The sequence below is a fragment of the Nymphaea colorata genome, chromosome 10 (assembly GCF_008831285.2).
Source record: "Nymphaea colorata isolate Beijing-Zhang1983 chromosome 10, ASM883128v2, whole genome shotgun sequence".
Lineage (NCBI taxonomy): Eukaryota > Viridiplantae > Streptophyta > Magnoliopsida > Nymphaeales > Nymphaeaceae > Nymphaea > Nymphaea colorata.
Window position 1 is genome coordinate 24,067,193 of NC_045147.1, and position 280,145 is coordinate 24,347,337.

At 39.9% G+C, this 280,145-nt stretch overlaps 29 protein-coding genes, 2 long non-coding RNA genes and 3 other non-coding genes across 57 annotated transcripts in view; 19 read left to right on the forward strand and 15 right to left on the reverse strand.

Moving 5' to 3' along the window:
• Positions 1–12,825: 12,825 nt before the first annotated feature.
• On the forward strand, positions 12,826–14,391 carry LOC126410470 (uncharacterized). 2 transcript variants are annotated; one of them, XR_007574516.1, is made up of 3 exons: positions 12,826–12,974; positions 13,360–13,476; positions 13,858–14,391. It is a non-coding gene; the product is annotated as an uncharacterized LOC126410470 (long non-coding RNA). The 2 variants fall into 2 exon arrangements; XR_007574517.1 differs by having other exon boundaries at positions 13,360–13,466.
• A 986-nt stretch (positions 14,392–15,377) lies between these two features.
• Positions 15,378–17,974, forward strand: LOC116261707 (uncharacterized). Of its 4 annotated transcripts, XM_050079989.1 has the most exons (4): positions 15,525–15,662; positions 16,776–16,927; positions 17,043–17,192; positions 17,362–17,974. In XM_050079989.1, exons 3-4 carry the CDS (start codon positions 17,048–17,050, stop codon positions 17,616–17,618), a joined length of 402 nt encoding a protein of 133 aa, XP_049935946.1. In that variant the 5' UTR covers positions 15,525–15,662; positions 16,776–16,927; positions 17,043–17,047; the 3' UTR covers positions 17,619–17,974. The 4 variants fall into 4 exon arrangements, with proteins under 4 accessions (XP_031496375.1, XP_031496374.1, XP_031496376.1 ...); XM_031640515.2 differs by lacking the exon at positions 16,776–16,927 and having other exon boundaries at positions 15,378–15,657; positions 17,371–17,974; XM_031640514.2 differs by lacking the exon at positions 16,776–16,927 and having other exon boundaries at positions 15,380–15,657.
• An 888-nt stretch (positions 17,975–18,862) lies between these two features.
• On the reverse strand, positions 18,863–24,053 carry LOC116263132 (probable galacturonosyltransferase-like 7). Of its 2 annotated transcripts, none has more exons than XM_050079988.1 (2): positions 22,217–24,053; positions 18,863–19,177 (listed from the first exon to the last, which is right to left on the reverse strand). In XM_050079988.1, exon 1 carries the CDS (start codon positions 23,556–23,558, stop codon positions 22,308–22,310), a length of 1,251 nt encoding a protein of 416 aa, XP_049935945.1. In that variant the 5' UTR covers positions 23,559–24,053; the 3' UTR covers positions 18,863–19,177; positions 22,217–22,307. The 2 variants fall into 2 exon arrangements, with proteins under 2 accessions (XP_049935945.1, XP_031498596.1); XM_031642736.2 differs by lacking the exon at positions 18,863–19,177 and adding an exon at positions 21,370–21,969.
• A 10,846-nt stretch (positions 24,054–34,899) lies between these two features.
• On the forward strand, positions 34,900–38,356 carry LOC116263115 (COBRA-like protein 7). Its single transcript, XM_031642719.2, is given in 3 exon segments — positions 34,900–35,540; positions 36,667–37,899; positions 37,902–38,356. Coding segments are annotated over 3 exon segments (1,962 nt in total). The 5' UTR covers positions 34,900–34,993; the 3' UTR covers positions 38,084–38,356.
• Positions 38,357–40,956: 2,600 nt separating this feature from the next.
• Positions 40,957–46,142, forward strand: LOC116262056 (exonuclease DPD1, chloroplastic/mitochondrial-like). 6 transcript variants are annotated; one of them, XR_004174403.2, is made up of 4 exons: positions 40,957–41,051; positions 43,463–43,668; positions 44,660–45,143; positions 45,351–46,142. XR_004174403.2 is itself a non-coding variant. In XM_031641077.2 (3 exons), the coding sequence occupies exons 1-3, from the start codon at positions 40,993–40,995 to the stop codon at positions 45,533–45,535; spliced, it is 450 nt and encodes a 149-aa protein (XP_031496937.1). In that variant the 5' UTR covers positions 40,957–40,992; the 3' UTR covers positions 45,536–46,142. The 6 variants fall into 6 exon arrangements, 2 of the variants coding, with proteins under 2 accessions (XP_031496937.1, XP_049936138.1); XR_004174405.2 differs by having other exon boundaries at positions 43,463–43,614; XR_004174404.2 differs by having other exon boundaries at positions 40,987–41,051; positions 43,582–43,668.
• Positions 46,143–49,937: 3,795 nt separating this feature from the next.
• LOC116263031 (protein DEHYDRATION-INDUCED 19 homolog 2-like) lies at positions 49,938–55,266 on the forward strand. Its single transcript, XM_031642601.2, has 5 exons — positions 49,938–50,317; positions 50,450–50,598; positions 52,435–52,512; positions 53,418–53,677; positions 54,733–55,266. The coding sequence occupies exons 1-5, from the start codon at positions 50,245–50,247 to the stop codon at positions 54,833–54,835; spliced, it is 663 nt and encodes a 220-aa protein (XP_031498461.1). The 5' UTR covers positions 49,938–50,244; the 3' UTR covers positions 54,836–55,266.
• A 2,704-nt stretch (positions 55,267–57,970) lies between these two features.
• On the reverse strand, positions 57,971–63,178 carry LOC116262855 (uncharacterized). The gene is made up of 3 exons (XM_031642379.2): positions 61,510–63,178; positions 59,504–60,521; positions 57,971–58,536 (listed from the first exon to the last, which is right to left on the reverse strand). The coding sequence occupies exons 1-3, from the start codon at positions 62,524–62,526 to the stop codon at positions 58,307–58,309; spliced, it is 2,265 nt and encodes a 754-aa protein (XP_031498239.1). The 5' UTR covers positions 62,527–63,178; the 3' UTR covers positions 57,971–58,306.
• Positions 63,179–67,078: 3,900 nt separating this feature from the next.
• Positions 67,079–72,437, forward strand: LOC116263202 (nicotinamide adenine dinucleotide transporter 1, chloroplastic). The gene is made up of 9 exons (XM_031642840.2): positions 67,079–67,566; positions 67,841–67,936; positions 68,495–68,601; positions 69,316–69,361; positions 69,591–69,700; positions 71,362–71,456; positions 71,543–71,631; positions 71,707–71,801; positions 71,887–72,437. Exons 1-9 carry the CDS (start codon positions 67,494–67,496, stop codon positions 72,127–72,129), a joined length of 954 nt encoding a protein of 317 aa, XP_031498700.1. The 5' UTR covers positions 67,079–67,493; the 3' UTR covers positions 72,130–72,437.
• Positions 72,438–84,616: 12,179 nt separating this feature from the next.
• LOC116262429 (kinesin-like protein KIN-14F) lies at positions 84,617–94,304 on the forward strand. Its single transcript, XM_031641787.2, has 18 exons — positions 84,617–85,553; positions 86,117–86,283; positions 86,380–86,523; positions 87,292–87,600; positions 87,814–87,882; positions 88,035–88,133; positions 88,360–88,518; positions 88,609–88,690; positions 88,788–88,883; positions 89,145–89,321; positions 89,406–89,512; positions 89,594–89,769; positions 89,857–90,021; positions 90,530–90,783; positions 90,887–91,050; positions 91,150–91,344; positions 92,632–93,155; positions 93,888–94,304. The coding sequence occupies exons 1-18, from the start codon at positions 85,394–85,396 to the stop codon at positions 94,024–94,026; spliced, it is 3,186 nt and encodes a 1,061-aa protein (XP_031497647.1). The 5' UTR covers positions 84,617–85,393; the 3' UTR covers positions 94,027–94,304.
• Positions 94,305–96,154: 1,850 nt separating this feature from the next.
• Positions 96,155–115,157, forward strand: LOC116262506 (uncharacterized). 3 transcript variants are annotated; one of them, XR_004174497.2, is made up of 14 exons: positions 96,155–96,518; positions 98,430–98,567; positions 99,701–99,782; positions 101,122–101,198; positions 102,743–102,849; positions 104,011–104,140; positions 105,319–105,435; positions 105,525–105,616; positions 111,906–111,972; positions 112,937–113,015; positions 113,111–113,202; positions 113,888–114,031; positions 114,760–114,940; positions 115,044–115,157. XR_004174497.2 is itself a non-coding variant. In XM_031641950.2 (13 exons), exons 1-13 carry the CDS (start codon positions 96,294–96,296, stop codon positions 115,079–115,081), a joined length of 1,491 nt encoding a protein of 496 aa, XP_031497810.1. In that variant the 5' UTR covers positions 96,155–96,293; the 3' UTR covers positions 115,082–115,157. The 3 variants fall into 3 exon arrangements, 2 of the variants coding, with proteins under 2 accessions (XP_031497810.1, XP_031497811.1); XM_031641950.2 differs by lacking the exon at positions 114,760–114,940 and having other exon boundaries at positions 114,941–115,157; XM_031641951.2 differs by lacking the exon at positions 114,760–114,940.
• Positions 115,158–116,875: 1,718 nt separating this feature from the next.
• Positions 116,876–122,678, reverse strand: LOC116262906 (chaperone protein dnaJ 15-like). The gene is made up of 11 exons (XM_031642444.2): positions 122,224–122,678; positions 121,037–121,160; positions 119,594–119,676; positions 119,404–119,515; positions 119,214–119,318; positions 118,982–119,032; positions 118,346–118,435; positions 118,139–118,247; positions 117,893–118,041; positions 117,755–117,808; positions 116,876–117,358 (listed from the first exon to the last, which is right to left on the reverse strand). Exons 1-11 carry the CDS (start codon positions 122,349–122,351, stop codon positions 117,128–117,130), a joined length of 1,236 nt encoding a protein of 411 aa, XP_031498304.1. The 5' UTR covers positions 122,352–122,678; the 3' UTR covers positions 116,876–117,127.
• Positions 122,679–150,907: 28,229 nt separating this feature from the next.
• LOC116262983 (rapid alkalinization factor-like) lies at positions 150,908–151,607 on the forward strand. The gene has a single exon (XM_031642538.2). The coding sequence runs from the start codon at positions 150,961–150,963 to the stop codon at positions 151,327–151,329; it is 369 nt and encodes a 122-aa protein (XP_031498398.1). The 5' UTR covers positions 150,908–150,960; the 3' UTR covers positions 151,330–151,607.
• A 2,669-nt stretch (positions 151,608–154,276) lies between these two features.
• On the forward strand, positions 154,277–154,817 carry LOC116263126 (protein RALF-like 1). The gene has a single exon (XM_031642731.2). It carries the CDS (start codon positions 154,299–154,301, stop codon positions 154,650–154,652), a length of 354 nt encoding a protein of 117 aa, XP_031498591.1. The 5' UTR covers positions 154,277–154,298; the 3' UTR covers positions 154,653–154,817.
• Positions 154,818–156,123: 1,306 nt separating this feature from the next.
• Positions 156,124–157,681, reverse strand: LOC116263256 (uncharacterized). Its single transcript, XM_031642919.2, has 2 exons — positions 156,573–157,681; positions 156,124–156,282 (listed from the first exon to the last, which is right to left on the reverse strand). Exons 1-2 carry the CDS (start codon positions 156,857–156,859, stop codon positions 156,246–156,248), a joined length of 324 nt encoding a protein of 107 aa, XP_031498779.1. The 5' UTR covers positions 156,860–157,681; the 3' UTR covers positions 156,124–156,245.
• A 9,436-nt stretch (positions 157,682–167,117) lies between these two features.
• Positions 167,118–167,504, forward strand: LOC116263133 (protein RALF-like 33). The gene has a single exon (XM_031642737.2). The coding sequence runs from the start codon at positions 167,118–167,120 to the stop codon at positions 167,502–167,504; it is 387 nt and encodes a 128-aa protein (XP_031498597.1).
• Positions 167,505–169,136: 1,632 nt separating this feature from the next.
• On the forward strand, positions 169,137–169,837 carry LOC116263046 (rapid alkalinization factor-like). Its single transcript, XM_031642625.2, has one exon. The coding sequence runs from the start codon at positions 169,277–169,279 to the stop codon at positions 169,673–169,675; it is 399 nt and encodes a 132-aa protein (XP_031498485.1). The 5' UTR covers positions 169,137–169,276; the 3' UTR covers positions 169,676–169,837.
• A 1,749-nt stretch (positions 169,838–171,586) lies between these two features.
• On the reverse strand, positions 171,587–172,654 carry LOC116262987 (translocator protein homolog). The gene has a single exon (XM_031642541.2). It carries the CDS (start codon positions 172,413–172,415, stop codon positions 171,879–171,881), a length of 537 nt encoding a protein of 178 aa, XP_031498401.1. The 5' UTR covers positions 172,416–172,654; the 3' UTR covers positions 171,587–171,878.
• A 637-nt stretch (positions 172,655–173,291) lies between these two features.
• On the reverse strand, positions 173,292–178,882 carry LOC116262112 (uncharacterized protein P8A3.02c). The gene is made up of 6 exons (XM_031641205.2): positions 178,676–178,882; positions 178,461–178,569; positions 176,842–176,873; positions 176,516–176,728; positions 173,719–174,041; positions 173,292–173,591 (listed from the first exon to the last, which is right to left on the reverse strand). Exons 1-6 carry the CDS (start codon positions 178,781–178,783, stop codon positions 173,588–173,590), a joined length of 789 nt encoding a protein of 262 aa, XP_031497065.1. The 5' UTR covers positions 178,784–178,882; the 3' UTR covers positions 173,292–173,587.
• Positions 178,883–180,469: 1,587 nt separating this feature from the next.
• On the forward strand, positions 180,470–199,265 carry LOC116262111 (isoleucine--tRNA ligase, chloroplastic/mitochondrial). 2 transcript variants are annotated; one of them, XR_004174419.2, is made up of 23 exons: positions 180,470–180,692; positions 181,773–181,971; positions 182,096–182,250; positions 182,328–182,429; positions 183,586–183,655; positions 186,311–186,423; positions 186,506–186,574; positions 188,215–188,322; positions 188,688–188,838; positions 189,505–189,736; positions 190,092–190,378; positions 190,490–190,626; positions 190,814–190,961; positions 191,531–191,662; positions 193,112–193,237; positions 193,562–193,689; positions 193,764–193,928; positions 194,279–194,404; positions 196,199–196,272; positions 196,398–196,647; positions 197,927–198,106; positions 198,387–198,837; positions 199,056–199,265. XR_004174419.2 is itself a non-coding variant. In XM_031641203.2 (22 exons), the coding sequence occupies exons 1-22, from the start codon at positions 180,666–180,668 to the stop codon at positions 198,630–198,632; spliced, it is 3,225 nt and encodes a 1,074-aa protein (XP_031497063.1). In that variant the 5' UTR covers positions 180,470–180,665; the 3' UTR covers positions 198,633–198,968. The 2 variants fall into 2 exon arrangements, 1 of the variants encoding a protein (XP_031497063.1); XM_031641203.2 differs by lacking the exon at positions 199,056–199,265 and having other exon boundaries at positions 198,387–198,968.
• Positions 199,266–199,386: 121 nt separating this feature from the next.
• LOC116262113 (protein DMP6-like) lies at positions 199,387–200,210 on the reverse strand. Its single transcript, XM_031641207.2, has one exon. It carries the CDS (start codon positions 200,107–200,109, stop codon positions 199,474–199,476), a length of 636 nt encoding a protein of 211 aa, XP_031497067.1. The 5' UTR covers positions 200,110–200,210; the 3' UTR covers positions 199,387–199,473.
• Positions 200,211–201,140: 930 nt separating this feature from the next.
• On the forward strand, positions 201,141–202,871 carry LOC116261915 (stress-related protein-like). Of its 2 annotated transcripts, none has more exons than XM_031640855.2 (3): positions 201,141–201,297; positions 201,826–202,047; positions 202,186–202,871. In XM_031640855.2, exons 2-3 carry the CDS (start codon positions 201,886–201,888, stop codon positions 202,639–202,641), a joined length of 618 nt encoding a protein of 205 aa, XP_031496715.1. In that variant the 5' UTR covers positions 201,141–201,297; positions 201,826–201,885; the 3' UTR covers positions 202,642–202,871. The 2 variants fall into 2 exon arrangements, with proteins under 2 accessions (XP_031496715.1, XP_031496714.1); XM_031640854.2 differs by lacking the exon at positions 201,141–201,297 and adding an exon at positions 201,304–201,460.
• Positions 202,872–202,987: 116 nt separating this feature from the next.
• LOC116263474 (U4 spliceosomal RNA) lies at positions 202,988–203,139 on the reverse strand. Its single transcript, XR_004174679.1, has one exon. It is a non-coding gene; the product is annotated as a U4 spliceosomal RNA (small nuclear RNA).
• Positions 203,123–209,030, forward strand: LOC116263408 (ATP-dependent Clp protease proteolytic subunit-related protein 3, chloroplastic). Its single transcript, XM_031643159.2, has 10 exons — positions 203,123–203,375; positions 204,047–204,399; positions 204,581–204,682; positions 205,266–205,388; positions 206,438–206,497; positions 206,825–206,921; positions 207,016–207,089; positions 207,866–207,919; positions 207,991–208,074; positions 208,708–209,030. Exons 1-10 carry the CDS (start codon positions 203,138–203,140, stop codon positions 208,798–208,800), a joined length of 1,278 nt encoding a protein of 425 aa, XP_031499019.2. The 5' UTR covers positions 203,123–203,137; the 3' UTR covers positions 208,801–209,030.
• Positions 209,031–210,565: 1,535 nt separating this feature from the next.
• On the reverse strand, positions 210,566–215,254 carry LOC116262169 (translocase of chloroplast 101, chloroplastic). The gene has a single exon (XM_031641309.2). It carries the CDS (start codon positions 215,146–215,148, stop codon positions 210,841–210,843), a length of 4,308 nt encoding a protein of 1,435 aa, XP_031497169.1. The 5' UTR covers positions 215,149–215,254; the 3' UTR covers positions 210,566–210,840.
• A 4,934-nt stretch (positions 215,255–220,188) lies between these two features.
• LOC126410491 (uncharacterized) lies at positions 220,189–225,292 on the reverse strand. Of its 2 annotated transcripts, XR_007574555.1 has the most exons (3): positions 224,959–225,292; positions 220,664–220,745; positions 220,189–220,583 (listed from the first exon to the last, which is right to left on the reverse strand). It is a non-coding gene; the product is annotated as an uncharacterized LOC126410491 (long non-coding RNA). The 2 variants fall into 2 exon arrangements; XR_007574554.1 differs by lacking the exon at positions 224,959–225,292 and having other exon boundaries at positions 220,664–223,884.
• Positions 221,971–222,057, reverse strand: LOC116263466 (small nucleolar RNA Z221/R21b). Its single transcript, XR_004174673.1, has one exon. It is a non-coding gene; the product is annotated as a small nucleolar RNA Z221/R21b (small nucleolar RNA).
• Positions 224,275–224,361, reverse strand: LOC116263465 (small nucleolar RNA Z221/R21b). The gene has a single exon (XR_004174672.1). It is a non-coding gene; the product is annotated as a small nucleolar RNA Z221/R21b (small nucleolar RNA).
• A 4,318-nt stretch (positions 225,293–229,610) lies between the features above and the next one.
• Positions 229,611–244,788, forward strand: LOC116262189 (uncharacterized). 3 transcript variants are annotated; one of them, XM_031641327.2, is made up of 28 exons: positions 229,611–229,861; positions 230,004–230,208; positions 230,331–230,455; positions 233,133–233,249; positions 233,361–233,507; positions 233,730–234,249; positions 234,328–234,427; positions 234,793–234,914; positions 235,004–235,095; positions 235,254–235,476; positions 235,613–235,679; positions 236,186–236,334; positions 236,450–236,520; positions 236,615–236,788; positions 236,905–236,976; positions 237,878–237,979; positions 238,060–238,149; positions 239,099–239,174; positions 239,251–239,347; positions 239,458–239,527; positions 240,218–240,397; positions 241,727–241,849; positions 241,956–242,039; positions 242,221–242,405; positions 242,680–242,818; positions 242,898–242,957; positions 244,176–244,280; positions 244,492–244,788. In XM_031641327.2, exons 1-28 carry the CDS (start codon positions 229,784–229,786, stop codon positions 244,603–244,605), a joined length of 3,687 nt encoding a protein of 1,228 aa, XP_031497187.1. In that variant the 5' UTR covers positions 229,611–229,783; the 3' UTR covers positions 244,606–244,788. The 3 variants fall into 3 exon arrangements, with proteins under 3 accessions (XP_031497187.1, XP_031497186.1, XP_031497188.1); XM_031641326.2 differs by having other exon boundaries at positions 233,730–234,427; XM_031641328.2 differs by having other exon boundaries at positions 233,730–234,427; positions 236,186–236,208.
• Positions 244,789–246,800: 2,012 nt separating this feature from the next.
• Positions 246,801–251,945, forward strand: LOC116262417 (pentatricopeptide repeat-containing protein GUN1, chloroplastic). Its single transcript, XM_031641763.1, has 5 exons — positions 246,801–248,697; positions 248,793–249,073; positions 249,633–249,849; positions 251,231–251,415; positions 251,500–251,945. The coding sequence occupies exons 1-5, from the start codon at positions 247,027–247,029 to the stop codon at positions 251,759–251,761; spliced, it is 2,616 nt and encodes an 871-aa protein (XP_031497623.1). The 5' UTR covers positions 246,801–247,026; the 3' UTR covers positions 251,762–251,945.
• A 1,945-nt stretch (positions 251,946–253,890) lies between these two features.
• On the reverse strand, positions 253,891–258,962 carry LOC116262129 (40S ribosomal protein S21-2). The gene is made up of 4 exons (XM_031641231.2): positions 258,808–258,962; positions 257,801–257,892; positions 255,512–255,644; positions 253,891–254,164 (listed from the first exon to the last, which is right to left on the reverse strand). The coding sequence occupies exons 2-4, from the start codon at positions 257,848–257,850 to the stop codon at positions 254,102–254,104; spliced, it is 246 nt and encodes an 81-aa protein (XP_031497091.1). The 5' UTR covers positions 257,851–257,892; positions 258,808–258,962; the 3' UTR covers positions 253,891–254,101.
• Positions 255,772–257,794, reverse strand: LOC126410439 (putative pentatricopeptide repeat-containing protein At1g64310). Of its 3 annotated transcripts, none has more exons than XM_050079962.1 (2): positions 257,142–257,794; positions 255,772–257,066 (listed from the first exon to the last, which is right to left on the reverse strand). In XM_050079962.1, exons 1-2 carry the CDS (start codon positions 257,523–257,525, stop codon positions 255,867–255,869), a joined length of 1,584 nt encoding a protein of 527 aa, XP_049935919.1. In that variant the 5' UTR covers positions 257,526–257,794; the 3' UTR covers positions 255,772–255,866. The 3 variants fall into 3 exon arrangements, with proteins under 3 accessions (XP_049935919.1, XP_049935920.1, XP_049935918.1); XM_050079963.1 differs by having other exon boundaries at positions 255,772–256,585; positions 256,667–257,794; XM_050079961.1 differs by having other exon boundaries at positions 255,772–257,794.
• A 687-nt stretch (positions 258,963–259,649) lies between the features above and the next one.
• LOC116262128 (protein LOW PSII ACCUMULATION 1, chloroplastic) lies at positions 259,650–265,630 on the forward strand. Its single transcript, XM_031641230.2, has 9 exons — positions 259,650–260,064; positions 260,165–260,268; positions 261,145–261,280; positions 261,543–261,774; positions 263,203–263,360; positions 263,466–263,654; positions 264,626–264,726; positions 264,923–265,019; positions 265,241–265,630. The coding sequence occupies exons 1-9, from the start codon at positions 259,834–259,836 to the stop codon at positions 265,313–265,315; spliced, it is 1,323 nt and encodes a 440-aa protein (XP_031497090.1). The 5' UTR covers positions 259,650–259,833; the 3' UTR covers positions 265,316–265,630.
• Positions 265,631–266,687: 1,057 nt separating this feature from the next.
• Positions 266,688–271,813, reverse strand: LOC116263259 (prohibitin-1, mitochondrial). The gene is made up of 6 exons (XM_031642921.2): positions 271,666–271,813; positions 271,084–271,260; positions 269,036–269,152; positions 267,735–267,905; positions 267,261–267,473; positions 266,688–267,077 (listed from the first exon to the last, which is right to left on the reverse strand). The coding sequence occupies exons 2-6, from the start codon at positions 271,258–271,260 to the stop codon at positions 266,883–266,885; spliced, it is 873 nt and encodes a 290-aa protein (XP_031498781.1). The 5' UTR covers positions 271,666–271,813; the 3' UTR covers positions 266,688–266,882.
• A 2,055-nt stretch (positions 271,814–273,868) lies between these two features.
• Positions 273,869–280,145, forward strand: part of LOC116262935 (uncharacterized) — a 6,851-nt gene continuing 574 nt past the window's right edge. For 3 of the 5 annotated variants that reach the window (XM_031642473.2, XM_031642474.2, XM_050080227.1), the window contains exons 1-10: positions 273,869–274,012; positions 275,476–275,595; positions 275,664–275,772; positions 275,889–276,140; positions 276,236–276,351; positions 277,506–277,570; positions 277,666–277,949; positions 278,035–278,185; positions 278,850–278,890; positions 278,969–279,091. In XM_031642473.2, coding sequence (XP_031498333.1) covers positions 273,905–274,012; positions 275,476–275,595; positions 275,664–275,772; positions 275,889–276,140; positions 276,236–276,351; positions 277,506–277,570; positions 277,666–277,949; positions 278,035–278,185; positions 278,850–278,890; positions 278,969–279,084 — 1,362 coding nt within the window. In that variant the 5' untranslated portion in view covers positions 273,869–273,904 and the 3' untranslated portion in view covers positions 279,085–279,091. Of the gene's footprint in view, positions 274,013–275,475; positions 275,596–275,663; positions 275,773–275,888; positions 276,141–276,235; positions 276,352–277,505; positions 277,571–277,665; positions 277,950–278,034; positions 278,186–278,849; positions 278,891–278,968; positions 279,092–280,145 lie in introns of those variants that run through there. The other 2 variants (XM_031642475.2, XR_004174539.2) reach the window with 2 other exon arrangements.

Here is a 280,145-nt window from a genome sequence, read left to right on the forward strand (position 1 = left end):
AATGGGCCACCAAGAGAAGTAACTTGTTGGGTTTGTGGGGAAAGGCATGAGGCACGTGTCTGCCCAAAGCGAGTAAGGCCGACAGGGCAGGCCAATGCTGCGAGGGCTACCGAGGCAAGCACTTCAAGGTCATCTGCCAATGCGCTACAAGGTGGAGATGTGGAAGAGTCCAGAATTGGGACACTCCAACTTCTTCACACCTTGACAAAAGAGGAAGAAACGAAGGTGACAACGACACCTTCAACGGAGCTCATGTGCATAGAGATTCTGGTGAACGGAAAACCTACCATCGCCATGGTAGACACGGGAGCCACACACAATTTTATTTCGGAGGAGGAAGTCGGGAGATTAGGCCTCACCCGAGGAAAGGGGGAGTCACGCGTGAAGGCAGTGAACTCAGAGGCAAGACCGATCTACGCCATAGTCCGAGATGCAGTTGTGAAGATTGAGGGTTGGTCGGGTAGGGCCAACTTCTCGGTGGTTCAAACAGATGATTTCCAGATGATTCTAGGCATGGAGTTCCTCTGCGCATCAAAGATGGTACCGATGCCGCACTTACGCAGTGTGAGTATCATGGACGAGAGGCACCCGTGCATGGTCCCAGCCGTCCCAACAAGAAAGGATAAAGGTAAGGCCGTGGTGGTATCTACTCTTCAACAAAGGCAAGGCGGAGATTCTAACAGAAGCCTCCCAGAACGAGACCTCACCGTGCAGCGAGTATCGCCGACCAAGCAAGCAACAGATCGGCGGGTGGAGAAGATTCTTCGGCAAAAAGCAAACTCTCGAGGGGAGCCGAAGAAATATCAAGTAAAGTGGATAGGCGAGCAAGACCCAACGTGGGAGTATGCGTTTTGCATGAAGCAATGCTACCCGTTGGACGTGAAGACCTATCACAGCAGATAGCGCCGAGGGCGGCGCTTGTTTTGAAGGGGGGAGCCTGTTCCCCTGCGTCTAGAGTCTGTACAGTCCTTTGCTTTTGCTGTATTTGTTTTGCTTATGTTGAGTCTTGGTGTAAGCTAGTTTGTTCACCTATGTCGGAGTACCCTCCCAAAACGGCTCCCTAAGTGTGATATTGGGATTCCTTGTTTTGGATGGTCGGCATCGGGAATTCTGTAAGTGGCTTCGGCCATCCTTGTAAGTAAAGTGTAATAGCTTACTTGCTTTCCCTCGTGATGTACTCTTCTCTTTGAAGTGAAATATATTGCGAGTTTTCTTTCCACACTCTTTGTGCAAATTTGTGTCCTTTGTTTTCGAGAAAGCGTTCAAGTGATCTGCGCCCACTTGAACGAGGCGAAGGCTTGCGGCTTACTGGCGAGAGTTTGCCGCGCCGCACGGTCCGGAGTTGTCGGCCCGTGACACCAACTAACAATAATAATAATGGTAATCAGGAAACCGGAACGTGATATCTTTGCATCGGGCAGTGGATCGACGCTACACCGGTTAAATTGGTCCACCCCAATTTCGATTTCACCGGGCTTTAATGGTAACTAAATTAAAGGTGCTGGTCCCCGATGACGAGAGAATGGGACGGGAAAAGGATTACTTTATATCCAAACAGGAATCCGGCGTGCAAAATGCTTCCGTCTTCATTACAAATGATAGTTGAGTATAATCATGTGAACTTATTTATGTTAGGGAGGCTGTGACGTTGCAAATAAATGCTTGAAGCAGGCCAGTATCAGTTGGGTTCATTCATATCCCAAGTACCAAGGGGCTTTTCCCAGCAACCTAGCTAGAAATTTGTGGTTGAAGAGCATTAATATTTGAGAGCTCTCATTTGAAAAGTATCAATATGTAATAAGTTAAATTATGTTATGTAGAGACGCAATATGTAAATAAAATAAATTTAAACAGGCTCATTTCTTCGTTTTTTTTTTTTTTTTTTTGCCAACGGGGGTTTCACCTGTCAGTAGATTATCGTGTTTCGAAGGGCAAAATATAGTTGGTCGGTGTATGGTTGCATTAATGACACATTCATAGGTATGATTGCAAGCAAACAGTAACATGCTCGTTGAAGAGTTTATATTAAAACCATCTATAGCTCCCAAAACAGTCCTAAACTCTGGAGCAGGACGAAAGGAATTACTTCCCCTCTCGCGAACCACCGCCACCTCCCTCACAAGATTATCTCTCAACAAATTCCTCATTGTCATTATTGGATTTTACTTATCTGATTAGGGCCCGGCTCACAACCTCCCTCCTCCACACATAGCATAAACTTGATCAAGTTAAAAGTTCAAACACTAAAAGATGATTAACTTGGTTCAAGCGCTTGTCGATCGGGTGAATGGGATTGGAGTTTATGATTCTGGGGGTCGTGAGAGAAGTGAGCATTTAATGAACTTGGGTCCATGAGATGAGATTAAAACTGGCTCGCGGATGCAGATGCAGGGCTTTGGAGCTGCTGCTGACCGTACCTCCAGTGCACTCGTATCAAAGAGATTGCTTGTATCAAACATAGTTTATTGATGACTTCTTTATGAACAGACTCGACCATCACAGAGAAGCATGTGGCCACCTTAAATCCAAGGCGTAATTACATTGCATTAGTCACGCTGAATTGCCTGATCAGCCCTTCTTTTAATATGCTCCTTAACCACGCTGAATTAGTAGACTATACTTGGAAGAAGAAAATAAGAGACGACAAAAGTCACCGACCTCATTTCCGAAGGTGAATGAGACTAATTGTCGTCAAATCTAGTTTAATAGAATCCACACGGACGCAGAATTCAATTACTTCTCCATTAGAGCATTAATTTCCACAATTTCCAAGATACTCTGTGGGCTGTAATTACTTCTTCCTTTCAAATTAATAGTTTTTTTAATTTGAAGTTCAAAATAGTTTACAACAATCGTGTGATTAGTTCTTTTTCGGACGCTACCTATTTGTTTGGTTACACAAAATAAGTTCATTTCTCCCATGATTTTATTTCGAAGCACACACTGCATCAACTTGTGTGTCTTTCTAGCTTCCCCTTTATCGAGAAAAAAAAGAAGAATTCTTTAAGAACACACTTTAAAAAAGGTCTAATTAAACAAACTGGAGAAGTGTTTGCAAATTTGTAAAATGATCGATGCGATGAAGAGGGTAATTAAAGTTTGAGAAGAAGATCTGAGCGAGAATGTTGGTTGGCCATGGGAAAGCACAAGAGTGTCAGATACAGTTGCAGAGATCATATCAAGCTAGCGTCCGGGGAGGAGCATGAGTTGGATTATTGTGTGGCATTCAATGGAGGGAGCATGGCTCCACTTGGAAGTTGTCAGGTTTCTGCAAAGATGTAACTCTCTCATATGATTAATGGCGAAGTTTAACGCCACCTCGAGCCAAACCAGATCACAGTTCATTCCAGTGGTGAAAATGGGGGCTTGAATCGCCCTTTTCACGGTTGGCCGGATTCAAGGGGGTTTCTGAGGTGCGCTAATTGAAAGACCTACCTACCTCTTCGGCTTGGCAAATGTTGTCAAGCGAGCCATTTCTCATTATCCAAAACAAACACGATAGGAAGAATGCCACTCATCTATACTTTTGGTTACCACTTTGAATTATTTGTCTGACCATGAATCATGGTATCAACCTTTAATTGCTTGGTTGGTTGAAGCATCCCGCAACAACAGAATTCAAGATAGATGCCATCATCAATCATTTGACAATATACAATGTGAGTTGCGTGCACACAACCCGTATGCGCGCGAAAGAAAAGGAGGGACTTTTTAGTAATTATGAAAAATATCCTTTTTAATTGTTTTAACTCTTTTAACCTTTATAAAGAGCATTCTTTTTTTCATTAAGGCAAAATATGTTCGTCATTAACCTAAGAAAAATTCGTAGATAAGCAAGAAGACATGACGAACATAGCAATATGAAGTACATAACCAGCCTCGCTTTTAGTGGGTGTTTGCCCACCATAAATTTATGATCTACGAGTCTTTATTTTTCGTACCGATGGATGAGTAAGAGGCACCCGGTTTAAGGCTCAGGCGATTCGCCTCTCAACCATTGAAGAATGGCGATTGTTGGATTTCATGCAAATATCTATCAATTATCGAGAGTCTGACCGGTGAACGGTGATGGATGGACTTGATACTGCGATGCGAGATGCTTAGTGAAAGTTAGCTTGTGCCGCTGCTGTGGACTTGGTGGGGTTGAGAGATCGATCCACCACCAGTTTTGGTAAACTATAAAGAATGATCTTCCGGCTGTGCAAGCAAGCTCCCATGCATTAATCTTCGCTAAATAAGTGGTGCATCTCCATGTTGCCCGGACCCAATCAGCCACGATCATCACCCTTCATCTGTTCATTCAGTGAGACCTGGATGCCACTTCTCTCTCTCTCACACACAGAGAGAAAGAGAAAGCCTATATATAACAAAATTTAGGGACAAGAGGTCCTCCAGGTACAAAAAAACAATCCGCAAAAAACAAACCGTAAAAATAAAAACAGGAAAAACAAATATACAATACAATGCACAGAAAAAAGAAAGTCGAGGTGAGAGAGAAAAAACAGAGCGGCATAATCACCCAGCTGCAGACGGGCAGCGGCACTTCAACCGATGGCAAACTGGACATCCACTTGCACAAGACGAGCCACAGAATCTGGCGAAGAGAAGGTGCTCCTAAAGACCCTGTTGTTGCGCTCCTCCTAAATACACCACTAAGCTGAAATGAGTCACGGCCTTCAGACATGTTCCCAGGAAGCAGACAGGTGGGGGAAAGGACAAAAGAGTAAAAGAAGACGAATGGATGGTGGGTTTGGAAGACTACTAACAAGGAAAGGCCAAGTAGAAGCAAGGACACTAGAGAAAAAATAGCAAGAAGTAAAAAGGTGAACTCGAGACTCAAGTCACTACAAGACATAGAGGAGAGAGAGAGAGAGAGAGAAGAGAATTAGTCACTACCACCGCCTTCATCACCTTTGTCTCCATGCATCCCTTTCTGATGTGGAAATTGAGCTTACCCACTTTCTCTCTCCACTCCATGCTGCATGTTCATTCTAGCATTTCAAGGCTGCCTTTTCGTGATTCTCTTCGTATCAATCTACTCAGATTGTTTAAAGCTATATGGTTCCAAAAGATAAGAATTGATTTTTAAGAAGTCAGTTTGTCGGTGGTGTTAAGTGTTGTACCTCATAAACTTTTATTTCCACACAATTTTCACGTTTCTTAGTTATAAGTTTTGTAGAAATTCTGTGCTCAGACAAGATCAGTTTCCATTTCATATTTAAAACTTGAACGATGTGCCAATATATGTATCCCCATAAAAGTATCTCAGTTGAACTATCTAAAATATATATGTGTCAATTTAACTATCTCAATGCTCAAGCTGGCTGAATGGACACACAACCGTCCTTTTTCTCCTTATTCGAATTTGTGTGCATCAACGGAGACAAAACTGATGCCATCCGCCACTTGAAATGATCGACTTTAGTACGAGGGGACCATTCCCCTTTTAGTTCACGGTAAGTTTTTGAGTTTATCAAGTATAGCTTCATCATTCTGAAACAAGTGAGTTTTGCACTGTTCATGCTTTGTCCTTACAGGGGCTTGTTTTCTGCTGCTTATCAACTTCAATCCTACCGGCTCTGCTTAGGTTGCTGGTCCGTAAAAGATTGTTCATTATTAAGTATTTCGTGTTAAAGATTTTTCTTTATTTTACGATTTACCCATTTTTTTGTAATGCTTTGAATTCTTTGGGATCTTTTTTTTTTTTTTTTTTTGGCACGGTCTGCTTGTGTTTGGTGCTTGATGATTCAATCTACTTGTGATTCTAGTTGATACCCTCAACTAGAAGAGGGCTGAAACCTCCACCGAATTTCCTATCCAACCAAGAAGGGCTTGGGCGTCTTGGAGATGTGCCAGTGCCAAAAAACATTGAATCTGTGGAGACCAACTGTCGCAGAAAGAACACAATGGAAAGAGTGTCTAAAAGCCATGTGCACCGTCGGTGAGTGTCGTACCGCGTTATTGTACCCAGAAGAGCAAGAAATAATTGACAAAGACTTCGACCTGCTACTTTCGCAGGTGAAGACAGAAAGTCGGCCCCATCTTTCAGCACCACGGAGTCTCAGTCGTCCATACGTTCCTGTGATAATTGTATATTTTACCTGTTCTATCCCTACGAGGGAGAGAAAGAGATTCTTAATTATGATGCATCGACATTGGATGCTCCATGGTAGCTATCATGGAGTACTGAACCAACAGCATTAGCTGGCCTGCCCATCAGTGCAGTAAAAGCCGATTGATACGACCAAAAACGTCAACACTGTCATCTGTCTCCTCTTGAATGTCAGCTACCACTTTAAAGATTAATTTCTTCCCAGGCCCGGAGATTGTTCTTCAAGCCAGGTCTCCGTGATGACATCGTTACTGGATTATCGTTTTCAAGCATGGGACTGGTTTTCTCGATGTACATTTAAAAGTTCTGAAGATTTTTTCTAAACAACAATATTTGAGAATGAAAGCCACGGCATTAATGTATTTTATTTACTAATCAGGATGGTGCTGAGTTTGGATTTTTGAGTCTTGTGCCTCCCAATCGCCTTCATTGCTTTCTCCTTACAGAATGTCTTACTGTGAGCAGTTTGTGACGATTGAAACAAGTTGGATGAGATGGTAGATTACAGTGTTTTGTATTTGAGTTTTATTAAAATCAAACGTCGCACCTTTAGATGAAATGAAACCGAGGAAAATTGTTTTTGGACAAGTAGTAAGATCTAAAATGACTTTCTAAACTTGAGATTTGGATATGCGAACCCCTACTAGGCGGCCCTTGATAGGCATATTTCCCTGCAGAAATTAGGGGGAGAAGAATATCTTTCTTCCATCAAGCAGTGGCCATTGGGTGACTTATGAGTTGCGTGACGCCATTGAGCTTTTTTCTCACTTCTACCTCTCCCGTCAGCCTTTGTCGATTTTTTTTTCTTCTTCTTTTGATTTAGGGATTTGCTGTGCAACGTTGAGGGATTTGTAATTTTGTAGCTGCATCTCCACCGGTGAGTGCTTAAACCCAGAATTTTAAAGGTGAAATGCAGGTGGGTGCTGCTTCCAATATGGATGGGAAAGAGGTAGTGAATGGACGGCTGCCTATAGGTGGTAGGGTTGGGAGATTCTATCCACATCTATATTTTATCAATGACTGGGTTGAATTACTTGAATAATGAATAGTGATGAAACAGTTCGCCAGCTATTTGCCGTTTTGTGTAATTGGATAATTTACAGCAGAGGGTTTTTCTTGTGACTTTGTGCTATGCTTGGATGATGTTATCTTATATACCATTAGACATGGCATGGTTGAGTCAAGCTTTACATCATTGCAAGAACAATTTAAAATTTGACACAGATTATATTTTAGGTAACTGTAAATCTGTATAGCTAATGTTAATTGAATCACTTTTTGAAGCTAATTGTAATTTTTTTGTCCGTAGCTATAGTTATTTATTTTGTCTTTCAAGTCCGATTGAAAATTTGATAGTTATATGTTTAATGCCCCATGGAAAAAAAATTCTGGCTCCACCGCTGCTGAACAGAGTAATTGTGGTTGAAAAGAGCTGGAGAAAGTGATCTGGAATGAAAAAGTTCTCTCTTGCGCCTGCTGGTTTCCGTTTGTAGCATGTTCTGGAAGAATTTTTGACTGATAACAGACTTCAACATTGGCCACTGGCTGCTTCCCTAGTGTCGAGACATATCTTATGTAAACAATCTGCTGAAGATGTTCGGCATCTATAGATCATTTCTTGTCCCATTGCAGCTAACATATGGATTCATATAGATATATAAATGATTTGTTCAGAAGAACTAGACCTCCTTCTCGTGACATATGTTCTGGATTTGAATGGTTGATTCCTAGGTGACTTTTTTCTAAAGAATTAAAGATATGTCGGTGTCTTCCCTTTTCCTATTGTAAACTGGAAATTGTGGCATGCAACTCTGTAATATATAGCCATCCACCAAAATGAGGAGAAAAGACTTGTCTAAGGACTTTTTAGTTTAGGAAGTAACTAAGAGTTTTGATTCAATTTTGCTTTCTTTGTTGTCCTGCGGATGGACTCGTCTAAGGATCCATTTCGGATTGGAAGTTGCCTTAATAGCTGCAGTCTCGTGTGGTGCTTGCGACTGGGGCGCAGCCGCGCAGGTGATAGCAGCAATTCTATTTCATTTTACTGCCTGAAGAAAGAGTGGTTACCTCCTAGTTAGAGTTTGTTCCACTAAAGCCAGGTGAGATTGCGATTCTTTGTGCTAATAACAAATGGAAGAATTGGTGTTATGGAGTTTCGAGTGTACTCATGAGAATCACAATATGTCTGTCATTGTCGTAGCCGCCTTATGTGGTCATGGCAATGCGATCTGTTACTCTAGAAAGCAATTGGTGGGTCTTGACTCTTAATTAATATGCAAACTCTGAAAGCGAGAAGCCAAAATCTAGGATTGTGATGGTTCTGCGATTATGATCCACTAAGAAATTCCAGTGTTATTCTGTAATCCTCCCTTCTGGATGTTCCTCGTAAGCTGTGCTTAGTTTCTAACGAAGGGGAGGGCCCTCAGCCTAATCTTTGTGGGGAAATAAAGGGCATCCTAGACTAGTTCTTCTGATCATCAAACACCACGCACGCCGTTAAGCTACCCCGAGGTCCCTCTTCCTCTCTCTGACATCATACAGTCGGATAATTCATTTCCTGTTGGGGTTTTCATCCTTTGGACACCTCTCCGTGGCCCTCCAGATTCCCTCTGTTACAACTTTTGTCTTAACTGAATTCTGTTCTTACCTGTCCTTTTTTCCTTTTGGTGGTGGTGGTGGTGCTGCTGCTGCTGGAAGAGCTGCGCACGATCATACGTTTCACACTTTCAATTGGGCGCTGGACTTATTTCCGTGCATCATCCTGCAATGAATCTCATAGCACTGAAAAACAAATAGTTTCTCGTGTCGGTGCTGTTCAGAATCTATCTCATCGAGCCACACACCCAGTCTGCTTCCCACAGTCATTATCTTTTACTACTCCCACTGAACTCTCTCTCTCTCACACACACACACTCGTTTCTTGGACGAATTATTGTTTCGTTGACTGCAGTTTTATTGGAAAACTGGCGAACAAAGATCTTGAACATTCACACATTTCCAGCCAAAACCATTTTTTTACCTAGATACATGCTCCGCGGCACGTCTTGTACATTGTTAAGGGCCCAAGAAAGAAATGAAATTAAACGAACCATGGAGAAAAGTACTCTGCCGTTAATTGGCTCTCTCTCTCCCTCCCTCTCTCTCTCTCTCTCTCTCTATATATATATATATATATATATATATGCCGACTCACTGAATCGGTGGCATGAGCGAGTCGGTTCCAAAATAGAAAGCAATTTTACGGCTTTGATTCTTATTGTAGTCGTCTTCAAGTATGAAACGATATATACATACAAGATTTTTCATACTTGTCTCATCTTCTGCAATAAACATGAGACGTTCTATTTCTTGAGCACATTCTCCGAGACTAAAAGCGGAAAGTTGATGAGCTGAATCAGTCTGTGGTAACAATGGATTGTCTAAGACATGAAAGTGTGAACCTTGAAGGAGTCGACGGGAGAAAGAAACCTTGTAGCAAGATGTGCCCCTGAAGCCATATAATCTTGAAAAGGTGGATTTCAACTCTGTTTCTAAGTAAATAAGTAACTTATTTAGAAAATGATAGTTATATATCATTCAAAAGTTTCGTAGGAAATATTTCCGTTGTCTTACAGCGAGCTTCCTGATTTACCAAAGCTTATGCTATTCAGATGGCAGTTGATTTTTCTATTTAAATATGACAAGGAGCAACATAAATATCAAAAATAGCGATGCAATTGACTGTATTCGGCCAGGTCTAGGCACTTGCTACCAACTCGAACATAACCGGCCCGGTTCAACATCTGATGTCACTGATCATTTGGACGCCCAGTCATCATCTCTTGTTTCCCACCCAACTCTAAAAGGTACACAATTTTTCATGGTTAACCCGCAGTAGATAATGTGGTAGCTATCAATTGAGGACAACAGTTGTACACCATGAACGAGATGATGACTGGGCGTCCATGTACACACCATGTGTACACCATGAACCAATATGAAGACAAGTTCAATAAGGGATCAGGAAGAGAGATCAGCCATGGCCATCGGTCCCTGCAAGAAATCAACCTGTTGAAGGGACGCCACAGGAAATAGGACTGAAACTGCGGAAATAAGAGAGACAAACAGTATAAGGGAGACGACCAGAAACCGTATAAAAGAGAGAACGAGATACTGAAGTGGCCTTGGACAAGTATACGAGTGAATGGGACCATGCATGTCTGCACCTCGGGCTGATCGTTGTAGTTTGGCAAGTTTTAATAGACTGCAACCACCAACATTGCAATGTCCAACGCCAACGTGAGCTGACCGGAAAAGGACCCATGAAGAGTACTGCTGCCAACTTTGCAAGACTAAAATTAATTGAGATAGAAGAATATACATACATATATACATACAAAGTAAATGTTAAATGGGTTTGTGTAGTTGTGAAAAAATTGAAAGCTTTTCTGATCATTCTTTAGAATGCCCGGCAACTGCGTTGCCTACACTCTAAACCCCGAAACTTTTTGTCGGGACAATTTGTTCCTGCCGAACCCCCGCGGGGGGTGCCCCCTCTACCTTCATTGCTAAAAGATATATTATTGCAAGGTTCATTACAACCAAAGCAGCCCTAAGGCCAAAGATGAACTCCTCAATATTTGAAAACAAAAATCCTTAGAATTCATGAGAAGGCAGAACTTTTTCGGTTGGGGAGGGAGCTTGGTAAAAAGGCAACCCGATCAGAACACTAAAGCCTTCAAGTTTTACATCAGCAAAACTAATGCAGTCAAACTTGGTAGTTTCTTTTTTTTTCATTAATGTTCATGAAATTCTTTTTTACTTGCATTGCATTCATAAAAAGGAAGAAAAAAGGAAAGAAAATGAACTTCAAAACCCGTGACGGTTTCTAACAGGGGACGTATATTGATAATGAGACGTGATTGCAACTTCTGTCTGTTGAGATGGCTAAAAAGTTAGCTGACTTGCTAGAAATTACAGCAGCTTTAAGTCCTTTATTGTTAAAAAAGAAAATATAGCCATGAAGCCTATGAGCCCAATCGGGGAGCCGAAAATTAGTTTGTGGCTGATGGATGAGAGGGATTTCGGTGTTATGGCATTCAACATGCAATCGTGTGATGCACAAACCACCAGCCAACATATAGCAAACTTTCTTACCTGTCGTTATATCGTGAAATGTAATAATAATAACTAACATGCCTTTGTTGATTGACTTTGATATAAGAACCCTTAAATTTGAAAGACTCCAATATGTAATAAACTAAATTATAAGAGGGGACCAATATATACATATAGAAAAGGGCAAAGGGCAAAGGGCCAATTCGCTACAGAAGATGACACCTAGGTCCACCACCCCGAGTCTACAACCTGAAGAACAGTGTCTTAAAGCAAGGAACCAAGAAGTTCCTGTACTCTGAAATTAGATTATAGGAAAGTGCATAGATAGGTTGGGGCACCATGGAACTTGTGGCTCACCGAAACCATTATGTAAAAGTATAAATTAGACTTCGAAAGCTTTAATTTGTGGGTCCAGTTATATAAGATAGCTCCACGAGACCTTGGTCACTGCTTTATGACCAACTTAAATTTTGTTGAACTATACGCTTAGTACCCCATGAAAAAAAATTCTGGCTTGGCTCTCGATTAGAGAGTCCCACATAACAAATGCCTTAATTTTTAGAAAAAACTGAACTGCATTCAAGTACTGGAACTTGTGTCGTTTGAATATGGAACTAAAATATCATGTTTTTGTGATTATGAATTCTATTTCAATGTATCTCTCCATCCATCTATCAAACTAGAGTTATAATTGCAAAAAATGTTTCCTAAAACAACAAGATGGTGTCCTTAGAACACGTACCATAAAAAAATAATGTTCTTCTTACAGAATATGCTCTCAAATCTATATGACGAGAACGAGTGGTAATTTTGCTAACAATTTTAATAAAAAAGTAGTGTAAATAGTCGTACTACGAAATACATAAACGCATCCTATACTATTACTTTTGTAACATGAGATGTTGTCACTATTCTGCTCATTATTTTGCACTTCATTCAAATTTGTACCTTGCTAAACATATCACGTTACAAAGGAATAGACAGGAGGTATGAAGGCAGTGGGTGTTTCGAATAGTACATGCAAACAGACCGTCTGGGTTAGTGGGAGTGACAAAAAAGGGAACCAACTGGACGGAATGTTGCCGGCCGGTTGGTAGACATCTACTCCAATAAGGTAAAAGCCAAACGTACTGCGTGGGGGTCTCAAGCATCCTATCATTCACTCAAATTCTCACAATATATCGTCGGTGAGGGGGATTCCTTTAAACTTTTCGACGTCTTTTCACCGCAGTTGCGAAATCTCTGCTACTTGAGGGCTGCATTAGGATACAATCATTCGTTGATTAATAATATGATCGATGGAGAAATCATGAGAGTTGGACCAACTAATTACCCATTTCACTGCTGCATGACTTCTATTGGTGACATCCATCCATGAATTGAATTCCAATTTTTCTTTTAGAACAAGGAGAGAAATGTTTCTTCATTGAAGTTCAGTCATTATAGTGACATTCGCAGGCGAACTGCTGACTGCAGAAAATACGAACCGCCTCTCGGTTGGTGCCTTCCATCAATTCAAAGATTCTTTGACCAGACGCTGAGAGTAGTACTGAAGCCAAAAGACAGGTCTGTCCCCTCTTCAAATATTGCACTTCCACACCAAATATTCAAAAATTTATAAGAGACCCCAATCATCTAGGCCATGACTTTCTTTAATATGCACGAAGCCTAGACAACATTCATCATCACCATTAACTCAATTTCTTGAGAGCCCTCAAGGATGGCAAAAGCATACCTATCCAAAAGTGAAAGATACAGAAATCAGGTACTTTTTTGGCGACAAGATCATATGGCTACATACATAGGATAGCAATTATCGATGCATCACTGCCGACACTTCTTAAATGGGTACCTTTTGCACCGCTTTGGGGCTTCACCTCACTGATTTGGTGTTTCTTTTTCCGTAGGCGTCCATTGAAAATATCCCTTTTCCTGCGAGTTTCTGTCTATGTTTTTTCCTTATATCCACGTGAGTTTTCTTGTACACAAAATGTTTGATGAAATGCCTACTAAAAAGGCCGAAGTAGAAACTAAAAAAAACTGAGGACTCTTTTGTTGGTTCTACTACTGTCGTCGGATGTGAATTACTATGTCAATGAATTTTCCCTTTTTTATGTAACTAATGAATGGGATGTGGGATTATTCCTCAGGTGGTGAAGAAGCTTGGTCTACGGGGTCTGTTTACTCGTGCTCTCCACTGCGCATTGCCATGATGGCAAACATTCACCGATGCTTTTAGGGTTTTTGTACGCCTACGGTTGGTCAATGTGATTTCCTCATAGAATTGCCTTTTCCTTTGATGTAATAATTCTCGGTCCTCAACTGTTGATTGTCCTGATCAAACCAATAGTTAGTTCAACTTGTTGAGTTGTGGTGCTAATATTGTAGTTCAATTAAAAATATGTCGTTTTCAATCAACTAGTCTATGATGTGATAAAAGTATAAATCACTGCCTTTTGTTCCAGAGGGGAATGAGCTATGAATGCACTTTGCTGTCTTTTTTTACGAATATGGATGTTTAGGGCATGTAGCCGGTCTATAATATTTGGTCTTCTACAAGTTCAACCTGTAACCTTTGTGTTACTAATCGATCCCTATTTGGTTTTATGGCGGTTCCTAAGAACACTAATATGTTGGTAGTTTTGCAGGTACCATCTAGGAGGAATCTGTCTCTCCTTGCACCTCTTGGCACCAGAGTCTGAAAATGAGCTAAACTTTATTTATTGTGGTTAATCTTTCCAAAAGAAAGAAAGCAATGTTGATGCCTGAAATTTTGTATGGTGGAACTGGCAGAGCATCATTTGTTCAGAGAGTGGCAGATTAATGCTTCAAACTACTTGTTTGTTCATTTTTAATATAAAATGTCTTCTTATTAATATTTGCTATCGTTATCATTAACACAGGCTAGCAATCAGGTTCGTCATTTTCATGATACTAAGATGGGTCACTTGAGGAAGAAAAAGCGAAGAGGAAGGAACAAGAAAGGATCTAATTCATGGTTGGAAGCCTGCAATGGGGGATTTCAGGCTCATGCATTCAAGGAGAGATTCTGATCTTCCTATGTGTGCTTCTCATATTCACTGTTGATGTCTTTAAATATCAGTAGATTATATCAATGTAATAGAGGTAACCATCAGGTTTACAGAAGTATCCTTTCAAAAAAGGAAGAGAAAGCTTCAGCCCCTCAACTTGCCTGTCATAAATTAATAAATAATTCCCACGAATCGAGAAACATTGGGAATTCTTAAGCATTGGAACTCTTTATGCCGACGGTTTACAAACAAAGTATCCTCGTAATCAAACAACTGATAAAATGCACAGACGGAACAAAGCAAACTAAAACGCTTGGAACAGACCGCATATACGGAATTAAAAATAAACAATAGACTGGACAGACAAAGGTGCTCAAAATGACGGACAAAAGGGACTTTCATGTTTTGTTATTAAAACCATCAAACATTAGACAAAGAACACCACTGGCGAATATGGTATAGTGGATAGAATGTCTTGCACGTTCTGTCCAGCAAAACAGTTATCAAACGATCTCTTAAAACCAGAGGGGATGCCTAGGCGGTAGCCTGACCCCAGCTAAGTGGGAAAAAAAATTACATTAACAAAATTATAAATTTTTAGTTGTATCATGTATTTTTTGGATTTGAATTTAATTTGTTCCTATTCGGATAAGTTTGTTGAACTGTTTGGCTTGCCTTTGAAAAAAATCCTCCTCTTCTTAAGATAAATTTATTTGTGTTTGTTTCAAAGATTGGCAAGATTTGTAAAAAATAATGGAAAATAATATTATATGAATCCATCCCTGTTTTCAGTGCAAGTAGAGTAGATCGAACAGTAAGTTATCGTTTCCATCGCTAAAACAACCCCCAAGTGGCCTGTTTGGAAAAATATGTGAAATAATTAACCTGCCGTTACTGTTCCCAAACCACTCGTTCGTAAAATAGGAGTCTAGTAACAATATTGCATTCTTTGAAACGCAAGGCTCAATAAGTGCGCCCCGATTTTTGGCATCACATATTGGCTACTAATGTTCCTGATATCAAACGGCGTTCGAGGTGGCGTTCCAGCGGTCAAAACGGACATACCGTTCCAAAAACCTTGAGCCGAAACAAACGTGTGACGCAGAACAGGTGGAATGGGTTATAAATACCTGCCCTCCCCTGTTCCACACTGTTCCCCCCTTACCCTCGGAACAGGTGTGGACGGAACGCTCGACGCCTGCTCCTCCCTCTCGACCTTCCCCCTCCTCTCCCTCTCTCGATCTCTCCCCTTCCTTCTGGGTCTCTTGCTTTTCGCCTCTCGACCTCTGGTGTCTTCTTCCCCTCTCGACCTCTTCTATCTTCTTCCATCTCGACCTCAAGTTCCTGTGCTTCGGTTTCCTCTAGTCCGGCTCCTGCAAAATCGGATCAATTCCGGAACCCTCCGGCGGTCACCAGGTGAGGTACGCCTGAATATCTCTCTCTGTCTCCGGCGGTCACTAGTTCAGTACGTGTTCTCTCGCGTTCGATTGCTGTATGCATTTGGATTTTGGGTTTTTATTATTTGGCCGTTTTTTATTTGGGCGTTTTTTTGCTTCTGCTATTTCCTATGCTACGACTGTTTCTCCTCTACAGAACTGCTCCTTAATCACTCTTTACATGGTTGCTCTTCCTTCTTGTGTAGTTTACCTAGTGTTGATTTGCTTTGCAAAAGAAAATGAATTCTTCTTTTTTTATCGTTTTGTGTTAATGAATATCTGTTGACATTTTTTCAACCGTTCCCATCAATATTCCTCCTAAGTCTATTTTTAGCCCAACAAGGTTTCGATGTCTTGGAACTGGGCTTCCATTATTAGCAATATAATATTCCTGTGAGTGCAAAGGCAAAAAGGCAACTAATATCCCATGGTACTTGTTTGTAGCTTTCCTCAAGTTAGGTGGCTTGTTGCTTAATGAGACGCACTCTTAGAGGGTTTTGCATCTCGCCATCTCCTGGTTGAAGTGGAAGCACATAATAATCAGTAGATCTACCTAGCTCTGTGTGTGTATGTTTAGTTGCCTAGTTCAGTTTCTTGGTTTCACAGTGTTCACCATTTTCAGGTTTGGACTTGAAGGATAAAATTGAGTCATAAGCAAAGGCACTTATGTTTCCTCCATGTGATAATCCTGTTTTCTATAATCTTGTATCTGCAAGGGAGGTCAAGATGTTTTAATATAGAAATTGGGATCCTGAGGAAGTCGAGATTCCCATTTTTAAGTACTGGAATTATGTTATGGGAACTCTGATTCCGAGAAACTGAAATTGGGACTCGTTGTCAATCATGGAAATCATGATTCTTCTTGGTCTCTACTTTGCTTCCTCTGAATTGCAATTCTTCTTAGCAAGTGATTCCTGTAACTGTGGTATTTTCCCTATTCCATTTATCGCTTGTCAAATACTGTCTTTTACATTGCCATCTAGTGTTGACGTGCAATGTCATTAATCTTTTAAATACAAATTCTATAGGATTTTCATAATCATGCTTAACCGCCATTTTCTAACAAATATTTATTCATCTTTATGGATGTCTGTTAAGGTTTTGAACGGAGTACAAGCTGAGCTACTCAATGTAGTCCTTACTTTTCTGAGCTACTCATGTGAGAACATCTGATATGGTCATAAATTGCACTGGCTGGAGGCGATGCTCCATTAGGGCCCCATTCCCAAGAGCATCCATCCGTAGATTTTGTATTGTCTGCTACTTTTCAACAGCTTCTTGTAACAATGTTGCACAAATACTATGCACGTTCGGCAATTTTATTGTTGGTTCTCATCATTCTTTTCTGAACCTCTGAGTTTGCAGGAGAAATGTCTGAATATGAAAATATTGTTGGGGGAAAGCTAAAATTGAAAGGGAAGGCCTTGGATGTCAAGTCGGGTGGGGTAAAGAAGAAGAAGAAAAAGAAGCACGAGCATGTATCTGGAACATCGCATACTGATGAACCATCTGGAGGTTTGCTCTTCTTATTCAACCCCTAAAAGTTGTCGTCAACCCTTTCTTGACTTCTTTCTACCAAGTGCAAAATGCAACCCTTTTTATTTAAACCCTAATTAATTGGATTCTTGTTGTCTGGCTCCAACTTTTTTTGTGACTTGTATCTTGGAAATTCTGCATGTGTTAGTTGAAGCAGGTGTATCAACTGATCATTTGAAGGATATAAATGAAGAAGACCAGTTAGGCAATGAGGGAAATCATCCTGCGTATGATGATCATCTCACGCCAGCAGAGAAGAAATACATAGAGCAGCGGGCCAAACTTGATGTGAATCTGTTGGCGAAAACCTCCGGTAAGTCACACAGAGACAGAATTCAGGACTTCAATCAGTACCTAGCAAATCTCAGTGAGCACTATGACATTCCGAAAGTGGGCCCTGGTTAATTGATGTTCTTGCTAGCAACGAGAAAATGGTATGCTGCTGAAGGTTATGCTTTGGCCAGACACTTGCAATTGCCACAGGCTGGTCCAAGTCCCAGAACCATTATGTGTTTTCTTTAGTTCAACACCTGGAGCTTTCCACTTCTGATGCGGTATTGTCACTAATGGCTTTGTATTATGTTATCTCTTGTTGATTCTTAATGACTCTTTGCAAACTATGAAGTGAACTGTTACATATATGATGTGAACTATTACATAGTCATCCTTCTTGTAACCAGGTAAATAGGTCCAGCATGGTGGTCTATTTGCCCCTTGGTTTGAGCCTGATTGATCAAGTAATGGGCATTTTTTGAACTGAACTTTGTAGTTGTAACTTCGCAGTCTAGAACTGAGCCGAGTGCTTGGTTTCGTGGATCTCAATTTGGTTCATATAGTTCATTTTGACGCCGCATTTTACATAGACGTTACGGGCCACGGACGTTTATAAACGCCTCAGTTTTTTCTCAAGGTTATTATAAAAGTTCACGAACGAGACTAGTAATTAGCTACAGAATTTCTTGCAGGATTCTTATCTGCATACATGCCATGCTCATGCACATTGTGATTTGGTATCGGTCCATTCGTTGGCCGACAACTGAGTAGCGTGATCACCTCCTAAAAGAAAAAACAGCTGATGGGCGGAAGCAGCCTCATTGAATACCTGCCCTTTAAGAAACAGGCTTTATTGGCCGTCGCATCTATATCAACGGATATATAAACAAAAAAGAAGGAATCAAATTTTTTACTTATATTTTTAATAAAAATAATCTGAGCTGATGTACCAAGAATATTTTTGGATTTGCTCTGCACCCACTGGTATATAAAAGTCCAGTAGCTACCTGTTTTCTTTTATATATTTATATAGGCCTGTGTTTAATTTGTGTTTGTTGGTGAATGTGGTTGTTGCCATCATCATCATTCATGCTGAGCAGGTATGCCTTGTAAAGTAGGGCACCTCTGCACTCACCTGGCCGGCCGAGGCTGTCACTTGCCACAGCTGCCGATCCCACATGCCAAGCTTCTTTAACATGCGATGGCTTCAACGAGTCAAATGATTTCTGACCGGAAACTGCTAGGTAATGAACAGGATCCGGGTGCTATATATATATATATATGTGCTTTGCCGAGCTTTAGCTCCACGCAGCAGCATGGGCATCACGCATGGTAACAAGAGAAGCTCGTCTTTCAAGCGCAGTGCACCGCCAGTGTGTCTGAACGTTAATACATTCATGGATTCCAAACTCGGTTACATGCACACGCTTTTGTTTCTGTACATTTGCATTGTGCACAAGTTCTTATGCATACCAATTACTCATAAAAGAGGACTAGGGACTCAATGCAAATGAGTCAAGGGCACAGTTGGGATGTCTTAAGGCCCGTATACCATGCACGGCGTACACGCAAGTCCCCTTCTCATGTTATACTGTCAGTGTTCTTGCTACCAAACAAACATTGAAACACCCAATGGACATTAACTGTTACTGAGGTGCCAACCCTATGGACTTTAGTGCACCGGCTGGGACCTGCACGTAAGATTAGAAGGTCAGTTTCTTGTTCGAGATGCATGCAGTGTTTTGAGAGGAGAAGTGTTTGCATGGAGCGAATTAATTACACTAACGAATAGTAGTCGAATGTGGGTTTCGCTTAATTAAACTAAGGAATGTGAACATAACGATGATATCATACACGAAATTAAGCTCTCCGATTATCAAATTCATTGTACGAGCAACCGTAAGATATGTGCAAGACTTGAACTGCACAAACTTGTTGATCAAGATTTAAAGAATTGTAAGAAAAAAAAAATGTATTGATATATCAATTAAAAAATAAGGAGCATACCCACATGGTCTTTCTAAAGTTTATACCAAAAATTCTAAATTTAATGATTGTTTTTGTTGAGTTGCTATCATTGTGCGACGCAAATTTTGTGTGGGAGCTACCAATTCTTGCACCAAAGGGAGTCACATGAATGTGGGGTTGGGCACCACATGAAGACAACGTCTCACCTTAGTTGGAAGGCAATAAAAAATAAGGGTCCAGATTTGAATGTGCAAGTGGCAATCCATGAATTAATGAACGTGCCCACAATGCCTGATGGGCGCGCCCTTGACCGCGAGGTCGGGGAGACTAAGCTGTCTCAACTTGGTGTGGTGCAGATACATACATGGTTCATCGAGGCCATCGGACCCACAAGCTTCACCTGACCTTACTGGGAATGTCCGCTCAAGCCCAATACATTAATAAACATGAAAAAAATATATGAGTTGGATAAGAAGACGATATGAAACCCAAGACACGCATGCCATAGACAATCTACTTTATTGGATGGCCCCTTGAACCATCTAATTCCTACTGATCGCTAGCTGGAGTTTGGTGAATAAAAAGTGAAGAAGGCGACGTCATCATGCAATTTCTCAAATGGTTAGACCTTTATTTTAAAATCGGTGGCAGCAGGCCAGCAATATCTGACACCCGCATACCTTGTTAAATTACTTGCTCAGCAGTTCAATATATGTGTGGGCTGATCCGATGGCAGGAGGACGAGGTCGAGTGGCATGCAGTTATTGAAAGTAATGCCCTCCCTCCCTCTCCGCAGAGCTTTTTAAATAGAAGCTTCAGCCTCAGGAGGAGCTTATTTTTTAAATCTTTACTAGGTAAAAAACTTAGGCTTACTTGTATATGGTAGCTTCAATTCAATAGATCTGGTCCATGAATGATCAACTGAAAATTTGTTAATGATATATTTAGTATGAAAAACAATTTATAAGACCTTCAACAAGGACCATACCATCCAGCAAGTAGAACTCCCGACGTCTGGCTGGTGGAGGGTTTAATACTTTGCCTGCCCTCCCTGGGCCACCACTGCCACTAACATCTGCGATATTTTCCGAAGCAGTGGAAAACGACTGCAATTATTCGTGCATCCTTTTTTGTTTGTTTGCAGCATTCATCGTTGGTTTGGTGCCGAGATTTTACAGCTTGTTTTCTAAAATCTCGCCATTTTCTTTTGTACTGGGTTCCATGTCTAGCAATCTTGTCGTCGTGAGATGAACTGTTTTGGATTTTGACCAGCAGTCGCGAAGATGCGACAGTCGTTTAAATCCCATTAAACAATCGGGGGATCGATTAGGTTTGTGAAAAACTCAATTTTAATAGAATCCCGTTTCTAAAGAGCTACTCCTATCCCTAAGTTATTTTTCCGTATCCAAAAACGCCAATTAAAATTTTAAAAACTGGTTTAAAAAAAGCTTACACAAATCAACCAAACACAACCTTATATATTTCACGAGTTTTCACCTTTCACTTAACCATAACTACGCTGCCGGCGGTTGTGTTCTTTTCCATCTTAAAGGGGTTAAAATACTCATAAGAGCACGAGAGAGATGGGCGGTTCGATGTTTCGTCTCGAACTACATTACAAACCAGAAAGGCAACAAAAAGGGTCACGAGGCTAACCACAGTGATGTGGACGCGAACTGATGGCGACCCAGCAATACTCCGGGTGGCGTGGGTTTTACGAGCTACACGGACCAAGAAGACCCACGACCAGCCCTTCAAAATGCGCTGGATAAGATTCATCTCGGTTTTTTACTCGGCGAAGCTTTTATTAGAAAATCGAATCCAACTCCGGCGTTCCATGAAAACCTGCAACACTCGATACCAAAAAAAGAAGTTCATCGGTCTTAACTGCCATCGGCGCCGCAAGAGCAAAGGTACGGGCTAACTACTTACTAACTAAACAAGCCGTGGAGAAAACCGGGAAAACGCCTTACATTACACAACATAACGAGAAGGCGGCACAATAAGTTCAAACTTCCGGCAACCCAGTGAGCTTAGAGCCTCATTAATGGTTGCGCTTTCTCCCTCTAGTCTCGTAACTTATCCACCTTCTGCTTCCCTTGTTCTCGAGCTGACTCGAACAATAAGTGCCGGTGTTAGTTCATTTTCATTTATACGAAGTATTTGTGCCCAGCTGCGATTAATGCCACCTGGAGGACTGGGCCGTCGTCACCATTTTCTCCTTGAAAAAGGATACTCGCGCACGTGTTGAACGGTGCGGAGGAGAAAATATATATTTGTTTAAGAAAAGGGAAATTGGGGAGGGAGGAGAAGTAGCGAAATGGCAGGCATTGGATGCTCTGCCGGCGCTTGCGAGTGGGGGACCCGCCGGAAATGGCGTCTCAGAGGTTCACGGGAGCAGTAAAATCGGCAAATCAAGTCGTAAAAGAAGAGGGGGTGAACTTGGAATGAAAACAAAGCTATTAAGAGAATCCCGCTTGCGTCACCCGAGTTCCAACCGATTCACGAGAAGTCGCTACACAAATGAAACAAGTAAAGGGCGTCACCAAAAAGAGAGGAGGAAGAAGATAATGTGAATTTTTTTCCTTTCTGTTTATTTGCAGAAATGAATTTTACTGTAAATGGTCATGGCAAAGAAACAATTATAAAATACAAAGAGAAAAATGAAAAGTCCATACAAAAAATTGAGAAAAAACAACCGAAACCAATGACAGCCATTGACAACAAAAAGAAAAAGAAAAAAAGGGGAAAAGAGAACGGACCACGGATGGCTGCCCTTCTCGGGTTGACTTATCGCCGGAAAATGACGTCATCAGGGACTGAGGAAGGTAATGGGGGTTTCCGTGGTTCGCCTTACGAGGAGGAGGTGGAACGGGTGGCGGGCGGCGACGGGCCGTAGAGGTCGTAGGGCGCCCAGAGCGAGTCCAGAGGGCACGGCCGGTTCGAGTCGAGACGGACCCACGGCTTGCCACTCCCGCTCCAATGGAGCAAGCTAACGGGGCCGGGATGGAGGTCCCGGCAGCTGCCGCGGACGTTGTCGCCGCCGAGGCCGTGCTGGTTCCACCGGTGGTCGATGGGCTCCACTTTTCCGGCAAAGACGAGCAGGAAGGGCGGGAGAGAACCGAGATCGTAGATCCGCCGGACTTTCTGGATCTCCATCCACCGTTCGATCCTCCGGGTGTATCGGAACCGCCTCCATCGCTCGAGGTCAATGACCATCACTCCCGTGTTGAAGTAGCAAGGCCTCCTTCCTCGAAACGCACCGGAGAGACGGCGGTCGCCCCAGAATCCAGCGGTGAAGTACTTAGTGAAGTTGGCGTGGCAGTACTCCGGGGCGCCGACCGTCCTAGACCCGAGGCGGATGCCCCACAGCTTGGCGATGTCGTCGACCACTACTATGTCCGAATCGAGGTAGATGACCCGCCGGACGCAGGGCTCCAGCAGGTCGCCGATGTAGTTCCGGGCATAGTTCAGCGGCTGCTCGAGGGCGGAGCGGACGGATGTCGAGATGAGGCCGCGGACGAGATCGGGGTCGAAGAAGTAGAGCTTGAATTTCAGGAAGCGGAAGGTTGAGTTGACCAGGCGCCCGAGATCAGACGCGGGCTCGGCGACGAGGAAATGGAAGAAGAGGTTCTCCGGGCAGATGGAATGCTGCAATACGGAGTGCACGGCGGCCATAGACCCCCTCAGATACTCGGCATCGAGCGTTATGGCGATGTGAACGAGAGACGGGTCGCAGACGTCCAACCCCTCGCCGGCCGGGCCCTGACATTCTCCGGCATTGCGAAAGGTCTGCGCCTTCCGGAAGGCGAAGCGGCTGGTCGCGTCTCTGGCGGGCGGGATCTGCGAAGGGAGCCGGAGGTAGCCTTCCCGGAACGCCTCGGCCGGTGCCAAAGATTGCAGCGAGGGCGTGACGAAGATCATGACCAAGGCCGCAAAGGCGAACCCGGAGAGCTTGACGACCCACAGCATCTTCCGGCGGGCTCTCCGGTGAGCCTTGGTTCGGCCACCGATGAACCTGAGGCTGATGAGGAGGTGGAGGATGATGAGCGTCCCCTTGATGTCCGCCAGTCTCTGTTCCTTGTACATCGTCCAGATTCTCATTGAACGGCGGAGATTCACCGAAAATCAGACACAAAATCTCTTCCGCTCCGCCTTGCCAAGAGCAGTAACCAACTCCAGCGGTGGCCGGTGAAGAAGGAAGCCCATCGACGGCGGCGTGACGGGGAATGGGAGTCGTCGAAACTCCAACCGACAGCCGTCGTTTCCCTCTTCAGTCTTCACCTCGCTCCTCCTCCTTCTTCCCCTTTACTGGCAACAAATGACGAAAAAAGGATTTAAACCTTTTCTGCCCTTTCCGCCATGGAAATCCACGTTAACTCTCTGGGGATTTTTCTCCTTTATTTTATTCAATTTGTTGAGTTTTAAAATCCCTCTTCCCTTCTCTTCTCGTCCTTATTTTATTACGTAATCTATTCCATAAAAAGAACACAGAGCGAGAGCGACAGAGGCTCCGCCTGCTCTCCCAGAGAGAGAAAGAGAGCGAGAGGTTGAAGCCGAAGGCGTACATGCAGCCGTAGGGCACACACGTACGCGAAGGCTCGGGGGATCGTACGCGTGTCCAAGATAAAGGGTCGGGACGGGTGTAGACGCAGCTCCGGTGGACTCCGGTTCCGAGTGCCGACAATCTCGTGAGGAGAGGAATCTTCCGGAACCCGTAGATGCTTTCCCGACGGACGGACAGATACGTATGCACCAGCCTGGCTCCCATTCATCAAGTAAAGTAGTACGAGCCTCTCACCAAACTAAACCTAAACGCCCTCGCCTCGATCGACTCGTCGCCATGACTCTGCGGTTCCCTTTGCAGTGAAACGATATAAATCTCGCAGAATTTTATCCTCTTTTTTTAGATGCATGCAGGTCGTTCGTGACATGTAAAAGATGGGTCATCTCATCTCTCTGTGTAGCCGTCCATGTAAGGGATGGACGGTCTAGGAGGAAGAAGCATCTGCCCTTCCCTGAGTTTCTTCAACTTTAAAAGTAACGCGATTATTCCGGGGACTTCTCCCGCTATCTTTGTGGATCGGTTGACTTCTCCTCTTATCAATGCAACTAATTTAGTATTTAGTTGCTCCATTCGCCTTAAAAAATGAAACAACGATACACAAATGAATTCACCATCATAACTTTAACTAGGAAATGTTTTTGAATTCAACGAAACGAATGCATAATCAAAGAATAGCTAGTACAGGCGACGCCCGGCGAGTGAATGTACATTCCAAAAGGCCCCACGTCAGGGCCTCGAAAGATGGCCTTAAATCCTGCTATATATATATTTAGCAAGGAACATTCCATTTATGCTTTCCAAAGTGCAAAATCATCAAAATAGATTTTACTAAATGCTAATGACCAAAAAGGCGAGCTCTTGTCATGAAGTTGATTCAAGTAACAATCTAACGTGTTCCTCAACATATTTTTACAGCAATATATGCAGACACGAATTCGAGGAAAAGAAAAGGCTTAGTAAATCTCTATGTACATTCGCATGTGTGTGTGGTGGTCGAGCTTGCACGAGAGAGAGAGAGAAAGAGGGGGGGATTTCTTATTGCATATGGTTGCGGGCGGCTGCTGCTGTCGCCTGGTCGGGTCAAAACGGTGCACTAAGGGCGTGCAGCGTGTCTGGCAAACGGTCAAAGGCTGTGGTGGGTGGCCAGCGTCCGGACGGGCTTCCCTCTCCTTCAAGACCAAACACGCTAACTGGTTCTACAATCCCACATTCTCTTCTTTTCTTGTTTCACTAGAAATGGACCCTTTGCTTACTTACTTGTGGTGGGAATATGTGCATCCGAATTTTGGTATCCCTGCTTTTGCTTTTGTGTGCATAAAAAGAGAGAAAGAGACGGGCGTCATTTGCCTTTTGGTGTGTAAATCGCTTCTCACCTCCTTTGTAGGAAAAAGTTTTTTTTTCTTTCTTTTTTTTGAGCGAGAAAACAGTCTATTCATCTTGAAGTCTATCCATTTCTTAGTTTCCCATTCGTGCGCTTGTATGAGCGATTCTTCGATGTTTTTCTCCACCGATAAAATATGTAGTGGCCGCAAACTCTGATATTAGGACCTAAAATTTTGCTCTCAAAGATCTTTTGAGATGTGTTGTTGTTCAATTGAAATTGAACGACTTTATTCTTTGCTCTTTAAATGGGAAGGAGCACCTTTGGGAGTCTTTAAACCTTTCTTGCCTTGTACGTTTAGAGCCTGAAAAGTCATATATATGCGCAGCTCCCTTCGTGGAACTACAATTACAGAGGAGAGAATGCAAAGCCTTTTTTTTTTCAAGTCAGATAAAGTCTAGCTCTCTAATTAATTGTTCCTCCTTTCACTAGCGTGATTCCTGAATTCCTGTCACTTTTCCATCCCCTTCCTTTCTCCCAATCACGTAGGAGGACACAAATCAAGACTTTCTGATAAGAATTCTTTTAGACAAATTTTCTATTGATTTGCCATCAGCTCCAAGATGTCCTAGACAGAGGAGACGGTTAACGGCTTCTGGATTGCCGTCCATCGCCTAGATGAACGGCCTCTAGGTCGCCACCTATACAGCAGGCGTTTGTTTGGTTGGGTCCATTGATACCCAATGTTTTAATGGGGAACGGAACGGCACTCATGACTGATCCCATCAACAGCATTAAAGATGGTCGAAAGGTGTCTGTTTAGCATTCGTACAGGGTAATAACTATCGTAAATATTAGTTCGCTGCCTAATTTACTCCTCTCCAATATCACACAAAGCCGCTTAGGTTTTTGAAAAAACATGATATCTAATTTGGTGGTCATTGTTTATGTTGAAAAAAGATTGAGCCAGTCAATTTACGGTTTAGACTATATTTTGCATGATTGAAATTAAAGACACTGTGTTGAAGCATCATCAAGAGATACACGGCGAAGTATTTTCATCCTGGAAGTTGGGCAAACACGACCTCTTTTCTTCTTCTTCTTCTTCTTCTATCTCTCTCTTGGGACAAAGTTCAATGTTTATTAAGAACACCAAAAAGTATGAGGAAGTTCAATGTTTATTAAGAACACCAAAAAGTATGAGGCTCACTTCTGTGATTTATACCGAAAGATAGGCCCCAAAGGAGAATTTACCTTGGAGATACTCTCCCGATCCCTAGTTCCTTAAACAACATATGGCCAACTTAGTATTACTTTTATGTAAATAATTGTCATATGGAAGTTGAAGTGGGTAGGTTTATAATATACATTTTAGTTGCCAATGCACATTTTAATATTCGATAGTTCTGCTAAAAGATGATGGATTTCTCTGCCAGAGACGATACAACTAGACGGGTCCAAAAGAGTGGCTGTAATAGCTAAGGTGGCCGTGCCTACGGACAAGCAGTCGTGGACACTTGATCTCATGGGCATCGCTTCTCACATAAGCCAAAACCACCACAGCTTAGTGAAATCGAAGAAGACCTGCACAATTTTACCAAAGGTTCTCACCTGGATTTCCTTATTCTAATACTTAGAAAGAAGTTGTGCTAATCCGATTAGATGACTTGTAGGACAACTTACCCTTTCCTCTTGATTCCACGAATACCTCACGAGCGTTGGTACTTGCTAGGCCTTTAAAATTATATTTGATCATCCTTCCCGGAAGAGAATGTTTCCTCCTTGGTCCTAAAAAGTAAAAGCAACCCTGATTGAGAAAATAAATCAAGTTCCGTTCGCTTCACTTCGAAGCTTGTATTGCTTTTCACGCTTCTTTGTTCGTGCACTTGTATATTTATTCTTTTTATATAAACAACAGAAAAGCTATTCATTCTTCAATACATTGATGTTGGCTCCAATTCAACCTTGTTGTCTGCTATTCCTTTGTTTTCAGACTGTCAGCTAAACGATGCTTCATTGATTTCTGTCCATTTACTTTCTTCTAGGCCAAGCTCTTGCTGTCTTGCCTGCTAATTAATAGTCTTATTGCCAAGATTAGTTTCTTTCTTTCTTTCAAACTTCAGCTATTAAAAACGGGTAGAAGTATCAAATCTCGCACTGCAACGATGGACAATACAGAATTTCCCCGTTGATTATGCATCCTGACCGTGGAGAAGCTGTGGTTCGAGAATGACGGAGTCGAGACTTGTTTCCTGACCTTCATCCCAACATTCTTATAAAGAAGAAAAGAACCCTCCCTTATCTTTGCACAGTAATCCGTTTGTTCCTGAGTTGGAGTGGTCAGTCGTTGTTGCAGACAAAAGATAATGCACGTAACAATAATCATTTATGATTTGAACTTGCTAAATTTATATCGTGAAAGAAGATAACAAGTAATGTGGTTGATCTTAGCTGGAATTGGTGAAATGGCTTGGTACATTTATCATCAAGTGATCACAACATGAGAGAGGCAAAATGAAGTAACGAAGGTTGATAATTAACTGAAAATCTCCCACATCATTGAGCGATCTGGATGGTGGAAGTGGATGGTACTCTGCAGCGTGAGACCTTGCTCCCCGTCAAGCACAGGAGTGGAGTGATTTATTACGTCGTCGCAATCTTCCACGTATAAATCAAGGGATATGTACATCATGGATTCATGGTCGTAATGCATGAATAGATTTTGAACGCATGTATGTACTGTTCAATTCCATCCATTTTATGCCTTTGATTTCGTACCGTTCTAGATTAGTTTCTTGTCTACTTTTTAAACATAGAAGTATACGCACACCATTCCAATTCTGTGCTTTCCTTCCTTCATTCTAATGCCCAATTTGGGTCTGTGAAGCATATCACACAAGCGAGAGATGAAAAGTCCTTTCTGCACACACACACACAAGTGCGACAACAGAGTTCTAGATTGGGATTCTCCACTCCTAATTTTCAGTTGCCCTGGTCAGGAAGCGGATCTGCTGGAGGGTAGGCCTCCATCCTGTTTAGTAGAATGAAATAAACTGTACAGGCAAGAATACATAAATTCAAACCAAAAAGAATAGGGAGTAAACACCCAAAAACCCCTACTCGCTGCAGCAGAGATCAACAGCCATCCACCTTTATCTAAGCAGCAACTTCCCACGCTGGTGGGTAGGAGGACAGAGTGATTTTGTCTACTAGACGCTTGATCCACAGAAGATCATCTCTCAGGCGTCCTCTACCTTCCAAACCAGCCCTGAGCGTACTTTCCCATTGGCCATGGGTGCCCTGAGCGTACTTCCACGGAGGCTTCAAGAATATGACCTAACACCTGCTCTTCCGATGCATTTCCGAACTGGAAGGAAGCATTTTTGTACTATCCCCCCAACCAACTGCCGCAGCGATCAATGTCTTCTGCTTCACACAAATGGATACAATTTCTATGCAGACGTCCGTGTTTTACAAAATTGGCTAAACTTTGAAGGCGGAAAGCTCATTCTGATTACATTGATTGCTGAACTGAAATGCTTCTATGCATTGACTTCATACTGATCTTACGAAATTGGGAAGCTGGATGTGACATTGTTAATATAAATCACTACTAGAGATGGCATACACATAATTTATGAGAGGAGATCTAGTATTCTAATTAATAGAGTGGTCAGTACTCTTCTCTCCCTTCTTCCCCCAACCAAACCGTTGCACATATATAGAAGCACTCTGCATCGCATGGGCCTCAGTACTAATTGGTGGGACTTAGACACAGATTATTGTGCTGTTATAGACGAAAAGGTACCCAAACTATTCCGTTCAAGCAGTGTAGCGTAACCGCTTTGATCGCTCATTTGCTTTTACCGAATGGAATATCAAGGAATAACATTAAGTTGTAGTTCAAAGTTTGGCATCATCAGTAACCCAGAGATCGTCTTGTTTGCATTCATTGGGTAATTATATTCGTATCTCAGTACTGTCGTCATTCTCCCTCCATGCTAATTGCAGTATGCCATGATATTTGAGTGTAGAATACGTTTTTTTGATGGTTTAAGGAACAATTTCTGTTCGAACATATGCATTTAACGAAGTCACATTCAACTGGCTCCGCATCTAAATCAAAGGCAATCACTATTAAGTATGCTGCAGGTGATAGAATAAACCATGAAAGAAGCTTCACTTTGTCCGCAGATAGCATCTGTGAATTTATCCTCCCCTGTGCCGGCTATAAACTTTGAAGCATGATTAGATTGATATATCCTAAGCCAGCAAACATACAACACCTTGCAAATCTTGCGAAGCAAGAGCATCAGTGCGACCAACCAACCAGGATGGCTCACCATGTGTAACCTTTCACCATGTTATGTTGAGAATTCCAGGAGACACGGAATCCTAGCAATTTTGAAGCAGATAAAAATCGAGATCACACTTTACGACGGACAAGAAGAAATGAAATGAAAGTCGAAATTTAAGGGTTAATCTTGAGGAAGCGAGGATATCGCTTCTGTGACTGGTAAAGCGTACTGAAAGTCGTTTGGCCTATACGCACTTTGTTTCGCTGTGACAGAAGCAAGGCTGGACATCACATCAGTGGCTTCTGCAGGGATGACGGTATTAATTAAAGAGGCTCTCTTGGTTTAGCAACTGCACCTGCAAGCGTTCCCATGATCAACAACACTTGAAGCCGCTTTGACGGCAAGAATCGGATCAACAAAGGAGTTGCCCATCTTGTTGGGATGGATTACATTCCCAAACCAATCATGGAATAATTTTTTTTCTGGAGAAGTTTCAACTTTCAACCATGTCGCGCGGTTCCTTTTCAATTTCGAGAAAAGAAAGAATCGGCCCCAATTATTTCTCCTGAAACCTTTCACCCGTTGTACTGGTGAAAAAGCTTTTAACCAGAAATTCGTTTCGAGCTACCTGTCGCCCTCTAGGAGATTTGAAGGCACAATACCCTGAAAGAGAGGCAGTCCCAAAGGACGCGCGCGCAAAGGATTTTAATCGTATCGATTTTTAGGAAAAAGAGAAGGAAAGAAAACATGCCCCAAACATTTTTCTGGAAAATATGAAAAGCTCCCTCCGATGTTAATGAGCCTTCCCTGTACATTTTTCTGGCTTCAAAGAAACTCACCAGCTAGGGATCTTTCATCCTCTATAATCTTATTCCAGGATTGCACCCTCCTGAAAACTCTTGTTTGTGCTTCATTTCAAGCAAATTAGGCTGCGAATTGTCATGGCTGAGCCAATTTGACAAAAACGAAAGTTCTGGTTTTGAAAATTTACAGCCGTCAAATCCTACATGTAGATCGGGTTCAGAGGTTTGAACATTAATCCCAACTGAACTTGACCCTTGTGAATCCCATCTGATTGAAACAATTGGGACCTGTGAGGGTAAGTATGAGATTAGATTGAAATGCATTATATATTGATCCCATCGTGTATCTAGGGAACTGAAACATAGTAGTCCTGTATTTTCCTGTCAGACATGAAGCGCATTGCTACTCTCTGAGCCAAGAGTCCTATACTGTAAATGGCAGACCCCGTAAGCAGGTGCAGATTCAGACTTGAAGCCCAAGACACCGTCACTCAGGATTTACAATTCCACGGTGTTGAATTTTTTCCGCAAACAAAGAAGCTGCAACCAAATCTGCCGTGAAAAGAAACAGCTCGCTTGAATTCCACGGTGACAGAGCCTGGAGTGATGAAATTCTACAGCATTGCCTTCGTCTCGTCTGCTCCTAATTGTGTTGTGATAGGCCACTAAGCCAGCGATGCTCGATGACCGTTGCAGAAGCTGGTTGACGACGACCCGGGCCCATTGCCAGGTTGCTTGTTCATGGCTGCCCAATCCTCCATTTGAGCAAGAACCACCAGGGCACAATGTGGAAACAATCTGCATAATCATAAGGTTCAAAATTAATAATCATGCGACCAGAATTCAAATGCTCCTTTCTCGCCGCTTTCAGCCTTTTTGGGTTTCCAAGTTTGAACATCTTGGCGGGCCACTTAAAATAAAAATTCAAACAAAAGTAGCACGACGGACTATGTCCATGTCATTAAAGAGCAAATTTAAAAACCCTTCGTTTTAAAAGGAACGTAATCCTAACGGTCGAATGAAGAGAGTCTTAAGTCTCTGCCAACGGCTATTTGCTTCTCTGTCTCACTTAGGGTTCCTGTTGGAAGGGGACCATAGAGGACTGGTTCACCCAATTCCATTGTCTTCTTGGTTTTCGAATTATAACGGTTACTTTAAAAATCAACGGCTGTCAGGATGAGTGCCCATCAACGAACAGGCCAGCATTCTTTAAGTTTGGTTGTTTCTATCAATGTTTTGGATCTCACTTTTTCTTTGCACACGGAATTTTGATGCCTTGTGCTGATATTTTCCAATTTTTTTTAATCGGCATTGCATGAAACTTAAAGGCCCATATTTGAATGCCGGAAGGAATAGACCTTAAGTTGTGTTTGATAGTTTTAAATCTTAAATAAAAGACGCATAAGTTTAAGATTGGTTTGGAAGAAGTTCAACCTTAAATCCATAGATATGAAATCATAAGAATTTCAAATCACCATGAATGCACGAGAAGCTCAATAATCAATTCTAAGATATGTGGTATTTTGACTGCATATGTTGGATTATGAATATTTGAAGAGCAACCATTTTGAACTTTCAAAGAAAAAGAGATCCATGAAGGATTTTATGATGGTTGAAATAATGATAGGAGTGGTAGAACATGACTTGCTGAAGTTGGTGGGGTTTCAGATTAGGCACATCGTAATTTCACATTTTATAAATGATCAACTTTTCAACAATTCAATTTTCAATTTCCGCTTTAATTATTTGGCTAATACATATATGGGATTCTTAGGGTCCAAAATCTGGAGACAGGCTGTTTGATTACTTTATTTATCCACAGATATTAATAGTCCCGCGTCAACAAACTCTCTTACGACAAGAAACACCCAGAATTGTTGAAAGAGTCGACACGGTCAGGCCCCACACGGTTGGACAGGTAAAGACGGAGCATGGCTGACGACGATTATTTGTCCATTACCTTGAAAAACTGGCGAATGAAAGTCACGCTTTTCCCGTATGCCCACAATTAACGACGGTGTTGTACATATATTAATAGAAACATATGTCATCGTCAATATGCGCATTTTAGAAAATAATTATATTTTACTTTATTCATATTATGTAAAATCTTTAACCATGTAGTGTAAGCATATGAAAACGGTCGTAAACTGTGATTTTATTCTAAAAACCACATTAGAAAATGGAACTTTCAAGACGCGTAGCATGACCTTTCCGCGCATGAATCAGACGCGTTTGATAGGATGTTTGAGATCAGAAAGGTTCCCATCGTTGCTCATCTCGAGACCATTTTAATCACTGCGAAATGCGAATACAGAGCTGCTGGCCTTTGTCGAATCCACAAGACCCGTTCCAACTTCACCGTGAACGCGTCCAGGAACGAGTCACAACTAGAATCATTTATGGGGAAAATAAGTAGGTTGAAAAGAGGAAATGGTGCTGCCACATACCTGGAACGTGACGACGATGAAGACAATTCAAACTATTATACAATAAAATGATTTCGTCAAGGAGACTTGATGATACAGAACAATGAGGAAAATAAAGTCAGTGTTTATTAAAAGTTTTTTTATCGTGATGAACAAGTCTTTTAAGGGCTGACTCTTTTTTTTTTAAAAAAAAAGAAATAGAAATCTTAATTGCTGGCTTGCTTTTAAGCCGCATGATAAGAAAATGACTTTTCGCGCTCTGAAAATAATTTCCCCTGCCACCGGTGCAAATCATCGAGGGCAAATTTGGAATTTAAAGTTAATTTTAATATTCAAGTCTGACATCGAGGTTTCCCCGGGAAGAGCCGTTCGTCCGTTTTGAAAAGGGAATGGAAAAAAAAATCAGGGAAAGGTGGTATGTGCTCGCAAACAGCCTCGCAATTGGCCTAAATTACTTATCCACCCGTCCATTTGAAGACCCAGTGAGGTCGCACGGATCCATACGACGAACGAGGAATACTTTTGCATCACAGCCATAGTCCATCCCATGTTTGTAAGATCAAACACGTTATATAAGGTTAAACCCTAAAACCAAAATCGTGTAACGTTTTTGTAAGCTCTAGGGCGCGTTTGGATGACAATCTAAAAAAAAACCAAGCTTTTAAAGTCTTGATTAAAAACTCAATTTTGTGAACTTAGTTTGGATGACAAGTGAAAGCTTTGTTTAAAGACAGAAATTAATGTTACTTTCAGGCTTCTTATGAAAACCATGTTTTGGAAAAGCCCAATTTTAATGTCATGTAAACATTTTTGAAAAATCTGATTTCATTCAAACACTCTTGAAATAGTGTTTTAAGATAAAGCTAAGTTTTGCTTCCTAAAATCTGATTTCAGATTGCCATATGATTTTAGTTCACACTTCCAATTTTTGTGCTCTTTATTAAAAAGCCAATTTCATAATTTATAAGAACAATAATAATCTTTTAGACAAAGGGCGAGTTTTCTCCGGCGATTGTTTTTGCAGAAGGTGTTTGGGTTGTGATGAGCGTGACATGGTCGGACGCCGACACGGAAGGGGGGGGGGGGGTTTGTCCAGCCGTCGCGTTATACGGCGCAGACTCTTCTTGATGGCGGACAGTGGCATCAGGGTAATAAACTGGAAAACCAAGCATCATTCGCTACGGTGCAGCCCGCGCCGAGTAGACGAGGCAGCCACGAAAGCGAAAGCGAAGAGCCCCGTATTTCAAGGGGCTGGTAGTCCTTCCCGTAGAAACAATTTCTCTTTTCCCCTTGATATTTATTTTATTTTCCAAAAACAGATCAGTTTTCCGCGAATAGCACACGACCCAAAAACCATATCATGGTAGAGCAAAATGAAGTGGAAAAAACATCCTGCTAATCTAATCAGTGGTGGAATCAAGGGGCTGGTAGTCCTTCCCGTAGAAACAATTTCTCTTTTCCCCTTGATATTTATTTTATTTTCCAAAAACAGATCAGTTTTCCGCGAATAGCACACGACCCAAAAACCATATCATGGTAGAGCAAAATGAAGTGGAAAAAACATCCTGCTAATCTAATCAGTGGTGGAATCAAGAATTTGGGCATTAATAAAGACAGAGAGACACTACGACATATAAATGAGGAAATCTTTTAAATCATTAGTATTATGAAGCTGCCCACATCTACTTATATGTCTCCCCACCATTGCTGATAATGCCCTTGGTACAAGAGAATGGCAAATCTTTACAAGTTTAGGTCTTAGACCTTTGCCCTAAAACCATGACAAACATAAGCACGTAGGAAGCTTTCATTTTTCTAAGCAGCTAACGTAAATGGAGTGGTCAAGCATTTTTGAGCTAAGAAAGGTTCAATAAATTGTCAAAAGATTATGTGGCATATATCAAGCATTCAAGAAGTTGGTATTTTTTATGGAATTACGTAAAAAGATAAGGATGACAAGGCAAATGGTTTTGTATTAAATAAAAATAAAACAAAAATGTTGAATAAAAGGAAAATCCCGCTCGCCTTCCCTCTTCCTCCATGCGAGCTTTTCGTTTTTCCTCTCTGTCTGTTCCATAGAACTTTTAGGAGGAGGAGGAAGGAAGAAGAAGAAAGAAGAAGATGCCGAAACCCATGGATCCATTGGTTGTCTTGCTTCTCTTTGCGGCGTTGGTTATCGGAACCTTGACTCCGGCCGGTGGGCAATCGACGCCGGCGACAAAATCGCCAAAGGATAGCTGCATCGGGATCTATCTGGAGTACAATTTCCAGTGGGGTCAGGCAGTCTACCCGTTGGTGTCTAATTTGGCAGAACAGGGCTATTCCTTCCATTCGTCCCTGACGCTGGTCAACACCGGCGTCCGGCGGCTCAAGTCGTGGGTTGCCTTCATCGGGTTTCAGCACCGCGAGGTCCTGGTGTCTGCGGATGGAGCCGTGCTCACTAACGGGACCGACCTCCCCGCTGATGTTGGCAATGGAACCTTCCTCTCTGGTTTTCCGGAGACCGATCTCAAGACGGCCATCGAGACGGCCGGCGACACGAAGCAGTTCGAGGCGACGATCCCGCTCGTTGGTACGGAGTTCGGCGTCTCCCCAACTTCCTTTCCGATGCCCGCCAACATCAGCCTCGCCAACGATGGGTACACTTGCCCGAAACCCACCCGCCAAGGTTGCTTCCCCTTCTGCTCCTCTTCCTTTTTCTTCTTCTTCTTCTTCGTCCACGCAGCTTTGTTTTGTCATTCTCTTGTTTATCAGTTCCTCTTTCTTTTGTTCATTTTTCCAAAGTCTTATGAACTATCTGCGGTACATTCTAGTGGTTTTGCTGGGAAATTTTTGATCCCTTCAGTGGGTTTCTTTGCTTCAGAAAAATGGGTTGTTTATTGTGCTCTTTGACCGATTCCGCTGTCAGCTGAACAAACAACGTGAAACTTTTTCTTTCATTCCCTGCATTCAGCTTGGATGTTGTTATCGATACATAAACTGCAAGGGCTTCTTGCATTTTTTAACTCATTCGCACTTGGTCTTATATATTTACAAATGGAATAAATTAAGAATTAGCAGTCAGTTGTCGGAGCCGTGAGTAAGATGTTCTTCGTGCTTTCTTTTTCGAGGCTTCTGTTGGTGAAGGAAAAGCGCAGAAATTTCTATGAGCACATTTGCCTTATGACTCTTTTTTGTACTTTTGATTGCGTCCATGTGTATATGTGCTTTTTTCATGACTTGAGGAATATAAAGGATGGTATGTGCTTAGTTGATTGTCTCGTTTCTTCTGCGCATGGAGAGTTTTCTTGATGATGGAATAGAATAATCTGAGGTTATTTATAAGATGGATTTCTGTTGTAGCATGTAGATTAATGAATCATTGATAATCTTGAATTCTGAAGTTTTATTGTTTTCATCTCTTTTGAACTTTTCTGTTCTTATATATATATATATATATATATATATATATATATATATATATATATATATATATATATATATATATATATATATCAAACGAATGATGGTTGTGTTTTAGTCAAAAGCCTTTTTGTTTTCAGTTTGTTGAGTGTCACAACTATTTGTCTTTGAAGGGGAGGGCATGGAGACTGCTACATCCCTTGTGTTTCCTTCTTATCCTTCTATCAGGCAGTTAAGCCTTTCTTCCTTCGTACTTGCTCTTTTTACTTTTCTTGCCTTAGTGAGCTTGATAGAGGTAGAAATGTGCTTTCAATCGTCTTTTGTGGTAAAGTTATTTGTTCTTCCTTTAAGAGCTTGTGTGGTAATATTGGGTTTTTCTGTGAATGTTGCAGGAAATCAGACCATATATGTCTGTTGTGTCTATGATGGAAAGCAGAAGTTTAATATAAGTGACAATGTGGAGTTCTTACCTCGGCAGAATGGCGATCTTACCTTTGATTATGATGTGATCCAGTCCTATGGCAGTAGTTACTTGGCACAAGTCACTATGACCAACAAGAATCCATTGGGACGCTTGGATAATTGGAAATTGTCATGGGAATGGATGAGAAATGAATTTATTTACAGTATGAAGGGAGCTTATACTCTGTTAACGGACGTTTCTGATTGCATCTATGGTCCACAGGGTACCTATTATCAAGATCTTGATTTTTCAAAGGTTATGAACTGTGAGAAGAAACCGACAATTGTTGATCTTCCTCCCACTAGATATAATGACACAACCGTTGGTCTCATTCAATATTGTTGTCGGAATGGAACGCTTTTGCCAAGTTCTATGGACCCGTCCAAATCAAAATCTGCCTTTCAACTGCAAGTTTATAAGTTACCACCTGATCTTAACCGGACTGTGCTATTTCCTCCTGAGCACTGGAAGGTCAGTGGCAGTCTTAATCCTGACTATCAATGTGGTCCTCCTGTTAGAGTCAGCCCCAGTCTCTTTTCCGATCCTAGTGGCTTGCAGTCATCTACATCTGCCATAGCGACTTGGCAGGTGGTTTGCAACATTACCCAAGCCAAAAACTCATCTCCTCGATGCTGTGTTTCCTTCTCTGCATATTATAACGACTCTGTTGTTCCATGCAAAACTTGTGCTTGTGGTTGTTCAGCCTCTGTTGGTTCTTCCACCTGTAGTACAACCGCTTCTGCCATGCTTCTTCCATCTGAGGCCCTCCTTGTTCCCTTTGCCAATCGAACAGTGAAGGCCCTAGCTTGGGCTGATATCAAGCATTTCAATGTCCCTAATCCATTGCCATGCGGTGACAATTGTGGAGTTAGCATCAACTGGCATGTACTGACCGATTATAGCAGTGGCTGGACTGCCAGGATCACACTCTTCAATTGGGAAGGTGTCAATTTTGCTGATTGGTTCACCGCCCTTGAGTTGGACAAGGCTTTTCCAGGTTATGAAGCTGTGTACTCCTTTAATGGAACCACCACGCCTGATGTCAACAATACCATTTTCATGCAAGGTTTGCCTGGCTTGAATTATCTCATGGCTGAAGATACAACTCAAAGTCCACCAGTACCTGGAAAAATGCAATCCGTGATTTCTTTCACAAAAAGAAAACACCTGGCATCAATGTACCTGGAGGTGATGGATTTCCTACAAAGGTCTTCTTCAATGGTGAGGAGTGTTCTCTGCCTTCCATATTACCTACAGCAGATGCACCTGCTGTTTCCTTAAAGAGCATATACTCATCTATCATGTTTGCAATTTTGGCATTTATGATGTTGGATCAGCTTCGGTAATGACTACCTTTTAAAGGGTTCTGCTGTTATTCTTTGATTCTTTTGTGTATGAATCCCATTATAGTCACAACTCCGAAGGTTTTTGTTGAATGGGTTTCTTGTGATGCCAATTAGTTGTTGGCAGACCGATATATGCCTCTCGAATTTTTGTCTGTCCTTGAATAGCTGCCATGAAAAGTATGTATTCACAAATGACATCAGCAGGATGGTTGTTTGCCCTACGATTATCTCTTTTTTGTACACTGGAACAGAAATACTAAGGGGTTGATAGTACATGTGTATCTCTCTCTCTCTCTCTCTCTCTCCCTTGTATAAATTTCAATTTTGGGTCGCTGTGTGTGTATCGATGTGTGGCTTTTTTTGTAGTTCTTGTGTTGTCAGTTGGAAACCCACCTGATCCTTTTACCAGATTGAAATTGGCAATTCCTGATTTATTATTATAGTCTTTAACAGTCCTGTCTTTTCCTGTCCAATGTAATTTGTGGGCACGTTCTTATGCTTTGTTGCACAAAGTCATGGACCGAAGGTTTGTCTAGTTGATGATGGTTGCCATGATCTTGTTTTCCTTGACTTTGAATTGATCAGAGAAGCTGATGATGCTTACCATGATCTGCTACTTGACCTGTCAATATCTCTCCTTTGTATAAACGGTCCTCTTCCACGGAACTGCGGAAGGCTAATTTGAGATTATATGTCTGCGACAAACTTTCTTAGGGGCTCTACCATTTGCAGATTTGTTATTTGCGGGGATTATTATGTACTGGGTTCCTGTCCATACAGAGGAGGTCCCTGTCATGTGACGCTGCTACCTGTAGTGCTTTGGGTTCCAACGTCCATGAACGAATAATCAGACAACTTTGAACGGAATCACCTTTCACGGTCTCCATGGTTTAGCATTAGAAAATGGAAAAAAAAAGGAAGATTGTCGATGATTTGTAAATTGGAAAGCAGTACGTCGTTCAACAAATTCAAAGTGGATGCTCGTTCGGCGCGGGCTAGAAAATCTTGCAAGGGGAAAAGGGACAAGCTTCTACTGTTCTACATGCCCAATTCGTTTCTTCTTTTTTCCCATGAAAAGGTTGTCTATTTGCCGGAGAATGCGAAGTAATGCCGGGATAGAAAGACAAGATAGAGATGAAGAAGGTGTAGATGAAGAAAAAACAACAAACTTGCAAGTGCAAAACAAACTGTAGATCAATCTAAATTGGCATTGAATCCATTGATTGTTGAAGATGAAAATCATAGGATCATGTGTAGTGATGTCAATATATCTGATTTTGATTAAATGTCCAACCAAACCGTTTGGAAAAAATGGGTTATGAAATGAATTTTATATCCGATTTAAGAAATTAGATTGTATTTGGACATAAAAAAGACATCCAAACCAATCTGGATGTACCTATATATTTGATCGGGTTCAGATTTGGATTTGACTTGCATTTAGTTTTAAATAAAATATTTTATATATAATGCCCTTACATTTTGAAAGTCAGCTATATTCAGTTTAGAATTGGGATTCACATTCAGATGTGAGTTCAAATATCAGATTTGGATTGAACTCAGATTGTGAAATCGAATTTTGGATGCAGATACAACTTTTTTTGTTTGCATTTAAATCTGAAATCGAATCAGAATATGTGGACAACTATAAAGGTGGATATGGATAAAAGTACATCTGGTTCGAATACGATCCATTGACATACCTAATCATGTAAAAGTTTGTCAAAATCTGACATGTGAGATAGGCTACAAGATTATTGAAAATCTGTTGGAATATGCAAAACAAAGAGACCAAAGCTCACCGCTTGATGAATCGCTAATCAACAGAGAGACCAAAATGGCGGCTTGATGAACTGGTAATCAATAAGGAACCCAGCTAGTTTGATGTCATATAAAAATCAAGTACCGAAATCAAATGAAAAAAATTAGAGATGATGCCGAAGAGGAAGGATAAAAATATGCAGAATTCGGCTTACAAGATTTACAACCATGCAAAAAAATTATGTTTCCTTTTCTCTCATTATAGGCTTATAGTTTAACCTTTAAATGCGTACTTATACAAGTTACAAAATTCTAAACTTATTTACTGTGAGTTGCAATGAGTTTCAAAAACAGAGATAAAATTCTATCTCTTTATAGAATTTGAACTGATCATTTTTTTTAAATATACTTCCACACGTTATAGATTCTAATAAAAAGGTTATCCACATAATTGCTTTCGTCCTTGAATTATGTGAACTCACTCAAATGAAGAATGGCTCCTAAATGAAGCACGCACTCATGGCGAACACCATCCTTTTGGTCAGACAACTTGCAAAATATTGTAGTATTCTTATCATAGTATCTAAATACTGAGTATATATACTGAAAATAGAGTGATATTTCGTCGGTCACTACCTTAAGATACACTTCTCTTTGTGGGTATACACTTCTCTTTGTGGGCAATCCGGGGTTCCCCAGTAACCTGGTTAATTCTGTCAGCAGCAGCACTTTTACGTATCAAATTTTGCATTGTCTATGTTATCAGCTACTGTGAACAACGTTTATTAGAAAAATGTTTCAGCATTTGTGATTTGAGAAAGGCAGCAGTTCATGCAAAAGAATGGACATTATTGAAACGCCAGCATCCTCCCAATTAGAGCAGCTTTTTGTCAAGCTTGAGTCTGCTTCTTTGCATCCTAATTTCGAAATCCGGTGCAACTTTGCCTGAACTGGAGCCTGATATTTCAAATTCAAAATTTCTTTGAACAAGTTATGGGTTTCAAATTACTTAGATCTGGGTTCTGTTGCAGCTGGTCCCACACGACCTAAAGTTCAGATCCAGATCCAACTCCCGGTTGGTACCCAAACTCACGGTTGCAAGTAGGAAGGAATCGCATTCTTGATTCTCAACTTAAACAGGGGACGAGATGTTCATCTCTCTCTCTCTCTCTCTCAAGATGGCCGTTCTTCATCTTTCTCCATTCAGGTAATTTCCGGGTTTTCAGTTATTCTTTTAAGCTGCAGGTGTTACTTTGTTGGCAACTGGCTTATCTCTTCTTACTAGTCTACTGTATCGCGTCTTTATGCGCCTGTCCCCGGGCATGATTTTTGCGATGTGCTGAAGGTTATGGGGTCGTGCTTTTGTTATTAGTTAATGGTGTAAGAATTAGTGAACAAAATTACCGCATTCTTTCATTTGCTTCTTCTTTTCTGGAGTCTGCTGCCCGTTTGTTTCTATGTGCTTCTTTAATTGGAACGGCGAAAAAGAATTCCGTGCGTCTGGCTAGGGCTACACGAAAACTTTCATGTTGAAGAAGGTCAAGAGTTCAATGCCCATGGTCTGCCATTTGTCTGATAGGTTTTCTTAGAACGAGCTTGACTGCATGTACACTGGACTTCAATGCGTCCTTAGCTGAATATTTCAGCTGTAGGTGTTTTCTTTGCGATATCATAGATGTGGTTTCCACGTCCAAAAACGTAGGAGCCAATGCATAAATTCGGTTTTACAAGGATATAACTGTCACTATCTTAAACCTTCTTGTCATATAAACCGCTCTCTGTACATTAAAATATTGTTTTTTCTATTAGTTTCCAGTTTTCAGACACCAAGATAACGCCCATGCTGTTATTTGACAAAAGGGTACCCTCCACTGAGCAATTCAACTAGATTACATTTCACTCAAGTGTATATGTGTGCACGAGTGTGTGAATATATGTAGAGAGCCGGTTGAAAGCTGAAGAACTTCCAAGGAACAAAATTAGACGTTTTCCAGGTTCATTCACCTTACCTGGGGAGGAATGGGCGAGTGGGCAAATTGCTTTATGCACCATATTGCCTGCTTCTCAGCTTGCTTCGTATTTTGTATAGGACAGCCAAAGAAACTCGTTTGAAGGAAAGACTTCACATATATGAAATCAGAAGCAAAAAATGAGAAATAATAATCTTCTGAAAGATTATTTGAAGAATGAATTTTTTCTTTAAAGGTCTGTGTATCATGGGGTTGTTCCCACTATGCATTATGGAAGATGGCTGGATTGCTTTCTTTCCTATTGAACCATTGGGGCATAGAAGAACCAAATGCCTCCTTTTACAGGTGCATCAAAAGTATATTCTTTCTTGAGCTCGATTTTCTGTAAGTTGTATCGTGTTTTTGTTCATTGACTCATTTCTTATTGGTGATGTTGCTGATTTTAGTTTCTTAAGTGTTCAGCTAAGTCACAATGTTAGCTCCCAGGCTAACATATAACTCACACACCCACATAAGAGCAACCCAGCCTCTGAGACAAGATAATTGGAGTATATATCCCATTAGGGTAAACTCCCTCATAACATATATAAGTATGAGGTAACAGGGTTGGTTTATTATCCTATTCTACTCACCCGACCCAAACACGACCTGACTCATTTGGTAACACACATGGATATGGTACGGTTCTGGTATGGGTGCAGAGATATGGCTATGGACATGGAAACTTTAGAAAATGTGGGTATGGGGATACATTATATATATATATATATATATATATATATATATATATATAGAGAGAGAGAGAGAGAGAGAGAGAGAGAGAGAGAGAGAGAGAGATGGATATATGTGTGTGTGTGTGTGTGCAAAATAATAATGAAAGCAACATTTAAATAAAGAAGTGATGTAAATAAGAACATTACTTGTTAATGAATAATAACTCTAAAAAACTAAATGAAAACTGAGTTGGAAAAAATTAAATAAAGTAAAATTAAGCAGTTTGGATCAATTTTGATCTAAGAAGTAAACAGGTGTGTCCAAGTACCCTACTTTGGGTACGGGTATGGACCTTCTTGAAGTACGAATGGTGACTTAGGTATTAAGATAAAAACCGTAGTCATATCAATATCTATTTCAACATATTAGGTTTCTATAATGATGCAAGGCCAATTTTCATAGATTTAGGAGTCAAAAAAGAAAACATCCAGCTTGAAATGCCATTTCCAGCATGATGAAGTGGTGCTTCATTTTGCTGATCCAGCTTTTGTTTTGTTGATAATAATTTTTTAATGTATAGCTGATATTCTATTGAAAGAAAATTACTTTTGGATTGATTGGTAGAAGTTAATGTTCGCTTATAGTTTTAGAGTATTGACATTTTACATAGTGATTGCTGGATCATGATATTGATCTAATTAAGCTACATTACTGTGGAAGAATATGAATGTCCTACTGTTGAAATCACTTTACCATAAATGGTATTCATGTTTCTTATTAGAGTTAAAAATCCTGTAAGAGTTGAGAAACTATGTCAACCTCAGAAATGGTCTAGTCTTCTTTTATTTAAATATGCTATATACACTGTTCTTCAATAGTGCTTTGTTCTTTCATTGTGCAAGTCAGTTGGTCTTGAATATATTTTGCTTCACAGGTGGAAAGGTCTTGGTCCCATTTTACTGCACTCTGTAATAAGTTATCAAAAACCTGGTCTGCCAGTCCTATGGATTGCCCATAATGCTCGCCTCTTTGACGTCCCTTTTATCATTGAAGGATTCAGTAGATGCTCTATGGGAGTTCCCTCAGGTTGGCTTTTCCTTGAAACACTTCCCTTTGCTTGTGAGGTGGTGAAATCTGAAGGTAAAATATTTCTTTGTCATTATTTCTTGGTCTGACATTTGTAATTTAATTTTCTTCCATGCTCCTCCTCCTTGAATTTGCTTTATGGCTTTTGAAATGCTGTCCTTATACAATTCTAAGGACAGGATAGCAGCCCACACAGGAAAGGAGTGAGGTTTGTGTATTTGTGTGTGTGTATATGAGAAAGGACGAGAGAGTTCCACTCGTTCTCTAATTCTCAAGAGGATGACAGGAAAAGAAAAACTGAACAACCGAGGGAGCATAGACCAGGAATTCTTTGAACCGTACCATTTTGCCAATTCGCAACAGCATAGACCAGGAAATCTTCACTATTCAGAACAAACCAAAAGTCTACATTCGTCAATGCATTATTCTTATTGTTTAATCAATGGTCTGTATGATTATTTGATAAGTATAGGTGAATCTGTGTTAAGAATGATCAGTATTGTTCCTTAACCTTTATATGGGCCTTAACTTCGCTTTCTCTTCTGAAGTTGGTGTAAGAAGTTGGTATTAAAGAAATGGTAGGAAGCACTTTAGTGGTTTTTCAGCAAAAATGTTCTCACAGGAACCTCTTGATACAGTATTCCTTTCTTCCCTTTCCAGTCTACCTGCAGCCCAAGAAATCCTTGCACTCCATGGGGTGCAAGCCCTTCCATTCCCAAAAATTTCCATCTTGGAAGATACTATTTGTTTTCTCATTAATTGCCTAATTTTCTATTTAGGAGGTTCATGTTGGATATGATGTAAGTGTAATCTTTTGCTTTTCTGAAATTTCTCAATTGGTTTTTATCTTTAGCGTTTTAATTAATTAGACTTTACTTTCTGTTCTTTTTCCTATAAAAACCACTTTCAATTAACGCACATTTGAAAAAGTCAATGAACTAAAGTAAAGAACCAATATGATTATGCTAATCAGTTTTTGGCAACCGCATTTCATTCTATACTCTGATAATGGAATTTTAACCTCTTTTTATTGCTTGTTATACAGTTAACAAATGGTTCCAACTTGAACGCCTCTTCTTTAGTAACAGGCGAAAGAATAGTTCACTCTGCACCATGTTAAAACTCAATGCTGCTGAAGAGATTGTCACTTGTAAGTTACAGATACCTTCTAGTGACGGAGAGGTTCATCTATGCCACCGGGAGCGAGGCTCGAAGGCCTCCCCATTGCCCATGCTTCCAGAGTCCTAAGCTGTGTTCGCGTCAACGATAACAGCGGTGCACCCTTCAACTTGGATGTTGCGCCCTACCACCTTAAGACACAGGAGCATAGTGCACCCGGGAATCGAAGTAAAGACCTGCCTTTTTATAGGCCCCTAGCCCAACCAGCTACGCTATGCCCCCTGAGGCTACATATACCTTAAAAGCAGCAACTTAAACTTGAATTGCTGTTCAGTTCTTATCACGAAAGTTAGATAATTGGTGATGGATCGGTGGAGCAGTGTAACTGGCACATGTCATCCACTACCAAGGTAGGTCAAGTTGGCTCCCTCATAGTTGATATATTTGGTGCTTGAGTATTACTTCATTAAAGCAGCCTTCTTCATGTTTAGGCATTTAGCAGATGCAAACTTAACTTACGAGTGTGGATTCTTCATCCGTCAAGATTTCAAGATTTCTGGACAGGTTTCCTGATCGGCCTTCTTAATGGCATTGACAGGTTTCTGTTTCCTTTGCAGGATCAAAGGTGCAGTTTGTATCATTGGCGTCCCTTTGCATTCACTATGACATCCAACCTGCTGGTACAGCCCACGGAGCAATGTCTGATGTCCATACACTGTCTTTGGTGCTTCAAAGGATGACATACGATTTGTTGCTGAGCATCTCAATTCTTCTGCAAAGATCTTTCATAGCACCAGCTTAACTCCCTAGTTTATGCAACCGTAAATTACAATATGCTCCGTGTTATGTGGTCTGCCCATCTTCATATTTAAATTAGTGGCAGAAATCTCCTCCTTCTATGGGTTGCTGGCTTCTACTGTGAATCTGTGATCACAGAAAGGTATTTTATTTTTGGACTACTGTCCCATGCCCCATTATCAAGAAGGCAAACGTGCCAAGTGAAAGGTCCTGTCAAAGGTATGTTGGCAGGCCTTCGATCAGTAAAACTGTGAGGTTCCCTATCCACAGAGAAACTGAGATTTGGCCTGGCAGCAATTGACCCCTTATGATTGGGTTTCAAGATCTTCGTGGTGGCTTTCATGAATGAGGCTGTTGGTATGATGTCTTTCCCTTACCAGTTGAATCTACTTTTACCGGTATTGCAGCTACACCATCTTTGTATACGCTAGGCTTAGTTGGAACTCTACTATATTCTGGCTACAGGGACTTACCGTGGGTGGTGTCAAGACTTTCCTGACTAAAAGCAGTCTAAATCATACCCCTGCATTTAATATTCATATTTAAATATATAGCAGAGTGCTACTTTCCAGGAAATTCTATTGCCAAGATTTAGTTTTTGCTCTTGAGGTCATGTTGAGATTCGGCTTTTGTAGAGAGATTTTGCTTGAGATCCAGTTGCGTGTTGGATTGGCCCGTTTACCCTTTTGGAAAGGCTCATTGTGAAGCACTTGGATGATGTTTCGTGCAGCATCCGAACTGCATGCGCGAAATCTCCGGGGGGGTCACTTACATTTGTCTTGTCGCTTTCACATTATTTTATAGTTCTTAGCTTCGTAGTGACCATATTATACACAAGTAGGTAAACAATTATTATTAAAAGCCAAAAGATGTTTGAGTTGTTAGTAGCTTTGTAATAAGAAAACAAGTTCCTTGTTCTTTCATAGGTCTACAGAATTGAACCAACAGCTGGGGGTTAGGTTCTTCTAGCTTATTCTCAACACAAATGTCACTTTTAATGGAAAAGCTGCTGTTTACGTAAGAAACTTGTCCATTTTAGTTTAATTTATCGTTAAGAAACTTGAACATTTTAGTTTAATTTATCGTATCTAAGGTCATCTATGGAATTACTTAAAAACTCAACGGCATCAAATAGATAAAAATGGAGTGCTGCCGTATAAAGTTTGTGGTTTAATCCCATGAGCAGTCAACTAGTCTTTGAAGAATTGCCAGCTCTTTCTCTGGTAAAGCATGTGCAAAAGAATTATTCCTTTGCATGCACAAGAACATTGCTTTCATGAAAAAAATAGAACTATTGAATATACTTTTTTTTTTATTTTTCATAATTTTGCAAATCAAAGTCTAGAAATGTTATGTGTATAATTTATTTATTCCTAGAATGTGATTTTAGATCATGTGGTTCAAACATGCAAACGGCTTATGAAGCACTTAAAAGATCAACTGCTCACAAAGCACGGGGCCTCATGAAGAATTCTTGCTTTTTTTTTCTCTCTCCTCAAGAGACAAATCTAGGTAGACACTGAACTCCTTACCAAGTTGTGCCAATAGAAACCTGCACTAGTCATAACTACATTCAACTTAAAGGTCTTTAAGTACGAACCCTCTAACCCTTATTGTTCACTAAACCGGTTTGTAGGGAGATTAAGGCCACAAAGATATAGTGATGATAATAAGAGAACCAACACACTGAATTTTCAATGATGTCAACTCAAAGAGAAAAGGAATCTTATGGGGGAAATAAATGCAATTGTAATGCTTGACACCCATTAATTTGAGAGAATGTCTTGATAGAAAGGTTAAGGGATTCAAGGGCATGTCGGTCAAGGCACGGGGCGTCTCAGGTCCTGATATGATTTGATGGCTCATATGTTGTGTTAGGTCAATAATCGTTTTGTAAAATCAAACGTCTGTTGCTTTCGATGTGACAAAGTTTTAGGTCGTTCAACTAAATTAAGTGGGCAGCTCAGTAAGAGTTAAAACATTTCAGTAGCCCAAAATGTTTTCTGCAGAAGATAAACATTATTCAAGGACTACAATTACCTCATACTACTCCAAGAGTAATCATGTACACTCTATGATCAAATGCGTTGCCTTAGTCCTTCTTCTATGCAATTAGCTATGGATAATTAAAAAAAAAAAAAGAGAAAACATTTGGAACTGTTTCTCCCAGAAATATTTAGGAGCCACATGAGTGTTTGGGCTTTAAAATAGCCCAGTGAGAGGAAAACCAAAATAATAATGCTTCTTCCAAACATTTATTGACACTGAAAATGATTTTTTTTTCTTTACGTCGTAATGGGTGTACCACTTTCTACTCTCTTAGAGTTTGTGTGAAACTCTAATCGGGGGACTGTCTTTATGCTAGTGACGAAAAGGATGTCATACGTTGGCAAATATGGGGAGCGATTAATAAGGCTACTTATGGAGAAGGAAAAAATTGATGCTAGAATGCTTACCACGAAAATTCTCTGTGATGGAACTTGGCTACAGCCGGCCACCAGTGATTCTGCTTCCCATCTTCTGTCCACTCTTTATGATGTTACTTCGCCGGTTAAATGATTTCCTGAACTCTCTCTCGCCCTCGCTCATGTGTGTGTGTTTTATTTCCAAAATAAGGGAATCGATTGAGGCTGTAGAGTTGTTTATTTGGAAGTTGCATGATTCCTGAGCTATGATCATGCATGCCTTACGTTTGGGGAATCAAAGATTCCTGCAAATGCGACTATAACGGTACAAGATTTTATTCCAACTATCGCATGGACCTCATGCCATTCAGCACATGGACACGAGTCAAACCACTCCCACCAAAATTAAGTTCATACAACTATGTTGGACAAGCAACCATCAACCACTCATGCTCCAAATTCCATGTCATTGTTGTATATTCTCTTCGAACTATATGTCATCAATTCTAACATATATATATATATTATTTATATTTATGTAAAGGCAAATTGAAGGAAAATTATTCTTTTATCCATAGTCACCTAGCTCACTTATGAAAGTCATCTGATTCATCATGATGACGGACTACAAGAAAAACTATGATAAAAATGCGAAATACATTTTTTTCATTTAATATTAGTCTTTTTTTTATTGTATTTTTTATCATTATTTTTCTTTCAACTATCCATCAATATGAATTAAACCATGAGTGAGTTGGACGACTATGGCGTATATATATATATAAAGAGAGAGAGAGAGAGAAATTGGTAGATCCCATATTGTTAGGTCGGGATAAAAATAAGACCCTTTACATTATTGCTTAAAGGATATTTTTAAATAAATAAAAGGATCTTAATGTGTTTAGAAAAACTAATATGATATTAAACATGTTTTAATTTAAGTTATTTACAAAAAATGAGGGTCCCTACATTATCAAAATTTTAATGTTATATGAGCCGTTCAATTTCTCCTATTATCAAAATACAATTAAAATAAAAATAATTAACTTAATATATGTTTCCCATCAACTTATTACTAAGATTGTATCTATAAGATTAGATAAAAAAGCACCTTAATAGTTGTATCTAAGCAATTTGGTTTTTTTGTTTGACCTAATGGTTTGAGACCTACATATATATATAAGTTCACTCTTAACTTGTTCTCATTAAAATAGATATGTTTCAAGTGGATAAATTTTGATTAATTTTATTGATTTTTGTTAAATGAAGAAAAGACTTTATGTCGTCTAACTTGTAGTATCTTGAACGTTAAGCTCTACCAAGAAACTTTTGTAGATGAATGAAAGGTTGAACTTACAGAAAGAAAAAACTAGCTGTCTAAACAAGTGTAAGAAATGCTAACATGGGTGTTCAAGTTTTAATCTTCATCATCTTCAAACTTCTCAATACAATTATAACTTATAAATACAATTATTTACTGAATGAGTTATCCTTTTCTTCAATAAAAAGTCATGGTAAAGACTAATTTTTACAAAGGAAAAGTTTGTGGCGACATCATATATATATATATATATATATATATATATATATATATTGACTTTATCTTTATAAAGTTATTAAAAAAGTGATGAACATTTTCATATCTAATATTAATTTACAATTTTTTTATTTTTGATTTTTTTCTCCATTGTTCATTTACTTTAAATGAACAATTTTGATTAAATGAGAGTGACTTGGATATATGTATATATATATATATATATATATATATATAAAAGAAAGAACCACGTGTTCGAGTGTGGCTTCGTTGATTGCAGAGCCAAGTTCACCCAAAAGCTGATGACGCAATTCTGTTGAAGTCACTAACACCATTGCGCGTGGAACTGCACTCTGTTAAAAGAAAATGACAAGTTGGGGTACGTGAAATTTCGGAGTTGTTTTGGGCATCGCTTGAAATTCTGTGACTATAAAATGGGGAAGTTCGTACGCACCCACGACGGTGACTCTCACGTTGGCGGACAGGGAGAGAGAGGGGCAGCGCCTTTTCCTTCTCAGTGGGGCTTTTGCTCTTTCCTTCTCCAACTAGACCATCGAACTCTCATAGCTAAATCTGCAGATTTCTGGAGTTCTGTGAAAGATAACCCACGAATTCTTTGGCAGAGGCTGCCCGGTGCCTCCATTTCTGTTTATTGTGTTCGTTGAGGCAGAGAACCGGACTGAGAGTCGGGCTTTTTCCGGCGATCTTTTTCAGTTTCTGTTTGGGGAGATTAGGGTTTTTGAATTGGGGAAAATTGGGGAAACCTTGATTATGGATGCCGATTCATGGGCCGCTCGCTTCTCTGCATCCAAGCGTCATCAATCGGGCCTCCAAATCCGTTCTGGTATGTCGGGTCCTCTCTCTCTTCTTGAAGTTTTTGCCTTCTTTTATTTGCGGGATCCTGTGAGCTTCTTTTTGAGTCATTTTTGGTTTTGGGCTTTCATTCATTAGGGGCTTTCGTCGTTTTTCTGTTCAGGTGCGGATCTTCAATTGACTTTTGATGATTTTGATGGGGAAGAGGATCTCCGTGCGGAGTTCCCCTGCCCGTTTTGTTCCGAGGATTTCGATATTGTAGGGCTTTGCTGCCATATAGATGATGAGCACTCCATCGAAGCGAAAAATGCGGTGACTTTTCATCTTTTTGCTATGCTTTAATTTTTTTGTTTTCCTTGTTTGGTTTGTAATGGCATCGATTTTATTCCGTCTGCCTGTCTGATTGTTCTTTAGTCCGTTCAGGCTTACATGAAATGAATCTAATGTGAAGACAGGGTATGTAATCGATTATTTACATCATTGAGTAGATTTTTCTACTCGAGCGCATAACTCTTTTTTTTACTAGAATTGAGTTCTTGAGTTCCAGTTTAATTGGCTTCTTGAACTTTGTGGAAGTTCAATATTGATGCTACCTGAGTATCTTCCGTTTTGTTAATTTAGCGGTGTGCTGGTGTGGGTGCAGGTTTTTAGCATGGAAGTCGGTAATATTTGTTCCGTAGGACAGCTGTGTATTTTGGTTCTCTCTTCTAGGGATGTACAATGAGCGGGCGGAGCTCGGGCTTGGCCAGCTCGAACTCGACTTAAATGGACTTGAGCTTTATGAGGTGAGCCCTAGCTCGACTCACTTAACTGAGTCCGAGCTCTAGGTCCACTCATGTGAGCTGGTGTCCCTTAATATATATTTTATGTTTTCAAGTGACTAATATATGAAGAACTCTTTCATCTTCCAATAACAGGATATACATAGGAGGCTCCCTCCCTATTGATTACCAAAAACAGATATAGAGAGGTAAATCCCCACTTTACACAAAAATATAAAAAAACCCATAGGGAAACCAATAAAGAGCACATCTATGCACCAATATCTGGATTCTCTACACAGTTTGTTTAAGTTTGAAGTACACAATATTTCACACTAAATTGAAAAATGTCCTCTCCAACTTATCGTAACATATATTTAAAATTTTCACATTTTATTTAAGCCATTTGAAGTTTTTGAAATTACAAAAATAAATACTAATGTTAAACGAGTCCAATTAAGTTGAATCGAGTCGAGTTCAGCCAACTCGAAGTTGACTCATTTACAAACTCAAATTATCAAATAAGCTCAAACTCAACTCATTTAACTAATGTGTCGAGCTTAACCGAGCGAGTTTGAGTGGAGCCGGGGTTGTTTTGACTCATTGAACATCCCTAGTCTCTTCTGTCATGAGTTCCTCACTATGCTTTGATTTTTTTTTTTTTTTTGGTTCATGTAGAATCCCTTCCATCATAAGAGAACTGATGTGCATCCGCTGTTGTTGTTGCCATCTTTGTTGCTTGAACAATGAGAAGTTAGTGTGCTGCTAGAGACTTCTGTCAACGCCTTCTCCTGGAGCTTGACTAGGATATATAGAAAGGGTATTCTAAGCTATAGATGAGCCATTTAGAAGTGGGTTCCAAGGAAAAATTATAAATGTGGGTTCCGTTATCAAATTAGAAGGGTGACTGTTTGATTCTTTTGATAAATCTTCTCATCTGTCTTCGAATGTTCCCCTGGGAAGATGGATGTCGTATACATTTGTAGGCTCCTTTCTAGCATTTTGACGTGCGGATCGTTTGATTCACTTGACTGCTATATCATTTATTCTTTGTGCTCTTCATTCTTTATCATGAGATCCGCTATTCTTTGTGAACCTGATATTGGTTATAAGTGGGATGTTTGTGCTGTTATGAATCTTTGACATAATACTATTCTTTGTGAACCTGATATTGGTTATAAGTGGGATGTTTGTTCTGTTATGAGTCTTTGACAGAATAAATCACGGCTTATTTATTCAAAATCTTGTTTTCGTTGTGGAGATAATTCTGATCATTTTTAAATACATATATATGTGACTCCTTTTTGAGAACTATACTGATTCCACTGTCATTATTTTTAGTTAGTAGCTTCCTATTCTAAAATGGACTTTTTTTCTGCTTCCACAGGTATGTCCTGTTTGTGGAACTAGGGTTGGGATGGATATGGTCGGACATATCACTATGCAGCACGGGCATTTCTTTAAGATATCCTTTTCCATGAGGTTTGATTGTCATATTATTTTCTGTCAATGGAACTTTTTGTTCTACATATTTTTTGTTGATTTCTGTTCATTCTCTCAAGTTCCTAGTCTATTCCGTAAGTTTATTATGCACCTATAAGGTTCTTAGTTCTAATTGTTGAAAATTTTTAGAATCTTTAAAAGCTTGACTGTTAAAACTATTTCGTCATTCATCCCCCTGTGCATCTTCTAAAACAAATGGTGTATTTGTTATTACAACAGAATATTTGAGTAGGACCAAGTGATAGATTCTCTTCTTTCAAGTATTATTACGCCTTTCTATTAGGCTTTTTCTGTCATGGACAATGGCACTTGATCCTTCCTGTATGTTGAATAATGATGTGGAATAGGGGCAGTGTTTGCCATTATTGCAACCTGAAGTCGTTCATCCTTCTTTCTGTAGCATTTTTTTGGATAATTATGTGAGTCTTCACTACAAATCAGTTTGCCATTTAGATGCTACAGTGGGTGATCTTGGTTGGGACGTTTGAAAGTGAGCTCCATTAGTTAAAATATATAGGAGAAAAGGACTCTTCAAAGTACAGATTGATGGTTTTACTTTTACCAACCACTAGACATTTAAATTAAAGATTCATTTCTATCGACATGCTATAGGCAGTCTTTTTTGCTTTATTGACATTTGAAAATGTAGTAACCTCCATTCCATTTTTTTTAATATTGCCTCTGGATTTTCATATCTTTTCACTTTTGTAGGAGATTTAATTGCACTTTTTTTTAGCCTAGTTTTCTATTTTTTCTTTCCAAATAGTTTCCAAAATCTTCAAATTTGTTCATGCTTCAATATCCTGTTGTTCCATAAGTTAATGGAAATTTTATGTGTATTTCATGCATTCCTTGACGTGAGATTACATGCAGCGCAGAAGAAGATACAGGAAAGGGTCCCATTCCACACTCTCTATATTAAGTAGGGAGCTTCGAGAAGGGCACCTGCAGTCGCTTTTTGCAGGTTCATCTTGTCCAGTTGCTTCATCCAATACAGCACCTGATCCTTTGTTGTCATCATTCATTTCCAGTATGCCTATCGTTGATGTCCTAACAAAGGCAAAATCTGATTCACCGGCCGAGGGGACTTCTGATAAGCAAATCATAGATAAGAAAGAGGCAGAAAGGTGTGTTTATCTCGCCTTTTGATTTAATATATTTCCCATGTTGATTGCCACTCATGCTGATTGCTGCATGAATCCCTTGAAGGCAGAATGAAGTATGCGAGTTGAATTCATGCATGGTTCAATATCTTGTGTTTCAGAACTTGATTGCTGTTCCTGGCAATTATTTTGTTTAAGGAACTATATACCTTAAACAATGTCTCTTTAAGTCTTTATCATGATTGCAAGGAATTGTATATAAATGTGTTAGCTTTCTTCTGATCATAATGTATATGAAGTTCCAGATGCTTTTCATCTGATCACAGTGTAGGTAAAGTTGAAGGTGCCATTCTAACCGTTGCTTACATACAATCTTCTGGTTGCAAGGTCTGCAATTAATTTGGTCGTCATGAGATTGTAATCAGCCTTCAAATGCTATATGAAAGTGCGATGCTTTGTCAAGTGAACTGGTTCAGGTTATGGGGATAGTCTTGACTTACATGAACATGTGATAATTTGTCTAAGTGGACTAGTCTTAGTGACCGATATTAGTCTTGACCTATCGCATTCCACCTTCCTACTCTGATCAAAGTGTAGGGACCATGTGGTTAGATCTTGGCATGCTAGTGTTCACTTTGCCATAGATGTTATTCTCGCTGACATTACATTTTGGCATGCTAGTGGTTACTTTGCTATGCAATTTCTACTAGCTAGCATGAGTGTTTGTGTGTATGGGTTATCTTGTTTCACTTTTTCACATCTGTATGCGATACTAGCCACCTCATACATATGATGCAGCTTCTAATGCAATTTTATTGAAAGTGGGACGTGACACCTGCCTTTGCATGCTATCAGGATTATTCATGATGGCATGACCAAATCATTGTGGTGTATAAACTAGTGTTTATGAGCATCTTATATAACCAATACACGAGATAATGGAGGATGGATTCATGACCGTAGTCATCCTTCTCTATGTTGCTTCTTGTAGAATACCTATTTGAATCAGGTTGATGGCAAAGCAATTTGATTTGAGTCGAGGTTATCAGGCTAACCTATGGAAACCCACAATGTTTTAGGGGAGAACCAGCTTTACCTGATGAGGAGCAGGAGGAGAGGGCTCGTAGATGCAGCTTCGTGCAGGAGCTCTTGCTCTCAACGATTTTTGAGGACACGTTATGAAAGAAGCTACTATATGGTCGCCACTCTCTATCTCTGGTTAAAGCGTTTCTGCTAGTTCCTTGGAACATGATGTCAACCATCCATCCTGTTCAAGAGGGAGTAGCGGCTCTTGCTTGCTTCAACTGGAGCGGGAACCCGTCATCTTCTTCTACATGGTAAGGAGTGTCCTGGGTTAATAGTATTCGAGAACTGTTGATAAGTAGGGCAGGTATGTGTAATATTTCTATTTCAGAGACCAGTAGAAATAGCTTCTCTTGTTTAAAGGGAAACAACTTCTTGTAGTGAAGTACAACGTGCTTCATATGCCTGGCCAGTTGCCTTGATGTGTTTTATATCACCTCAACACGGCATTTTTCACGAAAAGCGTTCGCTGTACATGATTGGAAACGTATTTCTTATTAAATAAATAGATCAGATGTTTGTCTCTTAAACACATTTGAAGAGGTCAGAAATTATGCCTTCCAATTGGGTTTAACCAAAAGCATGGTAAGATCATAGTGAGGTTCGTCATGATGATGTTTTTTCGAGACAGGAAAACGCCCACTGTGGTCAATTCATTGCCCATCCTAATTCAGAATGTTGGAACCCAAAAAAATTTAGAATCCTGTTATTTTATGTCTGCGGATGTACCGGTATAATTGGTTTCAGGTCATGAGAAGACATATAAGGTTGCTGAAGATTTATCTGTTATAGTAATGAATGGAGATCAAGCGCAAGCGTATTACTTGGTGCACCGCCGTAGTAATTACTAGCTTTTTCCTTGATTTTTTCGTGTCCTTTCACACCTTTTCCGGGACCGTGTTTCGGGCAGATGCTTCTTTTGTTGGCGATTCCCTCATGCTTGGAGGTTATGTGTGCGCTTTTAAAAATGCCCAAAACAGAGGAGAATTTCCTACCAAGAGAACAATGTAAAAAGGCCTGAAGACTAACCTGGAACAGAAGGTAGTAGACGTCCCTGGAATGCCTGTAGCTCCAATCTCCAACCAAGCTGGTCCTGCCGTGCCTCTACTGGTCACTGCTTCTGTTGCTCTTCACAATAAACTGCTGTCAGAAGAAAAGCCAGATTGGCAACTGGCCTGGGGTGGTGATGGGTGGGCCATTTCTTCCCTCGAGAGATCGTATTTGAAATGGGACGCAGGGGTGAATGCAGTTTCCAGTTTCCCTTCTTTGGCGTAACTTGTGGACCCGGATCGAGATTCAACCCAGTAGTTTTTCCTCTTTGATGGTTCTGATTTGTTTGTATTTCACGAGGGGCGAGGCCACCTTTTATCCTTTGTCTTCCGGGTTTAGTTTTTTGTTTTTCAGGACTTAGGTTAGCCTCTTCCGCGTTTAGAGCTTTTTCAGGACCGCTTGTAGATTAGCACCTGCAGGAATCTCACCAAAGGCAAGTTTCGTGCAAATGTCAAAACGGTACTAGCCAAATCAGATTAGTTTTTTTGTATGCACAGACTTCTGTTCGTGAAACTGTAAGATGGGTATTGATTTATACAGTAAGAAGTCCAACCCAAACGAATTTTACTTGGTCGAGAGACGGTAAAATTTAATGCGGGTCTAAATTGTGGATTTGACGTTTGGATATTATTTGATCACAATTGGATATAGATCTAATTGTTAATCAAATTTCATTTATTTCATTACTGCTTTGGCGCCAAGTGACATGATGTTGGAGAAACGAGTGGGCCACGGAGCTGTTTGGTTTTGCGAGTGAAGAAAGCATATCGCCACCATACACCTGATTCATTCCAGAGAGGGCAGGAGACAGTAGTACCGACTTGTGGGACGGAATCACAACACTGATTCGGATCAGTTCTGACAGAGCAAATCGAGTTCCAACAGATTGATCGGCCTTTTCTTTTGCAATGTCAAAAATCTGGCTGAACCCAAACTGGGTAAGTTCACGCTTTGGCCCATTTTGACAATGGGCTAACTCGAGCCCAAGTTCATAGTGATTGGGCTCCAGAATGCATCGACTAAAAAGTTTTGGGCTGCTGTTTAATGAATTAATTTCCTTCCGCGAGAATATATCTTCCCAAGCTTGTACGAGTCAACCGAAACCAATACACATACAGCAACAAAGCAAATATATCGGTAACTCAAAACATTTGAAGACCCTATATTGAGTCCCAACATTGCCACTCTTGTCTTAACTTCATCATCTCTGGGGTCAGTTTCTTTTTGTTGTCGTCAGTTTTCTAAAGCTACATTAATTTCCTCCTACACCATCAAGTTAAGGGGAAAACAGTATAAGCCTGAGGCAGACAAAGAGCCTCAGCACTCCTTATTTTGAAAGATGCAACTATCCTCTCGTTCCATTCTTCCATTTTGAAATATGCAACTATCTGCTCGTTCCATTCTTCCATTTTAGTAGCGACAGAAACTAAGAACTAAGAAGCTAACTGCCCATAGCGTGACAAAACGTTGCCAGGAATGTTAGTAATGGAATGGCTTTTAGCACGATGCCATACGCTCACTAGTTGAAGAAATCATATTTAGCCCCATTTCGATTCTTTACTTGGAAGTACCTTTGGCTTGTGAGGCACAAGGAAAAACATAATTGTTAACGTGTACACAACAATGCTATCTGTAGTCACGGAACGTTCACTTTGAACTTGAAATAAAGATGATAACGATGTCTCAGTATGAAACATTATCGATATCACAGTATATTGGAGTGTACTGACGAGGAGCGGAATGATAGAGGGATTATACAGTTTTCTATGTCTTTCTGTTTTTAGAATCTAGTTAAATTAGTTTAGACTAGTTTTTTTTTTTTTTTTTTAAAAAAAAGGATGCCATGCCAATGCGTTACGAATTGATATGGCAGCCGACATATTTACAACAATGCTGGGAACGGTTTCTTTGATATTTATCCCGATAAATTCACCCAAATCTGGGGGCCCCACTTATCCACATAAGCGAAACGACCCTGACCGGCTGGAAGCGTTTTAACATGGAAACCCAAACAGTAGAAAGTTCTCCGTCCCACCTTCCTCACAGGTTTCCTAGTTTATAAAATTTTAACTATAGAAACCGCCAAATCCACACCGGACTGATGGTCCGCAAGTAGACCGCGATAACGCAATATTTGATAGCAAGAGTAACTTGAGATGGAAAAAAAGAAGACAAATGGAAAAGTGAATGAAAAGGTCGTATCCAATCTTATTTCCTATATTCATGTATCGCCCTGATTACAACTCCCACGAAGTCGATTGCTTCACACCTGTATATAAGGTAAGTCCGCAAATTGGATGGGGACAAAACAGATCCCATCACTTGCACGATCATTATGCAGAAAGACAATGTGAATAAAATTCTACCGATCGACAATCATACAACTGTTGGGAGATTTTCTACAAAAAAAACCACAAATAAAAAAAAAATAATAATAATAATAAACTGCCAAGGAGGTTAAGACTAGTTGACTTAATGAAAAACAAGCCAACATGAAGAATTACGCTGTGTGTGTGCTTTTCAAGAGTTTAAGACACTCTTCATGATCTTCCGCACCACCCCACCTACAAAGTTATTGAAGCAATTGAAGCAGCAATGCCTCGCCAAATTTGCCAAACCAAAACTATCTGGTGTGTGACAACAACTTGGTGGTTGAACCACTATAGCCATACTGCTTGAGCACTTGTATCCATAAGCGGCCACAATTGTGTGGGTTGATCTCCGCGCAATATCCTTGAACTCACAACGATCTATATTGAGCAATCAAAACCGATGGTTAGCATGAAACATGACTCTCACAGCAACATTAAAAAACACGAGTTTTCATCAAAACCCGTACAGCTACTACTGCAATGTAACAGGATTGTACGTAAATCATACTCGGGAAACGGCAGACATTCTAGTGGAACCAGGTCTTGCACCTACTTTTGACCCTTCCAACACATGAAAACGAAATAATACATAAAATGGACAATATCTGTAGTCGACAAAAAATAAGATCAAATTTTGCATAACCAATAAGAAAAAAGGGAACAAAAATTTGCATTCGGTTTCTGGTCATGGGCAACCACGATCACATTTTGAAGAGAACAACCGAAAAGTAGAATATTCCAAACATATTTAGCGTTCCATTTTCAATAGAATTTCAGCGCCATCCATGAGTTTGAACCTTATCCTAATTCCTAAACTATGTTTACCATTAATACTTGGTAGTTTACCAGGTACAGTACACTCTTCTGAGCATTTAATGAACTGTATCTACGAATATATCCGGAGGTGCCCATAGTAGTAGTGATTCTTGTGAACTATCGTGCGAAAGCAAAGTTATCCCAAACATCTTGAATTGATGTTTAACGTCACAACTCCCATCTGCTCATGCAAAAACACACACATCCACACAAGGATACGCATACTCTTAGGAAAAAACACTACTCGCAAAAATATTTCAAATTTAGCGCCAACTATGTTACTGTTTTTTCTGCAAAGAACATGCTCAAATCAAATCAGAAAATTATCCGAAAGTATTTCGTGGAGTACTTCAACAGTCCCTCGTAAATGAAGATCTAACACCCGAACACCGGTTTCAACTGCTCAAAACTTTGGAATATGAGGATTCAATGCATAAATGCAACATGTGTTTAGAACCATAGCAGCGGTATCAATACATGAAAGGAAGAACAGGTTAAAAGGAAAAATGATGATTGTGGAGAGACTTGCCTATATGAGCATCTCTGGCAAAAGATTTGAGATGACGTTTAACCAAGGTGCAGACCTGCTCTTTTACATCTTGCAATTGTGAACTCTTTCCCTCATTTAACCCAACGATAGGGCCTTTTTCTACACCTTGTGTTCCGTCAGAATATACCACTTCTGAATGAACTACCTCCGCCTGATTGTGGAACGCATTGCTGCCATCCGCATTGACAGCAGTGCAGCTGACTAAGCACCAAGTGTCAGAACTGTCCAAACTCGAATTTTTACTAGAAAAGAATTCCCTGTTTTGCAGTTGCCTTGAGGAGCTTTCTCCAAAGCTATCTGCCAAACCGAAAGTGCCAAATCTGCCACCACCATTATCAACATGATCACAAAGACCATCATGTTCCAATCCTCCAAAACCTTCCTTTTCTCCATCATCTTCCTCGATTTCAAATTTGCTTGCATCACTTCCAAAGGTTGCATTTATTGGCATATTTCTTATATCAGCTAAATCAAGAGTTTGACCCATCCTGTTATTAGTTATCAATCTGTGGATCTGGTGTCTTAACGTGCGCCTACTCATTACAGTTGAAGCACCAAACCCTGACACCTGTGATGTGATCCCAAGATCTTCACAGAAGGGAGATTGAGGAGACAAATCACCCCTTCGACAGGGATAATGAACTGGCGAGGTTATTAAACATTCAGAGACAGAATAGGAAGGCATAGGAATGTCCAAACCACCACTGCCAACAGACCCGTCAGAAAACAAACTACAGTCAGCAAGCTGATCTGTCGTAGGATCTTGGTCCCGTTGCAAGTTTGATGCTCTGAGGTCAAAAGTCTTGCAACATTCACAGTACCAATTGCCTTCAGGAACTTCTCTTCCAAGACCAACACAGTAAGTATGAGCAGAGGAATCACAGATATCACAGAGCAGCATAAGGTTATCATCACCCTCCTCGTGGCATACCATACAAACTATGTTTGCATAAGGATCTAGATAGCTCCTCAGCTCCTCTTCAGATGGTTGGTAAACCTGACAAGACAAATAGAAAAACAGAAAGGCAGCAATTTCATTTTAAATGCACCAAAACGAAAGTTAAGGCCATTAACCAATAAAGTTCCAAATGAGCTAAAAAGCCGATATGCTACAAAAAGATATTGACTCAGATTTGGTGCAATTGATGCAAGTTTGCAAACATCTAGTTCCAAGTGCTTGTTTATAATATTGATTGGGAGGAAATGAATGACCCAGAGGTCGCATCCAAACACTCTTAATTTCTCTCTTGAACGCTGAAAAGTGCACCTATCCTAAACACGTCTCCACGAGAGTGAAGACAAAAATTTTTCTTTTAGATATTCTAGATGCACAACACGCTGACCCTAAGACCCACTTTACGACAAGGTTGAACACAAAAGAAACAAACAAACGAAGTCAAAATTCTTGAAAGAATCTGGCTCCACAAGAAGCCCATTTACAACCTGGTCCAGAGCATATACAGTAGAAAGATTTTTGAGGGCACTACTACTTCGGCCCCTGATTCAACATATGCATGCCTTTTCATGTCGTTCATATGCATTCGACACCAAGCAGATTAGACCTAAAGACGAAATTGCTCATACAACCAACTTCAGCCAAGTCCAGAAGTCCTCCAACCCATCCAGAACTGCAAGCTACATAAGGTGCAAAATGCACTTGGAACAAACTGCGGCAAGTCATGCAGTTTCAGTTACCTCTCAATTTTTGCAACTCATCTACCGCACAAATAATTTATAATGGTAACTTAGTCATAAGATTTCAATACATACATATAAGGCAAAATCGTATGTTACGATATCAGGCAGGGTCCTGACACTTTAGTAAAAATTGTCGGCCCCTTTTCTCTTCAAAGAGAAAATTCTACAGCCTTTTTTTATTTTGAATTCAAGGTTTTAACAATCCTACACCTAAAATTGGGAGGCAGAGGAGAATTAAAAGCAGAGTAATGAAAGTCTACAGGCCGTCATAAGGAAAAGTAAGCTACCTGGTTCCTGCGGGGTACTCTAATTGATACATCTCCAATTCCCCATTTTGAAGATTTATTGATGGATACAAAGCGCTGCTTGCACATCGGGCAACGAGATTCCACCTTCGACCACTCCATAATACAAGCAAAACAGAAGAAATGATCGCAACAGTTCAGCGTACCACGAACGGTCTCCCTTCGTTCTTCCGATAGACAAATGCCACAGACTTGCTTACACAAATTCAAGGTCTTTGCGTTGCCGTTGTCGTCGGCTCCATCAACTTTTGCAGCCCGCTTCGACCTCCTTCCTTTCTGTAACTGATGTTCAGATTGACAAGCAGCCTGACGCTTCCTCAACCACCGTGAACTTCGCGAACGAGTTTCTAACGTTCCACCAACGGACAAATCTGTTAGCACATCAATTTCAGCATCAGAAACTATGAAATCCGAGTCCGAATCCAATGGAGGCTCTGGTTTCCTGGTCCGCCTAGTTTGTTTTTTGACGCATTTAGTCTTCAATCTTGTCCTCTTCCTACCAAGCCTTTCTCCACCCGCTAGAAAACCATCTTCTGGTTTCATTATCCTCCTCTTCACGTGCCTCTTCCTCTTATTCGTAACCCTGGACTTCAGAACGGTCTTCCGGCTAGTAGAACTCGCCACGTTTCTAGTCCTCTTGTTCCTCGCCTGCTTATTGACCAACGCCTTCCGCACAACAACCGATTCCTCATCCTCGGTGATATACTCCATTCCGGGATCGAATTCTTCGTCGTCTTCATCGACTTTCTCGCGGGAAAGTCTGCCTCTTCTTTTCCACCTCCTCACTCCAAGCCTCGACAATTTCCTTCTCGGGTTCTTCCGTCTAGCTTTTGCGTCTGACTCGTCGGAGCTGCTCAATCCATCGTGACCGTCATCAGCGTGATCCATGTCATCATTGTCTTCATACTCATCCACCACAAAATCCTCATCAGAATCGTCCGAGCAATAGATTCTCCTCCTCTTCCTCCCCCCTCTCCCCGAACTCTTTCCCCGATTCATTCCACAGAGAGAGAGAGAGAGAGTTCTGTTAGCTTGGAGCGGGAGCGATGCCGCAGAAGCCCTGCTACGGTCTTCGCGCGAGAGAGATGAGAGGGGGAGCGAGAGGGAGAGAGATGGCTACCGCGGAGAAGTGCCGAGGAAGCGAACTAGAGCTGCAAACGAAGGGCGCCCCCAAGAACTGACTTGCGGGAAGCCCCCGCCAGTCGCAAATTACCAAGTTACCTGCTTGCCTAAGCCTCTTGCAATTACAATTGATGTTCCCTTCAGCGTTTCGAGAGGGCATTGTTGTAATAACCGGGAGGCGTTAACACTGCGGGGTGAAAGAAGGACGTCGTTACGCAACACGTTCTTGCCTCACACCCCCACGCAATCTGTCCCGCAACGCCACACGTACCGGCGAGGCTTGAGTTGAGTTGAACTGGAGCCTCGAGGACCCTTTCTTTTCCGACTATACCGCCGGCCGGCTTGCCACCGGAATCTGTCCACTGTCGACGTTCCTACGAGTCAAAAGAGAGTGAGGGAAGGACCGGCAGGCCCGGACTCAGGTCAGGTGCGCACTTTTTTTCGCGTGGTGTTAGGTGAATCAGTTCCATGCCCTTCTTCATCAATCAAGGGCCACAACCCCTCCAACGTAAAGATTGACGCACAGATGATGACTCCCATGTTCTTCATTCTTGTAAAAGAAGTGGGCAAGCTATCAGTGAACTGAACGTTGGGTAACTACCGGAGAAATGTTAGGCAGAGTAAGTAAGATACCATTCGGGAAGACAAGAACTCTCGGCTCCGCCCACCTAATTTGGGAGTTGGATTTTAGGTGGTAAGAGCAATGATTTCTTCCATCTTCCTTTCTTGTCTTGCTATTATTAATTGAAAATAAATATCCTCACCTCGACCTTTCTTTCTATTCTATCTTGATCGTGTGTTCTTTTGTTGATTGGATATTTTGAACTATGTCCACGTGGGGGCGGAGCGGAGGGGGTTTTTCTTGTTTTTGTATTGATATTTTTTTTTTTTTTTACGTACCCCTTAAGATTAAAATTTTATATTTGGTGTTCTTTAGCCACAAGTTTCTGACTTGGCCGCTGTGTGGAACGAGTGGTGATAATAAAAACCACTTTGATATTGAGCCACTATCACACGCACGCATGCTTATATATTCTTTAACTACATGTTAAAATCACCATAAACTAGCCGTAAGTAAAGCCTTGTGACAACACTTCTTAATTTTTTAACCATAGAAAGGCTCACACACACACAGAGAGAAAGAGAGAGAAATTTAGGCAGTCATGTCGGTCAAAAGGCAAATTAAGTAGTCCCGTCATTGAAGGATAAGAAATTTCAAAACTCATTTGAAGAATTCAGACACTATTTACTGATATTTATTGTTTAAACATAAAAGTCTACTACTATACTAGATGAGTTTATTTGAATGCTGGTAAAGTTTTTGTAAGGATAAAGAATTCACCATTTGTTTAAGAAAATCTTGATTTTATTTATGTAATTAGATAAATTTATCTGAGAGTGCTTTTCTATGATTTGATCATGGAGAACTCCTTGGGGCATGGCTAGAATGTCGAGAAAATTCAAATCATTTGTATTTGCGGGCTTGTTTTTTAAGACAATACTCCCTTGATTCTTGTTTGGTTCGATAAGAAAATGGCTTTACACGAACAGACCTAGAAAGACATACTAATTGGTCTGGCTAAGGTCATTTAAGATCAAAGGCCATCCCGTGCTGCCCTTTAATTAATATATGTGTTGATTAAGTCAACTTTTTTCAGTTTCCTCTAAATAAACATTAAAAAAATACAGTCCATAAATTCATGTATTCGTTTATTAACTCAAATTCTTGCCGCCGATTAATTTATGCATCGGCTTAAGTGAACTCTATAATATGAGGAGCCAATGGAACCTATCATTGAATTCCTATTTTGTTGGCACATTTAAGTTAGACCCATTGATTTGGTATGACAAGCAAAGCAAAATTGGATACGCCACCTTATTTCTCCAGCTTGACTTGAGCTTATGCTGAGCTCATATTTTACTCCCTTAAGATCAATGGTATAGCTAGAAACGAAGGCCTTATTCAAAAATTTTAAGCCCTTTAAATGCATGATAATTAGGGGCATCGTACATAAATAAACAAATGATTGAGAGACACCAATAAGCAATTAGTTGAGGCCGACTAATATGTAAATAAATAAATTTTATAGACTGTGTAGGCAACTGCCCACGCAAGACCACACATGGCTCCTATTGCTTAAAGGCGTGTTCACTAACTCCTAACATGAGATTCACGTCGATTCCTATTCATTGGTGGGATGGTTATGTGCATCAAGGTGCACTATCCGCAATCCTCTGTGCATGACATGTGGACCCTTGGCCCACTTTTAAGATGGCCCTTAGCTGATGGGAATGTGTCTTGCATACGACCTGTGCACTTTTGTGTTGTGCGGCTGTGCATACAAATACAACCACTTTTGTATTTATCCATGATGTCAAATTCATGCACCCACTAGCCCTATGCTTATCAAGACGCAGCATGTATATAAGATTTATGTTGCTGAGATCCTCAATTTGTTTAAACGTTCAACTCTTGTTCAATTAGTTTGGCAACCAAAAGAAATTGTGCAATCACTTGTCAGCTTCTTGGCTTGTCAAGATTGCTATTTGGGACTCTCACGCTTTCAGATAAGGCAGCAGTTTTGTTTTTGCCCACTTTTAGATAAATATCCAAATGGAGGAAATATGTTATATTATGGATCGATTTCAAATTGTTTACATGGACTGGTAAGTAAATCTGGATTTGATTATTAATCGAATTTGAACTTGGCCTGACTGTATCCAAATCCGAGTTGGGTACCTAATTGACAAAGATATCATCCGATTACACATAAGTGCTGATCTTATTTCTTGCACTGCCAGTCTGCACCAAATAATTACAGAGTCTGGATCCAAATCCGATTACGATTAAGTGGAAGTCATATTATATCAACGTTGATATGTTGCAGGGCCGATGTAGATTTGTGATTCTTATTATTAAGATGAAATTAAAGCGTCTTATTTAAAGAAAACAAAAAAAAAAAGAATAAGGTGGTAAACAGGCCAATACTCCGTCATGCTTATTGGTTTGATAACTCCAAAGTGATATTAACGACATTGGAGTATGCAGTTGCTGTATAATACGTAGTTTCAGTACCTTGCGATAAAAGAAAAGGCAAGCTTCAGTACCTTGCGATAAAATAAAAGGCAACCTTCAGTACCTTGCGATAAAATAAAAGGCAAGCATGCTTCCATCCTCAAACAGGTGTGCATGCTTTTTCCAGTAGAAGAGCAACTTGAAAACTCACTTTGATTTTTTTTTTTTTTTTAAATAAAGAACAATTATAAAAAGAGAGGGAGAAAAAAAAAACTACTCAACTTTTAAAAGTTGACAAATAACCGCTTTCAATTTTCGAGTTATATTATGACATAAAACATTACTTTTTGGTATGAAATGACAAAAGTGCCTCCCATAAAGAATCACTCTACATTTAGCTGATGAGGATACTTTTGTCTTTGTGAAAGGTATTTTTGTTATTTTTCTATCCAAAACTGATGTCATTTATCAATAGGTGGCTGTTTGAGAATTTTTCTCAAAAATAAAGCCAATTGAGCAGTAGTTTATTGTTTGCCCAATGCTTATCGGGATTTGGTCTTATCTCCTTTAGGATATAGAAGCTCTTGAGCACTTGTTGTTTAGTCTTTTTTTTTTTTTTTTTTTTTCAAGAAAACTAATCCAATAGAGAGACTTCTCTGCTTGGCAATGTAACCACAAAGCAAGGATATCAGTTTTACCTCTCACTCGACTCGCCGGAAACGCAGTCATGGTAAGTTACAACAACAACTTGCCTGTTCCCCAAAGAAATCCAAAAATTTCACGACCAACAATCTCAAGTTGATTCTAAATCACATCATCACGTGATGCAATAGCAGGTTATTAAAACAAACATATCTTGAAAATTCTACCAAAATGGCATCCATCCAAAACTTTCCTTAAAATGCTTCTCAAACATTGAAGTGAATATCAGTTTTGATATAAACTTTTAAGCCAAGACCAGTCCAACTTTCAAGCATCAAAATCCTTTGTTTATATTAAAATAACAATACATGATAAAAATTTTAGACATCTAACAACACCAATCATTTGATGTATATATATATATATATATATATATATATATATATATATATATATATATATATATATATATATATATATATATATATATATATATAGGGAAAGTGAATGCTCTTAAATGCTTGATAATTGTCAAATGATTAAAAATTCAAAATTGGAACACAAATTGTCACTTAAACCACAGTATTTATGTAAGCTGGTAGAATTATTCGTATCAAGAATCCGATTTAGAACGGGCTCTAATGGTTTTGGATCCTATGCCACGTGGGCATAGACGGGTCAGCCACGTGTAGTCGGCCAACTCGTAATCCATGTAGAGGGGTGAAAGGAAAACGGACGCACGAAGTGGCGGAGCCGTCGAAGAGGGAAACTGGGAGAACCTAATGATATAAAAAAGAAAATAATTTAATAGGAGAGGGGAAATAGGCGTCCGGGAGATCGGCTTCCCTCTTTCGCGTCATGATTTGAGCGACTCCTCGTCGATAGCACCGGCCAATCCGTCGTCGAGAACGGCGGTCTCGGAGGAACGGGAAAACCCCCCCCTTTTCGCCTTGGCCATGCGACTCTGCGTCCCTTCGATCTCCCTCCCGAGTGAGGAAACCAGGCCGATCACAGAAACCCCAGATTTCCCACCGATCGTCGTCGAAACGCCTCGGTATTTCTGCAGTCCCTTGGCCCCCGCAGAGAAAGCCCTAGATCTTCCGCTTCCACTGGTGGGCGCCACCGGCCTCGAGCCTCATCGCTAGAATATTCGAGGCAATTCCGACGTTGTTTCCGTCTGATCGGGATGACCAGGAGGGACGCTCACACGCAGAGTGTGAGCTGTGTTCTTTGCAACGCCGGAGCAGGAGCCGCTGCAGGTACGGACCCAGTCCTTCTTTCTGTAAAGTTTCTTGTTTTGGTTTGTTGAGGTGTTTGATTTCCCGATTGCAATTGTCGATTTTAGGCTTCTTACTTTTGATACCTTTCGCTCTAGATTCCTTTCTTCAAGCACTATATACAGTTCCAGCTTACTGGAAACTAGAAAGCTTTTATTATTCATAAAATATCTTCCAGTATCTTGCCCAATTGCTTGGAAGCATGGGCCTCGTGTGTGGAACAAAAGACATTCATATATTAAACGTAATTGTTTAGGAGCTATTGCTGCCACTTTCGTCTGCCCTTTGGATGTCATCAAAACAAGATTTCAGGTTCATGGACTCCCGCAGCTCAGTAATGGCGGCGTGAAAGGTACGGCACCCCTTTATCTTTGGCGAGTTCTTTTATTCTGACATACTTGTATGAACACCCTCAATCTTATAGTTGTTGAACATATTGCTGCTTGATAATTGATATGTATAACATGCGAGTCCATAATATTAAATTCCAGTTGAAAAGTAATCGAGTATTCAAGCTTTATAGTTGGTCCACGCTCGTCGACTTTCTGCGTTCAGTTGGAAGAACTTTATTTACGCAATTGTCAGAAAATTCTAGAAAAAAAAAAGCTAACCATGGGAGAAAAGCTGTTTGGTTCTCCTAGGTATGCATGCTTCATATTGACATCTTTTGGAAGTACTTTTTGTTTTATGTTGGCGGTTGGCCGTTACATTTAGTCATTTTCTATTGTTTAAAACATGAAGGGAAGGGACAAAAGAAATTGCACTTTTGAAAGTTTGAGCACATCAATTGGTCATCTGCTGCTAGCACTTTGTCTAATAGAGAGTCATTATTCCATGTGCAATGCATGTAAATGATTTCAGTATCATGTTTGACCTTAGGTACTAGTATTTATTCTTGGGTTGAGTGCAGGAAGTCTTATAGTTGGGAGTTTGGAACAAATATTCAAGAAGGAAGGCATGCGTGGCATGTACCGTGGCCTTTCACCTACAATTTTAGCATTGCTTCCAAATTGGGCTGTAAGTAGTGTTGTCCTTCATATTTCCTTGTTTTATATTAAATAAAAGAGAAGTTGGCCCGTGGAATTTCATTTGGTAAGTCATGTGTTTCGACTTTTGAAGCTTCAGGATGCAGGAAGAGCTCATTTTTGTTGTTATGATTCTTCCTTTTACTTGCTGAAATTCGAGCATTCTGCTTTATGCATCACTTGGTTGGCCAATCTCGCACCTCATTCCTTGAATAAATGTTTCTGATCAAAGAATTTAACTGTTCAAATTGATATCACGACCTACTTAAATTAAATTAGTCATTTGTTTTATTTGTTTTTCTGTGTATATCTTTTTTGGAGTTACCTTTTTATTTTTCAAAAGAAAAGATGCTTGTTAAGGAGAGAGAGCAAATAAAACCTACGCTTTGTCATAGAAGAATCTTACTGTCGATGCTTGAACAGTATTTGCATCTGCCTTTGAGCAAAATTGCAAGCATTGCACTGGCAACCAGTTTAGAAAAGTCCAGAAAGCACTTTTTTCCCTATCACATAGTAAAAAAGGTTCACAAATTTTCAAATATCTGAGTATTTGTCAATTCTAGACAAGATACATCTGTTTTGGATTACTACAGGATGTCTTTAGAGAACCGTTTCATCTACAAACCCTTCTTCTCTTCGTCTTTTATGTGCGGGAAAACATTGATAGATTAAGATAAATAATACTATCTTTTCATTTGTTTTGCAGGTTTACTTTACGATGTATGACCAATTGAAAAGCTGGCTTTCTCATGGTTAGCCTCTGAACTTTTTGACTGAACAGCCTTTACTTTTTGTGTGTCCCAGCACTTCATATTTTATCCAGATTTTTTGCCTTGCTTTATCTTGTGAAAATTGTTTTTACGTTGTATCTTTCTCTGTTAGATAATGTTAATTCTGTTGCTCCATTTACTTGGTAACTTAAGTAATTGCTGTGCTGTATGGCTTTTTTTTAACCTTGTCGAAGATTTGATATTCATACAGATGAAACACATCAACTATCAGTAGGGGCCAACATGGTTGCTGCTTCAGGAGCAGGAGCTGCAACAACTATAGCTACAAATCCTCTTTGGGTTGTGAAGACTAGATTTCAGGTGTGCATTTGGCTTCTGAAGTTTCAATGTGTTCTTAACATTGCTTCTTCTGTGCGCTAATGTTCATCATGGGATAGTTTACTGGTTCTCTCCTTTGTTTTTTCTGTTCCATATTTCAATTTTGAAATTGCTATATTCACCACACATTTGCATAGTTTGCATGGTCGGAAGGTGTATATGGTCTTTGATTCATTAATTCTGAAAGATTTACACAATTGTAGTTGATGTATTTCTAAGAAGGGTTCTTGTTTGTTTGAATTCACATCATGGCAATGTGGGTTGTGTAAGTCCATAAAAGCTGCATTTTCCGAGGTAGGTTGTTTTAAGGCTGTTATGCTGAAGGATGTTACCAGCAGCCACAGTGTGCTGCCTAGCTGCAAGGAAAATGCAGAAATAATCCTAGAAGGAAAGGGAGGGAGGGTACCGAGAGGGTTTTACATTGAGGAATGACTGAAAAGTACATTGTAAGTGTATGTCTGGCTGGCATTTAGATTGGTTAGAAACATGAAGGAGTACTAATCTTTCTAAAAAACATGAAGGAATGTTAGTTTATTATGGTTGTTTTTTCTTGCTTCAGGGAAAAAAAAAACTACCTTTTTTTATGCTTTTTCAAGTTTAGAATTGGCATACAAACTTCAATGTTCCATGTGGAATAATGTAATTATAAACAAAGTTGTCACAAATGTCAAATGCGTGGAAGATTCTCCAAGTGAAATCTCCTTTTCCCTTTTCTCCTTTCTGGTGTTACAAGCTTCCCCACTTGATCCTGCATCCTCTCCCTGTACTTGATGTGGTAACTAGACTAACACCATACTGACTGAAGAAATAATAGATATTCCAAAAGCAAACAAAAGTTGGTGATTAGAATGTCGTGTCATTCAGAAGGCCAGCTTCAAAAATTGGACTGCTTGGAATTGGAGGGTGGTAATAAAAGAGGCATCTTTCAAGCAGCGCAACTTTGAGGAGGCGGCTGGGTTAGACAAAGTTTGCTTTGGCTGTCCAATAATCGTTCATGGTATATTAGTTTTTGGCTATATCATGAGGCATTTGAATTTGTGACCTGCAGTATTTAGAGAAAGGTGTCCTTCTGTCCTTATACTCTTATGACATTGATTCTGGTATTTGAGTATGTATCCAGAGATTTGTGTTGAATGTTGTGCATTTGCGGTTCAGCCCTTGTACTTTACCATGAAGCTTTTATGAGCAAGAGGCGGGCCTTCTTGTCACGACTAAAAAGTTGATATCCAGCAAACATGTTACATGCATGATTGAAGATACAGATGCAGACAATGTGAAAACATTAAGATGTGGCAACAAAAGTATGTGCAAGTAGTTAGTCACCTGGAAGTCAGGTGTTGAGGAGAATATGTACCATTCATTTGTCATATTAATCTCAGCCTCCTATGTGAATTGGGGAATTTAAACAATATTTTATTGTTCGTATCTCTGTCGACGTCAATCATTTTCCTTGAAAAGGATAATGGTTCTTTTCTATATGCTATGTATTGATGTCTTTGTAACGAGGTTTATGTTGTTAAAAAGACAAAATCGTCATGGTTTTGCTGTGAAATTTCAATTTCTTTCCAAATTATTCGTTCACTGGCGAGGCTGCTAATGTCCAACGTGTGGTAAACTTATGAATGCATTGGTTTCTATTGTAGACTCAAGGTATGCGGTCTGGAGTAGTACCTTATCAAAGTACATTCTCGGCCTTACGGAGGATTGTACATGAGGAGGGCATACGAGGACTGTACAGGTACAAGTTGCTGCTTAAATAAAGATTATTATGTGAATTTCAAGAAACATTGTACAAGTCTTACTCTACACCTGCATGGTGAACAGTGGCCTAGTGCCTGCGCTGGCTGGAATCAGTCATGTTGCCATCCAATTTCCAACATATGAGAAAATCAAACTTTATTTGGCTAAGCGAGGTATTCTGCTATTTTGCTTTATTTACATTTGGATTCTGAAAAAAATCATTTCTGATTAAAAGAAACTGGTTTCAGATAATACCACTGTAGATGCCCTTACTGCAAGTGATGTTGCTGTTGCCTCGTCAGTTTCAAAAATTGTTGCATCAACCCTGACGTACCCACATGAGGTATTCTAATAGGATCCAGCAGATTTTGAGTTGAACCTCTCTGTCTCTCTCTAACTCTCCCTCCTGAATATTCCAATTCATGCAGGTTGTTCGCTCTAGACTTCAAGAACAAGGTCATGGAAGCCATACCGAGAAGCGGTATCTTGGTGTTATTGATTGTATTAGAAAAGTTTTCCAGAAAGAAGGGATCCCTGGTTTTTACCGTGGTTGCGCTACCAACCTGTTCAGGACCACACCGGCAGCTGTAATTACTTTCACAAGTTTTGAGATGATTCATAGATTTCTAATCTCCTTATTTCCCCCAGAGCCACATCCTCATGCACTTTGAGTTCACAAGAAACAGCATTATTTCAAACCCGTTGACAATATACCCAGTGCTAAAGTGGAGTGGATGGCAAAGAAACTACTCCTGGTCTTGATGAGCATGGATGTCATGAATTGGCCCCTTGGTTATGTATAATATGAGCATTGGAATAGAAAAAGGAAGTTTTTCTTTCCTGTTTTCCTTCTTTTTTTGCTAGTGATTATAAGCTGCGGTAACTGATAATTGTGGGGGCTTTGATCAAAAGCATTTTGTAGAGAGTAAGTTGTAATGTGAACTTGATGAGCATTATCTAGCACAATTTTGGTGGTGGATGTCTTCTGCAATGATTCAATAAGCTGTAAAGCTGGTCGATTTTACCAAATTGGCCTGACCTTGTTTTGAGGATATGTCACGTGATGGGCTGATTATCATCTTAAGATACATTCTGTCTGATAAACGAGGTAGACTGCATGTCATTGCTATTCATGAGTACAGGTACACAGTCTTTCTGAAAGATGGAAAAGCAGTGGAAGTGGCGGAGGAATGGTCCGAATGGACCAGCGGGGGTGTTTGGCTGCAGTAACAGGTCATTATTTTTTGTGTATTTACCTTAAGAATTAGAATAGATTTATGGAACACTTTGTGACAACATTTCACAAATCTGCGTTAATTTTAATTTTTTAAGCAGGTTTGTAAGAAAGTAATAATCTATTGCTGTTGCCAAACGGCCCCATTGAAAGTTTGAAATGCTTTTTTACTGGGGTCTTGGCTATGGATATGTGCAAGTGAAACCCTTGATTGCTCATGGTTCGCATTCTCGTTCGAACCGACTTCATCATGAGAGGATTAATACATGAATAATCGGTCACGTCTTTTGGTTCATGCAAGTTATGATGGTAACTATAACGGGTTTAAACCAGGTCTTCTAAGAATTGTTTCAGTAATTAGAAAAAGGGGATAAAGTGTGACGGGCAATTGGACATCTGGCTGGCCCTTTTGTTTGCACTACGGCGAGAATATTACCTTGTGACAGGCACACGATGATTGGTCTGCCCCAGTAGGCCTGCCACGTGTAGCTGGCGGAGAGCACTATTTACCGGGCAAGTAGCCGGAGTGTTTTCTCCTATAGAGCCCGGGTACCAAGGACCGGTGCGCTTACCGTCCTTATAGTGAGTGTTTGATGACCCTCAAAAGTCTTTCCATTAAATTCAGTCGGCATTTTGAAATCCAACAAGGTGATTTTTTTTCAGAAAATTTCCACCATTTTCTTGTTATAAAGGGAAAAAATGGGAAAGAAGATTGGCCCTACCAGGCGCAGGCAGAATAAAAAAATGAGTCGGATGTGATATTAGATCTTTTTCTTTTCTTATTCATACTTAAGTCTGATTATGTGAATATTCAAAAAAGCTGATATCGAAATATGGTTAAGAATATATTTGATTTGAATTCCCGCTGACACTCCTCCCTGTTGAATATATATTTTTATGCATTAAAATAGTTTAGTACCATCGAGTTTCCCAGATGTCCGATTTCCATTTGAGAAATGCTATGAAGAGAAAGGCCCTGTTCTAGTGTTTCCAAATGGGCTGAATCGGGGCGGCTAGGTGGGCAGTGTCCGATTTTCATTTGAGAAATGCTATGAAGAGAAAGGCCCTGTTCTAGTGTTTTCGAATGGGCTGACTGGGAGCGGCTAAGTGGGCAGTCACACTTACACCTTGTACCAGATCCCACATTTGCTTATTCTGCAGGCCTGCGAATCTACGGTCATCAAGTTCGCGTATCAACATCCTATTGAAGCGCGACTAACTTGATTGGTGAAGAAAAAGAGAGGTGGAAGGGATAGAGACCCCATCGTCCTCTATCCTCTTATCCTTGAAGTCGGCACCCCATTCAAAGCTACTACATTGCTTAGGTTCATATAGTATGAATGAATTCATCGTAGTCAATTTTTCAAAAGTTGTTTTCCAAACTTTACAATGGTCTAATTTTCATACATATAAGGAATCCTGCATATATTCCGCTCTATTTTCAGTAACATGCAAGTACGAGTTTTGCGACGAGTGAGAAGTTGAGATTATGGCCCAGAGGGAATCCCTCTACCATGGAAAGTGGAGACCGGCCCACTTAGCCGTATTTTTTAAACTCATCTCCATCGCCTCAAGTCATCGGGCCCCTTCTCCTGCGACATGCACTTTGAACATCAGAAGACGAATACCCCAGGTTGATTGCCATTTGCCCACGACGAACTGGATCGTGCCTTCCACCTCGCCCATTTCAAGGAAATTAACAAGGACCTAACCCGAGGTATTTGGTTCGACCCAATTATACTTGCACCCACTTGGAAAACTTTCCTAGTTCTTGTCTAAATGTTCTCATTCACATCCCTACATTCATACTATTGCTACATATTATATATATATATATATATATATATATATATATGAGAGAGAGCTCTATTCTCCAATAGTCTTTATAAGGACAGTAACATGGGGAAGCTCAACGTCCAGAGTGGAAGGGTCATTGGCTTACTTTATGTTGTGAATTATCTGCAACCTCTTCACATTCTCTGTTGAAATAAAAATTATATATAACCTTGAGGAGATAAGGGAGCATTATAGAGAGTAGGGCTCACTGACGCTTGTTTGCAGGTCGATGATAGGATCAGAGTTATGTGTCTCTTGCATGACCACAAAACCTATCCAGTCCTTGAAGATCAATATTGGGAAAGCCATTGCTTTAGCAACTTTTGTGGGCAATGCCTCTTTGTGGCATATGGTTCGTGACAACACTTTGAAAGTCTGTCGTCCGCCTTTCAAAGTTGAGGGGCCTTAACTTTGAAGCAAGATGAGGCTTTGCAACTTTATTTACAGTGCCGTGCTGTTCATAACCCCAAGTTTCATCTATGATAGTTTTTTGTTTTTTGTTTTCCCATCTCAGGCTTCAAATATTCGATCTAAATGCCTAACCTTTCTTACAATAATTTGAATCTTTTCGGATTACTCAAGTCAAAATTCCACTTTGGCTATTTAAAATATAAGATGGTTAAACACAATTCACCAATAGATTAGCTTTATATATGCAAGCGTCCTGGGGTTATGCTACTTTATACCAAAAACAAAAAACAAAGGAAAAAGGAACTAAAGGGGAAAAGGCAAACTGGCCTGTAATCATTGAAGCAACAAGTTACATTCCCGCAGATCCTTGAATTGCCATTTTCCGACGCAAAACCTCATAAAGCAATCACTGAATTGAAAGTGAAGCCCACCACATGAAATTCCAAACGCAAGCAACCAAAACTCCTCTGAAACGGCTTCCCATTTTAAAGAAAGCTGGCGATCCATCCTTGTCCTACAAACATATTTTCTAGATAAGTGTCCTGCAAAAGTCGACAACTTTCAGGATTTCATGCAAAATTCTTTTGGTTTTTCTTTTTTAATAGCCCATATTGCCAACTGCATGCTAATGAAATATTTGATGGACTGTTTTTCTTTTCATTCTTTTCTAAACCTTCTCTTTACAGCACAAAGATGGATGGGTAGACGTGTAGCTAATGGCCCTACGAGCAGCAATAACCCCACTCTAGAAATCATTCACTTTGGTCCACCCAACAGCTAAGGCTCACAATTTCCATATAGGACCATGATTTATGTTATATTTTTTTATTAGAAACTTTACTGACTCCTCTTGAAATTCGTTGGTTGTCGAATACCCGCACCTCTCTCTCTCTCTCTCTCTCTCTCTCTCTATATATATATATATATATATATATATATATATATTCCTCTCTTATCATCCGCTCATCACCTGATCATACGGTGAATTTGATTCTTTATTACTTCCTCAAACAGACATGGCATGTTGGACAATTAATGAAATATCGATTCTCTAGCAGGTTATAGGAAGTAATCCTGCCTCCAATGAAGATCGGAGTAAGCAAACACTGAAAAGTTTGTCCCTGGAGAGAGGAAGCGGGAGATGATGTATACAAAACCAATTATGATTTCAATCATCAGCTATAATGCATCAGAGGGAACAGATAATCATCTTTGCTTTTACAAAAAAGCGTTTAAATAATTGATTAACCATTAAAGAGTTGAGATCAATGTGGGGTTATTGCCTGTATTGCTGATAAGGAACTAAGCTATGATTAATTAGAGCTCGGTGGGTGCACGTGCTCCCCCACCGGGTGATCCACTTCTTGTCCATAAACTCCTCGACTTTAACCGAAGAGCGATTGTTAAAGTGGGCAGTTTGGTTGGTAATTTGCATAATAAGTCCACCCATTTCGTCTAACTGGCCTTCGTTTAATTAATGTGATCTCTTTTAGCTGTCCGAACCATCAAAATATTAGGAATTCAATAAGGAATTTTCGTCAATGACAATGGAGACATGTACAAAATCAATATCGTCAAGATCAACCACTGTGGGCTCATCTCCGACCGATGCAGTACTAATGACACTGCTCTTTCAAGGTTGATGATCACCAGTACTGATGCCACCAAAAATGAATGAACAGTAATGCAAATGATGCCAAAAATATCAAAACGGCAAAGAGGCATATTTGTCCGGCCATGTGCCGTGCATATATCTTGATATTGTTGTCGCCGGAATCATAGTCACCTGCACCTGAAGGCACGGAGAGGGAGAGAAAGTGAGTGTGTCTGTTTCTAATGGCCCTTTCACCTGCTGATGTTGAGTACTAACTAAACAAATCCTACCCCATCTGGTCAAATGAAAAACTAGCGGAAGTTTCATATAACCTTTTTTGTACCAAAGTATGCCGGCTCTCTACGGCACCCATTAAGATCTTATCGCAAAAAAAAAAACTGCACTTGTTAAGAAAATTAATGTGAACTAATTAAGCCTCAACTTATTCCTATCGAATGACTGCATATCTTGGACTCAATTCATGCAGCATCAACATCTTCAGTGAAACTCCATGAATCAGAGCATTTCTTTATATTGATCGGATCATTTTCTCTTCCCAAACTGAGAAACCGGCGTGAATTAATAGGCTCAGGCAATGCCTGATGCATTGTTACGTTCACGTTCATGCACATGCATGCGTGAAGACCTTGAATGGAATCTCAATCTTGTTGCTATTGCAACTTGAGCTTCCCCTTTGTTGATGGTAAATTCATGGAACACTCATAAGATGTTTCTTAATGCGAAACAGCCTCAAAATGGTTCCTCGTCATGAAGATATCTGTGTGCGTGCAGATGCACACATACCCAAATAAATATTCAAATTTTAGAAGGGTAGATAGACTGTGAGATCGATGAAGCAGCCTGAGCTACTCTTCCGCCCCTGGTGGCCCCTTTTAGCTTACAAGACAAGAATATTAGTGTTGTTGGAGCGTTTGAGCAAAGTAGTTATTATAGATAAATAGAGAAAGAAGGGAGAAAAAGTCTCAAAAAAGTGTTGTTACAGGATTCTTGATAATACACGCTGGCATGTTGCTCACCCTGAAGAACGTTAATCTGTCTATATGCTATTATCCATCGAAAAATATATGTTAAATCAGGTAAAATGACAATGTTTATACCAAAATTGGTTATATAATATATATATATCAGAAGGTATTGGTTCTAAAGCATGTCTGAGGGAGTTGCCTTCTCAGAGTACCATTTTGGATCTGACTGAAGCCATCCGCTTTTCTTTTTCTTTATCTTTCTTATGTTTTCCTTATTTCTTCTCGTTGAATGTTAAACTATTAACATTAAATAAACAGAGAAATGGCAGACGGAAAGGGGTACGAGGGACAATGAGAAAGAGAATGGAGTGAAGAAGAGAGTCTACGGGAGAGAGTGAGCGGAACGCAAGAACTCAAAAACTATTGTAAATTGTCAAAATCGAATAGTAAAAAGCAATTTCTCCATAGACATAAGTATCATGCTTTCGACATCTGATCAACACTGAAACTGTCCAATTTTATCAAATAAAACCACTTCGTCTGGCCATTTCTTATATATTGAAGGAGCCTATTTGACCGAGGTTTTCATCATTTTTTGCTCTATTCGATCATTTCCGTTCATCTGACCGTGTTGGCACCAAACCTGCTTGCATCCCCACATTCATATGGCCACAATTATGTATGGTTGGTAGCTAGCCACACTCATGTAAATAATAATGTGTACCATAATGAAGTACATATGATGATCATTTAAAGCAAATATGCATTGGATTAGCTAGCGCAAATGAGCACTCACACGCGTCTGTGTGTGTGTGGGGCGTGTATAAATGAGCAACTGTTGAGAGTGGCGCCAGCCAACTCATTTGTGCAAGTTCTTTCTCATATTTTTACAGCTCAATCCCTTTGGCAAAGATTGTATTCGGTGGTGCTCACATGCCTGCATCATCATCCTTCTCCTCCTCTCCTTCTTCCCTTGTAAGCAAGAGAAATGGTTGTGAATCCACCAAATACTGTTTCCTTCCGCATTGACGATCTAAACACCCTCTATGTGACAAGCTAACCAAATCAAAAAGTGCTTGGATGCACCCCCCACCTCACATAACTAAATTAAAGCAGGATGCCTTTTAAAGCAAGAAGCAACAAAACGTGCCACCGAAAAAGGAAGCTGTTATTAAAGAGAAATTTTAAAAAAACACACCTATAAAATTAGCGATAGCATCTGACCTTTTTTCCTGTAGTTAAATAGACACCTAAGTTAACCATTTGCCTATAAATCCCAGGTTATTAGCAACATAAGCTTGGACCAATATAATTATTAAAAAGAAAAGCACGCGATACCCTTAATAGAGACAGCCGCAAAAATAATTAAGCATCTATTTAACAACAGGAACGATAAGGTTAGGTGCACTTTTTTATTATTGTGGATTCTTTAGGTGTGCTTTTGAAGAATTCCCTTAGAAGAGCTGCTGGGGCCAAAACTGTTATAGATGTGTGCAAAGAGAAAAATCCAAATTGGATTAGTAGCCCCCCCCACTTCTAAGTTCTAACTGATCTAAATAGGCAATTGATTGAAAAATTGCGGATGTGATTCGAGGGCCCACTTTCCATATGGTTTAAATGGTGCGTTAAGTTGGAAAATGACCGCTCAATGACTTTTTCTTTACCATATATAACCGCACTTCCATAAATAAATCTTCTTCCTTCTTTATTATCCATCCATAAACATGTTTGCTGAGCCAGCTGTAGTTAACACTAGCAACTCTGTTTGTTTCTTGAAAAGAGAGAAATTGGTAGGTACAATGTTCGAGGCATGGTTCATCAAACAGACATAAGATTCACGCTTGAGATCCTTATTTTTCTTGTTTGTATTGAGATTATGATCGATATTGAGGGGAGGGTGAAGGTTCTAATCTTAAATTTATGGTTCTCAAATCCGAGGCTATTAAATAGGTGTCAGAAGACCAGACCATAAGGAATAATCTTGGCCATCCATATGGTTGAGAGAAAAACAAACACTCTAAATGGATCTAGATCTAGACCCGATTACTAATTAATCATGTCTTACATGCAATTGGATATTGGGTTCCATTACCGTTCATATTCATGACCAGTTTCGGGTCATACATGTATTCTGCTTCTTTGTTTATCAAACAAATAAGCTCTCAAATTTAATCTGATTGGCATTACTAAACAAGATCCAGCAGTCCTGCGCAAAGGGGTCGTCCAAATAGATTTTCCAGAATGAAGTCCGACCCCACCCATCCAAAAAATCAGATCTCAAAATCCATGATTTTTACACTACGTCATGGATTTGATATCCAAGTGGGTTTCAGCTATCATGGATTTTCAATCCCTCTAGATCTGAGATCGATGGAGAATCAAACTTTGATGGTCTTGTAAACGTAGGCTGATAGGCTTGGACAGGTGCCACGACGGTCCAAACCAATATCCAATTTCAAATTCCAAAAAGAATCGAAATCCAAGCTTTTCTGAGATGTTCTCGAATTTGAGTTTGGTTTCGACAAAAATATTCAATTTATAAAGAGGGTGATTAAAAGAATTTTTATGCGTATTAAAACGAAAGAGTGAAAAACAAAAAGAATTAAATCTGTAGACTTTATTTCAAATTTGGGATTAGTCCACGCTTATTAAATGTTCATGAGTTCACTATTTTCTTCTTCTCATTTTCGAGATATTTCCCTCAAACTCGACAGATCTTTGGCATGTTTGCTCATATGTCTAAGATGGGATTGTTTACTTTTGAAATTCAAAATTCCTATTGAAGAAGACGTGTTTTAAATGGAATTTCATTTAAGCGTTAGCTGTTCGTGTGTCCAGGTTATTCCTGTTCTTGAACCATTTTAAAAGGAAGAAGAAAGAGAAGTACACGTGGGACTAATAATGTAGGAACTTATTTGAAATTTGAGTAGAAAGAAGATATCAATAAGTGAATGCATTGCTGGTTTTATTTTGATTAAAGTACAATATTTCAAGTTCGCAATCCAGCGAAGCATCCCCCCCCCCCGACGAGAGATATTAATAAAAAAAGGGAGAAAAAAAAAACAAAGATATCAAAGTAAAGTATTTTGAATATCTACTTCATCTTTTGATACTACCCTTCTCTTTTTAACAAACAGTCCTTTTGACACATGTTTCTGTCTACATATCTACGGATATCTTTTTTTTTTTTTTTTTATTTGGGGTCATGCACAAACTAGTGTCTTTTTTGGTATGAAATTTAAATTTCAACATTATTTACCTTAATCTTCAATATTATAAAAGCGGAGGAGTAGCAGGTCCCAGAAAACCAGTACTTGCTCATTTCTTTTAATTCGCGTTCTTCTATTCGTTTGTTAGGTGCAACTAAAATTTTAATTGGGTGCATAATCTATTGTTCGATTTCAGTATTTAAGCTGATGAAACTAATAAGTGACCAAAATGCTGCTGATAGTTAGTTATATTTTTATGGCATTCATAACCTCAAACTCATATCCGTAGGTAACCTTTCATAAGAATAACTATACAAATGTGATTATCTAGTGAAAGACCTATACATTGTTCCATAAATAATGTTATACGAATGTATTTTCCAAGGAACTAAAAAATGAACGGTCTAGAAAAAAGAAACGAGAGTAATTTTAAAAAATTAAAAAAGAAAATGTTTAGCGTATTTGTCTTCAAGAAATTTAGGATAATGGCAAGCAGGAGGAACGTGGTAGCAGGGGGGGGGGCATAGGCCCGCCTGGATTTATAGAAATTCAAAAGTAGCATTATTTTTTTCTGAAAAAATTCTTTTCACATGTGTAATCCCCGAGAGCCGCTTGGGTGTGAGAGTTAAATCTTTTGACTAAGTCAAAGGCCACATTCGTCCGAAGACTAACCCTGACGGTTGTCCGTCCCCCACCAACTCTTGATTCCCCCAAGTCTCGGCTCACTCAAACCAGAACGGGCCCACCCACCTCCAGCCGAACGAGCCCACCCTGGCCAGCAGCCTTATTCGCCGCGTGCCCCCAGTCTTCCTCCCCGGCCCCACGCCTACGCTCCATCGCGGGCCCCTACCCTTAAGTCTTAACAAACCCCCCCAACCGCAAAAAAAGAAAAAAATTCGAACTCTTCCGAAGCTCAGGCTCGGAACTCCCGAACCTAAAATTTGAATATTTTTGAACGTTGGAAGTCACGGTGAACCATGCTTTGGCTACGCACAACCGGCGTAATTACGAAAACGTCCTCAGCCTTCAACGGGTCACCGAAAAGGCACGCGCTGCCTTTGTGCGTCTCTGCTCATAGCGACCTAGAAGGGGAAGGGCGTTTTGGGGATTAAGAGATCAATCCCATTCCCTGTCCTTGACCCACTCGGCACTCGTTCAATTTTTTTTTTTCTTCTCGAAAGTTATAGAAATAAAAGTAGGGTCATTAAACGAAATATAATCGCAAGCAATCAATTTTGTGCATAGAAAACTTACAGTCAACTTTTACCGACTCGCATTAAACTTACTAAACAAGAACGGTCGGAAAAAGTTATTGGGTTTTATTGCTCGTTGAAAGAATGAGGGTAATTTTCCTGAGAAGCACATAAAAAATTGCCACCGTAATCGAAAAGTTATTTCAATTTGAAGAGCTAATTTGGAAAACAATACTAAAATGCGCTCTACATTCATTTAGAAGAAAGCCATTAGATTGACAAGTATCTCATTTGAAATTAGGGAAGGAAAAAGACATCCTTATTGAGTTCAAGGTCACTCTGCCACATCATTTGCCGCATCCATCACTCACCTCCGCTGAATTTTGAAAATTCCATTAGTTCTTGTTTGGATGCCGCCCAAGTTCATAAACTAAGAATCTTTGTCCTTTGCTTTACTTCATTTGACGGTGTCAAAAAAGAGTAAAGAAGAGAAGAAGTCACTTTTCACGAGAGTCACCGAGATGTCGCCCCGTCCACTATTAGGTCAGTCAGGCCTCATTGCAACTGCCACCCATGAGGATCATCATCTCCTCCCTTTTCCTAAAGAACAATCATTAAAAGCTGTCATGGGGACCAACCCCTCCTCTATCTCCTCCTTTTTTACACACACACACTTCACATATAAGTGTGCACACGCATGCACACACACACACATGTATATATACATACACTTTCATTTCAAATCATTCACATAAAAACGAGGAAACAGCATACCGGCAAATGCAATAAACACACATACAATTAACCGTCGTGAATTCAGTCAAAGTCATTTTTGGAGCTTAAAGTCGAGATCTGAAATCACGTTTGGTCTATTCTGTCATTACAGCTTGCTTTAATAAGGGCGAACCGAAATTTGAAGAAGGCCATGGAGCTTTTTATCTTTTACCCCGGAACCATGGCTGTACGTGATTGCATTGAATGCAGCAGAACGGTCAGTTCACTCAAAACATTGGATGCTACCGCCCAGTTGCAAAGTAAAGCACGCCATGCATGTCAGACGCAAAAGATCATGTTCAAAGTTAGAAACAGGCCATATTGGATTTGGTATTCAATTAGAAAAAGCTTTTTAAAACTACGTTCCCCCTCAACTCACATCTATTTATTCAATCCAGATCTGTCTCGAACCAGATCAAACCGTGCGTACCTTGAACCCGACCCGCTTTCAAACCCAATGGTCACAGGGTTTGATCTGACGCGAAAGTGAAAGTGAAAGTGAAAGCCTTCCTCGTCAAAGTGCGAGGAGTCGGGGACGACAAGGATTACAAACCAAGCAAACCAATTACGATATCGTCCCTGATCAAGAATCTGACCGTTATGACTCGCAACTTACTTGATGCTCACTCGATGCCATTTGGCCGCTATCACGTCCTGCTCCTTCGTTTCCTTCCCGCAACAGGCGGGGGAAGTTGGCGTCAGGCTTGTCAGTTCTCAAGGGTCTGATTGTCAATTTTTGTGAAAGCTCAGTGACTTTAAGGCAATTTACCATTTTAACCTTCAAACTCCCCATTTAATACGTTTGAGGGTAACCCCAGCTTCCATTAAAAAAAAAAAAAAAAGTGAAAATTTTCCTTCCATCCACAACCTAACAAGTAATTTTAATACTGGGATTTGTTTATGTTGGCATAATTTGATAATTCCATTAATTTGAAAAAAGAAATCTTAGCAAAGGATGATTAAAATCAGGCTTTAGATCTATAGAATTGAAAACAAAGAATCACTTTTTAATTCATTTAAAATCTGAATTACGCTTGTTCTCGAAAGCAAATAATAAAAAATAATGATAAAATCAATAGGTGTGGCACGTGATGTCATTAGATTGGGCGGTGCATCAAATTGGTACTGCACCAACTTTATTTAAGCAGGTGCTTTTCTAAATTTTTGGACAATTTTATAAATATCAATAATGCCCTCGTCTCAAATAGTCCTCCACGACAACTCGCGTTTTAGAAATCTGGAGTTGCCTCAATTTTATCGTTCCAAATTTTAACAGACTTGCCAAATATAAAGAAGAAAGATGAAGTTACTTTCTTTTCTTTATGTTTTCGTTGTATAGATAGAATCAGTTCACATTCAATTTGATGTTGTGCTTAGTGCTTCACCTTCATCTTCATAAGTACCAGAGACAATCAAACTGAAGATACTTGTAAAAGCCGTTTGCACTCCTCAATCCTCGATGAAAAAGCTTAGCTTCTAAACCATATCACTCTCGCTTTTTTGAATATTAAAAAGTTGTTTGTTGTAAATTTATTATAAAAAAAATGTTTATAAGTTGAACGACCACCACGGTCGAATTATATTTTTACGTGATCTTTATAACTCTTGTTCCGTTCCGTTGGGCTTCAGAAGTGCCCCTCAATTACTCCATCGCTGAAATGAAGTCCCCAAAATTCCATCACCACCCGCTGAGTGGGGAAGAACCGTAGGGGTAGTTTAGTCAATCAGCAAAAAGCATTCTCGCTTTGATTGCCTTAAGAAATTGGATTGGACTGCTTCGTAATTTTCGGTCACAGGTACACGTCACTCTCGCTCGAGGACTTCAGGTTAGGATCCGAAGCTAAGGTTAGGGATTGGTTCGGAGGAACCGCTTTTTGAAAGCCCATTTTAGTTGAAGGCGGGGGAGAAGGGACGGCGTGAGTGAAACAAGTGACACCGGAAGAAGATCAAACGGAGTAGAGAAAGGAGAGAGAAAAAAAGAAGGAAGGAAAAGGAGGAGGGCGGACGCTGTCCTCTTCTTCTTCTTCTTCGTGAACCCTAAATTCTTTCTGCTTCCCTGCTGTCAGTGGCACTCTGGAATAACTATAGGGATTTTCGCCGGGAACCTTCTTGGCGAGCGGAAAAGACGTTGATATCTCAGCGTTCCGGCAGCTAATTTGCGACGATTTCGGGATTATTTCTCTCTTCCTGCCCTGCTTTTCACTCTATTGAGTCGTTGATTAGTGCTTTGGTCTTCGTCAGGAGATATCTTGATATTGGATAGTGATACATTCTCCTGACTGCTGCATTTATGACGTTTATCTAGATTCAGTCTCCTTTTCTTTTGAGGTTTTGTGGTTTGATCCTGTTTTTCGATCCCGAGCAGCATCGCTTCACTGATTGTGTCGTGTTCTGCACGCTTAATTTTTCACGACCTGATGTTCCGGAAATCCATACTGTTCGTGGAGCGAAACATATGATTAGCGTGTTCTGGACGCTAGATATTCGAGTCTCTGTTTTCTCTGGTTCTGCTATCTACCGTCAGCGCCAAATTAATTTGTTTCTTCCCTTCCGCTGTCGAGATTTTTCAAGTTTTGGCTTCTTCTTTCCTTCATATGTCACGGAGAAGATAATCCTACATTTGCTTCCAATGAGGAACACAGCATTATAAGATTTCTGGTCTTTTCCTGCTACCTGAAGAGTTTCTTAAATTGGATCAATGGCATCGGAAGGAATTTTTGGCTTCTCAGTGGGACTCAATTCAGCGAATTCCAACGGAGGAAGTTCGTTCTGTGCTTCTGTTGTGGAAGAGGTTCTACAGCAGCATAATGCCGGGCTTAGTGATGTCAACCTTGCTTCTAGGAGGGCAGAGGAGTCAGGTAAATCGCTTTCCCCCGACAAATCCTAATATGCTAAGTCGGTAAAGTTTTTACTGTGCTACGTAAATTGCTCCCGGTCTACAAGAAAGCCCAGTGCATCTTATGTAACGGTATATGACGCTCAGCTTGTCTTAGCATCGTCATTCCCATCTTGTTATATTGTTGTTGCCAACAAAACACTATCCATCCAGACGTTTTCCAAAGCACCTTTCGGAATTCTGTGGTTCTGATGAAGAGAAGAGCCATGATAAATGAACTAATACTGACGTTCCATATTGACATCCGAATTTTTTCTCGGTCTAGTTTTTTGCTTGCAAATCATTAAGGTGCTTAATTAAATCTTGATTTCTAGTTTTTTCTTTTTATTTTTTCTCTTGTACACGAAAACAAAAGAAGACTTGATGAAGGCTGTTTCCTATTTCCTTTCTGTCCTTTTTCCTGATAGCTGCCTTAAGGATATCCCTACTTTTAATTCTTATTCACCACGAGCTCAGATAAATTATCCACGAGCCGTGGAGTCCCTAATAAGATATGTTGATTATATGATATTTTTCATTGTTCAGTGGCAAGGAGGTATCAAGCTGCAGGATGGCTGAAGAAGATGGTGGGCATCGTTGGGTCGAGGGATCTGCCACATGAGCCATCAGAGGAAGAATTCCTCCTTGGATTGAGGAATGGGTTAATTCTTTGTAATGTTCTTAACAAAGTCCATCCTGGGGCCGTTCCAAAGGTTAGAAGCGGAGGAACGATGTACTATCTCTCTCTCTCTCTCTCTTCCCCCCTCTCATCGGTTGCTAATTTTTTTAATTAAATTGGTGCTGTTTAGGTGGTTGAGAATCCAGTTGATTCAGTTTATCTACCAGATGGAGCAGCTTTGTCGGCATATCAGTATTTCGAGAATGTGAGGAATTTTCTGGTTGCTATTCAAGAGATGGGCCTTCCGACTTTTGAGGCTTCTGATCTTGAAAAGGTATAATGTCTGTTGATGATAATCAATCTAAATAATTGCAGAGACGGGTTCTATTTTTGTTTTTGGCGCATACTGCATGTTCATGTTTCTAAGGAAAAAATGAAACTACTAAGGTACATGGGTATCGACAATGCAATTTTTTGATGAAAATTGAATCTTCCAATAATCTCTAACTCGTGGTTGCCGATGTCTTGAGGCTATCTTTATTTAGTTTCGCTTAAGTCGGTCTATTTGAAATTGCCTAAGTACGCTCCTTGCTTCAAATTTAGTCTGTTTTCTTTGAGGAGGAGTTGGTTGTCCGTCCATAAGTAGGACAAAAATTATCGGTTTCCCATAAAACCTTTGGCATTCTGGAAATCAGGAAGGGGTTTGGTGCGTGATTCAACAAATATAATTTTTTATTATATGTAAATCTTATGTTTATTTTATAGTAAGTGTTTGAGCTGTTTTTTTCCCCATAGAAAAAAAAAATTGTCTTTCCTGGTCATTGTTTTGCTTATATGTCTAATTTTGAGTGAAACGTAATAAAAATTGCTGCTTACCACGCATTCGCTATGACTCGGACTGTTCCAAAAAACTCTTGCTACTATTTACTCCTCGTTTTTGCCAATGTTACTCTCCTTTTGTCTTTTTTTTTTTTTCTATTTGCACAACTACAATTCTCAATGTGGATGCTTTAGAAATGATTTTTTCCCCTTATTTTTTGAATGCTAATAGCAAGAACTATGTCTACCATTTTCTTGAATAAAGTTTTTTTTACCTTGTCAGGGTGGCAGTTGTATCAAGGTTGTGAACAGCGTTCTTGCTCTTAAGTCTTATGGTGATTGGAAACAATCTGGAGCAAATGGATCATGGAAATTTGGTAGCAGCTTGAAACCTCCCATCCATGGAAGGTGCATGACAAGAGTGGGGAAAAACTTTGAGCCTTTTATGAGGAATGCACCTCATATGGACTCCAATGGATTGATGGGGCAGTCTGCTCATTTTGGCTCAGATGTACAGGGTTCTGGTAGTCATTCTCTGGATATGCTTGTTCGTGCTCTTTTGTCTGAGAGGAAGCCTGAAGAAGTCCCAATCGTAAGTTTCCTTGTACCTTTAGTTTTTCTTTTGCTTAGAATGTCCGACCTTCTCTGCAGCTATTCAGCTACACAATGTACATGGATAGAGTAGGCTATTGGGTGGCTGGAGCTGGCAATTCTTTTTATTCTAACCCAACACTGTTTATACAGAAAGAAAGGATGTACATGCCCTCCCCATAATCTCCATTAAATATTTTTCTCTGAATTACAGGTTGTGGAATCAATGCTGACTAAAGTTACAGAAGAGTTTGAAAGGCGGCTTGCAAGCCAGAGCGAACAAGTATGTTTTCATTGCCTTGATTAAGTATTATAATGCTGTGCTAACCTTTAGCATGATTTTAATAGTTGGTTCTTCTGTTCTTCATTCTTTACTTGTTCCAGTGCTTGCTTGTGCTAAAGCTAACATGGATCACTTTTGCCTGAATTGAACAGATACAAACAGTTCTCAAGAATTTGGTCTTGTCTGATGACAAAAGATCACTTTCTGAGGCTAAGATTTTAGCAGCTCTTTGTTCTGGCAATCAGCCAAAGGTAATTGCAGTTTTACTTGCTATTAATCTTTTATTATTTTTTACCAGGCATATTTGGATTCAGAGAACTTAATACTAAGCCTCTGTAGTCTATCCCAATAATTACGTGACACTGTGCATCAGTTCCACATTTTAAGGGTTCCTGTGAGAAGTTTCTACAAACATATGCATCTTTTGACATAGAAACCTGCAGTGTCACGTGTACTGATTAGTTGTGTTTAATGTAGAATGCTGTTGATGGAAACAGTGTTGGCGGTTTGGTTACTTCAGATCAACAGGAAAAGAGAGATCAAATCTCTTATTGCACCTCAATAAGTAAGGAAGAGTATGAATCCCGGATGCAAAAACAACAGGCCCTGTTTAACCTGCAACAACAAGAGATTAGGGTATGTTGGTGAGACTTGAATTTTTTGTTTACTTGTATTGATGCTCCTTTCTCATGATCGAGTGAAAACTGTCAACCTCATTTTGTTCAGGAACTGAAGCATGTACTTCAGACCACTAGAACACATGTTCAGTTTATGCAATCAAAGTGCTCTGAGGAATTCCATTATCTTGGTAAATTATCATGTAAACCTTATGTTCCATATAAAAAAAAAGTTCATGAACATGAAATTCTCAGCAATAGATACTGTCAATGCTCCAACATAAACAGGTAGGCATCTCCAAGATCTTACACAAGCTGCTTCAGGATATCACAAAGTTCTTGAGGAGAATCGGCAGTTATACAATCAAGTGCAGGATCTCAAAGGTAATACCCATGGAATATAAACAGTTATCCAGTACCAATTTCCTATTTTGAGCATCTATTGGTTGTGTTGCTTTTAATATATATTTGTTGGCTTGCACTTAAATCATCCAGCAAAGTGGGCTAATCCTCCTGATATAACTTTTTGTGATTAGATGTTCTATGTTATGGCTTGCAATGCTATTAATTTCTCAGAGAAGCTTGGTGGGCTCTAGTTTGTGAGAGGTGCTTGTAACGCCCTAACTTCTCTTTTTACAATTTTAGGTAGCATTAGAGTATACTGCAGAGTCAGACCCTTCTTACCTGGTCAACAAAGTGGGCTATGCACCGTGGACTATATTGGCGATGGAAATATTACAATATCCAACCCTATGAAACAGGAAAAAGGATCACGCAGGTCATTTAACTTCAACAAAGTGTTTGGCCCTTCTGCTTCTCAAGGTTGTTATTATGAGATTTTCATATCATTCTATTTCATTGTAGCCTGGTTTCTTACTCCTTGGTTTATGTGTCATTGCCATGCAGAGGAGGTCTTTTGCGATACCCAACCTTTGATTCGTTCTGTTTTAGATGGATATAATGTTTGCATATTTGCATATGGTCAAACTGGATCTGGAAAAACATATACCATGGTAAGTTACTGATAGTTGTTCCAGCATGTTTGGAATCTGGAAGAAGTGGATAATTGTTAAGTTCTTGTTTCATTCCTTCAGACAGGACCCAAGCAAATAACTGTGGAAAGCCAAGGAGTCAATTATAGAGCGCTGAGCGATCTCTTTCATATCTCAGAACAAAGAAAAGATGTGTTTGTATATGATATTTCTGTTCAGATGATTGAAATTTACAATGAACAAGTTAGAGATCTACTTGTTTGTGATAACAGCAAAAGATATCCTTTTTATGGTTGTTTTCTTCTTAAACGCATCTAGTTTGTCCTGATATGATCGTGTATTGTGTTCCCTTCACTCAAAAACACATTAGAAATTCGCAATAGCTCTCAGCAGAATGGGTTCAACGTACCTGATGCAAACCTGGTTCCTGTTACATCAACATCTGAGGTCATTGAGTTGATGAACATTGGCCAGAAGAACCGTGCAGTTGGAGCCACAGCTCTTAACGATCGTAGTAGCCGATCGCACAGGTACTGTGAAGTTTGTTTTTGCAGACTTTCTGGTAGTTCCAGTTATGATGCATCTTATGTTGATTTCTAGAAATGACCGCCAAACAATTCTTGTTTTTAGTTGTTTCTTGATTGTTGGTGGCTATGGCTTAGTGTGTAAGAAAAGCTTGCTATGATTGTGTTAGACATTTTGAATCATGAATCTCCTTAGGCACATAAAGAACCTTTTGCAAATTTCTTTATAACAATCAAACTAGCTGATACCTGCAAAGGTGTCAACTTACTCACATCAACTCTTGTCCCTTCAGCTTGGCATGTATTGGATTTTTCTGTTTAGGAAAATTTCCAATTATTTAGTGTTATGCAGAGTTACAAAGCCAACACTGAACCTGCAAAGTTTGAGATTTTCCATGTCCTTGAGCTTGACCTGGATGTCTCAGATGACCATTTCAGGGCCAATTGTTAGTTTCCTTTTTCCCTTAAACTAATCCTGAGCTCCTAGTAGTAACTCAAAGGGAATGATCTGCAGCTGTCTAACAGTTCATGTACAAGGAAGAGATGCAATTTCTGGGGCCATACTTCGTGGATGTCTGCATCTGGTTGACTTAGCTGGAAGTGAAAGGGTTGATAAGTCTGAAGCCACAGGAGAAAGATTGAAAGAAGCTCAACATATAAACAAGTCCCTCTCAGCATTGGGGGATGTTATTGCTGCTCTTGCACAAAAGAACTCTCACATTCCTTATCGGAATAGCAAACTCACCCAATTGTTGCAAGATTCCCTTGGTAGGATGATGACCTGCATTTCATATTCACTAATTAAACATGTTTATTAAGGTTTTCTATTTTTTTCTAAATCGATTTTGACTGTTGTTTCCTTTACTATTAGGAGGACAGGCAAAAACGCTTATGTTTGTTCATATTAGCCCTGAAGTAGATGCAATTGGAGAGACAATGAGCACCTTGAAATTTGCTGAGCGTGTGTCCACTGTGGAGCTTGGTGCTGCTAGAATAAATAAGGAGACTGGTGAAATTAGAGAGCTGCGAGAACAGGTAGTGGTCTGTATGACTGATTTTTTTTCTTTAGTAAAGATAATTCTAAGAGGACATCTGTAAAATAAAATGCATAATCTTTCCTAATGTCTTTTTCAGATTGCTTCTCTTAAGGCTGCGCTTGCAAGAAGGGAAGGGGAACCAGATCAATCAAGGAACAAAAGATGTAGTCCAGAGAGGCAGACACCCAAGTACACCACACCATCACCTCGTTTGAGGCGCCAAGGTGGTGCAGATATGCAGGGCAGCCATAGTAGTCATAGACAGCCCATGGAAGATGTGGGAAACATATCAGTACTGCTCTTTACCTTTCCCTAGATGTCTTTCAGTTGCATGTATATACTAAGCCACACCGCAGTCATTAGTGCAGATATGAAGCTTGCTGGTAATAGTATTCTTGAATGACATGCAAGTAATATGCCAAAAATATGGAAATATGTAAGGAAAGTTATGACTATTCTTGATAGTTGCCTGACATTAATAGGGTGTCATAGATGTGAGCTTTAATTCTCAATTTAAATCCTGAACTTGTTGAGCTTAATTATTTGGAATCAGGCTTTGGATTGGGAAATCATGAAATTAAAATGTTACATTTTCAAGCATGGAACTTGGTGAATTATTGGCCGTCGGTTGGTCCCCTTAAACTATGGTTAGATAACCTACAAAAAAAAGTGCTAAACCATATTGATCTTCTTCATGAGGCTTGATTTGTAAAAGATGAAGTCGAGAAAATTTGAGAAAGCTGCTTGCAATTGCTGTCTGATATTGTCAAGGTGAGCGTCCAAGGTATAGTCACAATTGATATTGATCATCAGTGGCAAAGCCACTGAGGTTGGATTTTAAGAAGAAAACAAAGTATCTCATACTGAGGGTACCCCACTCTCCTTTCTTACATGGTTTATTACATGTTTTACTACATCTGTAACTAGAATGTTCTTAATAATTAGACATATAAAGACCTATATTACTATATACTAATCTCCATAAAATTGTTTCTTTTATATTTTGCCAAGAGCATAAGTTTTCTATTGACCTTTAAAATTTCGTATGATTTTGTGTAATATCTGTTTGACTCATGGTTTTTGTTTGTTGCCATTAAGTTATTGGATTATTAATTTTCATTTTAAGCAATAAGGTAATCTTGTCAAATACTCATCTTAAGACAACCTTCACGATGGTGCACAAATGATATGAACCTAAATTGAACACACACACACACATACAGAAAAAGATTCTCTTCATAATTATATTTTTTATAATTGTTAACTTATGACATTCATTTGTTCTAACTTCTAGATATATGCTTGTGCTTCTCTAAATAAAATTTCTGGTTCAAGTAGAGAAACCTATAACCTATTTCATACACACATAATTTTTTGTGGTTCAGGAAAATTACACTTTTCTCTTGGGGCTGCTTAAAATATAAAACTTCATATTTGCTTCTTGAGTTGGCAAAATTCAAACAGATATTTAAGGATCGTAGATTATTAACTGGCTCATTGTTGAAATGTTATTGTTAACTCAGTTCATATGTTCCTAAAATGTGGAAAACGTGCTCAACATGGTTCTGATGTTTTGCAGTTTCCAAGCAATGCCTCTGGAAAGCAAAGAAAACCTGGTTTTGACCAGCAGGAATTCCCTGTGGGTGCAACTTTGCCTCTTTGGCCAGATAATTATTTGAAAGCTGGCGCACAAAAAGCAGAGGAGAAAGAGGCAGGGTGTGTTAACTGGGTAGACAAGGTTATGGTGAACAAACAAGAACCAGGGGATGATGCTCTGAGATGTTGGGATAATGATGACAACAGTCATGTGGCAGAAATGTTGTATCAAAGATACGTAGCTGACTTAAGGAAAATTCATCCTGAGCACTATGATCAACTGCTGATGAGCCAGAAAGAAACTCATGAAACTACTCTGTTGAGGAGGCTTGATTCAATGACAATGGACGACTCGGATGACATTGAAATTGGAACTAGTGATTCATCTGAACCAGACTTGCTTTGGCAATTTAATCTTCCTGGCAGCATAGGTGGTACAACCCAGAGTGGGGGCCAACGGATGAATAAGACACAGTCTAAGCTGCCCAGCAAAAGCCCTGATATCAGGTATTTTTTTTTGTTTCATGCCAATTCACACAACTGGTTTCAGTATTCTTCTAACCTGAATATTTGTAGGGCGGGGATTTAGTCTGATTTTAACAGCAGTTTTTTCATTTCTATTGAGTTTGTTTCATTTCTATTGAGCTATTTAATGTATGTTCTTAATTTTCCTTTATTAGAATGTTCTTAGTTTTCCTTTTATTTAGAACAAAGCCACCTGGAAATCCCAACAAATATCAGAGAGAAGTTTGGGAATTTCTCTGACATGGAAACCAATGGCTTTTCTTTTTGGGATAGGCGAGCTTGGGGTTGAGCACCTTGCGTATTGAACTCTTTACCTCAGGTTGAGCATCTTAGGCACAGCCCATTAGCCAGGCAGATGGAGCTCTTATTGGCTGAATCAGTTGGGCTTTCTAGAACTTGGAAGCAGAAAAGAAAATGTGGGTGCCAAGACAGGTTTAATATTAGATAGGCATACCTGAATTAGCATTTTAAGTTGGAGAAAGAAACTGTTCCCATAGATCAAACCTGTGGATGATGTGGTTCCAATGAAGCTACTTTATACGGTGCACTAATCTCTAGGCCAGGTTTGTCAGAGAGTAACATATCAGTGAAATGTAGCCTTCGCAAGGAAACAATAAGACCTTCTTAGTTACATTAATAAATTCAGGTAAAAAATGACTGCTGCGTCATCATATGCTTAACAATGAATTTTGGTGTCTACTTTCTCTAATTCAGGAGTACGCATGGGTCATTGCATTCACGGAAACCCTCCGGTGGTGGTGGTGTTGACCAGTTTCAAAGGCAGCATGCATCTGCTGGAGTTGACAGGAAAAGGTCCGCTGGAAAAACTGGAATCCATGGGAGTGGAAAGTAGGTGAAACGCGTAGGACTAATGAAAATAAAGTAGAGAAAGGAAGACCCAGGGAGAAACATATGGTGAATTTGCGGACTCGGCATTCTTTCTTGAGTTTCAGTTGTTGGTAATGTGATGCATTTGGTGTCCAGTCAGTCACCAGTTCTCAGGCTTGGCAGCGTCCTACAGCAAGAGTGCTTTTGGCGGTAGGAGAATGTTTTCGCCAAATTGTATAATGTTTATTCGTTTGGTGAGAAGCTTGCTTGTATTGTCTTGCAGAGTAAGCTTCTTCCTGTTCATTTTTTTTTCCTTTTCCTTTTTCCCACTTTATATGCATATCTGGTTTCTAGTTCTATATATTTGAAAGGAAAAATCAGTGAATACAAGAAAATAATTTGGTTGTCAAGAATATTCATCTGTCTCTCTAGTCACTTACTTGACGTGTGTTCCAGTCAAGTAATGTGGACTATGTGCCTTTGACATTGTCAGAACTGTAGGTTATCCTTTTTGCCGAAATGTAGGATGGGTATTTTTCAGAACTGATGAAGTCAAGTGACAACACTGACCCTTCAACCTCGGGTAACCCAACAAGTAATTGACTAAATTCAAGGACCATATATTCCTCGGATGAGCGAAGAGCTTGGACCTTGGAGCCCGAAAGAATATATTATATTGAACGCTTGGCTGGGCCACTCGGCTTGATCCCTTCAAGTTGAATGAGCTCTGGAGTTTGAATACGCGAGGCACTGTTGTTTAATTATAAAAAGATGTTTATCATCTCACTAGCCTGTAGTTATTGTGTTAACATGTTTGCGCTGTTGCACCATATTGTGCATATGAGAGAGAGGGAGAGAGAAAGTCAAATAGCCTAGAGAGAAAGTCAAATAGCGTATCTTCAAAAGAGAAATATTGCGAAGGCGGAGAGAATTGAAACCGCGGAGTCACATGAAAAAAAAAAAAAAAAAAATCAAGCTATTCATGTCCAAAATTTTCATTATCTCAGGTGTCGTGCAGATTAATAGGAAGATTGCGAGCGCCGAAAAAGGTCAGGGACCTTAGCTTAAGTCGCAACACCTATTCTTCCCTAGCCATAAGATCTCTCCAATAGTAGAATGTTCTTTTTGTAAGACGTGGCGACCTACCTGGCTATTAAGTGACCTGGTCCTTAAGGTTCTTTCTCAGCTAAAAAATCGAAGATTAATTGTTATAAATAGACTCCGAAAACAATCTCTATTCTGCGTTTATGGATACCGGTAATAATTTAGTTAGCTAGGGTTTATGAAATTCTACATCAGGCTCGAGTCCAACATGAGCTAAGACTAAGATTCACAAATCTTCAATGTAAAAATATCCAATAGATTACTTCTTTTTGTTGTGATGACTGCACGGGACGGGTATGGATCTTCCTATGATAAATTTGGTCAGGCCCCGGTCCAGATCTGGTACCAACACTTCAAGATGGGATCCAAGGTCGTACTCACCTAAGTAGGCAACTAACTGGTCATTCGTTCAAATGACACGAGTGTCTAACACTCACTGCAGAAGAAAAGTAACGCACTAATTGATATGCAGCACAAACTCTAATCGAGCACTACCTCACTCGGGTAGTAGATTTCTTCCTGCTCACTTGAAACCATAAGATGAATAGTTCTTGTAAGCAGCGGAAAGAAAAAATAAGAATAACTCAAGAGTAAAGACGTAAATGGGAATGTAGCTTACCACATCTGAACTCGATCGACCGTGAACTGGAACACATAAAAACACAAGAACAAATTCAATATTTTTTTACGTGTCAATTTTTTCTTAAATTGAACTCTTGTGGAATACCAATTTGAATTAGATTACTCACTGAACAAATTCTTATTATTTTGAATAGATTAGGTTCTTATTCACATAAAAATATTGAGCAATGCCCGAACCATTGACATCCACTTACATACGCAGGGAATTTCGTGTCGACTCAGCGGCTGGCAAACAGCCGCTCGACTTGTAGTGGGGATATGTGATTATATAAAAGGTGAAGGACGTAGATTGTTATTTTACCGCTACGCCTTACGGTCAATCGTAAAAGACGACGAAGTTTATCCTCAGGTATATGAGGGCGCCCTCACGGGGCGATTTCTCTTAGATTGGTTCCGGTGCCGCCAAAGAGTGGGGGACTGTCCGTTGAGGGCTGGAACTGGGAAGTATAAAATAGCTCCCATTTGTTTCACCATCTCTCCGGGAGGCCGGGCGGGAGGAGATCGAAGTTGATTGATAGGTTGATCAGACGGTGAGGACTGGAGGCCATGGCTTCTAGCTCTTCCCTCACAGATGCAACCGTCCCTCTCCTCCCCCAGCAGTCTCCTCCTCCTCCTCCGCCGCAGTCGGAGTCCATCGTGATAGCAGAGCACGAGATCCACATCGCATCGCCGGCTCGGGGCCTCTGCAGCTCGGAGCAACCAAAACCAAGCGCTAGCGATGGGAGCCGGCGGTTGGCTTCGCTCGATGTCTTCCGCGGTTTGGCCGTCGTCGTAATGCTCTCCATTTCCCTGTCTTGTTTCTTGCCGACCGCGTGATCTTTTTTTCGGGTTTTGTGCTTCTTGGAGGAGTTCCCTATGGGCTTTCAGTTCTGTGATGAGTGAATTTTATGGCCTTTTCGGCGTTTCTTGTGAGAAATTTTTGATTTGATATGGTTATTTTTTTCTGTATTGTTCGGGTAATCTGGATGATGCAGCTTGCTAGATTCGTGTGTGAACTGTGAAACTTGTTTATGCGTGCATTTTTGGCGCGTCTGCATGAAAAGTCTATTATCTTGTTAACGTGTAGGGGGTGCCAATTTTCGTGCATTAGAACCGTGAACTGTTGAGCTAGCAGGTTTTTGAATACATTGCGATTTTGAGAGGTTTCTTCATTCTTAGGGAGACGAAAATATGAGGTTTTTGGCAAGAATCAGCTTCTAGCGCTTACGTGGTTTTCACGGAATAAAGGTTTCTTGTGTCCATGTTTAGTTCGAGATTATTTAACTGGAAAGGCAAGTGCACGGGACGGCTTGTTTAGCCTTAAGGATTATTTTCTCTTGTCCTCGGAAGTCCTAACGTGCATCGACTGAAGGAAGATGTGTAATCGAACAAACACCCACGATCACTTTCAGGGGTTTGAGAAGCCGTTAATTAAAGTTGCTGATTATATTGGAATTCCTTTTTCGGGTTTTTGCATGTTTCTTCACTCGGTTACGACGGGGAGAAAAAAACATGCCGCTTTTGTCGAAGTATTGGGTGGATAATGACACTTTTGACAGCGTGTGAGGTATGTGTTACTTAACCAACACAATACTGAGTTACTGACCAAATTCCATTTATTCGAGCTCGGACTTATGCATTAAGTGGTTTAGGCTCTGGTGGCTTATGTCAATATTAAATTTCAGTATGGGTGTGATAATGGTAAAAATTTCTCAGGGCAGAGAACGATTTTGCATCTCATGCGAAGCGTGTGAGGTGGGTGTTACCTAGCCAACATATTACTGACCAAATATCATTTATGCTATCTCGGACTTATGCCAAGAGCGTGTGAGGTGGCTTTTGTCAATATTAAATTCAGTATGGGTATGATAATGGTGAACTTTTCTGAGGGCAGATGATTTAGCTTCTCGTGCCTTCTCATAGACAATGCAGACTCTAGGCACGTAGCACCCTCTGGTTCACATGAGATATCCTTATGTCTCCCTTGATCACAGGGTAATTGCTTTTCATGAATTGATCATTGCACATCTGTACCTGTTTATGTTTTCTGAGCATAGATGATTAAGGACGTGAGTGCAGCATGACGTTTTGATAACTCATCACGTTTTGCACAATTGTCAACCGTGAAGGCAGTCACTCATTTCTTTTTTCAGATTTAAGCTACACGTTTCATATTCTTACAAATTAATTTCCATTTTTATCGTTAACTGGATGAAACAAAAGTACCCCCTAAAATCTGATTATAGAGGTTCTCTTTTATGATCAAACACTTCCATTATATTTAGTTTTTTCCTTATTCATATTAGTTGCTGATTTACTGTACTTCTTTATGTAGTTGATTAGTATGGTTGGACCGTATGGTGTATATATAATCATGTATGTGATATATTTTTGGTGCAAGGTTAGTTTCAACTTTCAAATATGAATATTTGGAGTTATATATTTTCTTCTGTTCCACATCAATTCTTTGCTTGCTTTTTTGTCAGAAGCTCCATACAAAGATTTGGCCTGCATTAGAGAAATATACATCAGTTTGCTCTAGTTTCATGTCATTTGGTGCTCTCTCTCTCTCTCTCTCACACACACACACACACACACACACATGCTGGCATGTTCATAAATGTATGTATATGCAGCAATCATGTTCAGTGATAAGTTTTATTTGTTATCATCTTGGAACTTATGCAAACAATTGTGGAACAGCTTATGATACTGGTTGATGATGCTGGAGGAGCCTTTCCATGCATTAACCATTCACCTTGGTTTGGTATCACTCTGGCTGATGTTGTGATGCCATTTTTCCTCCTCATTGTTGGCCTTTCTGCGGGACTGGTATTCAAGGTATTGCTAATGATCTTATAAATGTAATCTTACGTAAAGTCATTGCGTTTTTATCTTGATATTTCCTGAAAGTTGTGATTGATGTTTGAGAGAATAGTCTAATTTCTCCCTGTATCTTTTTCTTTTGGGTTGTGTTTTAATAGGTTGTTCAGATAAATTGTTTTAAATTTTAATTAATTAAAATAAGCGAAACATGATAGAAACTAAAAGAAAAATGAACTGAAATCTTGATGTTTCCTGAAAGTTGTGATTAGAGATTAGTCTAATTTCTCACTGTAGCATTTTCTTTTTTGTGTGTTTTAATGGGTCATTCAGATAGATATCTTTCAGATTTGTAATTTGCTAATAGAAGTGAAGCATGATAAGAACTGAGAGCAAAATAAACTCAAATCGCAAGATGCTATGATTGTGATTATACTGTCTAACAATCCAAAAAATGTGTAGCAAGAAAAATTCTGGAAACGTTAACGGGATGCCAAGTTCTGCGTTAACCAAAACTTGAATTATGAGTAGGTCATTTTTGGAGAATGAATTGGAAGGTCAGAAGGCTAACTCTTTATATCACTGACGCACATCAAACACCAAAAAATATGTGACAAATAAAATGGATACTGGCTGCATCATTGTCACATTTGCTTTTGTCATGCACACAATTTTAATCTGTGACATACCTATAGGCAGGTTATACTCAATCCTTCCTAAATTTGGGTGGAAGTCAATTCTCTCTTTCCTATAGTTTGTTATTTTAGAGCTTTTCTCAGTGTCTTTCATGTTTTCCAAAGTAAAACACACTTTACAAATTGCAACGGTTGTTGGTTCCAATGTGTCATCATAAACAATTTCTTGGATGGGTTTGCATTCCATGGCCTTCCCCAACTATATGATAGTATTTCATGGTTTAAGTTCTATGTTTGTTTACAAACACGTGTGTTCTCCTTCATTATACATCAAGGGTGACATTGTTATGCTGTACTGAAAGTTTTGATGGAAGACATCTAGCTAGAGCTAGTTATTTCATTCAGTTCATTGGTTAGGCTATGAGTTCTGCTTCTGTTGCTTTTTTGGCTGCACGCTGGTTTCCTTATTCTATGTGTTATTTTCTGCAACTTAGCTGGCATATAAATGACATGCAGAATGTATCCAACAAACCTGCTGCTACACAGAAGGTTGTAGTAAGGTTCATCAAACTTTTCCTCTTGGGTTTGTTGCTGCAAGGTGCGCATCTTTGTCCCAAGTACTTACATTTTGTAATTTTATGAAGATTGCTTTTTTTTCCAATTCTGTTGATCTTCACATGCACGTTCATATGTACGTGCATGCATATCTGCTTGCCTATATTTGTTCATGCATGTAGGTGTGTTTGCTTATATGCTATGTGCATGTGTTGTGTGCTTACTTGCATATCTGAGCACTTATGCATGCAAGACATGTGCTTGTTTGTTGGCTTGTTTGATGGATTAAAAAAATGTTTCATCGGTCATTAATCTGCAATTGCAATACCTTGAAATGTCAAATGATATTGTTGAGATTTTTTTCAAATGGATATATACTATAATCAAGGTTATACTAATAAAGCACTGCATTTTATACAGAAAATTGAAGGGTATTATGGTCCATTTAGCTTTCTCCTTTTTTTCATGGAAATGAGAACTAGGCAGCATTTGTAGGCATGATGCCAACTATGCTAATTTGACTCTACCTTTTGACAACAAGACTAAATCACTATAGAACATCTTGTGTTCACTTTCTGAGTTTTTCAAATCTCAATAGAACTGTGGAACCATGAGTTTTGCTGAATTTACTGTCTGCTCTCTTCTCTTCAGACGTTTAACTGTCTTGTTCATATTTTCACATTAATTGGATATATATGGACATTATCTGTTTATATGTGTGTGCATGAGTTGTATGTATATGTAGATATATAATAAAATGTTTCATGATCTGATAATTTTCAGAGATTTGCTCTAAAAAATCCAAAATTTCAGTATATCATGAGATTTTTCCTTGCTAAGATTTTCTTCTTTCAGTAAATTATGTTTTCTGCTTCTTAATTGTTTGTTTCAGAAGAAAGGACTGTACCTCTTAAGTTTTTCCATGAAAATCCAAGTTTTTCAAACATCAACAGACTTGAGTATGATTGTTTATTAAGAACTTGTCATCAGTTTCATGTTCTGATCCTTCTTTCTTTGTTTGAAGAGAGAGTTTGATCAGTTGCAATTTTATGTAACCTTGAGTTTGATAGCACCTATATGCCAAGGCAAAGTAAAAAAGGAAAAAAAAAATCTAGAACATGGAATGCAATCTTGAGATCTTCTGAGTGTAAATTTGTGGAACCGCAGATTGCTATTTAGAAGTTGAACGGAATTGGAAATGGGTTTCTTAGTTCCCAGATGCAATGTTTAAACAACTTTTAATCCTTGAATGGATATAATGCTTGATGACTTTAATTTCTAATTAATAATCTTGTCAAGTCCTAATCCTGTGGATAACCCCTTTTGCTGTTTTTCTGTTAACCTAGAAGGCTAACTACTTAGTGATATATGTTTGATTTTAGGTGGATACTTTCATGGGCTTAATAATTTGACTTATGGGGTCGACATAAGGCATATACGTTGGCTTGGTGTTTTACAGGTGATATCCTCGTTATAACATGCAAATATATAATTTGTATAACGGATCAAATAGATGTTACACTGTGCAGTTTTTTCTTTTCATTTTTCCAGAACTTTAAGTTCTGGTTGTTTGTGCTAATCTTGAAATTAATTTATAGGTTTTTTGTTTTATCCTGGTCTCTCATTTTTCTTTTACTGCCTGAGAAATGGAGAAATTTCCTTCCCTAGACCCCACAAGTCAGCAGGAAGGTGGGAAGGAAAGTTGAATCACACCTCCATGTGATTTAGAAATACCATGGGAAAAATGAGTACATGACAAATTTGAAACCTACAGCTGCCAGTTTTGACTTTTCACATAATCCATTTTTTTTATTTTATCTTGGGAACTAGTAGAAAATGAGTAAATTTCCTGCCTGCTCAACACCTTCTCATCCTTTTACCTTGAACCATTGGACACTCAGAGGATGATAAGGTTACTTTTTTGGGGTAAATTAAGGTTATTTAATTGCCTTGGATGACTGTTCTGAAGTCTGAACATCCAGTAGCTCTATAAGTTTCTCAATCAGAGTTCACTGTATAGACACTGCTCACTGTATAATCTCAAAGGATTTGATAGAGAAAATTAAAGACTAAGGGGAGATATAAAGTCTGATGGATGTCTGTATTATTAAGGAACATATGCAGTTTGAGTATTTTGATGTGTTCGGAGATTTGGTACCTGTGGGTGATGTGATGGTTTTACTAATAATGTTACGTCATGTAGCCATTTTCTTTTTATCGTCCTCTTTATTTTGTTAGCTATGCATCATTATTTTGTTATTTCAATTTTCTGTGAAGAGGTTCATCTCCTTTGCACTTTTATAGTTGTCTGATCTGGAACTAAAACTTTGAAGTTTTATATCTTCATTGTTCTTTTGTAGTGTTTTCCCCTTCCAAATTTTAGGTTACCTTACTTTCCTGCATTCATAACCTGTCTCATAATGCAGTATTTTGTAATTCTTGGAAGAATGTGATCCAGTTATACAATGTCAATGTGTTATTAGACTAGTTTCTTTGGTTAACAACACCATTCTTGGTTTTCGATTCAGACAGTGCAGTATTTTTTTCTTAATGCAGAAGAAAGGATTAGTGAGCTAGACGTTCTAACTTCTAATTTTATCCTAACATCCAACTCTATTGCGGTGGTTCAAACTAAATAAAAAGGATTAGTGAGCTAGACGTTCTAACTTCTAATTTTATCCTAACATCCAACTCTATTGCGGTGGTTCAAACTAAATAAAATACTGTATTACATACATCATAAAATTTCTATACATCTTCTGTGATTTCCTTACTCATAAAATTGCTTATTCCTTCTAGTACATCAATTTGTTGAAGTTGTTTTTTGATTGATTGGTTCATCAAAGTCATTGCCTCTGTTGATCTGCTTTATTCTCCTTTTTTTGGTTACTTTGTGGCATCCACTTGCTACTCTAACAACCTACTGGATTTGTATTGAATTCCAGTGAAAATAATTGTACTTTTATAATAATAAATCACCTAATTATGGTAACCTTTTTGTAGAGGATATCTATTGGATACCTGGTTGTTTCCTTGGCTGAAATTTGGCTTGTTGGAGATATGACCGTGGACTCATTTATGGCATTTGTGAAGAAATATTCTACGCAATGGTTGGTCTTCCTTTAGTTTTCTGGTTCTTAAGATTTTTTTCCATCTACGATATCTTGGTAAAAAAACGATACTTATTGGAAAGGTGGCTTCTCCAGTTGTCTTTTTCTAGAACCTGGCTACAGGGTGGGAAGTAGTTATTAAATTTTCATTGCAATTACTTATCATATAAATTTCAACTCTTATGCATTTTTGCTTCTTACCTTTGCAATTTTACTCTTTTCCTAGAAAATAACTTATACTTTGCAGTTTCTTCAGTGCCTGTTTTAGTAAATATTTTGTCATATTGCTCCTGTTAACTATCATCAACCCTCTTCGACCTTCTGGTAGTAAATCGGGTTGCTGAGTGCTAACCATGAGGTCAGAGGCTTTATGGTTCGTGTGATAGCAGTAATGGTGATGGTGGTGGCTCTTCACGCTCTACGTCACCAAGAGACATTCAGAACTATGTTAGACCTATGCATTTTGGCTGTGTACAGCAGAATAAATCTGTGTCCCTTGTTAGGATCAAGATCCTGAATTATTAAGACAACCTTCTTCAACTTCTGAAGCTCAAAACTCTGGAACTGGACCATCCATCTGTTACAGGTAGTATGTTGATCAGAATGATCCAGTGGCAAATAAAGGATGAACAACCCATGCTATTCACTCTCTCTCTCTTTCTCTCTCTCTTTCTATGGCCTTCATGTTGTAAAGATTGTATTGCCACCTTAGTGGTCCTCTTGAAAGTGCTTTTCCCATTTGCAGAAAGGGAAGAAAAAAGCTACATGCATTATTTTCATATATAGAGTAATTAGAATTTGGTGCTTCTCTATCATGAGGTGGTTTTCTTTGTACAACTTCATTTTTTACACGTAGATAATGTTATATATTAATTATTATGCTACTTTATTTTTCTTAACCCTTTCTCCTGATTTTGATGGGTTATACATGTTGTACTTGGTTCCCTTCCTTTGTTTTAAATTTTAATCCTTATGAGTTGTAGTAGGCTAGTCTAGGAACTATATTTGCTCTGGTTTTTTCTTGTTATTTAATATTATGAATTATCATATTTTAGGGGAATTAAGTTAAAAAGGAACCTGATTAGTTTTAGATAATTTCAACTAAGGCAGTTTGCTCATTCTGAAATGCAAAAGATGCTAACTTTTGCTTCATCTTTGCAGGATCCTTATGATTTTACTTTCTTTAACATATGTCTCATTATTGTATGGGCTTTATGTTCCCAATTGGGAATTTGAAATTATGTACAAGGACGCTGCTTCAAACTTGAATGGCACAATTCAAACACAAACTGTGAGTTCAAGCTAAAAGGCCCTTCTTCTTACATTTTCCCTTTTCCTTAGTGGTCTTTTTTAGCAGGCATTAATAATCATCAGAGTGTTGATCATCAATTTGCAGAGTAGAGTGAAACCAAAAGCCCTAGCATCAAATTTTCCAAAAGAAGCATGCTCTGGGGGTATCCACACATATTAGGGATGTAAATGGTTTGGATTCAAGTTGGAACCCGCCTTTACTGAATTTGACTTAAAGGAATTCTATGTGATTGGATTTGGATTCAGACTCTGATTTGGACCCTATCTTTTAAAAATGAATTTCTATGAAATTAGTATAAGGTCCATCATTTATATGTAATTGGATTGGACCTTTGTCACATCCTAGTTGGACACCAGATTCAAATTTAAATCTGGCTATGAATCTGAATTCTGAACCCAAATCTTGATCATAATTGGGGCCAAATTTCTTTACTGCATCTGATGAAATGGATTGAAAAATCGGACCGGTGCTCAGATATATCCAATCCATTTACATCCCTAATATGCATGATACGTATAGACACAAGCAGACACAAACATATGAGTTGGAGCATGAACACGATCAGTTTTATGTTTCAAGGAAACCTTTTTTTCTTTTTCATCCTTGTTTTGTATTAGATTATATCAAAATCCTTCATAATGATGATTAGATATTCTTTTATTTTTCTTATTTTGTGCTCATTTATGTGATTATATATTACATCGTATTAGCTAAGTGCAAACTGTAGAAGGTTGTAACTGTGAAAAGTAAGTGGACAATTGGGAAGAAGGGATCGCCTTTGTGGTTGATGTATGGTCATTCACTTCAATAAAAATAATTCTTTTGTTGCCCCTTTTGTCTGACCTTCCTGACAAAAACCGTTTATTTTGATTCTATGATCTCATCTTGAACTTTGTTCCTCCAGAGGTTTCATGAGAAGTCCAATTCCTTACTAAAGATTTTAGGTTTTTTCCCAAAATTAGAGGTACAACCTATGCTCCTAGTCCTTTTATAGGCAATGGAAACTAAAATTGTTTTGATTGCTTCTCTAGGAAGGGTTTTTCTCTTCATTTATGCAGGAATTGGTATTCCTTTTTGATTTTCATGATCAAAACTAAGCAGTATACACAAACTGGGATTAGATAGCTTCATGTCATTCTTATGTCTATGTTTTCTAGGTTCAATGTGGGTTTAGGGGAAGTCTTGGACCCCCTTGCAATGCAGCTGGCTTTATTGATAGACTTCTACTTGGTGAAAATCATTTGTACCAACATCCAGTGTACAGACGTACAAAAGTTAGTATGGTCATGACTCATGATTGTTGTTGTTTAGCTTATTTATCCTTGAACCACTGCTCAATATCAAACTTTTTTGGTGTTTTCAGGAGTGTAGTGTCAATTCTCCCGATTATGGACCCCTTCCTCCAAAGTCACCTAGATGGTGCCTTGCACCCTTTGATCCAGAAGGAATCTTGAGGTAAGTCAATTTCATTACCATATCTAGCTTACAACCTACCTTTTCTTTTCAATCACAAATTTAGGCATGATCTTTGATAATAAAGGAACTGGCAATTTCATCTTGGTTAGACTGTAGTGAAAAGCCTAAAATAAACTCCAGTTTGTGTTAAAAAAAATGCTTTGGATGCAATTCTACAAGGTTTACAAAGAACCATTAGAATGAAGCATATAATGCTCAAAGAGCAAATATAACGTACAAGTGTAAAATCTAAGTATTTATTTTAATTAAAGTGTTTGAAGAAGTATAGCTAAAAAAGGGAGCCATCCCTTATTAATACACAAACAAGGATGGAGTGGTTGTTAGGGGCAATGGCTAGCTTTGACAATTTAGTAGTAACCAAGATACCCTTAGTACAGAAAAATGAAAAGGAAATAAGAGTATTTCAGATGGGATAGGCACATACACACAAACAGATGTACATAAAGCTCACGGAAAGTGTCCAGTAGGAAGTACAAGGGCTATTAGCAGCATGGTTAAGCATCCAATCAATATTATCAAACAACTCATAACTCATAAGTTACATGTAAAACAGCTCAGAAAGTAGGTGATAGTGAGCAGTGAGACTTTAAAAAATTGTTTTGCATGTGGCAACTTGTGAAAAATCTGACCAAATTGATCATATGATTCATAATTGGTACTCAAATCATCTTTCTTCATGCACAATTTCCAGGAGCCTGTGTGTGTTTCAAATTGATATTTAAAATCACTTAGCAGATTTGCTTGGTTTATATAGATCTTGTAGAAACACGAACCACAAGGAGAGAGCAGAGAAAGAACACACAATATACGTGGAAAACCTCAGAAAGAGGTGAAAAACCACGGGGAAGCTCTGACCTAGGGGCAAACCGCAACCCTAGGAGAGAGAAAATAATATTCACTTAACTCAACAATTACATGTAAGTGAAGAATATATAGGAGGGAGAGAAAGAGTGCCGCCTAGGGTACCGAGCCCACCTCGGTATCCGTGCCCCATAGGGCCGGGTCCATATATGGACCAGGTTCCCAGTACAATATATTCTAACACTCCCCCTCAAGCTTGGCATACATGTCAAACATGCCAAGCTTGCTAACATTTTTCTCAAATTGAGATGTACATAAAGACTTAGTTAAGACATCTGCAACTTGATCTTCAGACTTCATATAGGGCAGAATCAACTCCTTTGAATCTATGCGTTCCCGTATGAAGTGACGATCGATCTCCACATGTTTGGTCCTGTCGTGCATGACCGGATTGTTTGCCAAGTTAATCGCAGACTTGTTGTCACAATACATCCTCATCTTCTCTTCCATTTTAACCCCAATATCTGCTAAAAGAATTTTGAGCCATAACATCTCTGTAACCCCCATAGCAACCGCCCTGTATTCAGCCTCAGCACTGGACCTGGAACAAACTTCTTGACGTTTACTTCTCCATACCACAAGGTTACCTCCAAGAAATATGCAGTATCCTGTGGTAGACCTCCTAGTATCTGTGCACCCTGCCCAGTCGGCGTCAGAGTATCCTTCAATGCTTAGTTGATCTTGCCGAGTGTAGAGTAGTCCTTTCCCTGGGTCATTCTTTAAGTATCCCAATACTCTTTCAGCACTTTTCCAATGACAATCAGTAGGAGCATGCATAAACTGACTTAACACACCCACAGCATACGTAATATCTGGGCGAGTAAGAGTGAGATAAATAAGTTTACCAACCAGACGCTGATATCTCCCTTTTCCTTCCTCATCCAAGATAGTCCCAGTTTTGATACTTATCCTTGTGCCAGACTCCATTGGGGTAAGAAAGGGCCTGCATCCCAGTTTACCTGTCTCTTTTAGAAGATCCAACGTGTATTTTCTTTGGCTCATAACAAGCCCAGTCTCAGATCGCGCGATCTCAATCCCCAAGAAATACCTTAGTTTACCCAGATCTTTGAGATCGAATTCTGCAGCTAACGTTTCTTTCATCTTCCTTTTCTCCCCCTCGTCGTTACCTGTGACAATCATATCATCAACATATACAAGTAAAAGGCTCACCAGACCATTTCTCTGCTTGATGAAGAGGGTGTGATCACCATTTCCCTGTTTATACCCATTAGTCTTCATTACAACCCTTAGTCTTTCAAACCAAGCTCTAGGGGATTGCTTGAGACCATACAAAGCTTTCTTGAGATAGCAACACTTCCCGTTCCGAGCATACCCAGGCGGCATGCTCATATAGACTTCTTCCTCAAGGTGACCATTCAAGAAGGCGTTCTTTACATCAAGTTGGTCCATGCTCCACTTCTTTTGCACTGCAAGAGCTAAGATGACCCTTACGGTCTTCAGTTTCGCCACGGGAGCAAACGTCTCATGATAGTCAATCTCATATTTCTGGCTAAACCCTTTAGCAACAAGACGAGCTTTATAGCGTTCTACAGTGCCATCAGGTTTGTACTTCACATTAAACACCCACTTGGAGCCAACTAAGTGAGTTCCCTTGGGGATATCAACAACCTCCCACGTATTGTTCTTTTCCAGGGCGTCCATCTCTTCTGTCATGGCCTGTAGCCATTTAGGATCCTTCCTTGCATCTTCCACTGACCTGGGAATAACAGCCATAGATAAAGAGGTAACAAAGCACTTGTAGTCTTTACTGAGTTTTGCATATGAAACAAATCTCTGAATAGGATGAGAAGTACATGACCTGGTGCCCTTGCGCAGAGCTATGGGAAGTTCTTCATTCATTGGACTTGGATCATCCGGGGAGGTCACAAGATTGGGAAGATTGGGATTGGTAACATCAACATCTTCCATCACATCCTTCTTCTTCCTGCTGTAAACCTGACCAAATAGGTGATCTCGAGACTGTTCTTCCACAGGGCCCCCCTCCATCTGACTGTCTCTGTCCTCACTGACAACGTTTTCCACACTTGGAGAACTCACCGTATAATCCAAGAAATCCATGAACTGAATCAACTGATGCGAAGAATACTCTTCCCTTCTGTCACCTAAACACTCCCCCTGAAGAGGATTCGCAGGAAAGTATGCCTCATGTTCATGAAAGGTCATATCCCTGGAGACATATACTCTGGAAGTGCGAGGGTCAACACACCTGTATCCCTTCTGGGTGGAGGAATATCCCAAGAAGACTGCTTTGATGGACCGAGGATCAAGTTTCTTAAGAGTGGGACTATGATCATGGACAAAACAAACACACCCAAACACTCGAGGGGTTAGAGGCCAGGGATTCTGAGTGGGCCACAACACAGAATAAGGGGAATGACCATCCAACACACGAGTAGGCATACGGTTGATAAGGTGGGCACTAGTGAGAAGTGCGTCCCCCCAGTACCTCTTAGGGACATGACGTTGAAACATAATTGCCCGGGTAACATTCAACAAATGACGGTTTTTTCTTTCAGCCACGCCATTCTGAGGAGGGGTGTAGCTACAGGATGTTTCATGAATAATACCCTTGCTTCGCAAGAAGTTATCAAGGGATTGGGAGACATATTCTCGGGCATTGTCAGTGCGGAAGGCTTGAACAGTGGTCTGGAATTGAGTTTCGACAAATGCCACAAAGTTTTTGACAATGCCGGGAACTTCACTACGTTCTTTCAACAGATACACGAACGTACACCGGGAGTAGTCATCAATAAGAGTCATAAAATAGTTAAAGCCACGACAAGTGGGTACTCCCGAAAGACCCCAAACATCAGAGTGAACCAAAGCAAAAGGACGGTTGGCTTTATTGAACGAAATAGGGTACGAGGCCCTAACATGCTTAGACAACTGACACACTTCACAGGTGAAGGTGTCCAAAGAAACAGAATGAAACATCCTAGGAAACAACTTTCTAAGCAACTGGAAGGGAAGATGACCAAGTCTCTCGTGCCAACGCATAATGACGGATCTGGCCTCCACGCCAGGCAACTGACCACTGGTGGCTGAAATCAAAGCAGAAGCAACTCGAACGGGCAGTCTGTAGAGCCCATCAATAGCCGAACCAATCCCAATCTTCTGCCCCGTCCCCAAGTCCTGCAGAAAACAACAATCAGCAGAGAAAATTAGATTACAGTTTAGCTCTTTGGTAATACTGCTGACAGATAACAAATTTACGGGAATATTGGGAACATGCAGGGCATTATGAAGACAATATTTGTTCAGTAGTGATAAACTCCCTTTTCCAGCCACAGAGATAGAAGAACCATCAGCCATAGACACACGCTGCTGCCCAGAGGTCAACTTGTACTCTTGAAACATCGTAGGGTCCCCTGTCATATGATGAGTAGCCCCACTGTCAACAATCCAATCACCGAGAGAAGAATTACCTTGATCACTAGTAGCAACCAGAGCCTGGGCTAACTTAGCCCCCTCAGAAGTAGAAGCATCATCCTGGGTAGACAACCGACTAATGTAGGCTTGCAACTCTCTGAGTTGATCTGAGGAGAGCTTGGATTTGGCAACATTGGACGACCCCGGGCTAGGCTCTGGCACAGAAGAGGCTCGGCGATGAGGAGGAGGACGACCGCGGACGAGACGCTTCTCAAGATGAAGATCCCAACAAAAATCAATAGAATGACCCACTTTGTTGCAATGGCTGCATCGTCGAGTAGGACGCTGCCCCGTCCCAGAAGTATGGCTCACAAAGGCTGCTGGAGAACTCCCCTGATGGGAGTCAATATGCATAATCTGGCGCCGTTGCTCCTCAGACTCAATACGGGCATACACCTCTTCGATTCCAGGAATCTCATCACAGTTAAGAATCTGGCTTCGAATGGTTTCAAACTCATCACGCAGGCCTCCAAGGAAGATAAAGGTGCGGTCCATCCATTCCTTTTCCCAATACAGGGCATGATCTACACCACATTTCCAGTCATCATTCACATGATAGTCAAGTTCCTCTCATTTGGTCTTCAGGGCGGCATAGAAGGAGGCAACAGATAAATCTCCCTGTTTAAGAGCATATATGCTACGTTTGATTTGATAGGCACGTAAAACATGCTTCTTACGACCATACATACGGGCAAGAACAGTCCACATATCATACGCCGTCGATTTACGCAAGATCAAAGGCTGAATATCTGCGGAAACCGAACTAATAATCCATACTTTTACCTGACTATCCTCCAACGCCCAGGTCGGCCATTGCGAATCAGTTTTAGAAGGTGCAGGCTTCTCCCCAGTGATATAGTGCAGGCGACCACGACTAGTAATCCCGATTTCTAGGGCAGCAGACCACGAGAGATAGTTATCCTTATTCAGCCGAATGGAGGTGACATGAACAGGCAAGTTCTCACCCTTGGTATTGCTGCCCGTGTCGAGGGCATCATCAAGCTTGGGCATCGCTGCATCAGCCATCGCAATCCCCAAAGAAGGTCACAACCGGCGGCAGAGAGGGCACAACCCACGGCGGCGGAAACAAGACACCCGGCGGCGGCGCAGCTAACCCAGGCGACGGCGGCAGGGCAGCACTGGGAACAGCGACGATAACCCAGGCGACGGCGGCGCTGGGAGCAGCGACGGCGACGCTGGGAGCAGCGACGGCGGCCGGGCAGGGCAGCGCTGGGAACCACGGCGGCGGCGTTCCTGGTCGGCGGAAAAACGACGGCGGCGCTGGGAACGATGGACGGCGGCGGCGTTCCTGGACGGCGTCAGCACTGCAAACAGCAACAGCAGCGGCGCTGGGAACAGTGTCGGCGGCGGTGCTGGAAACGGCAACGGAGGCGGCACGTGAACGGCGGAAAAAAACACTACTTGCACACCAACGATCTCACACGCGGTGGCTCTGATACCATGTAGAAACACGAACCACAAGGAGAGAGCAGAGAAAGAACACACAATATACGTGGAAAACCTCAGAAAGAGGTGAAAAACCACGGGGAAGCTCTGACCTAGGGGCAAACTGCAACCCTAGGAGAGAGAAAATAATATTCACTTAACTCAACAATTACATGTAAGTGAAGAATATATAGGAGGGAGAGAAAGAGTGCCGCCTAGGGTACCGAGCCCACCTCGGTATCCGTGCCACAAAGGGCCGGGTCCATATATGGACCCGGTTCCCAATACAATATATTCTAACAGATCTCATTAGCTGCATGGAATGATTCTTTATGGCTTGTAAAAGTAAAGATCAAAAATAGAAAAACTACCACAAAAATAAGTTCTAATCTGTCATATAGATGTAGGTGCAAATGCAAGAAATTGGGGAGCTGTGTCTATGGGGGAGAGAGGGAGAGATGTGAATCTTCTGGAATCAGGCAACTAATTTTTTCATTGGACTAACTTGCAGCTCCTTCATGGCCATTGTAACTTGTTTCATTGGACTCCACTATGCCCACATCATTGTGAACTTTAAGGTATGGTAGCTGCTAACGCTTTAAAGACAACCACTGTTAGCATTATTTGATTTTTTTATTTTGAGTTTTCATGATGAATAGTTTTCTCTTTTTTCTCGCTGTGGTAGCCTGAAAGTTTAATTTTTTATTAACATGTGACTGTTTGATAGGGCTGAATTAAAAAACGTGAACTGTCTTTGTTACAATTTATTACTGTATCAAGGAGCTTAACAATCTCCAGTGCATATTGAGAAAATCAATAGGTTACAGTTCATGAGTTCCAGTACATAGTGAGAAAATCGATAGGTTACAGTTCATGAGTTTTGGGGTGCATGAGAATTCTTAAAGGAGATTTGATTTTTGAAAGTCAGGGCGTTCTACCATGGTGAACATAATGTATGACTGTATGTATTTGCAAGTTGCTTGCATGCACACTTAGTGGAAAATATTAAAACTTTTTCTACAAAGAAAAATATAAAAGTATGGTAGGCTAGAATTAGTTTCTTTTCAAGGGATGATAGACAAGTTGTTGAAGCATGAAAAATATAAATGAGAAAATGTCTGTTTAAGTTGTAGAAAGCTAATAAAAATAGCACTATGCCCCTACCTGATGAAAATCAGGTTGCATATTGAGAGGCTTCTCAGTCAAAATAAAAGATAGTCAATAGAAGCAGTCATCTGAGAAGTCTCCACATAGTTGGTCTGTCAAGATTGAAATTCAAATCTATGTGTACTGAGACAGGAATTGATCCTTGAGTTTCATACCTTTGCAATAGGGTCTCCACTTCTTTAGTAGAGCCACTTGTTTGGTGTAGAAGATTATTAAAAAGCTCTTTAATGGATGTGTCTTTGTCCTTGTTTTATCACATGTTCTGATTGTATTGGAGATATCAATATTTTCACGAATTTCCTTTTGGAATATTTATCTCTGTGAATTCTCTTCCTCTTTGTGAAACTTATTCTCCACTTTTGCTAACTTTTGTAGAGCAACAGAAAGAGGACGGTCTTCTGGATATCATCTTCCATCATACTTCTTGTTTTTGGATGTATCCTTTATGTTTCAGGTGTGCCACTTGACATATGAAAAGCTGTCTTTAATTGTTGAACTATGGCATTTCTTCCTTCTAACTTGCATCACTTTTCCCTTACTTCTTTTCAGGCATGCCGCTAAGTAAGCCATTGTATACACTGAATTATATGTGCATCACAACGGCACTCGGGGGTTTTCTTTTGACGATAATATACCTTATTGTAAGCTCACCAAAATTTAGTTTGTGATAGCTCTAGTTTGTTATAACCTTTTTCAAATCTGGTTCTTTCTATAATACCATATATCTCTCTCTTTTAAAGTAGATGTAAGATGCTATGGGGTCTAAGTTGAATAAGTGAAAACATTGAGGGGCATGAAGGTTACATTCTTCACAGGTTGGGAGGGAGTGCTTGCATGCAAAGCAAAAGTGTGGAATGCTCCCAGTATAATGTGAACTAGGTTTCAAATTTTCTATTTGAAGCAATTTAATCATTTGGAAGAGTAAAAATGGCTGAGGAAGTAGTTCTGGCTTCAGGAGCTTATAATATAATTGTGACGACCAGAAACAAAATGCACAAGCACAGGCTGAAAAATTAAAGGTTGAGGAGGTACTGAAAGTCACAAGTCCGGTTGGCTATTACTGTGTTACACTGGAATTTATTTGTTGTGTTGGCTATTACTGTCTTAACTGGCGTTTATTTGTTGTGTAGGAGAATCTATTACTTTCATCAATAAGTGGAAGAAATATGTTTAGATTAATATGTTGGTGTCAAGCTTGACCAAAATATCATATATAGATGACTGATCTACATGCAGCATCATGTCTTGATCCTTGGAACAAATTTTTGAATGATCATGTTTTTCCTTTTCCGTTCATAAAGTTCAAACATCTTGTCTTTGGTTCAGGTTGATGTCAAAGACATAAGGTGGCCAACATTATTACTGCAGTGGGTGGGAATGAATGCACTCCTTGTATATGCTTTGGCTGCATGTGATCTATTTGCTGCAGCTCTCCAAGGCTTTTACTGGCGTTCACCTCAGAACAATTTGGTAGGTTCTCTTCCAAACCAGTGACTCCACTATTTGTGTTGCAAATGCACTACGAAATCAGGGTCAAACCTATGAACACTTATGACTACCTGTCGAATATGCGAGGGCAGATCCTGTAATGAGGGTCAAACCTAGTTGAGTGAGTAATCAACCCCACCACAGAATGCCATAAGGTTTTAAACTACCCAAAACAAGACTCCATACTTCTTCCAGTGGCCCCACATTCCTGAGCTATATATGCCTTATTCAATGGGGTGTTGTGTTGTCCTTTTGCATGGGGTAATCTGCTTTCTTCCTCTTTTAGCTTTTATGGAAACTCTGGAGTTCCTGGTACCTTTCTTTTTTTCCAGTCTAAAGGGACAGTGCCATGTGTCTTCCATTCAGGTCTGGCTACAACCTGTGGCTTGTATATATGGTTAGTACTCAAGAATTTAAAAATTGCACAAATACAATCTTGTCGTGGGGAATAATATTTGATTAACTAGTGGAGGCTGGTGAATGAGTTAGTATTCGAAGCTTGGGCTATTAAGTTCTTATACCATTCATGTTCAGGCCCTCCACACCACCAGTTTGGGTTGCATTTTCTGTATATTATAAGCCTATGGGAGTAAAAGCAACTGATTCATGCAGTCGCTTATGCTTTTTCAATTATGTGAATAAGCTTGTCCATGTTTGTCATGCCAGACACACTTTACAAGCTTGAGTTAGCTCTTCTGTTGGCTGAACAGGATTAAACAAATGGGCTGATTAATTAGTTTCGCAGCCTTAGTCATAAGAAGCCTTGGCATTCTATCATTAGGTCCTACAGCAGGCTGTAGTATGAAAACGTGTACTCCCTGAAATATGCACATGGAATCATGGATACATCCCCAGCCGTTTGAGGCCTCTCATGTAGAGTTATATTTACAGGTAAATGCTACAGAATTGCTGTTCGAAACATTACTTCACTCAAGTAGATGGGGTAAATTGGTGTTTGTACTGGTTGAAATTCTTTTCTGGTGTATAATTTCAGCTTTGCTTCACATGAAAGGCATCTACTGGAAGATGTAGCTACTGTATATGTGTCGACACAAGTATACAGTGTAATTATGTTCTCTAATTTGTCAATTCTAGTATAACTTTTTCTCTTTTTGCATTATGACTGCTTACGAGCAGTTTGGTCAATATCAGCCGCATACTGCAAATTGTATGTACAGTATATTCTCGTGCTAGTTTTCTGACTATGGAAGAATTTCAGAATTTTTCGTGCGTCACTACTAAGTTCTGTTCCAATCATACGTGTGGTTGGTGAGAGGCCTGTTCGAGCACAAGCTGTTTGGTGAATTTTATCTGATGAATCTTTACGCTGTTGAATTTTGCATTGTTCTGAAGCTATTGCTTCGTTGCTGCTTCTTGGCTGGGTCAAACTCAGGTGGTGGGAAAGTCGAGACAAAAGTATACCTTTTTTCTTTTGAAAATTGAATTAGTCGTCACAAAGTCGATAAAAGGGTCAGATGTCAGTTTAGAAGGGTCAACGTCTTGCTCTTATTCTAAAAAATATTCCTGTTGTTTTCTCAACCTCCGGATTTGGGTGTACGGGTTTGTGCAAACTGTCAAACAGTCCTGTTTTTATTATCATCGCTTATATCAAGAACTGAGTGAAATGAAAATACTGCCATTCTTTGCCGTTTAGGCAAATTGATAAATCTGTAACTCTGAGCCAGTAAAGAAAGCAATACTGTCAAGAGGATGATAGGTAAACTGAGGTTTCTTATTGGCTGTTTTTGTGAAACCTGTGCATACAAGAGTCAGGAACATCGCGTTCTTTTGATTTGAATTTCAGATATGAGGGTAGATAGCCAGTCTGGCGCTACAAAATATTTGGCATAGGTTTCTGCAAGATAACGAATTTTGTATTGCAGGGGACAAGAATTTCCAAATTGAAAGACTTTTGCTTCTAGGTACTTTTATACCTTGTAAAATGTCCACTTAAAGACTGCATAATACTATTTACTTTGACGAGCATTTTCATTAAGGTAAATTAATTAAGTGTGCTTTTAAATGATATCCCCTCCCCTCTGTTTCCAATAAGAGAGAGAGAGAGAGAGAGAGCGAGCATGGGGACTTTAGGTTGACAGTACAGGCTAGGTACTGTAGTTGCCTCGTCACAAGTATGACATGTCTTGGTTATATGATGACTGGTTTGAAGAACTAACTTCTTATGTCCATGTAGTAAACAGTAAAGAAACCTACTCATTCCAATCCTCGAGAGAGACACGTTGGGTGGCGTGACATGATTGATATAGCTTAATGGGAAGATGCGTTAGATGAAAAGTTGATTAGAAACCAATTGGTAGTATTACACGAATATTTTACCAACCAGAGACTAAGGTTCTTAGACAATTTGATTGATACAAATTAAGATTTTTTTATTGAATTATTAGTTGAAATACACAATTCGCTGATCGTGCAAGGCTAAATGGATGAGACTATTTCGGACGTCTTTCTCAATGAAGTTATCCGAGTTCGATGGTAACTGTAGTAAACGTCGTATGGTCCTAGCAAGGCAGTCTGACCGTGGCTGTTTGCTGTTAACGATCATGAGCTATTTTTTCCTTTCCTTTTCTCCGTTGCCAACTTGCCCTGGACGCCACTTCCCACATGCAGGCTATGACAATCTTACTCATCAACTAGCTGGTTTTATTTTTTCCCCCTCGAATTTTTCTCGGCAACTTTGTCGACGAGCGGATTATCATTTCTAGTAGACCGATTCCAATGACACGCCACCATGGTAACCTCTCTCTCTCTCTCTCTCTCTCTCACACACACACACACACACATGCATGCACACACACATACCACACATATAAGCACCGAGCCAGTCTTATTAATCACAGCCACATAGCCCGAAGTCTATTCTCTTTGATACAAGTAAAAATTTTGAATAAGATATCACACACGTCGTTGTTGATAATCTCTACCCAGTCTGAACTTGCCTTTTAGGTGGATTGGAAGCCAACTTTTACAAGATGAAAAGAATCACACTGATGCTACCGGTCATTATAGACAAGCGGGAATGCAGTAAACAAATAGCATCTTCTTCCATTTCGAGTTCTTCTAGTGATGATGTGCTCTACCCTGAAAAATAGTGGATTTTCTCAGATCATACCACCTTTTCTTGCCCGTTCTCTCTTTCCCATCCGAAGAAGGATCCTTCATTGCATTCACATCTTCTCCTCTAGAATCTCCATTTAGATGTTTGCCGCTGCTGCTAGTGGTCATTTTGACCACTCTGCCGGTGGAGAATGATGAGTGGATGCCATCTCGGTGCTTAAGCAGCTCATCAACCTACAGCAATCAAGGGCCAATCTTAACAGATCCTTATATCAGAAAATGAGAACTGCAAGAAAGACAAGTCATTCAAATTCTTGGCATGATGACCCCCAAGGATCTGTCCACATGGTTCCAAGGATCTTGTCATGGCGCCTTGTTGGGGTCAACACAAGGCGCCATGACAAGATGGGTACAGAAGGAAAAAAAATGGTTGGGTTCTGCTCATGAGTCGGTGTGGTTTGCAAAGTATGAAAATAGAGAAACGCTACTGATGTCAGTGTTGGGCCATGTCCATCAGCAAAAAATAATTCAAGCCCATATGATTGTCTACACTAAAGAATTCTGATGCACGAGGTTGCAAAGTAGCATTTCATGGCAGGAAAATTACAAGATTCAGTAAAATGAAATTACATTTTTCTTCTCCTCTGCATATCGCTTCATCACCTCCTGATAGTGTGCCAGGGCCTGTAGAAACAATCAACACGTTGGATATGCATGAGATAACATTTAGTACTGCTTCTTGCAGTTCACATGAAAAGGATCCTGCACCTTTTTGTACTCTTTCTCAAACTGATGCAGCTCGTCCCGCTTGACAAGGAGGTTAGCTTCTATTTCCTTGAGGTTCACACTTGCCTCCTCCAATGATTGAGCACATACAGCCTCAATGGTGTAGCTTGCACTCTTGAAGAAGTTGTCACCTATAAAATGTGCAGCAATGGTGAGAGAAAAGTTTCAGATGAGAGTTGTAACAGAAATAGAGGGAGAAAACTTCGGTAAGAATGAGACGGATATGACCATATACAGCAAATACGTGATCTCCTCCCTTGAGTTCTGAAATTTCACAGGGATGAAGGCCATCGAGTTTCTTGAAGAATGCAGCTTCAGGGTCTTTGGCCACTGCTAGCTGTAACAAGAAAATTCAGATGATAAACTGCTAAGGATGATTCAGGAAGTTTGTAAGAGAAACAAGAAAACGAGTATGGTAAGAGGAAAAGCGCATACCGCGTTTGTAGTTGAGTCCATCCGATAGACTTGGAAGCGGAGGAAATACATTCCTGCAGATGTCACTTTGCCAGTCTTTTCACTATCTTCCTGAATAAATAAGCATCCACTTACCAATTTGTTATATGGTTCTATTATCAATCAAATGAAAAAGATTCTTTGGCATGCACGTGTGTGAATGAAATTGGATATCCAAAGTTATGAATGAGATACACCATTAGAAACCAACTTCTCAATAACCACACAAAGTTCTCCTGCTAGTGAGAAGTGATCTCAACTTAGCAAGAAACAAGACTTATGCATATGGGATCAAGTAGATAATGAGACAAAAACTACACAAAGTGAGTTAAGAATATGCCCTTCAATTTCACGTGTGCTCAAATTTTTATCTAATTTGCATTGGTCTCATATATTTAAGTGAGGATATATCTAATTTGCATTGGTCTCATATATTTGCATTAGCTCTGTTTGTCTGTATGAGTTTTCATGATTACTTTGTTCACGCAGTGTCTGTTCAACTGTAACAACTAAGTTCTTCCACCAATAAAATAATGCAGAGCAGAGAGGAACTTTCTGTGGAATGAAAAGCGCATTTCAAGTTCTGAAATCTGTACAAGAAAAGAATGGAGCAATCACCTGCAAAGCAAGTCCATATCCTCCACTGGCTTCCTTTTCAAAATAAAGGAGCTGCATATACACATGTATAAAATCAAATGTCAAACAAAATCTTCCAAGCAAACAACTTGAGGAAATGATGCACGAATTCAAGTATATGACAAAGATCAAAATGAGCACAGCTCCATGTAATTGATCATGAGGAACAAAATGGTGAATGGTATCAATAAATCTAAAAAGAAGGATGCATTACCTTGAATTTGCTTTGGGCATTTGATACAACTCGAACCACAATACCAGCCTTAGCCTGTTGGTCACTAACAGATATGCGAAAGAAGTGTGCGTCTTGTTTTTCAACCTGAAAATGTTGAAAAAACATCAAATTGCGGGTTAATTATTCGAATATGCTTAATAATTAAGTTTTGTGCAGCTGTTGTTCTCACCTTGCCGCTGATGGGAGTTCCAAGGGGGAGTGGCTGAATGTTGACATTTCCACTGAGAGCCTCTTCCAGCACAGTTGTTGAAATTGTTGTCTTTATGGGAACACCAAGCTTGCTGTAAGACACTGAAGAAGTGATTACAGTAGAAAAATAATATAAATAAGACGGTGCTTGAGGAAGAATTTTTTTTTACCTGAACAAAGCTGCAAACACTGTGTTTACAGTTCCCAAATTTGACAAGTCAATCTCCATATCCATGCCATCAGCCTCTAATGCCTGTAGTTACCCAAAGGAAGAACAGACCCAGGGTTAGAAGCATCTCTAGCTATTGAATGATTGAGTTATCCAAGAGTCATGTCAAATTTGTAGTGGACCGAGTGTTAACTGAATCAGTATATTTGGGAACCATGTTAATGACCAAGGACCACCGTGTTAGATCATTGTTCCTATCATATCGTCCAGCCATATCGGTCACTAATTTTGTATATGTTTTGGCTTAAATTTACAGGTTGGTGTATAATTACACTTGACAGTTTATACACTGGCTTCCAAGGGCCATCTAATATTATGGAACCAGGACCACTAATGTTGGTAGGCTTTAACTAATTACACAAACCCATTATCATCACTTTATAAGATAGGTGAATATTCATCATAAGCTTCACATGTTAATTATCAACATTGCATGCCACAACATCAGTCTGTGATGTTAATCTTGTTACACAAGCTTAGGCATCTTCCTCCAACAGCAATACGGTTACGTTTCAAGCTTCATGTCATTGCTGCTTAAATTCATAAGGTGGTGATCAATTACACATCATTGTTTAAAAAGCAATTAAAGACAATGGAAAAAGGAGAGTTTTATGCATACCATGTTTTTAACAACTGCACAAAAAAAAGGTAGCCAGCTTTTTCTGACAAGGATCTAGGTCCTGTAGGTTGTTTCATCTAGTATATCACTAGAAGGCTTCATTCAACTCAGACGGATCCTCCCTACCTTATTGTAGTATATTTCACGGCAATGCCTTCTAAGGAAGACAAACCTTTATTTGCGAAAGACAGTTGACCATTGGGGCACTACATGGAAGATTTGGGCTATCAGTTGGCACAGTCTTATCTTAATTCAACATTAGTTGGTTATCATCAAGTTTTTAAATTGGTTGCCATCAAACTTTGAGAATGGTCAATCTCAAGTGATTGTCTTGGTGCAAACTCCCATAGAAAACAAGGAAGATACTACCTTCAAATGCAGGGAATTGGAATCTAGCATCCTATCATAGAAGTGAAAAGTTGGTGACTCCTGCATCATTTCTAACTAACAAAGGATAAAGGAAACAGGATCACACAGCCACCATTAGACTATGGGAACTACTTTACAGAAGGTGAATCGTGAGGAAGGACAAAATATATTGGAAAGAACACCCATGAAAAATTCAAATTCTTCTATATATTGGAATCAGATTGGCTGTAGCAAGTACTTCACTGTAATGTTAACAATTAAACAAGCATACAAAACAGATTTCAGTAGTGATGCTCTAAACCAGTAAAAGTTATCAACTAGAGGTAAACAAACTTGTGAACTTTTAACATTTCTTGACCAATAATCTTCCTGAAAAAGAAACCAAGAATAATTTACCTCAAACCCAGAACTGTCATATATCCTCTTTTTCTCTGGATCTGATAAAATTCCGTAGGAATAAGCGACATCCTTAAAATGTTCTGCAGCTTCAGGATTGCCTGTATTCTTGTCAGGGTGATACCTACAGAAATGGTAACGAGATACGATATAGAGAGCCAGACTTGTCACATGATGAGCAATCAAGATAGTTAAGCTTTTCTTTAAAGGTACAGTCCTTTGGTGAAATAGAAATCTAGAATAACAAAATTGGATAAATAATTACTCTAAAAAACAGCCCTATGCATATCCCAAACATGAGGAACTTTCGGAGTCAAAAATATCTTGTCAGTTTCATCCCTTCATCTTCCAGGACTAGCTTCTAGAAAGATCAAAGGTTTACGAAGAACTCATGTAATACGCCTCCACGAGGGAGCCTGACAAGTGAAATTATTTTCCTAATGGCGACTGTAGTTCCTGGAAATGAAAGTTCACTAGATAGAGAATAAACATGCTTATTCATGCAGGAATATGGAAACCCCACTAGAAGATAAAAATTCTTATACTTCATTCCAAAATGCTCGATTCCACAAAGGAAACGGCAGAAAAAGGAACTTGATTCATGTCAATCCAGTAGTTTAATGAATTGGTCGCGGCCATGTCTTCGAGGCTGCCAATGATTGTGCGAATAAAAATACTGCCTAGTTCCACTTGAAAATACAACATAAGTCAGCCGGCCTCTTTTTTAACCACAAACCATGATGTTGCGCAACTATTCGACCCCTTGCAATTGGAGAGAACATATGGCAGGCTTTACTCTTCGCGAAAGCAAACAATCAAGTTTAGTTCGTCGGGACCCAAACGCCTGCACCTACGAAGTCACGGCTAAGGTCGACGGCTTTATTATTCAGAAAAGCAGTTTAATTAATCTAAGATGGAGGAGAACGAAGAATACAACATTCTGTACTTTAGAAACAAAAAACTGGGAACCTCATTTCTTGAAAAGTAGAAGAAAAAAGTGGCCATGGCGCGGCATTAATAAGCGGAAAAATAACTGCAAAATTAAGACCATCAATCAGAGACCGCATCTCCGTGAAACCAAAACTACCGCAAACTGGACTAGTAATGCACCCGTCTTCATTCACAGAGAATTGTGCTCTAGGTAATAAAAGAGAGGTTGCTATATCAGACCATAGAGAAAAACTCACTTTAGCGCAAGTTTCCTGTAAGCAACCTTGATTTCCTGCTCAGACGCATCTCTGGAGACGCCGAGAACCTCGTAAGGGTCCTTTCTGACCGCCGGAGCCCGGGTGTTCTCCTTCTTCGAGTGCCCCATTGCAGGAACTCCGATTCCCAGATCAGAACAAGCCAAGATCAAATCATAATTCAGGGTACCAACAAACGCAATTGCGACATTACATCCCAATAAGCCACCCCCATCCTTTCAAATACTCAAATTTGTCAAGATGGGTGGTGGCAAATTGGGTAAAGGGACTAGAGAAAAGAATTTACAGGAACCAAGCACAGAATCTATGTAGAGTTCCTCGAAGAAAGGAATGAATAAAGAGAAAAGTGAGATGGGAAAGAGGTGAAGGTAACAGAGAGGGAGAAAGACGGGAGGAGGGTCACAGGACTAGATTCAGAGTAGTTAAAAAGTTTGGAAAATGACAAGAATTAAGAGAGGTGGGGGATGTGGGGCCAGGTTGTCTGAAGATGGGGCAGAACGGTAACAGCGCATCCGAGCTAAGGGCGCTGGTGGCCCTCCCTACTTATGGCAAGGTCGTAGAGGAGGTCACCGGCACCACCATTTCTGCCCCCCTCCTTGCTTCGTTTTGACAGGTAACACACTGGCTGTGATTGGCATGGCGTACTTTACAACTGATTTATCTCAAATGCATGCGGTCATATAATTAACCGAACGTTCGGTTCGAGACGCCAATTGAGGAGTTAAAGATAAAAGGAAAAAACCCACCCCCACATACTTCTCAACCAGCTTCAGTCTACCGCAGGAATTTCGTTTCGTTGGATTTAGATGAACCCACTTGGTGGTTTATGTTTTCGCCGTTCTAGCTGAAGCCTGGGTCAGCCTAATTGGCGAAGGGATGCCCACGGATAGAACTCAAACCTATAATAATAGTTGTTACCATATTAGACTATTCGGATGTTGCTTAGTTTGGCAGTTAATCAAATCCCAATTCGAACATAAAAGATGCGAAATGATACGTGTATTATTACTTGTAATTGTCAATCAAAAAACTTATCTCAATCCGTTTGAAAAACTCTATGCCGTATCCACATCCCATTATTAACAATATGTGAAATTTGCAATTTAATCAAACTACTATAATTCATTTTTGAAGGTACGTAGGATTCAAAACAAGCCAGAAGTACAAGGATTTCCCTAAATAAAACATTAAAAGAATCAGCTTTGAATAGAATATGGGATTACATCCAAATCATCAATGCCCCTACAATTGACCAATATCTAAATCTGGAGGTCATAATAAATGTACCGCCATGTTTGAGCAGTAGATGCCAAATCCCAAGTTGAGTCTTAGATTTAAGACTTCAAGTTGACAAAGTCAATATACACACTAAGAGTTGAAGCTACCACTTTAGCATAACCAGATCGGATTTCCAAAAATTAGTCATATTTTTTTTTTCCCGAAAGAAGAACAAATTATTTTACATTGTGATCCTTTCCTTTTCCGATTGGGAGAACTTGTTAGGATACAACATGCAGCATCTCGGGTTGCCGTCTCTGCGCTGTTGATGGAACAAAACCGAAGCATGTGCGTTGGTAAGTGTTTTACGTTAAGACGGTCACCGGCGGTGTGACCTGACCTTCGGTGACCAACAGCATGGAGATGGAGACCGTGCCCCAACGCAGACCCGTGATTTGAAAGAGTTCCATGAAGGATTGAGGCCTGGCGAGCGAGTACTGTTTCCCCGACTCTCTTTCCCACGGGAACCTCTGCTGCGGACAGGAATAATTTCGTGACCTGCATCCATCAAACAGCGTAGCACTGGTTGGCGTGGCCTTGAAAATGGAAAATGAGAAACAACAGGACGAAGAAAAAGATGAAGAATTTTCATCATAAAATTTATTGCAGGAGGAGGGCCCATCTCTCAAATTAAATTTCGAAGAAACTCGCTGCTTTCTTGATCACAGCTCTAGGGAAAGACAAGTCAATCTTAAAAGAAACGCTCATCTGCTTCCGCAAGCAAGTCGTAATCGTATTGCCGAGTCATGGTCTTCTCCTTAAAATTAATGCGAGTCGTCTTTGGGAGTCATGTTCTTCATCTTAAAATTAATGACTCGATTTTGACGTTGTGGTGGGTCTCCCTTTCTCTCTCTGATACTAAATTCCTTTGAAAAGAAGAGGTTAACATAGAAATGAAAGTCAGACAGCTTTTTATAAACATTCATCCAGTTGCTCGCCTTTTCTGCAATTTGCTCAAATCGACTCAGAAGAATCTCTCGTGCCAAAGCAATATATTTGGCGCAGTTTTTCGATTTGCAAAAGGGTAGTACAGATCGAGATTTCCGCCAACCGACACATGATTGTGAAGATTCTTGGATTCTGCAAAAGCACCACCACTGTTCACTGACCATTTGTATATATATATATATATATATATATATATATATATATATATATATATATATATATATATATATATATATATATGACAAAGATTAGATAAGTCATTGCATGTAGAGTCAGTGACATGGGTGTAGCAGGCTAACTGGCGGAAGGCACTGCGATTAGATCATTTAAAGGATGAGGTTGATCTCAGATTCGGAGTAAAGATTAAGGACTGTTTACGAAAGAGGAAGTTATTCACCTGCAAAAAGGTTGCCATATATAATTTCCTGCCACCAAATCCAACTTGCTTCTGAAATCCTTGTTCTCAGAAGAACCTTAAACTGTGAAAACGTTCAACCTTTGCTGCTTGCTTCCCTCAACTTTCCATTTCTTTGTTTTTACCCTTTACAAATTGGAATGATTCGTTGGAAAGGAACAAACCTTCAACACATCTCTCGTACTTGCTCCGCTTTGAATGATTAAAAAATATTTAGCAAGTGAAAGGGTTGGAAGCCTTTTCTTTATTATTATTATTATTTTTGGAAACCTTTTTGGAAGAAACTTTTTTTTTTCCACCCAAAATCTACCAGGTACTTCCAAGGGCAATAATTGAGTCATCAATTGACAGAAACGTCGGGATTCTTGCTTTGATTGTCCAAATAATCAAGAAGCTGACTGACTGATGGCTAGTTGCCCAAATTATAGACGTTTCGTTACTCGAAGAGCTCAGCGAAAAGATAGCAATAATAATGGAGGCAGGTAATATTATCATTCTAAGTTTTTTATTGTTTATTGAAGGAATTAATGTATTTCAACGACTAGTAGAGTGGACGCTGGACCGCTTCAATTGTTGGGATACGTTTTCGTTTTCGCCATAATTTCCGACTTGTGGGGAAGCTGTTTAGTTGCTTTAAATGGTTCTGATCCAAATAAATCCAGGTAGCAACCTTATAATGGATCCTGCATTTTGCTGGATCAGATTGCAGTTCCAGTTGGAATGTGCGTTTTGTTTGGATCCAAATGGATCATGATCTCTATGTACCTAAGTTCCTTAACTTCGGATCCAGAAAGCCACAAAAAAGAGGACGCGGTAGGTTAGATCTGGCAACCTTCTTCATCTAAAGAATGAATCGGTGTTGATATATTGGATCTCGGGTTGCATTTTTATATGCTTGACCAACAACCAGACGTCATTATGATTGATCTCATGACGTGTTTGACCACCAAGTGCAGGCCTACCACTATGCGACTGGTGAATGCAGAGGGAGTTTTTTCTTAGATCTAGCACCGTTGAGCAACAGTGAAGGGAGTCCTCAAGCTTGATTGGATCGTGGATCAGATCCAGCCATTTGAGTCATGTCTGGGACTCAGGATCTCCAATCAGATGCCATTGCCTAAATCCGAATCCCATTAATTAGACAAAGATCAATGAGGGCAACCCGAACCTGACACATCAAAATGCATATCTAGGATCCGTATTTAGAATACCATCTAGGATGGAGCTGCACCATATCCAACATGCGACGATTGGTTTTAGTGATCAGTCTTCAGTAGTGACTGCGACAAGACGGTTTGCATCCATGGAACAGCCTACCCAATTAAGATTATCTATTGGAGCTAACCTATCCAATAAAGCAGGATAAGCAGAAAAATTGTAATTACCTCCAAACTAAAGGAATAGCATGAAAGAGTTCGATCCCCACGAGAAGCACTCTGTGTACAGTCTAAAGCTACGTTTTTTGCAACCTGTAACTAAGAACATTCGCATAAGGGTTTGATCACTGCCCTCAGCAGCGTTCAAGTTTCGGTTTCTTTCGCATCCCAACATCTTCTACTTTTTCTGCCTAAGCAGATGCAGATGCATTAGTACTCATCCTAAAAAAGAGGGATATCTTGGATACAGCACTTGTTCCAATTTTGCTCGTGAAAACAGTATACTTGCTTTTGTAGCCAAGTACAGAAGAATCCGTGGAGGATTGCGAACAAAGGACATTATTTGGAAAATGATTCGATTTCTTAGTCGGTTTAACAAGAATACAAATCCGCACCACTGAACAAATTTGTCAGTGTCAGTCTTCTTAAGTGTTCAGATCTTGCTGGAATATTCCAAGTATTTTGGTTAAGTTTGTTTCATTCTACTGTAGGTGAGCTCACTTGCTGCGTTAGCTGTTCATAAATGATTAACCATCCAACCCCCCTGACATACATATACAGCGCCTCCGCACTATGGTTGTTCTGTTACTCTTATGTTGTCATCCTGCCAGTGACAGAGCTAGAAATTGAAGGCAGAGGGCAGAAATGTATGGATTTGTGGTTTAGAAAGGCAAAACCATCACCATATTATATCATGCTAAACGGGTTTCATCAATTTTGACTGTTCATTATTTGAATTTAACAGTTAAGAAAAGTGGGTTTCATAAGATTTGGCTGTACACAGTTCGAACTTGACTTTCAATATATTTAGCTGATGTTTGCTGTAACGACTTAGATTAAAGTGATGTCAACGGCCAGCCTTTTGTTTATTAATGCGTATAGCTCCTTTGATATAAAATTATTCGATACTATTAGTCTAGTAGTCTTGGGTCATTGACATGATCACCATCCCATTCACGTTCCCAGGCATATATCCTGGGACATGCCATCCTGCCTGATATCCAACGTTTTCCCCTTAGTAATAATTATTTTAGAGAAAAAGCTATAACCCAACTGCGTTCAACTCAAAAAATTAAAAAAAAAACATAAAAGTGCCCAGCAACCTAAGGACAAAAATTAATCGAAATTCGATGACAATTTTTAATCCCAAGTATAATTAGACTTCTGAAAATGAAACTCTTTTTCTACATACCTGATCGCCTTTTGATCATTTAGCAGCCAAGAAGGAGAAAAGTTTAACCTCGACTTCTCACGAGCTTCTCGGGACTTCAAATTTTGTTGGTCTTTTCTTTTGTTGGTGCAGTCATATAAATTTAAAACATTAATCTTAACAAAAAAGCGACTGACTTTTGCTTGAAGAAATCACATAATTAACGGTTTCTTTTTTGTAAAAGTATGTCACAGAATAGCAATTCAAACGGGTGTGCCGACAAAAAGTTGAAGATTTTCTTGATGAAAATGCTAACATTCTCGGATATCTAGGGATACAAATCAATCGTACCATAATTTGATTTTGCCAACGAACTAGTATATAAGGGTGGTAATCAGAACGTGATGAAAAAGGTGTGTGAAGGCTCTCAAGTTGAAATTTGTTGCCTAATTGTTACCTGAGTTTTTTGTTATAGGCTTGGTTGGTGAGGAATCACCCTTCTATTCAAAGAAGCTTATTTAAAGACTTTATATATATATATGTGTGTACTAGCGAAAAAAAAAATTCATCAACGTAATCAGCAAGTTGGGATTTTCCAAGCAAATTACCAACTTGATAGGGAGTGTTAGTGAACTATCTGTGCTTAACGATTATGTAACTGTAAAATAGGATTTGTAACTAGCTCTCACTAGAATCATTTGTCTAGCTGTAACTTAACAGAATTCATCTGCTGTAAGTATACATGCATCGCTGCTCTATTGAAATGAATATACGCAAAACTCTACCCTGCGTTTCTGCTCTGTTGTTCCTTTGTTTCTGACAAAGTGAGAAAGTTGTAAAAAGTATACGCACTAGCTCAAACACGCTTCCTACAGAGAAAATGATTTTCTTCATCTTGTAAGCATTGAAGAGATTCAATCAGCTTAGTTGTAGTTAGATCGTTGACTTCCATTTTAATTCTTTCTCGAGCCATTGCCATGAGTAGGCATCTGCGACACCTGTATGTATCGTACACATAGTTTCTGCCGATTGGAGTTGGCAGTGAAATTTGGATCTTCATTGCAAGTCACAGGCTTCACTCTCCGATCGGGGGAGACATCAACGGCTTTCTCGGCCGTCGCGGTGCTCCTTCATGCAGGCGACGCGGGAGAAGAAAGCCGTAACAGCCGCTTGGAAAATTTTGAAATTTGTTACACTAAACATGAAATCTATTAAAAGCATAAAAAGAGCCGGCGTTTCATCATCCGGTAGAATTTTTTGCTTCCCGTCTCCCCTGCCGAGATCGACGATAAGTTGCGTCCTCCACTGAAAACTGCTGGATGTCTCTCCTCTGTTCTTTCGGTGAATTTGGAATGCTTTTTGCCCCTTTCTATGTTTTTTTTTTGTCATATTTGTGTCCACTTCGCAGTTTAGATAGAGTTTAATCTATTTGGCTGTGTGTTGTGTACTTTGGCTTATTTCACTTTTCTGTATCCCCCTTTGTTTTTCTAAAAAAACTTTGGCTTCAACTTATTTGTTTTTTAGCAATTTGCCTGGTCATTTCATTTTCATCACCATTAATTTCTCCTTTTCCTCTTCGATCTTTTGTGTCATACTGCATTCAATCGTTTTTGACATTTTGATTCATCATTAGCTTTATTTTAGATGTATTATTCATTTTCCGAGTTATTGTTTTAGTTGCTATTGTACTTAGGGTACATTTAGCAACGGTAACATGCTGTTTCTATTAGATGAGTCTACTCCAAAAATAGAGACAGATTCATATAACACCATATTATAGCATTCCATTGATCTCCACCAATATTTGAAGCATGTTCATAAAAAAGTAACAATTTGTATTAATTTCTGCCAAACAAGCCCTTATTTCTAGTAAGATTTAGTGTGCAAGTCATTGCCACAAGTTGTGGTGACGACTTTGTTATCTCTGTTAACGGTAAAAACCATCGGCGGACATTAGGGATGCAGTAGGAGCCATGCATTGGATAACAGTAGCACATAGTTACTATTCATAAATCTACTTTAAAGATTTGAGCAGATTTTTGAAACATGATAACAATTATCCCATGAATCTGCTTCATATTTTGGCATAGATTCCTGGGATAGTAGCATGGTACTGTTATATGTCAAACGTTCCCATAGTGTTTGTCCTCGAGATGGACACTAAAAGTTAGAACATGAATGAACAATTCCCTTTTCTACATGTATGTAAAGTCAGTTTTCAACCCAAAGGAATTAAGCACGTAGTTTAGATAGAGAAAAAGGAGAGAGGGGACATTAGCGTCATCCATCAACCCAAATTAATGTCTCCTCAATCTATCAAAAAATAGTGCTTACGAGAATCGAATAGAGAACTTGCCTACAATGTGTCACTCCGCCCACTCAGTTATGCTATATATATATATATATCGAGAGAGAGAGAGAGAGAGAGAGAGAGAGAAAAGGAGGAAGGAGAGAGCAATTGTGCAGTAAGAATAAATCCATTTTTTCAAGGCAATTGGCTGTACCATCGGTGGTTAAACTTTTAATTACTTTCTTTCTTAGGTAGATTATCACAATTCATGGGATTGAATCTGTTAATTGCCCATATAAAGTCAATATTTGGAATTAGAAAGGACCCTTTTACTTACCAAGATTTTTTGTTTGCGAGCTACTATGAGTTATGTTTTTAGGAAAATCCTCACATTTGATTTTTGTTTGGCTACAGGTTTTGCTTTTCTCCACAAGAGTAGAAAAAGGGTGGCTTGTTGTTTTATATATCTTGTTATTTTCCTTTAGCTTATTTTTAAAACAAATGGCGATAGTCAATACTCTTTTCTCCTTTTTCTTACAAAAGTATGAGAATAGTTCCAACTTGAGAGGATTACAGAAGATTAAGAAACTCAGGTTCCAACTTATCTACAGCCTGCTATTTTTGCAGTAATCAGCAAAAACGATGCCTTAATAAAAAGTTACGAAGTTTCGTGATTGATGCACCAAAAGCTACGCTTTAATCATGGTTCATGATAAGCACTCCATACATTAGTTGGAAGCAGGTCGAATGACCAGCCAATTCATTACGTAATATTCGTGATCATGCATCCTCAAGAGGCCCACAGATTGCGTTTATGGTAGTGTTTCAAAAAATCCGTTCTGAAATTAAATTGGTAAAGCTGCCAATTCACGAAACGGTCGATTCACAATTCAACCAAATCAGTCGCTAACTAGCGACAAAGTATGTTCTCAGATAGTTGAAAAAATATGAACCTTGTTTAGGAAACTGTTATAATATTTAGAACATAATGCATGACGCTCTTAAGTCGGCCACAAATTCAAATTGTTTTGCTTCCAAATCTATTTGAATTGGCCAACATTGAGACTTTTACAAAATTTTCTTTCGTAATCAAAGTTATCTCCTTTTGTTTTTTCTTCTTTTCTTTCAAATTTTCTTTGATAATCAGAGTTACGCCTAACTGTTAACTCGACTAAAATTTATTATTTGCTTAAAATTTATGCTATTTATTGTGGTCGCAGTTTATACAAATCATTAAATTTAGTACCTTTTCTATATCCGGGAACTAATTGTAAGGTTTTTTTGTTTTTCTCAAGTGAACAATGTCGACCAATGTTATAAAACACAAAACTAGAACGGCAAAGTGAAAGTCCGAATTTATAGTTAGTGAATTTCTAAAATATCATTACTGTCTTCATACTGGCAATATAACCATTGGTACTTTTTATATTTAGTTGTCTGCTGTCTTAACCTCTGGTACTTAATTATGACAGTACTCTTTTAGACAAAGTGAAAGCCCAAGGTGCAGACCCTTAGTTTGACTTATAAGGGTTGTTTAGTTAATGGGGCGGTGGCATATACTGATTCTATTAACTCACCCTAAGAATTGAGGCAGATTTTGATGTTCTCTTAATTTTTAGGACAGATTCATAGAACCATGTCTAGCCGGTCCATTAGCCAAATGACTCTGCAAAGAAATTAATTTAAAAAAACTACTCTCCAATTATGTCAACCCTTGACGTTTTGCTTGTATTATTGGCCTTTGCTTATTAAAAGATAAACCAAGAAATTTATGGACTTACTTCAATCAACCTGATTTGGTCGCAAGACGTACGCTGTTAGAAACTCTCTAGCAGAACTTGCATCCAAATCGCAATCTAAAGGTGAGGTGTTTCTGCTTCTTCTTATCATCTTATCGACATATCAAAGTATACACCAATGGCTAGCATTGATAGGCAGTACGTGATCCTCCTCCTCACAATAATTCAAAGCGTTTTCAGTGTAGAATATAATGAGGGCAGCACCTTCATCTTGCCGGCATACGTATGACTGAGCAGTTGCACGCCAAGAAAAAGGTGGCCGTCTCTGTCTAACGGGGACATGCATGATGTCCCTCCTGGAGAGCAAAGCGGGTTAGATGTCTGATCAGAAGCATTCTTAAAAACGTTATATATGATATATAGAGGAGGATTAATTATGTTGTTGCGAAATGAACAAAAACCAATCCCCGGCACACTGGAAATTGGACAGAAACTTTCTAATCAGAACTGGACCACGTGCAACCCCATCTGTACGCACGACGACGATGGCCTCTTATTTAGTGGAATTTTTATAGATCATTCAATATTAATGTGAAGTGCCACGAAACTAAAATGGTGGTTTTTTTTTTTTAAGAACAAAGTGAATGGCTATGATGTATCACATGGATGAACCAAATTACAGGGACGTCCATGATTTCCTTGAGTACTGTTATTGCATACGAAGCTGTCCAGTCCATACTATTTACCCATCGACTAAGTAATTAATGTCGTGATCGATGCGCTGGATAAAGGACGACATGTATGTCACGTTTCGTAGACTTGCAAATGTCGCATAGGCCCAGCAGGCATTCAAAATTAATACATCTTGGTTACAATTTATGATTTGATCACCATGGTAATATGTGTTTCTTTGGCCCAGCCGGTAGAGCACAGGAGGCCGAGACACCAGGTTGAAAGAAAGCAAGGTAACCCTCCCCATTCAGTCTCTACATACAAGTGCACATTCTTGGGGCGCTGCCGTTTGTGTTGTGGGGGTGGGGAAGAAGAGGGAAGATCTTGGATGAGAGGAGTGGCACAACCATGGCTGCGGTCAAATCCCATGGAGCCCTACTGCTCGGTGCCCTTCTCTTGCTCTTGTTAGCATGCTAAATGGAACTCTCGGTCGCCATCACAGGGTGGCGGTGGAGGTCGGTTCCACTGAATTTGGGAGGGAGGGATTAATTGGCTGTGATGGACCGATGGGCGAGTGCTTCGGCGACGAGGAGGAGGAGGAGGTGCAGATGGATTCAGAGATCAACCGTTGGTTGCTCTCCGATGGACCGAATACTACTCCCTATGTCAGTTATGATTCTATTCGAAAGGGAGGTGGCTACCCCGCCATGACCAAGCCTCTGGCGCCTTATCGGCCTGAATGCACAAAAGACCAGCTTCGAAACTCTTTTGTGCCTTCTCGTCTTATGGGTATGTGAAATGAACGAAAATTAATGGATCCAACAAGATGGCTATTTGTCATGACGCTCTTTTACACAAGAATAAACTACTGGGTTGATCCAAGACCCCTAAAAAATTTAATGTTCTATAATACGGTTTTTGTATGTCATAGAGAGAGAGAGAGAGAGAGAGAGAGAGAGAGAGAGCCCACTAAATGGAAAATGCATTAACATAATATAGCTCATATAATTTGTTTTATTTAAGTATTGATATTTCCTTTTTTTTTTACTGTTTTTATACGAGTGCTGATTAAAGTTTAAAACATAAACTAAAAATGCTCTTTACTCAGAAATTTTTGGCTCTGCCACTGGACCCAAATCATAATCACAAGATGATTCTTGAAGTATCCACCTCTGGCTGGCAATGATATGGCAGCATGTCCGCTGGCTTAAGTAAACTCAGATGGCTTTGAACGTAGAGTATAATAAGGACAGCCAGGGAACACCTCCATGTTCTTCTTATCAGTATAAGTATGACAGCTGTGGCTATGCAGCAGTTGCATGTCAAAGAAAAGTGGCCGTCCTTGTCTAAGGGGCACTTTCATGATGAATGCACTTAAGGTGGTACCGCCGATCCAATACATCCAGGACAGCAGAATGAATTAGAAAATCAGATCCGAAACAAATTCAGCACAAAAGAAATGGACGTAATCTTTAAAGTAGAATCAAACCACTTGCGACCCAAGGGCATTTAACAATACAAATACTAACACAAATCTGTTCCAAATATTTAGTAGATTTTTTAAACACAACGTCCTAAATATTGGGTATATTTTGAGGCAAATATATGGAATACTCACAATCCAATATTTATCATGATATATTATAATGGTGTTCTTATTGTCAAACATCTCTTAAAGTTGCAAAGGCGTCAAAATTAGCCTGGAATGTTACAACTCCTACCAAAATCAATTTAGATGCATTAAAAATTGACAAAAAAAAACCCGTCAAATCATAACTGGACCACTTGCAACGTTACCTGTAGCTGATGATAATGGCTTCTCATGTAGTGGAGATCTTTGTAGATCATTCAATAATGTGTCTTCGGCAAAACTATGACCTTTATCACCAGGAACTCATCTTGGATGGTAATTTAGAAAAATGGATGGCCAATGTATCACATGGATGAACCAATTAGAGGGGGGCCGATTACTGTTAAATCCCCTGTCTGGTCCAAACTATTTATCATCGGAGAGCTGAAGTCATCGTCATCAAAGCGGTGGACAGAATGAAATCGCGTTATTTTTTTGTAAACTTGCAGATGTTGCATAGCCCCAGCAAGCATTCAAAATAATTTGATGACTAATACAGTCTCATTAAACTAATTTAACATGATTTGGTTTGCATTACTTGGATATGTGGTAATTGAAGAGCAAGTACCTCATAATCGACCAATCAATGCGGGTTGCAAACTCGGTGAACTACACGATCATATAAAATGTGCAATAAGATTTTCAATGACAAAACTCTACTGAATTTATCTCTTCCGTCATTATCAGAGTAAGCAAAATAACTGTCTGCGTTTCTTTTGCCTATGAGTAAAACACAAGATCTAGTAGGGCACTCAGATTGGAAGCAAGGCAACCTCCCAGGCATTCTCTATATATACGTGGATGTTGTTGGGGTATTGCCGTCAGTCTGTGGGTTAACAGGAGGGCAGATATTTGGGAGGAGAAGAAACCTGCATGGCTGCGGCCAAAGCCCGTGGAGTCCTTCTGCTCAGTGCCCTTCTCTTGCTCTTATTAACATGTTCAGGCAACGGAGGAGGAAACGACACTCTCGATCTCCATCACAGGGTGTTGGAGGTCAGTACAACTGAATTGAGTAGGGGGGGATTAATTGGCTGTGATGGACGGATGGGCGAGTGCTTGGGCGAGGAGGAGCTGCTGATGAATTCAGAGATCAACCGCCGGTTGCTCGCTGGTGGACCGCCAGGCGGCTACGTCTCCTATCGTACTCTTCGGCAAGGAGACAGCCCCTTCGAGTCCAAACATCTAAGCCCTTATCGGCCGGGATGCAAAATTCCCTACGATTGCCCCGGCTGCTCGTACGTGGCCGGATGCGCGGGACGCGGAAGTCCTTCAGGACCGTAATACTAAATTTCATCTCTCTCTCTCTCTCTCTCTCTTATGATCGTATCACTTGTCATTTCACTTCCTTTTTGTTTTGTTTTATTGAGCTGCTTTATTGTATATTTAGTTTTTCTATTTTATTTTTACTGTTTGTTTTTGTATCTCTAAATCTGGTCTACCATCATTGGATTATGCTAGAACAAATGGATGGTCAACCACCTACTCCCTCTAAATTTTTTAGAGCATATCAGAGGTTATCGCTTAGGCAGGGCGGCAAAAGCAGCCCTTATCATCATGATGCTTGGTAAAATTATAACACATCATAATTTTCATTCTCTTAATGCATGTCTTCCAGACAACTTTCAAATGAGGACTTACTTCTGACTTTATATTCTAAGACTAGTTAAAATACAATGATTCTAAAGTACAGAGATTTTCTTGAACGGATTCGGATAACATTTATATTTGTAAATCAAATTCAGGGGGAAACAAAATATAATTCAATGTACAATTTAAAAAGGCAAGAGAAAATGCTGATGCAAGAAAAGTCGCCATGTGTCCCTCTTTGGGTAGGACCTTAATTATGCCCAACAAATTAAACAAGTATGATTAATCCCTTTGAATTAACGTTGGACATTGGGCTGCGTCAGGGCTGTGGTTGTTGCCTAATGGTAGGAATGTTCAACAAGTCCAACCAACTCTGACTCCACTCAAACTTGCTCGGTTAAGCTCGACTTGTAAGTTAAACGACTAGAGTTCGAGCTTAAATGATAACTTGATTTTGTAAATGAGTCTAATTCGAGTTGGATAAACTTAATTGATTTGGCTCATTTAACACTAACACTTATCTTTGTAATCTCAAAAGCTTAAAATGGCTTAAATAAAAACAAGGAAAAATTTAAGCAAAAAATATATATATATTAAATAGCACGAGTTTAAATGAGTTGAGCTCGAGCTCCAGCGCACCTCATAAAGATCGAGTCGAGCACGAGCTAAATTATATGTGGGTTGAGTCGAGTTCAAGCTAGATCAAGCTCAGGTCACTCGTTGTACATCCCCACTTAATGGGCCACAAGTAGAGCCCGGACATGTCCACGGGCCTGATGATGAGAGCCGGACAAGGAGCCAAATGAAATGAGGGACAAGTGAAAAAAAATTAACCCAGCATTCAAAACCCAAACCCTCTTTTATGAAGTATTCTCTAGGGGCAACTCTCATAGAGGACTAGAGCTAATGTCCATGGGACAACGTACCCCATTAATTGAAGTCCTTGTGGAAATAGTAATCCGGTAACACAAATATTGAGGAAAGAATCCCTCCAAATACATTATAAGAAGAAGAAGTTTTGTAAATTTTCAACCGTACCCTTTTACTTGTGAAACATTTTAAAAATAATAGAAACAATAATAACTTATCAGCGCAGGCTAAGTACTGGGCAGTAGTGTACTGGTAGAGATGTCAAGATGTCTGGCTTGAATCTTATATCTGACCAAACTAATCCGAAATAAGTCCGATATAGAAAAGAAAATTACTATTTGATTAAAAATAGGATCAGATTTAGATTTAAGAAATTACATCTGATCGGATTCATTTTTAGATTCTGAAATACATAAACATCTGAGTTGATTAGGATATAGATTCAGATCAATTTATGTTTTTATGTTTAGACAGATAGCTTATATCTAATGCTCTTACATCTTGAAAATTGGTAAAATTCAGTTCAAAATTTAGATTTTGATTCATATATGAATATAAAACTTGAATTCGAATTGTAAATTAAGACTTGAAATTTGGATTCAAATATGACTTTTATTTATTCGTATTTAAATCTAAATAAGTAATATCAGAAAAAGTAGACATAATCAAGAGTAAATCTGATCCTATGTACCGGGCAATGGGTTTAGCCGGGTACACAATAAACCCTGGGCCCCTTTCAGTCTGATTGTTGACGGGCCTTGTAAGAGGCTCGACAATTATCCAACCAGGCCCGCCGTGCTTAGCTCTTATGAAAATTAGGCCGGGCCCAGCCTGGTCCGTTATTGCTGATGCTGGAACCACAAAACATGATATCCAATAGCTGGAAGCTTCCGAAGTGTAACTATTATTCAAGGTATGGTGTATGCTTTCCTCTATTGAAATCTGAATACTATACCTGATAAATCTGAAAAAGTAAAGGTACATCTGGTTTAAATATGATTCAAGACTAAGGGGTTTCCACCAACATTATTGATGGCTTAGATGTGCTACTTTGAAAAAAGCTTATAAACAGATGCCAGAAAAATGTTGCTGGATTAGTTGAACATAAACGACCTCCATCTACCCAAACTGGATCCGTATGACGATTAGACGCAAGTCTGAAAGCATGCATATCAGATCTGTACTCTAAAATCACGTTGCATTGGTGATTGTATGACAGGTCGAAACCTCCTCCCCAACTCTTCGGTCTTCTCCTGAGGTTCTCTTTAATTAGAACCTGACAAGAAGCAAAGAAGTATAGTGCAACTGCTCATTGCATTGCAGTTCAGATGACAAACTAAGCTTGGTTAAGTGAAAAATTAGTTTTTCAACGTGCCCTCAATAACTGTCTGCTGGTTCAAACTATTTTTGTCGGCAGAAAAGGCAAGTATCCATCAATGTTGTGTCATACAGAGACATCCACGTTAACTTTTTGTAGACTTGCACATGTTGCATGCTCCCACCAAGCACTCAAAAGCAGTGGCCGAGCTAATTACCTCATTTTTTAAAAAATTATACATATAAATTTTAAAAAAAAATTACTTATTTTATCTAAAAATTTAAAAAAAAAAAAATCTTTCGATTCGTATCAAAATTCAGAAACTTTAATTGGGCTTCTTTCGTAAAAAACTTTTTGCTCTGCCCATGTTGGAAAGTACGTCATTCATAAAATAAACTTGATTATCAAAACTTGATTATCATGATAAATTTATCATCTCCCATCAATGATTAATGATAATCAAACGATCAGAAATGATTAGGAGCTTGGCTCTGGTAAGTTTCTCACTCCCACCAGTATAAAAGCACGAGAGGAAACACCAGATAAGAAGCAAGGGAATCCGTTCATTCCGTTTCTCTATGTAAGTGCACCTTCGTGGCGCGCTGCTTTCAGTCAGTCTGTGGGTTATAAACAGGAGGGAGGGTAAAGAAATTTTTAAGAGGAGATGGCACCCATGGCTGCGGCCAAAACCCGTCGAGTCCTGCTGCTCACTGTCTTCATGTTGCTCCTATTAACATGTTCAGGCAGCGGAGGAGGGGGTGGAAATGGAACGCTGGGTCTGCATCGCAGGGTGGTGGAGGTCGGTTCCACTGAATTCGGGGGAGGGAGATTAATTGCATGTGAAGGACCGATGGGCGAGTGCTTCGAGGGAGAGGAGGAGCTGATGGATTCAGAGATCAACCGTCGGTTGCTTGCTTCTGGAGGTGGCGGAATCGGTTACGACGCTCTTAAAAAGGAAGTTCCCAGATCACTCATGGCCAACAAGCCTGGAATGTCCTATCGGGGATGCGCACCAAACAGAGCCTACATGTGCCGTCCCTGCTCGTACGTAGCCGGATGCAACCGCCCTATCTAGGTAACAAGTGTGAAGGCCTCTTTCTGTATTAATATTATCCCTCCCTCCCTCTCTCTCTCAGAATAAATTCAAATTGAAATCCTTTGGGACGATAGTTGCACGCGGATCCTTTCTTAGAAGGATTTTTAATTCCCCTCATTGTGTTTGCTTTTCGTTCCACATTTTACTTGATTTGTCATCTGTAGCACGAGTTGTTGGAATTATTGGCCTAATTCAACTTTAATGGATAAAAAAAAAACATACAAATAATTGATTATGAAATATTTATCCATGTTCATGATGGTCGGCATATACATTACGATGAGAAAATGTATACATTCAAATGAAGCGACACAATGGAGAGACATTAAATTCAAAAGCAGAGAAAATCTGTCCTGACCTATGCTGCTATGCACATCACCAAGGGCGATAATGGCAGACGAGAAATCGACTCTGCGCACTGTAGCAGGTGAAGTTATAGACTCTGCGCACTGCAGCAGGTGACGCTCCCTTGCCGCTTACCTGAGGCGCTCCTCCGAATGGAGCACGTTACCAATGGTTGCAGGATCCCTTCTCTCTGTAATTCTTTTATTTGTTCCAGCCAATCCTCGCTGTTGCTGGTCGGCAGTTTCGGCTTTTCTTTTGGGGCTCCGGCATCGGATGCTCGTCAGCAACCCACCTCCCTTCCCCTTTGTTGCATCTGCAAAGGGGTCACCGTTGGGTGACCCAAGACCTCCGGGCCCCGACTTCTCTGTCACGTTCCCCTTTGTTAAATCACTAAATTTAGTATCTTTTCTTGATCCGGGAACCAATTGTAAGTTTTTTTTTTCCTCAAATGAACAACGTGGACCTATGTTATAAAATACAAAACTAGAACGGCCAAGTGAAAGTCCGAATTTATATCTAGTGAATTTGTAAAATATTATTACTTCTTCGGCCATGTAACCACTGGTACATTTTTATATGTAGTTGTCTGCCGTCTTAACTCTTAACCTCTGGTACTTAATTGTGCCACTACTCTTCCATACAAATTAAAGGCCCTAGGCGCAGACCCTTCCTTATAAGGGGTTGTTTAGAAGAACTACTCTCCAATTATGTTAACCCTGGACGTCTGGCTTGTAGTATTTGCCTTTCCTTGTTAAAAGATAAACCAAGAAATTTATGGACTTACTTCAATCAACCTGATTTGGTCGTAAGACGTACGCTTTTAGAAATTCTCTAGCAGAACATGCATCCAAATCGCAATCTGAAGGTGAAATGTTTTTGCCTCTTCTTATCATCTTATCGACATAGCAAAGTATCCACCAATAGCTAGCATTGACAGGCAGTACGTGATCCTCGTCCTCAAGATAATTCAAAGCGTTTTCAGAGTAGGGCAGCCGGGAAACGCCGCCACCTTCATCTTGCCGGCATACGTATGACTGTGTGGCTATGGAGCAGTTGCACGTCAAGAAAAAAGTGGCCGTCTCAGTCTAACGGGGACATGCATGATGTCCCTCCTGGGGAGCAAAACGGGTTAGATGTCTGATCAAAAGCTTTCTTAAAAACGTTATATATGATATATAGAGGAGGATTAATTATGTTAAGAAATGAACAAAAACCAATCCCCGGCACACTGGAAATTCGACGGAAACTTTCTATTCAGAATTGGACCCCTTGCAACGCCATCTGTACGCACCACGACGATGGCCTCTTATTTAGTGCAAATCATTATAGATCATTCAATATTAATGTGAACTGCCGCGAAACTAAAATGGTAGGTTTTTTTTTTCTAAGAAAAAAGTGAATGGGTATGATGTATCACATCACATGGATGAACCACATTACAGGGACGTCCATGATTTCGGTGAGTACTGTTAATGCATACGTCGCTGTCCAGTCCAAACTAGTTACCCATCGACTCAGTAATTAAAGTCGTCATCAATGCGCTGGATAAACGACGACATGTATGTCACGTTTCGTAGACTTGCAAATGTTGCATAGGCCCAGCTGGCATTCAAAATTAAGTACATCTTGGTTACAATTTATGATTTGATCACCAATATTATGATTTAGTAACTAGAAGTAGTTTCAAACTTGGTGAATTAAATGATTTCACAAGTCTCTGCTGACTTTATCTCTTTCGTCATTGTCACAGTAATATGTGTTTCTTTGGCCTAGCCAGTAGAGCACAGGAGGCCGAGACACCAGGTTGAAAGAAAGCAAGGTAACCCTCCCCATTCAGTCTCTACATACAATTGCACATTCTTGGGGCGCTGCCGTTTGTGTTGTGGGGGGGAAGAAGAGGGAAGATCTTGGATGAGAGGAGTGGCACAACCATGGCTGCGGTCAAATCCCACGGAGCCCTGCTGCTCGGTGTCCTTCTCTTGCTCTTGTTAGCATGCTAAATGGAACTCTCGGTCGCCATCACAGGGTGGCGGTGGAGGTCGGTTCCACTGAATTTGGGAGGGAGGGATTAATTGGCTGTGATGGACCAATGGGCGAGTGCTTCGGCGACGAGGAGGAGGAGGAGGTGCAGATGGATTCAGAGATCAACCGTTGGTTGCTCTCCGATGGACCGAATACTACTCCCTATGTCAGTTATGATTCTATTCGAAAGGGAGGTGGCTACCCCGCCATGACCAAGGCTCTGATGCCCTATCTGCCATGCACAAAAGAGAGGGTCTTCCACTGCCGTGACCACCGCGGCTGCGGGTACCAATGCAAGAGAGGGAATCTGTAGAGTCATTACCGACTCTAAGTCAAGCATACGATAGATTGGTGAGGTCAGGAACGAAGCGCTTGAGACAGAGGGATGGCTCAAGCTTGTAGGTGAGTCTCTGGTGGTTTTCTTCGTAAATTGTTGTGCTTTCTTTGTACGCATTATCTTCGCGAATAATGGCTATGTTTAACTATTGATGCAATGTTACGTTGTTTGGTTGAGCATATCATTTGATGTCGTTTGACAAAGTTTTTATTTAACTTCGCTAGATAGTTGTTAATATTTGGTTAAGTGGATCACTGTCGAGTTTATTGTTGAAAATTATTGGAAGACCAGAACTTTACCTGCATTCCACTACGAACCAAATGGTAATCAGTCTTCGAGTAATATTTTCGGAAAAGTCAGAAATTATTCATTAGAGAGGTTGAAATATGATTTTAAAATTTTAATAGGAAAATTTTTATCTAGGACTGCATAAAAGTTTTTTAAAAAATTACACGTATCTTTTTTTTTTTTAATTATGAAGGGTTGCCAAGGCTCTGCCGGCTCACCTGCTCCGCCCCCGATCCATGGAAAACGTAATTTGCATTTGAACGGAACCAGTTTTGGCGTTGAAAGGATGTGCAGGTGAGATTTTATTGTACAGAAAGGTTGAATTTTTTAACCAACCGAATTTCGGATTTTGTAAAATCTTATCTGGATCACACACACAATGTAGTTGTATATATTTTGTAAATGTTGACTGAAAAGGCGAGTCTTCGTATCAATGAGGTGGTTAGACAAGGACATCCACTTTAACTCTTTGCGACTTGCATTGCACTAGAGCCACCAAGCATTAGAAAGTACCCCATCGTTACATAAGCGTTCGTGATTTGATGAGACGACAATAACTTGACAAGTTTTGGTCTGCAGTGCCGCAAAATTAAATCAATTAACAATCACAGTGCAGCACAAACTTGGTAATTTATATCAAGATAAATTTCTCTCTCCCATCAATGATCACTGAGAAATCAAACCATCAGTCATGATGGTTAGAAGGGCTCGGCTGAATTTCTCTCTCCCACCATCATCAGAGTTGTTTCTTTTCCTTTTTCCCTAATAAAGGAGAAGAGGACACACCAAATTACAAGCAAGGAATATTCCGGCCATTCAATTTCTCTATGTAAGTGCACGCGCTGCCGTCGGTCTGTGGGTTAACACGAGGAAGGTGAAGATATTTGAGAGGAGACGGCAGCCATGGCTGCGGCCAAAACCCATAGAGTCATGCTGCTGAGTGCCCTCCTCTTGCTTCTTTTAACATGTTTAAACAAGGGAGGAGGTGGTGGAAATATTGGAACGCTGGATCTCCATCACAGGCTGGTGGAGGTCGGTGACTCGGTTCTACTGAAATGGAGAGGGGGAGATTAATTGGCTGTGAATGATCGACGAGCGAGTGTTTCGAATGGGAGGTAGAGGAGCTGATGGATTATGTGGTTTATAAGATAACAAATAATTATGAGATAATGTGCATGATATAACAAAAGGTTTTTAAAAAAATAAGATAACATAGAAATGTATGAGATAGAACGGATGGATATATGAAAGGACGCTAAACATTTATAAGATAACAAAAGATTCATAAGATAATGAGATAATAAAATGATGCATAAGATAATACTAAACAAGATAATATGAGATAATGAGATAAATGACAGATATATGATATAATCTTAAACATAATTATGAGATAATGTTTATGAAATAATAAAATATTTATGAAATAATAAGATAACACTACAAGCGAGACAAAAAAATAAAAAGTTCACAGAAGTATATTGGTTATAAACCGGACTGGCAAAATTTGTATTACATTTATTTAACAAATACACATGAAAAAACAACACGTGAGAATTAAAATATTTTAAAACCATATGCAGGCTAGAAAAATAACATCCACTAAAACCAAACTAAAGACACCTCGACACTGGTCACTCAATCCGATCAGTTATATTATGAAACATTGATAAATAAAAAATGAACATTGCGCAACATGCACATGGCGCCTTGATATCAGTCCAACTCGATTGAAGTCGACCTATTTTTACAAGACCGCTAGCTCTTTCTTAGTTCGGTCTTTCGTAAAACTTTATACGAACATGCATGAAATTTGAGAGTCCAACACACCAGGCATCGCAAAGTTAAAAGAAACTACTAACTTTACTTAAGCAACACACCAGGCATCGCAAAGTTAAAAGAAACTACTAACTTTACTTAAGCAAGTTGGACTTATGAATGATGATGATGATGATGTTTGAGATCTTTATAACGTCGAACAGAAAAAGATTTTTTAAGCAACCAAGCTAACTAGCTAGGTCTAACTGAACCGGGTCCAGTTGGGTTAGGTGAAGCGTGTGCGTGTGTAGACGAGAGAGAGTTCAAACTAACTTTTCGAGTTACCACCCCTTCTACTCATATCGATGAAATCGAATTGCCCGCAACAAATATACATTCTTTAAAAAAAACCAGTAATCTCAAGACGAAGTGTCCACTTGTGGCCAGGACTGATATGGCAGCATATCCTCTTATTCAATATAACTTTGAGTGTTTTCAACGTAGAATATAATAAGGACAGATAGGGAACACCTTCATGTTGTCCTTATCAGCCTATGTGTGGCTGCTGTGGATATGCAGCAGTTGCCTGTCTAAAAAAATTGGCCGCCTTTGTCTAACGGGGACCTCCATGACGTCTGCAGTTAAGGTGACACATCCATCCAGGACAGCCAATTAGAGAGAGAAGCCCAAGGAAAATTGAATGGTTGCTTCATTTTTTTTAAAGTCGCCCAGCCATCAATCTATCATTGACAATTAATAGAAAAAAAAAATGTGATGGGTATTTGCATCATTTAGTATTATTTCATATTTTTTTTTTCCTTATGTTTCTATTAACCATTCAACTATTTCAGGTGGATAGTCTTGATTAGTTAAGCTGAGTGACTTTGAAAAGTTCAATTAACTCACTTATATATATATATATATTGCACTATGTGCTTCTGACGACCAAGTATTGGAGGAAAATAGAATCAGAACATGCCTCAGAATCATAATTTAGGATACACGAAGCGTTTTCTTGTTCATCTCATCAATTAATATATATAGGAAAGTCTCCACCTCTGGCGAACAATGATATGGCAGCATTTCCTCTTAGTCAAGATAACTCAGAGTGCTTTCAACATAGAATATGACAAGGAGAGGTAGGGAACACCTCCATGTTCATCTTATCTATCGACGTATGACTTCTGTGGCTATGGAGCAGTTGCATGTCAAGGAAAAGTGGCCGTCTTTGTCTAATTACAGGGACATTCATGATGGATGTCTGCAGTAAACCGTGGCACCACCGATACAATCCATCCAGGAGCAGCAAAATGCATTAGAACTCGCATATTCGATCGACGCGTTCTGCAACCTTACAATTACAGACCGTGGCTTAGTGCAAATACAGTTAACTTTTAAGGTATAATGTACTCAAATTACCTAGGCTTTAAGTCATGCATTCAACAATTAAATTTGAAGACAAGCTCACTGGTCACACTTGCGCGGCGTGCACACGGGTTGGAGGTATAAATTTTAATATTGATATAAATTATCATTATATAAATTTACAGTGGGGAACTGGACAGGGGTTAGACCAGTTGGCATCGGATTAAGCTACATTAGTTCATGAAGGTACATCCTCGAACATGCATTGAGATTGCAAAGGGATCAGACCGGAACCATTTAACTAGGACCAAAGTCAATTCCCAGTGCACTAAAAAATTGACAAAAACATTCAAACCAGAACTGGACCACCTGCATCAGTACCACCTTAGTACCACCTTAGTGGAGATCTTTATGGATCATTCAATAATGTGCCTTTGTGAATCCATGACCATTTCATCACTGTCAATCTCTTTACTAAATGGTAGCTAGTAAAGGAAAAAGAAAAAACCCGGACGGCCAATGGTAGCTTTTAAATCATCTCCTTTCTATCGATCAAATTAGGGTTGTTCTTTGAGACGAGTTGAGCCAGCTCGAACTCTCCTCGAACTCTCCTCATGTGCCATTTCAGCAATATATTTTTTTTGATAATTTTATGGGACGTATTTTGTATATTTCCTTTCTCGAATTTAACCGAGTTTAACTGAGCCGAGCTTCTTACTTAACTCAAGCTCGACTCGTTTAAGTTGTTGACTTCATTTCTTAACTTGAACTCGACTGGTTTAATAAACTAGTCAAGTTTGAGTCAACTTTATCAAGTGAGTTCAAGTCGAGCCTCAGTCTGCTGTACTCACTCACTCTAATCCAAATATAACCTAAAAGCCCGATCCCTTATTCAGTCTCTATATATACGTGCACGTTCCTGGGGAAGTGCCGTGGGTTTGTGAAGGAGGAAGAGTTGTGAGGGGAGAGGAGAGGCACCCATGGCGGCGACCAAAACCCATGGCGTCCTGCTGCTGAGTGCCCTTCTCTTACTCTTATTTGCATGGCCGGGCAAGGGAGGAGAGGGTGGAGGAAATGTAACTCTCACCCACCAGTACAGGGCGGGGGAGATGGGTTCCACTGAACGGGGGAGGGGGGCATTTGGCTGTGATGGACTGACGAGCGAGTGCTTAGAGGCGGATGGATTCAGAGATCAACCGTCGGTTGCTCGCTGCTATGCCTATTTACAAACAATACATCTCTTATAAAGGTCTTGGACGAGACGCCATCCAGGGCGCCAACCAGAGATTGGTTTCACGGAATTGCCCAAAAACCAATCCCTATCCATGCTTCCACTGCTCTTTCAAGGCTGGATGCGATCGGGGACCCGGTAGTGGTTGATGGTGCTATCTTGATGGTATGGTATTGAAGAACAGTATTAAGGATTCTTGTAACCACCCTATTCTCCTCTCTCTCTCTCTCTTTTCATTTCTTTTTTGCTCTGGCTTTGTTATCTACTGTAATGGTTTGAAAGGATAGGGCCTTGATTATTGTACGCCCTCGGCGAGCGACCATATCTCTCAGGCCACCACGGATTCAAAATTCTCTCCCGAGGAGACCTTTCTAATGCATCTCAGATCCACACTCCCACACGGTTTGTCGATTCTGCCAAATCAAACGTGCGATTCACTTTCCCACAAGTAATCCAATTTTCGCTGTCCGCAAACTTTTAGCCGGTAAATAAATGGATTGTTTGACACCCTCTCTCTTATTAAATACGGCGGATTTAAGATCTTCGACAGGTTACAGAAAGGAAAGCATTTCTTATCGCGATGGTTCGTATAAATATGGCCGATCATGTTTTTTAGCTTTCTTGATACATGTCATGCCGACAACTTTCAAATAAGGACACACTTTTAACTTTATATTTTAGTTTAAATATTATATGCCTTTGCTTAGAACATAAAAGTGACGATTTTTTTTTTTTTTTTTTGAAATTTAAACGATATCGATGGATGGTATTATTTTGACTGCTTGGCGTGAAAAGTTAATTTACATGAAAGGAACGACTACGATAAAATTGGAACAATTCTCAAAACCGGATCCCATTAATATTTATATTTTTTAATAAAAGTAAAAGAGGAAAAAGGTAGAAATCAATCGATCAATGAGAAAGGTATCCGACGCTTGTTCGAGTATTGAGTGACATATATATACGACGCTTGTTCGTGTGTTGAGTGGCACATATGAGACCAATCGGCGCTCCTTACGATTTGAAAATGTCCAACATAGGCCCGTGCATGCAAAACTGTGTTATTCCAACATAAAATATAAATGGGATGATTTCTACCAGCACCACTTGAACCACTCCTACAGAATAGCGATAGCTATTCAATTGTCTGGTTTTCTGTTAACATATGAATAAATATGACTTAATCATTACTTATTTGATATTAAGTTAATTTATTTCTGAATTATACATGCATTTAAGATATTTTACAATCTTCTTTACGTTCAAATGACAAATTATTGTTTTTTTTTCATTCAAAAACAATAGTTAACAAAAACCAGCTCCAAGTCACGAGTTAAGGACGGAGGAGCCCAGTCTTGAGGTTTTAAAACATTGATGTTAACCGCAAACAATGCTGTTCACAAGTCATTAGGTTTTTTTTTTTTTTTTTTTTTTTTTGTGAGCTTCCTCTTTCTTTTTTCTCTTCTTTACTTTTTTCATTTGGCTTTTTGTGCCATCCATTACATCTCATATTTTTTCTTTTCGTAGTTAATTATCATCCAAAACATCAACAAGCCTTTTGGATGGAAAATGTTGATATGTCTAAACAACTAATTTGTCTTAAACAAAAAGGCAATTTTTTAAAACAAATAGATTTTAGCTCAAATTTTCTAAGTTGGTTCTTCATCAATTTCAAGTATTCACACTTTAGTTATGTCTTCTATCGACATAGTCAAACTTAAAACAATGACAAACTCGTGAACAAACGGACAATTAGGACGGGTTGAACCAAGTTATTGTTTGCCTAGGACGCTCACTCCCCACCTACGCTCGACTCTTTTTCAACGAGGAACCACCACAGAGAAAAGAAGAAATCTCCATTTAAAGGTACTTTTCGGATATATTTTAATGTTTTTCATTTATAAAAGATGTGTTTGTAAATTATTTCATAAAATGCAATGATCATTTGGAATGTTCAAATGTTAAGCAGCTCTTAGTAAATACATCGAATGTTTCACATGTTTATATAAATTTATCTTAATGGGGAGAAGAGGAGAGCGCATGCTGGTTTTTCATCATGAAAGCAAAACCGGACTCAAGAAAATATCAGATGGTAACCAAACAGTATAAGGAGTATCACAATCGCCAACCCCGACTAATTTTTCATCAAATTATTTGGCTCCGAAGAGGGTGGTGCACTTGGGTGAGCAAACCGCTTATAATCCATGGATTTGAGATCACTGCAGATCTCATGATGAAACAAACGCAGCCTTGAAATTTGCACGAGCCTCTGAGCATTTATAAGCGAAATCTCTTTCTTTTAAAAAATTGTCTTTTTTATTGAAGAAAAATTAGTTGTTTTGATATATCAACATTTTCCATCCATGAGGGTTGCGCTTGTAAACACCTTTTCATCAACACCCAAGCTATCATCAATTATAAGTTGTTCAAACATTTAAGCTGTTACCTATGAATTCATCTCTAATTAAACAATAAAGCAAGAGGAGAAGGGTCCATATCCAATACGGCCTCCATGCTCATCAAGAATACAATGTAAACAAAAGGACAAAAAGGCCATGAAAAGCGACTGGTTGAAAGAGAGCTTCCTTCTTTTTATTGGATCCTCCAATCACAGGATTGTTGATGTTTGGGATCATAAAATAACTATGAATAAGAAAAATGCGAGACGTAATGGATGGAACAAAAAGTCGAGTGAGAAAAGTAAAGGAAAGATAAAAGAAAAAAGGAGATAAGGAAAGGATGCACCATTCTTTGAAAAATTGGACTAGATTTTAGCGACCTATCTTGTTCAAATTATGCTATAAACCAAAAGTGCGCCTAGATGAATCAAGAGAGAGAGAGAGAGAGAGAAAGACTATTGTTAACCAAGGCCATGTTTGGGACCGGAATTTATCTCCCCAACCATGATCACAGTTTCTTTTTTTGTCCTTGCGAGATTAATTGGAGCGATGGACCAGTGGCGGTCGGTTGCTCGCTTCAGGAACATCAGATGTGAACCATCTTAGTGTAACATCAGCTACGATGCTCTCAAAATGGGAGTTCCGGAGGCTGTTATTAGCCATTTAGATCAATTCTTGTGCTCGTTAGTTATTCTTTTAGAGTCACCAACTAGAAAGTGCATTGTCTTTCGGCCGTGAAGAGAACGATTTTCTAATTCCAATTTGGCATCAAGCAGGGCACAATGATTTCACACAGCCGACAATTCCTCAAATCAGTTTCTACAATTAGTCCGCGTGAATCCAAGTCTGAACACAATATTTGTTTGTTTCCCTTCTACACTAAGTGCTCCCAATTCATGTGAAAAAAACTAACTTTCTCAACTCTGTCGGCACACGTTCATCGATTTGATATCTCAAGCTTTTAAGGCCCTGATCTAATTTGGTTTTTGTTTGTTTGGTGGGAACCAAAGTAGTGCGTGTCACGTCTTGGGAAAATTTAGGCCTGGGAAAGTTGGTCACTCTACCAATCCTGCGACCAACTCTAGTGATAAACTTTTAATTGGACGAATATTTCTAAGTACGATTTGGTAACTCCACCTTACCTCTTATTAAACTTTAGTCCAACAACTCTGAGAAGGTAGGTGGCTGAGATCAGCTTCTCAAGTAGGCCAGCCCCAATATTCTCTCCCTCTAAGCATTTCTTTGAACAAAATTCTTGAAGAAATGAACCTTTTTCTGTTTTGTGAACGTCACAAACTTAAAATGACAAGTTCAAAACACAAGAAGAAGTTAAGCCCGACTCGGTCAAGCCAAGGAACTTTTCATTCAAGTTTTCACCTACCCTGGACGAAAAATTCCACTTGAAAGAATGTTTTCTCGATGACATACCAACCTCGAGGACCCAAACGGGTTTTACTGTGCACCAAAATTCCATGCACTAAAATGCTCATAATAAAAAAAATTATAAAGACAAAAAAAAAACGAAAATGCTAAAAACATATTCCTTTTTAAATAAGTTTTAAAATATCTCAAACTCCCTACCGTATATGCGTTGTGCGTACCGAAAGACGCACACAACTCACTCGTCCTAGCCGAAGTCATAGCCTGTGCAGGTCTTAAACCTAACTATCCACCCTTCTTTGAAACTCGACCGCCTGCCCTTATTCACCTCTCCGTCCATAAGTTGACAAGCAAATGTCTGTTAGTAATTTCACCGTCCATGAAAGCAGAGTGTTTTGGTAATCCTTTTCTATCAAACATCCGTAATCCTTTTCTATTAAACATCTACCAAGTAAAAAATAAACAAATCAAAACAACTAATTATGATTAATTTGCTGATAGTTGGCTCTGGTTGGTAAAATTCACGAAGGTGTTCATTAATTTTATAAGTGGTCACAATCAAACCTGCTGAGCACTTGTCGGCAATCACATTAGGAAAAAAAACAAGATAGAATCGTATAATTTAGGCTGGCATATTTGGTTTTGAAGGTTTCAAAGGACTATCGTCACCATTTAGGTGATACCTTTCTGAAATAAAAAAAAAAAAAAAAAAAAAATTCGAAGGTGTTTTTGTGTTTGATAAGCCAGTACACGGCCGGTGCTTGCACCAAGTTTTCACCGTTTTCGTCACCACCATCCTCCCTGCTGTGACTGAACCAGCTGCCATCGACAGTCAGTCTTACGAGTAGGGCTGTTCATGAGCGAATCCGAGCTGAGTTGAGCCAGCTCGAACTCTGAGCGACTCCGAGCTGAGTTGAGCCAGCTCTAACTCGGCTTGAGTGTTTTGAAAGAAACTTGAACTCAGCTAGAGATAACAATACTTAATAAAAAAATATACCTGACTTCTTTTTGTCCAATTTTCTTATTTACCTTATCCCAACTACCATGATTTGATCGTAGCTAAAATCATTAAACAAAATGAATCGGAAAAGATGGGGACAGGGAAGCAGGTGTTACCGAATTATCTCCCTTTATAAACCCCACAAGTACGAACTTCTCTAATCATCTTCTTCTTACCTCCTCCACTTCACCGACAGAGAGAAAGAAGTCGAGACATCGGCAAGCGATGGCTAAGCTCGGCGTTCAGTTGTTTACGGCAATGGCAGCGGCGCTGCTGGTTGCGGCGTCGTTGACGGGGGAAGCAGAGGCGGGGCTGCTGAGCGGGGAGAGTGGGGTCGGGTGGCTGCCTGGAAGGCCGGCGTGCGATGGGACGATCGGTGAGTGCTTTGGCTGGGAGGCCGAGGAGATGGGGATGGACTCGGAGAGCAACCGGCGGATCCTGCAGACAAACCAGTACATCAGCTACGAGGCGCTGAAGAGGAACAGCATCCCCTGCTCCACCGGCGGCGCCTCTTACTACAACTGCCGCCCCGGCGCAGAGGCCAACCCCTACACCCGCAGCTGCAACGACATCACCCGCTGTGCCCGCTCTTAATTCACCTCCCGCCTCCTCCTCTTGATTGCCTTCTCATCATTGCAACCCAATTAAACCTCTTCTTCCTACTTCTCCTCGTTATTCACTAGTATCCCGTGTCAGCTCCTACTGATCTCTACAACGGTGTCTTGTGTAGATTCATACAGCCCTGTGTTACGACGGTCCTCTTCGTTTTCTTCTGTTTTTCCTTCCTTCTGTCGCTCGTTTATTGACTCTCTGTTGTTTGCAATAATAAATTATGAAGAGAAATAAATAAACTTTAACGCTTGGTTTTTTCATTGAAAGAAATATATATATTTGCTACTTTGAAGCTCACGATTTCGCGATCAATGTTGTGTTATAGTAAACGAGCCATAAATTTTAAGACAACAAAAATGGTAGGATTGGAATTTGATTCACAATCTTCAATTTGACACCTTCGACATTCGCTCATGCCAACTTGTATATATGTCATTACAATGGCCATTATACACTTTTTTTTTTTTAATCAAGTTGACTACGTGGGCATGTGTCTGCTGAGGACAATTGACACCCCTCATTTACAACCGGGTGTCTCTAGTGTCACTTAAATGGTGAGATTCAAAACCGTGTTCCATTCAGCATCTGGTGAGAACTGAACGCCGCCGTTCTCAGAACACAGCATTTCTCGTATGCTATCAAGCATGCTGTTGCGATCTTGCAATATATAACATGTAGAGTATGATTGGGATCAAGTATTAGACGGAAATGTGAAGTATGTGTATGCTCACTTGGTTCACTAATGAGTAAAGAATGAACCGCCAGCTCGCCAATTATCTAACTTTCAAAGAAGGATTCGCTGAGCTGCTCACTAATTACCTAGCCCGAGCATGGTGGACGGATCTGGTGACGTCTCAGCTGCTCATGAAATGATCGCTGTCAAACAGATGTAGCGAAGAGCCAGAGACGAACTGGTCCAACTTCAGCCTTGACGACATAATTTGACCTAATCAGATGACATAAGAAGACAGAACTAAGTTCATAGTCGTCATTAAAGTCCCCGTCTGTTTGACACGTTACTTAACTTCCTGATCTCCAAACACTGCATTCTGCTTGGAAAATGGTTGATTTTCAGGCTTGAGCGTGACAAACAACCAAAAGTAAGACAAACAGGCGAGGTCCAGCGTTAATCAATGGCAATTTTACTGGGACATGCCATTTTGGTAAGAGATATTTCCAGTCTCAGCCTCCCCCCATATGATTCCTATTCTCTCTACCAAGTTTCAATCCCATGAAATATTGTTCCTCATGATCTTCCATGAAAACAACCAGATTACATCTGGTGGTTTGGCAATCAGAACAGTTTGTAACTGTTTTATGAATAATTCATGAAACAATTATTGAAGTGTTCCAATAATCTGCCCCACAATTTTCATAGTATATTCATAAAAGAATTGCAAACGCCAGAGCCCACAAAAGTCCAACTACATTTCCGTATTGAAAAATTAGAGTAAGAAGAGAAAGAAGGTTGAAGTGGTTCTCGACCTTCAATGATAGAGTGGCCGTGTTGAGATTCATTATATGACATCTTTAATCACAAAAGGTATTGATGTTGTGTTAAGAAAGTTGTTACAAAGATTTTTCCATCATTAAAAGCCAGATATTTCATAAGTTCACAACACGGCGATCCATCTCCTGATGATTGTTTTCTTTTGGAATATTTTCTTCGGCTTCGGGCCCGACCCCGCCACTCTATCCAGTCACATTTTCGCACACGCCTCTCATGTCGCTTGAACTCCCATCATAAAGTGTTTTCCTAATCAACTCTACTTATATGTCGTAGCCTTGTGGGCAACCCGGTCGGCAAATGCGCCTTCTTTTCCACAAAAATTATTAAGAACCCTCGGGTGCACAAATATGTAGGAAACATACATAAGTTAAACCAGTGAAAAGAATAAAATTTAGATGGGGATGCGACGAGCGAATGCTCTCAGAATTTATGTTCCATAAATTAGATAAGTTTCAAATCTTTCCCAAATGTAGAAACTTCGGGAAAAAAGCTGGATATTTCCCAATAAAAAAAAAGCATGCCAGTTTCTTTTTCTGAGTATCTAGAAAGCAAATCACTTTGGAGAAGCTAATTAAACAAGTTGCTTAACATTTGAACATATGATGCAGTTATCTGCTTCTTCTTCTTTTCTTTTTTTTTTGTATTTTATGCTTCAGCGGGGCTACTACACGCATGCTTCTAAGATAATCCAGTTGACTTTTTTTGGCCAATTAAGAATTGTGAAAAATAAAGCTGCCTTCAGATAAGGGGACATTGCTTGAATATCAATTAGACTCTTTTGTTTCTAGGTTGACAATACTATATGTTAGAGAAGATGCAATAGGTAGGTATTAGACTATTACCTATTTATCGCATCTTCCCCAGCATAGACTAGCGTCCTAAAAACAAAAGGACTTAATGTTCGAGCTACATATATGACGTGAATTTCTTCGGCCATCCGGATGCTTCGAAGACTCACTCTTGGGCTGTGTGTGTGACAGGCAGGAAGATTGGGACGGGCTAGCTTTATCAGTACTTTTGAGAAGAAGCAAGATTTGATTTCTAATGAAGAGGAACGCTTTCATACCAATCCATAAGCCATAGTGTCAGGCCGACGCTTAATATTCCACAACTTGTTTTGTGTTTTGGTTGGACTAAATTAAATAGGTTCCTCGAGATTTTTTTTTTTTTTGTTTTTACCCATTTGATACTTTCTAACGTGTGTTCCACGGTATATGCGCAGCTTTATTACACAAGATTACCCGTCCTAAGTCTGAATCGTTTCTTACTACTAATAATTGCGAGAATAAATCGATTATAGGCCAATGACATTAAAATAATTGATTTGAAAAGCACGTCGGTGGGTGGTCAACATGCATCCCTCCCTATAAAACCCAGCACGAACCGATCTTCTCCCACAACCAGAGAAATTCCAGAGATAACCGAAGAGAGGGAGAGAACCATGGCGACTCTTTGCTCCCGTTTCATCCTGATGGTGGTGGTGGCATTGGTTGTCTCATCGGACGCAGGCTTGCTTAGTGGGGAGGGAGGCGACCAGCTGGGGTGGCTGCATGGGCGGCGGGCATGCGAGAGCTCCATCGAGGAGTGCATGGGAGGGGAGCAGATAGGGATGGAGTCGGAGATCAACCGGCGGATCCTGCAGGCGGCGTCGCAGTACATCGGCTACGGAGCTCTGATCAAGGGGAGCACGCCCTGCTCCGTCAGCGGCGCTTCCTACTACAACTGCCGCCCCGGCGCAGAGGCCAACCCTTACACCCGCTCCTGTTCCGTCATCACCCGCTGCGCCCGCTCTTAGAGTCAACTTCTTCCGTTCCGTCTCCTGTTTTGTTTTCCTGATCTTTTTTCGTTAACGTGTAAGAGAGTGCGTACGCATTTATGGTTTGCTTGTTCTAGTTGGCGGGGAACGTTCAAGGCGTATGTAATATAAGATAAATCAGGAAGATACTTGATAAAACAGTCAACGGGCTCTCCCCTTAATGATCCGTCTCCGGTATCTCTTGTTGAAGATTAACAGATCCTCTGCAAAGCGATTGTACAATACGATAGCAATTACACCGACAAAATCAAGTTTGATTTAAGGGGCGTCTGACTAGTCCAATATATTCAAAATCTGCTTAGACGATCACCATTTTGCATTGAAAAAATGTCGGATTTAAAGCTGGAGAAAGAAGGTGTGATCTTAATTCTACTGTTCTTAAATCCTCAGGATTTTATAGTAGGGATAATAAGAGTTTTTTCCAAACTTAATTATAGCCGTGAAACGTCCTCCCTTTATGATTTGAACTCTCCAGATTTGCCCTCGGATGGCTTCATTTGATGCATAAACTAATGAGATTCTAAAAGGATCTCGGACAGTACAAATATCCGAATGTTTTTTGAATTTCTTGAGTACACTGAATTCTGCATAACAGAACGAAAAGACGAATTTTGATTTTACCACAAAGAACAAATCTGTACTGTTGGGATGTGGTTAAATAAGAAGTTAATTTTCTTTGTTCAATTTTTTTTATTTGATTGCATCGTCTGTAGATACTTAACTTATAAGCTCGTAGATTTTCAAAATCTGTTGGTACGATCACGAAAGTATCATAATTTGTTTAGTAAAAACGATGCTCATGAATTTACATATGCCGCTTCTCCAAAACATGATACCCAATTTTAAAGGGAAAACTGTTTATGTAAAAATAAATATGATTCGTAGAATGATCCTTATGAAATTCGACCGAGATGATTTTTTCCATATGTATGCAATTACTTCAAAACATTCCCATGTCGGGCCTCGTAAAAGCTTTAATTAAACCTGCATGCGTCCGAAAGTTTACTTGATTTCCTTTTAGGATAAAAAATTTTGAACAAGCTAGGGCGATTTAGTATATAATTTTTCCATCTACCGACGACCAAGAACAAGGGCGAACTGGGGGCCGTCATGCGGGCTACTCATTTATTAGCTAGTGTAATATTATTATTCTGTAAATTAAAAATATGAGCCCAACTATATATCGACCTGGTAATAACTTTTGAATCTTTCTGAAGATAAAAAAAAAAATCTGAAAATACAAGGAAAGAATAAAAAACAAATTGTTTACTAACCAAAGGATTAACAACGTTGTATCATGCTATCAACTTAACAATGTCTCCAGAAATTAAAATTTCATGCACCGTAAATACGCTGTGCATCTTTTTCCCGCATTCAACAATAAAACCGTCAACGTGTTGCTGAATGTCAATATTCAATAGAAACAATATCTATTAAGGAGCCATCGGTTTCCAAAATAATCAAATAACTGAACAATGAATTTATGTGCCTTTGTTCGCTTATTCAATTGGGTATTCGCCTAAAGAAGAGGAGTTAGAAGCACCCAAGTGGCGCACATTTAGCCTTGATCTCTTATTGATGAGGGACCGCGCGCTCAAGATGCGGAAGCCTGCACATGGATAACGAACGCATCTGTTATTCAAAAAGAATGGAGCTAGCCATAAGAAGAAAAGAAAATAAACTGGGACTTAAAGTTCCCAATGCATGCTTTTAAAAATACATAAACTTGTTGCTTTTAATGGAGTTGCGTCACAAGAGATTTGGGATGGAGTAAGAAGAATGAATGAAGCGCCTAAAAGGCATCATATCACATAAAGAAACCCCCACTTTAGTTTGCGTTGAACTAGGGAACTTCCAAGCTAAGTAGGCAGATTTTTAAACGAAAACCAATTTCTGTACCTGGTTGCCTGACTGTTCCAGTGGGCTCTTAGGGCCACTTGCCATCTCTTTCTTTCCCTGTCTTGTTGAACTGTAAAAGTGTACATGATGGAGCCGATGAGCAACCGGCCGACATTTTCGTGGAGCGTCGTGTCGCTTTCCCATTGTACGCCTCGATGAGGGGAGGGCAGATCAGGAGAAATGGATGGGTTTGGCTTACTGCTAGGAATTACTGCGTGAAAGATGAACGATGCTCCTTTGGAGATGTCGCAGTTCTCCCCAGTGCCGCCTACCCCGTTAGACGCCATTGTCCATCAATTCTTTCCTAGTGCGACGGTCGGGTCCATCCCGGATTTTCAATTTGTTAATTCGCTTGTTCTGAAGCATAATTTTTCTGGCTCTTGCAACTCCGGCGAAGAAGATATAGCGCTATTCCGGAGACACACACACACACACACCGAGGGACAGAGAGAGAATGGAGATAAAAGCATTTGATTGATTTACTATGGTTCGAACATGAGGGGTGTCAGGCGATTTCTTAAAAGTCAACAATACTAATTGTCGTTGTCTTCCTGAAAAAAAAAAGGTTAATTTTCTACTTATTTTTTACATTATTAGTCAAGTTGATCGTCAAAGCAAATTACAATCAGTCCATGAAACTTTATATTTATCCAGTTCCAACATATATGCATGAGAAATGAGTAAAATAGTCTCAAAATACCGCTGGTTTTTCAAGTAATTTCTTTGTTTCCAGTCCTAAAATTTCAATTTTGTAGTCGAAAAGGTTCACCATGAAAAGAAAATTAAAAGAAAACCAAAAAAGACAAGTCAAAGTGCAAGAGCTGATGTCAATATATTTGATTGGCGTTAGATATTCGATCGAACCATTCTCAAAAACCAGATAAGGAAAACAAAATTTAAATAAATACTTATATCGAATGCTCTTGCATGGTTGAAAATCAATCAAATTTGGTGTAAAATTTAGATTCGGATAAAAAACAGATTCAGATTGCATTTGGATTATAAAATCGGATTTCGGGGTTGAATGTAACTTTTCTTTGTTCGTATTTCAACCTAAATTTGGATCTAAATATTTGAATATCCAAAAAAAATGTTATTAAGAGTATATTTCATTTGAATCCAATTAGGTTGACATCCTTATTAGCAAAAGAACTGGATAACGCTCTCTTTTTTTATATATGTTATTTTGTAATCAATTTAAAGTATTTAATTTTCTTTTTAATTTAAAAAACCGAAAGAAAGAAAGTTACGGGCACATGTGTAATGTAGTGGTAATATCGTTATGTCAACGGTGTTTGTAAAAAAGGACTAAAACTCTTACTAAACACGTAAATATGTTCAAAAAGTTGGCGGTAATAAAAAAACTCTTATATATCTATGCTGTTTGAAAAAAAGACTAAAATATCTTGCTAAACACATAAATATGTTCAAAAAGATGGCCGTAAAAAAAAAAGAAAAAAAAAACTCTTTTATCAAACAACAAAAGCAATTACTTTTGGCATAGGCTCTAGAGACTTGCAACGGCTTTAATTTTTTGAGTGATTTCTTTTAGAATATTTATAGTATGACGAACCACAACTTACTCAAAATATTAAATATCATCGCAGATTTTACTCGAAACGAAGTATTGCCTATTATGAACAAGCACCAAAAGAATTTTACGGTTTCAATATGCGGATTCGTATGTGACTAAAGAAAGAGAGATCGGGGGAGGGAGAGAACCATAGCGATTCTTAGCTCTCGCTTCACCTATTGATGTATGGAACTTGATTCATACTAAATATTCATATGCAATACCGGTATGGTTGGGGTTCGAGGGCGTTCGCTCCCGAAGGATTTTTTTTTCTTATGTAAGGCCATTTATGTCATTTTGTACAAATGCGGGTTTCGCCCTAATCCTTATGTTGTGAGAATGGCCGCAGTTTTCAATGTAGTCTTCTCTGATAATGTTTGTGTTCATCTGTGAGTGAATAGTAAAGATCTGTGCGACCGTGGACGTATAAGATTATTGCTTTGAATCACGTAAATATTTATCTTCTTTCTTGTTGCTTTTAACCCCTCTTGAGAGTGCGTGAGAAGAGTTGTTGTTTGTTCCTAACATCACCTTGATGATGGTGGTGGCTGTAGTGGCGTTGATGGTCTCGTCGGACTTTGCCATGGCAGAGGAGAGGAGCATTAGTGGAATCAGAAATTTCCAATTTTGATACAAAGGGGCACTAATTCAATAAATACAATCCTTTTTGAGCATTTATATATAGAAACATTCATATATTCCAAACAACAATATGAAAATATGAAAACTAATACACTTTTGTGAGGCTGGTGTCAAACTGCGGACACCAGCTCCCATGTGGCTTCCACACTGGGGAGGAGAGGAGATTTGGAGGCCGTCAAGGCGGCTTTCCAGTACATCAGCTACTAAGTGCTGATCAAGGGGAGCATGCCGTTTTCTATGGCCGGCACTCCCTACTGCAACTGCTATCCCAGAGCTGCTCATGCCAGAAGCCTTGTTATATACAAGGCTTTTGCTCTTTTGCATTGAGCTAAGAATTTTTTTGTCGTAGGGGTTAAACTATAATTTCAAAATTTTAACAAGAAGTAAAATAAATAAAAAATTATATATATTAAACTAAAAAATTTTATAATTTTTTTTGCATATAAATTTTTAAAGTTTTTAAAATCTGATGAGGGGCCAAAAACCCTAACGATCCTCTTCCCTCCACCCCCTTACAAAAAAAAACTTTGGCTACATGACAGAAAGAAAACTGGGCCTAGAAGCTCCTAATTTATGCTTTTAAGAAGATACTACTCCTTGCTTTTAATGGAGTCGAGCAAGAAGAGATTTGGCTGGAGGCATAAGCGTGATCAGAACCTAAAAAGCATCACATTAAAAGCAAATTAATAAAACACGCCATATTAGAATTTGTGTTGAACCGAGCAACTTCTAATCTAGGAAGGCAGATTTTCAAACGAAAACTAACACATTATTGTGCACATCCAGATCTCGTGGATATTTAGAAGTTGGCCTTCAAAGAGGGAGTATATATTTCAACGCTAAGGAAAGGCCGAGAAGAACTAAGTTGGCACCGCACCGATACAAGCCAGTATAGCACCAACTTTTTTCGCTTGAGATGTGGCAGTCCCTCCAAAGCCGGGGCGGGGCCTAGGCACGTCAGTATAATTCTTTCCTAAGGTCGGGTCCATCCCAGATTTTTAATTTATTTGGCTTCTTCTCAAAACATATAATTGTAATTGTTTCGTTGAGGGCGAGCGATAAGGTGGTCCATTCGATAGACTCTGTGGGTGGTTCAAATGTCAGTGTGCTTATTTTTTATATAGTAATAGGTCCTATAACACAAGTTGGATAAACCATGAAAACAAACCACTCGCTCTGAAATAAAGAAAAATATAATTGTTTCGCTTGCCTTTAAATATATTTCTTTTGTAGCTCTTGTAATTTCTTTCTCGCCAGCATTATTAGGACCTAAAAATCGTTTTAAGCAAAAAATTTAAACAAAAAAATCTCACAAAAGTATCTAATAGACTAAATTTCTTCAGTAACAACTCTGGGCAGCAGTCTGTCGTGAAAATGCAATTAGTCATTTGCTTTCACATCGTAGGACCCAGTGAAACGCCTCCTAAAAAATAGGAAATGGCGAACAAGAATTAATGGTGATGTTGAAAGGGTTCTATTAACCGAACAAAAAAAAAAAAATCCATCAATTTTCAAGATAAGAATTGTCGCGGCCTAATTTTTTAATTGAAAAAATTTCAAATCCGCTCTTATGGTTTTGAGCCACAGTTTGTTGAGTTGACTAGGGCACGAGTTTGGATTGCTAAAAAAAACTTGGTCACCAGTCAAGGTTGGTTTGACTTAACTATGATTCGTCTCAAATTGGCCTGACTCCGCCCTGTTTCATTATTTTGGTTCAAGTTATTTTAAAACTCGACGAGTCAACCCGACAACCCAGTCATCTATCGATCTGAATCTGAATCACAGGTTAGCCAACTGTGGTTGGTTTGAGCATATAATAAATCCATCATTAGTTTTAAAGCCAAACAAAGTGGCCCTTTCACATTAAAAGTTTTGCTCGTTAGCCACAGATCACCACCTTTGTGTGACGGTAGTTGCATAAAACACAATTACAAAAAATACCAAAGAGCCATATTTTGTTGCCTAAAAACACTAAAAGACCCTTAAACTAAGCATAACTGAAAAGAAAGTCGGTTTTCCTCATTTTCCTGTTCACCAGCTCTCAATCGTCTGATTTTTCAGGAGCAGTTTAAAGCCCTTTTCAAGTAACCACATCTCTCTCTTTCTCCTGCCGTCCTTCCCTTTGCTTTCTTTTCATCCATACTGTTGTTACGAATACAGGTCTTCGTAATTTCTAAACTGTGTATTGGTTTTTTTGCCGAGAAATTTTAGTAACCCATTATATCATCCAAGAATGTATGGTCTCTTCTAACAATCATATGTTGAGTGTCCATATATATGAATTACATGTAAAAGGTGATGATGCTCAGGATAATTAAATAATGCTGATATAAAGCAACAATTAAAGGCTAGCTAGCTATGGCCCAAGATCATTAGATTCTTTTCTACATGCAATTCCAGGCATTTTTTTTTAATCGTATTTGTTGTTTATGCACACAATGGCAGCAAATGAACATCAACTATGAATTTATTAGTAAATCCTTTTTGCAAATGAACACCAACTCTGAATTTATTAGTAAATTATTCTTTCATCCTTTAATAACTTCTGATTTAACGTTGTTAAGAGTAGGGAGCTCGACTCTTTTATTAAGGTAGCATGTTTAATGTCTAGTGAAGAAATGCCAACCTACAACCTACAATATTGCAGCATAACCAACTGCTATGACTATCATAAAATTATTACTTCTTTCTTGTTGATCTGCACACTCAATATATATTTATTATTTATCATGGTTTTCAACAGTTGATATACTTGCACACATTCGCAATTAAATTTCCCTCAATTACCACTTGACGAAATGGTCGATATGCTCGGTTTCTATGCGCTCTCACTCTGCGGCGCCACAAGTGTTGAAGGGCGTTCGATAGGAACTCTCTGTTCCCAAAAAATATGGTGTGTTCCTGTTAGCAACTGCCCTCCTGAGAGTCTAACATCCCCCTTGGTTTATTAATAGCGTGTCTAAATGTATCACAAGTTTTTGATTGGTTTGAAGTTAATATTATTCTCTCAAGGAAACACGCGTTCTTGCATTCCACCGTGTGACCCTAGTGATTTGTAGACATGGTTTGAGGCTTTGAGTAGTGTTTGGGATGTGGACTTGCTAAAGGCCAATGCACAGCCAACCTTCGATCTGCAACAAGCTATGTCCAAATTTGAACATTTCACTACATAATTGTGCACATCCAAACTTCTTGGATCTTCAGAAAGCTAGCCCTGATCAAGCTGCCGACGGCTGTTTTACACAAACCGGAGAAAGTAACATGCATTTTCCTTGCGTGGTTTTTCCTTGGCCTTTCCATTTCAAGAAGGTCGCTTGCCGTCTCCTTCCTTGCCTGTCGTTGACGCGGCCGGCGCCAGAAAACGCTGAACTGTAAAAGAGTATGATGTGGCATCCGTGCCACCGCCACCGGCCGGCATCTTCGTCGGGGGCCTTGTCATTTTCCATTGTACGCCTAAATGAAAGGAGGGTGGAAGAGAAATCGATGGGGTTGGTTTATCACAACTTTCCCGATTGAGATGTCTTGGTCTCCCCAATGCCGCTGTTAGGACCCGAACCCTGGCCGAGCTAGAATCGTCGAACCTAGTCTCGAGTCCTAAATCCAAGATCTCCTGAGGTGAGCCTAAATCATAAACCTAAACAAATTATACAAATGAACTACCCGGCCGGACAGGACCCCGGCGCAAACCCAGTAGGAAGTGAATACACGAAAGGGTAATCCCAAAAAACCTAACTAAGCAAAACCTACTACAATAAACTACGACGGGTGTGAGGCTTTACAATCGTTCGCGATACAAGATTGCACTCACAACTCACTCAGACAAACCATGCAAACCATTCAAACCATCATCCTAGAGCGTACACACCACACCCAATTCCCTAGGAGGCTGGTCGACTCGTGGTCGTGTCTAGGCCAAGGGCCGTCGAGGTACCACTTAAGTCAACAATGGCCGTAGCCGGGCTGAAAAGCAAATACAATAATAAAGCGCCCTGCCCTCGTGTCTATAGGGGGATGGGGGTTATACCTTCCAAGCTGGGGCTTGGATATGATCAGCAAGGGCCACGAGGAGAATTCCAATCCTCGGGCAATACAGCAGCAAGGAGGGAAAGGAGCCGACTGAAGATGGCAGCGATGGACGTCCGCGCTAGGAAGTAGATTGGGCGCCGATGGTGTCCACGCTAATCAGGAAAGAATGCCGGACAGCTACTGGAAATGGCCCTCCTGGCCGTGCGCAAGGTGGTAGTAAGAGCTTACTACCGCTGGAAGGATCCTTTGAGTGTGGGGAGAGCCTTCAAGAACTGGCGGGTTCAAGGAAGAACCCGGACAAACCTAGACTTATCTAAGGCTCGGGTTGGGCTTGGTTGGACTGGACTCTATAGGAGGTTCGGTCTAGTCAAAGGGGGTTAAGGGTCGGGGTAGGCTTAGTCCGTGGAATTAGGTAAGGATTTGGGGTCGCCTAACTACAAGGGAGGCTAAGGGAGGAAACTTGGGACAAGCGAGCCTAAGCTCGTGTCAAGGTCAATGAAGACCGAGAGAGAGTTAGGGTCGACTAGAAGGTGGCTGCTACTGGACCAAGCTGATGGGTCCGGGCTAGAAGGTCAAGAGAGGCACTCGAGGTAGGCTCAAGTCGTCTAGGTTGGCTAGAGAGGAACAAGGATGGGTGGCGGTGTAAATTCCCTAAATCGTCTAAGACAAGAGGAAAAGTGACGGATTAGGACAAGGCCACACAAAGAGGTTTTCCTAAGGGAGGAGATGGCGCGAGAGGCAAGCTAGAAGATGGTTCGTGCTTGGCTGGTCTGGCCAAGGAGAAGCGCCGACTAAGCTAACCAAGGGGAAAGGTTCGGTCTAGAACCTTGGAGAACCTAGCTAAGGAGAAGAGTTCGGTCTAGAACTCAAGGAGACCTAACTACAAGTGGGTCCGTCTAAGGCTGGCTGGGCTGGGTCAAAGCTCGGGTTGACTAAGACCAGATTTGGGTTCGGATGTTGGAAGGGTTGACTTGGACTAGGCTTAGGTTCAATTGTAAACGGGTTGACTCGAATCAAGTCAAGACTCAAGAGAGAGAAAGTGGGTGCGGAAGAAAAGGGCGGCTTGGGTCTAGCCGTACAAAGTGGGTTTGGTCTTTGGCAAGTGTTGACTTGATTGCCTTTTGACCGTGGCTACTTTCCACAAATAAGGAAAGGAGGGCTCGTGGTTGAGGGGAGTCCAGAAGATGACACGATGGGGTTCTAGCTACGAGGAAGTAATTCAAAAATGGTAGTGGTTTCCTAATCTAGTTAAGGCAAGGGGCAACGGTCGGGTTAAGACAAGGACTCGATTGAGGGGGTTGCCTAATGAAGAGAGGTGAGGTGGCGCAAGCAGATTTCCTAACGGGCTGGGGATAGGGACATGTGGCAAGAATTGGAGGAGAAGATAGCTAAAGGAAATTCCTAAGGCTTTGCCATGTGGAACCGTGTGGGTCCCATGGGGAAGGAGGTGGCTCGCCAGATGGAAGGGAGGTGTTACACGGTTTAGGGAAGTGATAATGAGATAAGCACGAGGTGGCCAGGTGCTTAGGGAATTATGCATGAAAAAGGGGTGGGACGGTTTGGGCAAGGATGAGGTGGCAAGCTACTTGGCTAAAAACAAGGAAAGGTGGATATCTAGAAGATAAGGCAATTGACTAAGGTGGAAATGAAATGGAGAAGGTAAGTCGACACAAAAGGAGAAGGACCTTGGATGGGCGACACGTGGCACAACTAAGGGCTAGGATTAACACAACAAAAGAAAGAAGAAGACTTACCAAAATTGAAGCCGACGGTCAAGGAAAGTGCGATGAAGCACCGGCGGCTAGGGTTGAAGGCCCTAGTGCGCTCCTCCAAGAATGACCAAAATGCCCCCACGAGCTAGTTAGGAGTTCGAGTACACTGGAGGGTAATTCTGTCCTTGTCGTCGTTAAACTCAGGGTGACCGGAAAGAGTGCAGCGGTCACCGGAAATAGGACTATTACGGCCAAGGCTCAATCGTTGTTACGAAAACTCCGATTTTCACCAAATGTACCGAAATGACTCCTTTTCTTTTGGCGATCACCTTGACAATGTTTTTCTGCCGTGATCACTCTCTAAACCACCATATTTCACATATTTTTCTTGCTGTTTTTGCTGGTGGAGTTCTTTTGAAACCGATCAATATTTGTATACTCTTTTTCACCGTCGGTTCTTTGATTCTTCCAGATTTGCACCAAGAGATTATAGATCGGATCTAGGCCTCGTAAGAGAGATTCTAAGGGTGGCTTTCCCGCCGGAATTCCAGAACTAGCTCACGGGTTTGGCACCGTGAACCAGTCTTAGATCGAATGAGAAAATCACCTCTAGAATGCTCCCAACGAGCAACCTAATTCCAACAAGAAATCCCAAAGTACTAACCTCGCTTCTAGTCCTTTTTGAAGGTGAACGTTGTCTGTCCTTCTTCAATCATCCCGATGATGGATCAGCCTCTCAGGTTTTTTGGAAGGAAGGTACCGAATCCACTAACATGCCGTGGGGAGTATTCGTGGTCTAAGGAGCCGCGCCTTCGCCGGAGCTACTTCGTGGTTCTTAGCCTTAAGCCGTCGGTCGATAGGAAGGAGGAAGACAAGAAAACAAGGGTGGAAAGGAAGAGGGACCTTCGGTTGACCAGAGGGAGAAAGCAATGCCGAATCACCTAGGAAACGACAAGGAGAAGAAAAACGTCACAGAGAAAATGACAAAGGACCGAGATTTACCTTGAGGACCAGTAGGAAAACGCCATGGGCAAGGAGACGTCAAAAAGGAAGAAGAAAATCTAAGGCAACGAGAGAGACCACCGCGGGAGAGGGGTGAGCCAGCAAAGACGAGAGAGAGACAAGGGCCTTGCGCCCAACACCACCAATCAACACATTCTCTTCCTTCAATATTCAATAGCATAATCATTTACAAAGGAGCGAAAACTTATATACTACTCTAAGTGACTCGGTTCACAATCCGAACCGGTTCTTTACATGATTCAAATCTAATACTAAAGAAATCCAAATCTGAATTAAAGTGGACGCTACCCGTCCAAAGAATTGTAAACCCACGGATCTAGGATCCGTTTTCTCTTGGGCGCATGGATGAGCTTGGGTAGGCTCATCCCGATTTGCCTAGGTTCAGCCTAGGCTTACCCCGTTTGATCTAAGTTCTAGGACTCCGCGTAGGTTCAGACCACTCTAGTCGGGTGAGTCCCAAACTTGGATCATGACCGCTTCTAAGGTTCGACCTTGTATCTCTTGCACTTGGCCGTTGTTGCTCCGCCCGCTCCGCCCACTGCAATAACTCCAAGCTGCTCTTTAACCTCGCGAGACGATCTTTCTAGGCTGGTCAAGTCATTTCCAGCCTTTACGAGCCCTGCTGGACCTACCTTGGTCCTGGATTTGGTCCTAACGGACCTAGTATAAATTTGGCTCGTAACAGCCGCCCACTAAAATAGGCGTCATTGCCCGTCAAATTCTTTGTCAGGACCCACACGAACCGCACCGGGTCCATTCCAGATTTTTAAGTTGTTTCACTTGTTCTCAGATGTACTTTGTATTTCTTTTCACCTTTATTACAGTGACAATGGGGAAAACGAATCTGGCGAAGAAGATATACATAGAACTATTGCCAAGATAAACATACGAGAGAGAGAGAGAGAGCTGAAAACAACACCACCACAAATGTTTAACCTGTACTCTCAATGGGATGCTTTTTAGGCAGTTCATGCGTATAACTCCAGCCAAATCTCTTTTTGCCCAACTGATCCACTCAAAGCAAGAAGTTGGTCTTTTCTTCCCGTCCATTCTTCCTCCAAATGGTAAAAAAAAAAAATTCCACCTTTTGGCTAAAAAAATTTCCGTTTTCACCTCCAACGGTAAAAAAAAAATCTCCACATTTGATGAAATAAAAAAATTTCAAATATTTGAATTTTTTCTTTTTTTTCTACAAGATCTCCATGCCATCAAACGGCCCTAAAAGTGATGAGACTGACGTGCAAACGGCCAGCATTTTCGTTGAGGGTCTTGTGAATTTTCCATTGTACGCGTCGGCGTCAATGAACGGAGGGTAGATGGAAAATCGATGGGATTGGTTTGTATCACCTTTTCCGGTAGAGATGTCGCAGTCCTTTCGGTTGGAAGCGTCGTTGCCCGTCAATTTTTTTCTAGTACCAATGCCGGGTCCGTTCCAGACTTTTAATTTCTTTACACCTCTGTTAGTAAATCAAATTTGACAATGGGGAAATCAAATCTGGCGAAGAAGATATACACACAAAGCGCTATTGCGGAGACACACACCAAAAGAGAGAAAGAGAGAGACAGAGGATGGTGAACCCGAGAGACCCCTTCCTCCTGGCGACAGCAATAGCGTTCTTGGCATGCGCCTTGTTGAGCGGAGAGGTGGAAGTCGGCTCGCTGAGCGGGGAGAACGAGCTGGGGTGGGCAGCGTCCTGGTCGGCGTGCGACGGGACAACTGGGGAGTGCTTGGGGGGAGAGGAAGCCGAGGAGATGGCCATGGATTCCGAGAGCAACCGGCGGATCCTGCAGGGTACTGGCAATTACATTTCATACAGGGGACTGCATCGCGATCCCTCATGCCCAATTCACGGAGTTTCCTACTACCAGTGCAGTAGACCAGCGCCGTTGAACGACCCTTACAAGCGCCCCTGCACCTTCCGCAACGAATGTGCGCGTGGTAGCCCGCCATTCTAGGAACCTACCTACCAGACTGACATCTGAACTCTCCCCCCATATCCACGCGCCCACACCTTTGTGGTGTCTTACTCTTCACCTTGTTGGAGCCGTTTCGATTTTCCGGTCGTATTCATACGTTTCTTTTAGTTTTGTGGTATTCCTCCATCTTCGTTAATTTCTCTCTCCATCCTTTTTTGTCTATTTTAACTTCGTTTCTTGGGGTATCTTTCCGGTGATGCGTGAATGTGAAATAAGAAGTTCTGTGTAAATTTCTTGGGGTTTCCCAAAGTCCGCCATAGTAATTCTCATTTACTTTCTACAAAAGTAACTTGTATCAGAAATGAGCGAACTCAATCTCAAAATTAAAGTGGTTCCCTTGTACTTTTTTCCCTTTTTAGGATCCATATGTATATTTGTAAAAGGTAAAAAAAAAAAAAGGAAAATAATGAGAGAAAAAAAAAGAGAATAGGGTTTTGAAAAACCTGCTTCAAAATTTTGTGTTGATAGACATAAATATTAATATATTTATTCATTCATTCATTTATTTATTTATCCAGTAAGATGATTCAATTTTATGGTAGAAAAGGATGGGGACTTTGAAAAGAAAATCTAAAAGAAAGAGAAAAAAGAGTGAGAGAGCAAGAACCTAACAGGAGATGGAGAAACCGGTCTCAAATGGAACTGGATATAATTGATTTTTTATATTGTTATTTTCTAGAACAACGGGATGCTCCATTCATTAGATTAGATAAAGAAGATTGTCAAGGTTTCGTGATTTGCTGCTGAATGCAAAATAATTTAAAATTTTTAAGCTATTTTTCAATCTTAAAAAAAAGAAGCGGTACAAGGCTTATACGTAATAATATGTTGCGTTAATACCATTGCTTATAAAATTGCCTAATGCAGTTCATCAGCAGCTTTTAAAGCTGTTATTTCTGGCTTGAGGTGTGACGCCAACCCGGTCATAGGGTTCTGACGAAAAAATGTGTAAATATCTGGTGTTTGAGAAGACTAAAATGCCTCTTGCTATAAACACATAAAGATGTTCCGATAATGTTGAAAAGAACTCTTTCATCAAGGAACAAAAACCAAGTCCACTCAGAGGCTGGTGACGCCTTCAAGTTCTGAGAACTTCTTTTAACAATCATAATATGCTGATTACTCAAAATATTAACATCATCACAGATCGAACGCAAATCAAACTATCACTTATTATGATCAAATATCAAAATAGCTTTAAGAGTTCAATATGATTTGTTTGAAACCTTCTTTACAGCAGACAAGAATTGCTTATCATTTGTGAGCGACAACTTCCAAGTTATTGCAGAGTAAAGAACGGGCATTGCTTAGGGCCTCAAACTCGCAACTTTAAAAAAACAAATTAAGAATTTTATGTCAAAAAATGTCGCTTCATTTTTTGGTACAACAACGATGGCCCCTTTCATGAGAGCTTCGACGGATTCCTTCTCGGGCCCCCAAAGCCCCACACGAGCAGGTCGGGAGAGATCCAAAAATGACCTGTGAAAATTTTCTACCCTCCTGGAGATGGATGAGAATGATTAACTGTTTTACTCGCTAAAAGTTGAACAACTGCCGTTTAAGCTCCAAAGCCGCCTGCTACGCTAGACAACATTGCCTGTCAGTCTTTCAATAGTGCAAAGCTGCTAACGGCGGGTCCAGTCCATCTCACGCTTTTGATTTTTTTCGCTTGTTCTCAAATGTAATGGGGAGAAAGGGTCTGACAAAAGTAGAAAGAGTCATCGCAGAGGAGGAAAGAGGAGAGAGTGGTGATGGCGAACCAGAGAGGCCCCTGTTTCCTGGCCATGGAGGTAGCGTTCTTGGGTGCCGCCTTGATGACTTTGGAGGTGGGCGCCTCCTCGCTGAGCGGGGAGGGCGGGCTGGGTTGGGCAGCGGCCTGGCCGGCGTGCGGTGGGGCCACCGGGGGGTGCTTAGAATCAGGGGAGGAAGCGGAGGAGATGGCCATGGACTCGGAGAGCAACCGGCGGATCCTGCAGGACACGACGCACTTGAGTTATGCGGCGCTGCTCAGGGACTCGACCCCCTGCAAACACCCCGGATCTCCCTACTCCAACTGCCGACCAAATGCTGTCAACCCTTACACCCGCCCTTGCGCCGACATCACCGGCTGTGGCCGCCATCAAGTTCCGGCAACCCGCCTTCGAGACTGACTTCGTCTCTGCGGTCATATTCATATCTTGTAGTTTCGTGGTGGTTCCTCCATCTCGCTTAATTTCTCTCTATGTTGTCTTCTCTTAGTGGGCATCATCCGGAGATCGGTGAATGTGAAATAAGCGATTATGTAGATTTGAACACGAAACAATGGTTTACCATTTGCTTCTGTTGGTAAATGTGATCACTTCCTGCTGGGGACGATAGATCCTGTTGAACCTTACAATGTAATTTCAGAAAAAACTGTCCAACTACAACTTGGATCAAAATTTTCAATTTAATGGTGATTAAGAGTTCTCTTTCAGCTTGAAACTTAGAAGGCCATTCTTGGATAAGTTACATTTGCACAAGCAACTAAGATTATGCAATGGTTACAAAGTCACAATCTAAAAGTCTTCAAATTTTATACATCGGCTGGGTTTGAAAGTAATGAACGTCGGGGATTGCATCCCTAGTGTATAGAGCAGAGCCAATTTAGATTGATTTGTATGTATAAGCAAATCCCATTTCATTTATATGTCTTTTGAGGAGTTCTATGTAGTCCTTAGTATATGATATGGTCAAGACGCAGTTCACCAGTGTCCTTAAAAGGTTGACATTGGAAGCCATGAGGTGTGATGGAAGGCCTAGGCCGCCGGTTATATTTTTCCAGCCCAGTTTCACATGATTGTACGGTGCTTGTGGAGACTGAGACGGCTCCTAGCAAACTGCAAACACCAAAAAGGTGTTGAAGAAGTTATGGAAATGTTGAAGAAACACTCTTATCAAAAAACATCGTAGTAGGGACAGGGACAGTCGGCTGATAAGAGCTGCTATGAAGGGTAGAACCAGTATAGTGAAATCAGTTAACAAATTTGACTTGTCATCCAATAAAAAGCTATCACGTGCCATATACCGTTGATTTTTAACATTTTTAATCCTCTGTTCGGCTATGGCCCATGTCATCCATTCCTCGGCTAGATAGTTTTTGAGATCAACCTATGGAAGACTGAACCGTTCACATGCTCGAACGGTATACCCGTACCTTCACGTATAATGTAAAACTCAACCATTCAGGATCCTCAGGGACCTGAGCACCAACAAGATGGCAATGGCCTAACACCGACGGCATCTGGTCGATTGAGCGCACCCATACAAGTTCACCCACCTCAGAAGCGAAAGCAAAAAATTATACACTTTACACCCTGACAGTTCCAAGCCACCATCACAATTCTATTCCTATGGAAAACAGCTCAGAAAAGGACAGCATTGACAGGTAAAACCAATTAAGATTAAAAAAACAAAAAATAATGCTACCAATCTAGTTGCTCCATCGGGTATATGCATGTAAGATTTTATTTGTTCCATCGGGTATATGCAAGGACGTTAGGATATATGTATATATATATAAGCCGCGGATATGTAGCATATTCTACTCTCGTAAGTGATATTTTCACCGTAAAATGTAGACCTTTCCGAATTTCCTCACCTCACCTTCAAATGTGAGAGATACCTATTCCTGAAATGCCAATAGTTTGAATCTGGACAATGTAAAACCTTCTAAAATAGAACAATTCGTGTAACTAGAAAGTACAAATTGTTTAGATCTTTAGTTTGGATTCATGTTCAATTGTTCTCTATGTTATGTGAAACTCAGTTAGACTTCTAATATAACAATTTGGTCATGAATTCCACGGTCGGTCGGAGATGAATCTTATGATAAAATAAATGTTATCAATGATCTAGCGACCAAATGCTAATTTGAAAAGTTATACGCACGTTTTACATGGTTTAGATAATATTACAATATCTAATGAATCAGAATTCAATTTTAATAGAAGTGAACTGGTAACCTTATATTGGTTACGCTATACGGATGCATGATTTTTTAGAGGTAACATTGTGGCCATCAACTCTCTCGTGCATGTTGATAAAACTACAACAACGAAAATCGATATCACCCTTTCAACTCAAAATTACATATTTCTAGCTGACATCATTTACCAGCAAGGATTTATCCTAAGTACGTCCACATCCATGATTCAACATTCCACCGCCATTTATATAACACTGAAAGAAAAGAGAAATGACGCACTGGATCTCAAAATTTACATACCTACCTAGCCAACACCACCAATTCATCCGTGAAACCGTATAGCAACAACACAGACGACCTGAAAAATTTACACGTCTACGTAAACCAGCAAGCACTACCAATTCAGATCAAAGGAGCCTATAATTCACAAACGCCACGAAAGCAACCCAGAACAAGTAAGGCTTGACGAGATCGCCGGCGATCGGATTGGCCGATCGGAAGCTCCGGTAGCATACGACAGCTAGGCCAACGAGCAAAAGGGAAATCGCGAACGCAAAGCGTGTCGCGCCGAAGCCAAAAGCCAGCGCCCAGACGAAGCTGAGTCCGAGCTCTGCCGCGTACACTGACAGGGCGCCGGACTGCTGCTGCAAGCCGCCCTCCACCCAGACGAGCCACGAGGAGAGACCCATGGTGGCGCACGAGACCAGCCAACCGAAGTCGTGGAGCCAAACCGGACACCAAACCGATCTGTCGCGGAGATGGCGGTCACCCAGTCGGAGGTTGACGCAACCTAGCAGGAAGGGTATCGCCACGGCCACGGCAAGAGAGCGCAGGCCTCTCTTGGCCAGCGCCATCTTGTTGGCTCTCGGGTTCTTGCTTCTGACGTCGCCGCTCGACAGGCGCGACTCATCTCGGACTCGGTGCTTCAGATCAGACGACTCCATGGCTTGACGAAGGGAAGAAAACAGATGACAGGAAGAAGGAGCAGAAAAAAGGACAGGGTTTCAAGGAGATGAGGAGGAAGAAATGGCGTCCTTGTATAACAACGTCCCTCATGTCGAGGATGACCAAAAGGGCCTTCCAATTTCTCAAAACGACCACCACGGTGCAGATCTGAACGGCGCCCATATTCAGCTTGAGTCATCCGACCGCGCCGATACAGGCGCGAGACCGACGAGACCAGGGGAGGCCCTTGAGCGCGACGAGCCAAAGCTCCCCAACGGGGATAAAATGGTAATTGTGAAGGATAGAAAGTAGTTGTGCGGAAGACCTTCGTAAAAGGCGGGGGCGGGGGATTTTGGTGCCCCAGCGGACGTGTCGCTCCGCCTCCATACGTGTATGGAGAGCATGCAAGGAACCATCTCCCGCGGAAGGGACACGCACACGTGGGAGCAGCAGTGCCACGTAATCGAGTCCCCGATCTTCCGGGTGCTCTTATGGAAAGACGCTGAAACTGCCTCAAGAAACTGAGAGGCAAGTCAGACGCACGGCCCCTGAAATGGGACCCGGCGGTGCGAGATTTTGAGTGGCTGCCGACGGACGGCGGTCGTCCATGTCCATATATATTTGGTTTATCGCCGGCTTGGCCGCACGTCCTCACATGCCGGCGCTTCTTTGGACAGCCGAGGAGGAGGAGCTCTCAGGCTGACAGCCCACAATGAAAGATCAGGAAATCTTCCCGCGAGGAAAATTCAAATTTGGGTAACATAATACCAACTGCGACCTAGTCCCTTTCTTCGGTAGTCACATCCAACGTGATCAAGATCAGATTTCATCTCGCCTCATATATACGCTCAGCGGTCATAGGAAATAAATAAAATAAAAATTATTTTTTTTTCTCTCCTACAAATACACGATACAAAATATGGCCGATATTTGGAAGGGGCCGTTTTGGGTCCTACTTTCGTCGTATCATTCTCTTAGTGCCTCGCCATTGTTAATGACACTCATCGTTCCATCCTTCGTTCTTGCAATTAAAAGCTTTAAAAAGCTAACTGAAAAATAGACAGGTAAACCAATCATGCATAAGCAGTTTCGTTGCCGAAGTGTTGACACAGAAGAATATACTTAGACAATATGAAGTTGTCGTGGTGCACCGTCGCGGTTGTTTTCGAGTTCACCTGTGCAGTTTTCAGTTCAAATTTTAGAGATAAGTGAACCATTAAAGATGAGCAAACAACAAATTAAGGGACTGGCTTAACTTAACCATTCAAGCATAGTGTACTGAACAACAAAAGAGATGCTTACCCTGTCACACAGAGCCTCCGTAGAGTGACAGACGTTCTTTTCTGTTGGCCAATTTCTCTCCCCTCCCAGACCTGAAACCCTGGCTTGCGGTTAATTTCATGTTTCCACAGATAGCGAGCCTCTCCTGACATGAGAACAAGAGATCCAGGCTTTAAGAGGACAGGAACCTTGTCCGAAATACAATATCCTTTGTCCTCTTCTTTGCCTTTCTGGCTGCTGGAAGCCTCCTTCGCTAATGTGAAGTGCATCACACAATCAGATTCCAACGAGATTATGGCAATTCCATCATCAAAACGCATGAGGTCTACGTGACTGCATATTCCCTGCACAACAATAAGATGATGAACCTTTTTCTTACACAAAAGGACGTGCATTACAGAAGAAAAGGCGTGTCAAAATGATTATATCTTTTTTTGCCATCATAAGCTTTGACATATTCTGACAAAGAAATGCAGCAGTAACTGATTTAAAGAGTATTAGCACTGATGTCCATAAGCCAAGAGATTTACCAGTCTATTGAAAAAAATATGGTGTCCAAAGATGGGACCATCTAGGAACATGGGAAACACAAAGTGCAAGACTTACAAGAGAACATGACACATTTAGGAATTTAGGACGATCACCCTGCAATCTAGAGAAGCACATCACTCATTAAAAAGTAATACATCTTATAACACCTTTCTTGGGAGTTTAACCTTTGAGAACTTAACGTCATAAGAAACCTTAAACCATTTTCAGCGGACTACTTGTCATTGTAAACCGAATTGATTAAGTAATAGCATTCACAAATGCATTATTTAGCTTCTGAGTTACGGCCTGTCTTGCCCTAAAGATGACACTTGGTTCACTGGAATGTTTCGCTGAAACATAACCGCTAAGCTGGCACCAAAATATTCATTGTGGTATTGGACAGTATGCACTTTATCGTTCACCATAAGGACAACTTGACTCATACAACGTTTTATGAACCCGCACACGTATAATTGATGGAAAATTAACATTTTACCTTATGGAAAACAAGAGTTTTCAACGGGTGAATACATGTTCCAGTAGTTTTAGTTTATTCACAGATAGGTTCTGCTACCGGTTTGCCTTCGACAGTCAAAACCTACTGTAGAGCGTGGAGCCTTACTATACAAGAGTTTCCACCATACGTTAAGCCAAATTTGCTGTAACACTGAGTTTACAAAGAAACAATGGAAAGACCTCTTGTACAGCATGCAAAGTTTGGCAAAGCAGTACCACATCAAAATCAGGAAATACTTGACTCTATAATGGGTTCCTTTTTATCAGATTACTCATCAGTAAGAGATACTTACCCTTTACGGGATCATATATGACAAAGGGAGAGAGAGAGAAGAGAATGCTGGAAAAAAATATCTCCTAGCAGCTGGTTAAAGCGCTAATCAGTGAGTTAGTAACTTCTGTAAACTGTACAGTGCTTCATCCTAAGGAAACAGATGTGCTAATCAGTGACTTACCAAATTCTGTAAACTGTACAGTGCTTCATCCTAAGGAAACATACATGGAATACAGGATAGGAACAGCATAGCTCACCTCAAAAGATTACAAGCAGTGATGGTTATTGAGATCATGGCATTCGACTATTAGTGAACACGTTGAGAAGAGAGAGGCAACAACTATCTGCATACGATGAAGCAACAACTACCTACATGTGTTCCATAGTTAGGGTGTAAGTTAGCAAAGTGGAAATATCGTGAACTGATTCAACCGAATAATAACAGTTGATTACAGCCTATATAAACACTCTTGTAACCCTACTGTGTTCATGAATGAAAACAGAGTTGAAAATGTTCATCTATCTTCTTTAACTTTCCAATATGGTGTCGGAGAGAGCTTCTTCGCCAATGAAGGGGCTGCAGACGACTCAAGAGATCGTCCTTCTTCACCAAAGCAATGACTCGATCCATATTCTCAAATCTCTGTAGCATCTTGACAGTGGTAAAGCAAAAGAAAATTATTTTTGCAGCAAAGATGGTGTTGAGGATTAGAGTATCTCTCAACTAAGTATTAATGAAGGTGTGAATACAGTTGTTGATTAAGATCATACGCGAACAGTATGCCGACATTCTCATAAGGCTACAGCCACTGACTAAGAAGGACTTCTATATATTTTGTCCCGAACTTGGTTTACGGTTACTCCTTTTACTCCCACACCAAGTTTATGGGGGAGTATTAAGGCCATGGCATTCAACTATTAGTGAACACGTTAAGAAGAGAGAGGCAATAACTATCTACATAGGACCAAGTAATAACTACCTACATGTGTTCCATAGTTAGGGTGTAAGTTAGTGACATGGAAATGTTGTGAAATGATTCAACCGAATAATAACGGATGGTTACAGTCTATATAAACTTTCTCTTGTATGAGGTTTAATGGGTTTTTCCCCCACTGAGTTTATGAATGAACACAGAGTTGAAAATGGTTGTCCATCTTCTTTATTTTTCAATAATGATAAAGGAAAGCTGCTTATACACAAAGGAAGAAAAGACCATCCACTCTTTACAACAACCTCCTCTAGGAAGAAGTGGCCACAGTGGTAAGTGGAAAAACCACGGCTGGTTAGACCTACCAATTGCCAATCCATAGTCCAGCTGGGTCCTGGACCACCATAATATGCACTTTGTTATCGAGGTTACTGTGTTCTTTGACAGGAACGTAGTATCAGTAATAAACACTCCACTAGGAGAGAAGCAATACCTTTTATATAAGAAAGATTAAACAAGAAAACATGCAGCAGTTAAATTCATATCTAACAAAGGGAAAGGTGCACACCTCACCCGGATGGTATACATTGACAATCATTTGGTCAAAAAGTGGCTCCCTCCAGAGCAGATCAGCTGGAAACGGGTGCTCTTCCACTTTGCAGTGAGCACAAGCAGTTAAATGGCCATGATTTTCACCATTCAACTCAAACAGATAAACAGCTTCATGGATGCAGCAGGAAAGTTCAATAGCCCAATTTGGAAGATCTCCAAACCTCATAGCCTGCCATAGCAGTGTTGCATAGCTAAGTTTCACACAATTAACAATTCAGATGATAGCTGGCTCTTCTTTGATTATAAAGCTGATGAAAATATCGGTAATAGAGGAAGATGTACCTGATTGTGAGATTGCTCGGAAAACCATCCTTCTACGAGCATACAAAATTTAAGATCAAAAGAAATTCAATTGATAAAATGAAAAAAGAAAACTCCAAATGTGAAATGCACATCAATGGCATGTGGATAATTTGCTGCAACCAAATGCCCGAATACTTCAAGGATGAAAGCGTGAAAGTTGAAATATGGCCCACATATCAGACAATATCCTTTTGTGACAATAAAAACCAAATATTTCAAGCCATTGATATCAAAATTGCATCTTTAAGCACGTTAACTGCAAAAGAATCTATATGGCCCAACAAGAAACTTGCCTGTGGTTCATGCTAAGGCAACATATTTAGTGATGCAAGGACCTACAGAAGGCAGATGCTTAGACGGGAGCACATGAACAGAAGACACAAATAGCCATACTTGCTGCATAATTTGGTCGCCGAAAATGGAAAAAAATTAATTAGCTACACTAGCAGCTTCAGCAATTTATTTCTTAAAAATGTGATCCTATGCTTCATACAGTACAACTAAATCCCATGCTTCATATAGAACAACTAAGCAATAGGTCTCTAAATGTTCTGGGAAAATTCTATTTTTGCAGTACTGGATTTCATGATCTACATTAAAGCGAAAAATATCAAAGCTGAAAATTATACCCAATAAGAACCATACAATGCAGAAATTATCGAAACAATCTAATGCCACACAAAATTGCATTCCTAGAAAATATTCACCCCTCCCACTTCCAGACTAGCCATATCTGCATGATGATTTATGCTCCTCCAAAATAAAACCAAGCAAATCCAAAACAAGATTTTTTATGTAGGCTTCCTTCTGCAGTGGGCAATGGTCTCCCAAATTTACGTGGCTTCTCAGTTTAACATCAATCTGTTTATCATGTTTCCTTCTTTTCATGCTCTCTTGTTTAATTTTGTGACTTTATTCCTTTGCCAGTAATGCCTCTCGCTTGCATGTTTCCAATCTAGATATCTTTTTCTACCTTGAGTTAAAAACATTTCCAAGTTAGCATGTTTATATTCCATTTGTTCTATATGACCCATGGCGAAGGAAATCCTGGATAACTTCCAGCCAGTGGAAACTGCAAGATGTTGTTAAGTATATAAAACAACAGCAGCCCTTCCCCTTCTTATTCTAGTAGCTTGCTTTTTTCTACAAGAACACCACCTGAGTTTGAACTTGCGCATAAGCTTCAAAATGACAGGAGAAGGGGAAAAATCTAGCACAATTTCATGATGAAAAGATCAATACGCAGCCCGGAGCAATCCGAATTCAAGCAACTACAATTTCGAGGGCGACGTACTACAGCTTCATATAAACATGAGTGAAGTCGTCCATCCGGACCAGGTCTGTGTCTTATAGACACCAATATCTAAACAAAGGGACCAGTTTACTAGGTTGAGGGAACTCGTTTGTCTCATTACGATAGGGATCTGAAACGGATTCCAAAGATTCAGAACGATGAGCATCGAAGTTAAAGTAACAACTAGCATAAATTCGACCGTTATCTCAACAATACAGAACTACGAGCCTCTAAATGAGAACGATTAACCAGCGATTATGTGATCGACTTGCTACAGAGGAAGAGAGAGAAAATGCAAACCCACCTTGTTGAATGGCGTGGAGTAATGAGATTTGATTGCATGGAGAGAGGAAATTTTCGCAGATCCACAGACCGTTTATGCCTTCCACCTTCTCCCACGCCGGCGGATTGTGCTGCGGAGCACAGATAGAATCTGCTTATTTTTATCACAAGCATACCTGATCAAAAACTCGGAAAGCCCGAGAGAGATGAAAGGAGATTGTGGGTTCAGAAGCACACCTCTCTTTCCAATACAATCCTGGGATGATCTTCTTCCCCTTCAGGTTCTCCGTCTGAGGAGTCCCCAAACACTTCTCTCAGAGCGCTCTTCTGGTCATCCAACTCCATCTGGTTACCGTCCGTGGAGTTCAGTTTCAATTCACTGACCCGCCGCCGAACAACGATGTATAACAGCTCCAATTGGCGGGTTTCCAATGCACCTTCGGGTTTTAGAAATTCGGAGTGCGCGCCCAAACCGCGAGGGGCAGCAGCAGGTATTCGACGGTCAGGGTTGGTCTGGTCCGTGGACCCGTTTTGGTGGGGACGAAAGCTTTCTTTTGCAGGTCCATCCTTGACTATAATCTCACATGAAGGCTTCTGATCAAAGTCGATTCTTTTGACTATAATTTAACAATGTTTTGGTATCAACAGTATGATAAGATGATGCCCATAAAGGTTGAATAAATTAAGCATGCATGCAAGACTAGGGAAAAGAAATCCAAAAACAAGAGAGATTGGATTATACCATGAAAAAATATATATATATTTTGTAAAACATGGTTTTGTGAAAAAAAAAAATTAATGAGTTTTGAAAACATATTATCATGGTAGAGGGGATTGGTTTTCATTCGCACACTGTTTTAGGTCCACCCAAGCACGTCAAAAAAAGTATTTTAGATGCAAAATGAAGATATTTTTTTCAACGCGCATCCAAACACCCATCAAAATGCAATTACCAGGATAATTAAGGGTGTGCATGATTGCGTATGTATTCTAATTAGATGGAACGCATAGTTTGGGTCGTACAACTCAAGCACTGGCATGTTAAAATTAAGAGAAAAAACCCAGATGCTAAAATCATGGATTTTCAATCAAGGCTGATTTGAAAAAGGACTTGCACGTATTGTAGGCTAAACAAGTAAACGACGGATGATTCAAACCCAAACCTTCTTTTAATATAGCAGACAGCAGCGATAAAACTTATGTGCATTTGAATTATGGGAGCTAGTAAATACCGATATGTTCATATGTTACAAATATGTCCCTAAAAAAGTCACAGGTAATTCGAGTTGTAACTGTGCGAACATGTTGATAACTCTACAACGGTATGTGATAATTTATTATGATGACAACGCAGCAGTTACCATTGATCATGAAGGAAATCCAGGAGTTTTTGGTTCAATTGCATGTGAATCGAGACAATTAAATTTCACTCTCGTTAGTTTCAAAAAGCATTATAAATAATGAACGTTTAGTAGACGGAAACAATGATGTGGTAAGGTAAGGTTTTTGAAATGGATCAATTAGTAGATTATGTTCCAGGCATCTACCGTTAACCAAAAGAGGGAAATATGTTGATTATATCAAACAAAAAATAAGTGAACAAAATGATAATTCGTCATGGGTAGAAACACCATTGGCGATATATAACCATCATGCAATATATTTAAATATTATTATTTTAATGACATCTTCTTATAATTAAGACTGCATGGGCGGGTCACGCTTGTTAAGCCCAAACAAATAGAACAAAATTGAGTGTCACAGTCGGGTCTGGTTCAATTCTCTACGTAACCAACCCAATTCAGACCTACGCCCCGAATGAAATGGCCAAAATTATAAACTAAATGCCCGTGACATTTATCTGATCCAAGATCCAAACTCGGATACTATTGCTTTCAAAGTACTGAACGTCCCTAACGTTCGGATTTCGGGATTTCCAGATGAAGTGTGAAAGAAAAAAATCACCGTTGGGAGAGGACAAATAGAGGAAAAAAAAAAAAAAAAAAAAGTTCGGGATGAGGTTTTGACTCGTTGTCTAAACCTTCTCTTCTTATCCCATTTCCCGCCCCACTCCCGCTCTCTTTTGGGTGTGCGGGCGAGCGTTGTCTGTGCCGATGAAGGTCATTGATGCTTCCAGCCGGTGAACGAAATCGATAATTGATGCTTCCAGCCGGTGAACGGAATCTTCAGGACCTCTACGAGGGGCAGAAGCCCAAACGGATGAACCATGGCGATCCAAACATCTTCGCACAAGGTAATTCCAATCGCATTTTCATTATTGTGTTGGCATGTAGGGTTTAATATCTTACAATTAAGACTTATTGGAATGCCAGCTTTCTGGAACTGTCAAGGTGTTTTAAGCATCTCGATGCTTTTCTTGCGTACTTGAAATTCCAGCGTGTGTGACAATATCCGTGAGATTGGTAGAGAAAATACACAACTAGGAGGTTAGTGATTAAGCGCGGTGGCCGGGTTGGTCTTGCAAATTGCTCGGAAGCGGAGCTTCCCGTCTGTTTGTTCGTCTCAGCTATTCCCCGCCCCATGCTAGCCCTTATCGGCGATTGATCGACGGGAAATGAATACGACTAGATTGGAAGTTCTGAGTCTTGTTCAGTGAGCAATGGCATATTTATCTAGCATGTGTATCAGGTCTCCTTTTATTGGATCCGGATAGCTGTATGCGGGACTTGATTACGAGACACAGCCGCAATGTGAATAATTGCACATCTAACCGTCGTTCGGATTGGCATGCTGGTATGAAATCGTGAAAGCGAATTCCGGGTCGTATGCTCTCATCTCTTGGTTACTCTGGATTTAAATACAGCCGATGTCAAAGTCCTAAATAAGTTTCTTCCTCTTTAACCAATTTTTCCTCTAGTCTGTAACGGAGTTGTGTGGTGAAGGGGCTATAAAAGTTCATATCTGTTTCTCCCACATAAGGCTAGAGCCTCTCTTTTCGAAGAGAGCATAATCTAACCCATTTGCTTGCTGAGAAGCTGTTATATTTACAGAAACCCAAGTTCAGTGGAATGCTTCCAACTTGTTCTCATTTAGTATGTGAATAGCTTAGTATGTTATTTCCCTTATATCCACGATAAGTTCATGGCTATGCCTTCTATGAGAGCTTTTTTCAGCTGGTTGTGCATATCATGATGTGAAGCTTGTATTATCATATGGAGGCTGCACAAATAAGATTATGGGAAAACTTGAACGGTGCATATATCTTAATGTTTGTGTGATTTCCTTTTATCGCTAGTTTTGGGGGCTTTGTGACAGGAACTATTTATCTACATATCCATTTTTGTTTAACAAAGCCATGCTTTAATGCTTTCAGGTTCTATCACCAAAATTCTATCTCCCTGTTGGGTACACAAATATTGGTAGTGCCTTCCATCTTTCTAGAGCTTCTGTTGCAAAGTTTTTTGTGACGCCAACTGCCAAATCTTTTTGTTCAAATCGTTATCAAGACAATGGTTCATTTTTGAAGTCGAGAGTTATGAGGCCTGTTGTGGCTGCAAACAAGGCATCATCAGGTATTGTTAGGCAACTATAGGCAGTTCTATGTCCTTGTTGAAGGTTGTGGTGCTTGGTTTTCTGGTTTGAGGTCTAGATATCATGCTTCACTTTTGCTTGTAAAACTGGTGTGAGTCATTTCAGGTGATAAGCAAGAGGATGGAAGATACAAAAACACGGTTGACCTGCCAAGGACAACATTTGGTATGAGAGCAAATTCTGCTGTGAGGGAGCCTGAAATTCAGAAATTATGGGATGCTGAACAAGTGTTGAAAAAGGTTGTCGATAGGAACAATGGGGTAAGTAACATGCTTAATGCATATGATAGTAATTTATCAAAATTCAGAACATAATTTCTGTTGATATATTGTTCCAGGGAGTTTTCATCTTGCATGATGGTCCGCCATATGCTAACGGTGATCTGCATATTGGTCATGCACTAAACAAGATCTTAAAGGATATCATCAATCGCTATAAGGTCATTCCTTTATGCTTACTTCCTTATTGGTTTATGGAAATGTTTGAATTTTTGTTGCATGTTTTTTTATCAATTAGAAATATTTATTTTTGGAGGAGGCTCATTTTTTTGTAGTTTATATAATACAAAGTTTTTTGCTTAATATTCACCTGCATTATATTCCTTTTTGCATTCGGATCCTTGAATGTGGCTGGATTTAACCAGTATGGGTCTGAAAATGCCTGATGAGGATGATGGGTTAAACTCTCATTTTCCCCATCACATGTGATCATAGAGTAAAGAAAAAGGGAGATTAGAAAAACTGAAAAATTGTATTAATGAGTCACCAGGACATCAGATAACCATCCTTTTGAACTTTTATCTTATTAGGGCAGTTTACAGGCAGGACATTTGTAGCACAGAACCTATATGATGTTCTGCATACACGCACACAGACAGATTCATATAGGCATAACATGTGTAACTGTGTATATAATAAAAGTTACATTTTGAAGCTGTCTATGAACACCATCGAGAATGGTGTTCCAGAAGCAGCACTCAGAAGCATCCCATCTTTGCTTAGGCAGAATGATGCCTCCTGTTTCTCGTCTCTTGGTCACCGTCTTTCGTGGCCTTCCACCCATTTGGGTGGAACACTGAATATGGTGTATGTGGAATGTGCAGACTTCTGTGTTCCATGTCCATCACATTCCTTGTTTGTGTCATATAGTGGGCTCCACCTCTCTTTGGATTTTGGAAAACCAGGGTTCCTGAACTCAGTGTTCCATGCGGTCAACCATCCTTTACAGTGTGCCCTTGGAGGGTCCTCCTTGATGACTTAAAAATAGCAGGACTACTTGAAGGCATTAATTGTGAGAAGCTATTTGGACTATCGCTATTCCCAGCAGAATTAAAAAACACGAGTATCGTATCCTGTTCTAGAGATAGTAGTAGTACTATAGGAGTTTTGGAATAGTTAAACACATGCATGGTGCTTGATTTGTATGTTAGTTTATATATATGTAAGGATTTTTTAATAGCTCACAGCACTAGGTACGGTACATACTAAATGAAATTATGGAAGCAGAATTAACCCATTTGTTGCCTGTATATCGCTCACCTGACATCATGCTTCATTTTGCTTTGTTTGCTTATCGAGTGTCTTTGTTTTCTGCAGCTTCTTCAAAATTATAAGGTGCATTACGTGCCCGGTTGGGACTGCCATGGTCTTCCGATAGAACTGAAGGGCAAGTAATATATGAAGATCGAGTATTTTTTGTTTTCTTTTTGGTAATCTTAGGTCATGTAGGCACATATCGGGTATTCAACATGAACTGTGTAGCAGTTGTAGCCCCTGATTACATGCCTCCCCACATATCATGTATAATGTGGCTATTATTCCATGCAATCTGTGGCTTGTATGCTTTTGCTTGATGGCCTTCAATGTTAGAATGCCTTTATATTTTCCTCCTCGAAGACCTTTTGTTTACATTTCCTATTTGCAATTGTCAATGTTCCACCATTGTCACAAATATTATGGTATTTTCAAAAATATTGCGATAGTATTGGCAAAACAGATAACAACAGAAAAATAGCAAAATATTCTCATATTTTGAAAAAAATTGCCAAAAAAATGTTCCTCATCATAATATCTTGATTTGTCCCTTAAAAACATGGTTTAATGTATTTCAAAATTAAAACATTTGTTTTACATTTTTTATTTTTTTATGATTTAAATTTTTTGAATATTTAACAATGTTTATGTAAAAGAATAGTAAAAGGCTTGTAATCTCTGTCACCAGGGTGCGGTATAAATGGACCCGCACCCGCGTTGACGCGACGCGGGTGCGGATTCGCCTGTGGTGCGCACCAAAACCGCACCTGTGACAGAAAGAGAGTGCAGGGGAAGACTGCGGGTGAGAGAGAGAGTACAGGGGAAGACTGCGGGAGAGAGAAAGTGCAGGGGAGAGGGCGGTAGGGAGAGGAGAGAGAGCGTCAGATTTTTTTTGGGCAGTGTGTTCACATTTAATGGCAAGAAAACGTACTCATCACATTATTACTTTTTTAAGTTTAATATTATAGAGGTTGAGTGTTTTATAAATGTAGACGGCAAGGGTGTCCACGAAAATGAAAATTGGGGCATCAAAATCTTGAATTAAAATTTCATAATTGTAATTCAATGTTAAGGAGTAGAATTATGATTTCAAATGGTTAAAGTTTTTTCATATCTCTTTAACACATGCTATGATGGTTTTAATTCATTAATTCTAAAATTTTAATTTTATTATATTAAACGCATAATTTTCAAATTTGGAAACAAAGTTTGAGGCTGCTAAACACAAAAAACACAAAAGGACACTAAAACTGAAATTTTCATTGTAATTCCAATTTATGGCAGAGTTTTGTTTCCAAAATTTTATTTCTATAGTCAAAACTCAAGACCATGAAACACCTCAAGAGGCCAATATTTGTGTCGACCATCGGCAGTGAAGAGCGCAAGCTTTCGCTATTTTGATTTTAAGATCGATAGATGCAAATTCCTTTTGCACAAACAAGAGATATGTGTTATTCAATTTCTACGAAAAATTAATAATAATAATAATAATAATAATAATAATAATAATAATAATAATAATAATAATAATAATAAAATATCTTCACCGCACCGCCGCACCTAATTTTTTTGAGACGTGCCGTACCGGCACCCGCACTGGCACCCGCACCACGCACCTTGGTGACATAGCTTGTAATCCATAATTTTTTTATTACTTTTTTGTATTTTCTTTTAATTTTTTAATTTCTGAAAAATTTTCCTGACAAAAACAAACTTTTGGGTAAATAAATACCTTAGAAAAACCTAATTAATAATAACTCTAGAATGGTATTTTTGACAATATGTTCCACATATTCTTGACATCTGTGGCCTACCATTTTTTACTTCTCAAGAATGGACAAATACTTCTCAAACAAATTTTTTTTTTTTAAATCTAGAGAATCTTGTAGTAGATTATTATTATGTGAGTGAAGCTGGAATTTGCAAGCAAAACCTACAAGTTTGTTATGTAGACGAAAGCATGTGCAGAAGTGAAATTCATGTACGGGTTGCATGAATCACTTTGACTATGTTGTGAAAATACTTTTTGCTAATCATATTTACATATATGTGGCTAAAATTCTTAATCATGGAACTTGGAATATGTCCTGAACAAAATCGTGTAGATCAATGTGCATGTTGGACGAGCCCTTAACATACCTTTTTAATATGAGAGGGACCACCTTTTTTTATTTTTATTTTGGGAGAGGAAGATGTGTGTTGGTTGCCCATTAACATAAGAAGCCCAAGTGCACCTTTTGTTTTCGAGGTAAGCGTCCCCATTTTGTTGGCCTTTATATAAAAGTAGTATCCTCATGGCTTTGAGCTCTGGTCCAATGTTATCCATATTGTACAATACATGATCATACAATATGTATCATATAGGTCAAAGAAACCCTTATGATACACCAGAATATGTGTTTCTTAAGTGTGTCGGTGGTGTATCAGCCGTATCATACGATATGGTATTGATATGGCCGATACACTCCATATTGTACTATATGGGGCTGGGACATTTTAAAATAGCGTGACACCCTTCTGTTTCATTTTTTTGTCTCAAAAGGCGCCACTTCTCCTCATTCCAAACACTTCTAGGAGCTTTGGGAGGGGAAGCTTAGGGGTTTTGAGACAAATCATGGTTTGAGTGGTAAATCATTGATTTGAGAGAGAATACAACCGGTTTGAAGGAGATTTGTTTGTGGGAGACTGATTCCTATTGATTGATGATAATCAGGGATTGATGATATTAATCATTGACATATTTTCAATTCAACTGTTATCGGTGACCTTTTCCTTTTCCATGCAACAGTTTTGCAATCTATGGATAGCGATGCAAGGAAGGAACTTACACCATTAAAGTTGCGGAAAAAAGCTGCAAAGTTTGCTAAAGAAACTGTTATGACTCAGATGAAATCATTTAAGGTGATTGCTGAACATGTTCAGTTCCTATAAGGCTAAAACATTGAATATGGTTGCTTACTTTTTGCTCCTTATGTAAATACAGCGGTATGGTGTATGGGGAGATTGGGAAAATGCTTATTTGACTCTCTCTCCGGAATATGAAGCTGCCCAGGTTTGTATAAACAACGCCCCTCCCTATAGCCAAAAACAAATCCCAAGCACGCACAAAACAATGAATGAAGTTTGGCTGGTAAATGGAAATTGTTGCATTCAATTGTGAGTCTTTGCCGAACCACTAGCAGAGCCAGAACTTTCTGACCAAGGGGCACTAGTACATCAAATTATAACTTTTAAGAGGCAATTTACATGTAAATAGTTAAACAGCCATGAGGTATTAATATGAAAATAAGTAAATCTACGTGGGCTGGCGTGTGCAATTGCCAACGCCAGCCCACATGTGCCTCTGCTACTGTACTGAAGCTTTTACACCCTTGGAAATCATCTAAATGTGATGATTTCATGCATTAGTTGTCAAAAGCCTAGAATTTATATAATTTATATGAGGTAGATGCAAAAACTTTGCATTCTATTCCTTTTCATTTTAATGATTGAAGCTGCCAATTTGTCTGAAAATTGGTCAAGGGCATTAGTAGTGCACTTGTTATTATCATGAGGACAAGTGCATACACAAAACATGCATGTTGGTTGCATTTATTCCACCCATCTAAGGTTGTAAATGATCCAGGTACGGGTTCAGCCATACTTGAGTTCTAGTTTTATCAATTTTAGTTCAGTTGTAGGCTTAGGTTTTCTTTTAGGTTATGTAATGTGGCTCTTGGCTTCACTTAGACTCATTCTTGATGGTACTGTATGTTACTTATCACTGGATTCTCTTAATGGGTAATCTCCATTTTGTGGTGTGTGTCTGTGGTAGAGTTGGACCAGCTCATATCTGAATTTGGTGCCAAAGTGTTTTTAGTTGCTTCCTGTAATGACCTACTTTAAAAAGTTTAGTCTTATATTAAAGATTGTGAGAGATGTTCAAGGGCTTATAAAAAGGTTTGTTAAGTGGTTAGTTGTCTTGGTTCCTAGGCTTTTTGGGTTGGAAACGAAGTTGCTAGGTGCGGGTTGGGATCCGTCGGACCAAGGGATTGGGCCCGGTGAGGGTGTGGGTCAGTTTGTTTCAGTGGTTTTAGAGCAAGCACTAGTTCAACATTCGGACCTAGGGTTCCGCACACATGCATACGTGTACCGTAAGGGGGATGGATTGTAATTCCCCACTTTGAAAAGTTTAGCCACGTATTAAAGATTGTGAGAGATATTCAAGGCCTTACAAAAGGGGATGTTAAGTGGTTAGTTGTCATGATTCCTAACCTTTTTGGGTTGGAAGCGAAGCTGTTGGGAGGCAGGTTGGGATCCATTGAATCAGGGGCCCGAGCCCGGTGGGGCTATGTGTCGGGTCGCTTTACTTCCAGTTTAGGTGCAGGGTGTAGTCAGATCCTACTTAACACAAGAATTGAGCTTGGCTTGACTTATAGGGGGATTTAAGCATTGAATCCTATTCAAAACCATGTTGCATCCCTAAAAAGGTTTTGCTCTTTCAATACATGTACAAAGCACCTATCCACATGCATTCTTATTTGTGCTTCTATTTGTGGGGTATATCTCTTAATAGTCAATACTGTACACAGCTTATCTGAAATTTCATTTAGTATCTGCTTTTGTTTGCAGCATGGTGATATTATTTTTCAAATTTTTATGTATTTATTAAAATAAATGTGATGATTTTTCTGTCATTCTATGTTGAATTAGATAGAGGTGTTTGGCAAAATGGCTCTAGAAGGCCATATTTATAGGGGTCGGAAGCCTGTGCATTGGAGTCCATCCTCACGTACTGCTCTTGCAGAGGCTGAACTGGAGGTAAGATATATCCACATTTGCCATTTACCTGACCTTTTTTATTTCGTAAGTATTCTGCAGGATTTTTGTAATATTTCTGTTGCTGGACATACTTCCCAAATTTTTGTGGGAAGATTTAAATATCAGTAGTATTGGGACATCAGCTGCAAAATTTGATGGACAAATAGTATTGTATCTTATTTGCTTTTGTATCCAATGAAAAAATTGTGCTGTAGATCCAAATGATTTTACAAAATTTACGGCATCCTCTGTCGAACACACACTAAAACCATACCTTTTAACACACACTAAAGTCTAAAGCCATAGCTTTTGCTTCCATGGTGGTATTATATATGATCTAATGTTGTTGAGCATATTGTGTGCAGTACCCAGAGCTACATGTTTCACAAAGTATATATGCCATATTCAAGGTAACCCATGTTCCTGATGCTTCACTGGACTTCTTCAAAGAATTTCTTCCCGATGTTTCATTGGCCATATGGACTACTACGCCTTGGACCATCCCAGGAAATGCTGGTGAGCGTCTCTCATACCTTTTGTTCCTGTCATGACTCATTTAGTAAATGGGCCTTTATTTTAGTGGTGTAGTCAGAAAAAAACCTAGTGCGGGCACAAATATGCAGTAACTAAAAAGATCATATTAGTAAATTTGGAAAAGGTATAGGTGAATCTGAACTATAGACATACAGACACAAACAGAAACTCATGCATTTACATTGACTAAGATTTAAAAAACATAGTACAAGTCAGATGTCAAAGAGTAAGCTTAATATGTTTGTTTCTCCATATTTGTGGCTCCTTTTCTTCCAGAAATTTATAGACGAAATGACACTGCAAGATGGCATCAAATATAGAAAATAAGGAAAACAATAACTGCCTATATGCAAGATAAATTACAGAAATCTTCATAACTGGGAGGTATATCGAATCCATCCACAGTGACCGTCAAAGTAATTAAACAATCAAACAGAAACAGTGATTAATGAATATTTTGACATGAAGGTGTTTTTACTGAAATGTGAAAGCAATGAGTAATTTATTTTCAATTTTTTTTTTAATCCATTTTGCTATCAAACTGGTATTATGAGGCTGCTTCTTCTTTTTGCTGGACTTGTTTTGATTCGAAAAGATATTATTTATGACATAATATTATTATTATTATGTTTTTGTTTCTTTCATCAGCTGTTGCAGTAAATCCTGTGCTGCTATATGCTATTGCTGAAGTGCATCCGCTTGTGGAAGACAATATAACATCAAAAACTAGTAACACCATACTCAGCAAGACTCTAAGAAGTGGACATCAGAAGCTATTTGTTGTCGTTGCATCTGATCTTGTTTCTACCCTGGAAACCAAGTGGGGAGTCAAACTTACCATAAAGAAGACTCTGCTGGGTTCTGTTCTTGAGAATTGCAGGTTTATCTGGGAATGAAGATAATATCCGTTTACCTTTTTCCCTTTCCTTTTTTTTTTTCCAAGAAAGCTGATGGAGAAATAGATACCTGAATCCTTCGGGCGCAGGAAACCCTCTGGGGGAACCTTCTTGGTTCAAGGACATAGCTTTGTTTCAGCTTTTATGAGGGTGACATGTGAAGGAGTCAAACCATGACCAACACTGCCTTTGGTCTAATGACATTTGACTTCCTCAATCCACCTGCTTCTGGCATATTGTAGTTCTGCTTTTTAATTTCTTCTTCCCAAAGTGAAAGTTTGTTTTACACCCTTGTGCTTCCATTGTCTTAGCAACTTAACGACTTTTAACTTGGGGCAGGTATATCCATCCAGTTGGAGGCACAGAATGCTCTGTTGTCCTTGGGGAGGGGTACATAACCACTGAATCAGGAACTGGTTTAGTCCATACAGCTCCTGGCCATGGTCAAGAAGATTATGTAACTGGTCTGAAATATGGGTTGCCCATATTTTCTCCTGTAGATGATAATGGAAAGTTTACAGATGAAGCTGGACAATTCAGTGGTTTGGATGTTCTTGGTGATGGAAATACTGCCGTCATTAGATTTTTGGATGAAAAAATGTTGCTCATGAAGCACGAACCATATAGTGAGTATTATAGGTGTCAGATGCAATCAGTGGTCTGAGATCCATTATCATGTCTCCTTTGAAAATGTGGCAGGTAACTGTGGCACCTTCTGACATGATATTTTTTGGCAGAGCATAAGTACCCGTATGATTGGAGAACAAAAAAGCCAACCATATTTAGGGCTACAGAGCAGTGGTTTGCATCAGTAGAAGGGTTCAGGAGAGATGCTATGGATGCAATCAGTAAAGTGTCATGGGTTCCACCACAGGTATCTTTCTCTCATTTCTTCTTCTCTTTATTTTTGTATACTATTGTTATCAACTTGTCCACAATGCAGACCGATCATTAGTTATAGTTTATGATCCTTTCACGTATCTGTTAATACTTTTGACTGCTCTGTTAGGTGTTTGTTTTCATTCTTGTTATATGGTTAACTTTATTATGTTGATTCACAGGGAGAAAACAGGATTGCAACAATGACATCCTCCCGCTCTGATTGGTGCATTTCAAGGCAGAGAACATGGGGCGTGCCCATTCCAGCTTTTTATCACATTCATTCAAAAGAGCCCCTGATGAACAAGGAGACAATCGACCATATTAAGTGTAAAATTCTTTGTTTTTTGTTTCCTAGGGCTTCCTCTTATTTTCTGCAGTTCATTTATGTTTCAATGTTGCTATTCTTAGAAGGTCATAGACATGCTATATGTAAATGTTATTTTATAGTCAAACATCAGAACATCATGCTGAAATTGGAGATGCTTCTAGCTATAAAGTTTGGTATTCTTAAGCTGCATATGGAATCTGGCTAATTACTACAACTTTCTCATAAATCCATGATAGAATGGTATATATATGTATATATATAGGCATGCTCTTGAGCACAATGTATTATAGCTGAATACCTCATCTGTAAGTGCACTTCTCATGTAACTATCGCAAATGTAATCTCCACCTTGAAAAACCTACTACTAAGTGACTTAATAGTTTGGGTTTGTTGGATTAATATCCTGCTTGAGGATACTCAATGTTTTTGGTTCTGCAATCATTTGATTTTCCCCTTGTATTCATGTTTCTATGGTAATGGTATTGAACTTTTTTTGCTCTAACTAGACAGATGTATGTCCTTTCTTTGTCAAGCTCTAATTTTTATTCATGATATGCTTATTTTGCAGCAATAATAGCTGAAAAGGGTAGTGATGCATGGTGGTATATGCCTGTTGATGAACTACTGCCTGAGAAATATCGTGATAAAGCTTGTGAATATCAGAAAGGAACTGACACAATGGATGTTTGGTTTGATTCTGGTATGTACTCCAGATTATACCTCCTGCTAACTGGAAAAAGTGTAGTCCATTTGCTCTTGGGTACAGTTAATGTTGGATTTAAGTTCCTTTTTGTATTTTACTAGTACATTTTATCCAATCAGACCATGCTGATCCTTGTGTTTCTTGATGAGGTGATTCCGAGGGAGCAAGGCCTTTTCCCATTGTCTAGTAAACAGCACTTGTACCTAAAGGTTGGACTTAGAATTCTTGGGTTATAAAACAAGTAAAAAGGTTGACCAATGTTTTTTTTCCCTGAGATAGAAAGGAAATTCATTTCCATTCTTATAGAAAAGGAACTCTACTACCTCCATAGGTACTTCTCAAAGTTATAAGTAAAGTGAAATTTGAGCGATGTTTATTTTCGTCTAAATTTTTGAACCTATTGGTTACTGATGTGTTGTAGCCCAAAATAGACAAGCTTCAAGTCATGTTTGCTCTGTGCTAGATTTCTTTTAGTGGAACTTTTTTTGAATCCGTGCATGGAAGCATTTATCTTCTCCATTCTGATAGACATGCAACACATGTGTTGTCTGTTTGATGCAGTAATGCAGCTAGCATTTTAAGAGGTACAATTGACCATTAATTGCAACCATGTCCATGGACATGCTGTAAGAATTCATGAATTCTAAAGGCCTCCTAGAGTAGTCTAGAATGGTGGTAGTGGTACTTGAAACTTATTTTAACCCAAGTATGAGCTAATTGTATATAAATAAAATGGTTATTATGTGATGGTCATGTCCTAATAGTCATTCTTCTAATCATTCCCCTGAAAGGTTTAAAATGATTTGATAGGCAGATAACTATGCAAAGAATTAATGCAATCATGCAGCTGTCAGCAAAAAGTTTGGGGATTACCTAAGGGTGCCAATGAATTAGGGATTGGCTTACACCAATGCATGGCACAGAGTATTTTTCAGACAATCATGTGTGCATGAAAACATTCTCTTTCCTTTTTTAGATAAACAGCTGATTGCACTTGCGGAAGATGTGGTCTTTCTGGAAGGTAAATTTGTGTAGAACCATTTTCTCTGTTATGGAGTACTGGGGGATATGGTTTCCTTCCCAGAGGATGTAAAATAAACACCACATAAAAACCTATATGTTTATGCAGGTTTGTTATTCTTTTGCTATCTTCTATTTCTGACCAATTCATTGCAGGTTTACTTATATTTGTTCTCATCTTAAATTAAATTTAATTGCTTATTTTCAAAGTGAACATACGTGGCAGTTGTGATTCAATTGTTTGATTTAATTGTGATGTCACCTTATACTCTATAATCGATTTAAGGATGACATAAAATGAATAAATGCCATCCCTCTTTCATTTGCACTGAATCTGGGTAAATTGAAAGTTTTGGGTTTATACCGCTTGCCGACATTCTTAGTAGAGTACTGACAACTTGTCTTGGAAACTCATCAAATGTGAAGGGTCCTCTTGGGCAGCTGTTCTAGAGAAAAGGGGACTTAACTGGCCAGCAGATTTGTATCTTGAAGGAACGGATCAGCATCGTGGCTGGTTCCAGAGTTCACTGCTTACTTGCATTGCTGCAAAAGGTTTGTTGTGCTTAAGCTTGTTCTCTTATTAGGCACCCTGATGGTTAACCTATAAGAGTATCTTATCACTTGCCTGTCCAACACTTGTAAGGCTGCTTGTTAATCATGAACCCTCCTAAAGTTGAATGTTTCTGACTAACTTATCATTTTATGTGTGTCTCTGCCACCATCGGTACAGCAATTGATAACTCCCATACAACTTGTGACACCTTAAGAAGCTTTTCAAATTAATCTATTGCTATAGGCATTTTTTAATAATTATTTATTTGCTGTAAGTTTAGGTTTCATCTGGACCTGTTTACCAGAAACATTTTTTTTCCTCAGGTATGGCTCCATATAAAAGCGTTTTAACTCATGGATTTGTACTTGATGAGAAGGGTTTGAAGATGAGCAAATCTGTGGGAAATGTTATAGATCCAGCCATTGTGATTGATGGAGGAAAAAATACAAAGGTGAGGATGATTAGTACAGTTTCTTTCATGCTTTATATTGACATTATGTTATTTGACAAATACTTATATGACAGGAATCACCTGCTTATGGAGCTGATGTACTGCGTCTCTGGGTTTCTAGTGTGGATTATTCTAGTGATGTGTTGATTGGTCCTCAAATTCTACGGCAAATGTCGGACATTTACCGGAAACTTCGAGGAACTCTACGTTATCTTTTGTCTAATTTACATGATTGGGAGGTATTTCTGTCAATTTTCTGGCACTTAGTGTTTTTGTAGACATGATAATTTGGCCATTTCATTTTAGTTGCACTGCTACTGTTAGACTGAAAAACAATTAGCTTTCCTACCTGAAAATAACAGCTCAATTTCATATTTTCTTACATTGTTTAGAATATGCATATGGTGTTATCATGTTATTTCACTTAATGGTTATCATTCTTGAGAAATTATGTAAAGGATAGGCTGCTGAAATATTTGATCACGATGTCTGTTGTTTGTGGAAACTTCTAACTTGTCTTGTTTTTTGAGATAAACATAATAATATCAGTAGTGTTTCTTTTCTTACTATATGTTCTCTTTAATTGTAGCCTGAGAATGCTGTTTCCTATGACAACCTCCCAATGATTGATCGTCATGCTTTATTCCAACTACAAAATGTTGTCAGTAGCATCAAGGAGGGCTATGAGAGCTATCAGTTCTACAAAATATTCCAGGTATTTTTCTCATTTCTTTGCTTTAATTATTACAGTGTATAATTCCTGCTTGCAATCTCTTGGTCTCACAAGACATGAAAGTTAAGGAAGTATTGTGATGAGTACCACCAGAAGAAAGATGCAAGCTGTAAGTTGAAAACGTGTGACGTGCATGGCTGTGAAAACCTAATCAGTACAATAATTTTTCTGGATTATCCAACTTTATTTGCAAAAAATGCTACATGGAAAATGACACTAGTAGTTCTTAATTTGCTTATGAGCATGGTGCTAGGAAGTCAAAGCTGCCAAATGGCTGGGGAACCCTAGTTGGCATAATTCTTTCTGGAATCGTCCAAAGTAGACATTAGCATGAAAACTGATATTGATATTTCTTAATTTGCTTGCAGTTTCCTGGTCATTGCCATGTATTGTTCTGCACCTCTTCTTTGTTCTTGTTGTATTATTCTCACCACCCATGCTAGATCACTGAACATTGTCAACCATATTCATGATGGTTATCCTTATGCCATTGTTAGCTATTCATCTTTGGGTCATAGGTCAAATATGTATTTGCCAAACTCAAGATTGATGTAATATTTGTCAATGTAATGATGCTACCTAGGGGGATTTCTTAGAAACTATGTCATATAGGCGCTGATGCAGCATTCTTCAAAAAACTTGGGTGCAGGAAAAGTGAATATGTGTGTGTTTTGCACAAAAATAATATCTATTATATTCAGCAAATAGCCTATGTGTTTACTTGAGCATACAGATTTTGTAAGAGAGTCATGATATAGGTCTCATTACAGATATAGCATATCTCATGGGTCATGTATATTTCATTCAAATAGAAGTAAACATGCTTTGAAGACGAAAAACACAAAAAAAAATATATCTGAATTCACTTGACTATGATCTGCAATAGCAACCATAAATAAATGAACAGCTGACCATACCAACAGCATGCAAGTCTCAGAGAGAGAAGGGGGCCCAAAGGGGGGTGGGTGGGTGGGGGGTTTTGTTGAGCCTAAAACCCCCTTTTGTCTTTTAAAATTTTTCACCACAAAATATGGACGAGATGAAATTTGGTCAACATTGACCTGGGTTCATCTTTGACTGGTCAGGTGTAGCCTAACCTGAGTTGGGCGCACACCCTGATTTGGGTGGAAATGTTCAGGTGTGGTAACCTGTTCTTTGCTGCATCAAAGCCCCACTTGCATCCACACACGAGCTGCGTCAATGCTGGTGTGGCAGTCCATATGAAGCACCATTGTGGATTAGCTGAGAAATCACATAAAAGGCATGAAAATGTTCCTAAGAATACGAGTTTTGGTTTATTATCTGTAGGACAGATTCTCTTTTGAAGTATCTTATGGTGCAACTGTTAAATCTGTAATTGGCATCTCAAACCACATTGCTGTTATTGAGTTGAGATGTGCTTTTGTGGTAGAGCTTGTGTCCTAAAAGAGCCTTCAAGAGCACTGCTTTGCTTGTTCATTACAATTATGAATGAATAAAAGTAAAAGCTTTCAGCCCAGTGATTATACTTCTGCCTATTTCCCACATTAAATTCTGTCCTCTTGGAGCAGCAGAAAAAGGAGGTTTTTTTTTTTGGGTTCTTGTCGGTTTCACAGAATGAATCCTCAGTCATATCCATGCCTTGCATGTTTATTGTACTTGCAATGTCCATATTATGTCTTGCTACTTGCTAGTCAATTGCATTGATGAAATCCATTTTATGGTTTGCTACTGTGTTGTATAATTCTTGCTTGCATTTGCTAATGTTCGAATTGTCTAATGTATTCTTCATTTCAGATTATACAACGATTCATAATTGTTGACTTGTCGAATTTCTACTTTGATGTTGCCAAGGACCGATTATACGTAGGGTATGGTTCACACTCTAGCAGATAGAAATTACTTGTTTAAATTTTTATATCTATCTTTTAAATGTGATTCTGATAATTTTTATGTCTGCTTTCGTTATGATGTATTTTTGGGTTTGATATCCCAGGGGAACAAGAAGTCCAACAAGGAGAAGTTGTCAAACTGTACTTGCGGCCCATCTCTTGTCTATTGTTAGAGTGATTGCTCCAATATTACCACACTTGTCTGAGGATGTTTGGCAGTGTCTGCCTTTTAAATTTGTTATGGCAGATGGATATTTGGCGAAATTTGTGTTTGAAGCACGTTGGCCAACTATAGACCACCAGTGGGCGGCAATGCCACTTGAAGATGTTGGTTTTTGGTCCAATGTTCTTGAGGTAATTTTTGTCCTTGCATAATGTATTTCTTTAGCACAAATGTCTCTTCACTAATTTATGACATTTCTTTTTTATTTTTTGATGCTGCATGTGTTTTGTATATGAATGTTCTGCAGTTGAAGTAAGCAACACAATTATCTTAGACAGCACGCAACAGTATTTCATAAACTTTTCGTGCTTCTTCTTGAATGATTTAAACGGTTTTGAATGGTAATGACCTGGAGCTGTTCTATCAGTCTGTTTTAACACAGTAACAAAGGAGACAGACAGGTAATCCCACGTCCTTCAGCCAGAAGAAATATGATAAAAAGGAAAGATCCTGCATGTTAACTTGATTATAAAAGATATCTGAAAGAAGCTACTGCATAAAAGCCCCAAAATATCCATGTCTAGAGAGAATCTGACATCATAGACATAAAGTAATATAAACTATTAGAAACCCAAGCACTTTTGTGCTCATGGCTCTTATCTTGAACTATGCAAGAGACGCTGCATTGCATATTATACATGGCTTTTTATGCAGCACTTTTTGCACCAATTTCCTCGATGCTTCTTCTTTCCTTTTAGTTGCATGGTCAATTAATGGTTTTGGAAAGGGAATGTCCTAAATGCCACATTATGCTAACTTAAAAGTCGAGACAATCAAGAGGAGAAAACATCACTGACAAAGGTGTATAAAGTGCAGAGCTGCTGTGCCTGCTACCTTGTGTTGCTCTTAGATTTCCTTTTACACTTGATGCATTTGTGGCCAAAGTCCCTGGTGGGACTTTGGTTTCGGTCAAATGGTTCTGTTCCACTTAATCCATCTTTTATAGGCACATAGCTTTTCGCCCAAGGGATGGGAAATCTTTCTTCTGGTACATGAATCAAATGTTTCATTTTTATCGGGGAAATACATTTATGCAATGTACTCTGCTTAGTGAGAACAAATTTTAATTTCCTGCTATTGGCTTATTATGACATTAACCTACCAATCTGCTAATTGGATTGAGATCGATGTTCTGATCTAATTCTTCTGAACCAGGATATATTAGCTAATCTTAAAAAGTTAGAATCCTATTAGAATTCACCACAGGCAATGTCGGATGGATAAGAAACATGAACATTATGCACATCCATTGGTTGCAATTTTATTCACTATCCTGTCCACTGGGTTAATAGGCTTATGGCCTTCTAGCATGAGACAGATTATGTGTATCGTACAATAGTTGAATTATTTACAGCTTGCTTGTTGTATTTTCTTTCTTGTATGAGAGTCTTGTTCCTTGTCCTGGACCAGTTGAGAACAGAGGTGAATAAAGTTCTGGAGACTGCCAGAACAGGAAAGATGATTGGTTCCAGCTTAGATGCAAAAGTCTGGATACATACTTCTGATCGAGAGCTAGCTACTAAATTGCAACAACTGTGTCAAGCAAGCAATGATGCAGACAGTCTTCACAGGATATTCATAATATCCCAGGCAAGTTCTGATTCATAATGTGGTGTACTTATTGGTTGTGTACTTGTGTTCTATTGAGAGATTATTAATGTGGATTGCTATTTCTGGGTCTGAACGCTCATTTTGACATATAACCATAAAGAAGAAAAATTGCATAAATCAGTCCTCTAAGATAGACTACTATTTTGCATGGCCAACTTGAGCATGGGTAATCTGGCCCAAGTATCTTTTCTGTACTCCACTGTTGAGTTTGAAAGTCAAGTGTTATTTGCTAACTTTGCGTTGCATGGATTTTCTCTAGGTTGAAATTGTTTCTTCCATGGAAGACATGTCCAGTCAAGATATTCCCTACACCGGTCATTATGATACGAAAGGAGGGAACACGATTTGGATTGGAGTATCTTCTGCTGATGGTGGCAAGTGTGAAAGGTGCTGGCACTATTCTACTCAAGTTGGGACATTTGCTGGTCATCCAACACTTTGTGGCCGCTGTTACAATGTGATCATGGAAAACCAACCTCAATTAGCTGCAGCAAGTGCTAGCTAAATTCACTGTAGTCCACACAACCAACTACGCCCGACTCTGCGGATGGATGTTGTCAGCAGACTCAGCACTGTATCAGGATCCTTGTTCTTCCCTCTCTCCAGCAAGCCAACCTCTTACTGGTAGGTGCCTAAAATAAAGGAAACGGATCAAACGGGAACTAAACTAGCCACAAAGAGGACTTCAGATTGATGACCGCAAAGACAAGGTTAGAAGCAGTTTATTTTTATTCTTCATATGATGTATATATCAGGTCGATCATTTTTTCTAATTTATGTTTGAAAAAATATTTAATATATTATCCCCAAGGAAATGGAAGATTTTTTTTTTCCATGCTCATTTAACTTACAAACGAATAGTTAAGGTGTTACTTTGATATTTGAGAAATGTGGCGAATGAACTTTTAAACGGTGCGGTATTTTACAGGATTTTGCAACAATTTCCCCTCAACAGGAGGCTATGTTTTTTTTAGGTGGGACTTCACAGAACCAGTTTCGAAAGAAGACATAGGTTTACCTCGGCAACCGTGGCAACTCAACGGCCTTAGTTCCAGACCTTGAAGTAGAACAAAGTCAAGGTTCAATACTCGGGGTAAGTTCCCCAAAATTCTGCACGCTAATTAACCCAAGAAGGAAAAAAAATAAAAAGAAAAGAAAAGAACAGCCCTAGCAGCTGTGTTCAATGCCTCATTATGGTTTCTTGCATGTAAAATTGAAAATAAAATGGCCCATAATTTTGGTAGCATCCATGTCTCAAATTGAAATTAAAGAATAACTTCTTCCGCGTATAAAAAATCACAACGTTTGAATGGGAGTTGCTTAAATTGTTGTCCTTGATCCCATCTCTACGCCCTTATATGCAGAGCATCTGCTCTTAACAAAAATGGATAACCAATCCCCTTCCTCTTTGAGGGGAACATCACAAGCAGAAGGCTGATCACAAACCCGAATACCAACGGGACCACGTTAGTCACCTTCCTTGGCATAGCCTTGTAGTAGCACGCCGCAACATCATTATGTGACGAAGCAAATGCCAGAAATGCTACAATTGATAGAGTGACATGAAACAGATCGCTTAATCTCAGTCGGTAGGCCGATGGGTCGGCAGGCTTTCTCCGGCCGCCGCTTAAGCTCCATATCCCATGGATGGTAGCAACCCCATAACAAATTCTTCCAGATACTGTTCTGTAACTGTCCATCAATGTAAAGAATGCGCACGACAACACACAGAAGCCTAAGAAGATGGCCGTCAGCCACCGGTTTAGTGTACCGCATGATCCATCGTTGGTCGCCAGTGGAGCAAAGATGGTGAAGCCCAGGATAGTTGCAGTCGGTAGCAGGACATTAAGTCGCGCCGTGCCGCTAAGGATTGCGTTTAACATGTAAATGAACCGGGTCTCGTTGGATTCAGCATCGTCGTCGTCATTGTCGTCACAAATTTGAATTAGAGGTTTTCCGATGGGGATGTCTACGGAAGCCATGGATAATGCTCAGCAGGAGCTTTGATGTTTTGTGCTATATATGCAATACGCAATCTTATCTTGTTATTCCTTTTCTGGTTGAGGAGGTCAGCTTTAATTTGGCGTTTTCTTTGCCGGAAGAAAGAACTTCTGAATACGTTAAGCATCAGTATGAAGCGTGAGGAGGTGACTACAAGCCAGTCAGCCACGATCAGAATTAAAGCATCAGAATTTTATTCTGGTTGGGATTCATTAAATTTAAAGCTCGTGAACCTTGTCAGGCAATAGCTCCAGAAACACCTTCGAAATCACAAAATTGCTTATGTTGGGGCTTATTAAGCTTGCTACCAGAGGCATTTATTTATCCTCTGCCTCACGTTACGGTATATATATATATATAATTCTGGTTCTGGATCTTTTTTAACTAATTTTAAGCAGAAGCTACTGAAGAATCTCAATCTCAGGCCCCAGTCCAGATCGCCGCTTCGTTTCTAACATGATTTTTGACATAGCTTGCTTCATTTTGCTAATTTATTTAAAGTTGTGTCAAATTTCTGCAATTTGCTTCTTATTTTAATCCTTTTGCATTCGAATGAAAACATTTCAAGTTATTTTTACTCAAACTCAAAGGGCGTGGTACAATTGGGCAGTAAGGCGGTTTACATTTAAAAGATTCTTGTAGTCGTCGTCACACCTTGGTGTTATATTCCTGCGAACTGCAAAATAAGAACTATGATGACCAAGAATCTTAGAAGCACAAAAGTATAATCCTTGAATTTTACTCAGAGACAAGAGACAGTTTCTTTTACATAAATTAGTATTAAATATGAAGGAAAATAAAAAATTTCTATCGAAAAGCGGAGTATAACATTTATCAGGTAGCCCGGAAGATCTTCCAGTCGTTTTCGGCAGTCGGATTTTGTTTTAAGAAAATATGGCTGACGAATGGGAGAGATCGTCAGCCAATCAAAAGCAGACACGTAGGAGCAGCAGACGAATCCTGAAGGACGCCACGCGTCCCTCTGGTGCTTCCTTCGCAGCGAAGGCGCCCCTCTGACCTTCCAGAAGAAACGGAGGAAGGCCGACGGCCGGTAACTGTCTCCACGCGCCAGACGCGGTTTTCGACCGTCGGATACGGAGCGCCCCTTATACCCGCGATAGATTTTCTTCTCCTATAAGAAGGCTGCGTCAAACCCCATAGACAAATCGGTAAACAAAATTCCTCCGTTGCCTTCCGATTCTCTGCCTTATTCTTCCCGCTTTTTGTTCTCTTTAGATTCTGCGCTTCTACGCTTCCGATCTTCTTTCTTCGGTTTCTCCTGTAGATATAATCAGTCGAATGGCTGAAGCCACCAATCGTCCTTCTGATATGGTACTAAACTTGTATCTTTTCTCCTTTTCTTCTCTTTCGGTTGTTTTCTCCAATTGATTGCTTAAGTTTCGAACCATGATACGAAATCGGCTTCTGTGCTGTCTAGATACGGCGTTGATTTCATCTGAAATATGAGTGTTTGGGTTTCTTTTTCTCATTTGATATTTGAGACTAAATGTTTGTTTTCTTCTGCCTCTTTATTACGAAAAAGGGGCCAATCCGGCACCTGGATTTGAAGCAGGAGATATTTGAATCAACATTTTTTTTTTTTTTCAAATTGTCGTTCTTTCACTTTGATTCCGAAGGAAACTATGTAGAACATGCGAAAACTTTTCCTTGTTGATTATATGAGGAATTTGTTGCAGGATGAGCAGGAGGAGAGGTTGAAGCGTCTGGAATTCGTGCAGGCGGCAGCAACCAAGGGGATGGCGTGCTTCTCGAGCCTGTACGGGTACGCGAAGGAGAAGTCGGGCCCGTTGAGACCCGGCGTGGAGACCGTCGAGGGGACGGTCAGGACGGTCGCCGGCCCTGTCTACCAGAGGGTCCACTCCCTCCCTCTTCAAGTCCTCCTCTTCGTTGACAGCAAGGTAGAATCAAATTGCGTTCATTTTCGTTTGCATCTTTTTCCTTCCATTGTGTAACTATAAAGGGTACTTTGGTAGTGGAATTCCTCAAATTGCCTGTAAGCTGGCTAAAAATTTTCATGTCTCTGGATTTAATTTTAGGTGGACGAGACGGTAGTCAAGGTGGATCAGCAGGTACCGCGCATTGTGAAGGAAGCGCCTGGCCACGTTTATTCTGCTGCCAAAAAGGCTACTGGGCTGGCCAGGGATTTGGCCTCAGAGGTGAAGACCGGTGGTGTGGTGGAGGCAGCCGGCGGCGTCGCCAAGGCCGTCTACGCCAAGTGCGAACCAGTGGCCGAGAAGTACGCGATCAATACATGGCACGCTCTCAACAAGCTCCCGCTCTTCCTTCACGCGGTGCACATCGTGGTCCCGACTGCAACTCAGTTGTCTGAAAAATACAACGACGCCGTCCGTTCCACAACAAGCAAGGGATATGCCTTCCCTGCTTACCTGCCTCTCATCCCCGTCGAGAGGTTGGCCAAAGTGTGCGCTGAAGGCAAGCCTGCTTCTTCTGAAGGCGCATCAGATGCCGCCGTAGGGGCGGCTCAGCAGTAATGAGGAGAGAACAGATCTTCTCTTTGCACCCATAATAAAGCTTCTCCATGTATTTAATTCCTTTGGGGGGGGGCATCATCTATCTGCTTTTGTTTTGTCGAAGATGAGCCCGTTCTAGCTTGAGGTTTTGTATGGTTAGTGGTGATTTTGTACACCGTGGGCATTTGTGGTTCAATTGTTTGTTTTTCTTATGTTTGAAGTCTGATGAATACATATGTGCTGTTTTTCTATGGCTGAGTGGTGTTCTTATGATCATGGGTAGTGCAGACCAATTCGCAGCCATTGTCCTCAGCGGCTGGCGCACAGTGGAGTTTGAAGACAAAAAGCTTAAATTAAAGTATTGTAGGGTTTACCCTTAGAAAGGGGACCCTTCCAGAAATTCTCCAAGGCCTGGGCCAAACCCAGGCCTAGGAGGGGGTTTGGAAATAGTTTTCAACCAGCAATTGACGCGCCTCGGTTTAACCTCACTAGCTGCGTCATTGCCCCAAGCGCAAAGATGAGAAGTAACGTTGCTCAAGCCCCGTTTTATAACGACCGCGGGGGCCTCTCATCTTTCCATCTCATCGATACAGGACTAAACAAAACCCAAACTCTACTTCCCGGCGTTCTCAAGGGACTTCTCACTCTTGAGCGTCCTCTCATTCTCGTCACCGAGCGAAATTCCAACCTGTATGACGTGATGGCCTCCCTCCCTCTTCACAGACTTTACGACAACTTTTGCACTTCAGCCCAGCGTAATTTTCCAAACTAATGTTTCTGAAAGATTTCTCTAAGAATGGGTTGCGGCGGGAACATATCATGAGAGTCAACTTCTGCAGCATGTGTGTCTCTAGAATTGATTGCAGAGGATTTTTTCAAACTAGAAGAAATCTATAGACCTTGGATGTTAAGGTTTCATATTTTTTGTTTAAAGATCTATGTTTTTCATTAGGAATTCGAAACCTTTTTCCTGATAGATGATGTAATAACTAATAATCAAGGTATGAATTTATAAACGCTGTATATTAAAATCTATGGATTTCAAGTTACCATTATTTGCTTTAACTTGATAGTCATAGATTTAAACCATAACAAAAATCTTAAAATCGCAATATAGTCAACTAAAATTTTGAAGCAAACGTAGGTGTTGTGCTATTTCGGATTTAAAATATAAAGTAATCAAACGCCCCCTAAAAGCACGGATCTTTCATTTAGCTGGACAAAATCCACTTTGGAATGATGGTCCGCACGATGTAGCAATGTCTTGAGTTTTGGATTTGCTATCAAGCAAACAGACGCCCCTGAAAGCATGGATCTTTCAATTAGCTGAACAAAATCCACTTACGAAACGAGGGCCCGAACCCTGGCTGTAATAACGTCAACTTTTCGGGTCGGGTATTTGATTACATCTGATTCGTCTAAACAGGGGAAAGTCAGGAAGGAAATGCTTATACCCGTGGGAATGAAAGACGCGGAGAAGATAGAAGCACGAGAGTGATAGGAAGAGCGATGGCTTGCGGGAGCGTGAGTTGCTTCTCCATGAGCACCCCTTCTCTGCAGATGGGCAGGAGCAGCAGCAACCTTTCTCGTGGGGGCAGGGCGAGGATGTCAATCCCGATGCCTCCTCTCAACCCAAAGGACCCCTTCCTCACCAAGTTGGCCTCCGCAGCGGCCGCCTCCCCAGACCCTCTTCCTGAGCTGCTCAAAAACAGGAATCCTGAAGTCCCTCCCTACTTGGATCTCTTCGACAGCCCCAGACTCATGGCTAGTCCCGCTCAGGTAGACTCGGATAGAGGAAAGAAAGAAATCTCCATTTGGTTATTCGAGTTGCCGGTTCTTTCCTCAATAAATTTTGTTGGACTTTCCTTGTTTCATTTATTTTCAGTTTCGTTGTCTTGATTTCCTGTTCTTTCGAAGAAATTCACTGTGGGTTGTCTTCTTTTCCTTTCCGTTGTAACAGGTGGAGCGTGCTGTTTCATACGGGGAGCACAGACCACGAAAGCCTCCTCCGGATTTGCCTTCATTGCTTCTTCACGGCCGGATCGTGTATATTGGAATGCCAGTAAGTTTCTTGGGGTTTATATTTTGTCTACAAATCTGACCAGTTAGTGGTGAAATCCGCTCTTTTTGGTTGGTCTACAAAAAATATGTACCTTTCTTGCCGAAATGGTATCAATTGTTCCTTTTCTTGCTTTATACCTTATACATAGCTTTGCTGCTTCTATTTTCCTTAGTCCTGGTAGGACTGTACGTGTTCTTAACTACCTGGAGTACGAAATTTTAGTAAGTCGTTATAGGCTGTGCTCCTTATCCTTGCATTGTTAATAGTTAATTACGTTAACTAGGAAGGTGGATGGATGATTGCTGTAGGGTTTTGAACGTCAAATTGCATGGATTTGTCTTTCCCTTTACACTACTGTTACGTAATCCCTGCGTTAAAAATGGAAGAAAAAGTAACTGTGGATGATGAGATGCAAATAAAGAACACTTCCTGTTGTCATTGCTATGCAGTTACTGTAAGCACTATTCTCATCTTCTTGTCTAATGCTACCATGCTGCCTCCTTTTTTCTTGCGTTCCTTATCTGTCATTTAGCCTTGAATAAATTTTTAATCTGCTCTGCTAATAGCCGTTTGTGTTGGTTAGTTGGTACCAGCTGTTACGGAGCTTGTGATTGCCGAATTGATGTACTTGCAATGGGTGGATTCAAAGCAGCCCATCTACCTCTACATTAACTCTACTGGAACGACACGTGATGATGGAGAGACGGTACAAATTTCATACTTTTAACTACATGAAAATATTTAACTTATTAAGCATTTTGTTTTTCCTTATGTAGTTATGGCGAAAGGGTTAAGGCCCCTTTTGACTGGTGTCATGATTTTGGTTCTGTTTCCCGCTCATGATTGACTAACCTCCTCCCTTATTCTATACAATTAGCATCAAGGCTCACTGATTTCACACTACTCTGCTCAAGATTTGGAGTCCATGTGAGCTATATGATAGTGATGAGAAATTTTGTGCACTTTTCCCTGACCTCATTACTCATGGCGTCAGTAATTTTTTCTTATTGTATCATGTTCATTATCCATTACCTATTATGTTTTCTACAAAATTCTGCTGTCACAGTCTAATCAATGTAAGTGGGACTTCCTACATTTAGTTACTTTACAGACGGGCATGTTCCTTTTTTTGGTTGGCAGTGATCATCTTAAGTGTTTGATTTGCTTGATTTAAAAAAGAAAAAATACCAGACCTTGTTCTGGTCTTGTTTTTCTCCCAAAAGGTTCTCAAGCATACCATTCTTCACCAAGGAAGAAGCTGTAAGATCTTCTTTGTAGTATTGCTGTGGCAGTTGCCCTTGCCTGAGAGTGGCTGCAATTTGCTAATTTTTTCCTCCCCTTGCACTCTTTCAGCATAGATGCAAATTCTGCATCCTAGAATTAGAATTGGAAACTTTGTTTCATAATTTTTGCATATCTGTCTCAGCAATGGTGCCTACAGTGTAGCTTCTTTGTTATTCTGTGCTTAACGGTTTTCCATACTATGCAGATGACAAACTTTTTATCCATGTACATGTTTCCTGCCTTTTTCTTTCTAAAAAGGCAACGCTTCTGATTGCAAGGTTTTGTAGCTATACAAGTTTCCTAGGGTGCCCATTCTCTGAGTGGGAACACATGATAATAACTAAAAAAAATACTGCTAACATTTCTCCAGTCCAGTCTTAAATATTTGGGGCCACTATTCCTGATCTCTTTGATTACCTGGTTGCCTTTTCCTTTTGGGCTATAGTCATATTCCTATTTGTTGGTGCTCAGGTTGGTATGGAGTATGAAGGATTTGCCATCTATGATGCCATGATGCAGCTGAAAAATGAGGTGAGTATCTTTCATTATTGCATTGTCTCTTTTTTGCCATTTTGAAGATTGTTAGCCTGGGTAGTTATGCTTATATCTATATAGACCGCTCATGTCTCAAATGAGTACTTAGACTAGTTTCAATGTGCATCTAAGCATTTTTTTTGCCACAAGAATGTGGTATCAGTGTTTAAAACCAGGTAGCATGAAGCCACCACTTTAATGTACCATGCATAACATAGTGTAGGGATTTTCTCTTAATTGGTGACCAAGCTGATCTATGTATTTGCTTGTCTGGAAACTATTTGGTTGGATGTATCATGCCATTTGGACATGGGTACTTTTCAGATCCAAACTGTTGCTGTTGGAGCAGCCATTGGTCAGGCTTGCCTACTTCTTGCTGCTGGAAAAAAGGGAAGGCGATTTATGATGCCACATTCCAAAGGTTTGCAATATTCCTTTCCAATTATAGAATTTGTTGCTGTTTCTGTTTGTTATGGTCAATATGGTTAGACTTTATATTATTCTATTGTTGTCAGCCATGATTCAGCAACCCCGTGTCCCATCATCAGGGCAGATGCCAGCTAGTGATGTCCTCATCCGTGCGAAAGAGGTTTGCTTTGCTCTCTGATCAATTTCTGGTTCTGTAGTTTTTTGGCATATAGACTCATTCAGATGAAAAGATAATAAAAAGTATTGGGTGTTGTCATTTGATTCACTTTCTCTACTCTTTGTACACGTTACGACTTATGAGTATCAGATTTTCCTTTCGCTACTGCTGATAATTTGACATGTTAAGAAAGTAAATTGAAGGACTGGATCAAGTAAAACTTTGTTGGCATTTTGTAATGATTTCTAGTTGTCTTTTCTGTTGTGAACTTGGGAAACAGCTCATTTGTATCATGCGGTCAATCTAGTTAGACTTCTGCTGATGGTAATATTACCAACAAATCCAGACTATATCTTATGGACACTGTTTTTCTTCTGCAGTACCCCAACTTCTAGAGCAGTAACACAGGACTTCATTAAATCGCCATGATCCTGCCTCGAAATTGCAACTCATGTTTCTGTTGCTGAAATTTTATGACTTGCAAACTCCTATTCAATGTTGTAAATAACAGTTTCACTGTTTCAGCACCATATTGGTTTGCTTACTGATGCAGCATATCAGTAGATACCATCCTGTGTCGCCCTACTTTTTCAATCTTGTGAATTTAAAGACATTTTCAAATATTATAAGCTGAATGAAAACTGAAAAAGAAGAACCCATGACAGCCTTATATCATATTGGGGGTGGCCAATACCATAGGTGTTGATACGCTTCACTATCAAGCTATATTGATAACATTGCTGGTATTTGTTTTGTTTATGATCCACAATGTTTTTCAGGTCATAACGAATCGAGACACTCTTGTTAAGCTTTTAGCAAGACACACTGGCAATGTAAGTATACATTGAGCTGCCTTTTTCATTTGTCTATTGATGTTTTCTTTCTGACTGATTTTGCCTGTCAGTCAATTGAGACTGTGTCCAAGGTGATGCGGAGGCCATTCTATATGGATCCCCCAAAAGCTAAAGAGTTTGGTGTCATTGACAAGGTTCTCTCTCTCCACACTCACATCCATCCACACACACAGAATATAGTAAAACTCTGAGTTTTCGCTTCATGATAAAACTTTTTTGTTCTTTTAATAGCAGGCTTCTGCTCCAACCATAAAGTTTATAAGACTTTATTTATCTGGAAAATGGTGAAACGGTTTCTAAGTTCTCCTTTATTATGCTAATTCGTTTACAATTTTGAATTTTTTGTAGTCTTCATCAACTTACTCCAGTTGGAAGTTCTTTATTAATAAACCCATCTTTTAAAGGGAAAATATCTTGTAAATTTGGACTCAGTACACCACCTAAACTTTACACGTGGATATAAAGCCCGCTAGAGCTTGCATTCAGAGTGCACTGGATCAGTTACTCTGTCTTATCACAAATCCATGTGAGGAAAAGGGAAGAGGTTTTAATGCAAGAAATCAACCGTTTTAAATTAGAAGAGAATTTCTATGTCAATATATTGTACGAAGTTTTGTAGTTTAATAAACTAATGTCACCACCCTTCTCTCTTTTCTCCAAGCCTCTTTGCTTTTATTTGTTATGATTGCCTTAAATTATTGATGACCAGTTTCATTGACAATCAATTATTTAGAGTCTAAAAGTTTACTGACTCTGTTCTTGTTTAGATTCTTTGGCGCGGTCAAGAGATGATGGGAGAAACTGCCTCACCTGAAGAATGGGATAAGAGAGCTGGCATTAGGGCTGTTGATGGTTTGTGATTTGTTCAAAAAGTTGGTGCTAAAATTCTTGTGTTCTACTTTCAAAATCTTTTGGAATGGCCGCCATCCAGCTAGCACGATCATTCGATACATGTATAGTGGTAGCATAGCGGATGTACTAATTGCTTTTAGTGTAAGTTCACCACCTCGAGAGAGAAGCATTGTAATAAGCTGGACAGCCTACAGCTTCCTACAGGAAAATGAATTCACGTTTTTTCTTTTTCTTCTAAGCAGGTTGATTATTTCGAGCAGACAAACAGTAGCTTTTACGTGCAGTGTTTGTTCCACGAACCTTTGAACTTTTGCTAGCATTGGAGTGGAAGTGCTCGTAAAACTCTTGTTCTTGCTAGTATAAAAGCGGAAGTACTCGTAAAACTCTTGTTCTTGCTAGTATAGAAGCGGAAGTACTCGTAAAACTATTGTTCTTCAATCTTTTATTTGTAAAAAAAGAAAAAGGAAAAGAAGAGCGTTCTTCTTTGGACATGAACAGTCTAAATCTTTTCAGGGATTAAGAAGTCACAGAATGCAAGGCGAACAGAAAGCTAACGATAGCATTTGCGTCGGCACGTGTATAATTTTTCTGAAGGTGTTAGAGGAAGACAAAAAACCCTCTTTGGTGTATGCCTATGGAACTGGTGCCCAATATATGTTCATGTGGGCATCAAACGGACAGATTAAGCGTAGCATTTGTGACTTTGTCTATAGTATTACAGCTGACTACCTAGCATTTCCGTCCGTAAAACGATCTTTCCGCAGTTCTTGATTCGAGGTACAACGCAACAGCCCTCAGCCTCTCTCAAGTGTTGCCATTCGGCTGACTTTGCCGTCAGACAAGGGGTATGTTTTACAATGAAGAAGGGAACTGGACTAGAATATGATTTTTGGCATTTCCGCGACGCTAAAGAACTGCTTCCAAATAGTTCGGTTTGTCACCTCTAGCTTCTGATGCAAAATAATAACTCTGCCGGCCGTACTGCTTAGTCATATTATCTCAAACTTCAGGAATCCCATTAAGGCTGTGTTGGAAACTATGTCCTTGGACGTGCATTGTAGTTTCCGTCACCTGTGGGTTCAAGAAACACCATTAATCACATTAAGGTTGGAAACTGGAAACTATATAGAATGTGCATTGTACTTGCCGCCTTTGACACAGCCAACGTGTCCCTTCCGCCCGGCAAACTTGCAAAACTGCAGCAGTGAACCAGTGAACTTTGAGAACTGCAAAACACCTTCCAAATGAACTTCAACCAACTTTTCTTTTTTCCTCCGGTATCGTTTTGTCAACTGCGAGGCGCCTTATTTTTGACAATTGCAACGAACCCTACAAAGGGAGTCGTGAATTTGCTTTGTAGGTACCGCTTTTTATTGAAGTCCATCATAGTATAGTTTGCGCTCCAAAATTTAAGTTGCTCAGAGAAAAAGTATCGTTGTACCATGGAACTACATCGCTGGGCCTCATAGAAGATGGAGATTGCAGAAACACAAGAAAAACGACTAACAGGTACACTAGGAATACTGTCACTAGGAATGTTGGTTTTAAATTTGCAAGTGCATTCCTCAATAATGAAATGGCAGATATTGTTTCACTCCGGTGCGTGTCCGACAAAGGCAGATATTGTTTCACCATTCCATTGGTAACAAGCAAGGGATACTGTCTAGTTCTATGAACAGGCATTCATTTCAGCACTTATAGTGACAGTTGATGCTACTCGTGTTCATGCATATGAGAGAGAGAGAGAGAGAGAGAGCGAGAGAGGCTGACAGATTCAGCTACTAATACGAGATACCATAGAATAAAATTCAAGCCTCGGTTGCAACTCATGACAATACGTTCCCTTCGGCCTAGTTATGAAAATGATAACCTCACTTAAGTACTCAATCTCGGTTCTAATAACCAGAAAAATAACTATGAGAAAATTCAAAAAGGAAAGAAAGCATATTGGCTACTCAAGTCTCCACTATTTCTCCCCGCCTTCAGATATAGATAGTCTCCCGCCAAAAGAAAATTCAAAATCAAACTGGAAATGAACCATAAAAATTTTAATGCATAAAGTGGGAGTCACCAGGCCGGATGCTGCGGTAAATGGAAACAGCAAGCGGCAGAAGACCCATAAGCGCAATCTGAAGCTGCTCGGAACTGCTAGTACGAACTGTTATCTGCCCAGTGAACTTGTTGTTCAGACCAACGCGCACCGCCGTCTTAGTACCACGACCCACAGAAAACTGGGTCTGCAAGTTAGCGCCTAATGCCAGGTCCCCCCGCCACCGCATCAGCGAAAGCCCCAACGTGGTCGCGTCCTGGCCAATTGGGTAGTCCTTCTCCATGATCCTTGCTTCCAAGTTAGCGCCATAAGCCACATCACTTTGAGCGCGAATGGCCCCAGCGCTGGCTGCCAGATTCGCCCGTTTTCCGATTACTATCTGATCCTCCAGCTTGATTCCAGTGGCTACCGTCTCCCCAATGAGGGTGACGGACAAACCAGCAGAAGTCTTATTCTTCTTGAAGTTCTTGAATTTTGATTCACCCCTGAAAATGTAGGCAAGCTGCTTTCCAACGGTTTGAACGTCGAAACCTGCCAGAGTTGAGCCATTGTCTCCATGCTTCATAGAGACAGACGAATCCATATGGATGTTGAATTCTTTCTTGTCCTTGGTGACCTGAACCGAGAACCCAGCCGGAAAGCGGCCAGCAATAGCAAGACTCTCCTCCAGGCTCACACCATCATACCCACAATCGTGATCCCAGCCATGGTTGTCCAACACCGGACGTGCAAGCAGCTGCGATCCAGTCGGCTCCAGAAACCTGTACCTGTATGCTGGGTTTTCCCCATCAAAACTCGGCGGTAGAACCATGTCCGGGAGTGGCACTGGAACAGCTGCCGGTCCACCACTTTCAGGGTCGAATTCTTCGGCTTCATTAGCAGCACTGGAACCAGACTGTTTTTTGGCTTCTCTCCTCCGCCTGAGCTCCTCCTTCAATTGCTTCTTCTGGAGCAACTTTACTCGGTAATCATACTCATCGAAGTAGGCCTTCCTTTGCTCCTTGCTCAGCTTAGCTAACTGGGATTTTCTCAGGGGCCTGAACGGTGGGAGCTGATCATACTCGTCACCTTCTTCATCGGCATCAGCATCAGATAGCTCTTCCTCCAAGTCAAAATCATCATCCCCTTGGTCGGCCGAAGCAACTCTGGGATGAGCCCTGGCCTGCAGCAGTGACGACAGCAAATATGGCAGCGGCGCGGAACGGTAACGGAGGCCACCGAGAAATAGCTTTCCAGCAGCAGGATCCTGCAATTTCAGCAGCGAATTTGCTTCCGATAAGATCTTAGTAGAATAGCACAACAGAAGCAACTGCGGCCGCCAAGTTTGCCCATTCGGAAGAACCTGGTTGCCATCCCGGTTCCGTCGGCAGGACGGGTGGTTCTCAACCAGAGCCACCGGATTCATAAGGCGCATGTCGCCTGCTGCCTGCCGAATGGACTGCTGCACAGCATGAGACCGATGCGCAATAGATGTGTCGTACCCAAGTGGGGTGCCGTTGGGACCATCAGGTGGTGCAGAGGATGCATGAGTCAAGGCGACGATGGCATTAAACCATATAGGTGCCCCAAGATAAGAGGTAATTGACCTCAACAATGGAAGATCATTGGAGTCACGGGAGCGGGCGTCCATCCGATCAACATACAGAACAATATCCGGGGGGAATTTCTTCATGTACTGCTTCACTGAAGAAAGAACCTTCCGGTTGGCACCTTGCTCCATTACAGAGGCTTTCAAGCCCGGAGTGTCAATTACTCTAATTTTTACTCCGCCCACTACACCAGTTATCTCCTTCACCACACTCGTAGCAGGTTCGAATGCATTAGTTTGAGCTCGTTCTTGGCCGAAAATAGAGTTGATGGTAGCACTCTTACCAACTCCGGATTTTCCAATCACCAAAATTGTGCATGAAAAGTCTAGATCATCTTTTCCTTCTTCCTCTAGATTTCTTGCAGTTTGGCGAGCGGCGTCAATGCTGAATACCCTGCTACCGGCCCTTCCACGCCGCATTCCCTCGGCAAGGCCCAACCTGTAAAGAACCTGGGCAGCGACCGTCTCTTCAGAAGAATGGCCTAACCTATGAACAAGGCGTAGAAACTTCACCCTGATTGAGTTTATCTTCTCATTAAGCTTCTTCTCTTCTTCATCCATGGTCTCTGTTTCAGATTCCCTACTTGCCGAAAGATCTGAAGGGCTGAAGATACTGGGACGCGTCGAGCGAGGGCCAGACGGCCTTAGCGACGGAATGGATGATCCGAGCCCAGCAGGACCTTTGCCGGAAAAGAAACCTGCTGTGTTCTGAGTGCTAGCATTGGAATTCTCAGTTGAGGCACTGCTGGCAGCCTTCAACAGAGCAGTTAAGGCAGCTGAATCAAACAGCACTTTGTCTTCCTCCCCATCATCATCTTCGGTGTCCATCGCTTCATCTGAGTCAGACATCGCAGGCTGGCTATCCGCAATTCTAACGCCAGAGCTTCCTGAGGCGTTTATGAATTTTTCCAGCTCCTCCACGAAACTCAATCTCTTAGATTCATCAGCTGAGGCAGCTGCTCCACCATCATGCAACTCCGACGAACTGCTGCCAGCAGCGGACAAAATGATTGGCGCATCAGTATCCTTTAGCAACTTGAAACCACTTTTGAGATTCAACTGGTCTTCCTGCAATCTTTCTTTGGAATCAACATCAATAGCATCAGTACCATCTTCATCATGTGAACTGTTTTTGTACCCTTCAGTGGTATCAATTATCTCCCTGACTGGTCCGGGTACTGATTCGAGCTTCTGGTGATCGACAACGCCTTGCAAAATTTTATCCTCTTCAACAGCAACTGGAAAACTGGTTTTGGATTCGACAAACGGTTTATATTCTACTCCAGTGTAACTTGAAACAGATTCGACTGCCACATTCTCCGGGGCCTCAACTACAGGAACAGATTCTGTTCCTAAATCACGGCTGGTATCAGAGGCAGCTACTAGAGAAGTATCACCATTCTGTGCTTCCCCTACATCATCACTACTGGTGAGTTCTAAGTTTGGAACAGCAGATTTATCAGTCTGCTGAGTCCCAACCATGCGGTTTTCGCTAGATTCAAAAGGTTTTAAATCAGGTTCACTCCTTACTTCAGGCTGTTCAACAGACTCACTGTCTGCGGTATTAGATTTTTCAAGCCCTTCCAAGCTATCGACCATATCTTCAACAAGTATTGCAGAGTCTGCGGGCTCTGCCGCTTCTCTATCTACGGATGAGTCGTCCTCTAACTCAATTTTCTTCTCTGAGTCGCCACTTAAACCTCCACTTTTATCTACCTCTAGGACATTAATTTCTTTCGTTTCTGTGGGTTCAACCACTGAGGTGCCTTCTAATCCAGGTATCTCACCAGATCCGCCCAGAAAATCAGAAGTTCTCTCTACGTCTAAGACACGGGGTTCAGGATTTTCCTGACCCTTCTGAAGCCCTTCACCACCAACTTCCCCCTGTTCTCCGTCACCAGCGACATCGCTGGCGGCAGATTCGGACTTCACTTGCTCCTTCTCGACCTCCGCCATTCCAGTTTCTTCAAAACGAGGGCCACCGGATTCTGCAGAATGGATTATTTCTCGTTTCTGCTCGCCTTCCGCAACCTCCATGCTACCAACTCTCTCGAACTCCCCAGCATCATCATCTCGTTCAATCCCGAGCTGTGGCTGGCCCTCATCCCTCTTCACCTCCACAACGCCATTTCCGCCCGAACCGATGGTTTCACCAGCTGGGCCGCTTCCAATGTCAAGTTTTTCACCGCCATCCGAAGTCCCAATACCCTCCCCTTCAAACCCCGTCTTCAAGCCCGAATTCCCCTCCTCCACAGTACTCACCTCCTTAATCAGGCTTCCCGCAGACTCCTCAGGCGCGGGTCCATCAGAAACACTCACCCCACCGCCACCCTCGTCCTCCCCATCTCCCTGCACTCCCTCCTCGCCTTCATCGTCCTCATCCTCCACCTCCTCCGACACCCTGGCAATCGGCACCATCTTCCGGTCCCCGCGAAGCGAAGAACCAGCACCGCCGGCGACAGCGGGAAGCACGAGACCACCGTCTTCCTCCTGACCAACCAACCTCGCCATCGTCGAGTCCATCAAGGTCTCCGGTACGGGCTTGCCGAAAAAGTTTCTCCGGGAAGGGGCGTCGAACTCGTCGTCCCCGCTCACGAAGCTTGCGGAGTCGTCGTCGCTGGAGTGGCTCACCCCGTCGTCGTTGGCGCTATCGTCGCCGACGGGCGAAAGAGGGGCTCTAATGGGGAGCGGTCGGGGAGAGCCTGTGGTAGCCACCATGGAAGGGGAGGGGATAGGGCGGGAGGGGCCCCTTTTGGTGCGTTTAGGAAATGCAGTAGCCTGCAATGGCGGTGCCTGTTTGTTTGGTTTTAGGGGTGGGGGCACATGCAATCGGACACTGATCCTCTACCGCGCATCTTTTAACCTCTCTCCGCTATGTTCACATTGAGATACATAATACATAGTTTGCTCCGCTATAATTCAAAACGATAACATTATAATAATTCTTTCTCCATAGTTGTTTCTGCATATTAAATCGGGAGGGACCGTTTGTTTATATTATTTTCCTTTTGTGAGGGCCAGGACGAGAGTGCCAGCGCGTATCAATTATTATTCAATGAAAGAAAATTTTCACGTGATGTTCAAACTCTTGCTCTTTACACCAAAGAAGGTCGCTCACACAACCTTTCTCATATTCATATATTGCAGGTTAAAGTTATTATTTAGTGGAAAAGACATCAAAAAATTTACCGCTGCTTGGTTTTGATCGAGACTTGATCAGCATGACGGTAAATGTAAGTCTGTCCTTGATTCATAATGGAATTTGTGAATTATATCAAAAGATTGAAAAAAGGAGGCGAAAAAGGTAATCATCCTTTACATTAAATTGGCATTTACAAAGCGTTTGGGGGATTATTAATATCGTAGGTTTCATTTCACCGTATATGTGTTGAACGTCGTCAGTATACGCAGCTGTGGCATCAGACAACAAAGAAATGACGGCCACAGAAGAATGGGGAGGTGGTAGATAAGATGTTGGACTCTATCAGGGAGAGACGATAATGACGGATGCCTCCCTTGCATCCTCTGCTGCTTGCGCATCCACCCACCACCAGCACAATCCAGTACTGGTTTAGCAATACAAAAAGAATCAACGATATTTCCTGATTGTTTTGTTCCATAATTTTCTTACAACGATATTTCCTGATTCTGCAACAAATAATTTTCTTACAGAACTGCAAAATTAGGTCGAGAGACTTTGCTGCTCACCAAGCATCATAAAACATCAGGGGTACTCCCCGTATCCTTAGGATCATAGTAATGGATTAACAAGAGTAAAGGATGATTCACATCACTCCAACCAGGAACTTGGAACTGACTACCTACCAACCACTTCTATCCAAGCAAGTGCATTAAAGCTCCTTCTATTTGAAATTAGAAGGTGTGACCATATCATTCTGGAGGAACTAATCCCACCTCGCAATTTGGGGTCATTGTCTACAAAAAAGGATACAGTAGTTTTAAATTCTCGTGCTCAAGAATAAATGTGTTTCACCATTCATAAGCATCATTGAAGTATGTTCTTTATCAAATCATGGTGCCGCAATGGTATTCCATTTACCTTAAGAAAAGAAGTGAGCAACTGAAATGTTCACGTTGCCATAGCCACCCATTGTTTTATCTCTTCTTTTTCAAGGCCATATCCATCGAGCAAGTTATGTTACAACTTGAATGGTGCCTGGCGGTGCAAGTTAGGAGCCCTTCCCTTATAACGAAACTTTAATTGCCTAAAAGTTGAAAGAAAGAAAATGAGCGTTTCAACAAGAACAAAAAGCAAAACGAAGAACCGTCTTGTTTGCTTGAGGGAGTTAGACGTGCTCATAATCTTAAAGATTTCGTGCTCAAACGAGTAAAAAAAAAAAAAAAAGGATCGTTCTTCTGCACTCATAAAAGAAATGTAAATGGAAGATCCTTTTTCTTGGAAGCCGCTGAATTTTGGGTATGCGAAAATGCATGTATTTGATCGTTTCTCCCAATGTAATCAACATCCATCGATAAGCATAACAACGAGACTAACGTGGATCTTCTACAAAATCGGCGAATGTGAGGCTACCATCGACCGAAAACAATGACTTCTTTAGGATGAAAATATTTTTACAGCTACCTACACGAGGCAAAACAGATGTATCTGTCTTTTATGAAATAGCTTGGCAAGGCAGAATGTTTAACTTTTACGACTAGTTGTTTCGATTGGCTGAGATTTTTTCCGTGTTCCTTGTGGAAAAAAAGAAAAGGGAAATCTCGTCTCCAGTTATGGCCCTTTTCTGCTCAAAAGTTTAAGCAAGGAAAGAGTTTTTGGGACGTAAGAATTTTAGGGTTTCTGCACTCAATTTAAAAGCGGCACCCACAAAGAAGCAAAAGAACCAAGTTCAGTACTCTACCACTTTAATAGATATAAGCGTTTCGGAAATCAAACTTGAGAAAGGGACTTTAGATTTTTTTATCTGTGAGGGTTTTCGTTTTTTTCCGTGGGTGTCGTGGATTGGTTGTGTGTGGTTCGAATTTAAGCAAGTCAGTTTTCTTGCTTTTGGCTTTTTGTTCAGTGTCTGGCAGTGGACACGATAACGTGATCCGTTGGTGTATGGCTCTCGGCCGCCCTCTTCTCTGCTCAGCCAGACTTTTCCTTGCAGGAAGGGGATGGGTCTGTGCCGCAGCATTTATGTTGGCATCGTCCTGATTTGTGTCAAACCCTTCTTCCACCTGAGAAGACTTCATCGCCCCCCAGTTTTTCCTTTTTTTTTTTTTTTTTTTTTTACCCTCTGTGCTTTTTTCCGATAATTTTAATCTGGGGGCCAGCGGTTTGCAAACACGTGCCCATGACAAAGAAAGCTGATGCAAAGAAGCATTCGGCTTCTTATCGAAATAAAATAAGTAAGTTGCAATTACTAGTTAGTCAATGCTTTTACCAGAGCGTATCCGACGGGAGGGAAGCAGCACGAGTACTGAAGTCTTTTTAAGTCCAACCTCCTAAGTAAGTGGAAGAAGCTATTTTATTAGCAATAAAAATATGCTCTTCTTTGACATTGACGGATCCGCCTGGCATAGAAATCCTGGACGTCAAAAATAAGGAAATGCAGAAAGCTGCATCAGTGGTGTCTTAATGAAGACGTTCATGATATGAGCGGCAAGCACAGCAGCCTGCCAAATTGCATGTTGGAAGAAATCGAACTAATTTTTGCAGTTGCCCAGATTTATTCTCATTCAGAACGACAGGGATGACCGTGGAAGGGTTCAATTGTTTGCTTTTTTATTTGAAAAATGGCATTGTTTTGCGGATACCAACGCGGATGGAAGCTGCCAAAGACCTCCTCAGGTCAGGTGAGCGTCTATCTAATATTAGAAAGATGAACGCTTTGCGATTTGATTTATATACTTGCCACTTCATTGTGAAGGGTGATATTCTTGTTCCCTTCAACTTCATGCACGTTTTATTTGAGTTTGAAGTTACCAGAAAACCTGAAGCTGATATCAGTATCTTAAAAAAAATAAAAGCTCAGTCCTAGGAGTCCACGCAGTTTACCGCTCCTTTTTATGTGAAAAAGCTGGTGAAAATGATCGAACCTTTAGGGGCCCGACTTTTCTACCGTGGAGAAGTTTATCTAAGATGAGGGAGCCTTAGTCAAGTAAACAGTCCCGCTCTAGTCACGGATTCAAAATTCTTTGGAGTTATGCTTGTTGGTATATGCCAATCCTGCCACATGCAATCAGATTTAACGACGTCCCTCTAGGATCTATGCTCAGTTTTTCCTATGTTAAATCCACCAAAGACCTACCAAATGAATAGTGTCAAAAAAGAGCCCAGTGCGTTCAAACAAGTGCCTTTAGCGTCTCTTCCCAGATCATATCGCCTTGCTGTTCGTTTCAGTTCGCGGCCGATACGAAACCAACATTGAGAACGCTGATCTGAATTGGTCTAATGCATACTATCCCTTTCATAATAAATAAGAAACTTTGCAAGATGAGGACTGCTTCAAATTTTGTGTACTTCATTGGGTTTACCAACTGGACAACTCCAAAATTGCAGGTTGAAATGAGTATTTCCCTTCACTTTGTCCCCAAAAAAAGGACCATCAACCTAACGAGTTTAGGATCACTCACTCCTTTCATGGCCACAGTCTGGCAGTCATCTAGCTTGACCCCCCAAACCGGCATCAGGTTCAAAGCTTTCTAAACGTTACAATTTACCAAAACCGGAAAAAACAAAAACAAGTTATCCGTTCTCTTTTCCCTTGTACCTGCATAAAGGCAAAGAAATATATCAACCAAGTTGCCGTGACCAATTTAAGAGGTTAGAGGAGCGACTTTAAAGTAAAACCACGGGTCTAAGGTTTAGTTGCTGGGATAATATACCAAGGGGGAGAAAGCAAGAAAAATGTGATCCGCTGAATCGAGTTACTTTGATGATTCAAATTTGAGAACGAGATTCTACACCTTATACTAGCCATGAAGTATAACTTTTCGTTCCCTGCTTCACCCTCAGTGAATGCTCAGATCTCAGAGTGAAGCCGCCGAACAGTAGTGGGGTTGCATGAATATCGAGCTGCACAACGGTAGAAGGTTCATTCATCCTGTATCGATACTGTAAAATGAGATCATAGATGTACATAACATTATCTTTTCTTTAAAAAAGTTGATGATTCATGTTCCTTTCAACGGAAACATGCTATATACGACTTGCCAGTGACTAGCAAAAATTTCTGAATGGTGACAAAATAGTGAGTCCGTACCAAATACATGTCTAAATGACAACCATGATAAACTTAAAAAAGGAAAGATCAAGAAGCTCACCAAACAAGGCACAGCCTGATTCAGTGAACTTTTTTTTTTTCCTAGAAGAGCTGGAAAGCATAGAAAGAACTCCTAAATTATTATTTGCTTCACAAATAAAACATTTTTAACAAAATTAAAAAGATCTATGCAAGCAGTGGAACTTTCGTTCAGAGACTTGGGACTCGGACTACCGAGTCGAGGAAGGTTGGGTAGGTTTGGACTCCAACATAAGTTGAAGGCCAATTGTTAATCAGTACATGAAGGCACCTTTGCCGCAATGGTCGATGCTTTTTGCCTATCGAGCACCCCAAAAAAGAACTCAAAAAAAGGCGATTTAATGCGGCCTCAAAGGCTAGTTTCGATTTGTAAAAAAAAAAATCTCCTCATATTTCGACATAGGATAAGACTGCAATGCAGGAGTGTTTAGCTTCAAAACAGCATTTTAACCTTTCAACAGCTTAGTTTTGTGTAAGGACATAAAGAATACAGTGATATTAATAATGTCGTACATACACAATTATCATTATCACTATAGTCATGTGGACATATGATGTATATACAGTGTTTCTTTTCTGCCAAACCAAGCCAGTCCAAAACCAAACACTCCTTTGAGAACGCACTTCAAAAAGCACCAAGATTTACCAGCTTCCCCGTGAGAACCAACTTTACGAAAGAGCCAAAACTGGTGATACACAAAAAATCATTTGTCACCGAATGTCTGCAATCTCGCCTTCAGATAACGTTTCTTAAGCATGGAGACATTGACCCCTCAAGAGGCACCAAAGATCGTCATTATTGTCAAGTTGCTGAATATCCGTTACAGTGGCATTGCATCCACAAATCTAAACGATCTGGTACCAAAAACAATCGGTAGACAATGTAGTCTGCAGATAAAACGTTCACAATGTAAAAGTTACGCCACTTTATTTGGAAGCAAAACAAGAAATGTAAATGAGGGCATTACTGATAAATTGCGAACAACCTCTGAAGACATCTACTTCTTAATGCCCCAGATTCTTCATCAGCCACTACAAATTAAGGGCTCTCTGTAACAATGTCCGCAAGTGTAAACATTTAAGCAGCTTTTTAAAATCTTTTCTAAACAAAATCAACAGGAAACACACAAAAACCTTAGGGATGGGTATTGCATCAGATAAATTCTATAACAGAACAAGGTACAATGACAAATTCAAGTTGTCGATTTCTCTATGCATGAAAACAGCACCAGACTCAAGTATGCTGGAAGAAGCCCATTGAAAGAATATAGACAAATTGGACAACCAAGGACACAAAAAATCGCAGTTATCCTAACGTTAAACAATGTATATGAATTAAGGCACTTCACAAGCATGTAGAAAACAGTAGTAGTATCTACAAAGGACGGCAAGTTCAGATTCACAAAAGAATAGCAAGTCATTAGAACTGTACTGATTCCGGATATGATTCCAGACCCATATTAGAGATGGGATCAAGTGATCCAACTAGATAGACACAATAAACTGGAGCCCATTCCCTCATTTAATCAAAGACAAAAAAAAATCAGGTCTGAGGATTGCAAAGGAATGAATGGGAAGGATGGCAGAGGGAACTTTATGCAAGAGAAACAATTTGATGAAGACACAGGTTCGGATGGCAGAGGGGGCTTCATGTTCAAGCAATAGAAAGAATTGAATAAAGACGGGTTCGGTCAATGGACACAGGAAAAGAGAGCCACTTCTTTTCAAAAAAAAAAAAAGATCATTCATGCTTTCTAACAAATAATAATTAAATTTAACAGACTTCATCTCCTACAAGGGAGAAGAGCACCACAAAACAAAAAGAATCAAGTATAAAATGATCTCTTAAATCACTGGCATTACCTCATACAAAAGAGATTTGACCTTTTTTGACAAAAATCCTTAGAAATAAAGCCCTTTTGAGTTATATATACATTGCAAAATAAGCATAAAACTATCAGTTAACGAACAAAAAGGGGAAACCATCAGAATTGCCAATTTTATCATCAAAGCAGTTCCAGACCGCATCGTGGTTGATCTTGTCAAAAAGACAAGACCACATCATCTGGATCCCCATACAATTTCATTCAACTGTCAATTCTGTCTTCATGTCAATGGGAACTCATAAAATAAAAAAAAATCAGGTAAAAAGAAAAACTAATAAAAGTGTAAATCAATGTACAAATCTGCATCAAGATTTTCAACGGAAAAATATGTGTAGTAGAATAGCAAAGAAAATATATTAAAAAAAGCTCTTCATACAGAAGACAAGAGAGAGCTCAGATTCAATGGGTAAAGTCAAGTATCATCACAACCCGATGGGAATCAGAGTGGTGCATGACAAACTTTCTCATCATAGCCATCTTAACATGAAATCTGTGTGCACAAATAAAGAAAAACAACCCAATGACAATCAAAGAGGTGCATGACAAACTTTCTCATCATAGCCATCTTAACATGAAATCTGTGTGCACAAATAAAGAAAAACAACCCAATGACAAGCTTTCTCATCGTAGCCATCTGTGTGCACAAATGCAAAAAGACACACGTTTTGCAATAATTTATAGAAGGAAACCTGAAATCAGATTACAGGAGTAAGACTGAACAACCACAGCCCATGTTGATATACCTTCTCTTTTGGATACCTTTGACCATTAGAACCAGAGAATGACCATTAGATCAAGTTCATCTTTGCATTATCATATTCACCACATTGATAAGTTTGCCATCCATGCATCCTTAACTTCATGAAAAGTACACAATTATACCAATCCTCATTTTCATGAAACACACGACCTTTTTTTTTAACACTGAATCCATTGAATAAAGACACTTAAAGCTAAAAACATGGAAGATAAATCCCACTGAATGCATCGATGTAGGTAAGGCATACAATAAAATGTGGTGTTTACATCCACAATAACAATAGATTGTACCATCGTAACACATTTTTGGTAGCACACTATGCAGAATTATCGTCTAGAACTACAATGATACAGACACCATATTGGAATCCTCAAGAGAGATCTATGTCTCTGTGAATCAAGGAGAAAGGCAGATCAGCAGGAAAGGGAAAGAAGTAATCTCTCAATATTCACTTATCAATTTATGCAAAATGAATGAAAGAGATAAAGAACATCTTTGAAGTAGTTCCATCTCCTAACAACCTGGATTTGATAAAAAAAACAACCTACACGCATTCTTAATTTAAATTTTAAAGACTGTAGTTGCATGAAACACAAACTTCCACATTTGACCAATAAACACATCGGTGTTAAATATTCCCACTATTAAATTATAATGGATGGGAAGGAACCATCAGAATCTCCAGTTTTATCGACAGATCAATTTTCAGTCCGCATCATGATCGGTCTTACTATAAACACAAGACCGCATCATTTGGTTCCCGATATATATATAAATCTGTAAGCCTGTCTCCTTTTTCTGGTAGCGCCTTAGCAAAATGCATGTACTTAAACAAAAACCTCGTAAAAACATGCATATAAACGGATAGCCAAAAAACAACCAGGAAAACAGGAGAAGTATATTTAAATTTTAAATCAAACAAAATAAGGGTGAGAAGAGAAAAAAAAAACTGCACGTTGCAAGACACTATGAATGTAGCGGTTCAGAGAAAAAGGGGTAGACTCTATTGTCATCATAACCACGAGTTAATCAGACTGGTGCATGATAAATTTATCATCATAGCACAACGTTCACAAAAATAAATAAAGTTGGTTTTGAGCGGACGGTATGCTAGACAAGTAAGTTGTAGCAAGAGGAGTATTACATCAGCAGCTGACGTAGGACAATCCGACAAGATTAATTTAATGAATTCCAACTAGGCTCCATAACAGGCATCAGTATACATGTGATCCATATGATTCTACCGTGTTTTTACTCTTTGACTAAAGAAAAATACTCGTGTAGAGCGCCTAATTTAATCATAAGCTATCATATATAAAAGCATAAGCTTTATAAAGATCCATCTCTGCGATCTCAGTATTTACAGGTAAAAGCAAAAGCAAATGTAGAAGAGAAATGCCCGGGTAAGAGAAAGAACGAGACTGAAAGAGGAACTGACGGTTAATGTACGTCCAATCTGGAGTTTTGATTAGATGAAAATTGAAGGAAAAACAACTGATTGAATAAAAGTAGTCAAATGAAAATCGAATAACGAAATACCTAATCTCACCTGAGCAGCAAGAACTCAAGGGTCGTCTGAATGTACATTCAGTATGAGTGTCGATGTAAATATTCCCACTATTAAATTAAAATGAATGGGAAGGAACCATCAGAATCTCCAGTTTTATCAACAAATCAGTTTTCAGTCCGCATCACGGTCAGAGTTAATAAGACCGCATCATTTGGTTCCCGACTTTATATATATATATAAGTCTGTCTCCTTTTTCTGGGAGCGCCCGCAAAATGCATGTTCTTAAAGGAAGGCCTCATAAAAGCCATGCAGATAAACGGAAAGACAAAAAACAACCAGAAAAACATGAAAAGTATATTTAAATTAAACGAAATAAGGGTGAGAAAAGAAAAAAAACTGCAGGTTTCAAGACCACGAATGTAGCAGCTCAGAGAAAATGGGTAGACTCTATTGTCATCATAACCACGAGTTAATCAGAGTGGTGCATGACAGAATTTCTCATCATAGCCACAACGTTGGTTTTGAGACCCTTTATATCCTTATTGTATGCCAGACAAGTAAGTTGTAGCAAGAGGAGTACCACAACGTTGGTTTTGAAACCCTTTGGCGTTATATCCTTATTGTATGCCAGACAAGTAAGCTGTAGTAAGGGGCGTATTACATCAGCAACTCACGTAGAACAAAGCAACAAGGTTAATTTAACGAATTCCAACTGGGCTCCAACAGCAGGCATCGTAATACATGCGATCCATATGATTCGAGCCGCGTTTTTACTCCCGCGTCTTTTTTACTCTGACTAATGAAAGATACTCGTATGGAGCGGCTAATTTAATCACAAGCTATCACTTGTATATAAAAGCATAAGCTTTATAAAGATCCAGCTCTGGGCTCTGAGTAGTTACAGGTAAAAGCAGAACAAGAAGAAGACAAAAAAAAAAAAAAAAAAAAACATGCCCGGGTAAGAGAAAGAAAGAGACTATAAGAGGAACCGACGGTTAATGTACGTCCAGTCTGAAGTTTTGATTAGATGAAAACTGGGAGGACAAACAACTGATATTGAACAAAAGTCGTCAAGTGAAAACCGACTACCGAAATACCTAATCTCACCTGGGCAACAAGAACTTAATGGTCGTCCAAATGTACATTCAATATGAGTGTCGATGACCTTCCACGACGAGTCGCATCTCCATCTTCTCCATCATTTCCTTTCCGATAAAACTAAAAAGGATGCCATGGAAAAGGGAACAAAAGTCTACCAAAAAAGAGCTAGCTAGACGGACGTCACCATTCAGATCAGAGAGAGGCAACGGGAGGAAGGTGGAAGCCTGGTTCCGCTTCGTCGCCGCCCGCCGTAGTCTTTCGGTGGTGGGAAAGTGACGCGGATGGAAAATTTATAGGAGAGTTTTGGAGGGGCTAGGGTTTCATCTTCCCAAAAAAAAAAAAAAACCCAACTAATCAATCGGTGCGGACTTACGTGAAGTGAAGTTGGGCATATGCGACCAAACCCAAATGAAGGGGAGAGGACGGGTCCACCCCCCGGATCATGTAGCTCAGATTACCGCTCGCTGTACTTTTGCGAACCGTCGTAAAACACGCGAGTGGCCAAGCATGCTTTTAAGTTTTAACCTAAACAAAAAAAAATGAAAAAATATTTTGCCTGTTTATTTATTTTTTTCTTTTTTTTATTTATTGTGGATCCAACCTAACTTTGCTCAATGGTATGTAAATATACTTTATTTTATATGAAACTATCAATTTTGATGATGAAGTTGTATGAGCCGTTTTCCATGTGGCAATAGGAACCGTCACAAACAAATTGTTTCATGAATCACTCTTTCATAATTAGTAATTGAGTTTGTTGTGTTTTCCTTGCCTAACCAACCCTATTGGTACAAGTATCATTTGATGAATAACGTATCATTTAAGAACTTGAGATTCAGTTTTGCTGACTGAGGCTTTTGAAGGGTCAGTTTGCTTCGACCTATGGTATATGCAGCCGTTTGATTGCTTGGAATTTATAAATCTAGGTGATTTAAGACTTTGTTATGTTGAATCACATAACTTCATATCAATGATAACCTTTCACATTCAAAATGGTATAGGATGTTACTGATGGGCTACATCATACAAATAAGTTTATGTACATGTGCACTATGACGGACCACCTGCGTATTCGTGATAAATATTCGTGATAAAGTGTAACGCATAGTCAAACAAAGACTTTTCACTTATGATATATTTTTTTCCCGAGTTTGAAAAGTGAATGGATGACAGCATAGCTTTGTATCTTACATTTTTAATTCGTGAATCTCAAGTCATATCTCTCTCTTCCCCCTTATTTTTAGAGACCCATCAAATTAGGAGACAAGTGGGACCTGAGTTGAAGGTTCCATTTTTATTTCTTATTTGTCAATACCAATTATTTAAGGCGAGCCCTATATTAAACCAGCCCCTTAGATCTCACATGCAAGTAATCGAACGATACTTGGAGCAATTGGTCATAATGGGCATGTCCCTTTTCCGGATTATGATGGCATTGAAATATGTTTAGGGATGTCAATAGATCAAATTTGGATCAGACTTGTACTTTATAGTATATGTTTTTTTAGATATTTATCTATTTGGTTTAGAATTCTTGTTCGAATTCAGGTGAAAAAAAATATATATCATATCTGAATCCCAAATATGAATTCATAATCTTAGTATGATCTAAATCCAATTTTTGGATTAACATTGGAATAGGAATCCAATTTTTAAACTAAATCCAAATCATATGACAGACATTGAGTATGTGATGTTCATTTAAAACTATAGCTGGTCTGAACCTAAATCATAACTTGGTCAATATTTACTTAAATATGAATATGATCAGATGTCATTTCTTATATCTGAATAGGATCCGGATATCCTAATCGGATATCAATTTTTTTATGACCAATTTGTTTTATGTGATTCAGTCGGGTGTCTAATCTAAATCAGATTTATTGACATTCATATAAATGTTGGTATTGGATTGAGGATAATTTAATGTGATTCAAGGGAGTGGGTGTTGTGTCTATCTCCTTCTCTCTCTCTCACACACACACACATATATATATATATATAGTCTAGGCTTGGACAAAAAAAACCTTCAGCATCTCATAGACATCAGGGTGTGTATATACACACACACTACAGAAGTGTTCTTTCTAGTTTTAACACACATTCTAACTGCTCTCAGTGTATGACCTCTCTATACATGCTGCATATAAGATGTAGGTAAGGATGGAAGTAGGAACTTTTTTTTTTTTTTTTGTCGCAGGAACCAAACTATTGTTTCAAAAATTTTAACAAGTGTCAAAATAAAATTTTCAATTTTTTATATATATTAAACTATTTTTTAATATATATATATAAATTTATACAGTTTTTAAAATCTAAAGCAAGCGCCAAAGCCCCTGCTGCTCGTCCGCCCCTGACCGTACCGTAGGTGTCCAAATTTCAACTCGTGGGTCGCTTTTAATTAAGGGGAGACGTATATAGTTTGGGCGCTGCGGGGGAAGAAGTCAGGTGGAAGTTTGTATGACAATGGTTGTTGACGTGAACCATCCAAGTTGTGAAACAAGGCGCTTCATGTATCGGTCCAAACTGTTCAGCGCAAAAGGAAAGATCAGTAAACGAACGTTGTCTAACGGATCGAGTCGACTGAAATTGGCTGGATTAGGAGCGGGTCCCCCTTCCAATTCAATCATCAAACAACAAAAGAGGTTCAAATGTACCATGGATTAGACTTTGAGGAATTATTTGGCACACTAATCCAACTTTTTTTTATAATTAATAACAATGTGTTACTATTACCCAACAACTTCTTAAAAACCTTGAATGTGATTTTGGCATTTAGAATGTGCCTCTTGATGCAATCGCGTTTTATAGTATTAAGGAAACCGAACCCACTTTATACCCAGGGCTGAGGGAGGGGGGCCTGCCTATGCCATGGCCCCACCCCAGCTAATTGAACAAAATAAAATGCATTGAAAAGTTTGAAAATTTTTAATTGTGCTATATATTGTTTGGATTCAGATTCAATTTTAGCCTACCCAGATCTAGATGTTGGACTGTTTGACATGCCCTTAAAAAAATCCTTATTTATACCAAACATATAATGAGAGAAACCAACATGGATACCATAACAAATGATATATCTATGATAATTTAAGTGTTTGATCGTTAGATGGGAAGCTAGAATTGGTAAGCTAATGTGTTTTTTATGTGGTATATTCGCATAAATACTATATTGTAATTAACTTGATATGAAGCATACTGAAATGTGTAATTTGAACATACTGAAATGTGTAATTTGAGATGCCTGTTTTTATCGAATGCTAGTTGGTTGAAAGCAACAAAGCTCCCCTCTCTCTCTCTCTCTCTCTACATGACCTCCATTCGTATGCATGCCATTGCCCTCTATAAGCTTCTTCTGCTGGTTGGACCCCCCAATCTAATATTACAATCATCCTAAATGTGGCGTTTGGCTTTGTTTGTCTTCATTCGTTCGTTTTAAGTATGACATCCTTGCCCCCACATACATGCCTATGTTAACCCAACTCCCACCCATCTTGGACCTCCCTTTATTTTCCATACCTCACCCGCCTATCACCTCTTCTCTTGACTTTTGCACACACACATATATATCCTGGATTATGGCGGTGATTTGGCAAACTATAAAATAAACAACTTGTTTTTAAATTATATAGATGTTAAAGTAATATTGTATATAGCAACAGACAAAAAGCTAAAAGGCATATTTGGCCGGCCGACATGTCGTACTCTCATCTCAGGGTCATTGTTGTGCACCACAGCCCAGCCCAGCCCAGGGCCGCACTTAGGAACTGGATGTTGGAAATTTTAATAGCCACCCTACCCACAAAGGACCCTACCACCACCGGATGCAATTACAATGGCTGCTGTCCAATTTAGCTCGAGGTGCAAAACTATTATCATTATTATTCTTGGGAAGAAGGAGTGGTTGTGCTTCCATTATAATAAAACGAAACTCCCTCATGCAATGCAACCAACCACAGAAATACATATCTATCTATCTGGACGTTCATGGTTACCGAATGCTCTCCCGTGGATTCGATCCGTCGACCTCACAGTTCTACTCGTTTGACCGAGGCGTCTGCATGCAGCCGTTCGCTTTTTAGCGCAATACGTCGAAGTCGATAGTCCCAACCATGCAAACGGGTCGGGTTCGGTTCCGACGCAGACATGGCTATCGAATTCCACATCAGAAGAAGAAGGGCGAAAACAAGAGAGACTTTCTATTCTACCTGTTGGGCAAGCGGATTTTGATACGAAGCTTTGGATCAGCTCATTAGAACCGATATTTATATGATACCAGAGACAAAGCCCGAGGGGTGGAAAGCCTTTATCCATATAAAGCGTGAATGGAAGAGCAAAGGTGGCTGGGGGATGGTCATGGCTGCAACCCCACCCATAAATATAAAATTATAATTATAAAGAAAGCTCATAATTGTTTTGGGACCAACTTTAAGGATCCGATTCATTCGACCCAAAAGGCAAGCAGCAGTCACAGCTGCATGCGAACAGCATACCCAACCCAAAAACTCGCGTTGAATTCGTAACATAAACTTTATATTTACTAATTTAAATACTGGTTAGGCACAGTCTCATAAATAAAATAAAATGAAATAAAATAAACATTAAGTGTGATTTTCTGTATGCCTATAAATAACAGCTGCGTCGCGGTTTCTCTTCCCTTTCCTCTCTCGTTGCCTTCTTGGAAAGAAAAGGAATTGGCGTCGTGGTTTTAGAGAGAAGAGAAGGAGAGCGGGAGGAAACTAGAGAGACGGGGAGGCAGGGAAGGGAAGGAGAGAAGACGAAGGAAGGAAGGAAGGAAGGGGAGAGGGGAATCGGATCGGAGAAGGGAGAGATGGTTTCCACCAGACGGAGCTCTTCGTCGTCCAAGGTGTCCTCGCCGTCCTCTCCGCCATGTAGCAAGCGTCTCAAGGTATCCTCATGGGGGAAATCGGACCTGTCTCCGTTTTCTTTCATGGGCATCTCGGATTCTTCTTCCGTTGCGTGTTTTCGGGGCTTTTTCCTTCATAGTCAGGTTCATGGTGTGGCTGTTTCTTTTGAATTGGGGCAAGCAGGCGGAGAATTCGCAGCCGAAAGAAGTGTCGTCTGCGCAGAGGGACGACGTGCCCGAATCAAAGGATTCGGCGTCTTCGTCTCGAGACCAGCTCCCTTCTGATCCAGTGGTCACCCATGCAGAAGATCCAGCTGTCGCTGAAACCCTTGCTTCCAGTCCCGACGCCGCCGTGGAAAAGCCAGTCGCAACGCCGCCTCCCGCATCAGGTTAGATCTCCTGGCTTCTACGTGGTCTTCGTTTGGGTTGTCTTTGGCAAGGGTTTTTCTTGTCGAGCGTAGGGGAATAGGAAAAGTTCAGAAGAGAATTGCTTGTTTTGAGCTTTTGATAGGGTGCGTGCCAATGGACGTGGATAAATCGAAGGGTGGAGCCTCGACATGGAATAGAACAAAGAAGCGGGCGCTCAATTTGGATCAGCTGAGTGCTTGGGGCAGGCTCATATCTCAGTACCCGCAGGTGTGTGGACGATCATTAGTTGGTTACTCTGTCCGAGGGTCTTGATTTATTTATTTTTTCTTTTGGATGTATGCAGTCGGCGTGTCTTGCGATGTATTTGTTTCTTCTTTGGATATGATAATGGGTCTCACATGTTGTCTTCTGCAAGCCCGATTCTAGCTATGTTTTGTTCAGTGAAGTAGAACAGGAGAATTTATTTTTAGTTGCTTGCTTAAAAATGCGAGGAAGAGCTGAGTTGGTTCTGGTTTAGTGGCTTTGTCATTCTTTGTTGACTTTGTTGTTGTTGCATGAGCTGTTGTTGCACCGAAAGTTTTCGAGACTGATGGTCTCATTCAACTGTTTGTTGCCAAAGAGTTGTATTAACTTTAATTGGATGACCATGACTCCTCTTGGCTTCACTGCTCCAAGATGTTCTGGAGAAGTTTTCATACATGAATTTGGCAAAAAGGTATGTGACATTATCATCAAAGATTACACAATGTAATCGCATAAAAATTATGTGCAACCACGATCAGCAACATTATACTCCGTTCAGTGTAATAGCAAAAGAAGATAAGAATGGACAAAAGACTATTCCATTACTTGAATGTTAACTTTGAGTCCTTGACAAGATTAGCTACACGAGAGAGCTGTTTTACATGAAAAAGGTAAAAATGCAGTAAAAACTTATAGGGAGTGATTTTCAAGTGAAGTGACAAACAGCCTTTTCATGAACAAGGTCATAGCACGCCTGTTTAGACCAACACAAGGCATTGATATATCTGCTACCATGCGTGTTTGACTTGTGAAAATGCCAATCTTTTTTAACATGGTCAATGAATGTGTCTTGAAATCCATGGATCCTCAGGATTGGTGGATCATTTTAGAGCTGCAAATTTTGTCAGTGTGAGTTGCATTTGGTCGTCATGTTTGAATGCATATTGTCTCTATAATTTACTTACTCCATTATCAAGAAATAAGTGGAGCCCGAAGTGCTTTTGTTCTCCTGGCCACTTCATTTCTGGATGCTACAGTCTTGGTTGTATCTTGCTCTTCACTCTGATATACAAAAAATGTTTGTTAAATGAACTGATGCTCCAAATTCAGACCAATAGGCTGGTAGGCCTAGCAACCACAATAATGCAGTAGTGTCAGAAAGACTCGTTGATTAACTGAAAACGAATCAGATAAAGTAAGTGGATATAAGAACATATGTTGGGACCATGGGTTACGTGGATGCAAAATCATGATTGGCTATGAGGACATCTGTGCTTGTTTTTGAGAGTTATTCATTTCCCGCGATTAGTGATCACCCCATCTGCAAGGTAAGCAATAAGGAAGGAGAATCTCACTAGATTTCTCTTTTCTAGAACCACGGTAAGGTCCTTGCCTAACAATTTTCATCTTGATCTTAGAAGCCTTTTAGAATTATGGTTGTTGTTAATGACCTTAAAAGTGATTAAAATTCTCTCCGATTGTTGCAAACAATACAAAAAATTTTTTTACTACCAAAAGCTCTTCAACGTCTAATGATAGGGAATTCATTGTACAACTTCTGAAATGGTATGATGCTTTTAACTGAACCCAGCAGCATGGAGCCATGCAGTTGGCTAGGGGCTTGTGAATAGAAAGCAGGATGCTCCCAAGCATGTCTTATTCTTGTAAGTGCATGAATGTATGCTGACTTGCAGCTATTGCAGTGGATTACTTGATCAGACAGATTTAGACTTATTAAGTTCACCCAAATTCAATAAATGTTGTCATATAGATATAAATATGTGACACATCCTTTGATGTCACAATATTGTATCTGAACCTACAACACCAAGAGCAAGACCATATTTTTAGATCCCAAATACAATGAGTAGAGGTAGTGGCAGTTGTCCTCATTTATAGCCAGCTCTTTTCGTTCTCCCCTATCAGTCACATGGGTACAGGTATGGGTGCGGAAAAATTTCAAAAAGCTTGGGTAGAGACCTTGCATACGCGCGCACACACACACACATATAGCAATAAGATTCTAAACAAACAAAACAGCACATTTGCTGGTGGAAATTACCTCCTCGGCGAAGAAAGCAGCTCTTGCTTGAGAAGCTTGCACAAGCTGGAAATTGAAGACTGCTTGCTGCTTGGATGCTAGAGGTAGGAGGCAGTAGGAGAAGAGCCTTTGACTTCAGTGGATGGCTCTTCACTGTGTACATATATGGTAAAGTAAGAAAATAAAGCCCTAAATTTGGAGTTTGGATTATCTTGGACTCTGCCAAAATTGAGTCCAATAATTGATGGATTTGGCCTCGGGTTGTGCATGGTCAAAGCCACACCTATACGAGTACCTGTGTGGGATCATGTGGACACTGGTACCCATCTCTTTTACAAATGTCTGTGTTGCATAGTTCCTCCCTGATTGCCAATGGTGCAAATTACTGTTGCTGGGAGGGATGGATCCATTTTATGTAAAGTTCACAGGAAGTGAAGGAATATCATGATAGAAGCCACTTTTGACACAGACATGGCTTTACTATAGGAACAAAGGATTTCTATTTCATTATTCGACATTGCAGAAAGAGAAAATTGTGGATATTGTTTGGACTTTCTGACATATTTTTTCACTTTTGAAAGTCCATCATTGTTCATCTTTATCATTGTTTTGCATTTTTTCTTCTTGGCTTCACAAATTTCTTTTATTTTCACTTTTCAGAATTCCCACGTTTTGATGTCTGGACCTGTTTTTACTGTTGGTCAAAGTCGAAATTGCAACTTGTATTTGAAGGATCCATCTGTGAGTTCAATTCTGTGTAGAGTGAAGTCCATGCAGGTATTTTTTGTGCGTTGAAATTTTTGCATAATTAAGTATCCATTTCTAGCATCCTCACGTACTGAAAATGCATCTATGTGTTTGTAACTTTGTAATTGGTGATATGACCAGCGGGATGAAGGATGTGTCATTGTGCTAGAAAGTGCTGGAAGCAAAGGAAGTGTCCATGTGAATGGGAAACCTATTAAAAGGAATGCAGACGTTATTCTTAAAGCTGGGGATGAACTGGTTTTCAGTTCATCTGGCAATCATTCTTATGTATCCTTCTTATTTTCCTCTGCTGCAAATTTATTGCCATGCCTAAACCTGACCCTTTGTTCTTCTGTTGAATAGGTGGCTATGGTGGTTAACCTTTATTTTACCTTCTTATTGGAAAATTGCTTTATACTCTTTATTAGATGAAAGATGTGAAATTGTTGATCATTATTAGATGGGAAGCTTTGCTTACTTCCTTGTTGGCAATCCTTAAGGCACATCTAGATCTTCCAGCAGTTCACGAATGAGAATGTACCTACACCTGCAGCACCTTCTTCAGTTGGCATTACGGAGACTCAGAGTCCTCCTGTTAAAGAAATCCACCTCGAAGCACGGGCCGGTGATCCATCTGCTGTTGCTGGAGCATCGATATTGGCATCTCTATCCAATCTTGGACATGATCTGTCACTTCTGCCACCACCCACCAAAAGCAATGAAGTTGCACAACAAGGAATTGAAAGACCTGCATTGTCTCCTGGTTTTGAGGAACCAGATGATTCTGTTCCTGTTCTTGATATTCATAGTTGTGCTAGAAAAGATACTGCTGATCAAAATTCTGGAACTGATGCACCTTTAATTGATAATGCATCTGTGCCAGCTGAACAAGCACCATGTGTGGATCTTAATATTGATAACATGGATTGTGACACTGGTATCAACGAAGATAATGGAAGCTGGAACTTAAGGTCCATGTCTCATAAAAAATTCATGCGTATGTTGAAGGATACAACCGACATGGATCTGGGTGGGTCCTTGCTGAAACAAATATTTGAGGAAAGAAGGGATGTCTTCAAGGATTCTGATTCGTCGACGGTCTTGTCAGGGCCTGCTAAGTGTCAAGCTTTCAAGGACAGCCTGCGGGAAGGAATTATTGATGGAAACAATATTCAAGTCTCATTTGATAACTTCCCATATTATCTAAGGTATGATGTTGCACTGATTTATTTGTGCTATTTGAGAGCTGAACTAAAGGTCCCTTATTCTCTTTAAGTTTTTTTCCTTAAACACCATTTTTTTCTTGGATTCTATAATGGATGCTTATTGGCTGTTTTATAATGTTTTTCTTGGTAAAAGTAGATGACATAGCTAAGCAACTCATAGAGTGCCTCCTTTCTCACGCATATGTTCTTTTTCCTTATGTTCTTTCTTATCACTTGTATCTGTCCATTTCTTGTTTTTTCCTCATGTAATTGCTGCTATGGTCCTTATGGATTCCTTCAATCTATGTCTGCATCCATGTACATTTTAACAATTTGAGCTACTGGTTGGTGACTTTTCTTTCATGCAGTGAAAACACAAAAAATGCATTGATTTTCCCCATCTACATACATTTGAAGCACAAGGAATTCACCAAGTTTGCAACAGATCTTCCTACTGTTAGTCCAAGAATTTTGCTATCCGGCCCCTCAGGTATCCTTTTTGAAAATGTGTGGAGGTTCAATTGGCAGTGACTTTCATGCTTACATTCTGATATTGTTTCTGCTCTCTTTCTATTGTAGGATCAGAGATATATCAGGAAACATTAGCAAAGGCGCTTGCAAATCATTTTGGTGCCAAACTACTGATACTTGACACTTCTTCATTGCCTAGTGTAAGTTTTTATGTATGCCTGCATACATAAGCTGTTCTATTTGTTATGCACAAGTTTGGTGTGTGCATGTTCGGACATCATCCTTCTAATCTTTCTAAGATTGGTGGTTGGAAGCTTGAATTATCTAACTTTTTCTTGTCAAAATATGTCATCGTCAGGGATTGTCTTCGAAAGATTCTGATGCTACAAAAGACGGAGTAAGGGTGGAAAAATCATCTACAGCTGCTAAGCATCGTCCATCTCATTCTGAAGCTGTGCAGCAAAAGAAGCCAGCATCCAGTGTTGAAGCTGATATTGTCTGCTCTTCTGCCTTTAATTCCAAATCCCCACCAAAGCAAGAGGCTTCAACTGCATCCTCACGAAACTATATATTCAGGAAAGGTAATTAGCTCCATCATTTTTAACTTAGTGGCTTCTGGTTGGTTAAGGAAAAGTTATGTCCAACACTTCTAACTTAGTTACTATTGGGTAGTTTGACCTCTTAGTTGCTTACTTTTTTCAAATTTGAAAATTTAAGGTGATAGAGTAAAATTCCTGGGTGCACTCCCGGCACCGGCATATTCTTCGCTTCATGCTCCTCTCAGGTACTTATTCTGTTCATTCTGCCAGTCTTCAGTTGAGCTATTTGTAGGATAAGTTTTGCACTTACTGTCTTGCATTAGCATTTCTTTTCACATATGTATGTGTATGCAGCCTTGTAACATGCACTTCATGATGCATGTGATAAATATATTTGCAAACATTGTGGTTGTTTAATGCATTTTGTTTGGAGTTATTGCATTTATCAAGCATATCATAACATGCCTTTCATTTTTGCCGTAGCACATTTTCATTATTATCTTTACTGGTAAAGTGCTGAGAGACCCATTTTGATGATAATTAGTCATTGAAGGCCAGTCTGATCCTTATAATGTCTGTGCCAAGTTGTGGTAGTTAGTAGAACATGTTCAGCTCTTATGGATGGTTAGGACTTAGGATTCACTCTTTTTTTGGTTGCCTGATGCTACCTTTTAGTACCCAAGTATCTGATGATATGAATCTGGAATTGATGCTGCCTGCTTAACATCATATACTGGTTTTAAAATTTCAGGGGTCCCTCTTATGGTAGCAGAGGTAAAGTGCTTCTTGCTTTTGAAGGAAATGGTTCCTCCAAAGTTGGTGTCAGATTTGACAAACCAGTTCCAGAGGGCAATGACCTGGGTGGTCTTTGTGAACCAACTAATGGTTTCTTCTGTCCTGGTGTGCCTTTTCCTCTTTATATTCTCTGTTTTTCTGATGGATTACTTCTTTGTTTTAATCTAAATGCTATATGTTCATTTGGATACTAATTTTAGTTTGGTTTTCCATGTTTTAGCTGATTTTCTACATTTGGAAAGTTCTGGTGGTGAAGAAGTTGACAAGCTCGCAATTAATGCATTGTTTGAGGTACTCTTTGCTGTTTAATTTGTTTTACTGTTTTAGATAGTATTGTTTTGTTTTATTCAGTACTGTGAACACTAAATCTGTCTTAATTTCACAGGTTATCACCACTGAAAGTAAAAATGGTCCCTTAATATTATTTTTGAAAGATATGGAAAAATCTTTGATTCTTAATTCAGATTCATGCACCTCTCTCAAGCACAAGCTTGAAAAGTTGCCAGATAATGTGGTTGTGATTGGGTCACACACACATATGGACAACCGTAAGGAGAAGGTGATTTAATCTACTTTGCATCATTCAATCTTAGACTTGATATAAGGAGTTACAAAATGCCCATCAACATATTGACTGATTGTGACATGGCTTCATTTTGTTATTTACAATTTCAGTCACATCCTGGAGGTCTCCTTTTCACGAAACTTGGCAGCAATCAGACAGCGCTTTTTGACTTTGCATTTCCTGTAAGTCCTGTACCCATTTTCTCAGTCTTTGGTTTCATGAAGTACTTCAACACTATCACTGTGTATTGTTTAAAACTACATCGTGAGAATACTTGACTGGGCATGATACGCACAAAAGGTTGTATTTCTGTTTTGCATCACATGTTTAAGATTTTTGACTTTTCTGTGCTCTAATTTCTTTGGTGATAGAAGTAATATTTGCATAACTTGTTTTATTACACTGAAAGCATTTGAATGCTGTGTATTCTCATTCCTTGCAACACCTTTTAGTTGTAGAGTTATTTTATGCTGAACTTATGTACTCGAATGAACTAGATTGTATTCATTCAGTGTGATGCCATTTACAAACTTGTAAATGTGCATCTTTCACAACACATTGTCTAATGTACTTGTTTGAATTTCTGCAACTTTGTATGCCTAATATATTTTTGTGGAGTTCATGCTGATTCACTGAAATCACAATCCTGTTCTGTTGAAATCATGGTTATCTCAAAACGGTGCCGTTGGAAATCATGCTGTCAACGCCCACCTGAAAAGGTGGTTTTCATGGACTCCATCTTCGTGCCTGTTCTGAACATCCATGCCGGCCATGAAAATCAAAATGTAGTTCAAAGTGCATAATTCTCAAACTGAGCCTTGATGGTGACAAGGAGTTGGAACTTCAAAACTTGTCTACTTGCTTTTTTTTTTTACCACAAATAATCCACACTATTTGTCAAAAAGTTTTGGGATGCTTTTATAATGTAAGTGATGTTGTCAATTTGTTGCTGCAGGTCAGTTCATCATGTCCTTTATTATCAAGCTTGCTTACTTATATTACTTGTGCTTGTGCTTCTTCGTTCTTTCCTACTCCTAGAAGATATTCTCATATTTCTTCAACTGATTGTACGTTGTTTTGCAGGATAACTTTGGTAGGCTACCTGAAAGAGGGAAGGAACTCCCAAAGGCAACAAAGTTGTTATTGAAACTTTTTCCCAATAAAGTGACTATTCAAAGCCCATTGGTATGTGTGGCACAGATGACACTACGATTATAGTATTAACTTTCTATTAGGTTCTAGTTGATAAGGAAGGGTTTTGGCAGGAGGAAAATTTACTCTCAGATTGGAAGCAACAGTTGGAGAAGGATGTTGAGACCTTGAAAGCACTGTCAAATATTTCAAGCATTCGTTCTGTAAGTAGACATACATGTGTGGTTTTTTGTCTTTTACCCTTTTTTATTTGCAGAAAAAATTTAAAGTATTGCTTTTTTGCTGCATTAGCAAGAAACTCCTGGTTTCTTCTACCAAATGCCTGTGTGATTACCTTTAATGGTAATAACAAGTATATGAAATATCTCAGGAATGTCATCGATCCTGCTAAACTTCTTGTAGTTCAATGCCTTTATTTCAATTGGTTTTCATGCGTGAAAATATGGTTTCTTGCATATTTTTATATGGTTTCTTGCAATTTTTATCTTTCTTGGTTTGTATCTATTTGTGTTGTCTAATGTTATTTGATTGATATCGGGTTGAAATTAATTTCTCTGGCTTAGTCGTTGTGGAAATTTTCACCCTGAGGCCATATGATATACTGGTCTAAATAATTGAGTCCTCCGCCCTTGAAATTTTCTAAGAATTTGGAATTTCAGGTTGAATATTTGTTTAATCTTTCTGGTTTTTTCCCTCGAGATGATATCTTCATTTATGCATACTGTTTGATGTTCAAAAAGTTTTGATCCTATCCATGGCAAATTCTGGGTAGTCAGGAACTGAAGCACGATGATATGCTTTTTAAACAGCTGGAATGTATTGCTGGGGGATACTTCTATCAGATCCCATTATGAAACTCTTTTACAGAGGACTTTCACTGCTTAAGTGCATGGAGTTACCATTAAAATTGCAATTGACATTAAGTTCGTTAATTTTTCTCCATGTCTACACACTCATTTTCAGATTATCTGTTCCAACTTACTGTCTCCATCTTACTGTCCGTTTGTATACTAGCCTGTGATATCTTGCTTGATCTCTCAAGGGTCTGTGCTGCTGTGACAGAACACGTGGAGAGGATAAGTTGCAAGCATAATTTATGGAATAAAGTTGTTTCATCTGAAAGCCAAAAATAATTGTTTCTTAAATTTGCAGGTCCTAAATCGCAATAAGTTGGACTGCGATGAGCTTGGAACATTATCCATAAAGGATCAGACACTCACTAATGAAAGTGGGTTTTTCCTTTTCCTTCGTGTATTTGCTTGCTTGTACGAGTATTTGCCATAAAATGGGCTCTTCATGTACAGGTGCTGAGAAGATTGTTGGTTGGGCTCTGAGTCACCACCTTATGCAAAACAATGATGCTTCTGTCAAGGATGGCAAACTTGTCATATCAAGCGAGAGGTTATTGAATTTTTATTCTCTTATTAATTTTGTTAAATCATGTAACCACAGCTTTATTTTCCTGCTCGTTCATGTTGCTTCCATTAACAATTAAAAATTAACTATGGCAGCATTCAATACGGCATCAGTATTTTGCAAGGGTTTCAGAATGAGTCAAAAAACTCAAAGAAGTCACTCAAGGTAAGTTCTCTGTCAGTATAACACTCTCTTAAAGTGCTTTTCTTTGGTCGGAATATCACACTTACCATATTTGGCACCTAATGTTACAAAATAAGTATCCATCAACATACTCTTATGATGCTCTTGTTGATGGCGGAAATTTTTGTTTTTTTTTCTTTGCCTATTTGTAGACAAATAAATTTATTTTGTTTCTGATTCTAGGCCTCATGGAATATGAGGACCGCAAAATGTGAGAACCATTGTGAGCCATCTGATCAGAGTGATCAGATTGATCACAAATTGCCATGTTAGAAGTAATCAAGGTAATCAACAGCTAGTAGTTTGACTTTAAAAAATGATTTTTGTTGAGACAATTTATGACTGGTTCATAACCTGTATGCTTTTGAATGCAATGTTTCCTAGCCCTCATATTCGAATATGTACAGTTGAATAACATTGTTTTGTATGTGTAATAAGATGAAATTCTGGGTTGCAGTAATGTTATCTTTGTTATCAATCTGATGTGGTATAAGGTGCATAAGAACGTCGCAGGATATGTAATGCCTTAAGCAACCAGTGATAATCCCTGTGATAGGATATTATGAGTATTTCTGTATATTTTACTCGGTGGATCATGAAGGTTGGTCTTCAAATAAACTAGTCATAATGTTTCATAAAGTTATTGAGTGTTGCAATTTTACTTGATCTCAGGATGTTGCTACAGAGAACGAATTTGAGAAGAGACTCTTAGCTGATGTTATCCCACCAAGTGACATTGGTGTAACCTTTGATGACATTGGAGCCCTCGAAAATGTCAAAGATACATTGAAGGAATTAGTGATGCTTCCATTGCGAAGACCAGAGCTTTTCTGCAAAGGACAATTGACCAAGGTTTGCCAATTTTGTGAATTTTCAGTTATGAAGCTTTATTTTCCTTTTTATTTCTTATACGATAGATTATGGCTGCCTAAACTGTTTCAAGAAAAAGAGATTAGTTCTGTTGTGCAGATGCTTTTATTCATTTGTTAAATTGGCTCTTCATGGTTTTTGCATTCAAACTTGAGGTTGTTCTCCTTACGAAAAAAGAAAATCAAGTGGATAAGCTTGATATCATTATATTGAATGTGGAGAGTTGGCATCCACCAGTGTAACTATGATGGTCTTTGTCTTGATTTTTGTTCTGCCGTCACTCTATCTAAAGCCTAAACTGTTTCAAGAAAAAGAGATTAGTTCTGTTGTGCAGATGCTTTTATTCATTTGTTAAATTGGCTCCTCATGGTTTTTGCATTCAAACTTGAGGTTGTTCTCCTTACGAAAAAAGAAAATCAAGTGGATAAGCTTGGAATGTGGAGAGTTGGCATCCACCAGTGTAACTATGATGGTCTTTGTCTTGATTTTTGTTCTGCCGTCACTCTATCTAAAGGGATTAGTTCAGGCGTGTCTTTATTCTTCAACTAGTGCATCTCTCAAACTGAAGATTCTACCTAGTGGATGTTCATCAAACTATATTTTATAGTTTTATTTTTATTTTCTATTTTTTAGTCAAAGACATGCCAACCTTTTCTGCATGACCTTTTTTTTGGGTCAAAGATGGTTCTATGCTGGGATAATAATCTGCACAGTGTTGTACCGTATCATACGATACTGGGTCATATCGTACGATACGTATCGTCGCATTTCAAAAATGCGATACGATACACCACCTGCATCGTAAACAGGTGATGTATCGTGTCTGTATCGCATGTATCGTATGATACAGGCACCGTACGATACATTGTTTTTTTATGATTTTTTCAGAATTTTTTCTATCTTTTCTGATTTTTTTTTAAATACGATACAGTTACGATATTTTAAGATACAATGTATCTTAAAGCCAGACCACGGCTTACAATACGTTTTTTACAAAACTATGTGCACTCTTACCAAATTTTTGAGATATTTTAGGTTTTTCTTTCTCTTCTTGTGGTGCCATGGAAGTAGGAGCTTAAGGTCGAGGGCCTAACCCTTGTCTGATGTCTGATTAGCTTGGACTTTAAATGAACGAGGACATTTCTGCAAATGTAGGAGCTCAATTTTCTAGACCTGATATCGCTCTCTGTTTTTTGGTTTGTAGTTTGTTTCTCTTGTGGTTTATGTTACTGCTTCAGTATCTGCAGATGCTTTGTCTTGCTATCTAGTATTGTTGTTTGTTATTCATGCTTTTTGTGTGTGAATCTCCAGCCTTGCAAAGGAATACTGCTTTTTGGTCCTCCGGGCACAGGGAAGACGATGCTAGCTAAAGCTGTGGCAACAGAAGCTGGTGCAAATTTTATAAACATATCAATGTCAAGTATTACATCGAAGGTATTTGGACTTCTATACAAGTTAGTATTTGGACTTCTATACAAGTTATGTGCATTTTTAAATATGTTTTTTTTATTGGTAAACAGTTTGTGTCTCTTTGTTGCAGTGGTTTGGTGAGGGAGAAAAGTATGTCAAAGCTGTTTTTTCTCTTGCAAGTAAAATTTCTCCCAGCATTATATTTGTGGATGAGGTGAGTCATGTACACGAAAGAGAACATTATTCTTTTCGATCCTAATATATTTGGAAATTCTATGCATAAGTTGAATAGGTTTGTTATCATTAGCTCATTTCTATTGTTGCAGCAGTCCAATTTGTGTATGTAATTGACTGTTTGTGTTGCTTCTCCCCGCCCCCCTTCTTGTCTATGATAGGTTGACAGCTTGTTGAGCAGACGAGAAAACCCTGGAGAGCATGAAGCTATGCGGAAGATGAAAAATGAATTTATGGTTAACTGGGATGGTTTGCGGACAAAAGATAGAGAACGTGTTTTGGTACTTGCTGCTACCAATAGACCTTTCGATCTTGATGAGGCAGTAATTAGGAGGCTTCCAAGGAGGTGAGTGTTGTATGCATATTTTTTCTAGATCGCATGTCCTGTTGTCGATGTTCCCCTTCTAGTTACTATGTTAAATTGGATTGGACTTCCTGCTTAATCCAACAGCAGCAAAGAATGTCAATTGTTCTTTATGGGCTTTCTCCTCTATTTATGTTGTTTATTGTTAAGGATGGTTATGATCTTTTCTGCCAAGCTGGCTATCCAGCAAATAAATGGTAGCTCAGTTTATGAATACCTATTGTCCTGAAATTGGTGATAAAACAATTGCCTGCAGGTTGATGGTGAACTTGCCAGATGCAACAAACAGGGAAAAAATCCTTAAGGTGATATTAGGAAAAGAAGACATGGCACCTGATGTTGATTTAGGACAGATTGGTAGCATGACTGATGGGTATTCTGGAAGCGATCTTAAGGTGCTCTTTGTATCTACTCATCTTAGGTTGCAACTTGGAGATTATTCTAGAGTCTTACAAACTCGCCCTTTTGTCTCAGAATCTCTGTGTTACAGCTGCTCATCGTCCTATTAGAGAAATACTGGAAAAGGAAAAAAAGGTGTGTAGATTTTCATTATGTGCACTCAAGTTAGTCTTTCCGCGTTCATCTCTGTGTGGTATTCTGTTGTTCGAAATGCATAAAATGATGTTCCATATTTAGGCCGATTGCAGTTGTTCCCAGTGAGGGGATTAGTCCATACAGGTCTGTCATGATAGTCCATCTGCACTAAAACATTGGATATGTTTATTAAGGCTGATGCCTTTCTTAAAAAAAAAAAAAGGGAAGTTTTAACCCTAGTCACGTACTGCAGCTTTATTTTTCTCCAAGGGAGACTTCCATTGGAGATTCAACCAATCCTCAAGGGAAAAAATAATTAAAAAATGCACATGAAAGTTCGGATGTTTCGTTAAATGGACAGAAAATCACCTTGAAACATATTTTCTTAAAAATATACAAGTAGATATTTTGTGGCATGATAGATTAAAATATTTGTGCTGGTTGAACAACCTGATTAATTTCTGAGACATGCTTGTTTTTATAATTTGCTATCTCTGCCATGCATCTTCAAGGATCTTCATATCATCTTTTCATCCCCCATGTTTGATGACGGGATTTTAGTCAAGAATCATTCCTATTTCTTGTGCTAATTCTAGTAAGTTCATAGCTGGCTTGATTTGAACATTTGCTTTACATCTAGAATGGATATAAGTAGCACAATTGTTTTTTTTTTGCTCATTCAGAACGTTTTGGACACAGCTTATCATTAATTTGCTTAAATATACTTTGTTTTAAGTTTTTAACATCGAACATCTGAGCGATGGCATCTCATTTGACAGTTTTCATGCCATCTATGGGTGTTCCTGCTATGATGCAGAATGGCATTCATAACGAAGGCTTCACCTTTTCGTGTTGAGAATTTTAGGTCAAACATGAGCTTTTGTTATAAATCAAATGGATGGTCCTCGTCAATTGGTTGACAGTTGAAACCAAGATATAGTCTTCCAAAGGCCGTTCTGAACAGTAAACTTTGGGTTGACATCTCTTTTTGTTCTGTTTTTCAGATCCCTCCAAAGCTGTCTTACCTTATGCCTTCGGCAGCAAAACCCCCCTCCTCTTCTCTCTCTCTCTCTCCCCCACAGCCACCCCCACATATTTGTCTTCATTGATGTCATTGTGTTACTTTGGTTGAAGCTTGTTGGTGCCATTTACTCTGCTCTCTTTTCTTGTACGATATTTATTTTGTTTTATCTTATTTTGTTGCCTACTTTTCTGCAGGAGAAAACATTGGCATTATCTGAGGGTAGACCACCGCCACCATTGAGTGTTGGTGATGACATACGTCCATTAAGCATGGAGGATTTTAGATATGCACATGAACAGGTATGCTGCACAACTTACTCTATTTTTTCACTATTTTGAGTTGGCATATGAAAATTCAGATCGTATACGTCCAATTCTTACCAGTGGACAGTTGTGATCTCCCAAGTAAAATGAGATTACTTGGGAAGTATGTTTTGTTTCTAGCTTTTTGGATATGATCTCATCTTTCGTTTTGTGAGCTGTAAACTAAGATAATTATATTAATGGCTAGGTATGTGCAAGTGTATCTTCGGAGTCTTCAAACATGAACGAGCTGCAGCAATGGAATGATTTGTACGGAGAAGGTGGTTCCAGAAAGAGGAAAGCACTTAGTTACTTCATGTAGGTAACCCCCAATTGTACAGTCCCCCTTATCTTCCCCTACCCTTTTTGTTTCTTCCCATTTTCCCTTTTATCATGTTAAGCGCAAGAGAAGCATTTGATTACCGCACAGAATTCCTTCCCTTCCCCTTTGTACCTTTATGTATCGAACTACCATTTCATATATCAATGTCAAATATTAGAATCAGCTCCTCCTGTTGTTGATTGTTCCAATGGATGACGCTTTAGTTAGTCCAGGAGAAGCCTTGTTTTGCCCTTTTATTTCTCTCTTCTTTCCACGAGGCCCAAAACTGGGGAAGTGCGGAGAAACAAATGGTCAATGACTTATGAGGCTTGAATTATTTCCCTAATAAGGCTTCGAGAATGCTTCTGAACAGATTTATGAATCTCAGTCTGGTACATTGGATACAGGTTGAATGAACCATTTATATTTTGTATAAATAGAGCATTTGCTAAGCATTCTGTACTCATTCGGCATGTGTTTATTTATTGTATGATGTGTGTTGCATGGGAAGGATCTTTTGGAGTTCCGTGCTCTCTCTCTTGCGGAAACTTAACGTTGGCTGTTAATGCTTCAAGCTTACCTACCATGTGTCTCGGCTCAATTTTCCATTTCAAATTCTAGTCCGAATGAGGTCTAAGGCTTTATTAAGCTGTGCCTCGGGGCCTGAATCTGATCGAAACAGCAAGCCATCTCTCGTCAGTGTTTTTGCGCGACCTCAAGGCATAACGGGCCTGCATCACGTTGAATTGTACATCTAACAAGAATGTTAGTAAACGCATAACCGAGCTGCAGATCCCGGGTGTCTTTATTCCGTCCAAACGGACTTAAGTCTGTATCGTCGATCATTACCATCATCAGGCCTATTATGATTGGAGGTGCACTTGTTGCTTTTAGGATTTACTTCTCGTTCCAGTAGTGTTTGTTTGGGCTGGTTTGATTGAGACATTCCCTTCCCCGCAGACATCAGTTTGATACAGGCATCTTAGACCGGGTGTCCTAAACGGGGATTTTCGGAATCGGCCCCTAGAGTAGGAGCACCTTATTGCCTTCGTTTAGCCCTTCTTCCTCGGTCCTACCATGGAGGATTTCATTAACAAGCAGTAGAAATGAGAACCGAACAACAACGAAAAAGTGGTTCTTTAAAAATCCTAATGGAAGTTGCAACCTAATTGTTAATATTTTTTAGTCGAACTTCTGGAAACAGAAGTGTGCACCAAAACATTCTGTGAATGGAGACCATGGACAAGTAACTGACTCCGAGGTGCTCCTGAGGACCTTAACAAGAAGAAAGATCTCATTTTTCTCTGAGACCATTCCCATATTACAACATCGTTCTCACCTTATCTGCTTTTATAAATTAGTCATCGTTCCTTTGTTTACTCTCGAAAAAGGATTTCTGTGGCCAGCAAACGTCCACTTAATCCTATCACAGGGCATGAGGACCATTTTGAAGGAAAAGAAAATAAAGGACAAACTTCGAAGAAAAGTTCCATCATCAACCTTGCGTCCTTGTTCATCTTTGATGTCCCGTCATCGCAAATCTACTGAAACCTTATTAAGAATTACTATTTGGCAAAAGAAAGGTAATAATTTCTTTTTTTTGGTTGAAAAAAAAAACCTCTACTTCTAAGTATCCGCCTTTAAGAGCCGAAAGAAAATGGTAAGTTTTTCCTTTTTTATGAAACCCCCGTAAAAGCAGGGGCTCTTCTGTAGCATGGCGGATAAAACAAGGGCAAAAACACCTTTTTCCTTAAATAACAATAAAAGGAAAGAGCATAAGAGAATAGATTCGAAACTCGATGCCGTCATGGTGCCACCTAACGGTCAGACAATAAGTTGGTAATTGGATTCCTAACATGTCATGCTTTTCCCATCTATACTTTTACTTTTCTTGATCATATGATATGTCATTCAAACAGCGAGTCCTGCTGGAGATACTTATTAGATTTTAACAATACCAATTAACTATTTTTATCAGCAGAAAGAAAATGAAAAGGTTCATGTGGCTCTAACTTAACAATTTATGGAATTGTTTCAAGCCGATTCTTCGGAGAATTGTTTCCAGCCAATTAATAATTTTTCTTGCTTGCGTTCCTGGTCCTTTAATAATGCAATTATCGGAATGGAGAAAAGAAGGAAAATGACGGTTCTCCACTTATCCGACCATTCCCTCTTTAAGCCACGAATAAGCTGACCTCCTCCTCTTCTCTGCTCTTCTCCGAGTCATAGGATAAGAAAATCCAAAGGCAGAGAGAGAGAAAGAGAGAGCAATCAACAATCCCTGCTGAGCCAGCAGCGGGCTTGGCATCTCCTCCAAATTTAGGGGGTTCCTGCTGCTCCTTCCATGTCCATTCATGCAAATCCCAATAGTATGCAGATGAGAAGATAGACAGGAAGAGTCTCCCTCTTGCTCTCTTTGCCATGGCGTCCTCCATTAATGGGCCTTCGGCGCCCCAGTATTCTGTCACCCCAGCAAAGGCATCCCAAGTCTACCAGAACCACCATCTTCAAAACAACCACCACCACCAGAGCAATTTTCACAACCATCACCAGCACCAGCAGAGCCAACACCAATGGAAGACCTCCTCACAGAAGCTCGCTCCGAGACCGCCGTCAGCCGCCGCCGCTGCCGCACCTTCCGCGCCCATACCAGGTGCCCACTCCCTTTCCCCGCAATTCCAGTCTCTCTCCTCCAGCACCCATCTTGGTTCCGACTTCTGCGGCCGGAAATCAACCCGATTCGTCTCCAAATTCCATGCCAACCGCCCCAAGGCCGGCCCCGTCAGGCGGAGCTCCTTCGCCGAGCCGGTGTTGGAGCAGATTTGCGGACAGGAGAGCGTTGAGGAGGTGTTGGGGCTCTGGGATTTTAAGCTCGCGGTGCCAGAGGACTACACGTTCATCATCCGGGAACTCGGGAATAGGGGGGAGTGCTCAAAGGCACTATGTTGCTTCGCTTGGGCGGTCGCCCATGAGCGCAGAGTGCACGAGCGGCAGAAATTGGCGAGCGTTACTATCAGCAGCCTTGGCCGGATGCACAGAGTTGACTTGGCAAAGAAGGTATTCGATACAGCTCGAGCCGAGGGGTTTGGTAACTCGGTCTATGTCTTCTCTGCCCTCATCAGTGCCTATGGGCGGAGCGGGTTATCCGAACAGGCGATTGGGGTGTTCGGATTGATGAAATCGGAGGGATTCCGGCCGAATTTGGTAACATATAACGCCATCATAGATGCATGTGGGAAGGGGGGAGTGGAATTCAAGAGGGCGGTAGCAATTTTTGATGAGATGTTGGTTGATGGCGTGCAGCCGGATCGAATTACGTTCAATTCTCTGCTCGCAGTGTGCAGTAGAAATGGTTCATGGGAGCCAGCGATGTCAATGTTCAGGGAGATGGGTTCTAGAGGGATTGAGGGGGATATCTTTACATATAATACCTTGTTAGATGCAGTTTGTAAAGGCGGGCAGATGGATTTCGCGCACGGTATAATGGCGGAAATGTCTAGGAAGAGGGTGTGGCCTAATGTGGTGAGTTACAGTACCGTTATTGATGGGTATGCGAAGGTGGGGAGGTTGGAGGAGGCGCTTAGCATGTATGACGAGATGAAACTCGCTGGAATTCAGTTAGATAGGGTGTCGTATAATACACTGCTTTCTGTATATGCGAAGATGGGAAGATTCGACGATGCTATAAGAGTGTGCCGTGAGATGGAGAGTTGCGGTATCAAGAAGGATGTGGTCACCTACAATGCACTTTTGGCTGGGTGTGGGAAGCAAGGCAAGTATGATATGGTTAAGCGTTTGTTTAAGGACATGAAGACTGACTCAGTTAAGCCGAATGTCTTGACTTACTCGACACTGATGGACGTTTACTGCAAAGGAGGGCTACATAAGGAGGCCATGGAAATCTTTAGAGAGTTCAAGCAGCTGGGCTTAAAGGCGGATGTTGTTCTTTATAGTGCATTGATCGACACTTTATGCAAGAATGGATTGATAGAGTTGGCTGTAATATTGCTTGATGAGATGACGAGGGAAGGGATTCAGCCGAATGTTGTCACCTACAATTCTATCATCGATGCATTTGGCCGTTCATCTGCAGTAAGTATTTTGAGATTCCGAAAGCCTCTTGACAATTTTTTCCCAATCGCTTCATCATTTCTGTTGCATGATTCTCATAAGTAGAACGATCGCAGGCTCAATCTTATGATGCGGTTGAAGAAGTGGGTGACCGACGCTTGAGAGATGATGCTGCTGAATCCTCCTCGCAAGCTGTTACGCTGGAAGGCGGTGGTGGCCTTAGTCATGTGATTAACGTTCTCGAACACTTGGCAATCGAGAAAGGAAGGATGCTGCTTGATGATACAAAAAGAAAGTCGAGGGAGATTATGTGTATATTGGGAGTGTTTCACAAGATGCATGAGTTGGAAATAAAGCCAAATGTAGTAACGTTCTCTGCCATTTTGAATGCCTGCAGGTATCTTTTTTTGTTTAGCCTTTAGTCTGTGAAGGAGGTGCAGAAGTAGGAATATTTTGTTAACCGAAATTTGGATGGTATAGAATGTCGAAACAGTAACGCAGCAGATAATTATTCTTCTGATAATAACAGAAATCAGAAACGGCAGCCTTGATCAAGTTTAATGGTGTGCTAACATATTGCAACAGGTTAATAACTAGATCTAGTAAAAGCTTGGGTACTAGATTACAAGAGCATTTACAATATTTCTTCTTTTATTATTTATTATTTATTATTTCTTAAAGTTGCTCTTTCTATTCTTACCTGGTTCAAAGAAATCAAGAGGCTCATGGAATACCTCTAAGCTGCTGCATCGTTTTTCTGTGGCATTACGATTTTAATACTGGCTACGCTGTTAAAATAGCTTTCACGGTTCTTACAACTTCTGGGTGTTTTAAGTTTTGTTTTATCAGTTACTCCTGTTATGTATGCTGTTTATTTCAAGCTAGTTCATGTTCTTGCTTGGACATACCTTAATTTTATGTCTCTCATAATTTATTCCTTTTTTTCTTCTTTGCAGCCGTTGCAATTCATTTGAGGATGCTTCAATGTTACTGGAAGAACTCCGCTGGTTTGATAATCATGTCTATGGTGTAGCACATGGGCTCTTGATGGGCCTTAGGGATGAAATATGGGTTCAAGCACAATCTCTTTTTGATGAAGTGAAGCGTATGGACTCTTTGACTGCATCAGCTTTTTATAATGCTTTGACAGATATGCTGTGGCATTTTGGCCAGGTAATGATCATTCACTGTATTACCAATGGTTGATGTAGTGTTTTTTTCTAATTTCTATGGAATTATGGTATACGAAAAGTAGACCACCGTTATGAATAGGGTTGGGATTTGGTTTTCCTTATTAATGGGAGAGGCCAATTTGGTTGTTTCTTTGGAATGTGTTCGATAAAGTTGATGTCAGGTGATTTAATCTCCCTTTTACCATCCTCATAAGTCTAAGCTAGTTATTCCTTCAATGAAATCGTTGGTAAAATTGGCTAGCATAATTCAGCACCTAGCTATCTTATTTGTTGCCCATGCCTTCCAGTTCCAACCAATGAAGCAGAAATTTGTTCAAGCAAAGTCCAATGTTTTCCCCGTGTAACAGCAATGCGGAGTTAGGACCGCTCAGCTGTTATTATTAACTGAAAATTTCTAAAGCTGGCGTTATAAAATGTTCCTGTTATGGTCACTTCTTCGCTGCATGTGTGAAAATGTGAAGTGTATCTCTTAGTTATATCAGAGAGCTTATGAGAGAACGTCTAAGGCCAGCAATAGACAACAAAGCAAGCATGCATATGCCCATGCAAGTACCAACTCGCTTGGATGGATACGATCATGTTGTTCAACTTGTGGATGACATAGCTGTTGATTCTTAACTCAAACTATCAAGGTTCTGTAAAGTTGGAATTAAGAATAGTATCCATCAGATTATCAGAGCTATCCACCAGTAGCTGCCCTAGCAACAAATATAATCTTATCCAACAAATGTTGCATATGACTGAGGCACTCTTCTAAAGAACTTGCAGCACCGTTTAAATTCTCAGCTTGAAGACATAGTTCATCTGGATAATGCTGGTGCAACTAATATGTGCACCACTCCCAGCACTGAATATTTGGTTGTATGGAGGGACTCCTATATATATGTGTGTATGTGTGTGTGTGTGTATGCATGTGTACACCATGGTTGTCTACTAAAAAAAAAAATCATGAGAATCTGGTTAAATATGTACTATCCAAACTAAGAAGAGTTAGAACATTGTCTATTGCTTCTCCTTCGTTTCTTCATATGGATTTTGAGCTAGTTTTCTTGAGCTTGCCTCCATTTGTTTTACTTTGAGAGGATATTTAAATGCCTGTAATCATTTCTTGTTTACCAATAACTTCAGGGGCCAGAGTAAACCTCTTCGTCTGTGTTTCTTTTATCCATATGTCCTGCAGTTAAATACGTGTATAACAAAATAAGGTTTTACAGTTTGAATTCCAAAGTAACAATGGTTTTGTGTCCCAGTTAGGTAGGTTTTCCTCGCATGCACGCAAGAGTGTGGTTTTTTATATCTTCACATTGACCAACTTTTTTTTATATTTTACCTTTCTAACAAAAAAAACTGCTTTTCTATAGAGGAAGGGTGCACAGCTGGTTGTGCTGGAAGGGAAGCGTAGACAGGTTTGGGAGAACGCTTGGAGTGATTCTTGCTTGGACTTGCATCTGATGTCCGCTGGAGCTGCTCAAGCTATGGTTCACGCATGGCTATTGAACATCCACACAATTGTCTATCAAGGGCACCAGCTACCAAACTTACTAAGGTAATTTTTGTTCAACCATGGTCCTTGATTCTTTCGTATTATCTTTTATATGGCAAATGGTTAACTCGTCCACCTCTACTGCAGCATTTTGACTGGATGGGGCAAGCACAGCAAAGTGACTGGTGATGGCACCCTTCGACGTGCAATTGAGACGCTTCTTGCGAAAATAGGTGCACCATTCCATACAGCCAAGTTCAATATCGGGCGCTTTATATCAAGTGGCGCTGTTATGGGAGCATGGTTGAAAGAAATCGGCACTTTGAAGCTCCTGATTCTTCATGATGTAAGGGGAGCAACAGAAAACCTGAGAGACCAGCCAACTCGTTTAGAACTACTTCCGGCATGAATATAACTATTTTGGTGTGTCATGTGCTTAGATTATCTGTGAAAACAGCAGCTATAACTGCATTTTTGTAGTGCTCTTAGGTGCAAGCTATAAGAAACATAATTCATTTTACTGTACTGGCACTGTGATTAATGTCCAACAAGAGTGCAAGTGTTTTTGCTTGCCAAAATAAGGATTTCAGTAACACCATGTAAGCCTTTGGTATAGAGAGAATTAGCCCATTTCTCGAAAAGCTTGGTTCAGTTGCTCCAGTTACCGCAAGGGAACGAGGATCAGAGATTCGTTCAGCCGCACATCATTCCTTATCCACTAATTTTGTAAAAGTCGGCGGAAAAAAGTGAAATGATTTTTGAGCTCGTCTGAAGAATCCTCAACTACCGTAGCATCTTGGACCATCTCTATCATCAATTAAATCTTCAGCAGCAGTCGTTAAAGTGCTAAGGAACAACGAATTGTTTTTCTTTTCTAATGAAGTTATCCATTACTCTCGTTCAAACCCTAAGAAAGGCATCTAAAAGTGGCTTCGAGATAACTTTTGTAGGATGGTCTGCCACTTAACTCATTAAATAATAATTACTTAGAATATTCTTGGGACATAATATCATGGTGAAAAGACCAATATTTCATGTCAATGGCTGGTGGTTGTTATTAAGCCGAAGATGGAGCTGGCGATTGCTGTAGATGCCTCTACAGGTCAATTGCGTGTATTGTCCATCAAAATTGGATGGCAATCATTGAAAAACTCGGACTTGATTGTGAACCCTCCTGATAACAATGCCAACTGCGGCTTCTGAAACTTTATGCCAAGAACGAGTTCGATGGGGCACAAACATTTACGTGGTCAAAGTGGGTTAGTTTGCTCATGGTGCACCAATCAGGATTAGAGCAGCCATTTTTTCAAGGCCTGCGTTTTTCTGCTCGAATTCCCAGTCTTCCTTCAAAAGCTTCACGTTCTTTTCCCTCTCTTTTTCTTGTAAGGGATGTTTGACTTAGACGACCTTTATTATGCAAAATTAGAGCTGTACAACAATCTAGGTACGACAAAAACTTTGACAGGCTCTTTGCTGAAGCAAAAACACCAAATCGGCACCACCGCTGAGCAGGCCAAAACACATAACAGAAAAACAGTAACGACCAAACAGGCAGGTCAGTCAGGGACTATATAGAATTTACAGCTGTACGCAACGGAAGCAAAAGCCTATCAACAATCTACTGGAAGATCCTCTTGGCGTTGGGCAATAGTGAATCAGTGATCTGTGAAAAAAGTTTCCGCAACACCAGAAAAAGGGTTCGTCCTTCAAGGGTTCTCCGTATAACTCCTCTTAATTTCCTGTTGCTGGAGCAAACGCCTATAGTCAGCTCAGATGTGTCCAAGACTCCAAGGATTTGCACTGTCGTTGAGGACTTTAAGCTCCGGAAGAACATGATCGCGGTAGTTGCAGTAGACGTTCCACATTGAAGGAACGGAATGTTCGGGACGCAAGAACTTGACAAAAGATCTACGATTATTTATACGTCTATGTTGATCGCTATTTGTAAGTTCAACTTACTGTTTGAAAATGTTTACGCAAGTCGTCAACCAGAGGAGACTGCAACAACCACAGCTCGGATACCACTGGCAAAACGAGGTTTGGGCAAAATCGAGTTCAACCAACATCAGCCGCCTGCTGCTGCCGGTGATCTATCGTTCACCAGCTATCGTTGAACTACCGCTCCATTATTTTTCCTTTATTATACTTTATTGTTCCCGTTACATGTCAAAATTAACAAGGCACTCACTCCCTCAGACAGGAACTTTTTCATCGTGAATGTATTAATATGCAAATGCGTACGCCATTTTAAAGCACGATTCGCCCAACACCACGCGTTAACCATCAGGTCTCAGTCCAACGCTACGCAGCCTGAGCTGGTGCTGGTGGCGCCTTCAAAGTATGATGGTCGGCGCTCACCAAAATTTTTTCCAAGTTTTCACCTTCCACTTCAGGTATGGTGGGGCATGGTGGTCATCAGCGGTTTTCCTTCAAATGGAAAGTTTCGTCATGAAGTTGTCAAAAGGCTCATCGGAAAACAAAGTGCAGTATTGGAACGTTTCTAGGACTAGGGACTAAATCCATCCCCGAGATTGCCAGTTGAGACAGCCTAATCTTCTCGTGTTATAATAAGCAATTGCACAAACTCCGGTCTACATTCTGACCCAAATTTGACTTGAGCGACAGTTGAAGCAAGGGTAAACAAAACCAATGACCAAAGTATCAGCTAAACTCACAATCAAAATGCATGAATAGTTAAAATCCACGATGGCAAGAAACAGTACGCCGCATGATGAAAATATTTCTAGTCCTACTGACGAATTTCAGCCTTCTTCTTTTGCCACAACCTGTCGAGAGCACTGTCAGCATCCCCCTGCAACACACGACTCAAACATAAGAACCGCCAAATGGAGTTTGCCTTTCTAAGATTTGAACCACCCTAATTCTGAGAATAAGGATTGGACTACAAAACTTGGAAACAGAAAAATTGATTATCCTTTCTCTTTTAAGTCAAGATCAGCAAACTCTATCACGTAAATAATGTGCTTTTGAAGAGAATAATAAAGAAAGCAAAAAGGATCTGCCTAGCTAGATTGCAGAGCGAAAGTAACAAAAGAAAACCTAACGACTTTACAATAACTCCAAAGAAAGAATGACAATGCAATAGAGCTTAACATTTCAGCAAACGTTTAAAATCCAAAGAAAACATGGCCTCAGCTTCGCACACGGGAGAAAAATGGACCACTGGACCAGTTCTGAAACACACAAGCTTAGAAGCACTACTTGAGCATGCAGAATGTGCCAACCTCATTTTATCCACTTTTGCTAAATCAGTACATCCAGGATAATAGCACCCGTTTTCTTTAATGCTTCGACTCCTTTAGGCATGGAAATATTTCAGACTCTGGCTCCTTCTTGATGGAAATATCTGCCATGAACACTCACGAACATGTAGACCATAACACCAGTATGATGGAGAAATGTGATTCTCATCTTTCAAATTCAAGGTCAATTAACTTGGACATCCCCAGATTCCCCACCATAAAGGCACTCAAAATGGAACTCCTGAGCTAGGCACATGACTGCTTACACCAGTCAATTTAGGCAATTACAGTTATACTTCAATGCCATCAAGAAACTTCACAACTAATGAATTTGATAATTCTTTTCCATTAACTTACATTTGAATAAAGAATGTTTTTAGTTGGTCTTACTACATCAAGAGCCATATGGCATGTTGAATCATGGTTTACATGATTTAATGTCAATGCACATGCTTTATAGGGATTGTAAGTTTTTTTTTCTTCACTGCCACTTTCTTATTAATATGTTTCTTAATTATGAAACCCCGTACAAAAGCTAGTTTTCCGCATCAAAAGTACATCCAAACTCCACACCAACCAGGATACCAATCACAAAAACTGCTTCCAAACTAAAATCAGCAGATGATTTGATAAGCCTAATCAATATTAGAACAAAACAAGAAAAGGATTGATTCCACTGTATTTACTTCCATATTATTCTATTTGATGCCTATACTATTATTAGCAACATCCTGTCAGAGAAGAGCTTAATCGAGGACAAAGCACAAAAAGTTGTTTCTAACAAATGCAACGGTATGCTTCCTCAAAAGAGAGGAGTTAAAACAAGTGAAAAGAAGGTCCACCTTTGTAAGCATAAGCACAAAATATACACTTGAGATGCAAGTTGGAAAGGAAACCTGTGCACGAATGAAACCACAGAGTGCAAACGTGGTAAATTGGCCAGTGTAAATGCCATTCTCATCCAGATGTCCAATGTTTATTTGGACAGATGCATGATCTTTTGAGGTTATAAGGCGATTTGTTGCAGAACTGCAGAAAAAAATACAATTAAAAATTAAGAAAATACGAAAGCTTTAAAAACACACCTTACTCATGAAAACACACAAATATAAAGAGAAAGAGAGAGAGAGAGAGAGAGAGAGAGATGTGAAGCACATAAAAAAATCTAAACTCAGACAGATATGATTCATCTTGTCAATCACAATACAGAGCCACACAACTTTACAAGCTATGGTATTTGTTAGTATGCATTTACAATCTGCTGTCAGAAATGCAGCTGAATGCCGGTACTTTCTTCAGTCCGTTGCTTGTCATCTCATCTCTCAATGCCCCAACATCACTCCATCTCCCACTTGTCGCATATAAATTAGACAAAATAACCTTATATGCAGTTTTCCTTGGCTCAAGCTTAAAGAGTTTATGAGCCACATATTCACCCATCTCTGTGTTTCCATGAAATCTGCAAGCTGATAACAATGCACCCCAAATGCCAGAATCTGGTTCCATAGGCATTGTGTGGATTAGCGCATATGCCTCCTCAAATTTACCGGCCATGCCAAGAAGGTTCACCATATACACATAATGCTCCAACGGTGGCCTAATACCAAAACCCTCCATTTCTCTGAAACATTTAAGACCTTCAGCTAGCAAACCACAGTGAGAACAAGCACATAAAACACTAGAAAAAGTTGAATGGTTAGGGCGAATGCCTTCATTCTTAACTTCCACAAACAATGTAATGGCTTCAGGACCATGCCCATTCAATGCAAGCCCAGAAATCATGGCATTGTAAATGACAATATTCTTATTTGGAACAGCACTAAAAACCCGTCTTGCTAATTCCAGATATCCACATCTAGAATACATATGTATTAAAGAAGTTGAAACGGCAAGTCCAAGCTCAAAACCATGACGGAGGACACAACCATGGATTGCTTTCCCATATCCTATTGACGCTAAGTTGGCGCATGCTGGCAAAACACATGAAATCAATACCTGATCAAATCTTAAGTCAGTAAAAGTAAATTTCCTGAACAGAAAGAGAGCAGTACCGAAGTCTCCAGATTGAACGAACCCAGAAATTAAAGATGACCAAGTAACCAGATCAGGGCTGGACAAGTTCACAAAGACACGATACGCAGAATCCAAACAACTACATCTTGAGTACATGGTCACTAGCCCACTATTAACATGAGCATTAGAATCAAATCCATCTTTTACAACCAAACCATGAATGCCTTCAGCAATGCTTGATAAATTCTTTCCATAAAAGCTTGAAACAATTGCAACAAAGGTAAATCCATCTGGCATAGTCCCAGCACTTCTCATTCTACTGAACAATTTCAATGCTTTCTCAAAATGCTCATTATACCCATAACCAGATATTAGTGAATTCCACAAGCCCACGTCTGGCTTAGGCATTTGATCAAACACTTGCTGCGCCCAATCAATCTGCCCAAGTTTCGTATACACATGAATTAGAGCACTTCCTGAAATTGAATCACAATGCAATTCTGAGACAACAACCTGGGCATGTGTCATTCTTGCCATCTGAATATCATGGATATCAGAGCAAGCACGTAGAATACAAGCAAGAGTGAAATTGTCTGGCTTAGTCTCAGACCTCTGCATAAGACTATAGAAAGAGAAAGCATCAGTGAATTGACGAGCAATGGCAAATGCTCTGATAATGGAATTCCAAAGGAAGACGCTCTTGACAGCTGTTTGATTGAAAACAAGGCGAGAAAAGGAATGTTTTCCATTGATGGCATACAGCCGGACGAGTTTGGTTGCACAAAGAGGATCATGAGTTAATCCAGACGTTATTGACAGGGCATGGGCTTGCAGTGTCTTTGCTAGTGGGAGAGAATGCGACAGAAGTGAGAAAATGGATGCCAAGGACGTGCTCATCTGAGAAGCGATGGAGACACTACAGGCTCCATTAAATCATTAAATAAAAATATTCCCCTTCAAGTATTACTAGAACATCTCATTCGACAGGCCAAAAGTTGATCATTTCCCCCGTGTCATGTCTAAGGAGAGAGCCTTTGTTGGTTTCAAAATATTAGCAACCAACCGTAGAAATCCATTACCATAAAAAATATCTCCTGGAAAAGATGTACAAGATAGCCTGAACAAGGAAAGTAAGTCCATATATTACTGTGTTCGGTACCAAACTGCATTACCATTTTCTTGGGATGTAAAGGTCCATGTATTGACCCTCTTCGTTCTGCATCTTGTCGGAGACTGAAGAATAATACCAGAGCAGCTAATCCACCTGCATCCCGTCCAAAAAGACATGATATTAGATACTCCAATTCCATGGAGCTTAATTTCAAATAACTGGTTCACTTTTGCAGAACAGCTTTCTGATTCGTAGCAGAAATTACATGGAACAGAGCTGCCATGCGACCTTAAGCAGGCTGACTTTAAATAATTCGAATTGTGATACTATATCGTATCTATGATGAATTATTGTAGGTCATTGGATAAGAAAGACCATCGGACGAGACACGCCCTCCTCCCCCTCGCCCTCCTTAATTTATAGACAGGCATTCTACACACGATTACTGTATTTGAGGATCGGTTCGAAAAAAAAAAAGGGGGAGAGGCTTAGAAGAAACAAGCATGGAGCCGACCAAGCTACAACAAAAACGCCTTTTCTTCCAACTCTTTTTGGATATCAGTCGCGAATGTCCCACAGAAACATCCACGATAATGAACGCTGGTCGACATCCACATACACAACAGCAGTACGGAATGCGTTAAACTGGTTACTCCGTCTACGCTCATTCATTCCCAGAACAAACTAAATACCAATACAGGAGAAAAAGTAAAGAGGCAACAGACACATACAATTTGCTCCCGGACTCAAGCACGCTACAATAGAACCAGTCAAGCGCCCGCACAATGCAGACAATTTTTATGTGGCCTATATCAGAAAAGTAGCAAATTAATCCTTTGCTGTGTTCAGACAGCAGAATCAGCCCTACGCCGTCGACGATATTGAGCCGGAATTCCACCGCAAGAGGACCATAACATTGAATCACCTTGACCCTTCGGCCACATAATTCAAAAAAAGAAGGAACCGAAAGCTCCATCGAAAAATCGCCCTCATTCTAAATCAAAAGAAATAAATCAAGGGGGAGGGAGAGAGAGAGAGAGAGAGAGAGAGAGAGAGAGAGAGATTTACCGGCAGTCTCCTCGTGGGCGGGGGGTGGCACTAACAACTGACAAAACCCGGAGGGTTCCTTCAGAAGCGATGAGGCTAGGGTTTTATTCTTGCCATTTACTTGCGATCTGGATAGAGGGGAACCGGATCAGATTGACTCTGATGTTCGGGAACCCGTTTTACGGAAAAGGAACGTCAGCAAAAACTCCGAACCAGGAGGTGATCACGACATGGTGTCGCTAATACGGTACAGAATGATGGATAGGGTCTCCGACGGGAATAGCGGCGGTTCCATGTATACCAATTAGAACAGGGGTTGGTAGAGCACATGCTGTGTTTATTACCCTGTACAAGTGAATTGTGAGATCACATCAATTATTGATTGAGCCTGAGGGGTTGCGGCCCTCGTTGTAAACACCATTTATACGTGATATGAAAAATCAAATGAACAATCAATTGAGCGTATTGTGGCCACCAAAATGAAATCCTAAACACAGTTTTGTGATGTTTGATAATTATACAAAACGACGTGAAGTTGATGCACATGCCTCAAAAGGGTTGAGATACCTGGGGCTGTGCTAGTGATGTTGGTTTTTTACCCATGAGATAAAATGTGGTCGATACTCATTTGGTGGACAAATGTTAAGGAAGCCAATTATCGTTCTTTATGGACCTTTGATCGTATTCCTGAATTTATTGAATGGACGAGGGTGTCATTCTGCTCTCACCGGAAATCAAACACGGGGTAGGATTATTTGCGACGAAATTTACCCCATGTAATGTTGCGACTGCGATGGCTAAACTTCAGGAAAATGTTCGGCGTTTGACTATTTATCGGAAATGTTTTCTTCGGCGTACCACGAGTGAGAGAAATACGACTTCCATATATGCTCCCACCACCAGCATAGCATATCTGCTCGGGGGAGCGAAAGAGAGCCTTATCCGCGAACTCAAGCGAGAAATCACCAGAGAATCGAGTACTTGTGGAGGGAAGAGAAACAGAGGAAGCAGCGGGTACAAACAACCTTCCTTCCCTCCAACAATTGGATGGCAATGGCTTCTCTCCACCCTCGACACCATCCCCCTTTTCTCCTTCTCAGGCCTCAGACGGTGCTATTCTCTCAGAAGCTGTGCCTCCTCAGCGGACGCATCGGTCGCGGGGGCATCCGTTTACGAGCTTCTTCATCTTCTCCTCCTTCCTCATCGTCGTCGGACGCTACCACCCAGACGGCAGAGTCATGCGTGAACTTCGGACTCTCTCTCTTTTCCAAAGGACGAGTGAGGAACCTGCGCTAATCCCGTCCTTTTTTCTCTTGGCTGACAGTCTCTTCCAGTTTGTAGGTCCTTGATGGTTTCTTTCTCTTTGCGAGTTCTTCAGGTAAAGGAGGCTCTCACCCAATTCGAGACCGCTCTCTCGCTGGATCCCAATCCTGTAGAGGCCCAGGCTGCTCTTTACAACAAGGCGTGCTGTCATGCCTACAGGTAGAGATTATCGATCCGTGTCTTATTATTCTTCTTTTCAGTTTTCTTTTTTTATTTTTACTCGAATCCGTGATTGCTACGTCATTGAATTTCCTTGAATCCGGAGTAGCGGTTTGTACTTGCCCATCACCTTGTCGGTTACTTCATTGATCGTGGTAGTATTGGCATATAGGAACATTACATGGTTGCGTATTCACCACGAACTTCTGACCTTTGTTTCTGATATGGTAGTATGATTTTAGCTACACCATGTACTACTACTCGTTTTTGTTTTCCTGCAAAAGGGAATTCCGAGGTTGCTGATGTCAAGGCATGTTCCCAAAGAGTGACGTTATCTCATATTGTTTTTTAGGTGGAGAGGTAGGGCTTCCCTTTCTTCCACATTTATGTTATTTTACTATAAACTTCTGGTCCTTGAGGAATGCCGCCATTGGCTTTATTAAATTCACACTTTCGAAGTAACCTGGATCAATCTTGTTTCTTTGAAGCAATTCAAGCATCCATCGTGTTTATGAGAGGAGCAATATCGGTAACCTGTATAACCTTTAAATTTGGTTTGGATGGTGTAGAAATCGCTTCATTTTCTTCTTCTTGAAACTGATGATGACAATGGGGACGATTCATTTTCTTGGTTCCTTAAAAACATGGTTTATGTTGACATTAGAGATGTGGGTCTGTCCTTTTTCTCGTCGCCAATTTGTTGCACAGTTTGTCCAAGCAAGTGTTTCTCTCTTGCCATGTGCACTGGCATCGTGAAGAAAGAAGCCGTTTAATCGAGCAGATGTCCTTTATTTTTTCCACATTATGTTGGTGCCTTGGTAGTAGTAACGAAAGGATCTGTTTCCTTCTTTGATATTTGGCTTGTTCTTGTGATAGGGGCGAAGGAAAAAAAGCTGCTGATTGTTTGAGAACTGCTCTACGCGAATATAATCTCAAGTTTGGCACCATTCTCAATGATCCAGATTTGGCGTCCTTCAGGGCTATGCCAGAATTTAAAGAGTTGCAGGAAGAGGTACAATCCATTTTGTGTTTGTAGTTCTTTTGTTCATGTGATGCATCACTTCTTCTTGGTTAGGTTTTGGATGATCTTCACTGCTAATGCACAGCAGCGCATCATCTCCGCCTTGGCAATATTTACACCTCAGTCCTCACTAGTTGCTAGTCTGGTGCCTTTCCTTTTGTAGAGTTGTTTCCAGATAAAATTTAGTTGCAGAGCTATCAGAATAAGCGTAGCAGATTTTGTATTTTATTGTATGTTTTGTGCTCATCAACAGGCAAGATTAGGCGGTGAAGATATTGGGTACAGCTTCAGGAGAGACCTCAAGCTCATTAGTGAAGTTCAAGCACCATTCCGAGGTGTTAGAAGATTCTTTTATGTCGCACTTACTGCTGCTGCTGGAATATCAACCTTTTTCACTGTGCCGAGGCTGGTTAGTTCATTACAAGGTGGTGATGGTGCCCCTGATTTGTGGGAGACAGCAGGAAATGCTGCCATCAACATTGCAGGTGATTTACTATGTTCTGCATAATTCAGTGCTTTCGTGAGGCTTTTAAGCTCATTTGGTTTCCTTTAGCATGAAACTGAATTTACAACACAAAATCCCTCTCTTCCTGCACGCCAGGTTGATTTGATAATCTCAATAATGTTGGTCAATGAACAATAAGTGCATGAGGGTGATTTTGTATATTTATATGAACCAGATATCCATTCTAATATGCTAGCTCTTGGTGTCAAGAACACATGCACAAACAGATCATGTAATGATTCTTAATTCTTTAAATCTTCAACTTCATCAAGTCATCTACTATTATAAAGTCAGGTTTTTTTAATCTCCCTAATTGAAATCAGAGAGAATGTTGATGACTCAAAAACTAGATTGAAGACTTGATTTTGGGGTCAACCTCAGCCTTCTAGTCTTTGGATGTGTATAAACTTATCTGCGTCATATGTTAAAGAGATAATTGACTCAAAAACTAGCTTGAAGACTTGATTTTGGGTGTCAAGCTCAGCCTTCTTAAGGGAAGAAAAGTATGCTTCTTTTGATGTGTATAAGCTTATCTGTGTCATATGTTAAAGAGATAATGAAAGCTTTTGCCGAGATCGAGGCTTCTAGAATGTCTTAATGATGGGTAGGCATTTTGGCAGAATTGTTGCTAGAGAAGGACATTATCTCATTGTTGTGGAAGGTTCTCAGTGGAACTTGTTGATTAGAAAGTGGGGATAGACTGGTAGTTGCTGTTCAACGTCTGGTTTTTATTGTTATAAATACTACTTCTGCCATTGCTTTATTATTATTATTATTATTACTACTACTATTATTTTGTCATTATTATTAATTTGGTATTAAAAATGAAGTTAGTGAAGCTAAGGGCATAACAGGGTAGATCTTGCGGAAACTTGAATTTTTGAACTTGTGATCATCAAATCCTCAATTTAGGATGAAATTGTTAATATAGACACGATGAAGGTATTCATTGTTTTCCAAATAGATGAAAAAATGGGGTCCAAACAGCAATTCTTGTGTAAAAGGGGGCAGAAAAGAAATGGTAGGTGGCGTTTTTGCTCCCCAAGAACTTCAAGGATTGTCCTTGGTGATTATCTCTCTCTATATATAAAACAGAATGCAGTAGAGCTTGTATCCCAGAATGTCACAATTTTCATGATTACTAATTCTAAGTTCTACACTGTATTGCTTAGGGTTTTGATGCTAGAAATGGTATAACAAGATTCTGTGATTTCACAATGTTGGCGAGGCAAATACTTTTTGGCAAGTTTAGATTTTGGCTGCTCTTTGCTTTCTCTCGAGGATATATCCTCCCATTGATTATTATTTATGATGCTGCCTAGTGCATGAAAACAGTTGAAATTTGAGGATCCAAGACCCGCTTTGTGGTCCAACCAACTAACTGAACTTTTGAATCAGTACTTTGCAGGCATTATTGTACTTGTGGCACTGTTCATTTGGGATAACAAGAAAGAGGAAGAGCAGCTTGCACAAATATCACGGGATGAAACTCTGTCAAGATTGCCCTTGCGTTTGTCAACCAGTAGGATTGTCGAACTTGTTCAGCTCCGTGACACAGCTAGGCCAGTGAGTGTTGCCATCTGTGATCTTGTTTTGTTGATCAGTATTCCCTGACAATAATCACCGCATTCCATAGTTTATTGTTGTTGGGCATCCTTTAATTTCTTGAAGGTAATTCTTGCTGGGAGCAAAGAAACCGTTAACAGGGCTCTTGAAAAAGCTGAAAGGTTTAGGACTGAGCTCCTTAGACGTGGTGTTCTTCTGATTCCTGTTATCTGGGGCAGTGACAAAAGAGAACCTGTTGAGAAGAAAGGTTTTGGTGGTCCTGTAACTGCATCCACATCTCTTCCTTCTGTTGGGGTAAGGTGGTTATATTATTTGAACTAGACACAGTTTTTGGCATGGTCGATCTAGTGATAGACTGAGCTCTTCCTACTCCCCCTTTTCCCTATATATTTTCCCAGAAAAGTGAATAATAAATTTACTCTGATTAATGTAATATTATTTACAAAACACAAATTGGACTTCTTATATATCATAGTTTGACCATTGAGTGAATTAGTGAAGTGGGTGCCTCAGTCCATCAAAACTACTTTGGAATACTTGACAGACTGTCCAATTCCATATTCAACTCATTGTGTCAAATCCCCGGTGGGTGATTGTAACTACTTCGGCCATTTATGTTACTAATTGCCACTTTGTTTTCCAGATGGATTAATCTCTCTTTTGTAGCTAAATAGAAAGCTCATCATGCATCCACTGTTAGTTGACATGCCAATCGGTAATTAGCACTTCATGATGATGATACAGGCAATTTTTTTAGTGAACATCTAAGCATCTTATTAATGTTTCGTTAGCAACTTGTGGAGCATAGATAACATTCTACATTTGTTTAATTATGTATTTATCTGTATCACTTTCCAATTTTCACTCTGCAATTGCATTTTCAACTATCCTTGCTTGCTGGAAGATCCACTCCACTCTGTGTCTCATATTTATTGCTTTGATTTTTTTAATTTGTTATCATTATTTGACATGTACATTCGCACATCTGTGTAAACATCTATATACACATAAGTTCGTCTAGGATCTCATGCAGTGAACTATCATCCAGAATTTATCTCCAAAGAACTATGGTGACAAGTGGGTTAACTTGGTTAACTTGGCTAGTGGACTACCTTATCAAACAGAGCCAAGTTCTTGAACTGCAAATAGTAGTTATTTTTTATTGACATTTTCATAGCCTGATTTATCTGATTGTTTTTTCAACTCCAGAGTCTATCCAGATTTTTGATATTTCTGCAACTAAGACAGTTTTTTTGTGATTCTAGGATGATTTTGAAAAACGGACGCAATCTATAACTGCAAAGTCACGCTTAAAAGCAGAGGTCCGATTCAGGGGAGAGGTTGTGTCACCCACTGAATGGGAAAGGTTGTTATATTATTCATTTCTTATCCACATAGTTCCTGGATTTATGAGCAGGCCATGTATATGTGTATATGCAGGAAACCGAAAACACATCTTGTTCAATGAAATGCAACTTCATAAAAATTTGTTTGATTGCATGTGCATGTTAAAAGGCAATAGAGTAGCATCTCATGGTTTGTGAAACAATCTTTGTCATTAGGTGGATAATTGAACAGCAAAAAGCTGAAGGTGTTAATCCAAGGGAAGATGTTTATATAATACTGCGGCTTGATGGTCGGGTTAGAAGATCAGGAAGGGTAAGTGCTTTTGAATATTTCTGTTTAGAGGAAAAGAAACAGGCACGCTCCTCATATTTATAAGTTTTATTATCTGTTAGGCTGTCAATAGGGCATTTCATTTCAAATTCCAATTTTTTGTCATTTGTACAACTAATGTGAGTTTGCATGAGGTTGCTCGTTAAATTTGCTGCTCTTCAACTTCTTTTTGTGCTGACTGTGACATCTATGTTCCTACGCAGGGCATGCCGGACTGGCAACAGATTGTCAAGGAATTGCCTCCCATGGAGGCATTGCTGAGCAAGTTAGAAAGATAGACCTCAGCGGAAAAAATTAAAAAGACAGATAAATTTTGCTAAGCGGTGAAAATTCTTTCATGCATTTCATGGCGTTGTTCTCGTGGCAGCAAACCTTTCGTACACTCAAGTTGCTGATAATGTCTGATTGGATTGTCGCTTCCCTCCACCATTAATTTTCAATTTTCAGTTCTCCTAGGCTCGTTTCAACAATTTGGATGGTTAAATGGGAGCTCACTTTGTAAAAAAATGTGTCCATATGAACTGTATGATCGAATAGACGATGCTCGCTTTTGACTTCTAAGCGAATATCACCACGGAATCGCTCTTCATCTACGCGTCAAATCTAATTCTTGTAGATACTGGCAACACTCTCTCCCCCTTCCCACACTCACCCCCCGACGTGCGTGTAAGTTGCTTTCGACAATATGATAGTAGCCTTCTGATACGCTCAATAAGTATAATCAAAATATCAATATTAGCTTCGCTAATTGAACAAGTTTCTTCCCGTTTTAACCTCAAATTTTGTGTAGAACCGACGACCTTAGAGGCACATTCGCTCGCTTGCATATTCTTTCAATTACTTTCAGCCCTCATGCGTACTTTCGTACTTTGGGTCGGCCCAATTAGGATACATGCAAAAATTATATTTGGAGTGTTGACTAACAAGCTAATCATATAGATATTGGCCTCGTATATAAGATTTCTTGCTTATGTTTCTTATTAACAAAACTATATCCAACTGTCCACTTCATAACAAAATACTCAACGGAGGCTATCAGACAAATCTGGAATGGAGGACAGTCCTATGCATGACTCTCTCTCTCTCTCTCTCTCTCTCTCTCTCTCTCTCTCTCATGGCTGTCGAGCAAAGAAGCCGGGTAAGAAATAGATATATACCCGTTACCTCATGTGCAACATACAGCTCCCCCCGCACTCAGCATCATTTCGGTTAATTTTAAATGATTTCTGAAACAAGTTTAAAACCAGCGGAAACGGTTGTTCTCAAACTAAGGGCTTCTTTGATGAGTTGTGTGCACTTTGAATTCACGCCTGTTCGCTTTAGCTGGACAGCCAGATAAGATATCCAGCTCATGCAATTCAGATGACTGAGATGATACTCAGCCAAGAATGGGATTCCTACAATCGTAAATATTATTGCCAGTGTCACCATTGCAAACACGAGGATCCTTGAACCTGCGCGTGAACCGTACTTATTGAATTCGTACGAACCATAGGCACTTCTCGACTTTCAAATGGAGGGCACAGCAAATATAAACATTATTGGCTCCTTCGCATCCCCTAAGCAGCATCTCCAACTCCAACTAGTTGCACCAGCACGTGACATCTCCCTTAAGAAAGGCCGACCTTGTCTATTATGCAAAAACCTAAGTGACAAAGAGAAAGAGAATAGAAGTTCATATATTTGACGTGTTCTGAATGAACCGACATTGTCCTTTCATGTAAGGAGATTATTGATCCGGTATCCTTCACTTCAATTGCTCCACACCAAAAAATTTGAGCTTCAAACACACGCTCGGTGAAAATATCTGGCTAATAAGAGCAAAAGACTGAAGAAGCAACCTTCTCATTTCTTTGCTGGGATATCCAAATCCATCTCTTGGAGGTTCAGCAACAGATCATCCGAGCTCAAAAACACTCTGTTTGCAGAATTTGAGATTGTATGGGCTATCTCCCTTGCAGCCTCAATCTTTCTTAAAGTAATAAATGCAGGATTATTAGCAATTGCCTGACCAATCAGCTGAGCACTCTTGGCCTCTCCCTGGATGCAAGTACAAATGAAATGGTTTACAGAAAGCCAAAGCAGGACCGACAGGTTACAAAAAAACAAAAAACTAAAGGTTATCATGAAAGTCATCAAAAGAAGCGGAAGGGGCGTTCAACATCAGTAGTATTTAAATTTTAAATATTATGAACTGCAAAATTTGAATAATAACAGCCGGACCTGAGCTCTGATAACAGCACTCCGCTTGTCTTGCTCTGCCTTCTCCACAACAAACTTGGCACGCTCTGCTTCTTGTGCAGCCACCTGCTTGGCTTCGATTGCAGCAGTAAACTCCTTTCCAAATGTTAGACTTGTGATGGACACATCATCCAGTGCTATGTTGAAATTTGCTGCTCTCTCAGTCAATATTTTCCTTATCTCCCTACTAACAGCCTGCAAAGTTGATATTTTAATGTCTGGAGAAAATCATAAAACTGACATTTAACTTAGAGGGTCATGCTCAACCATTTTCTGATATGCCTAACCAAGAAAAACACAAGTTCCGAAATGAATATGCTGACTTGCAGATTATTTGGTTCCTGCGGCGATCAGGTTAGTTCTGAAATGAACTACAACCAAACCTAATCAGAAAACCAAGATTTTAAACTATTGACATATACAGTCAAGAAAACAGATTCAGATAAATGATCCTACCTCTCTCTGAGTGATGAGCTGGCTAGCATTGTACTGTGCAACTACTGCCTTCAGGGTTTCATGAATTATTGAAGGTAGTACCCTTTCATTGTAATTCTCACCAAGCGTTCGATAGACTGTTGGCAGTTGATCTGGAATAGGTCGAGTAAGAACTCGAAGGCCAATTTTGACCTGCATGAAAGCATGGACTTGTTTCAATTGACAATTTGAAAGCATTAAGAAAAGAAAAAGATACTAATGTGCACTTCATATATACATATATGATCAGATGACTCAAGCCATGTATGAGATGAGGCAACCATCAGCAACACCAGTTTTATCAACGAGTAGTTCAGGCTACATGATTGTCAGTCTTGTTCTAAACAAGAAAGCACCATTAGATCCTTTACACAATTTAGTAAAAATACAACTTAAGCAAAATATATGTACTAATTTCTGAAAAGCAAAGCCAGACCACCGAAGTATCAAACAGAGAGAAGGATTCCAGGCAACTCGTGGGCTAAATCCCAGATTTCCAGCTTACATGGTCCAAAGACAGAAAAAGCTCATAAGTACCTCAACCAGAGGAAAAAAGGAGAAACATCGATTAAAAGGCAACAGAGGCAAAGAAGAAAATATCTGATACTTGCAGACACCTACAAGGCAAAGGAGGAAAAGAAAAAAGAAGGCTCAGATTAAATTTGTAGATCTAAGTGCCATCATGATCCTTGATCAAGGTGGGGTGCATGACATTTTTTATCATCACAGCCACCTGCTTGGTGGCAAGAATTAATGCACACATGCAGATATATATGAAAGAGACAGAGAGAGAGGACAGGAAATTTTAGATGCATCCAGAAGTCACGTGTGCACACACACACATGCAAAAAGGGGTGCTGGGACTAGATGAACAGATTCAAATAACATCACCACCCAGACGTTTATCAGAGTGGTAATTGACAAGTTTTCTCATCATAACTACCTTTTCTTGAAAAGGCACACATTAGAAAAAGGAGACACGTTGGAGCTTCCCAACATCAACATGCCTACTTATGTGATAGCTTATGGAAAAACTACAATGCCAGCAACCTTACCAGCGCATTAGATGCATCCTTCATCACGTAGAATGAGAGAATATTAAATTATGGCTTACTTATCCAAAGCCAAAGTAACATAGAGGATTCATAACCATTTTAAACACACAAAGATAATTGACGTGTAAATATTAGCATAAATATGGAAAGAGGTGCAAGTAGTCTGGCAAGTGATGAATCAACAGGAGAAAATTTTTGAAGATTAATATTGAATTCTGTGGCACTCACCATTTGCAAATCACGACTTCCAGAGGTGCTCTCCACAAGATGAGGTCTTGCACGGACATCATAAATGACAGGTCTATCAAACCAAGGTACCATAAGATGTGTGCCTTCGGGATAAACCTACAAGTAAAAGTGTCACTAGATAGAAATTAAAGACCATCTTTCATCACAAAGTTGAAAATCAAGGAAATTTAAATGATTATACAGTTAAGGTGTTATTATAAATAAGTTCATTGAAAAAGTTTAAAGCTATGTCAGATCATATAGCTGTAAGATATGGAGATACTGTTATTTTTATTAAGTTTTCAACTAATTTTCTGTAAAAGGGAATACAAAATGGGAACCAAAATGAACTTTCTATATAAAAGGATACAAAATGGAAAACAAAACAGTGAATCCCTGTGACATGGCTTTAAACTTATTCTCTTGGTTTCCAGCATTCCAAATTCATTACCAGAATTAGGTACTCAATGAACACAAAGCCCAGAGATAGAAAAGGGAGAAAACAGAAAACCTCAGTTGTGGACCTTGGAAAAATGGACACAATCTTAAAATGCAAAATAGATTAAACAAAATTTGGGCCATTATGATGAAATAACACAAAAAGAAAAGATATATCCACATGAAAACATGAGGCCACGAAAAGAAGGATTAACAATTTAACACGAGAAAAATCTAAGTGTGAAAATGGTGCCCGCTAGCACAGAGTAAACTCAGAAGTGTCTGAAATGTTCTAGAATTCTAGTATGCCCCTTGCTTTCCATATAGTGGCATTTGACCTCAAAACAAGTCAAGCACAGTGAGTAAAGTGATGACATGTCAGTTTAGTATATTGAAGTTATTAGCTAATTTGTTTGACCAAATAACATGAAGGGTTTATCTGTCTGTCCATAAAAGAACAGAATGCTTTTTTAATCTTTATATGCGTCCCTCATCCCTTTTTTTTATCTTTTTACATTGTTATTACTTAAATTTGACGATAATAGGCTTGGTCCAGGTTGACTGAGTCCAGTTTCTGGACAAACATGGTCTGGTGTTCACCAAGCGTTATAAAGAACACCAAACTTTTCTTTGATTCAAACTGATGCACATCCAAAACTGGACGAGAATGGTCGTGTATGACTGACTGCATCAACTTGTTGGACTTGCACTTTTGGCACAGACAAGGCACACAAAAGACAAGTGAACTCAAGTGCAGAAACGATTTTGGCAAGTCCATGTAACTTAAGTTCAAATGAGAACCCAGACCTGAACCTTTTGAGAACAGCAGCAATGCTCCGTAGGCTCCTTAAAAAAACCCAGGTTGGACACCTATAGCTTCAGCTTGCATGAAGAGTGATACCCATAGGAATTGAACCATGACTGTGTACATGACAGCCAAGGCCACTCTAGTTGCCAACCCCTCGGGCCCAGCACTTGCCTTTTCTAAAATTGAGTCAGGGTTTCTGAAAGTTCATCAAAACATATGACGTGCACACACGCTATCATGCTAACAGAAGATAACAAATAACTTGACTTTGAAATGCAGAAAGGCTTTGCATAACTAAGGAATTGCTCAGATGTCAACCTAATCACCAAAAAACAGCCAGTTATCACCAGATTCACCACAAATTTCTCAAAAAAATATGTGTTTTTCTTTAAGGCAAACTAAAGCCACTAACACGTTTTTCATCACACTCTGAAGACATTATTGCCATTTTAGACCCATGAAGCTTCTAGTCCAAAGTAAATGTGCCTGCATATTGTAACGGATTTTAGAATTTTTAGTTGTCACATGGTAGCATAGGAGGAAGATCAGAATTAGAGATTCATCCATGTAAGCAGGAAACAAAAAAAAAATCTATTCTAGTTCTATCATCAGCTATGGGTTCAAGTCATGTCGAAGAGAAATTATAGACAATGGTTGCTGTTCTGACTTTTTCTGGTCTTTCCCAAGATCGGTTCAAAGAAAAATCTGAATTTACTCGTGAGGAATGCACTGCTATCTTGAACCAAATGTTAGTCCTGGGTGCACGAATAAGTAGCGGAAAAGCACAGGTAAGAGCAGATACCTTGTCCTTGATACCAACGATTCTGTTAAAGACGATAGCGCGATGACCACCTTCGACGTTGTAAAGGCTGTGAGTCGCCGCATATAATCCAAGGCCGCCGAGAACTGCCACCTTCACCAATGCCGACGCAGCACCTCCTCCTGGTACCTTTGGTACCCGGACGTTGTTGAAATTCATCTTGACCCCGAAAAAATGATAAAAACATGCAAACGATATTATGGAACACTATCGTTATCTGTTTTCTACAAGCGTGGGCAAGTTAAGCAGACCAAATCAACATTTCAGGAATAGATCTCGAATGAAATGGTAAAACTCAGATAACAGATGAAAGGGATGCTACAATGTCGCAAACAACGAAACGAGTGAGTTTCGGGACGGACGAACATAGACAAATCAAAGAATTAGTGAAGGAAAAATCTTTGTTTCGGCTTTTAACAACGGATAAACGAAAATGGGAGCTCTTAGATGCCATAAAAAAGGGAAACATAATAATTTCACCGCGGAAAAGCACCAAGGAACCAGACTTTTAGCTCCCACTGTTTGGGGAGAATGGGGGGGTTAAACGATAGGGCAGGAACTCACCGGGACCTCCTCTGTTGACGGTTACCCAATCTCCGGTACAAAGAGCGCGGTGAGGAAGACCGCGGAGAGAGAGAGAGTGACACGACTGTGCAGGCTTCTAGGGTTTAAGCGTTTCTTGAGGTTCAAGTTGAAACGCATAAATGGGTCGGGTGCCTCCATGATCTGAAACGGATTCATATATAAAAAAGAGGCTACCAATGGATTGATTTGAATATATAAATTGTATTCGAACCCGAACCGAACAACTATTTCCGGAGCAAATAAACGACGCCGATATCGGCAGGGCGAAGAAATATGTGATACTTTGTCCTTTTTCTTGGACAAAAAAAAAAATCTCGTCGACCGTTTGAACATAACTTTCATGGCTAAATAAAACACTCTAACCCTATATGAAGATGGACACTTTTCAAGCATGTAGCTAAAGTTTTTCATGAAAATTTAATAATCAATTGTCGCGCATTTTCTAACTTCTAAAGTCATCCAACAAATATAATTTTTATTTAATCTTTGTGGTTTTAAACAGTACATATGTATGTTTCTGTGTGGGTGGCGGAATGGACCAGATTGGTCCGACTAAGTTGGCATTGTGTTTATCAAGTATGTTAAACTGCACTTTATATATGTAGTAATGATTCGTAATCGATTAAAATTCGTGATCAGAAATGTTAAAATTGTGCGTGCCTTCGTAGATATGAGGTTAAACTATCAGAGTCGTTGAGTTGAAATAATTAATTTTACTTGACTTGTGTACCAAATATTCCGGTGTTTTTTTAATGAACTCAATAAAATTCTAGCCATTTTCAAATTGTTTTTAAGGTTCCTGAATTTTCTCTATTTGCATGCGCACAACTTACGATGCAACAAATCAAAATATCATGTGTAGATGTAATTACGAAAAGTAAATATGTCGTTATCACTTAAAATGTTTATTTTTACATGCAATGTTTTATAAATCATCAAACAAGGTCAACGAAACTTTATAAATTGTAGTTTACATATTTCATCAACACTTTGTGTACGTATTAAAGACAACAAATATCTTATTGCCATTGAAAGAGTATAATGGGATGTTGTCCTCTTGGTTATGCCTCCAATAAGTTGGACTTTCTTGTAATCAGAAAGTGAGTTTGATGTCATATATTTCCTTTTTGAATAACCAAATCAAAGATTTCCAATTGAATGGCCATTGCTGGACTTTGGTGTGTTGTTGTTTTTACGAAAAATAGTAACAAGGGTGACACCCGAGTCAAATGATGTATTGTTTAACCCGAACAAACCCAAAAGCAAGCAAAAATAAATATTGTGATATAAAAAGTACAGCTTTGGAGTTTCAAGCTGTAGATGTGTTTCCTCAAATTAAGTACTTAAAAAAAAAGACATTAAATTATATGCTGAAGCAATTATTGGTGTAATAAACTATTATGCAGAAAGTATACAAAAGTGTACACTATCCTACCCAAAAAGTACGACCCTAAGTTAAAACTTCTTGATTAGATGGAAATGCAAAAATATCAATGGCTATTGCTAATCGTGATGAACTTTTCAGTGCTATTAAGAACATAAATAAGATTCGTGTCATTAATAAGAAGAAGACAGTCGTTTGTCTGAATTGATCCTAACTCAAAGCCAAAGGCACTAAAACGGGTATGATAAAGGAAAAGGAAAGCCTAACCGCATCTACCAAGTCAGATATATTTTTAAGCAGATGTTGCCAAATGAACTTATCAACCCTTCTTACAAGACATGGAAAAAAGCCCAAGAAATCAGCCATTCTGTTTGAACTAAAAATTTAATTGGAATGCATAGACGTACTTTACAATAAATAAGAATATTGTTTATGGCACGTACTCAAGAATAGATAAACCTGGCCTGGACTCGATTAATATTTATAATATAAAATAATATATAAATGTAATTAATCATAATAAAATTATATATATATATATAAACATTAATAAAATAAACATTAAAAAAAATATCAGACCCATTCGGATTTATCAGTCCAATCGAGTGGACCCGATAAATGATCGGATCGATACCATGCTCTTTTTTCTCGGTCTGGGCCCCAGCCCGAATCATGTACTCGAGGACGGTTCGACCCGGTGTTCAGTCAGACTCAGACACGCCATGGAATTCGAATCGGATCCCTTCAAAACCGACCCACTCAACACCCGCCATAACTTCATTTTCCCTCCAGTTTCCCCGAGTGCGCTCCACAGAGCGAGAGAGAGAGAGAGAGATGGAGGTCTGTATTGGCAGCAGCAACGCGATAAAGACGATGGCTCGGTGCATAACGTGCCTTGCTCGCATTGGCAATGAGATCGTCATCCTCGCCAACCCTTCTCAGGTTACGTCGGCCGGCCAAGCCGTCTCTGGTTACTTCTTTCCTGATCCATTGTATTTACTCGTATTGCATCATCGGATGTTATACGCTTCGCTGCAATCGAAATCCCTTTTTCTCTGGGCTTATACAATCGTTATGTCCAAATAGAACCCCAGGTACTGTGACGCCCAATCTAAGTTGGATCCGAGCGCTTTTTGTTCAAAATGTGAATGGTTTCAGTTGGGTGAGATTCTTCAACTGATAAGCCCTCTTGGCAATTAATCGTAAGATCGATGTAGAAACTTTGAACGAAATTCGCATGTAATTCGATCAACTTTTCAATGGTTCGTGAACCATTGATGAATTTATGAGGAACTTTCGAGTGTTTGATGACTTTGATCCAATATTGGGAGGTCATCGGCGTGGATGGTGTAGCAAGTTGTTATCGTGAAACTTGAAGTGGGTAATAGATATGTTAGCAGAGGCACTGGCTGGGGTGCGGATGTCTGCTGCAGTTAGTGGCGCAGATTTCGCTGGAGCTTTTGATTAGGGTTCTAGTGCAAACTGATGGAAAGTCAAGATACCGGCGGGCCGTGAAATTGCTCCTGCGATGCCTAAGTAAATCTCCGTGACAAGGGTATTATTTTCGGACAGTTACGGCATTTACTTCTATACATTTTTTTTTAATGGAAATTTCATTCCCGATAACGGGGTTTTCAACCGTGCTAATTTCAAGATCTGGCTGTGGCTGGATATAACTGAAGTTAGAATCGATTGCTTTCATCATGCATGCGTGTTCATTGGTTCAACCTACTTTGGAAAATTGGATCACCTTACCGTCTCAAAACAGCTGGCGTCACAGCGAACCTGATATCAGAAGTACTACCTATTGCTCAAACGGGAGGTTCCTCTATCTGATGTTAGCCCATAGAGCCTAACATAAACACTCTCAGAGTCTGTTGGGGCCCTTGGACTTTAGCATAATTGATGGGAAGCCTTTGCACCCGCATCTTATGGCTGAGGCATAGCGGCTCCTTGCCCTAGCCCCAGTCCTCATGGTGATAATTTATCATGTACTCCAAGGACGAAGTCTCACAATACACTTCCATGCTTATGTCACGAACAGTAGGTTCACAAATAAATTTTTGTGATATCACGATAGATCTTTGCCACATATCTACGTTGGACAGTATTCTTGCGTATATTCTCTATTACCTCCTCTACCAAATATGGTTAAAATTATTTGTAAAGCTATTTCTGTTTTTCCCATGTATGCTTTTATTGCGTTTTGTAAGCGCTTCTTTCCAGATAAAGACATTATGCTGATTTCTGCCTTTTATGTCTAGTGAGCACGGTATGCTGTGGCCTCTCATATTTAGGTTATGCATATACTTTCACGAGTGCAGGAAAAAAATGCAGAAATAGTAATTACAAATATTTGTATTCAATTACGAGTTTCATTTGGAAAATCTAATTTCTTCTTGCAGCTTGTGTTCCACACTCTTAATTCTTCTCGATCATCTTACCTGTCGGTAACGTTCAAAGTTGACTTTTTTGACAAGTACGTACTTTTTGGAACCCATGCACAGTGCAGTGTACTTTTGAAGGTATTGTCCATCTGTATCTTATTTGTACGTGGCTAACTTGTCCCTAATAACTACTGCTGTTGTTCTAGGCTTTGTGCGCTATTCTTAGGACACCTCCCACCAGTATGGACCGTTTATCTATGCGGCTCTCTGACACAGAGGCAACAAAATTGCAATGCACCATAGACTGCACCAATGGTTTGTTATTTGTCTCCCATATTCCCTCGTGTTCTTTGCAAATTTATGAGTAAGTTTAGCATCCATGCATATGTTGATCACGTGATGTAAGACTGCTGAATTTATTATTGTTGCAGGTATGAAAAAGACCTATTGGATAAATTGCAACGTCCAACCCGACATTCAACATCTGAACCTTGATAAGGGAAAATTTCCGAGTTATTTTGTAGTAAAACCTCGTGATTTCAACCGCTTGCTATCTAATTTCCAGGCATCCCTTCAAGAGATAACAGTTATTGCAACTGAAAACTTGCCTATGACATCCAGTACTGCAGATGCTGTAGGAGGAAAGGCAGTCGAGCTAAGAAGTTATACAGATCCAACAAAAGGTACATTAAGGTTTATCATTTTATTCTTTTTTGTGGTGGTTAATACATTCAAGTCTTAAACCTATCAATCTATCATATGTTTGTCTTTGTTACAGAGAACAACGATGCATCTTTGCATACTCAGCTATGGATTGATCCTGCTGAAGAGTTTTTGCAGTACACTCATAGAGGAGATCCAGTTGATGTTACCTTCAGCATGAAAGAATTGAAGGCATTATGACATTCTACAAATTTGTTGGATTCACTTTAATGCTTTATTTAGATGTGTAATTTTTGTATGCACTTTAGCAATGATAACAGTTGAAATTTCCTGCCTTTTCCACAGTCAATATACTGTCTATCTCGTAGTCCCTTATACATTAAAACATTATTCACCTTTAGCCAGCCATGTTTTCCCCATTGAATCCCATCTTCATGGTTGAGGCCTGAAGGTCGTTACTCGTTAGCCCTTTGAAAAATGGCCATTTTCAGCTGACATGAATAATTTAGGAAACTTACAAACTGAAGTGCTTATTTTGGGTAAAAATAAGACAACAATGACATACCTAAAAACCACTAGAGAATGTTTGAAGACAACTAGGATTAAATAGATGGACTAAGTTGGTTGAAAACAGAAAGTTTCATTTTGAGAAAAAGGTTTCTTTATGACCAACTACAATGCATGCCTTTCATGTTGACAAAGTTTTTGGGACCTGCCTTCTTCCTTGGATAAATTGATGATTAAGTAGCTATGAGTAAGGTTACTTAAATGCTTAGGTAATTTGACCGTTAATCAGTTTACAGAGTGACAGGCTTTTTCTCCAAAATGTCTCATGGCTAGCAGATTCTGGAAATATTGATGAATGGGCAATCAATATTTAGAATCTTTAGATTGCAGTTTCAGTGTTGGGGTTTGCTTTCAAATCATTAAGGCTGAAGGCAAGAGCAAAAAGGTGATGAAGGTTAAATTTTTATAAAAAAATTATTCACCTTACATGGTCAGTGTTGGACCACATGGGGACTGTCAACTTATGTTAGTCAAGTAGTGGTTATAATCATGATTTGAAGGTGAAGAGTGTTTCCTTAGATAGGATTAAGGTAGATTCCTATTTGTTTTGCAACTGAAAGGCAGCTATTACAATTACTACTAATAACAATGATAATACTGATTATAATAATAATTTGAAAAATCAACTGCAACTATCTTAGGAATCAGATAGCTGCTAGGGTTTCAGATAGCTATGATGTTTTTATTTATGTATTTTCTTTATATTTCTCTATTGCACCATCTTTCAAGCATTCAGATAACTTGAAGAGATAATATTCCCTTATGTTCGAGTGGCAGCAACATAAATGTTCTGTCTTTTTTCCCGTTTGAAATGGCAGGCATTTCTTTCCTTCTGTGAGGCATGTGAGGTTGATACTCAGCTGTGTTTTGAGAGAGCAGGCGAGTAAGTTTACACATTTATATGCAACATGCTTTTACCCATTTTATGGTATGGTTCTGCTTGTCTCATTGCTCAGATCTAATTTTTTTGGTTGACAGGCCTATATTGTTGGCCCCAAAATTTGGTTTGGAAGATACTCCTACTGCAGATTTTGATGCCACACTTGTTCTTGCCACAATGCTCTTATCACAGCTTCGAGAAGGAAATGTTTCAGAGGGATCTCCTGCTGCACCAGTGGCATCAGGGAAGCAAGATCATGGGAATCCTCATGAACATGTTCCTTGTCATGCTTCAGCTGGGGAAGCCTCTAGAAGGATGGTCGTGTCACCAAATAACTCTCAAAATCCCTCAAACCATACTAGGATCTGGTCTGAACTTTCAGGTGGAGCTATTTTCATCTTAGGAACATAGCTCTTAATAATACTTCCAGTTCCAGGTTTACTCATTCAACAACATATGCCCAACAGGAAGTGCTGCCAACAGTTTTAGTGGTGAGGAAGAAAGGGTTGCTCCACTTGTAAGAAATTCCAGTTCCCAACAGGATGCTGGAAGACTTCAAAGGCATGATAAAGAAGATTATTTGGAGCCACAACTCATAGGGGAGAATCAACCTGCACTGTATCCTTTTTGTAATTGAGAGTTAAAACTAAAATCCTACTACGAGTTTTCATTTTACAAATGCTTACAGTTAGGTTTGAAACTCTGTTTTCTCCATCTTCTCTTTAAATAGTATTGTTTATTTCCCTGCTATCTGTTCTTAATTTATTTAAGCAGTTGAAGCAATTGGGTATCTTGATTAAGTTTCCGGCTTTAAATATTTGACCATTCTACAGGTGCGGTTGCAGTTTGTGTGTGTGTGTGTGTATATATATATATATATATATATATAAAATTGTCTACAAACAATAAAACTAGCAATAACAATGAAAAAGCTATGAGTTTATCAATGATTCAATTGAAAAAAAAAAACCAATTTGTTTGTCGCTGCACCAAGCTACACCAGAGCCACAGCAGCACCCTGTGACCCATGTGCAGCAACCTTTTTGAGAAGTCCATGTTACTTAGGGACCATTTGGTGACTCTTCCGCTTAAAGTTGACTAATCTTATCCTTGAAATGGTTGTAGTTCCAACCTTTATCCAAGGGATGTTTCATTAAAATTGTGCATTTTCCAGCTAAAGTAACATCTTCTTTGGACATCGATGCTTGCATTATTAGATGTTTATGTATCACCATTCACTACTTTTATTCCAGATAAGCGTTTTCCTGATCAAGCATAATAGACATTCTACATCGATGATCCATCATCCTGTTGAAACCAAAGGTTTGTCTTGGTGGAGGACAAAGTATCATCAGGTTCCTAAGTTTCAACCGCTGTTTAAAATCTCTCTTTTCTTTGCAGATATGGCAGAGGCTAATGGCAATTATCTTTCCCAACGGCATCCTAGTAATTGGATAGATTCTGTTGATGATGAAGATGATGATGAAGGTGAAATGTATGTGCAGTCGACTCCTTAAAAATGAGGTAACACATCTTTGGTACTTATTTTTGTATTTTCAAAATAGAAGCTAGAAGATGCAAAACAAAGGGATTGTTGGGCTTATTTGTCGTGATGCTTCCACTTCTTACAAAGGACATTGCTCTTTTACTGTTAGTTTTGTTCCTTTAGCTCAGCCAGACTTTACTCAGTGATCCATGGGGGCCATAATCATTTCTTTTAGAATTTAATTATCAGGTAGTTCAATATGTATCTTCTGCTGATATAAGCCATACACACACCCACACATATATGATAAAATTAAACAATCCTCATGGTGCATGTTTATACGTATAATATAAGTTTAACTGTAACTGGATAATTCTTTCTTGTGATGCTTATTTGTACTCAAGTTTAGATAATATGCCTAGCTCATCTGTAGTCGAGTTTAGAGAACATGCCTATGTATGTAAAAATTTTTGATCTTAATATTGATTAGTGTGTCATTCATGTGGTTCATTTTAAGCTCCATTGCTTAACTAACAGACACACACACGTGCATGCGAATGTTATCTTTGTCTGTGTTGGTCATTTATCGTGTGCAATTACGTCATCTGTTATTTGAAAATTGTCTAAGTTGGTCTGTTCTGTTGGACAGTAATTAATGCTAGAGTGTGGAGCTTGATCCCAATTTGATAGCGAAAATTTTCTAATGGCATTATTATTATTATTTGCTATTTTACAGTCTTTTATCCTTGTTTTGATATAGTGATAGTAACCTTGTTCAGCCGTGCACATAGGAAAGCTTTGATTTTCTCCGAACCATGTAAATCCTTGTGTGTTTTCTCTTTTCTTCCTTTCTTGATCTTGTGAGTGAGAGAAGATCTTGTTCGTAACATTTTATTCTGAGGGGCGTTTAGTAATGTGAATGCTGCATTCTTTGGAACACATTATTACATGAATGTGTGTCGATCTGAAATGCAGCATCCTGGTTACCGAAAGTCCCCTTCTATTTGATATGTTAAGCCGTCATTTTTGTCAACTTAATCAATCCGTTCCTTAGCTATTGACTTGTAAAAAAACACAACTTTTAATGGAATA

Bases quoted from the DNA above. Each gene is read 5' to 3' on its own strand.
- LOC116262855 (XM_031642379.2), bottom strand. From the start codon at position 62,526: ATGAATCGGGGAAAGAGTTCGGGGAGAGGGGGGAGGAAGAGGAGGAGA. The intron at 60,522-61,509 runs GTAGCTTACTTT...TTGTCTTGTCAG, and splicing joins GAGTACCCCGCAGGAACCAG to GTTTACCAACCATCTGAAGA. The intron at 58,537-59,503 runs GCAAGTCTCTCC...TGCTCAATATAG, and splicing joins TGCCAGAGATGCTCATATAG to ATCGTTGTGAGTTCAAGGAT.
- LOC116262417 (XM_031641763.1), top strand. From the start codon at position 247,027: ATGGCGTCCTCCATTAATGGGCCTTCGGCGCCCCAGTATTCTGTCACC. The intron at 248,698-248,792 runs GTAAGTATTTTG...GAACGATCGCAG, and splicing joins CATTTGGCCGTTCATCTGCA to GCTCAATCTTATGATGCGGT. The intron at 249,074-249,632 runs GTATCTTTTTTT...TCTTCTTTGCAG, and splicing joins GCCATTTTGAATGCCTGCAG to CCGTTGCAATTCATTTGAGG.
- LOC116263031 (XM_031642601.2), top strand. From the start codon at position 50,245: ATGGATGCCGATTCATGGGCCGCTCGCTTCTCTGCATCCAAGCGTCAT. The intron at 52,513-53,417 runs ATATCCTTTTCC...ACGTGAGATTAC, and splicing joins AGCACGGGCATTTCTTTAAG to ATGCAGCGCAGAAGAAGATA. The intron at 53,678-54,732 runs GTGTGTTTATCT...ACAATGTTTTAG, and splicing joins GATAAGAAAGAGGCAGAAAG to GGGAGAACCAGCTTTACCTG.
- LOC116262987 (XM_031642541.2), bottom strand. From the start codon at position 172,415: ATGGAGTCGTCTGATCTGAAGCACCGAGTCCGAGATGAGTCGCGCCTG.
- LOC116262129 (XM_031641231.2), bottom strand. From the start codon at position 257,850: ATGCAGAACGAAGAGGGTCAATACATGGACCTTTACATCCCAAGAAAA. The intron at 255,645-257,800 runs GTAATGCAGTTT...TTTTTTCTGCAG, and splicing joins CTTTACATCCCAAGAAAATG to TTCTGCAACAAATCGCCTTA. The intron at 254,165-255,511 runs GTTTCCTTTCCA...CGTGTGTTGCAG, and splicing joins GTGGTTTCATTCGTGCACAG to GGGGATGCTGACAGTGCTCT.
- LOC116262429 (XM_031641787.2), top strand. From the start codon at position 85,394: ATGGCATCGGAAGGAATTTTTGGCTTCTCAGTGGGACTCAATTCAGCG. The intron at 85,554-86,116 runs GTAAATCGCTTT...TTCATTGTTCAG, and splicing joins TAGGAGGGCAGAGGAGTCAG to TGGCAAGGAGGTATCAAGCT. The intron at 86,524-87,291 runs GTATAATGTCTG...TTACCTTGTCAG, and splicing joins AGGCTTCTGATCTTGAAAAG to GGTGGCAGTTGTATCAAGGT.
- LOC116263126 (XM_031642731.2), top strand. From the start codon at position 154,299: ATGGCGACTCTTTGCTCCCGTTTCATCCTGATGGTGGTGGTGGCATTG.
- LOC116262906 (XM_031642444.2), bottom strand. From the start codon at position 122,351: ATGGGGCACTCGAAGAAGGAGAACACCCGGGCTCCGGCGGTCAGAAAG. The intron at 119,033-119,213 runs GTAATGCATCCT...GTGTATATGCAG, and splicing joins ATGCCCAAAGCAAATTCAAG to CTCCTTTATTTTGAAAAGGA. The intron at 117,359-117,754 runs GTAATTTCATTT...TGATTGCTGTAG, and splicing joins ATGCAGAGGAGAAGAAAAAT to GTTGATGAGCTGCTTAAGCA.
- LOC116262983 (XM_031642538.2), top strand. From the start codon at position 150,961: ATGGCTAAGCTCGGCGTTCAGTTGTTTACGGCAATGGCAGCGGCGCTG.
- LOC116262169 (XM_031641309.2), bottom strand. From the start codon at position 215,148: ATGGTGGCTACCACAGGCTCTCCCCGACCGCTCCCCATTAGAGCCCCT.
- LOC116262111 (XM_031641203.2), top strand. From the start codon at position 180,666: ATGGCGATCCAAACATCTTCGCACAAG. The intron at 190,379-190,489 runs GTGAGTATTATA...ATTTTTTGGCAG, and splicing joins CATGAAGCACGAACCATATA to AGCATAAGTACCCGTATGAT. The intron at 193,690-193,763 runs GTGAGGATGATT...CTTATATGACAG, and splicing joins ATGGAGGAAAAAATACAAAG to GAATCACCTGCTTATGGAGC.
- LOC116262506 (XM_031641950.2), top strand. From the start codon at position 96,294: ATGGCTTCTAGCTCTTCCCTCACAGATGCAACCGTCCCTCTCCTCCCC. The intron at 98,568-99,700 runs GTATTGCTAATG...AATGACATGCAG, and splicing joins CTGCGGGACTGGTATTCAAG to AATGTATCCAACAAACCTGC. The intron at 102,850-104,010 runs GTTGGTCTTCCT...TCATCTTTGCAG, and splicing joins AAGAAATATTCTACGCAATG to GATCCTTATGATTTTACTTT.
- LOC116262128 (XM_031641230.2), top strand. From the start codon at position 259,834: ATGGCAATGGCTTCTCTCCACCCTCGACACCATCCCCCTTTTCTCCTT. The intron at 260,065-260,164 runs GTGAGGAACCTG...CGAGTTCTTCAG, and splicing joins CTCTCTTTTCCAAAGGACGA to GTAAAGGAGGCTCTCACCCA. The intron at 260,269-261,144 runs GTAGAGATTATC...TTCTTGTGATAG, and splicing joins GCGTGCTGTCATGCCTACAG to GGGCGAAGGAAAAAAAGCTG.
- LOC116262112 (XM_031641205.2), bottom strand. From the start codon at position 178,783: ATGGAGTTGGATGACCAGAAGAGCGCTCTGAGAGAAGTGTTTGGGGAC. The intron at 178,570-178,675 runs GTGTGCTTCTGA...TGTGCTCCGCAG, and splicing joins GGATTGTATTGGAAAGAGAG to CACAATCCGCCGGCGTGGGA. The intron at 174,042-176,515 runs GTGTGCACCTTT...ATTGTTGTGCAG, and splicing joins ATGTATACCATCCGGGTGAG to GGAATATGCAGTCACGTAGA.
- LOC126410439 (XM_050079961.1), bottom strand. From the start codon at position 257,525: ATGAGCACGTCCTTGGCATCCATTTTCTCACTTCTGTCGCATTCTCTC.
- LOC116263132 (XM_050079988.1), bottom strand. From the start codon at position 23,558: ATGAGAATCTGGACGATGTACAAGGAACAGAGACTGGCGGACATCAAG.
- LOC116262056 (XM_031641077.2), top strand. From the start codon at position 40,993: ATGTTCATCTCTCTCTCTCTCTCTCTCAAGATGGCCGTTCTTCATCTT. The intron at 41,052-43,462 runs GTAATTTCCGGG...TTTGCTTCACAG, and splicing joins CTTCATCTTTCTCCATTCAG to GTGGAAAGGTCTTGGTCCCA. The intron at 43,669-45,350 runs GTAAAATATTTC...TTTCCTTTGCAG, and splicing joins TGAGGTGGTGAAATCTGAAG to GATCAAAGGTGCAGTTTGTA.
- LOC116263256 (XM_031642919.2), bottom strand. From the start codon at position 156,859: ATGGCGTCTAACGGGGTAGGCGGCACTGGGGAGAACTGCGACATCTCC. The intron at 156,283-156,572 runs GTACAGAAATTG...ATCCATGTGCAG, and splicing joins TGGAACAGTCAGGCAACCAG to GCTTCCGCATCTTGAGCGCG.
- LOC116261707 (XM_031640514.2), top strand. From the start codon at position 17,048: ATGTCTGAATATGAAAATATTGTTGGGGGAAAGCTAAAATTGAAAGGG. The intron at 17,193-17,361 runs GTTTGCTCTTCT...TGCATGTGTTAG, and splicing joins TACTGATGAACCATCTGGAG to TTGAAGCAGGTGTATCAACT.
- LOC116263133 (XM_031642737.2), top strand. From the start codon at position 167,118: ATGGTGAACCCGAGAGACCCCTTCCTCCTGGCGACAGCAATAGCGTTC.
- LOC116263046 (XM_031642625.2), top strand. From the start codon at position 169,277: ATGGCGAACCAGAGAGGCCCCTGTTTCCTGGCCATGGAGGTAGCGTTC.
- LOC116262113 (XM_031641207.2), bottom strand. From the start codon at position 200,109: ATGGCTTCCGTAGACATCCCCATCGGAAAACCTCTAATTCAAATTTGT.
- LOC116262189 (XM_031641326.2), top strand. From the start codon at position 229,784: ATGGTTTCCACCAGACGGAGCTCTTCGTCGTCCAAGGTGTCCTCGCCG. The intron at 235,477-235,612 runs GTAATTAGCTCC...TGAAAATTTAAG, and splicing joins AAACTATATATTCAGGAAAG to GTGATAGAGTAAAATTCCTG. The intron at 236,521-236,614 runs GTACTCTTTGCT...TTAATTTCACAG, and splicing joins CAATTAATGCATTGTTTGAG to GTTATCACCACTGAAAGTAA.
- LOC116261915 (XM_031640854.2), top strand. From the start codon at position 201,428: ATGGCTGAAGCCACCAATCGTCCTTCTGATATG. The intron at 201,461-201,825 runs GTACTAAACTTG...AATTTGTTGCAG, and splicing joins CCAATCGTCCTTCTGATATG to GATGAGCAGGAGGAGAGGTT. The intron at 202,048-202,185 runs GTAGAATCAAAT...ATTTAATTTTAG, and splicing joins TCCTCTTCGTTGACAGCAAG to GTGGACGAGACGGTAGTCAA.
- LOC116263259 (XM_031642921.2), bottom strand. From the start codon at position 271,260: ATGAATTTCAACAACGTCCGGGTACCAAAGGTACCAGGAGGAGGTGCT. The intron at 267,474-267,734 runs GTAGGATCATTT...TCAACTTTGCAG, and splicing joins AGCTCATCACTCAGAGAGAG to GCTGTTAGTAGGGAGATAAG. The intron at 267,078-267,260 runs GTCCGGCTGTTA...ACTTGCATCCAG, and splicing joins GTGCTGTTATCAGAGCTCAG to GGAGAGGCCAAGAGTGCTCA.
- LOC116263408 (XM_031643159.2), top strand. From the start codon at position 203,138: ATGAGAAGTAACGTTGCTCAAGCCCCGTTTTATAACGACCGCGGGGGC. The intron at 204,400-204,580 runs GTAGACTCGGAT...CCGTTGTAACAG, and splicing joins TCATGGCTAGTCCCGCTCAG to GTGGAGCGTGCTGTTTCATA. The intron at 204,683-205,265 runs GTAAGTTTCTTG...TGTGTTGGTTAG, and splicing joins TCGTGTATATTGGAATGCCA to TTGGTACCAGCTGTTACGGA.
- LOC116263202 (XM_031642840.2), top strand. From the start codon at position 67,494: ATGACCAGGAGGGACGCTCACACGCAGAGTGTGAGCTGTGTTCTTTGC. The intron at 68,602-69,315 runs GTAAGTAGTGTT...TTTGTTTTGCAG, and splicing joins CATTGCTTCCAAATTGGGCT to GTTTACTTTACGATGTATGA. The intron at 71,457-71,542 runs GTACAAGTTGCT...CATGGTGAACAG, and splicing joins GGCATACGAGGACTGTACAG to TGGCCTAGTGCCTGCGCTGG.